We start from the raw sequence: 206,290 nt of genomic DNA on the forward strand, positions 1-206,290 counted from the left end.
TGATGTGAGGCTTGCGTTAGCTTTAGCAAATTCAGAAAACACATTTAAAAATAGGAAAAATGAAGGCTAACACTTAAAAAATTAATATATGCAATCATTTACAATAAGCATATATATCTTTAGAGCGAAGCTCCAACTACTTATGATGAAATGAAGGATTTTTCTAACCTTGATGGCTGTGGTGAATCAGTTGTTGAATTGATTCTAAACCAAGAGCTCCCAAAATTTTTATACCATGGATCTCTACCATAAGCCAATTGAAGGTTTCAAGCCTCTATTCTAAACAGAAATCAATGAATACATGGATATTAAAGGAATCAAAGAATATGGTGATACTGCAGGAATAGGGTGCAGAAGTAGATCAGGCATGATCACGATGTTTGGCAGAAGAGATTGGAAGTGCTGGATGGCCTGTTCCCACATGATGTATAAAAACTTTTACCAAGTCAGGCAGCATAAGTGAAAAGAAAAGGCATTAATGCTTCCAGTCCAAGACCTGAACTGCTGATTGTTCCCAGAATTTTCCATTTTTACTTGAAATTTCCAGCATCTGCAATTTTCCTCCTCCCATTTCTTATATTCTTAAATATGGTCATGCTGAGAATGCGCTTTGGATATTGCAAACAAATATGGCCTTCCCACTGAAGAAAAAATATATACTTGTGAATGTGGGAGTGCAACAAAAATTCAGCAGACTCATCCAGTTGGGCCAAATGGCCTGTTTCTGTGATGTATGATACTATTTAATTCAAAAGTACAAAAATTCTTACAAATTCAGCAGTGCAGCTGCAGAGGTAATTTTTCTTATCGAGTGTTTACAATCAAGTTCATAGTGTCAGAAAAAAAGAAGTTAAACGGTTATTCTTATATGATGACTTCAGTACAAAAGGGAAACATACTTATTCTAGGATTCTGTAAATTAATATGATAATGTACTAGCGTGAATAAAATTATGACTAACAATTGTGTTGTACAAAATATTTGCCTCATCTTTTTCCACATGCCTATCAAAATTTACAGTAATTCCCAAAATATGAGAAATGTAGCTCAGAACCAAGATTAGTTAAATTTCTCTTGAAAACATACACCTACAACTTAAATCATGACATTAAAATTTTGTTTTGATTTTAGCTCAAAATACTTTGTGCTATGTTAATTAATCATTTTACTGCAACTTATTCTTATTTGTTTACCAAGTACAACAAACAGTCTTAAATTAAAGGGACGATGATCAAAAAAATTTGAGATATGAATGCAGACATTGTGGACGATTTAATTATCTCTAAGTGCTTGGCATAATTATATGCAGCTTTGAAATTGCATACCTAAGAGGACCATGGTTTACAGTATCTCTTTTTGTCTTGTTAATGGGTAATTGTTCAGTTTCTTAATGAAGACAGTTAAGTAATTCCTCAAATTTTCAGAGGTATCAGCTTCAATGTGTGAGATCTTTAAAGAAGATAAAGGCTGATGGATTTGACGCCAAATTAGATGGTCAGCGCCCAAGTTAGATCTTAGATCTACCTCATTAACCGGGATAGCAGATAGCTCACTGTGACATTGCTTCAGTGAGGTGGGTTCAGTTATAACTTCCAGTGCTCTCTTTGAGGCTTGCACATTCCCCTTGTGGCTGCTGGGTTCCCTCAGGGGTATCTAGTTTTCTCCACTAACCAAGTACCTGCTGGTTGGCAGGGTAATTGGCTACTGTGACTTGCTCCTAGTGTAGATTGGTGGTACGTGCATCAGAGGCTGCAAAAAGGCATGTGAGATAGAATAGGTTATTGGCAAATATATGCCAATTGGTTGAGTGGTGTCACAGCAACAACCTTGCACTCAGTGTCAGCAAGTTCAAAGAGCTGATTGTGGACTTTAGAAAGGGTAAGACGGGGGAACGCAAACCAATCCTTATAGAGGGATCAGGAGTGGAGAGAATGAAAAGTTTCAAGTGTCTGGGTCGCAGTATCTCTGAGGACCTAACCTGGATGCAACATATTGATGTAGTTATAATGAGGGCTATGCTTCATCCAGAGTTCGAGGAGATTTAGCTTGTCTACTGAAACACTTGAAAGCTTCTACAAATGTACAGTAAAGAGCATTCTGACTGGCTGCATCACCGTCTGGCATGGGGAGTTGGGGGGGAGGGGAGAGGCTACTTCACAAGATTGAAGTAAGTTGCAGAAACTTGTAAAATTAGTCCGCTCCATCATGGGCACTAGCCTCTGTCATATCCAAGACATCTTCAAGGAGCAGGGCCTTAGGAAAGTAGAGTCCATCATTAAAGAACACCACCACTCAGGACATGCCCTCTTCTCATTGTTACCATCAGGTAGGAGGTACAGAAGCCTAAGGGCACACAGTCAGCAATTCAGGAACAGCTTCTTCCCTTCTGCCATCCGATTCCTAAATGGACATTGAACCCATGAACAAATGAACAATACTTCTTTTATTTCTGTTTTTTTCCCTAATTAACTATTTAATAGACATATACAGTGCCTATAAAAATATTTCACCCTGCCCCCGATGTTTTCATGTTTTATTGTTTTACAACATTGAATCACAATGGATTTAATTTGGCTTTTTTGACACTGATCAACAGGAAAAGACTCTTTTGTGTCAAAGTGATCTAAATTAATTACAAATCTAAAACACAAAATAGTTGTTTGCATAAGTATTCACCCCTCCCCTTTAATATGACACCCCAAATCATCACTGGTGCAGCCAATTGGTTTTAGAAGTCACATAATTAGTTAAATAGAGATCTGTTGTTAGAGACTGTGTGCAGTCAAGGTGTTTCAATTGCTTATAATAAAAAATACACCTCTATCTGGAAGGTCCAACAGCTGGTGAGTCATTTTCCTGACAAAAACTACACCATGGGTACTGCCGAAGGGTCTCAGCCTGAAGTGTCAACTGTACTTTTTTCCATAGATGCTGCCTGGCCTGCTGATTTCCTCCAGCATTTTGGGTGTTCCACGAAGACAAAAGAACACTTCAAACAATTCAGCAAAAAGGTTATTGTAAAGCACAAGTTAGGAGATGGATACCAGAAAATTTCCAAGTCACTGAATATCCCTTGGAGTACAGTTAAGAATATCAAAAACAAGAATATGGTAAGAATATGGCACAGCTGTAAATCTGCCTAGAGCAGGCTACCCTCAAAAACTGAGTGACCGTGGAAGGGGACCAGTGAGGGAGGCCACCAAGAGACCTATGACATCTCTGGAGGAGTTGCAAGCTTCAGAGGCTGAGATGGGAGAAAGTGCATATACAACTGTTGCCTGGGTGCTTCACCAGTTGTAGTTTTATGGGAGAGTGGCAAAGAGAGAGCCACTGTTGGAAAAAAACTCGCGTGAAATCGCAGATAGAGTTTGCCAAAAGGCTTGTTGGAGACTCTGAAGTCAGCTGGAAGAAGGTTCTGTGGTCTGATGAAACCAAAATAGAGCTTTTTGGCCATCGGACTAGATGCTATGTTTGCAGACCAGACCTCAATCCAATTGAGAATTTGTGGCTGAACTTGAAAAGGGCTGTTCACTCACGATCTCTGTACAATCTGACAGAGCTTGAGCAATTTTGTAAAGTAGAATGCAGAAAAATTGCAATGTCCAGATGTGCAAAGCTGATAGAGGCCTATCCACACAGGCTCAAGGCTGTAATTGCTGCCAAAGGCGCATCTACTAAATACTGACTTGAAGGGGGTGAATACTTGTGCAATCAATTATTTTGTGTTTTATATTTATAATTAATTTATCTCACTTTGTAGAAATCTGTTTTCACTTTAACATGAAAGTCTTTTTTCTTTTGATCAGCGTCAAAAATAGCTAAATTAAGTCCACTGTGATTCACAGTTGTAAAACAACAAAACATGAAAACTTCCAAAGAGGTGAATACTTTTTATAGGCACTATATATACTTACTATAATTCAGATTATTTTCTCTAAATTTATTAACCATGTATTTCATTGTACAGTACTGCTGCCATAAAGTTAATGAATTTCATGACATGCCAGTGATACTAAACCAGTCTCTGATTCTGATTCTGAATGGGATTAATGAGGTTGCTCTAAGAGCTGCCATTGATTTGCTGACCAAATGGGTGGCAAGGTGGATTACAGGTAAAGCAAGCTGTTCTTCTGCAGGGTCTTCTCCTGAGAATAAGAATGAGGTAGAACAGGGATAAATATACAGGCAAGCCAAGGTACTGAAAGTAAAACCCATAAATGTGGGCAGAGCCTCGGAATACAAGGATATCTCTTTGGAACAAAGATGAGGAGGGGATTCGTTAGCCAGAGGAGTAGCGAATTTTGTATCTTTATGGTCTGATGAACCTTATCATTTCTAATTCTATTTTAGTTTTATGTATCAACTATATATCTAGCTTCTCTATCTGAATAAGTAAATTATTATTGAGTTACATCTGCCACCCACAACACCAGCAAAACATACAGCATTACTATAACCATATTACAAAATATAACTTCAATGTATAACAAGCAGAGCCTATAGCTGTTGAGCTCAGATCCTCTGAGGCAGAGGTTCCTAACCTCTTTATGCTATTTACCAACACCACTAAGAAAGCAGTCTGTAGTTACCCCTGCTCTAAGAGGATTCCAACAAAACAACTTTTATTTCCCTTCAGTTTGGGCAAAACACACATATTGAAACTAGATTTGTTAAAGATGTTGTCATGCAAGCTTTCTTGATGTGTGAAAAAAGACAAATGGCTTCTTAATCTTTTCAGAACGGTGGGAGGAGAGAGAGCAGTGTGCCATGCATGCGCTACCCTCCGGTGAAAAATGATATCCTATCCATTAAATAGGGGCCTTGGACAATTCTGATTTGATGGAGACAGACGTGAAAGCACAGAGGGACATCTGGAGAAATTTCTGAAACGCCAGTTCGCTGCTGTTGTTACTGCGTGGTTGGGAATCTTCCGGAGGGAAGGCCTCAAGATCCCTGGCTTTGCCTGCTGTTGGCGACTGAGATTGAGGTCGAATCACTCGGACAGAGATGGCGCTCAGTACTCGGTGTCGGAGAGCTGATCGGAGGCTCAAAGTTTTCGGATGACTCAGAGTCAGACTGTGGTTGGGCATGGCAGGGAGAGTTTTTCTGCGTGAGATCCCGTCTGCGTGAGATGTGGGACATTTGAGAGACTTTGAACTTTTTACTGTGCTCATGGACGTCTTCATCAAGTTATGGTATTGTTGCACTGTTGTAACTATATGATATAATTATGTGGTTTTGTTAGTTTTTTCAGTCTTGGTCTGTCCTGTGTTTTGTGATATCACACCGGAGGAAATATTGTATCATTTCTTAATGCATGCATTACTAAATGACAATAAAAGAGGACTGCGTGTCTTCATAATCTAATCGAATCTAATTTTTTTTCATTTTCCAAAATATTCATGAAATTTATGAGATCTATCTGCCAGGAAGTCACTCTACAGATGCTCAAATTTAGAAATGATTTTTTTAAAACTATAAACTTATATTCAGTATTATATTCAGCTTGGACGCCACGCCACACTGCCCCGGCGCTCCAGTGGAGTACATTGACTCCAACATTTCTTTCCTGGGCAGGTGACATCACAGCTTGAGGCCTCACCCTTGTTTCAGCTGAGGCCATGCAGCTCCCCTGCCCTCTGCCCCCTACCGTCCGTTAAGACACCAGTGAGTCAGATTTGTGGCATTCCATATTAATGGTGTCCAGCTGAGTTTTGCAATCACAAGAAGAGTGACTAAGATGATCATTTGGTGTCAGACTGTACCCGTCTCTGTGCACTGACGACTTCGACTCTTCCCTGACGCTGGTGCTAAGGCGCGATTTATGCTAAATCTAGATCCTTCAGTTTCTCCAACAGTGAGCGAATCACCAGTGGGCTAAACCTGCAGTACTTTAAAATTTTAATGTTCAGCAGGATCTTGTGATCATAAAAAAAATGTTTTAAATAGACGATAACACTTTTGGTTGACCCCGTAGAAGCCACTGCGATCAATCGTGCCACTACCCTACCAGAAGGTCAGAGTGCTCTGTGGTAGAAAGCTGGTGATCCAAGACCCTGTTGGGTTGGGAAGCGCTGACGATGAAGACCAGTGATGCCTGTGGTCAATGGCAAAGGTCAGTGGGCCTTGTGGATGAGGTTTGGTGAACTCCCAGGTCAGCCTGTCTGAAATTTGGAGATGGGTGTGGGCAGGAGGCATAGAGCTGCTGACACCCCTCTCCCCCCATTTCAGTGAGTTGCAGAATTGGAGGTCTGTGCGAGTCCAGAGTCGGAGGCCTGGAATTCAAATTCCCGTTAGTGAGTTGAATGGCTGCTCTCCATGCTATAACCCTTTTTGTAATTCTGTGTCTCATACACTCTACTTTTGTCAAAAAAGGCCAAATCAATGGAATGCAGTCACCTTTGTCATCTTGATTGAGACATACCCTGTCAGTAATATGTTATTGTCCGAGTCAGTCACTTCACTGATCTGGCAAATAGTACAAGTATTGAATAATCTACTTGAATGCAATTTTGTTTTCTTGGACTTGTGGGTGAGTTTGATCATTTGTGAATATGGCACACAATAGGATAGTACTTTAGTTCTTTAGAAACCCTGAGTCATATTTAATGACCTTCATTCATTCTTGGTTTTTAGCAACATGGGAGCTATTATTCTGATTAGAAACTCAATCCATGAGTTGTTAAATTTTCCGATTAATGTTCAATTAAAATTTGGCATTGACTGAACAATGCAGAAATTTATTGTTTCATCATTCTTAAATACAGGATATAAATAAAGAAACAAAACGAGGCTTTGCAGATTGTCTCACTCCAAACAATGGCTGTAAGGTTAATACTTTATTCTGAAGGCAAATGAAAGGTGATAAAATATCTGTGAATATATTTTGCTCTGCTATCATGTCAAACATCAAAAACACAGGCTTTGTGAAGTGTAGATTCAAGGACACATTATTAAGAATGATAGAACCATTTGCGAATACCCTTTTAGTGTTACACTATTTAAAAGTTTAATTCAGAAGTGCAAAAACACAGAAGTTAGCTAACTACCTAGATTTTGCACTAGTCAGTAGACCTCACTTTTCTGGTTAATCTTCAGAGTCATGTGAAACTGCCTGGTTTCATTGGCTGCTCGAGTCTGGAGAAGACAACCTCTGGCCTCTGCCAAACTGGTGGGATTGAGGTGCTCTCCCACCCCAAGCCCCGGTTTGTATGGATGCTGGGTGATTTACTACCAGGTTACAAAATGGTGCCACGAAATAGCAGACAGAACATGGCGTATGATTAAAGGAACTATATTTATGAATCTTAACTAAAGGGTTACTAAAGAATAACAAAAAGAAAGAAACCCGTTCTAATTAAACAGTCAAAAATGTCCACAAGTTGGAGCTCATCTTGAACTTCCCTGTCACTCACGCGCTGGGCCCTTGGTCAGTGTGAACGCCCACACCACCTTCCGAACGTCGCTCGCAATCCATCTCGAACAGACGGGTCTCCCACCGGATCGTATGCTAACACTGGTTCTCCCCAGCGACTTCTCTCCTCATCTCCCGCCGAACAAAAGCCCAAGACCAACCCTAGTGTCCCTCACCAATAAAACCTCCTGCTAAATGGATGGCACACATTCCACATCATCCCTCATCTTCAACAGTAACCCAAACAAGCCGCTCTTACAGAACTGCCAAAATGAAATACATGCAGCATAGCAGTAAAAATATGAACCGGGGCATTACACGTGTCTTCAGGGACGGAAAATTTAAACCTACAATGTGCAATGCTTCTGTCTTCTTCTCAATCTAATCTATGTTTGCAACCTACTCCAAGTCTCTTTGTTCTTCCACTCTTCTTTTGCTTTTTCCATTTTCCTTAGGCTGTCAATAGCAGCAGTGCCTTCAGTAACCTTGACCCAAAGTTTATATCCCTCTTGTAACTCTTCTGCTTTGGCTTTAAACCCCTGTAACAGCCACTCAAACAGACCAATGTTGCTCTTAGAGAAACACACATCAAAGTTGCTGGTGAACGCAGCAGGCCAGGCAGCATCTTTAGGAAGAGGTACAGTTGAGGTTTCGGGCCGAGACCCTTCGTCAGGACTAACTAAAGGAAGAGCTAGTAAGAGATTTGGAAGTGGGAGGGGGAGGGGGAGATCCAAAATGATAGGAGAAGACAGGAGGGGGAGGGATGGAGCCAAGAGCTGGACAGGTGATTGGCAAAATGGGATACGAGAGGATCATGGGACAAGAGGTCCAGGACTCTTCCATGGTATTGCAACAGCCTCTTAAGAAAAAGACTGAAGTCTTTGAAGAGCTTTTCCATCTTCAGATTTGATATGCAGCCAAGGAAGAGCCTTTCTTATGTAAGCCACTGTAAAATTCCCAGTCATCACCAAAAATGTTCTTCTTGTAAAGTTTTGATCTTTAAATATCCTACTCTGGGTTGGCTTGCTGGGAACCTTTGACAAGGTCTCTGCCGTGACGTCCAGTGAACTGTTTGAGGAAATAGAGACAGTCACCATAATCTCCAGTCTTGCCTTCACCACTATTTTTGAATACCCTCATAAATACATAATACTGCAATAGATCACCATGAAGATTTGAATCTCTCTTTTAGGCAGAGATGCGATGCCTTATTGTTGAACCACTAAGCTTGTTATTTCCTTTCATGTACTTATAGTTTCCAATGCATTATTTAGACTTCTATCGTCTGAAACATGAGTGTCATATTTCTGTAAATTAATGTCCCGAAAAGCACCTTGTGCTATTAGATATGGCATAAGTTCAGAGTGCCTTCCAAGTGCAGGCTGAGAGTGAACACCCTACACTATCCTTTGGTTTCCTAACGTGGCTCATAGACATTGTATCCACAATGACATTGAGTATGTTGGATTTTCACTGCCACGTCAAAATAGGAATACACACTATAGAACTGTCCTGCTGGATCACCTTTAGCGCCAATAGCACTTCAAGTCTTCAGCGCTTTCCCTATGGCCATCTTGGCTGCAATTTCTTTCTGCAAGTTAAATTGCTCCACCTTTCTTCATATCTACTCCTTTCCTCTCATAAGTTGCTCTTCGTTTCTCCAAAGCTGTTCTTCCATCTACTCCTTTTGTCTCCAAAACTGCTCTTCTATCTGCTCTTCTTGTTCTTCCTATGCATGTTTATCTATCAATTTTTGCATAACTCATTGCATAATTCATCTAAATCAGCCTCTATTCTAATACATGGGACACATGGGACGCTTTGCTAGGAATAGAACCTGCTGCACGCACATTAGGCACATTGTCATCCTGAAAATCATTAGCTTTATAATAGCCAAAACATGCCCCAGAACTTAACAAATATTTTCATTTGCACCAGCAACTTGACCGGCAATATTGCCATTTTCATTTCAGCCATTGTTCAGCCTCTGCTCTAACTATATTAGTAAGAGCCTCAATATTTGCAAAGCTTTTGGTTTGTTTAACTTGTTCTGAGATAGGAATTAAAGACAATGTTATGTTGCTTAGCAACATCTTCACAAAGATTTTTCAGATGATCCAAATAAAACTACTTGCGAGACATTTTGCTTTCTTGCAGAAAACTTCTAATTAATGGTATTAAAGCTTTAATCTTCTTAATAAGTTTTTTATATTCCTTTTGAACATTTTCAATTTTTCCTGCTAAAGCTTTCTCGGTGAGCATATTTTTTTAATTTAGTCCTGACTTCAAGGACACTACTTTCAGCTTGATTCATGTTGTTTTGCACGTGCTCAAACCAAACCAAACAATGGCATTCAATTCCAATATTGACAATTGAAATATTTCAGCACTTCAACAGAATCAAGCAACAAACTCTCAGACAAGCATTACACTACAGAGTTTACTGTCGGTGATGGCCATTCCAAACCGTGTTCCGGGTTGGAATGGCCAAACACACAACGTAAATCAACAAAAGGTCATTACTTGCCACAGGCTACTCCTGGTTGCATTGTCTCTAATTTCACTGGCATGTCTAACTACTGATGTTGTTTGGTACAACTGTTGAAATATTTTGTTGACAAAATGTAGTGGAAACTTCAACAAACCAACGCTGCTGTTAAGAGTCCAAGCATGGGGAGTTATTCTGTATGACGTGCCCTCTGATCCAATCCAATAATAATGTTCAAAAAGTTGAAGAAATGTATTTGATCCTTTATGAGCAACTAGCAAAACATATAACCTTGAAGCAATGAAACCTAAAGCTAACAATAGTAAATGTACTTAAGCGAATTTAAATAGAGTTGAGTGATTTCAAATGTAACTAAGTAGTCAACAAAAGATATCACACCTGCTGGTTCCCAGCTCTAAACTGTCTAAAAAAGGGCATGAACTTATTCCCTTTGCTCTTTGTCACACCCCACCCATGTGACTAACTACCATAGTAAACAGAATAAATGCATAACACAGAATACGATACAGATAGAAAACAGATGCATGGCTCCTTCAGCCCCAGGCAAAGCCTACCTCCTCAATGAAAAACTCAATCTGCCTCCACAGCCTCCTTCTTTTTGATATCAATTAACCTTCTTGGAGTCCTGTACGATTTTTGTGGAACTAAATGCCAATGAGTCAACTGTACATCTTCCTATAGATGCTGCCTGGCCTGCTGCTTTCCACCAGCATTTTCTGTGTGTTGCTTGAATTTCCAGCATCTGCATATTTCTTCGTGTTTGAGTTACCTAGGGTAATGTTATAATATTAAGAATAATAAATAAATGAATATTATTTCTAAAACAAGGAGGGAGGAGAAGATGGCGACACGACGCAGTGCGCAGCGGCCACTCCAGTGGTAATGTCTGTTATTTATCAAGTAGGGTGCCGTGTACAATCCTGATTTGATGGAGACAGACGTGAGAACACGGAGGAACATCTGGAGAAACTTCTGAAATGCCTGCTTCGCTGCTGCTGCTACTGTGTGGTCCAGATTCTCCGGAGGGGAAGGCCCCGAGTCCTCGGCTTTGCTTGTTGCTCAGTGGCCGGGGCAGGGTCAAAGCGCTTGGCAGAGGATGGTGCTCGGAGAGGCCGTGTCGGAGGGGCTGGTCAGAGGTTCAAAGTTTTCGGACGGACTCAGAGTCCACTGCGGTCGGGTGCTTCCAATGGTGCTGCATCGGCAAGTTTGCAGCACTTGGAGATTCATGGCAGGGAGATTTTCTCCCTTCTGCCGCCTGTGTGAGACGATGAGCCTTTTTTTTTACCGTGCCCGTGGTCTGCTCTTTATCAAATTACGGTATTGCTTTGCACTGTTGTAACTATATGTTACAATTATGTGGTTTTGTCAGTTTTAGTCTTGGTTTGTCCTGTGTTTCTTGTGATATCATTCTGGAGGAACGTTGTATCATTTTTTAATGCATGCATTTCTAAATAACTATAAACGAGGACTGAGTGTCCTCATAATCTAAAAAAAAGTGACTCTCTGGTTTAAGACTCTAGGGAGGGTCTGAATGTTGTGGGGCAGAAAGTTTAGACTGAGGTATTCAGCGATATCTTAACTGTCATTCAATGCCTCGTACAAACAGAAAGTGTGAACATTTGTGATAAAGAATTAAAACACATATTGAATGGCGAACACAATGATGAGATTTAATCAATTTAAATGAACTTCCCGAGGGCCATTTTTTTCACATAGAGGGTGGTGATTGCCAGAGGAAGTAGTAGAGAGAGTTACAATTTCAACATTTAAAAGACGTTTAAACAGGTATGTGGGTAAGAAAGAATTAGAGGAATATGGGGCAAATGGGACTAGCTCAGGTAGTCAAGCTGTTTGGCATTGATGAGTTTGGCTGAAGGGTCTGTTTCTGCGCTGTATAACCCTATGATTCAATACTCAGCAAAACTCTGACCCAGTCTTGTTCTTGAGTATGTGCTTCTGTGTCTGTGCAGTTAGATCCCTGAAGGTGGAGAATGGTTGGATGTAGAAATACACCCTACTCTGTACAGTCAGAAAGGACGTGGAGGCCAAGTCATTTGGTATATTTAAAGCGGAGTTGATACATTATTGATTTGTAGGTTAGGGGGAGAAGGCAGGAGAATGGGGTTGAGAGGAAAAATAAATCAGCCATAATCAAATAGCAGAGAAAACCTGATGGGCCAAATGGCCTCATGCTGTTCCTGTGTCTTATGGTCTTATGGACCCAAATTAAATTCCTGGGAAGGCAATGCATCAATATGAATGATGCAATTGTTTTTTTGGATTGCAGACATCTTACAGTGTTATTCTTCAACATGGAAGCATCTACTTAAGGCTTGAAAATGGTGCATAGATCCTCTCCTGAGATGTAAAGTGAAATGCAAACAAAGGCAGAACTGTCTGTCAGTCATTCTAAACATTTACCCTCAACCCCACCAGTAAGCAGTAACTGCAGTCTATATTGGCTACCAAATGTAGTATATGGGCTACCAAATGCATTGCAGATATTTACTTACCAATAACATTTCCCAAGCATCCACCTACCACCAATGGAACCAAACGCAAGCAGCAAGGCTTGGTACGTTAACGGGCCTCTGTAATTTGCCCTAGTGCAGAGTTGGTGAAGCTTTCTGAGATCGTGTGCACAAGTTAGCAATGATTTTCTTAAAAAATTCTGTCGCATGCCATTATCATTAACATTTGGTAAAATGACAGCAGGTAACAAGCTGTGCCTCCCGTAATAGTGAATAACATTTCACTGACCCTTTAGCCAGCAGGTGGTTTCATCATATTTCATCATATCATATTATTAAGCAGATTATCATTGATTAATGAATTAGTAAAACTAATTATAAGGAAAAGTGGAAAGTCCTGTTGCTTACTACCATTAATGAAAGTATAACAGAGACAAACAAATAAATGAAGTAATTTAAGAAAACCTGTTTGAAAATTAAAAGTATTATTTTTTTTAAATGTTAAGTGAAAAATAAATATTAATGGAGCATCTAAGCTACACACAGTATTCATTGTTTTTATCACGGAATATCTAGTTTTCACCTAGTGTGAAAACATATCACTACCCTCAAGTTGTAAAATTCCTTTCACTGCTCCATTTGGCAGTAAAGATAATCATTATGTATTTTTTAAATTTTGGGTAGAGCTTAAAGAATTGAGGGGTGGCCAACAATTTTTTTTCACGTGTCATCCTGGACATGTGTCCAGAGATTTGCCACCCCTGCCCTAGTGTGTTGATTAGTGGTAGAGCACGGGGAGAGCTAACGACAATGTAACTGAGTGCTTGATGAAGGGTCTGTTTCTATGGTGTATGACTGTATGGGACCATCACTGTTAAATGGTTCTCCTCCAAGTCACACAGCATCCTAAGTTATAAGAATTTCACCATTCTTTCATTGTGGCTGAGTTTAAAACCTGGAGCTCCCTACCCAACAGCACTGTAATAATGTCTCTATCGAAGTTACTTCGAACTCAACGGCTGTGAAGGTGGATGAAGGCTGCAACAAATCCATCAGCTCCAATCGTCATGGTTTCCATGCCATTGGAATCAGTTGGTTGACTTGTAAGTGTCGTGTGCTCCTTGGAGTGCAACATCAAGTACACGTTAAACAAATACACGCACAGGTGTCTTCGCTCTGTGGGCCACTTCTTCAGAACGAAGACCATCATCCTCGACCTCGAGGGATAGCCACGATGAATGTCTCTATCAGAAGCACTGGAATGGTTCAAGAAGATGATTCAGACCCAGTTTTTCAATGGCAGTTCAATAGTTCCATTTATTATCAGAGAATGTGTGCAATATACAGCCAGAAATTCTTGTTCTTCACAGATATCCATGAAAGCAGAAGAGTGCCACAAAGAATGAGTGACAGTAAAAATATTAGAACCCCAAGACCCCTTGCTCTCCCTGCACGCTCAAGCAGCTGCAAAGTACCGACCTCCACCTCCTCATTACTTCAGCAAAAAAGCATCAGCACCCTCCACCCAACAAGCAAGCAAGAGCAAAGCCCCCGAGAAAGACCATGATTTGCTGTAAACTAATTGTTCTCCCGACAATTCAACACACCACAGGTTCTCTCCCTAATAGGGAGATGTCACACAGTCAAGGCAGTAACATTGTCCTTCTTAGAGACAACCATATCCTGTAAGTGAATACAAGAAAAGACAGAAAGTTTGTTCTCAATTTCTACTTCAAGAGCTTTTGAGTCCATTATTGGCATATCTGACATAATGTTCTTGATCTGGTCTTCTAGACCATCAAGCAAGATTACGAAGTCAAAGTCAAGTGCAGAAGTACATGTATGCACAGGTGCAATGAAAATCTTTCAGCAGCTTCACAGGCACATCACATGAATTAAACAACATTCACAAGAAAGAAATCATAGATTAAACACTTTTTTACAAGAAAGAGTCCATTGGAGTGCACAGTGATCAAAGCAGTCATAGTGTTACTATACTGAGGTAGACATTAGGGTTGTGAAGATTGGTTCAGAAGCTGGATGGTTGAGTGGCTTACCCCTTTATGCTTGATTTACACACAATGAAGTGTGCAGGAGGATTAATTGCCACATTAAAAGGTTTGATATTTTCTTCAATAACAGATAAGTCCAAACAACCGGTTTGGCAAAAAAATTCTGTACAAAGTGAGGCCAATATTTTAAATATTTTTTCTTAGAGTGCAGATGACAAGGGGAAATGCTCATCCAAAATTACTACATGACCTGAAGAACTGAGTATAGACACTAGAAAATAAATGTAGGAGTAGTCTACTTGTCTCCTCATGTCTATTTTTCTATTCAATATGATCATGGCTCAGTTGCCCCATTCCTCCAATCGTCTTTTGTGCCAATTGCCCCAAGCCTCAACTCTCAGCTCCTCCTCTGTACCAATTACACCAAGCTCAACTCCTCCTCTGTGCTAATTACACTAAGCTCAACTCCTCCACTGTACCAATTACACCAAGCTCAACTCCTCCTCTGTACCAACTACACCAAGCTCAACTCCCTTTCTGTGCCATGGCTCCAATCTTAACTCCCCCTTTGTGCCAATTGCTCCAAACTCAACTCCTCTTCTGTGCCATTTGCCCCAAGCCTCCACTCCTCCTCTGTGTCAATTCCCTATGCCCCTCATTACCCTAACCTTTCTGCATATCTGACTCTGTTTTAAACACTTCCAATGTCACCCTCCAGAAATCTTGGTATGAGGTAAAGAAATCCAAGGAGTCACTACCGTCCAAGTTTCTTTCCTGGAAGGGGATTAGTGAACCAGCTGTTTCCTTATAATACAGACGAATATTTTTTACGGTCACCATTGTTAGTACCATCTTTTACTCCAGATGTTATTTAGCAAAGCCCCTGTGGAACTTGACTTCTGGTCAATATTTGGGATCACTATTAACCAATTAAATTAACAGATCTGCCACATTCAACATCTGAATGTTATGCTTTATGCATAGCACAAATTCCAGCACAAAATACTCTGTTGAAAAACACTCAGAACAACAACTGTTTATGTTCTTCAAGTTTTACAAGATTGTAGCTATGCAATTAAATGTGACTTTTCAGCTGCAAGAGATTTCCACTTAGTTGTCTATTTTTGGCAAACGAATCAATTACAGTTCTCACAACACACATCAAAGTTGCTGGTGAACGCAGCAGGCCAGGCAGCATCTCTAGGAAGAGGTACAGTCGACGTTTTGGGCCGAGACCCTTCGTCAGGACTCCTGAGAAAGGGTCTCGGCCCAAAACGTCGACTGTACCTCTTCCTAGAGATGCTGCCTGGCCTGCTGCTTCACCAGCAACTTTGATGTGTGTTGCTTGAATATCCAGCATCTGCAAAATTCCTCGTAATTACAGTTCTCAACTCTTTTAGATCTATTAGCAACAATGTGTTTTGCTATCCTGCATATAAGTGTTCAAATTGAACACAATCTTCTATCCATTCTGGCTGAGATATTAATATAATCTTTCACAGATGTTGGTATCACTGACAAGACCAGAAATTGTTGTTCTAGCCTAATGACCTTTGAATGTTCCCCAATCAACCAGAACCGACCGTATTTGGTCATTGGTTTATCATTGAAGCAAGTACTGTGAAATAATTAAAAATCTTCTTCTGCATGCCATCCAGGCAGATCATTCCAAAACATAATTACATCAAAGAAGTACCAATGGAAAAACAATAACAGAATGGAGAATATAGTGTTACAGTTAGTTATGCAGAAAGTGCAATGCACAAATATGGAGCAAGGTCCATGAAGAGGTTATCTGAGAGGTCAAGAGTTCACCTTTATTGTACAAGAGCTCTGACAATCTGTCTTATAAGAGCAGGATTAAAGTTTTCCTGAGCTTGGTGATGTGTGCTTTCAAGCTTTCATATCTTCTACCTGGGTGGGGGTGGGGGTGGGGTGGGTGCACAGAGAGAATGTCCAAGATGGGAGGAGTCTTTGATCCTATAGGCAGCTTTATTTCGAGAGGACTAGAATATAAAAGCAAGGATGTAATGTTGAGGCTTTATAAGGCAGTGGTGAGGCCACAACTGAAATATTGTGAGCAGATTTGGCCCCTTTATAGTCATAGTCATACTTTATTGATCCCGGGGGAAATTGGTTTTCATTACAGTTGCACCATAAATAATACAGTAATAGGACCATAAATAGTTAAATAGTAATATGTAAATTATGCCAGTAAATTATGAAATAAGTCCAGGACCAGCCTATTGGCTCAGGGTGTCTGACCCTCCAAGGGAGGAGTTGTAAAGTTTGATGGCCACAGGCAGGAATGACGCCCTATGACACTCTGTGTTGCACCTCGGTGGAATGAGTCTCTGGCTGAATGTACTCCTGTGCCCACCCAGTACATTATGTAGTGGATGGGAGACATTGACCAAGATGGCATGCAACTTGGATAGAATCCTCTTTTCAGACACCACCGTGAGAGAGTCCAGTTCCATCCCCACAACATCACTGGCCTTACGAATGAGTTTGTTGATTCTGTTGGTGTCTGCTACCCTCAGCCTGCTGCCCCAGCACACAACAGCAAACATGATAGCACTGGCCACCACAGACTCATAGAATATTCTCTGCATCGTCCGGCAGATATTAAAGGACCTCAGTCTCCTCAGGAAATAGAGACGGCTCTGACCCTTCATGTAGGCAGCCTCAGTGTTCTTTAACCAGTCCGGTTTATTGTCAGTTCGTATCCCCAGGTATTTGTAATCCTCCACCATGTCCACACTGACCCCCTGGATGGAAACAGGGGTCACCTGTACCTTAGCTCTCCTCAGATCTACCACCAGCTCCTTAGTCTTTTTCACATTAAGCTGCAGATAATTCTGCTCACACCATGTGATGAAGTTTCCTACCGTAGCCCTGTACTCAGCCTCATCTCCCTTGCTATCTAAGACAGGATGTGCTGACATTAGAGAGGGTTCAAAGAAGATTCATGAAAATGATTCCAGGATTGAAAGGCTTATCATATGAGGAATGTTAATGGCTCTGGGCCTTTCTCCTCACTGGAATCCAGAAGAATAAGGAGGACCTCACTAAAATCTATCAAAATTTGAAAGGTAGAGTGGATGTGGAGAGGAGCTAAAGCCAGAGAACACAGGCTCAGAATAGAAGGATGTCCTTTCAGAATGGAGATAAGGAGGAATTTCTCATGCCAGAGAGTGGTGAATCTGTGGAATTCTTTGCCACATGTGACTGTGGAGACCAAGTCATTGGGTATATTTAAGCCAGAGGTTGATAGATAATTGATCAGTCAGGGCATGAAGGGTTCCAGGGAGAGGACAGGAGACTGGGGCTGAGAGGGTAAATGGATCAGCCATGATGAAATGGCAGAGTAGAATCGGTGGTATAAAGGCCGAATTCTGCTCCCATATCTTATGGAATCAGGATCAACAAACAATCTGTTGCTCAGCAAGTCAAGCAGTATCTGTGGAAGGAAAGGATTTGTTCTCAGTTTGAACATCAGGACTGTTAATTGAAATCCAACCCTAATCAAAGAAAGGTAATGTGTTTTGGTAAGAAGAGGGAGGTCACTTACTATTTGGAAAATGTGAGAATAATAGGGTAAAGCTAACAAAGATGTTTTGAAGCATAAGTAGACCAGTCTAAGAGTTACACCAGAATCAGAGAGACCATAACATAGTAAACCAAGTATTTGGGTTTATATTTAGAGGAATAGAATTGAAAATTAGGGAAGTTATCATAGACCTATATCAGACCTTATTTATACCACACTTTCAGAACTGCACACATTTCTGTTTGCCATATAAAAGTAAAGGATAGAAAGATGGTGAAGGAGGTACAGAGGGTCTCTACATGAATATCAGAAATGTAAAGGTGTACATGCTCTAGAAATGAAGTTGAGGGTGGTTCCCTTTGTTAATGGGTGAACTAATGATGTGAATTGTGAATTTCCTGTGAATTTCCATTTGCAGTGAAGAATGAAGATAGCTATCAAGATAACCAGCAGGAAGTTCAGAAGAGACATTTTTATTTGAATCATGTTACAAATGAGGAAATGGCTCTTGTGTGGAGGTTTGAGGTGAACATTATAGGTAGTGGTGTAGTAGCAGTGCAATCACACAAGAAGAGTACAATGTTCATCTAAAGGATTATTCACTTAATGGCGAATGCCTTGGCGTAACTTCATTTAACAAGGGGAGGCTAATGCACAGGCAGCCACCACATGGTCCTTGACAGATCAGGGGGCAAGGTCCAGTGGCATGGAATGCAAGACGACTGGGGACACTTCACTGTTGCAGCCTTCCTCCATTGTGATGCGTTATCATCTTCCTCCGGCTCCACCGCTGAGGTCTCGGTTGGACTACTGTTCATCTGGAATCTCTCCCTTGACTTTAGCACCAGGAGTCTCCCTACCAGGAGCTAAGCTCTAGGCACCATTGCTCTCGGGATCTCAGGAACTCAGAAGCCTCTCCACCAAAACGAGGTGACGATCCTTGGAGAGGAATATTATAGTTACATTTAGAAAAAGTCTGAAGAAATATTTGAGGGAGAAATAAATCCTGTTACAAGGTGGTTTCACTGGTAGACTTACATGTAGAAAAACAGGTTTGAGTTCAGCATGGACTGGTTGTCAGATATCAAATGAAATCCACCATAACCATTGTGCTTGTGTACACAATCTTTTTCTTTAATAGATTCCAAGGGATTTTGAATATTTGTGAATGTTAAAGTTAATTATTGTGGATGATCAGCCATGATCACAGTGAATGGCGGTGCTGGCTCGAGGGGCTGAAAGGCCTATTCCTGCACCTATTGTCTATTAATTACATTGAAGAATACTGACCTCTTTATTAAAACAATTGTGTTCATGCTCCTGGCATTGTATGCAGGGGAGTGGCTGTCCTTAGCTCTGGTGGTCTACTGGGAGTCAGGTTTCTTATCACTCAGGTGACTGACCCAGGACCTCACTGGTGGAAACCTTGCAGTTCGGAGCTGGATTTTTGAGTCTGTGGAAGATTTGCCCCTTTAACAGTGAATTAGATACCTACACTTGGGCCAAAAGCAGTTAGTTGCACTGAAATTGCAGATAATAAGCTGGCCCACTTTATTATTACCAGGAAGCATCGATCTCGTTTTCATGTTAATCAATCAATTTCAATCATTTGCCACAGTACATTCCAGCTATTTTTCCATTTTTATCTTATGTGACCGTAGTACATGTTTGTTTTTCCCACTCTGTGTTTGTGTCTGGGCGCCTGTGTTGAATTGATAGCCCCTGTTACTGCCAAAAAAAGAGAGTTTCTTATCAAGTGTTAGACTTAGCTCATCAGTTTTTGGCTGGGTCTAGTTGTGTAGTATTTGGATGAAATTGTACCGGTTATGTTAACTCAATTTTGGAATACCTTTATCTTTTAGGCTTAAACACACATTAGAACATAGAAGAGTGCAGCTCAGAAACAGGCCATTCAGCCCACAGTGTTGTGCCAAACCGGCTAAGAAACAGATCAAAAACACCGAAACACTAATCCCTTCTACCTACACCATATCCATGTCCCTCCATCCTCCTTATATCCACGTGCCTATCCAAACATCTCTTAGAAGTCTCTAATGTATTTGCCTCTACCACCATGCTGGCCAGTGCATTCCAGGCATCCACAACTCTGAGTGATAAACTTACCCCTCACATTCCCCTTGAACATACCCCCTCTCTCCTTCAATGCATGCCTTCTGATATTAGACAATTCAACCCTGGGACACAGATATTCTCTGTCTAGTAAGGAGGTGATTTGTAGTGTGAGATGTATTTAATTGTTTTGAATCATTAATATGAAGCAAAATAGTTGAATTTTCCATCCTAAATCTGGACTATCATTTCATTTTGTTATTGAATTGACTTTATGTCTTAAATCCTTCACATAAATGAGGAGTAAAAATTTACATTACACCTCCGTTTGAATGTGCAATGTGCAACTTCTAATAAATAGTACATACAGTAAGATATACAACTAAACCATCAATATAGCTTAGAAATACAATTGTGTCAGCGTGAATTAATCAGTCTGATGGCCTGGTGGAGGAAGCAGTCCCGGAGCCTGTTGGTCCTGGCTTTAATGCTGTGGTACCGTTTCCCAGAAGGTAGCAGCTGGAACAGTTTGTGGTTGCGGTGACTCGGGTCCCTAATGATCCTTCAGGTCTTTTTTATGTACCTGTCGCTGTAAATGTCCTGAATAGTGGGAAGTTCGCAACTGTAGATGCGCTGGGCTGTCCGCACCACTCTCTGCAGAGTCCTGCGATTAAGGGAAGTACAGTTCCCAGACCAGGCAGTGATGCAGCCAGTCAGGATGCTCTTAATTGTGCCCCTGTAGAAAGTTCTTAGGATTCGGGGTCTCATGCCGAAACTCTTCAACCACCTGAGGTGAAAGAGGTGTTGGTGTGGTTTTCTCACCACGTAGCTGGTATGTATGGACCAAGTGAGGTCCTTGGTATTGTCAATTCCAAAGCGTTTTTATAGTTCCTATGTGTGAGTTTTTAAAAATCTCAATTATTAACTCAGAACAGAAGCTCGTATAATTCTATTTATAAATGTACTATTCCTTGTGCGTTGCCAGGGTACTGAGCACCAAGGGGTGTGTGACCAAGCCCAGGAATCAAATTAAAGAGTCATAGAGAGACATAGAATAGAAAAAGGTCCTTTGGCCAACTGAGTGTACACCAACCATTAATCACCCATTTACACTAATCCTAATCCTAATCTTTCTCCCCGTATTCCTATAAATCAGAGGTTCCCAACCTTTTTTATGCCATGGACAATGTTCCCTCTAATTTGTAATGACCAGTATGCACAAAAATCTTGTGCTGTGCAACCTCTTTTCCAGTGACAGCAACATGTGTGCACTGAATAATTTCTTCAAAAATAACAGTGTAAATAAACCAGTTCTAAAGTCTGCAGACAAGTAATCGCAAATTCCATGTTGTCAACACCATCTGCACCGGAAACCGGAAAAGGATATGTGATTGTGTACAATTGTGAAATATACTTAACATGCCAGTGAGGTAGAGGGTGACAAGCTTTTGTGTGCAATTTAAATTCCTTTGTGCGCTGGTAGCAGAAAATGTGTGTACATGAGCACCTTAGAGGGAACATTGGCTGTGGGCCCTTACCATTCTCCAAAGGGTCCATGGACCCAGGGTTGAGAAACCCCTACAACAAACCTTCTCCAGATTCTACCATTCATCAACATACTAGTTACAATTTTTTTTAGATTATGAGGACATGCAGTCCTCTTTTATTGTCATTTAGTAACGCATGCATTAAGAAATGATACAATATTTCCTCCGGTGTGATAACACAAAACACAGGACAGACCAAGACTGAAAAAACTAACAAAACCACATAATTATAACATATAGTTACAACAGTGCAACAATACCATAACTTTATGAAGAACAGTACATGGCACAGTAAAAAGTTCAGTCTCTCAAATGTCCCACAGCTCACGCAGACGGGAGAAGGAAGAAAAACTCTCCTGACCACAGTCCGACTCTGAGTCATCCGAAAACTTCGAGCCTCCGATCAGCTCTCCGACACCGAGTACCGAGCACCATCTCTATCCAAACAATTCGACCTCAATCTCGGTTGCCGACAGCAGGCAAGGCAGGGGATTTTGAGGAAGATTCTCGATCGTGCAGTAACAACAGCAGCGAACCTGCGTTTCAGAAATTTCTCCAGATGTTCCTCTGTGCTTTCACATCTGTCTCCATCAAATCAGAATTGTCCACAGCCGCTATTTAACAGATACGATATGATTTTCACTGGAGGGCTGCGCATGCGCGGTGCACTGCTATCTCCTCCTCCCACCTAATTAACACACCAATCAGCATGCCTTTTTGATGTGGGACAAAATCAGAGCACCCAGGGGTGGGGGGGGGGTGGTGGAGCCCATTCAGTCACAGAGGAAACATGCAAAATCCACACGGCAGATCAGGATCAAACTTGAGTCTCTAGAGACGTGAGGTGGCAGCAATCTAGTTGTGCCATTGGACCACCCAAGTTGAGTAGGGTAGATGTCTCTTACAGAAAATACACAGGCCACAGAACTTGGTTCCCACGGCATAAGTTTATTTGAGGACTGAAGTGGTCCAAACTGTAATGGAGATGTGTAGATCCACAAACATGAGACAATCTACAGATGCTGGAAATCCAAGGCAACACAACAATGTGCTGGAGGAACTCAGCAGGCCAGGCAGCATCTATGGAAAAGAGTAAACAGTCAACATTTCAGAACAAGACCCTTCATCAGGACTGGGAAAAAAAAAGATAAGTCAGAGTGAGAAGGTGGGAGAAAGAGAGGAAGGAATACAAGGTGGTAGGTGTTAGGTGAAATTGGGAGAAGGGGAGGGGATGAAGTAAAGAGCTGGGAAGTTGATTGGTGAAAGAGATAAAAGGCTGGAGAAAGAGAAATCTGACAGAAGAGGGTAGAAGACCATGGAAGAATGGGAAGGGGAGGAGCACCAGAGGGAGTTGATAGGCAGATAAGGAGATAAAGTGAGAGAGGAAAACGGGAATGGGAAATGTTGAAGGCGAGGAGGGGAGGGCAATTACCAGAAGTTCAAAAAATTGATGTTCATGTCATCAGGTTGGAGGCTACCCAGGCAGAATATAAGGTGTTGCTCCTCCAACATGAGTGTGGCCTCATGGCGGCAGTAGAGGAGGCCATGGACTGATATTTCAGAATGGCCTCAAACCTGTTGGAATAAACATCGATTTCTTAAACTTCCAGTAATGCCTCTCCCCACTTCACCATTTCTCATCCCCTTGTCCCTTTCTCATGTTATCTCCTTGCCCATCCAGTGCCTCCCTCTGGTGCTCCTTCCCTGCCCCCCGCTTTTTCCTTCTTCCATGGCCTTCTGTCTCTTTCACCAATCAACTTGGGAGATCCCACTTTTTCTGATGGATGGAACATAGGTGGTTGGCAAAGAGATCTCCCAATCTACATCGTGCCTCACCGATATACAGGAGGCTACACAGGTAGATTAAATACAATAGACTGTACGGTGATGAAAAATGTTCTGTGCAGTTAACATTCATTGCTAGATTATGTATGTTAGCAGCAGTTAGCATGTATCAGCAAACTAGCATTTAGAGTTCAACACTCTAACTAATAGCCTCTTAACCTTGAACAGAGGGTCAAAAGCAGAAAGGATTCACTCACCAATGACATTTAAAGGGATAGTCAAACATTTCCAGTTTAGTTATGGATTAACTTCAATAGTAGCTGCTGTAATTGTGCAAGTGTTTGGTAACTTTCAGGAGATCTTCAGAAATTTGATGAAGTCTATAGAGAGCAATAAAACTGAAGTTCTTTGCCCCAAGATCTTCAAGAGACAGATGCTGCCCCACTCCCATTGCAGATGTGTTCCCTTTGAAGTAGAGAACATCTTGGAGAATCGGCTGAGGACTTGCAGTGCGGAAGTTGATGCTGGAAAGGCAGAGGAGAGTAAAGAAGCAGAGAACAGGAAGCTCTTACTGCGAAAAGCTTTATCTGCCCAGGCCATTCATGGTCAATCTCAAAGGACAAAACCAGTCAGGAATAATGAGTGAGATGTCTGTACTTCTGTAAACATATGTACACTGAAATCTATCACAACTATAACCTCAGAGAAGGGCATCTTGGCTGAAGGAAGGCATTTATGAACCAAATGTCTTCCAGCATCACCCAATAAGGAGTTCAAACCAAATTTGCATAAAATTGTCTCTTAATAACTCTTGTGCATTACTTCGGAGCCTCTCTTCAAAGTTCCATGGTTCTTTACATTCATGTTCTCAATATTATTTTGTTATTTGCCCAGTTTGTCTTATCTTGCACACTAGTTGTTTGTTAATCTTTGTGTATATTTTTCCTTAAAGAGTAATTGAAAGTGAGTCTGCAGGTTGTAGAATTAACATGGAGGTGAGTGAAGTTATCACTGTTGGTTCAGGAGCCTGGTGGTTGCAGGGTAAAAACTGGCTGTGTGGGATCTAAGCCCCTGTACTGGCTGCATGATGCCTGTCCTTCTGAGTGGCTTTGCTGGATCTGGGGTAGGAGGCAGCGTTTGGCCTTGAATGTGGACACTGAGCAGCAATGAGCTAGAAGGCCTGGTCGTAGATTGAATCATCGTGCCAGGTAAGCAGCATTTTAGCTCAGCAGACAGCCAACAAAGAGGGCATTCATTAAAGAAGAGTGGTGGAAGCTCAGGCTCCTTACAGACGGTGCTGGAATTGAACTCCGAACTCTGACGCCCCAACCTGTCATAGCGTCGCACTAACTGCTGCACTACGTGGATTTCCAGAAAGGCTTTGACAAGGTGCCACACTTGAGGTTGCTTAACAAGTTAAGAGCCCATGGTATTACAGGAAAGACACTAGCGTGTATAGAAGATTAGCTGACTGTCAGGAGGCAAAGAGTGGGAATAAAGCGGCCCTTTTCTGGTTGGCTGCCAGTGACTCGTGGTGTTCTGCAAGGGTCTGCTTCTTTCCATGTTATATATCAACCATTTGGATGATGGAACTGAAAGTTTCATTGGCAAGTTTACAGATGATACAGAGATAGGTGGAGGGGCAGCTAACATTGTGGAAGCAAGGAGTCTGCAGAAGAGCTTGGTCAGATTAGAACAGTGGCAGATGGAGTTATAGTGTCAGGAAGTCTATGGTAATGCACTTCCGTAGAAGGGAAAAAAAAAAGCCAGACTATTTTCTAAACAGGGAGAAAATTCAAAAATCAGAGGGGCAAAGAGACTTGGGAGTCCTCGTTCAGGTGTATGGGGTTGAGTGGGGTCTGGAATCAGCCATGATGGGATGGCAGAGCAGATTTGATGGACCGAATAGCCTAATTCTGCTCTTATATCTTATGGTCTTATGATATATTTAATAAATCCAGTTTTGATCATTTTGATGTTTGAAATTAAGTGCAAGACCCTTAATTAGAAGATTGAATGAATTTATTTTTATAGCGTAATGATAAACTCTGCCATTAGGTGTGTGTTTATTTATTTAGTAATTGGTAATAATTCCTGCCAGTAATTTCTCCATCTAGGCATAATCTGCCTAAAATTTCACTACTCAGTAATTGTTCTTTGAGTGCCCACGGATAACTGTACCAGCTTGTGCCTAAGCAAAGCAATTACTTACAGGTTCATCCTGGCATATCCCTTCAAGTGTAACATTGCACTGGAACATGTTATGGAGTTTAATTTGATTTCCTACTCCCATGAGGCCACTCACTATGTCCCCCTTCACTTCCAGTCCTGTTAAAGTGTCTCAGCCTGAAACATCGGCTGTTTATTCATTTTCAGAGATGTGGCTTGGTCTGCTGAGTTCCTCCAGCATTTTGTGTGCGTTGCTTAGTACGTTAGTTTCATTTTTCCCATTTAAGAGTGTCCAAAAAATGTCCTTGTTAGGAATTTCTTTTGAACAACAGAAATGAAGTTTGAGGGTATAGTTACAGCATGTACATTTACATTTTATTATTATTATTTTATTTAATGCATAATGTGGACCATGTGGTTCCTTATTAAGGTTATCATAGCCGGGTGGGGGCCAGTGGGGATAAACTCCCACTGCCTATTAAATATTCCCAATGGGGTGCCCTCTCACATAGCCTCGAACAGGAGAAGGGGCAAAGGCAGGTTACTGGCATCTTAAAACCAGTCGCTCCAAGCAGATGGGGCTCATCAGACATGGTTGGCAGCTCATCTAAGGAGAAGGAAAACTCTGATCTCAAACCTCTGCTGCCTTGTGGCAATACCCACTCATGAGTGAGGCTTTGGGAGTGAACCCTGATGAAAAATCCGGAGCAGGCGTCCCTCAGGCAGTCATACACTGAGTTCAATGTTGACTGACAACTCCTGTAACACCACTAGTGCCAAACTGTATCAGTCTCTGGTGTCCCTTTCAACTCATCAGTTACATGGAGCACAGGAATCTACTACATTGGTAACAGCTTGCTCTCTATATCATATTGCCCTGGGTTGTGTATACAGTATGTGGACAACTAGAGTGCAACATCCATGGTCAACCACCAAATAATGAGGAGACTGCCCCCCCCCCCAACCATATTTACGAAATTTAATGCCTTGGTTATATCCTGGTACACACAATTTATCCTGGACTCCATTTGGACATGAGACTGTGTAATTAATTAACATTGTGTGATTTTTACCATTCTTTCCTTGAGAACTTACTTGTCACATGTTCAAGAGCTTTGAAACTCCACCTATCCCTTATGCATAGGTGTATCAATGCATGTGTGGTACATCTTATGCTGGGGAATAGAACATGTCTTGAAATGGAATTAAACATCCTCATTACAAATTGAAAACGGGTCAGCTATGATTGCCTCTCCCATTCAGCTCTTTCATATAGATTCAAATAAGCACGTCTCACTGAATAAACATGATTCTTTGTGCTACTCCTCTGAGTAGTATAACAATTGTCTGCAATAGTCTTGCCAGGCTCACTGCATTTAGAACTCTGTAGTCATTAGATAACTGCGTGCAGTTGGTCCTGCTGCTAGCTCAACTCTTCCAACTGGGATTGGAAAGATGAAGCAAACTTTACACCTGAGTTTACTTTTATCATCTGCCAGGTACGAGCAACTCCTAATGTGTCTGAAAATCATTCTTATATTTCACAGTTTCCTCTCTTAATAGCATGCAACAAAAAGTAAACATCTTTATAATTTTTTGTGGAGAGCGCAAATATGACTCTGGATGATAATATAAAATTGACCGTGAATTGTTATAAACCACTTACAATTTCATTTCCATTCCTCCATTTCGGTGTAGTTTTATCCCCAATAACCCTCACAACTAATGCTACAGGAGAGAGAGTGGAAACTGCAAAAACTACTTCAAAGAAGTCAAGGATTCGAAGTACATTTATTATCAATATACATGTGCAGTATACAACCTTGAGATTTGTCTTCCCACGGACAGCCCAATACAAAGATCATGGACCTCGTTCAAAGAAAAAACACCAACCCCTCCCCACACACAAAAAACAAGTCGCGCAAATAGCAACAAGAAAGAACGAGTGAAAACGCAGGATATAAAACACAAAATTGAAATAGTTCATATTCAGCTTAGCTCAGTGTTCATGATCTGTGGGCCACCCCAATTCAAAGTCGCCCAAAATAGCAACAGAAAAGGGAGCAACCAGGAACTACCGTTTAATCCATAATCCATAGGACCATAACTCAAGCACCATTCTCCGACAGCATCGAGGGAGAGAGAGAGAGAGAGAGACCATTTGAACACAGGAGCCTTCCTCTGGGAGCAGTGAGCAAAGGGGAAAGAGAGGCCATCACATGCAGACACCTTCCTCCAGCAGCAGTGAGCGAGAGGCTGGTAGACAGCGCTAAACACTCGCTGGCCTTCTGAGCTCACCTCAATGTGTTCAATCTTCCTTGACACTGAGATCGGCGAGAAATGGAGTCAATCATGGGGTCATGCCCCATCTCTAAGCTGCTTGGCCTCAAGTCCACTCGCACCCCGGAACCTTCTCAGAGTCAGCAAAGCGCCAGATCGCACAATCGGCCCGAGAACACAACATCAAACTGTAGATCACAGGCCCAACAATACCAGGACCACATTTGAAAGAAAAAGACAACAGAAAAGAAGTGAAAGAAACCGTTTTGTGTACCATCTGGTGGATGTGACCCATGGTGTTGCTCACTGGGACCATCTTCATAGACAGAACAACAATTGCTTGTAATTTTTCACAGACGGGAAGTTTTTGATCTAAAACTCTGTCACCCATCACAGATACTGCCTGATCTGCTGAGTAATTTCAGAAGTTCAACAATCCGTTTTATATTATTGCCCAACATCAAAGTTATTCTCATGGAGTAGTAAGCCCCTCTTTCCCTTATACTCTTGAGGAGGTGATGGTGGTTGGAACCGTTGCATTTGTTACGTGATGGAAATTAAGTCTTGGTAGCAATGACTATGAAACTATTGAACTGCTATATAAACAAAACCAACTGTTTAATGAAACAGTTTGCAGGAAAGATGTCAGCCACCATTACTTGCTCTGATCTATAGGTGGGAGACTTCAGAATGGCAGCAATGTCATTGAATCTTGTCAAAGCTCAGAGTAAATTCTTTATCAAAGTACACATACATCACCCTATTGCTGCCCAATATGCCACTGGGTTTAGGGCAGCAATGAAGGTCCTCCATCTCCGGCAGTGTTCAGGGCTTCTGACATCATGTCAGCAGCTTCCTCTCAGTTTTCACTTCTGTCAGTCGTGCAAGTCCCAGATGGAGACTCAGGAATACCATCACACTCAGATGTAGAAGGATCCTTCATTGCTGTATCTGTAACAAATTTGTTTTACAAGGCAGCGCTGTTAGCCCTGAGCTGAACCCCCGAATGTGGAGGACCAGTGGACCACTCAGTCTGACCTCTACCCTTTGACCTGTTTGGCATGGATGACCCTACCAAGAGCCAAAACATAAAGCCCTGACTCCAGCCAACATAGCTCTCCGGGTCATTGAGGAACACTAGCCTCCAAACCCAATGAGAAGGTTGTGGTCCTCTTGCAGGATATCACCACACATTACTCTGAGATTCATTTTCTTGCAGGCATTCACATTAAATACAAAGAATCATTGAAAAAAGACTGCACAAACAAAAGATGGACAAACAACCAATGTAGAAAAGACAAAACATTGTTCAAATACAAAAAAAAAGAAATAATAATAAGTAACTACTATTGAGAACATGACTTGTAGAGTCCATGAAATTGAGTCCATAGGTTGTGGAACCAGTTCAGTGTTGGGGTGAGTGAAGTTATCCACTCCTGTTCAAGAGGCTAAAGGCTGAGGGGTAATAACTGTTCCTGAACCTGATGATGTGGGACTTGAGACCCCTGTATCTTCTTCCTGATGGCAGCAGCAAGAAGACAGCCTCCCTGTTAGAGTAGTAGAATGCAATCATTCGAGTTGAGTATGGTGTTTTCTTAAGGGGCTGTCTATTGTTGGGTCTTCAAGTGGCTATCAAATTCCACTTTAAATCTACCCAATGAATTGGCCTCCATAGTCCTCTGTAGCAATGAATTCCATAAATTCACTACTCCCCGGCTGAAGAAATTCCTCCTCATCTCTGTTCTAAATGGATGTCCTCCTATTCTGAGGCTGTGCCCTCTGGTCCTAGAGTTCCCTATAACAGGAAACATCCTCTCCACATCCACTCTATGTAGACTTTTCAATATCTGTAGGTTTCACTGAGATCCCTCCTCATTCTTCTAAACTCCAGTACTCCAGTGAGTACAGGCCCAGAGACTTCAAACACTCATGTGTTAGCCCTTTCATTACAGGAACCATTCTCATAAAATTCCTTTGGACCCTCTCCAATGCCAGCACATCAGTTCTTAGATAAAGGGTCCAAAACTGCTCAGAGTAGTCCATGTGAGGTCTGACCAACAGCTTATAAAGCCTCAGCATTAAATCCTTGCTTTTATTTTCTGGTCCTTGTGAGATGTATGCTAATATTGTATTGGCCTTCCTAACTGCTGACTCAACATGCAAGTTAACCTTTAGGAAACCCTGCACAAGGACTCCCAAGTTGCTCTGCATCTCTCATATTTTGAATTTTCCCCCATTTAGAGAATAGTCTATGTTTTAATTCTTTCTACTAAAGTGCATGAACATACACTTCCCTGTAATATATTCCATATGCCACTTTTTTCCTCTATCTCAATTTTTCTAAGTCCTTCTGCAGACTCACTGCTTCCCCATCACTACCTGCCCCTTCATCTTTCTTCCTATTGTCTGCAAACTTGGTCACAATGTCACCAACTCAATCATCCAAATTATTAACATATAATGGAAAAAGAAGAGGCCTGAAATCTCCCCCTGCAGAACATCACTAGTCACTGGCAGCCAACCAGAAAAGACCCTCTTTATACCCACTCTTTGTCAGTCAGCCAGTCTCCTATTTATGCTGGTATCTTCCCTGTAATACTACGGGCTCTTAACTTGTTGAGCAGTCTCACATACAGCACCTTTTCAAATGCTTCGAAAAATCCAAGTAGATGAAATCTACTAATGCTTCTTGTCTATTCTGCCTGTTATTTCCTCACATAATTCCAACAGATTTGTCATGCAAGATTTCCCCTTAAGGAAACTATACTGACTTTGGTTCATTTTAGCTTTTGTCTCCAAGTACTCCAAAATCTTATTCTTAATAATGGACTGCAACATCCCAACATCCCAACAACTGTGGTCAGGCTGACAAGCCTATAATTTCCTTTCTTCTGCCTGCCTCTCTTCTTGAAGAATAGAGTGATATTTGAATTTTTCCAGTCCTCCAGAACCATTCCAGAATCCAGTGATTCTTGAAAGATTTAATGTTTCCACAATCCCTTCAGCTATCTCTTTCTGATTCCTTCTAAAAATCTAAGTAAATAAAATCCATTGGGTGTAGTCCATCCAGTCTTGGAGACTTATCTACCTTCAGACCTTTCTACTTCCCAAGCACCTTCTCCTTATTGATAGCAACTACACTCACTTCTGCCCCCTGACATACTTGAATTTCAGGTAAACTGTTCATGTTTTCTACAGTGAGAATCAATACAAAATACTTATTAAGTTCATCCTCAATTTCTTTGTCCTCCATTAATAACTTTTCAGCATCACTTTCCCGCAGTCAGATATCTAGTCTCGCCTCTCTGAACTCTTTACATAACTGAAAAAAACTTTTGGTATCCCCTTTTGTAATTATTGGCTAGTTTGCATTTATATTTAATCTTTTCTCTCCTTATGGCTTTTTAACTGGTTTTTAAACATTCCCAATCCCCTTACTTCCCATTAATTGTTGATATATTATATGCCCTCTGTTGCTTTTATGCTGGCTTTGACTTCCTTTGTCAGCCATGGTTACATTATCCTGCCTTTAGAATACTTTGTCTTTGGGATATATCTATGCTGTGTCTTCCAAACTGCTCCCAGAAATTCCAGCCATTGCTGTTCTGATATCATCCCTGCAAGTGCGCCTTCCAATCAACTTTGGCCAGCTCCTCTCTCAAGCCTCAGTAACTACCTTTCCTCCACAGCAATACTGATATATCTAATTTTAGCTTCTTCCTTTCAAACTGCAGGGTGAATTCTATCATATTAAGAGATCACTATCTCTTAAGGATGTCTTTACCTTTACGCCCCCAATCAAATCTGGTTCATCACACAACACACAATCCAGAATTGCCTTTCCACTAGTAGGCTCAGCCACAAACTGCTTTAAAAATCCATCTTGTGGGCATTCTACAAATTCCCTCTCTTGGGATCCGGTACCAATCTAATTTTCCCAATGTACCTGTATATTAAAATCCCCCATGACTATCGCAAAGTTGCACTTTTTATATGTCTTTTCTATCTCCCTTTGTGATTTGTACCCGTTTGGAGGTCTGCATATAGCTCTCATCAGGGACGTTCCACCCTTGCAGTTTCTTAACTCTACCCATAAGAATTCTACATCTTCCGATGCTATATCACCTCTTTCTAAGGATTTGATATCAATTTTTGCCAACAGAGCCGCCCCACCCCCTCTGCTGACCTGTCTCTCCTTTCAACACAAAGTGTATCCTTGGATGTTAAGGTCCATCTAGGACCCTCTTTTAGCCACCACTCAGTGATGCCCACAATGTCATACCTGCCAACTGCGCTACAAGATCATCTACCTCATTCCATACACCAAATGCATTCAAATATAACAGCTTCAGTCCTGTATTCATTATCCTTTTCGATTTTGCTCCTCCCATGTTACATGTCAACTCATCCAACTGACCTCAATTTTGCCCTATTCTCTGCATGTCCTTCCTCATTATCTCACTACACAGAGCATCTACTTATGTGCCAACTGCTCCATCCTCAGCCCTATCACTCTGGTTCCCATCCTCCTGCCAAACTAGTTTAAACCTACCCCCCCCCCCCAACCTGCTCACAAGTATACTGGTTTCCCTTGTGTTCAGGTGTAAATTATCCTTTTTGTACAGGTCATACCTTTCCCAGAAGAGATCCCAATCATCCAGTTATCTGAGACACTTCCAAGTATCAATCTGCCAAATCAATCCTTTTCTTATCCTGACTGGTGCATGGCACAAGCAACAATCCAGGGATTACTATCCTGTAGATCTTGCCTTTTGGCTTTCTTCGTAACTCCCTATATTCTTCCTTCAGAACCTCCTCCCTTTTGCTACCTACATCATTTACCAATGTGTACCACAACTCCTGGCTGCTCACTCTCTCCCTTTAGAATATTGTGGGTCCAATCTGAGATTTTCCTGACCCTGAGAGGCAACATTCCATTCATGTGTCTCATTTATGTTCACAGAATCTCCTGTCTGTTCCTTTAACTATGGAATCCCCTTTCGCTACTGCAGTCCACTTCTCCCCCCTCAATATCAATAAGATTGAGAGAATACAAAGGAAAATTTACAAAGGTGTTGCCTGAGTTATAGTGAAGGTTTGAATAGGTTACAACTTTATTCCCTGGAATGTAGGAGAACGAAGGAAGATTTGACTGAGGTATACAAAATTATGAGGGATATAGATAGGTTAAATGCATGCAGGCTTTTTCTACTGAGTTTGGGTGAGATTAGAACTAGATGACATAGGTTAAGGGCGAAAGGTAAAATATTCACCCAGAGGGTGATATGGGTGTGGAATGAACTACCTGAGGAAGTGGTGGATGCAGGTTTGATTGCAAAATTTAAGAGAAGTTTGGATCTGTACATGGATAGGATGGTTCTGGGGGTCTATGGTCCAGGTGTGAGCCAATAGAACTAAACAGAATAAAAGTTTAGCCTGGACTAGACGGGGCCTATTTCTTTGCTGTAGTGCTCTATGAGGAGTGTTTGATGGCTCTGGACCTGTACATGTTGGAGTTTAGAAGAATGAGGAGGTATCTCATTGAAACCTACCGAATATTGAAAGGCCTAGATTGAGTGGACATAGAGAGGATGGTATCAGTGGATGGAGAGTCTAGGACCAATGGGCACAGCCTTAGAATTGAAGATTGTCCCTTCAGAACAGATGAGGAGAAATTTCTTTAGCCAGAGGGTGGTGAAGCTATGGAATTCATTAGCACAGACGGCTGTAGAGGCCAAGTCCTTATATATAGTTAAAGCAAGTAGCTTGGTAGGTTCTTGATTTGTAAGGGTGTCAAAGGTCGCAGGGAGAAGGCAGAGGAATGGGGTTGAGATGGAAAATAAATCAGCCATGATTGAATGATTGATGGGCTGAATGGCCTAATGGCTTAGATCTGTGTTTTATGATCTTATGGTCTCTATTATCTACTCTCTCTATGCCTCTCATAATTTTATGAAGTTCTATCAGGCAGCTCCTCAGCTTCTCATGCTCCAGAGAAAACAATTCAAGTGTTCTCCATCCTCTCTTTCCAATAATAGTTATAAAAATATTGCATTCAAACAGAATAAGGATTAAACCAGGAAGATCACCCAGCATTGAACACCTGGGTAACATAGCAGTTAGTGCAACGCTATTACAGCTCGGGAGCTTCGGAGTTCAGATTTCAATTCTGATGTCATCTATAAGAAGTCTGTACGTCCTTTGCAAGGAATCCATGGGCTTTCTCTAGGTGCTCTGGTTTCCTCCCATAGTTCAAACATGTACTGATTAGGTGGTTAATTGATCATTGTGAATTGTCGTGTGATTAGGTTAGGGTTAAATTGTGGGGTTGAAGGGGTTTGCTGGACAATGTGCTCAAAGGTCCTCAAGGGCCAAAATTGTGCTGTATCTCTAAATAAATAAATTGACAGAGGCATCAGATATGGCAAGCCACATCCCTGCCAAGTAAGCATTGAACCACATAAACCAGAGTTCAGCCAATTTGATTCACCTTACTTGAAATCCAAAGCAGCTGAGATCAATGGACTCAGGAAAGACTTTGGGACCAGAGAGCTCTGATTCTGAAGATTTACACACCCAGCTGCCATCTACAAAATTTGTATCAGTAAGGTTTTAATACTGGCATCTACTCAACAATGTGGAAAGTTGCATATGTGTGTTCTGTTCAAAATCAACAGGAGAAAACTGCAGTCCCCAACCAGTCTATTCTCAGACATCTCCAAATGCATGGAAGGTGTCAGCAACAGTGAGGTCAAGTGATACATGTAACCCATAATCTGCTTAATACAATGATTAGTAAGGTTTGTGTCTGATCCATTTGGCTCCAGACCTCATCACAGACATGGCTGTATGGCTAAACTTTAGAAGTAAGGTGAGAGTGATCACCTTGATATCAAGACATCAAGGAGCTCTGGTAAAACTGAAGTCAGTTGGTATCATTGTTTGGAGCCTTGCACAAATGACAATGCATCGTGGCTGTTGGAGACTGTAAAGGTTCTTCAGTGCAGTGTCCTTGGCCCATATATCTTCATCAAACAAATTCTTTCTGCACTCTATTAAAAGTAGCTTGCTGATAACTAAGCAGCTTCCATCATCAGAGATCCCCACCACTAAGGTCACGCACACTCCTCGCTGCCGAAATCAGCTAGAAGGTACAGGAGCCTCAGGACTCGCACCACCAGGTTCAAGAACAGTTACCACCCCTTAACCATCAGGCTCTTAAATAAAAGGAGAACACTACACTCGACTTTACTTGCCCCATCATTGAAATTTGAAATTTTCCCACAACCAATAATCTCACTTTCAAGGACTCTTCATCTCATGTTCTCATTATTGATCGCTATTTACTTATATTTGCATTTGCACAGTTTGTTGTCTCCGGCATTCTGGTTGATCTTTCATTGATCCTGTTATGGTTACTATCCTATAGATTTGCTGAATATGCACGCAAGAAAATGAATCTCAGGGTTGTATATGGTGACATAAATGTACTTTGATTACTTTGAACAATGTTAATTCCCTTCACAGCCCCTTTGAAAATGAAGCGGTCCTTGCCTCAATGCAGCTGAAAATTGGCAAGTAACACGTGTGCTACAGAAACATCAGGCAATGACCATCTTAGATTTCTAAAAAGAGATGAAGATTCACTTTATTCGCGTCACATGTACATCGAAACATCAAAACATGCAGTGAAATGCATCACTAGCATTAAATCAAATCAGAAAGGATTGTGCTGAGCAGCCTGCAGGTAACACCACACTTCCAGCGGTAACATAGTATGCCCCCAAATCACTAACCCTAATAGTATATCTTTGGAATGTGGGATGAAACCTACAAGGTCATGGTGAGAATATACAAACTCTTCACAGGCAGTGGCGGGAATTGAACCGCAATCAGTGAAAGATGGTGCTGTAGAGCGACGCACTAACTGCAGTGCTACTGTGCCACCCCAGGACAGAGTGTAACTGTGATATACAAGATTCAATTGCTCAGACTAGCACGTGGAATATCCTTGGGGATGGCTGAATCAGAAACCCACTGAAACAACCGTGCAAGCTCTACAGCCACATGAATAGGTCTGCAACAAAGATAATACCTCGATAATAATGATCAGTTAGGCACAGAGAGGATCTGTATTTACTGACAAGTAACTTTATTGCCTCAGTTGACAAGCATCTGAATTTTCACAACTAAATACCTGTGGGCACACCTGCTAAGTTTTCCTGACCCTCCATGAACAGTCAAAGAAGAGAATACCTGGGAAAAGGAGTCTATGTTGGCCTGGTGTTCCTCATGGTCCCAATGTGATCTCCACATGTCCGATGTGCGGTACTCTGCATCAGCAATGGTTGGTCTTCAGAGAGTTGTCGCTGCCTGAGCTCCCAAATTTCTCCATTTTTATACATTTTCCTATCAGGGCATTCTATGATGCTTCAGTTTTGTTAGCCCAAGGTCATCTGACTGACCTGTGCCAAATTTTCATTGGATGTATGTTTATGGCTTTCACCTTCAACTTTATGCCTTAGGTGATTTAATTTGTTCCATTCAACACTGGTTCAAGCCAGTCAAGGCAGGCCACACAGACACTGGGCTCAGATGATGAGATTACTTCTGCATACCTGCCATTTACAAAATACACACAAATTGCATGAGGAACTCTGCAGATCAGGCAGCATCTATGGAAATGAAGTGTACACAATAAACTGCTTCTTATCTGAGAATGGTCTCAAGTTTAGCAGATTATTAGCAGAAACTCATGTTTCACATTCAACTGCTCTGATTAAGTTATCCTGGAGAAAGAATCAGTTCATCAAACAGTTCACAAAATGGTGGCTGCAAGGACTGTCTCTCAAAATGGCTGCCTCTATTCCTGTTCACTAATTGCAGTTCTTTCTGGCCAACAGGTCAGAATCTGGATGCTTTTTATAAACAGCAGCTCCCTAAACCATCTGTGAGGTTTTATCCAGATGAACATATCTTCAACAACGTACAAGAAATTTGACATCATCCAAGGAAATGCAGATCAGTTGATCTGTATCCCTTCCAGCATCTGAAACAATCATCCCATACACCCCTTGAGGGAACTGGGGCTATAGTGTATGTCAGTACAAATGTGTACTGCAGTAAATCACCTCGGCTACACCAACAGCATTTCCTAAACCCACATCAAGGACAAGAGCCTTCAGGTGCAAGGGTACCTCACCACCTACTGTATGTATTTCTCTTCAAGTTACACTATTTCTTGAAACTCCCTTCCCAACAACATGGTGGGAAGGACATCAATGGCTGAAGAAGGTGGCTCACCACCACGTTCCCACATTCTCAAGGGTAATTCGATATGTGTGATAATTGCTCAGACAGTCCACAAGAGCTTGCACCGAGGAAAAAATGAATAATTACTGACATACAAACTGGTAATTTACAATAACTGTATAGAATACTCACTCCTGGGATGTGCTGGAAACAACCATGGATAGACAAGCAAACACATTCACATAACTCAGTTCTACTATCAGCTTCATTGCCTAGGAGTTATTATTCTTCCCCTCCGTGCCTTGTGGCGCATTGAGCAGCAACATTGCCATTTGTTTAGAATCTGTCTGTTTTTTTTTACGAGTCTCAGTTGCTAGCTCAATGCTTAAGCCAGCACAAGTGTGCAAGGAGCTGGCCGGATTCGAATCTGGGCCCACTCGCCTTGAAGTCTGGTGTGGATGCCAATACACCACTGGCTGGAAATTGCCTACGAGTAACTGTTGCTTAATCTTAGGAAATAGAAGGTAGAAGATAGAACATAGAACATTACAGCACAGTACAGGTCTTTCAGCCCATGATGTTGTACCAAACTTTTAACCTATTCTAAGATCAATCTAACATTTCCCTCCCACATAGTCATCCATTTTTTATCATCCATGTGCCTACCTAAAAGTCTCTTAAAAGTCCCAAATGTATCTGCCTCTACCACCACTCCTGGCAGCATGTTCCATGCATCTACCACTCCTGTATAAAAACCTACCTCCAACATCCCCTTCCTCTACTTTCCCCCAATCACCTTAAAATGATCCCCCCTCATATTAGCCATTTCTGTTTTGGGAAGAAGTCTTTGGCCATCCACCCAATCTCTGTCTCTCATCATAGATAGATAGATAGATAGATAGATAGATATACTTTATTGATCCCGAGGGAAATTGGATTTTGTTACAGCCGCACCAACCAAGAATAGAGCGTAAATATAGCAATCCAAAAACCACAAACAATCAAACAACAAAAAGCAAACTATGCCAGATGGAAAATAAGTCCAGGACCAGTCTATTGGCTCAGGGTGTCTGACCCTCCGCGGGAGGAGCCGCAAGTTCGATGGCCGCAGGCAGGAACGACCTCCCGTGCCGCCCAGTGTTGTATCTTGGTGGAGTGTGGCCAAAGTCCAACAGTAAGAAGTTCAATATCCGGTCTACAAACACGTTCCTCAATCGTAATATGACCCGGATTGCACCATCTGTTGTTAGCCAGAACAGTAAGCACCGAACTCCTTTGTGCTTACCGCTCTCAGTGCACTTCCGGTCAGCCGGAACGGTCTGGAAACCGTCCATGGAGAAGTTTTGATCAGATATGTCCTCGTGCAGCCCCGTTCCAGTGAAACACATAACACTGCACTCCCGAAATGTTCTCTGACGCCTGACTAGCGCCGTGAACTCGTCCATTTTATTACCCACCGAACTCCTCTTCTCCGTAAGTCTCTGTTGTCTCAACCCGGTCCTCTTTGTTTGTACCTTAACATAAACTTAATCTTGTGTTATCAGTAGTAAATCATTTAACATTTAATGAAGTGCCCTTTATACAAAGTTTTTTTGTAAAGTTTCCTTTAAAAGCAGCTGTACTAGCTAGATTGTATAGGCTAGATATCTGCTTATTGAACACATTAGTTTATTAATTCATATAATTCACACCATTTTTCTAAATGTTTAATTAGAAGTTCTGAGTCAATAGTTTGACATTCATACATTGCCTGCATTTCCTTAGTGATTAAAGTGACTTGTAAAAATTTGATTAAATTTTGTTTCGAAAACACTTTAACACTCTGACTCACATTTTGCATTATTAGTTATCTCTTTTGAAATTCTTGAAGTGTTTAGTTATCTACCTATAATTCTCCTATATATACAATGACTGCGAATTAACAAGGCTTCTTTTGTCCAAAATATTTTCACAATGTCAGGTGATTCAGATGTGTCTATAGTGGCCAGTTAGAAGAAAGCAGTGGGAGTCCAAAGGTGTTGGATGCTAATTCTCCTACTGTGTTTTAAATATAAAGAAACTTTGGTTATAAAAGCATGAAATTGTTTTGAACTTCCATTAAAATATAAGACAGAATTAGTCACAACTGGAGCATTTCTGCGGTTGAAAATCACAGGAAGAATGAGAAAGTCTTATGAATAATTGTTAGAACAGTAGAGGGCTTGAGGGAAGAAAGAGCTTCATCAAAAGGAACGATTGATTAGGTTGGACCTAATACCATTGGGAGTTCAGAAGAGTGAGTAATTGTTTTATTGAAACATAATGTTGAGGTTCATGAAAGGATCGATGCTGAGAGAATATTTCCCACCATTGGGAAGCTATATCTAGGAAATATAGTTGTAGAATAATGGGGTTGTCCATTTATAATGGAGATGAGGAGAAATATCTTGGGGGGTGCTGAATCTTTGGAATTCTCTACCTCTGAGAGCAGTGGAAGCTGAGTAACAAAGTATATTCAGGGCTGTAAATAGTGTGATTCTTTGACACAGAGGATTCAAGGGAGATGGAGAACAAGCAGTAAAGTGGAGCTGAGGTCAAGATCAGCCTCACTGAACAGAAAAATAGATTTCAAGACCAATATGACCTACTCCTAGCCCACTTTCTTAGATTCTTAAAACTAAATAAAAACGCTTAAAAGATAGAGACTGAACAAGATAAGGGAAATGTTTTATCTTGTTGGAAAGGTTGAGAAGCAGGGAAAACAGATTTAGGTGCAGCAAATGGCATCAATCTAACATAAAGCCAATCAGGCATACTCCCTAAATTTTTCCTGTTTGTATTTACCCTAGATGTCATGGAACTAAAATTATGGGCAACATTAAGTGATAGTTTTCTGGTCACTATCTAATAGTAATACAATAGCTGACAGAAATATTGCATCCAGTGATATTGTATATACTATCTTGCTGCAATGATGATGTGGTCCTTTTCTGAAAAAAATAACCAGAAATGGACAGTTGATGATCTGGTGACTGGTTCATTCGATGGTCTTGATATAAGAAGCCAAGACTCCAAGGTGCAGATTGTGTGACTAGGAATAGAATCTGTACTTTGAGTCATTGTGCAGAACACGAGGGATTATAAACGAGACTTGGATTGCATATGGAGATGGGTTGCATAATACTCCCTTTATGCTCACTGGACTTACTGATAATTTTATTTTATTAATGTACTGATGTGAAATAAAAATTCATTTGTGTATTTTTAGAGTAGTAGAGATAGTCATAGACCTCTCCAGTACAGAAACAGGCCCATTGGCCTATCTAGTCTGTGCCGAACCATAAATCTGACTAGTCCCATTTACCTACACCCAAACCATAGACCTGCATATCACTCCCGTCCACATACATATCCACATTTCTCTTAAATATTGAAATCAACCATGGTTGGCCCTCACAAAGTGCAACACCTCACATTTGACAGAATTAAATTTCACCTTCCATTTTTCCAGTTGGTCCAGATCCTGCTGCAAGCTTTGGTAGTCTTCCTCACTGTCCACTACACCCCTGACTTGGTGTCATTCGCAAATTTGCTGATCCAATTTACCATATTATCATCTAGATCATTGATATAGATGAAACAACAATGGACCCAGCCCCAATCCCTGTAGCACTCCACTAGTTACAGGCCTCTAGCCAGAGAGGCAACCATCTATAACCACTCTCTGACTTCTTCCGTGAAGCCTACATCTAATCCAATTTACTACCCCAGCTTGAATGCCAAGTGACTGAACCTTCTTGACCAACCTCCCATGCAAGACCTTATCAAAGGCCTTGCTAAAGTACATGTAGACAACATACACTGCCTTGCTTTCATCAACTTTCCTGGTAAGTTCCTCAAAAAATTCTATAAAAGTGGTTAGACATGACTTACCATGCATAAAGCCATGCAGACTATCCCTAAACAATCCCTGTCTATCCAAATACTCATATAACTTGTCTCTTAGAATACTTTCCAATAACATTCTCATTATTGTTGTTAGGCTCACTGGCCTATAATTTCCTGATTTATTCTTAGAGCCTTTCTTAAACAGTGGAACTACATTAGCTTTCATCCAATCCTCTGGCACCTCACCAGTGACTAAGGACATTTTAAATATCTTTGCTAGGACCCTACAATTTCTACACTAGCCTCCCACAGGGTCTGAGGTAACATTGTCAGGCTCTGAAGATATACCCCACTCTAGTTTGTCTCAAGACTGCAAAGACCACCTCCTCCATAATCTACAACGGAACAACTCTTGCACTACAGATTTCTCCTGATTGCTTCTTTGTTGCTTTCATTAAAGTGGTGTTTTAGCTCTGTATTTTTTGTTCTTCCTTCACAGTCTCATATAATTTGTGTATAATTTATAGTTTGTGTGTTGCCTGCACTTAAAACCTGTGATACTCTTGCTAGCAATCTTTTCATTGTACCTCCACCTCACCATGTTTGTGCATATGACAATAAAATCAACTTTAAAATAGAGTGATTGCCAAGCACTGAACAAATGAGTGCTGCTGTATGACTACATTGGCAAATATCTCCTGCAGTAAGTGGTGATACCGCTTCTCCTCTGAAGAAGACCCACTCAAGATCAGTGTTAAGAATGGGTAGAGTGGAGTTTCCGCTCAAGTTCGGGGGACACTACTAGCTGTTTGCAAAGCCTCTGAGCTGCCTTTTTCTCCATTTTCCAGGCAATGACAGGAACTTTCATTGGGCATTCCATCTTTCTATGTTTCCCCAGTTTAACAAGAGCAAGAGTGAAGATCACAGGCAGGAATATTTCATTCCTGCAATAACTAAGATGCAAATGCACAAAAATGTGAAGCCAATTAAAATAAAAATTCTCTAAAGTTACTGCAAAAAGAAAACATCAGGGCTGCAGCTTTAAAACCAGCAGGCTTCAGGATAGAAATACTTTGTATGGGCAAGAAGCCCATTGTGCCTGGAGCCTTCTCCAATGTCGATACGCCTGTCTAGCAAGTTTTGCATTGAACCGAAGATTAGACAGGTTAAAGTTCTGCTTACCCTTTGGCAGGGAAAGCAGCCACTGGAAAATCAGGCACGTGCAACAGTTGCACAGAGGTTAGTGGCCTGATTTTTTTTTAACTCATGTAGCTTCTTCAGTTAAGAGTCCTCTTTTAATACCTGTGTTCAAGTATGCCTGGTTGAACAGTGGCAAGATACTTAAAGCAGGGGAAGGGAGATGAAAGGGGATAGATTTTATTTTTATTTAATTTAGAGATACAGCATGGGAACAAGCCCTTCCAGTCCAATGAGACTACACAACCCATTTACACCCATGTGACCAATTAAACTACAAACCCATATGTCGTTGGAATGATGGAGGAAATCCATGCAGTCACAGGGAAAATGTACAAACTCCCTACAACCAGCAGTGGGTACTGGGACTATAGTAGTGCTACACTACTGTGGCACCCCAATCTATGATGACAGAGGTGGAGCAGTGAGAATAGATTAAGTAAAGGAATATGGGAGGGAAGAGAAAAGGAGCTGTAAGTGTGAAAGAAAGGAAATCAAAATGATGTAAGGAAAGGAGAGAAGGGTTAGATTGATCTCAATGTAGACTTAAAGGTTGGCACAACACCATGTGGGCACGTGGCCAGGTGGTTAAGGCATTGGACTAGTGACCCGAAGGTTCGAGCCCCAGCCGAGGGAACGTGTTGTGTCCTTGAGCAAGGCACTTAATCACACATTGTTCTGCGATGATACCGGTACCAAACTGTATGGGTCCTAATGCCCTTCCCTTGGACAATATTGGTGTCGTGGAGAGGGGAGACTTGCAGCATGGGCAACTGCTGGTCTTCCATACAACCTTGCCCAGGCCTGCGCCCTGGAGAGTGAAGACTTTCCAGCGCAGATCCATGGTCTCACAAGTCTAACGGATGCCTTAACTTAACAACACCATGGTCCAAAGGGCTGTAAGTGTGAGAGATGGAAAGAAAGGAAAACAAATTAAAGTAGGGAAAGGGAAGATTAAAGGAGAAGATAGAGGAAAAAAGCCAGAGATGCTGGGGTATGGACTTTGAACAATTAGGTGTACAAGACGATAAGAAGCATAGATCAGGTGCACAATGACAGACTTCTTCCCAGGGTGGAAGTGGGTAGTACAAGAGGGCATAATTTAAAGTGATAGGAGGAGAGTATGGTGTGGTGGGTGCATGGAATGTGCTGCCAGAGGTGGTGGCTAAGGCAGATACCTTAGGGATATTTAAGAAAATTTTAAATAGGCACATGGATGGTAGACAAATGGAGGGCTATGTAGGAGAGAAGGACTGAGCTGTAATATTCTGTATTCCACATTCTATGAATGGGGACTGGAGGGTAGGCATTAAATTAACGTAGACTGAAAAAGGTGAAAAAACAGGATGTGTGAAGAGGTCAGGGGATAGAGAAATACACAGAGGGAAGGGGGTCCTATGGATCACACAGAAGAGAGGAGTTATGGGGAAATGGGTTCACAACTGAACATGGAGAGAGAGCGAGGAGACAAGAGGGCAAAGGAAGTATAAGTACTTCAGGGCAATAATCTCGCTTAACTTTCTGCAGATTTGGAGCTCTGTTTCAACAAGCACGAATCAACACTGAGACAGTTCAGGGATGGGTTTGTGAGAGTTGAACTATTCTTTTAATAAAGGGCATCAAAAGATTTGTTGCAACATAATTGAAAATAGTGTAATTGCAGAAATGCTTTCACTAAGCTATGAGAATTCGACTAGCTTGTTAACGCAAAAACAGTCAAATCCCAATTGTGAAATGCTCTCTGCTGGTAAATAACAAGAAAACGCATCCAGCATTTCTGAAAGTTTAACGTTATTGGTCCTGTGGCTTAATCTGCAAGGAGTATTTGAAATCATGACTGAGTAAGGCATAAAGACAGAATAGGCTGCATTTAGCAATGAACTGTTTGGTACCAACAGAGATAAATTTGTTTAATATAAGAGTTTTGGAATGCATTGTATAGGATTTATTTTGTTACACAGAGAGTATTGACGCTGGGAAACAAACTGCTAAATTGGTGATTGAAGCCAAGACTATGGAAGCATTTGAGAATGAGTTTGATTGAGTTGAAGGAAAACAGCAGGATAGAAAAGACTATGGAAAAGGACGGGCATGCGGCTCAGGAGGACTATGTGCATGAGGGTGAATCGACAAAATATTTGTTGGTTTGAATTATCTATTTTCAGATTAAATCTTTGTTTTATTCCATAACGTAAGACCATAAGACTTCGAACCTGAACTAGGCCGTATGGCCCATCATGTCTGCTCCGCCATTCCATCATGGCTAATTTATTATGCCTCTTAACCCCATTTTCCAGCCTTCTCCTCAATATTATCTTTTACTCTCAAAGTTAAACCAGTAACATGGAAAAATTATTGCAGAGGTTTATCTGCCAAATTATATCATGCTTAAAAAGAAACTAACTTTGGAGTAAGCTTCTAATGTAGAAAATATGTATCCAGTTTAAGTTCCCAGTTTTAAAACAACCAGATATTGATCAACTTCTTCAATGATCTTGTTTGAGGGAGCAACTTGGGCAAGGTGTCTTATTGAAAGTACCCAGAGGAAGCCTAGCTACTGTAATGTTGGGTACATGATAACTAAATCACTTTTTGTGTGAGTTCGTTAACAATGGTGGCGAAGTGGAATAGCATGGTAGCATAGTGGTTAGCATAGCACTTTACAATACCAGAAACCTGGGTTCAATTCCCCACACTGCCTGTAAAGAGTTTGTATGATCTCCCATGACCTCGCAGGTCTCCTCCGGGTGCTGTGGTTTCCTCCCACAGTCCAAAGATGTACCGGTTGGTAGGCTAATTGGTCATTGTAAATTGTCCTGTGACTAAGCTAGGATTAAATTGGGGGACTGCGGGGCGGCATGGCTTGAAGGGCCAGAAGGGCCTACTCTACGCTGTATGTCAAGTAAATAAACATTGAGGAATTAAGCAGATGAACATTTATGAAAAGAGCTCATTAAATGAACTTGGGTTATATGGATCCCAATGTCTACCATTTTCCTCTTGTTCCTCTGTACTTTCAGAAGAAGGCCTACACACCACTTGAGACATGTTTTTATGACATAAATGCAGTAAACCTGAGCAATTCCGAAAGTTTGGAGGCTAGCAATGGATAATGTCTTCTGGTGGGTTCACTTTAACCTACCGTCAGTGACTTTTATATTAGGTACACCTGTACACCTGTTTATTAGGGTAAATATAGAATGCGCCACTCATGAGACCATAAGATATAGCAGCAGAAAGGCCATTTGACCCATCAGGTCTGCTCCACCATTTCATCATGGTTGATCCAATTTTCCTCTCAGCCCCAATCTCCTGCCTTCTACCTATTTTCCTTCATGCCCTGACCAGTCATGAATTTATCAACCTCTGCCTTAAATATACATAAAGGCATAGCCCCCTCAGCTACCTACAGCAAAAATTCCAGAGACTCAACAACCTCTGGCTAAAGAAATTCCTCCTCATCTCCATTCTAAAAGGACACCCCTCTATTCTGAGGCTGGGTCCTCTGGTCTTAGTCTCTCCCACCATAGGAAACATCCTCTCCACGTCCACTCTATCAAGGCCTTTCACTTTTCAATAGGTTTCAATGAGATCACCCCACATTCTTCTGAATTCCCACGAATACAGGCCCAGAGCCATCAAATGCTCTTCATATGACGAGCGATTCAATCCTGGAATCATTTTCGTGAACCTCCTTTGAACTCTCTCCACTTTCAGCACATGCTTTCTAAGAGAAGGGGCCCAAAAACTGCTCACAATACTCCAAGTGAGGCCTCATCACTGCTTTATAAAGTCTCTACATTATATCCTTGCTTTTATATTTAAATCCACTTGAAATGAATGCTACCATTGCATTTGTTTTCCTCACCACAAACTCAACCTGTAAATTAACCTTTAGGGAATCCTGCAGAAGGACTCCCAAGTTCCTTTGCACCTCAGTTTTTTTGTATATTCTTTATTTAGAAAATAGTCAACCCTTTCATTTCTTCTGCCAAGGTACATGACCATACATTTCCTGACACTGTTTTCCATATGCCATTTCATTCTGATAATCTAAGTCCATCTGTAGCTTCTCTACTTCCTCAAAACTACCTGTCCCTCCATCTATCTTCACATCCTCTGCAAACTTTGCAACAAAGGCATCTACTTTATCATCCAAGTCATTGACACATAATGTAAAAGAATCAGTGCCAACACAGACCCCCATGGAACATCACTAGTCACCAGCAGCCAGCCAGAAAAGGCTCCCTGTATTCCCACTCTTTGCCTCTTACCAGTCAGCCACTGCCCTATCTATACTAGAATCTTTCTTGTATTACCATTGGCTTGTAGCTTGTTAAGCAGCCTCATTTGTGGCACCTCTTCAAAGGCCTTCTGAAAATCCAAATACAAAACATCAACTGATTCTCCTTTGTCTATCCTGCTTATTATTTCTTCAAAGAATTCCAACATATTTGTCAGGCAAGATTTTCCCTTGAGGAAATCATGCTGACTACGTCTATTTTATCATGTGCCTCCAAGTACCCTGAGACCTCATCCTTAATAATCTCTCCAACATCTTCCCAACCACTGAGGTCAGACTAACCTGGCCTATAATTTCCTTTCTTCTGCCTCTCTCCCTTCTTGACTAGTGGAGTGACGTTTGCAACTTTCCAATCTAGTGATTCTTGAAAGATCATGACTAATGATTCCGCGATCTCTTCAGCCACCTCTTTCAGAACTCTTGGGTGTACACATCTGGTCCAGGTGATTTATCTATCTTCAGACCTTTCATTTTCCCAAGAACCTTCTTTCTAGTAGTGGTAACTTCATACACTTCATGCCCCCAGCACCTGGAACTTCCACCATACTGCTGGTGTCTTCCAGTGTGAAAACTGATGCAAAAATACTTAATAGGTTCATTCACCATTTTGTTGTCCCCCATTACTACTTCTTCAGCATCATTGTTCAGCACTCTGATATCAACTCTCACCTCTCTTTTACACTTTATGTATCTGAGGAAACTTTTGGTATCTTCTTCAATATTATTGGCTAGTTTACCTTCTTAATTACTTTTTTAGTTGCCTTGGGCTGGATTTTAAAAACTTCCCAATCTTCTAACATCCCACTAATTTTAGCTCTATTATATGCCCTCCCTTTGGCTTTTATGTTGGTGTTGACTTCTCTTGTTATCCACGCATGTGTCATCTTTTCTCGAAAATACTTTTTTTCTCTTTGGGATGTATATATCCTGTGTCTTCTGAAGAGCTTCCAGAAACTCCAGCTATTACTGCTCTGCCATGGGTGGGGGAGGGTGGATAAAGTAAGAGGCTGGGAGTTGAGAGGTGGACGAGGTAAAGGATTGAAGAAGAATGTATCTGAAGACAGTGAACCATGGGAGAACATCAATGAGGAGGGGCTTTAGAGGGAAGTGGAAGGCAGGTGAGGAGAAGAGAAGGGTAAGAGGACAGCCAGAATGGAGAATAGACAAAGAGAGAAAATAATTGCTATAACATCTCAATGATTCCAAACCTAGTTTTGCTGGCTTTTTTGTTTAAATCTAGGACAATGGGCTTTCATGTTACTGGAAGCATTTCTGTAAAATGCTTCAACTATGCTCTTCAACATTAAACCAACTCACCAATGCAGGCTCATGCAGTGCTCTTCTTGGTCAAAATTGCAAAATAATACTGCATAGCCCATCAGCTTCTGCTCTCTGACACCTAGCTTTCCCTTGCTATGAGAGAATCCCCTGTGTTGCTCTCTTTGGAACTGGAAGTAGAAATGGTTTATTATCGCTTCATGTACCAAGATACAGTGAAAGATTTGTCTTGCATACTGTTCCTAAAGATCACTTCATTACATAGTGTATTGACCTAGAAGAAGGTAAGTGAGGCTCCCCTCCCCATCTTAACTGAGGTTTACAGGAGCACCACTGAGACTGCCAAGACAAACTGCATCTCCATCTGGTCTGGCAACAGCAGAGTATCCGGACCGGGAGTCTCTACTAAAGACTGTGAGAACGGCCAACAGGATAATAAGGGTCTACCTATCATCCCTTGGGGACATTTATCAGGAGTGCTGTGTAAACGGAGCCCTTGGTATTATTAAGGATCTCACCCATCCATCCAGCATCCTCTTTGACATTCTACCATCAGGCAGGAGACTCAGGTGCATAAAGACAAGAATGGTCAGGATGGGAAACAGCTTCTTCTCCTCGGGCCATTAGCTTTCTGAACTCCAAGCCACATCACATTCAAAGTGTCACAGGTAATTTGCACTGAACACTACAATATTTAGTTTATGTACTTTACTTTGTTTACATATGTGTAATTCATTTGTAGATTTAATTCTTACTTTCTGAAATTATTGTATGTTACACGTTCGTTATGTGTGCCACTGTGCTTTACAGCCTAGTCTGGAGAAGTGGGGTCTTGTTCCGCTCTATACCTGTATATAATTCAATGACGATAAACTTGGACTTAATAGCAATGCAGAATGAAGTGTAAATGCTATTGAAAACGTGAAGTGGATAAACGATAAAGTGCAAAATCATAATGAGATAGATCGTGAGGTCAAGGGTCCGTGTTGTGGTACAAGAGACCCATTCCTGAGTATGGTAACAGTCCTTCAGCGTTGTGGTGTGTGTGTTCAGGTTTTTGTACCTTCTGCCCAATGGGAGAGGGGAGATCAGAGAATGTCCACGGTGTGCTGGCTGCTTTACTGAGGCAGAGTTCGAACCGTTCACAAAATCTGTCACGGGACTTTGAGAAACCACGGGATTGCGAAAGGTTATTTTTTTTCTTTCGTGTCAAGAGTGAGGCGCTCGTCTCCCGGAGAGTACAGTTCTTGACGCACAGGAGCCTTCATCATCAGATTACTCAACGGAATTGCGCTATGAACACCGTGCAAACAGTATACATTTTTGGAATAGATAAACAATTATTCTCATGCGCGTCACAATGGAACGGGTTGGCGAAAGAACGCAGAGTTGCTCCGTTTCGAATCCTCATTGGTTCCGCGTGCTGTCAATCATACACAGAACCCAGGAGATTAAAAATTTTCCGCGAAACCAGTGTTCTCCAGCACTTTGACAAGCAGTATGTGGGTGTCTGGAAAGTGCTTAAATGTGAAGTGATTTTTTTTGACCATTGCAGTTTGACCTGAAGTTGTTCCGTAGGACTCAAGGTAACTCCGTTTCTAACAGAAGTTTTATTTTTGCCGTGCTGTTGGTAACAATGTGTGTATGTATTCCGGAGGGTGAGAAGGAGACAGTAACACAGTGATACCAAAGTTTTCCTATTTTTTTTCCCTGCAGGGAATTTCCTGCAACGACCTAGCACCGCATTTACCTGATGGGTTCGAGTAGATCATCGACGCCGAATGTTCAGCCCTTAGTGATCATTTTAAAATTGTTCTTCCCCCCCTCCCGCTCCCCCTCCCGCTCCCATCCCCGCTCCCATCCCCGCTCCCATCCCCTCTCCACGTCCATCCGCTTCTACCTCAAAGCCCTCTTCGCCCGCGTTAAAAGCTAAATCTGACACGCAAATTAAAGTGATTTAGTAAAGTTAATTCTCACAGCATATAGACTGTTTCTCCCTCACCCCCGTTTTTGAATGATTTTAACTTGACTTTTGAACTTTGGCCGCCTTGTTGAAAAGCTATTTCTGAGCAAAGGAGAAAACTTAACACTTCCCAGAACCCAACTATTTTATGTGGGCTCCACATTTAAAATAACTTCCAAGAAAAAAAATAATATATAGGATTACGGACCAAGAGCAGGAATGTGGGATTAAAATAGACTCTTTGGTTGGCATGCGTATGTGTTGAATGTCCCCCGTTTGCTGTGCATTTGTCTCTTTTGATTAAGGATCTGAGTGTCAAGAGCGCTTATTGTACATCTTAATTGCTCCCTTTAGAAGCAGGAGGTGAGCCCATCTTCAACTGAGTGGTTTGTCTGGCCATTTCAAAGGGTGCTGAAGAATCAACTTTCAAAGTAAAACTTATTCTCAAAGTCTGTGGATGTTACCATATGCAGTACTATTTTGAGATTAATTTTCTTACAGGAAAACGAAGAAATACAATAGATTTTGCAAGAAAAATTATACATAAAAATTGACAGACAACCTATGTGCAAAAGAAGATACAATTGTGCGACTATATGGTCTGGAGCATTACTAATCAGAACAGTTATGGCTGCAGACCTCCTTCGTTGAGGAATATTAGTGAGATGTAGAAGTTTATGTGGTCATCTTTACTAAGACAAAAGACACACTCAATGTTTTTAAAACAGCTTCTTCCTCTCCACCATCAGATTACTGAGTGGACAATGAACCCATAAACACTAACTTACTATTTTTGTTTTTGCACAATGTATATACACTCAATAAAGCAAAGATGCTTTCAAAAATAATGAAATGAAATCTTTCTGAATACCAACAAATCTTTAAAAAGAGCAGTAAATAGTAAAAATCTAAATCAGATCAATATTTGGTGTGACCACTCATCTGCATTAAATCTGCATCAATTCTCTTAGGTACACTGTCATGCAGTTTTGTAAGAAAATTGGTTGGTAAGTTGTTCCAAGCATCTTAGAGAACTTGCCACAGTTCTTCAAACTTTGCTTGTCTCATTTGCTTCTGTCTCTGCAGGTAATCCCAGACATGATGATGCTGAGATGAGGGCTCTGTGGAGGCCATACCATCTGAAACCATACGAATAAAACTCTAGGGTGCCTAAGATTTTTGCAGAGTACTGTATATAATTTCTTATTGTAATTTATAGTTCCTTATTGCACTATTGCCACAAAACAACTAATTTTACAATGTATGTCAGTGTTATTAAACCTGATTCTGACTCTAAGACTAATAACAGTTTTCTCTCATATCCCAGGTTTTCAACTGTAATTCCATGGTTGTCCTGCTGAGAATTGGATTCTAGCTTCTCTACTGTGCATACAGGTCTTGGTAAATTAACTCCTTTACTGTGTATTTCTTTGATTCTTGTAGACTAGCTTTTAGGATTTGAATTCATTTTTCTGCAATACTTCACAATCTTTTTTTGCCAGCAGGACTATATTTAAATAGTCAGGAAAAGCTGTGTGCTTAAAGCAATTTGTAAAATAATTCTTGCTGCACTCATCTCGCTTGCTTTTGTAATTCTACTTGCCATTTTAAAATTATGTCTTGTGTGCAGAAATAAATTGCAAGATTAGGTTTGTAAAAGTGTTTTGTTAGATGGTAGTCTTGAAGCAAATGGACAAATATTGAATTCAGGGAAGTGAGATGTTTGCTTCTTTGCTCGGGAATAGTTTTGCAACTGGATGGCCAAAGTTCAGAAAGCTAGTTAAAATCATTCAAAAGAGGGGGAAGAGAATTCTATCTGCTGTTAAAACTTAGTTTAACGAAACACTTTAAAGCAAAGGTTAGGCTTGCAGACTCAGACATTACTATTATCATGAGCAATAGGTGACCAGCAGGTAAATCTTGTTATAGTGTTTGCTGACAAATGACTGAACCCAGGTGTGGAAGAACAACAGACTTCAATGTAGAGACCGTAACAAGTTTATTCACAGGAATTTTATCAGAACATCAGTGGCTCAATCGAGTGATGCTGCAAGACGATTCATTCCAGAAACACAAGGACCCCGCGATAAGCGCAAATCGGGAATCCACTTTAAATAATCACAGTGCACAGAAAACCCGTGCCAGTCAAAATAAACTTGACAAGATTAAACAGAAAGAACAAGAGCTTAATGACTCTAGATAAGACAATAATTAACAAATACAGGTGCAAGGCCCGCAGAAAACATAACAAATCTAGGGTTCTGAACGAGTTGGAACTGAAGTGATCTGCCTGGCCTGCTGCGTTCCACCAGCATTTTGTGTGTGTTGCTTGAATTTCCAGCATCTGCAGATTTCCTCGTGTTCCCATTTCATTTGTACTTTTACTGAAACTATAAAGATCCTGACTTTGATTGCTGCATTAAATATTAGCAATGTACTATGAACTGCTCCAGAAGGAAAAAAAGGAGATCTTTACATCCTCTAAAATATTGTATGAATCAGCTTTCAGCAAGACTTATGCATGATGAAATTAAGTAAATACGGATACTTATGATGAATTACTGTAAGTTGGACACAGTCATATAGGACCTGTTAATTTGCCTGTGCTTTATGACCAGATCTCAGCTTGTGCATATGAGCAAGGGGGCAGAAAAGGTATGGCTACTGACAATCCTATATTATGCAGAATAATTGTATTTAAATAAACAGAGTACCACAAGTCAAAAGATGGGCTGAGGGTGGGCCCAGGGTATCCCAAAGCCAGAAGTAAAATGAATATGTACAGCTTATTGCAAAATAAACCCAGCACCACTTAGGTGTACTCCTCCAAGAGGACCACGACCTTGTCGTGGCTTGGAGGCTTGCATGTCTCAATGACCCAGCGTGCTCTGTTGGCTGGTCAGGGCCTTGTGCGTTGCCTCTTGGTAAGGACACCCATGCCAAACAGGTCAAAAGGTAGAGGCCAGACTAAGAGTGGTCCACGGGTGCTCCAGTTTCAGGAGTTCAGTTCGGGGCTTAAAAACCCTGACTGGTCAAAAAAACAATAGTTATGAAAACAGCAATGAAGAATCTTTCTTTACAGATAAAGTTGGAGGACCTTCATTGGAGGACCATAGTGGGCAGTACGTATAAGTACTTGGGTGTACTAAGATTGTGATTGCAGACCAAGTACAAAATTATTGCTTTCTTAAATGTTTTTGCTCTTAAAATTACACCTATCAACTAAAGGTCCTTCTGATTTATTCACCAGAAATTAATTAATTAAACTAAGCAGGTGTACTTTGAATAAAAGGTGGAATAGACGTTTAAAAGAAAGTGCAACCAATACACAATTGACCAGGACCTGTGCATAAGAAAATATTAATACAAAATTTTATTGTGTCTATTGTTGCACGGTTATATTTAATTTAAGTACTAAAGGTAAATTGTATTGGGATGCACTGCAATGTATGAGCACCAGATATTACGATGCTGCATTATGGTGCTGCAGTGCTGTGTTTATTAATAAGGGTTTTGATGACTATTACCTGTTTAAATTTGACGTGAAGCTGAGGTCGTTAGTGGTAATTAAGTATTGGGATGTATCACAGGGATGTTCCATTCTGTTAAAATTGTTCTCTTACTACAGTATATCTGTCGTCTTAAGGGATATCGGCTTTGTTTCCAGAACAAATCACTATCCTTTCTCCAAGTGCCTTGAAGGTAGTGGATAGGTGTTGTTTTAAAACTCTGCAACAGTGTGCATGATATTTAAGAAAAAATACTGCAGTGGTCTGTGTGATATCTATGATCCTCTTAACTCGGGATGGTGTCCTTGGAGATTGGAAGTTTGGGAAGATCAGTTGTAGAAGCCTGGTAGCATACACTTCGTATGCTGTGTGGATAGTAGACAGAGCACAACTGGAGGAAGGAATAAATGTTCATGGCCCTGGATGGGATGCCAGGCAAACAGATCTTTTACTTTGCTGGAGACCTGCATGGACCCAAGAAAATGGAGCCTGCTGCAACAGCTTTTGCCCAATCTTGTGTTGGTCTTTATTAGCTTTATTTGTCACATGTACATCAAGACTTACTTTGAAATGCGTCATTTGCGTCAAATGTGCTGAGGGAAGCTGTCAAGTGTCACCAGGCTCATTCCATATACCCATACACTCTGTGTGGGGAACGTGTCCTTTGGATTCCTTTTAATTATTCCCTCTCACCTTCACCCTCCATGCACTGGTTTAGTCTCCTCTACCGGGGTGGGATTTGGGGAGAACTGTGACGAAACATCTTGTCATCTTGGAATTCTTCTTCGATTATGATTGCTGATTACGGTCATATTATCCTGCTTTTTGTCTTTATACCAACATTTTTAAAAATTAAGGCTATTAAAATATAAGATGATTTTTCCTTTGTTCACCGAAAGATTGAAAGACAAGATTAGCATTATTTGTCACATGGAAGATTACAACGAAACGTTTTGCTCATGACAAGTCAAATCAGCGAGGATTGTGCTGGACAGCCAGCAGTTGTCGCCATGCTTCTGGCAAAACCGTAGCAAGCCCACAACTTACTAGTCCTAATCATCTTGGGAAATGAAAGAAACTGGAGCACCCAGAGGAAACTCACAAGGTCAAGTGAAATAATGTATAACCATGTATAATGTAGACTGATCTCAAACCTTGTGCTGTAATAATATTACACTAATTGCTTTGCTACCGTGGCACCTATAGTGTTGTACATCATTTTCTGGTAAAACTTTGATAAATCTGTTACCGGCATATAATGGTTTGCAGAGGAGGAATTGAAATACTTATTTGGAAACTCTTCAGATCATCAATATTTATCTATGTGGAGCTGCCAGTAAACTTAACATGCTGGTTAACAGCCCAGCTTGCTTTGTAAAATTGCATGAATTCTGCCTACAAGCAGTTGTGTCTAAATGATGGGAAGTGATGCTACTAACTGTAGGATGCTGAAAGCTGTGTAACTAACACTATTGAATTTATGATACTAGCCACCCTTGTAAAGTAAAACAAGGTGCAAACTTGCATAGATGGCCTTTGGATTTATTTACCAAGTGAAGTGCAATTACATGCATAATGTAAGCAGCTATATTGTTACTTAAGATCCCAATAGTGGATAATGACCGATGTTGAGAAACAGATTGGTCAGTGCACTTAAAAAGTTTCTTGTTACTTAAATTGTGCCGTATGTTCTTAAATCTCCCTGAAGACATCTAGTCCAATATCGTTCTAAAGCATCAGTGCAATTGACAACATGAAGCATTTTAGGGCCATATGTGGGAACTCGAAGTCCTGAACATGTTGTGAGATCCATAATGCAAATGGTGCATTTCACATGACAAATAAACTTGAATATTGAATCTTGAATCTCTCACTCTGTGCTTCATGACACTTGTAATGGAATTCAACAGCAAGACAGTAACTCAAAGGGTTCAAAAGTTTTGAAATATATTTATTATCGAAGTATGTGTGTAGTGTACAACCCTGAGATTCATCTTGAAACAAAGATCACCATGGAACCAGTTCAAAGGAAAACATCAAACCCCACCCCCACGCACAAAAAAACAAATCGCATAAATGACAAGAAGAAGATCAACAACCCCCCCCGTGCAAAAAACAAATTGCGCAAATGCAATAAGAAAGGACAAGCAAAAACACAGTTCAGTGTTCATTATCTGCAAGCTGCCCCGATTCAAAGCCCAAAATGGCAACAGAAAAAGAAGTGAACAGGAACTACAGTCCAATCCACAAATCGCAGACTCAACTTGGATACCAGTCTTCAGCATCAAGGGGGAGAGAGAGAGAGAGAGGGACTGCTCAAACACAGGGACCTTACCTTGGGAGCAGCGAGTGAGAAGGAAAGAGAAACTGCTACAAGTGACTCCTTCCTTCGGCAGCGATGAGCGAAAGGCTGGTAGATGGCGCTGAACAGTCGCTCACCTCCTGCTCTCGCCTCTGTTTCAGTCTTCTTTAATGCTTTGATCGGTGAGAAATGGGGATGATTGTGGGCTCACGTCCCTTCTCTGAGCTTCATGGCCTTGAGGCCGCTTGCCTCCCAGAACTTCTCGAAGATGGCAAAGTAGCAGATTGCTCAAATGGCCTGAAAACACACACAGCTGCAGATCACGGGCTCCAACAGTACCAGAACCATGTTTGAAAGAAAAAGAAGACAAAAAAGTGAAAGAAACAGTTTTGTGGCCCAGCTGGCAGATGTCGCCTGTGGTATTGTTCGCTGGTGCCATCTCCTCCATCATTACTCTGGAGTACTGTAGAAAAAAATCTGTTAGAAGCATATTGGTACAGGTTTGCCTAATTTGTTCATTTCAATGGAGAGGGAATGCTCCTTGTGACATAGAGACAGAAGAGATTCTGCAGATGCTGGAAATCTTGAGCAAACACAAAATGCTGGAGGAACACCACTGGGCTTTCTTTGCAAGCAAGGTTGCATGTATTAACTTGCGGAATATGCTTAAGGAGGGGATTACAGCTGCTAGAATCTGGCACTTCAATCTGCTGGAAGAACTCAACAGGTTGAGCAGCATCTGTATAGGGTGGAGAAATTGTTGCCATTCTAGATTGAAGTCTGCATTGGATTTTCCCTCCCTCTTACCTCTTCTCAACTGCCTATCATCTCCAGTCGGATTCCCTTTCTCCTGTGGTTCACGCTCCTCTCCTATCAGATTCCTCCCTCTTCAGTCCTTTATTTTTCCGACTACCTGGTTTCACCTTCTAACTATCCTCCTTCCATCCACCCCCCCCCCCCCCCGCCGCACTCCCCACCTGTATATTCTGGCGTCATCTCTCTTCCTTTCCAGTCCTGAAGAAGGGTCTCAACCTGAAACGTTGACATTTTGTTCATTTCCATAGATACTGCCTGACCTTCTGAGTTCCTCCAGCATTTTGTGTGTGTTGTTTTGAATTTCCAGCATCTGTAGACTTTCCAGTATTGGATTCTGATGCAGGGCTTCAACTGGAAATGTCGATTATTCCTTTCCTCCCACAGACCTGCTTAGTTGGTGCAGCAGATTGTTTGATACCCCATTAATCTGAATATGTCCTCCGTTAACATCATTTTAATCAATTATTTTATTTATTTTGAGACTGTGGAGCAGACCCTTCCGGCCCAATAAGCCACACTACCCACCTAATTAACCCTACCCTAATCACAGAACAACTTGCAATGTCCAATTAGCCTACTAAGCAGTATGTCTTTGGACTGTGGTGGGGGGAGGAGTGGAGCACCCGGAGGAAACCCACGCAGTCACAGGAAGGCTGGTCAAACTTCTTACAGCCACTGGCGGAATTGAACTCCGAAATCCGCCCTGAGCTATGACAACATCACACTAACCACTAGTGGTGATCTGATATAGCTTAGAAATTTGCAATTGGAGCTCTTGAGAGAGGACTTTACTTTCTGAAGTTATTTTATACGGCGAAGTTTTATTCTGCCAGGCAGGGAGTTTCTATTTGTGAATGAGGTGTAGGTGCTGATGGTAACACCAGCATTTATGGTCCATCTGAAACGGCCTCTTCATGACAAGAGCAAATAGGAGTTGGTCACATTGCTGGCTCTGAAATTCCATAGACCATACTGTCCTAACAAGCCAGATTTTGTCCCCTGAAGGAACTTTGTAAATCGAAAGAGATAGTAACAACAAAACCCATATCATGATCAACATTATCAACTCAAAATCTGGGACTGGGTGGGGGGGGGGAAATGTATTTAATTCATTTCATCTAGAACTCTGGCTTATGGCTTTGTGTTGGCATAGTGGTTAGTGTAGCATTATTACAGCGCCCAAGTCCCTGGCTCAATTCCCGCTGCTGTCTGTAAAGTGTTTGTATATTATCCTCATGACCTCGTGGGTTTCCTCTGGGTACACTAATTTCCTCCCGCATTCCAAAGTGTATATGCTTGTAGGTTAGCTGATCACATGAGTGTAATGGGGTGGTGCAGGCTCATTGGGCCAGAAGGGCCAGTTACTGCACTGTACCTGTAAATAAAATAAATAATATCTGCTTCTAAGACCCTTCTGGATTGTTTCCCCTCATTTGTTCATTCGTCATGTGCATGACGTATGACGTAGGTGATCATGGTCTTTCCCTGACTATGATTGTTCTTAGCAAATTTTTCTGCAGAAGTGGTTTGCCAGTGCTTTCTTCTGGGCAGTGTCTTTACAAGACAGATGACCCCAGCTATTATCAGTACTCTTCAGAGACTTGCCTGCCTGGTGACAGTGGTCATGTAGCCATGACTATGCGCCAGCTGCTCGTGTGACCACCCACCACCTGCTCCCATGGCTTCATGTGACCCGGATCCGGGGGTCATCAAAGAACTCCACCTATATACTTTACACTTCATTGTCACCAAACAATTGATACTAGAACATACAATCATCACAGCGATATTTGATTCTGTGCTTCCCGCTCCCTGGATTACAAATTGATAGTAAATATTGAAACATTCAAATTATAAATCATAAATAGAAAATAGAAAGATGGAAAGTAAGGTAGTGCAAAAAAAACAGAGAGGCAAGTCTGGATATTTGGAGGGTACGGCCCAGATGGGGGTCAGGTCCGTTCAGCAGTCTTATCACAGTTGGAAAGAAATTGTTCTCAAATCTGGCCATACGAGTCTTCAAGCTCCTGAGCCTTCTCCCGGAGGGAAGAGGGACAAAAAGTGTGTTGGCTGGGTGAGTCATATCCTTGATTATCCTGGCAGCACTGCTCCGACAGCGTGCGGTGTAAAGTGAGTCCAAGGTTTGTGTGATGTGCTGCACCGTGTTCATGATCTTCTGCAGCTTCTTCCAGTCTTGGACAGGACAACTTCCATAGCAGGTTGTAATGCACCCGAGAAGAATGCTTTCTATGGTGCATCTGTAAAAATTAGTGAGGGTTTTCCAGCTTAATGATTTCCAAGCTCTTGCGTCTTTTCTATTCCCTTTGCCTTTGTGCCCTTTTCTTTGGCCAAGAGCCTTTTCTCCCATGTTCATAAATCCTTATCCACTCTGGTTCTTCCACTCTGGATGTATTTATTACATCACAAACTGCTAGTAGCATGTTGACAATGTCACTTACTCCTCCGATTCATCTGAACTTATAGCTTTCCACTCACTGAAGGCCAAATCAAATACTTACATCAAACCTGCTGGCAAGGGCAGTGCATTTAATGTTTGAGTTTGTCTCTGCCCCACAACTGCAGAAGAACATCGCTGTACACCAGTTCTTTCCTCCCTCAGAGTGACGACCCAGTCAAAGAAAATTGAACGATTGTCTCCCAGCTAGTTACTGATCTCCCTTCCTTTGGGGATTTTCCCTCAGCAACTAATAACTTTGTAGTCTCTCCAAGCAGAACATTCCTGATTTTAGCCTGTAGCCGCCCCGTGGAGTTTCTTCTTCAGTTCTATTTATTCTTTTCTTGCCTGTATTGTTCCCATTCTGTTCTCCACATCATTTTTTTTTCTTTGTACCCTGTTTATTTTTGCCTTGAACATCCAGTTTTACTACACCTCCATTTTATACCAGGATGGCCATTGAAACAGTACATACCGTATGCTGGAGGAACTCAGCATGTCATTGAAGACAATGAATTCATTTTAAGTACTGTGTTCTCACATGTCAAGTTGGAAGATCAGGTGTTTTTCTTTCACTTATAATATCAGTGGAATTGTTTAGTGCTTATTAATTCTAATATTTGCTCCAAAGCTGAATTAGTTCTTCCAGCTGAAATATATGATTCATCTGTTGGAGGGGATGGCATATAGGGTAACACAAAGATATGTTTGTAGATTAATAGTATATCATGGAGCACTGCAGCGTGTAAACACAGGCCCATTGGCTCATCTAGTCCATGCCAAACTTATCCTGCTGAGTTCCATCCATCCGCATTTGGAATGTAGCCCCCCAAACCGCTCTCATCCATGTACTTATCCAAATTTCTCTTAAATGTTGAAATTGAATCTGCATCCGACACTTCTGTTGTGCACTAATTAGATTAGTAGCAGCCTTTGATTTGTTAGATCAAACAATTTTTGTTTATGATCGCCGATATTTCCGGTAATTGCCTGCTTACTCACTTTTAGACAATGCTATTTCACCCTCCCATAGTGATAATGGCCTGTTGTTGAGCAACAGCCTCTGGAGTTCTGACATTAATTATACTTTGACTTAACCAGTTACAGTTCACTCCTTCAAAGCTCTCCACAAACACTCTTGAGTTAAAATGCGGCAGATGACCACTGGCTTGCCACCCTAGCGAGTGCATTTGCTGCATTAACTTGGACGAAGCAAGATTAGCGCATCAAAACTTGCAGGGAGCCCAGCAGTTACAACGTAACGTGTTCCAGTAATTTATCAAAAAAAAACACGCATTATTTGCCCGGGTTTAGCACACGAGAAGTTGTCTGCAAATTGATGCAGGGAAGGTTTCCTCTTTGTAGGGCACGGAGAGAAAAGAAAATATCTGTATTCTGACAAAAGAATTTGTCACAAGGGGTATAAAAGTGCTACTTTGTACTTTTAAACAATCAAAATAATGTTTTTTAGCAAGTAAATAAATTGCTATATGGGTGTGACATTTAGATTAAGTTAACACCTGTGGTCCAACAGATGGGAGCTCTGTTAAACTAAAATGAATAGGATAAAAGTCTAGTCTATTCATCAACTTTAAGGCAAGTTTTAAAAAAGTTACATATCTCGTGCAGGGATTTTAGGAGCAAGTTTTTTTTTTGTTGATGTGTTGTGGAATGAAATGAGGAGAGAGATGCTAACCAATACAAACTATATTTTAGTTCTCTTTGTTCAACTCTTTTTTTTTCCCCCTGCTTTACCTTTCATCATCTTGAATGCCATGATCAATGGGGATTAAATTGACTCTGAAGGTTACATTTTTAATGTTCATTATCCAAGAAGAAATAGAACATGTATAAAGATGGTGTTACTGGTTGCTGGGTAACCACTTAATTATCCTGCCAGGTGACCTTTCATTGTATTTCCACTTGGGTGTTCTATTAAGAGGTACCTGGCAGGATAATGAACTTTTTTTTTGTCTGTCTATCAGTGAGTTAGGTAGTCATATAGCGCGACACAGGTCTTTCCAGCACAAAGAGTTGTGCTGCCCAGCGACCCACTTATTTAACCCTAGTCTAATCGTAGGACAATTTATAATGAGCGATTCACCTGCTCTCCAGTTATGTCTTTGGAATGTGGGAGGAAACTGGAGCACCTCGGAGGAAACCCACACAAGTCACGGGGAGAATGTACGAACTTAAAGACAGTGCTGGAGTTGAACACTGAAGATGTATTACTGTTGTGCTAACCATTATGATAACTCTGCCATGGATGGTCTGAAGCCCGGCTGCAAAAGGAGGAGGGTTGGTCATGGGGCTAGCGAACCCATCCTGTAAACACCCAGAGCTACAGAAATGCCAACAGAAGCTTTGAAGACCTCATCCCTGGGAGAGGAGGGATATACAGAGAAAGTGGGCTATACCAGGAGAAAGTTTGAAGGTCTGGCCCAACACAAAGGACTCTGGTGAGCTACTGTCGGCATCCTATGCCATCGTAGGGGAGATAGGACATAGGTAAGTAAGTAACCACTACACTACCATGGCACCCAACAATAATGGCTGAACCATTGGCTTCATGCACTCAGTGGCTTCGTTATTAGTACATCTGTGCATTAATGCAGATATCTAATCAGTTAATCATGGGGTAGCAACTCAATGCATAAAAGCATGCAGACATGGTCAAGAGGTCAGTTGCTATTCAGACCAAATGTCAGAAGAAATGTGATTTAAGTGACTTTGACCAGGAAAATGATTACTGGCACCAGAGTATCTCAGAAACCGCTGATTACCTGGGACTTTCATGCACAGCAGTCTCGAGAGTTTACAGAGAATGGTGTGGAAAAACAAAAAAAAATGCAGTTAACAGTTCTGTGGGTAAAAACACCTTTCTAATGTGTGGACAACAGGAATTCTGCAGATGCTGGAAATTCAAGCAACACACATCAAAGTTGCTGGTGAACGCAGCAGGCCAAGCAGCATCTGTAGGAAGAGGTGCAGTTGACGTTTCAGGCCAAGACCCTTCGTCAGGACTAACTGAAGGACGAGTGAGTAAGGGATTTGAAAGTTGGAGGGGGAGGGGGAGATCCAAAATAATAGGAGAAGACAGGAGGGGGAGGGATGGAGCCAAGAGCTGGACAGGTGATAGGCAAAAGGGGATACGAGAGGATCATGGGACAGGAGGTCTGGGAAGAAAGATGGGGGGGGGGGGACCCAGAGGATGGGCAAGAGGTATATTTAGAGGGACAGAGGGAGAAAAAGGAGAGTGAGAAAAAGAATGTGTGCATAAAAATAAGTAACAGATGGGATACGAGGGGGAGGTGGGGCCTAGCGGAATTTAGAGAAGTCGATGTACATGCCATCAGGTTGGAGGCTACCCAGACGGAATATAAGGTGTTGTTCCTCCAACCTGAGTGTGGCTTCATCTTTACAGTAGAGGAGGCCGTGGATAGACATGTCAGAATGGGAATGGGATATGGAATTAAAATGTGTGGCCACTGGGAGATCCTGCTTTCTCTGGCGGACAGAGCGTAGATGTTCAGCAAAGCGGTCTCCCAGTCTGCGTCGGGTCTCGCCAATATATAAAAGGCCACATCGGGAGCACCGGACGCAGTATATCACCCCAGTCAACTCACAGGTGAAGTGTTGCCTCACCTGGAAGGACTGTTTGGGGCCCTGAATGGTGGTAAGGGAGGAAGTGTAAGGGCATGTGTAGCACTTGTTCCGCTTACACGGATAAGTGCCAGGAGGGAGATCAGTGGGGAGGGATGGGGGGGATGAGTGGACAAGGGAGTTGTGTAGGGAGCGATCCCTGCGGAATGCAGAGAGAGGGGGGGAGGGAAAGATGTGCTTAGTGGTGGGATCCCGTTGGAGGTGGCGGAAGTTACGGAGAATAATATGTTGGACCCGGAGGCTGGTGGGGTGGTAGGTGAGGACCAGGGGGACCCTATTCCTAGTGAGGTGGCGGGAGGATGGAGTGAGAGCAGATGTACGTGAAATGGGAGAGATGCGTTTAAGAGCAGAGTTGATAGTGGAGGAAGGGAAGCCCCTTTCTTTAAAAAAGGAAGACATCTCCCTCGTCCTAGAATGAAAAGCCTCATCCTGAGAGCAGATGCGGCGGAGACGGAGTCCTCCTCTACTGTAAAGATGAAACCACACTCAGGTTGGAGGAACAACACCTTATATTCCGTCTGGGTAGCCTCCAACCTGATGGCATGAACATCGACTTCTCTAACTTCCGTTAGGCCCCACCTCCCCCTCGTACCCCATCTGTTACTTATTTTTATGCACACATTCTTTCTCTCACTCTCCTTTTTCTCCCTCTGTCCCTCTGAATCTACCTCTTGCCCATCCTCTGGGTTTCCCCCCCCCGTCTTTCTTCCTGGACCTCCTGTCCCATGATCCTCTCGTATCCCCTTTTGCCTATCACCTGTCCAGCTCTTGGCTCCATCCCTCCCCCCTCCTGTCTTCTCCTATCATTTTGGATCTCCCCCTCCCCCTCCAACTTTCAAATCCCTTACTCACTTTTCCTTCAGTTAGTTCTGATGATGTGTCTCAGCCTGAAACGTCGACTGCACCTCTTCCTACAGATACTGCTTGGCCTGCTGCGTTCACCAGCAACTTTGATGTGTGTTTCTAATGAGTGGAATGATCTCTCTTACTCATGAGTGGTTCAAGCTGACAGCAAGGCAACAGTAACTCAAATAACCATGCAATTAACAGTGATATGCAGAAGAGCATCTCTGAATGCACAACCATCAAACCTTCAAGTGAATGGCCTACAGCAGCAGAAGACTACACAGGGTTCCAATCTCATACTTAACAAAGTAGCCGCTGAGTGTATTTGGAGTTTGCTAATTAATGTTAATCTCTATTGGTACCAGCGACCATTATTCATGAGGCACATTGATATTCCCCTGAGGGAGTTTATTGTATCTGTGTTATGGAAAGTAAAGAAAAGTCTGCTTCTGAAGGAGGTGCCACTTACCAGTTGCTTGACATAAGACCAAACTTCGTCTTAAAACCCAAATGCAAATTCAGTCTTGCTGTTATTGATCCGCTTCTTGTAATTACATCAACTCCCTCATTAGTTGAAAATTAATTGCTGCTGGGTTGCCAACTGGAAAGGAATCTTCTAATTCTGGCTGACATTCCCCTACTTTGCTTTGACTTAGTGCACATTCTGGCAACAGTTAGAAACATTTAAAAGATTCCAGTTTGTTTTTACTCAGCTTAGTGCCAATAGATGTGTATCTCACTCCAAACAACATTCAGATCTTTGGTGCTCCCTTAGTAAAAAGTATTTCCAAGATGGTTGGCTTTTAATCTTTTCTGGAGCTCCCCATTGCCAGCTATTTTTTTTTTTAATTCTCCTCCCCATTTCCACACCGACATGTCTGTCTTCACTTTCCTCCAGTGGCCAGGAATGGAGAAAGTTTACAGAAAATGGTGGACACAACTAAATCCATCCCTAGGCAACACCCTTCCCACCAATGAGCACATCCATAAGGAATGTTGTCCCAAAAAAGCAGCATCCATCATCACCCCGCCCCACCATCCAGACCATGCTCTCTACTCACTGCTGCCATAAGGAAGGAGGTACAGGAGCTCTCAGTCCCACACCACCTGGTTAAAGATCAGTTTATTAGCCTTCAACCATCAGGTTCCTGAACCAGCACTGATAACTTAATTTACCATGATAAAACATGTAATCCTCAGGGTCTCCCAGCTCGTGTTCGCCAAAAATCAAACTTAGAAAAATTAACGTAAAGTAAAATGGCAATATATACAAAATGATATCTACAAGAAAACATAATAGATTCAGACTTATTCTTGTCCAGTGTGAATTCCTGGCCTGTATCTTCCTCTCATACTGAGGGCAATCAGCTCCTTTTATTAGGAATTAGGACATACCATCTTCAGTTACTAACAAAGTTCACTTAAAAACTACACATGAATTAGAATATGGTGCACCCCACAGTGTAATTACATTACAAAATAAACAAATATATCTATCTTAACTACAAAGAACATGTACACATTTACACATCCCCATTAGAAAGAGGTGGAATTTTCTAAAGAATGATGGAAAAAGCACCATCAAGCCAAACTGAGCGCATCAACTCGATTTAGGACCCAGCAAATCCTATGGGACTGCTGGGAAATGACAGCATGAAACAGCAGAACGTCGAACATAATCACATACTTGAAATTAAGTACAAATAAAGAATTAAATTAACCTAAACGGGACCTTTTCAGAATGGCAGGTAGTGACTAGTGGGGTACCGCAAGGCTCAGTGCTGGGACCCCAGTTGTTTACAATATATATTAATGACTTAGATGAGGGAATTAAATGCAGCATCTCCAAGCTTGCGGACGACACGAAGCTGGGCGGCAGTGTTAGCTGTGAGGAGGATGCTAAGAGGATGCAGGGTGACTTGGATAGGTTTGGTGAGTGGGCAAATTCATGGCAGATGCAATTTAATGTGGATAAATGTGAGGTTATCCACTTTGGTGGCAAGAACAGGAAAACAGATTATTATCTGAATGGTGGCCGATTAGGAAAAGGGGAGGTGCAACGAGACCTGGGTGTCATTGTACACCAGTCATTGAAAGTGGGCATGCAGGAACAGCAGGTGGTGAAAAAGGTGAATGGTATGCTGGCATTCATAGCAAGAGGATTGGAGTACAGGAGCAGGGAGGTACTACTGCAGTTGTACAAGGCCTTGGTGAGACCACATCTAGACTATTGTGTGCAGTATGTTCCTGTCAGGATTAAAGGCAAATTGAATAGGAATAAGGAACCTTGGTTCTCAAGGGATATTGCAACTCTGATAAAGAAGAAGAGGGAGTTGTATGAAATGTATAGGAAACAGGGGGTAAATCAGGTGCTTGAGGAGTATAAGAAGTGCAAGAAAATACTTAAGAAAGAAATCAGGAGGGCTAAAAGAAGACATGAGGTTGCCTTGGCAGTCAAAGTGAAGGATAATCCAAAGAGCTTTTACAAGTATATTAAGAGCAAAAGGATTGTAAGGGATAAAGTTGGTCCTCTTGAAGATCAGAGTGGTCGGCTTTGTATGGAACCAAAGGAAATGGGGGAGATCTTAAATAGGTTTTTTGCTGGCATGAAATCTATGAAATTGAGGGAATCAAGTAGTGAGACCATGGAAACTGTACAGATTGAAAAGGAGGAGATGCTTGCTGTCTTGAGGAAAATTAAAGTGGATAAATCCCCGGGACCTGACAGAGTGTTCCCTCGGACCTTGAAGGAGACTAGTGTTGAAATTGCAGGGGCCCTAGCAGAAATATTTAAAATGTCGCTGTCTACGGGTGAAGTGCCGGAGGATTGGAGAGTGGCTCATGTTGTTCCGTTGTTTAAAAAAGGATCAAAAAGTAATCCGGGAAATTATAGGCCGGTGAGTTTAACGTCAGTAGTAGTTAAGTTATTGGAGGGAGTACTAAGAGACAGAATCTACAAACATTTGGATAGACAGGGGCTTATTAGGGAGAGCCAACATGGCTTTGTGCGTGGTAGGTCATGTTTGACCAATCTGTTGGAGTTTTTTGAGGAGGTTACCAGGAAAGTGGATGAAGGGAAGGCAGTGGATATTGTCTACATGGACTTCAGTAAGGCCTTTGACAAGGTCCCGCATGGGAGGTTAGTTAGGAAAATTCAGTCGCTAGGTATACATGGAGAGGTGGTAAATTGGATTAGACATTGGCTCGATGGAAGAAGCCAGAGAGTGATGGTAGAGAATTGCTTCTCTGAGTGGAGGCCTGTGACTAGTGGTGTGCCACAGGGATCAGTGCTGGGTCCATTGTTATTTGTCATCTATATCAATGATCTGGATGATAATGTGGTAAATTGGATCAGCAAGTTTGCTGATGATACAAAGATTGGAGGTGTAGTAGACAGTGAGGAAGGTTTTCAGAGCCTGCAGAGAGACTTGGACCATCTGGAAAAATGGGCTGAAAAATGGCAGATGGAGTTTAATACTGACAAGTGTGAGGTATTGCACGTTGGAAGGACAAACCAACGTAGAACATACAGGGTTAATGGTAAGGCACTGAGGAGTGCAGTGGAACAGAGGGATCTGCGAATACAGATACAAAATTTCCTAAAAGTGTCGTCACAGGTAGATAGGGTCGTAAAGAGAGCTTTTGGTACATTGGCCTTTATTAATCGAAGTATTGAGTATAAGAGCTGGAATGTTATGATGAGGTTGTATAAGGCATTGGTGAGGCCGAATCCGGAGTATTGTGTTCAGTTTTGGTCACCAAACTACAGGAAGGATATAAATAAGGTTGAAAGAGTGCAGAGAAGGTTTACAAGGATGCTGCCGGGACTTGAGAAACTCAGTTACAGAGAAAGGTTGAATAGGTTAGGACTTTATTCCCTGGAGTGTAGAAGAATGAGGGGAGATTTGATAGACGTATATAAAATTATGATGGGTATAGATAGAGTGAATGCAAGCAGACTTTTTCCACTGAGGCAAGGGGAGAAAAAAACCAGAGGACATGGGTTAAGGGTGAGGGGGGGAAAGTTTAAAGGGAACATTAGGGGGGGCTTCTTCACACAGAGAGTGGTGGGAGTATGGAATGAGCTGCCAGATGAGGTGGTAAATGCGGGTTCTTTTTTAACATTTAAGAATAAGTTGGACAGATACATGGATGGGAGGTGTATGGAAGGATAGGGTCCATGTGCAGGTCAGTGGGACTAGGCAGAAAATGGTTCGGCACAGCCAAGAAGGGCCAAAGGGCCTGTTTCTGTGCCGTAGTTTCTATGGTTCTATGGTTTTGGTCCCCTAATCTGAGGAAAGACATCCTTGCCATAGAGGGGATACAAAGAAGGTTTACCAGATTGATTCCTGAGATGGCAGGACTTTCATATGATGAAAGACTGGTTCGACTAGGCTTATACTCTCTGGAATTTAGAAGATTGAGGGGGAATCTGATTGAAATGTGTAAAATTCTAAAGGAATTGGACAGGCTAGATGCAGGAAGATTGTTCCCGATGTTGGGGAAGTCCAGAACGAGGGGTCACAGTTTGGGGATAAAGGGGAAGCGTTTTAGGACCAAGATGAGGAAAAACTACTTCACACAGAGAGTGGTGAATCTGTGGAATTTTCTGCCACAGGAGACAGTTGAAGCCAGTTCATTGGCTATATTTAAGAGGGAATTAGATATGGCCCTTGTGGCGAAAGGGATCAGGGGGTATGGAGAGAAGACAGGTACAGGGTTCTGAGTTGGATTATCAGCCATGATCGTACTGAATGGCGGTGCAGGCTCGAAAGTCCGAATGGCCTAGTCCTGCACCTATTTTCTATGTTTCTAAACTTTGGTGTCTGACTCTGAATGTTTGTAGCAATGCAGAGGGAATACAGTGGGTTAGTTATGAGAATATACCGGGGAAGATATTGAAGTGCATAGACTCACCGCAACAACAGCAGAATGACAAGGCAATGTTTGTGTGTGAATGAATGCACATGTGTAAGAAGTATGTTTACTGAATACTCTGTCATACCTGTAAAGGAATATTCCATCATATTTGGGGCTAGTATGTGGTGGCAACACTATACAAACCCTGCTTCAGTTTATTAGGCCTATTAAGCTAGTCGGCGCTGCATTTGTCTGGTTGAGTTTTTTTTTAAGACAAAATTCTTTCTAAGGTGGGGCATTTGGTAAAGGTAATGTCACTGAACATCAATGGGTAGTGGTTCAATTTTCTGCCAAGCTGTGTTTGTTTGCCGCTTTGACTTTATGAATTCATGATCTGCTCAAGTGCTTGTATGTAGAATCTGGAATGGGATTGTAACCTTATTGGGTCACCAAACATTCCAGTGGGATTTCATTGATGAAGCAACAAAAGACAGGCGAATAACGTTGTACTAGGAAATTCTTACTGTGTTCTGGATGCAAGATGGTTGATGCAAATAAGCAAAACATGACTGATACCAAATGATCCCCTCTGACCTTATTAAACAAGAATTCACTCCAAAACTTCTTTAACATATGCATTCAGATCATAAAACTGACTGCATATTTGGTTTTAATTATGCTTATACTTTGAAGCTTCATGTTGGCTGTTGGGTTTTCCTGGAAGGCATTTGAGACATTCAGTGATGAACTTCAATTAAAATGTAACGAGCTAGAGACTGGTTAACAGATTGTTCTGACACATTTCCTTTGTTTAAGATTCTAACAACATGGAGGTTTAATTATAATCTTGGAGAACTGAAGAAAGACTCTGAAGTCTATTTCCATCCGTCATCGTCTGGAAATGTGTGTTCAGTGTTAGCTAGAAGGAAGCTAGGTCAAAAGCTCAACAGTGTTGTACTCTCTCTACATCCACAACTGTGTGGGTCAGCACAGCTTGAACGGCATCTATAAATGTGCTAATGACACAACCATTGTTGGCAGAGTTTCAGATGATAACGAGGAGATATACAGCAGTGAGATTGATCAGCTGGTTGAGTGGTGTTACAACAGCAACCTTGTGTTCAACATTGGTAAGACCAAGGAATTGATTGTGGACTTCAGGAAAGGAAAGTGGAGGGAAGAGCACCAGTCGTCATCGAGGGATCAGTGGTGTAAAGGGTGAACAGTTTCAAGTTCTTGAGTGTCAGCATCTCTGAAGATCTATATTGATGCAATTACAAAGAAGCTGACAGTGACTATATTTCATTAGGAGTTTGAGGAAATTTGGTATGTCACTAAAGATGCACGCAATTTTCTACAGATGCACTGTGGGGAACATTCTAACTGGTTGCCGTGCCATCTGGCATGGAGGAGCCACTGCACAGGATCAGAAAAAGCTGCAGAAAGTTGTAAACTCAGCCAGCTCCATCATGGGCACTGGCCTCTCTGGCATCAGGGACACCTTCAAAAAATGTTACCATCATAAAAGACCTCCTTCACACAGGACATGCTCTCTTCTCATTGCTACTATCAAGCAAGAGGTACAGGAGCCTGAAGACACACACTTAACGTTACAGGAACAGCTTCTTCCCCTCCGCCATCAGGTTTCTGAATGGACAATGAACCTATGAACACTACTTAACTATTTTCCCTCTCTTTTTCCACTACTTTTAATCATGTATTCGGTGGGTTTCCATTTATTGGAACACTTTGGAACCAGTACATTTTGACCCAAATAGATGAAGTTTCATGGAAACAGTAAAAAAGGTATAAAAAGACAAACTATTGTTTAACTGAGTGATAAATGATGTATTGAAATGAAATACAGAACAAATTAAAACACTATAAATACCACTAAAGTACTATAAAACTGTGTATTTGTTCCTAATAGTTATCGATGGAAGAATTCTTCCAGTGTGTGCATTCTTTTGATTGATTTTGTTCATGTACAGTTAGCACAGGCACCTAGTAATAGACTGCATTCATACAATGCTATTGACAATTGTATCCTCCAAATCTTCTTTCTCATTGCAACATTCAAGAAAATTGTCGATACCTTCAAATTGTTTGTAGTCCCTAACTACTTGAAGTAGTGAAATTGGTTCATTTTCATTATTGACCATTTCTAGCATTTCCAAGCTTGAATGCCTAAAACCACAGTGAGCAAAGCAGTTTTTGAATTTTCTTACTATTTTTTTTTCTCGGCAACAAATCAGTGACAAAAAAGCACTGCTTTTTTAACATAAGCACATGCAACTGACACTACTTAAAAACTGTTCACTCTGAGCATGGTATAGTGTATAATGGTCACACGAGTGCATGCATCAGACGCTACTTGGAGATAATCCCCTGCCCCAATCAAGTGGCACAGTATCCCAAATAAATGAAGGAAATCACAGCTATATTCTTGAAACACACATAAAAGTTGCTGGTGAGCGCAGCAGGCCAGGCAGCAACTCTAGGAAGAGGTGCAGTCGACGTTTCAGGCCAAGACCCTTTGTCAGGACTAACTGAAGGAAGAGTGAGTAAGGGATTTGAAAGTTGGAGGCGGAGGGGGAGATCCAAAATGATAGGAGAAGACAGGAGGGGGAGGGATGGAGCCAAGAGCTTGACAGGTGATAGGCAAAAGGGATACGAGAGGATCATGGGACAGGAGGTCCGGGAAGAAAAACAAGCGGGGTGGGGGGGGTCCCAGAGGATGGGCAAGGGGTATTTTCAGAGGGACAGAGGGAGAAAAAGGAGAATGAGAGAAAGAATGTGTGTATAAAAATAAGTAACAGATGGGGTACGAGGGGGAGGTGGGGCATTAGCGGAAGTTAGAGAAGTCGATGTTCATGCCATCAGGTTGGAGGCTACCCAGACGGAATATAAGGTGTTGTTCCTCCAACCTGAGTGTGGCTTCATCTTTACAGTAGAGGAGGCCGTGGATGGACATGTCAAAATGGGAATGGGATGTGGAATTAAAATGTGTGGCCACTGGGAAATCCTGCTTTCTCTGGCGGACAGAGCGTAGGTGTTCAGCAAAGCGGTCTCCCAGTCTACGTCGGGTCTCGCCAATATATAAAAGACCACATCGGGAGCACCGGACGCAATATATCACCCCAGCCGACTCACAGGTGAAGTGTTGCCTCACCTGGAAGGACTGTTTGGGGCCCTGAATGGTGGTAAGGGAGGAAGTGTAAGGGCATGTGTAGCACTTGTTCCGCTTACACGGATAAGTGCCAGGAGGGAGATCAGTGGGGAGGGATGGGGGGGACGAATGGACAAGGGAGTTGCGTAGGGAGCGATCCCTGCAGAATGCAGAAAGATGGGGGGAGGGAAAGATGTGCTTAGTGGTGGGATCCCGTTGGAGGTGGCGGAAGTTACGGAGAATAATATGTTGGACCCGGAGGCTGGTGGGGTGGTAGGTGAAGACTAGGGGAACCCTATTCCTAGTGGGGTGGCGGGAGGATGGAGTGAGAGCAGATGTACGTGAAATGGGGGAGATGCGTTTAAAAGCAGAGTTGATAGTGGAGGAAGGGAAGCCCCATTCTTTAAAAAAGGAAGACATCTCCCTCATCCTAGAATGAAAAGCCTCATCCTGAGAGCAGATGCGGCGGAGACGGAGGAATTGCGAGAAGGGGATGGCGTTTTTGCAAGAGACAGGGTGAGAAGAGGAATAGTCCAGATAGCTGTGAGAGTCAGTAGGCTTATAGTAGACATCAGTGGATAAGCTGTCTCCAGAGACAGAGACAGAAAGATCTAGAAAGGGGAGGGAGGTGTCGGAAATGGACCAGGTAAACTTGAGGTCAGGGTGAAAGTTGGAGGCAAAGTTAATAAAGTCAACGAGCTCTGCATGCGTGCAGGAAGCAGCGCCAATGCAGTCGTCAATGTAGCGAAGGAAAAGTGGGGGACAGATACCAGAATAGGCACGGAACATAGATTGTTCCACAAAGCCAACAAAAAGGCAGGCATAGCTAGGACCCATACGGGTGCCCATAGCTACACCTTTAGTTTGGAGGAAGTGGGAGGAGCCAAAGGAGAAATTATTAAGAGTAAGGACTAATTACGCTAGATGGAGCAGAGTGGTGGTAGAGGGGAACTGATTAGGTCTGGAATCCAAAAAGAAGCGTAGAGCTTTGAGACCTTCCTGATGGGGGATGGAAGTATATAGGGACTGGACATCCATGGTGAAAATAAAGCGGTGGGGGCCAGGGAACTTAAAATCATCGAAAAGTTTAAGAGCGTGAGAAGTGTCACGAACATTGGTAGGAAGGGATTGAACAAGGGGGGATAAAACAGTGTCGAGGTATGCAGAAACGAGTTCGGTGGGGCAGGAGCAAGCTGAGACAATAGGTCGGCCAGGACAGGCAGGTTTGTGGATCTTGGGTAGGAGGTAGAAACGGGAAGTGCGGGGTGTGGGAACTATAAGGTTGGTAGCAGTGGATGGGAGATCCCCTGAGCGGATAAAGTCGGTGATGGTGTGGCAGACAATGGCCTGGTGCTCCTTAGTGGGGTCACGATCGAGGGGTAAATAAGAGGAGGTATCCGCGAGTTGTCGCTGTGCCTCGGCAAGGTAGAGGTCAGTACGCCAGACTACAACAGCACCCCCCTTATCGGCGGGTTTAATAATAAGGTTAGGATTAGTGCGGAGGGAGTGGAGAGCAGAGCGTTCTGAAGGAGTGAGGTTGGAATGGGGACAAGGTGCGGTGAAGTCGAGACGGTTGATGTCCTGTCGGCAGTTAGCAATAAAGAGATCCAGAGCAGGCAGAAGACCAGAGCGGGGTGTGCATGAAGAAGAGGAGGGTTGAAGATGGGAGAAGGGGCCATCGGCTAAATTCTTGATTAGTTTTTGATCTTTAAGAGCTGTCTCAAGTAAGCCATTGCCCCGATAAATTGATGGCCCAATTAACCAGAATTCACTGCATGTATTGTGATTTACTGTATAGTTTTAAAAAACATTATGTATTGCATTGTACTGCTGGCACACAACACATTTTATGATATGTGCCAGTGATATTAAACCTGATTCTGATTCATATAGAGTGAAACATGAACAACATTAATTATCTTTTTTCATTCTGGAGAGAGAAAAAGGTAGAGTTAAATTTCCATTCTATTCCATTATTTCCTACTTTCTTGGCTGCTCCAACCCTGGCCACCTGTGCTGCAGAGTGATTGCTATATTGAAAGTGTGCAGAGAACATGCAAAAAATGTTGAAGAAGATAACAATAAACAGCATATCCACACTGCCATAGAAGTGTGAATGATGTTCTGCACTACCATTAAGATCTTAACACTTGAAATCGAGTGATCTTCTGTTTCCCTGGTCAACCTTGTTAACTATGAATAGGTTCAAATACAAAGATGGCAATGTTTGCCTCCTGTATATTCCTTTCTATAATAATGCCTATAAGCTCATTTTTGGAGTAAATGGAGGCAATAATAATAGCAATATGCTGATTCCAAGTAATAAAACCATTTGGTTCAATTGTTTCCAAACAATGAAATATTGCTGATGTAGATGTTTGTTTAATTGACACCTATTTCAGGTGATAACACAAACAAGACCATGAACAAATGTTACAGCAACACACATCAAAGTTGCTGGTGAACGCAGCAGGCCAGGCAGCATCTCTTGGAAGAGGTACAGTCGACGTTTCAGGTCGAGACCCTTCGTCAGGACTAACTGAAAGAAGAGCTAGTAAGAGATTTGAAAGTGGGAGGGGGAGGGGGAGGGGGAGATCCAAAATGATAGGAGAAGACAGGAGGGGGAGGGATGAAGCCAAGAGCTGGGCAGTTGATGGGCAAAAGGGATATGAGGGAATCATGGGACAGGAGGCCTAGGGAGAAAGAAAAGTGGGAGGGGGGAAAATACCCAGAGGATGGGCAAGGGGTATAGTGAGGGGGACAGAGGGAGAAAAAGGATAGAGAGAAAAAGAATGTGTGTATATAAATAAATAACGGATGGGGTACAAGGGGGAGGTGGGGCATTAGCGGAAGTTAGAGAAGCCAATGTTCATGCCATCAGGTTGGAGGCTACCCAGACGGAATATAAGGTGTTGTTCCTCCAACCTGAGTGTGGCTTCATCTTTACAGTAGAGGAGGCTGTAGATAGACATATCAGAATGGGAATGGGACGTGGAATTAAAATGTGTGGCCACTGGGAGATCCTGCTTTCTCTGGCGGCAGAGCGTAGGTGTTCAGCGAAACAATCTCCCAGTCTGCGTCGGGTCTCACCAATATATAGAAGGCTATATCGGGAGCACCGGACGCAGTATATTACCCCAGCCAACTCACAGTTGAAGTGTCGCCTCACCTGGAAGGACTGTCTGGGTTTGCACGAACAAGGGTTGTTTGTCCTATTTATATGGGAAGGAAATGGCTCATGGTAACTTAATGAAGATCATGTTGTTTATCAATGGCTTGGATGCAAGCCAGTCTTTATCTTTGTTTGCTGATGATACTATATATTGCCAATATAGAGAAGGCAGCAGTATTAAGTTAGAATCACTGATTAAAATTTTCCGGCAAAGCTAGCAATTGATCTATTTCAATTCAGTTGCAAGTGAGGTTATTGGTTTTGGACCAAATACTAAATAATCCATGAATTTAAAGGCATAGTTTAGTGGCTGTGTGAAAGTATTTGGGGGATCCCTGTGCAAAAGCCCCTTTAAGACCATAAGACATAAGAATAGAATTAGGCCATTTGGCCCATTGACTCTCCTCTGCCATACTATCATGGCTGATTTATTATTCCTCCCAATGCCATTCTCCTGCCTCCTCCCTGTGACCTTTGGCACTCCTACTAATCAAGAACCTATCAAATTCTGCTTTAAGTACAGCTAATGACTTGCCCCCCTACAACTGTCCATGGCAATAATTCCACAGATTCACCACACTCTGTCTAAAGCAGGGGTTCCCAAACTTTTTTGTTAATGCCATGGGCCAATGCTATTAAGTAAGGGGTCTGTCAACCCCAGGTTGGGAACCTCTGCTCTATAGAAAACTCCCATCTCAAAATTCAGTGACAGTTAAAGGTTAGCCCTTTATAACTGGAATAGATAGGGGAGGGGGTTTTACTGCGTATGTAATCTTAGTAATATCATTTTCTTGACAACTCTGCGCTGCGTCATAATTTTTCAAGTTATTCATTCATGTGAAGATTGGGAATTCCGGCATTTAATACCCATTCCTGAATGTGGTCCTGATGGGAGTGGTCCATGAGCAGAGTGAGTGGGATCCTTCATGATGTTGCTGGGAATTTTTCTGGCACATTTCTGTATAAATATGTCCTTAAAGAATGTAGGCCTGTACCAGTGATGCATTGGGCAATTTTGACTACCCATTGTGGAGCCTGCATAACTTAAGCTTAGCAGAAAGGGGATTGTGTCAGCAACCTTGTATGACATTCAGAGGTTCAGCAATTAATATCAAAAGATGGTGGATTAACGTATTCCACAGGTTTAATTGGCTGGAAATGAAAATATATTGGAAAGCTAAAGCAGAGAGACTAACTGTTGCCATGGCGGTGCCATTAAACTTCTGTAATATATAACTCAATTACTCATGCAGATACATGAAGTACTGAAATTCTCATACAACCCAACACAATGCAGGTCTCATAGTTTAATTTCATAATCAGCTTTCCTTTAAATGGGGAAAAAAAACCTAAAGTTTATCTGAAGAATCAGAATCTGGCTTCATAATCCATGGTCCTTTAATCGCTCAGGATGAATGCTGGTGAAAATCTGTTCGCTATTTGTTCTTGTGAGTACATTAAGTTCTGTTGCCTGGTAATATATCAAATGCCTCCAAGCTGCTGAGGTAAAAATACTTTTCCTTGTGCACTAGTAACTTCCAAACTGAAATTCAAAAATTGGAACTCCCTGGTTTGGTGAATTTATCCAATAAATGGTAGAAATCCAAACACCTAGAGTGCTAAAGATCCAATCCCTAGGAATGTGGAAGTTACCTTTTGTTCCATGATAAAGCATGGTAACAGGCCCTGCTGTTCTGATTACACCCATGTGACCAATTAGCCTACTAATTGAAAACGAACCATCCAGAAAAAACCCACACTGTTATGAGATTTCCCCCAACCACGCCAGCTTCTGGGATTCAGGAGCTCAAACTCGGAGTATGGATAGCTGACGTGGCCCCTTTAAGAGTTCAGGATGGACCCACTGATTAGTAGTCATGTTTCGAGTGCCAAGAGTTGAGGTTTTAAGGAACGCCTGAACTGTGGTTCAGTGCTCAACTGTAGGCCAACTAGTGATATCCTCTAGTGTAGTGGTCGCCAACCAGTAGATCTTTGAGGCTCTCCCAGTAGATCCTAAAAAAAATCAAAAATAAATACACAAATACTGTTGTAATCTGAGCATTATAAAAATAAGTAATACTAATTAGGATAATGGTAATATAGCAATACTTTCGCTACTGAAAGCTGTTTGTAAAGAGAGATTGTTTCCGGGTTGCGAGGTTTTAGTTCTGTTCTTTCTGCCTAGCGTGCATGTGTGTAGCTCCCCGCCATGTACTGCATTTTCAGTGTAGCTTGTGCTGCATCAAAGTGACCAATCAGATTAGATAAGAGTACAGACTGTTGCAAACATCAATATACGGTACTCGCTGGTTATATCCTGATAGCATGGTGGAGGCTCCACGAAAGAAGGCGAAAACATACAAATTCCATCCAGAATGGGAAGAGGAATTTCTATTTACCTTGGTGAAAGACAAGTGTGTATATATGTTGTACCACCAAACACAAGCACTGACTAAAAGAGGGAATCTGGAGCGGCACCGCACACCAACCACCAGAAATTTAAAGACACCTACCCCCGCAAAGAGCGCAATTCGTGTCAGGAAAGTTGAGGAGCTGAATTTGGGGTTGAAGGCCCAGCAATCGTTTTTCGCAAAACATGCTGCACAAAATAAGGCTGCTATTGAAGCATCATTTCTTGTAAGTCACCTTTTGGCTAAATACAAGAAGCCTTTTACAGGTGGCGATTTATTCAAGGAAGCAATGGCCATTACCGCAGAGACTGTTTTTAATGACTTTAAAAACAAAAACAACATCACAACACATAATATACTGCTTGGCCCTGCAACAGTGACAAGGAGGGTAGAGTCACTGTCAGAGGATGTGGATATTTTTCACTACAGTTCGATGAATCCCTGGATGTAATGTAAACAGCTCAGCTTGTTATATTTGTCAGAATGGCTTTCCAGGATTTTACAACAATGGAGGACTTCCTCACTCTTCCTGCAATTAAAGGAGAGAACGAGAGGTGAGGATATTTACAATGAGTTTAAAAAACATCTGTGAAAATGACATCCCCATTCATAAACTGGTGGCAATTACTACTGATGGGGCCCCAGCAAAGCACAGTGTGCGCGTTGGTTTTATAGCACTAAAAATCAGTGCCTACTTCGGGTCAACTTATCTATGTGAAATTGCATTTTCACAAAGAAAATTATTAAATCTAAGTACAGGAGCTGTCTTACTGACAGACACCTCACAGACTGTCTCAGACTGGCTCTCTGTAGTTATGAGCCAAATTTCAGGGAACTAGCAGGAAGTATTCAGTCCCAGTCATCACACTGAGTGCAACAGTCAATTTTTATTCATTTATTTTCATGTTGAAATAAAATTAAATAGTGAAACTTAGAATTAAAGGTGTGAAGTATTGTAATATTCTTAAAGAAAGACAGCTATGGCCTGTTTAATATGCTATTTGCAGTGTTTTCTTTTTTGAATTAATTTGAAAGTTTGACAAAAGTATTTTGTGTAATTCAAAGACAATTAGCCCAAATAAAAGGCCTCAAATTGGAAGTACAATCTGAGCTGTTCTTTCTCTAAACGATTTAGTAGGTAGAACTTGCCTTTCAGTAAGGTCGAGGTAGAGGATCTTGGGCTTAAAAAGGTTGGTGACCACTACTCTAGCACTTGTTTTGTGCTCAGATCTGGTTTGATACCGTGTCTCGAACCTTGCTTCAGATATCTCTAGAACTTGAGTCCAAACCATCCTCGTCAGAGTACAATTGAGCCACCATGGGAATCAATGGGGTGTAAGAGCCTTTTGGTAGCTGTGGCCAGCCACAGCAAGAAAATTTCCAGACAGAGCCTGGAAATACACGACCTCCAGGTTGCTGTTGGCCAACTATTGCCTGGGGAATCCGAGGTCGCTCATGTGAGGCTGTCGGTCGCTTTGCAGACCCAGTCCATCTTCCAACCGCGGAGAGATCTGACAGTGAACTGGATTCTTGCCGCGGCTTCCTCATCCAATGCTCATCAGTATTTGAACTCCAACCATCCCGGTTCCCTGCGGAGTGTGGAAAGGAGGCTTTCGTTATCTCTCTTCTGACTGGGAGAGCCGTGGACTGGGCCACCGCGCTTTGGGAACGTAGGTCAGAGGTTTGCTCGGATCCAGATGAATTCTGGGCTGCTGTGAGGAAGGTGCTTCATCATCCCGACCGCCTAATGAAGATTCGACAGGGGGACTGTTGGTGGCAGACGGCATGATTGAATTCCAGACCTTGGCCCAGGTGAGTGGTTGGAACGGGGGGGTCTTGGCCATGCTATACTGCCATGGACTCCAAGATGAAATGAAGGATGCTCTCGTCTTGGGAGAGGCAACAGAGGACTTGGAGGTTCTGATCAACCAGCCTATCCATCTCGATAATTGTATGGCAGAGCGAAAATGAGGTCACTTCACGAGGTCAAAGAGAACCAGCCCGGGTCCGGTCCCCACGCATTGCAGTTCCACTCCCCAACCTCAGACCACGACCAGCCTGTTGCCTACTCAAGATCCAATCAAACCTGTGCAAGTCGGTGGCAGTGCACTATCTGCCGATAAGAGGTCCCGGTGTTTGGAGTCAAGGTTGCTGCTCTTACTGTGGGGAAGCAGGTCACCTGCAGGCTGAATGTCCGAAGCAGCAGCCACCTGCAGAAAAGCTAAGACTTTCCAGTCTTGGGGGGACTTTGATGGTAGCTGCCACTACGTCCAATCACATGGATTCTGGTTTTGTGATGAAGGTGGAGCTCACCTGGGCTAAGAACTTCAGGCAGTTAGAGGCTTGTGTGGACTCAGGGGCAGCCGGTAATCTCCTGGATTTAAGAACAGGCCAATGATTCGACATACTGCTACAGGAGTTGTGCCAGTCCATGCCCACAACTGTCTTGGATGGCCGCCCACTAGGCTCCAGGCAGATCCAGCAACAGATGGTGGAATTGGGGATCATGTGGAAGACGTTAGTTTCTACATTATTGATTCTCCACTCATACCCTTGATTCTTGGGTCCCCTTTGTCTGTTCCTGTGTAACCCATCTGTACAAAAGAAAGATGGGAGCCTGCTTCCATTCATTGATTATAGGGCCAAGACACATAACGGCCAAGAATCACTGCCCCCTTTCACTCATAGATACTGCTTTTGAGATGCTCCGAGGATCACGGGTATTCAAAAAACTAGACCTACGGATTGCATGCAATGTGGTCTGTATTAGGGAAGATGATCAGTTGAAGATTGTATTCAATACACCAACAGGGCACCACAAGTACCTGGTTATGCTCTTCAGCCTTGTGAATGCTCCAGCCATTTTCCAATCCTTTATAAGTGAAGTGCTCTGGGATTCTCTCCATGAGTATGCCTTTTGTCTAACTAGATGATATCCTGTTCTTCTCAAGGTCCATGGAGGAGCACATCGTTCACGTCAGGGACATTTTAAAGAGGCTTCCGGACCATGGACTTTATGTCAAGTTAGAGAAGTTGGGGTTTCACATGATGACTGTTTCTTCATCTCTAATGGCGATCTCAAGATGGACCCTAACAAGACCCAGGTAGTCAGAGACTAGCCACCACCATCGAAAATCAAACAATTCATGTGACTCCTGGGGTTTTCTAACTTCTATTGGATGTTCGTCAGGAACTTCAGCTCGGTGGCAGCTCTGCTGACGGCGCTGACTAAAAATTCCACGGGCCTTTTTGTCGGAATGATTGAAATGGTGGCTGCTTCTGCAGAGCTTAAGTGTGGTTCACAACAGCTCCCATCTTGGTTTTTCCTAACCCGGACCTTCCATTCATCATGGAAGTAGACACCTCAGACATCAGAGAGGATGCCATCTTGCCCCAGTAACCAGCTTTAGATGGTAAACTGCACCCATGTGCATTCTTGCCTAGGTGGCTATCCCCCGCAGAGAGGAACTATGACATCGGGAATCGAGAGCTTCTTGAGGTTAAGTTTGCCTTGGAGAAATGGTGTCACTGGTTAGAGGGGACCAAGAACCCTTTTATCATTTGGACTGACCACAACAACCTGGCTTATATTCAGGAGGCCAAGAGACTGAATTCCAGGCAGGCCAGGTGGGCTTTCTTCTTTAAGTGCTTTGAATTCATCCTAACCTACTGACTGGATGCCCAGTCCCGTCAGTTTGATGAACTAGAACGAGAGGAGCAGCCTACCACCATTTTGTTCCATTTTTACCAGCTCATTGGGGTATTGATGAAATTGTTCACAAGGCCCAAGCTCAAGGGAAGATTCCTAAGAACAGTCCTCCAAGTAGGCTGTTCTTCCCAAGCTCTGTCTGGTCCCAGATACTCTAATTGGGACAGCCGTCGAGAATGTCTGCACACCTGTGATTGTCAGGACCCTCCAGTTTATCAAGAGGAGGTATTGGTGGCTCGGAGTGATGAGAGAAGTTCGGATTCCCACTGGACATTGTCTTGGATCATGATCCACAATTCACATTACATTTTTGGAGGGTGTTCTGCAAACTGATAGGGGCAAGAACAAGCCTTTCCCATAGTTCAATGGCCAGACGGAGCGGACCAACCAAGAGTTAGAACAAGACCCTGAGAAGCCTGGCCTGAGAAAGAACGCACGAGTGGTGTAACCATTTGATGTGGGCAGAAGTCACCCATTAAACCTTACTGTCTTTCCGGAACAACAGGCCGACATTGGGGTCCCTGCGGCTGAAGATCTCGTCCAAAGCTGCAAGCAAAGATGAATTAGGGCAAGAGAGATTTTCTGGTCTTTACCCGGAAAGCGGAGACCAAGATGAACTGAAAGAGAGGTCGGGGACCTGCTTTACAGCCTGGGCGACAGGTCTGGCTGTCCACTCATGATTTGCCTCTCTGAGTGGAATCTAGAAAGTTGGAACCCAAGTTAATTGGACTGTTTGAAATTCTGAGGAAAGTAAACCCAGTGGCTTACACCTTGAAGCTCCCCAAGACCTGAAAGATCAATCCCACCTTCCACATTTCTAAATTAAAACCTGCCTGCACCAGCTCCTTAGCCCCATCCCCATTAGCCCTGCTGCCACCCAGATTTATCGTGGGGGAACAGGTCTTCATGGTGAAAAGACTTCTGGACTCGCATACCGTTCAAGGGATTTGGCAATATCTCGAGGACTGGGAAGCATTTGGACCCGAGGAGAGGTGCTAGGTGCCCAAAAGAGACATTGTAGATCCAGTTCTTAGCCATCACCACCTCCTCCAGCAGCTAGAGCTGACAGGAGTTGGCCGTATGGGAGAGGGTCCTGTTACAAGACGCCCCCAACTGCACCAGCTTCTGGAATTTCGACAGTCAGATAGCTGGAGTACAAATAACCGGCACAACCCCTTTAAGGGTTCAGGACAGTCCCACTAATTGGTAATCATGTTTTGAGCACCAAGAATTGAGTATTTAAGGAACACCTGAACTGTGGTTCAGTGCTCAATTGTAAGCTTGATAGTGATATTTAGTGTTTGCTTTGTGCTCAGATCCAGTTTGATACCGTGTCTTGAACCTTGCTTTGGATACCCCAACATCTGGGTCCAAACCATCCTTGTGAAGGACTCTCGTCTCTCACACACACAGTACAGTGCAGGGGAATGTACAACCTCCTTACAGACGGTGGGAGGAATTAAACTGCGATAACATTATGCTAATTACTTTGATACCATGCTTACGTGAAGGTATTAGCAAAGACCAAGTCTGATTGATGTATACTTTTGTAATGGTGGGATTTGGGAATAACATGGGGGAAGTGGAACTGAACAGCGATGTAGGATTCTCCATAATACTGATTAGCAGAGTAGGTTGAAAGATCTAAATAGCCTACACAAGAGCAAGAGAACAAGGAGCACAGATAAGCCAGCTTGCCCCTCAAGTTTGCTCTGCCACTTCAATTGTGGTGATCCAGCCTTGGTATCAACACCACAACATCAACAAATGCTTATCAGTTTGTCTTGAGCACATTGCATGTTTCCGCCTCTACAGTCTCAACGGTAGAGAATTCCAAAAATTCCTGAACCACAGAAGAAATTCCTACTTCCTGTTTTAAAGTGGCAACCACTTAAACCATGCCCAAATTCTAACGGCCAGGCTAGGTGAAGTATCCACTTGTAAAACCTTAGAATTTTGTGTTTCAATGAGTCCATCTCTACTCAATGGAAGAATGAGGTCCAATCTGCTCATCCTTTCTTCATACGTCAACACTTTCATTCCAGGAATACCCTTCTCCCAACCACCTTATTCTGGTTTCTTTCCCCTTTATATCCAGTCCTCATGAAGGATCTCGGCCCAAAGGGTTGATTGTTTATTCCCCTCTGTAGATCCTGCCCGTCCTCTGAGTTCCTCCACCATTTTGTGTGTGCTTTTCAGTACTATCTCCAGTGCATGGATATCATTTCTTAAATATATTGTCCAAAACCTACTTGCAGTATTCCATGTTAGATCTCTCCAGCAGTTGCTCCTGTTCTCTTCATGTAGTGCCTTTTGTATCCCTCCCCTCTCATGGTGTACAAAAACTCATTACAACCATTGAGTTGCAGTCAGTGATGTGCAGCGGAAAGCCTGGGAGATAATTTGAACACTTATTGAACACTTATACAGTGCAATAGACCAATCTTGTTGCTAGTTGAGGATAATCAGAGCCCAGTAATCATAAGACCATAAGATATAGGATCAGAATTAAGCCATTTGGCCAATCGAGTCTGCTCTGCCATTTCATCATGGCTGATCCATTTTCTCTCCCAGCCCCAATCTCCTGCCTTCTCCCATTATTTCTTCATGCCCTGATTAATCAAAAATCTATCAACCTCTGCCTTAAATATACCCAATGATATGGCCTCCACAGCTGCCTGTGGCAACAAGTTGGACAGATTCACCACTCCCTAGCTAAAGAAATTCTTTCTCATCTCTGTTCTAAAAAGGACAACCCTCTATTCTGAGGCAGTGTCCTCTGGTCTTAGACTCGTCCACCATAGGAACTATCCCTCTACATCCAATCTATCGAGGCCTTTCAACATTTGATAAGTTTTGATAACTGATATTTATGATGTAATCCCATGAAATCTTCACATCCACCTGATTTAGCTAATGACCTCTTACTTTAATGTTTCCTCTGAAATATTATACTTTTAAAAGAATATCAACATCAGTACTGCCAAACTGGCATTTGATCTGTACTAACTCTGGATAGCCAATGCAGAATATTGGTTCCTGATTCAGAAATCCCTGTTTGGTGGACTGCAATGCCCAGGCATTTCTCATTCAGGATTGGAAACTGGGATTAGAATGGGTTTCCTGGAGTCAATGTTTGTGGAATTGGGAAGTTCTGCTCCAGCAGATCGGGTTCCCAATTCCAAAATGGAAGACTGACTTAGGCTGTGCTGTAGATGTGAATTGGTCTCATTACTGCTACAAGAGTTTTAATTAATAAAAATTGGTCATGCAATAAATTCTACATGGCTTATTGGTCACTATACTAAACTAAAATGGAGTTCTCCCAGGACTTGGCTTGTTTTATGTAACCTAGTTTAATTAAACCCAAAGATGTAACGTTAGAAAGCTCCACCTATGGAGGGATGAAAATGAAGTTTACTGAATTAAATAAGAAAAAGTGAACTTAAAAACAGAGATATGGGAGAATGAGGCATGGCTGACAGGATGTGGACAAGCAACAGAAATACAGCTAACGATAGAAACCAAGATATAAACTGTTAAAAGTGGAATTCGTAGTTAGTATCTCTACCATACTTCCTGGAAAACCTCAGGGTGAAACCCCTGGAGGAGAGATGATATTGATAAAAAGATATATTGAAACTATGGCTATAACAAGCATCAGCTGTAGCAAGAAAATATCGGCAGAGAGTAGTGTCCAAGATCTCTACTGTGTAACTGGGAAATGGTTCTGTTAAATCATACCAAGGGATTTGGTGAATTAAAATGCTTGTTCAGAGTGTACAATTTTGAGTGAAATAAAGTATGTGCAGTAGTGTTGTAACTGAGAAATGTTTGGAAATGACAATATGATATTGAGTTATTTTGAAATGGAAAATAGAATCTAAGAACTTGTGGATTGTAATCCTGTTGTATACAGGTCAGGTTTTTTTTGTGTAAGTATTGCGAATTGACACAGTACCATGAAGCAAGGGGTTTGTGGAGGCCACATTGGGAATCTCTGGCCTAGAGTGTCCAGCATTGGCTCATGCTTTGAATTTATTAAAAGATTTTTGTATGCAACCATCCTAACCACCCGTCTCCTCCTATCGCCACCACTCCACCACTGAAACTTAAAACTAAAGTCCTGAGTTTTCACACTAGGAACCTGAATGCAACAATAAGAAAAGTCACTGAAAAGGTCACTGAGCATTTGTCAAAGGTACACCGTGTGTGTTAATGGGGACATGTTTCTCTTGTGAGCATTTTGCAAGTAAAGCAGGTGCTCTATGGAAACAGTTTTGTAAATTGAAGTAAGCCAATAAACAGTTTGGTTTAATGAGAAGTGTGGGTATTTTCCATTACCAAAGGATGTGCTCAATGTCTTCCTGAGTTCCTCTGCAGCATGACTGCACTAACGTTGAAATTATTTAATACATCCTTGGTGTCTTCAATGGGCTGAATCATCTGGAAACTGTTGATTTTCAATTAAACATGAAAGCAACATCGCAGTGAAACATTTTGATTCCAAAAGGATCTATTTCATGTCCAGAAGTGTTCAGTAGCAATCTGACGTGTAAGTAGTGTTGAAAGTTAGTCTACATCGGCAGAGTTCTACCTCATAAAGATGAATGAGTTTGGTGGAGATAAAGTATACTCTTAGAACCTCATGCAGGAGTTCTTCGTGGCTGTGTCCTAGACCCACTCACACTCAGTTTTATTGATGACCTTCTTTCAAGCGTAAGAACAGAAGTAAGAACAGATTGTTGATGATTACTCAATGTTAACTTCCATTAATAATTTCTCAGTAAAGGAAGCAGTGATCAGTTGAATGAAGCAGGATCTAAACAGGGAATGGCAAGCTTAAAAAGTAGTAATCAGACCATTGAAATGCCAAATAATGACCATTTCCAAAAGGAGTGAATGTAATCAATTAACCACGTCATTCAGTGGCATTGCCATCTCCAAATCACCCACCACCAAAGCTCTGGGGAAATAAACCATTGATCAGAAACATAACTAGGCCCACTGCCTAAAAGGTGCTTGGATGAACGGATCCTAGCAATCTTGCAGCGGGTTATTGATTTCCTGACACCTTAAAAGTCTTCCCATCATCTAAGTTCAAAGTAAATTTTATTATTGAAGTACATATATGTCACCATATACAACCCTGAGATTCATTTTCCTGTGTGCATACTCAGCAAATCTATAGAACAGATACAATGACAGGATCAATGAAAGATCAACTAGAGTGCTGAAGACAACAAACGGTGCAAATGCAAGTACAAATAAATAGCAATAAATAATGAGAACATGAGATAAAGATTCCTTAAAGTGAGATCATTGGTTGTGAAAACATCTTAATGGATTATTAAATGAGTGTAGTTATCCCCTTGTGTTCACAAGTCTGATGGTTGAGGGGTAGTGTTCTTGAACCTGGTGGTGCGAGTCCTGAGGCTCTTGTACCTTTTACCTGATGGCAGCAGTGAGACCTAGGTGGTGATCTTTGGTGATGGATGCTGCTTTCCTACGACATCATTTCATGCAGATGTTATCAATAGTTGGGAGGCTTTACATGTGATGTTTTGGGTTGAATCAACTACCTTTTGAAGGATTTTCTGTTCAAGAGCATTGGTGTTTCCATACCAGGCTCTGATGCAGCCAGACAGTGCACTTTCCACCACACAACTATAGAAGTTCGTCAAAGTTTTAGATGTCATGCCAAATCTCTGAAGACTCCTAAGGAAGTAGAGGTGCTGCCATGCTTTTTTGTAATTGCACTTACGTGCTGGGTCCAGGGCAAATCTTCTACAATAATAACACCCAGGAATTTAAAGTCGCTCACCCTCTCCAACTCTGTTCCTCCAATGAGGACTAGCTCAGACCTGGAATGCTTTCCACTTGTCAGAATTAATGCAGCTACAACAGCTCTCATGCCTGACTTCATCTAGGACAAAGCACCTTCTTTGTGGGCACCCCGTTTACTCCATTAAGTGGTACAAGCATTGCAGCAGTTAGCACTGGCTTTACAGCATCAGCGATCGGAGTTTTATAAGGAGATTGTACATTCTTCCTGTGACCGTGTGGATTTCCTCAAGGTGTTCTGGCTTCCTCCCACATTCCAAAGACGTGCAGGTTGGGGCTAGTAAGCAGTGGGCAAGCTGTGCTGGCCGTGGAAGCATGGTGACACTAGTGGGCTGCCCCCAGCACATCCTTGGATTGTGTTGGTCATTGACGCAAGTGAAGCATCGTTCTGTATGTTTTGATATACGTGTAACAAATAAAGATAATCTTTACCATGACAAATACTCATTCTCTCCACCGCTGGTCTCCATGGCTGCATTGTATGAGTTGCAAAATGTACCACAGCTACTTGTCACACTTGCCCCTACAGCATCACCGAAGTCCACAAACTCTTGCCATCAAAGTACAGAAGGGCAATAGATGCAAGGGAACATCCCCTACGAAACTGCGTGTTTGTTGCTGCTCCTTGATTGCCACTGCCTAATCTAGGAGCTCCTCTCATTGCTCCCACCTCCCATTAATAGTCATCAAACTGCAAGGCTGTGGCAGCTTAAGATGGCAGGTCTCTATTACCTTCTCAAGGGTAATTGGAGATTGACAATAAGTGCCACATGTGCCAGTGAAGCCCATATCCTGAAAATTAATATAAGATTAGGTTAGATTATAAGGGTTGCTGACTGACTATTTCATTAGCTGGAGATATAACCCCGGGATAACGGTTGTCATAGGGACTGAGGAGATCTACTCATATGTTGCAGCCTAATAACTGAGCATATTCAAGGCTGAGATCACGACATGATGGCACTCTAAAGGAAATCAAGACATTGTGTTGTTTGGATGGGGATGGAGGATTGAAGCCCAAGGATGAAATGACAGAGAAGGCTGGAAGGGCTAGAAAAAATGGGCCATCTCCTAAATCTTGCTTTTAATACTCTTGCAGCATTTTGCATTGTAAAATAACGTGAACTTCTCACAGACCAGCTTTATACGTCATTTACATGATCATATTATTACTGTTCTAGATATTTCTGAACTAAATTGCCATGACAGTGAAGATATCCTTCTCAATGCTGGAGGTTTGGTGTCTGCTGCTATTTATTGGTGCAGGTAAGACCTGCGTTTGAAATTTAAGACCTGAAGCAGAGCGGACTTTGAAATTCCAATGAGTTTGCAAAAATTGCTGTCGATGCATTGACAGCTGATTTTTTAGATTTTTAAACATCTTTTATCCTCAAAAATATCTGAAGTACAGGACAAAAAAATGGATGCTGAGACTAAAGAGTAGTGGGTGGTCAAAGCTCCCTAAACCTGGCAAGTGATGGGTGGATCCAGGTGAGGAAGCTTGATGGGCAAGTGTAGGAGAGGAGCATGGAAATGGTAACACAAGCTGGGAGGTAAGAGGTGAACACTTGCTTGACTCACTGAGTTTCAAATTTACAAACAAGATGCTGGAGAAACCAATTCTTTTTTTCTCTGCAACACACATCAAAGTTGCTGGTGAACACAGCAGGCCAGGCAGCATCTCCAGGAAGAGGTACAGTCGATGTTTCAGGCCGAGACCCTTTTTTTCTCTGCAAATTCTCAGTAATTGTGGAAGATAAAAGCTGTTAATATATAATTTTACTTGTAGGTCTGGAGTGCCATACATGTGTAATGGAAATAGCTTTTATAGAGAGCTGAGAGGACTGGAATGTTTCCTTTAGTGGGGGAGTCTAGGACCAGAAGGTGCAACCTCAGAACAGAAGGACGTTCATTTAGTACAGAGATGAGGAGGAATTTCATTTGCCAAAAGTTAGTGAATTTGTGGAATTCATTGCCAGAGACAACTGTGGAGGCCAAGACATCGGGTATATTTAAAGTGGAAGTTGATAGATTCTTGATTAGTAAGGGCATCAAAGGTTACGAGGAGAAGGCAGGAGAGTGGGGTTGAGAGGGATAATAAATCAGCTGTGATGGTGGAGCAGAATTGATTGGCTTAATTCTGCTGCTATGTCTTATAGCCAATCTAGTCCATGCCAAACTATTATTCTGCCTACTTCCATCGTCCTGCTCTTGGAACATAGCCCTATATACCACACCAAACAATGTACCTGTCCAAACTTCTCTTAAATGTCAAAGTCAAACCAACCTTTAACACTACTAAGACCTTCCATCATGTTTGGCACCTCCACATAAAAATTTAAGCAGTTTCTTCATAAAATCCATCCAACTATTTCAAACTGTTTCAGTCTAATCCTTGCCAGTTGATTTAGGGCTGTGCCCTCTGGTCCTAGACTCCCCCATTATAAGAAACATCCTCTCCACATTCACTGTATCTAGGTCTTTCAATATTCAATATTTTTCAATGAAAGTTCTCTTCATTCTGTGCTGTAGTGTTCTATGACGCTATTCTGATTCTGATGTGACCAATGATTCACTATTGATCAGTACTCTTTTGAAAATGTTATTGAAAGTAGATAATTGTAATTCATTTATTCTAGATTTTAATCTTTTATTCTAACACCTACTGCTCCATGCCTAGACTGCATTTTGGGAAATCTGATCACTTGGTTGTCCTTCTAGCTACATACAGTCAGAGGCTAAAGAGCAAAGCTTCGAAGATAAGGACAACAAAGGCATGGTTGGCGGATGCAGAGGAGCAGCAACAGAATTGCTTTGAGTCTGTAGACTGGGCCATGTTCAAGCATTTGAAGGATCTGCATGAATACATCACAGTTGTCACGGACTTTATAAAAACAGTTGTAGATGAGCGTGTCACCACCCATTCAAAATCACTCAGAGTCTTCCTCAGCCGGAAACCCTGGAAGAATCATGTGATCTGCAGTCCGCTGAGGGCTAGATCAGAGGCATTTAGGTCTGGCAACCATTTAAGATGCAAGAGATCCAGGTACAATCTCTGGAAATCCATCTCACACGCAAAGTGGCAATTCCAGACCAAACCTGAATCACTGATGGATGCTTATCAACTGTGGCAGAGGTTGAATGCTATTACCTCTTATTGATGACCCTGTGTTTTCAATCTCTGAGGCTGATGTGAAAGTATCCTTTAAGAGGGTGAACCCATGGAAAGCATCCAACCCAGTTGGAGTACCTGGCTGACTATTAAAGACCTGTGCAGATCAACTGCCTGGAGTGTTCACTGATATCAGTGACCTCTTGCTTCAGCAGTCTGATGTACCCACCTGCTTCAGGCAGGCTCCAATTATACCGGTGCCTAAGAACATAGTAACCTGCCTCAATGACGATCATCCACTGCGATGAAAAGTTGGACAGGTTGATGTTGAAATATATCAATACCTGCCTAAGGTGACTTGGATCACCTCCAATTTTCCTACCATCGCAACAGGTCCACATGAGAAACAAGAAAAAATCTGCAGATGCTAGAAATCCAAGCAACACACACAAAATGCTGGAGGAACTTAGCAGGCCAGGCAGCATCAATGGAAAAGAGTATAGTTGATGTTTCTGGCCGAGACCCTTCAGCAGGACTGGAGATTCAGAGAAGAGGAGTAGATTTAAAAGGCTCGGGGAGAGGAGGAAGAAACACAAGGTGATGGGTGAAACCAGGAAGGGGAGGGGTGAAGTAAAGAGCTGGGAAGTTAGTGCAAGAGATACAGGGCTGGAGAAGGGGAAATCTAATGGGAGAGGACAGAAGGTCATGGAATAAAGAAAGGTACTGGAGGAGGAGCACCAGAGGGAGGTGATGGGCAGGCAAGGAGATAAGGTGAGAGAGGGAAAGGGAATGGAGAATGGTGAGAGAGATGGCAAGTTCAAGAAATTGATGTTCATGCCATCAGGTTGGAGTCTACCCAGATGGAATATAAGGTGTTGTTCCTCTAACCTGAGTGTAGCCTCATCGCGACAGGCCATGGATTGACATATCGGAATGGGAAGTGGAATTAAAATGGGTGGCCACTGGGACATTCCACTTCTTCTGGCGGATGGAGCGTAGGTGCTTGACGAAGCAGTCTCCTAATCTATGCCAGGTATCGCTGATGTAAAAAGAGGCCACACCAAGAGCACCGGACACAGCATATGACCTCAACAGACTCAGAAGTGAAATGTCGCCTCACCTGGAAGGACTGTTTGGGGCCACATCAGATGCCATTTTAATGGCTTTTCACTCAACTCTGGAACATTTGGACAGCAAAGATGCATACATCATGATGCTCTTTGCCAACTACAGCTTGAGCATCAACTACTGCAATCCCTTCAAATCTAAACAAAAAACTTAAAGACCTTGGCCTCAGTTCTTCCTTGTGCATTTGGATCCTCGATATCCTCATTTGCAGACCCTCGTCAGTTCAGATTGACAATAGCAACTCCTCCACAATCTCCCATCAGCACAGGTGCACCACAAGGTGCATAGCCCCCACTCTACTTGCGTTACACTTATGACTTTGAGGCTAAGCACTGCTCCAATACTTTTCCAGCTGCTTCTCCCACCATGTTCAACGTGCCATATTTTCCACCTTTAGGAGGTACCTGGTGTCCCTATTACAGTTGCTTCCACAGTAATGGGATTCTCTCTCTGCTACCTGCAATGTTTATTCTCGTGTTTGTACTCCGATGTCATATTCAGGTTTACTGATGACACCACTGTCATTGCCGAGTCAAAGCTGGTAATTAATCAGCATACGGAAGGAAGATTGAAAATCTGTCTGAGTGATGCCACAACACCAACCTCTCATTCAATTTCAGCAAGACTAAGAAGCTGATTATTGACTTCAGGTCCATGAGCCAGTTTTGATCAGTGGATTGGGAGTGGAGAGGGTCAATAACTTTAAATTTCTTGGCATTATCATTTCAGAGTTGTCTCAGGCCCAGCACGCAATTATGAAGAAAACATGGCAGCACCCTTACTTCCTTAGAAGTTTGCAAAAATTCGACATGACATCTAAAACTTTGACAAACTTCTTTAGATGTGTCGTGGAGAGTATATTGACTTGTTGCGTCATGGCTTGGTATAGAAACACCAATGCCCTTAAATGGAAAATCCTACAAAAAGTAGTGGATACAGTCCGGTAGATCATGGGTAAAGTCCTCCCCACCATCGAGCACATCCACACAGAGTGCTTTTGCAGGAAAGCAACGTCCATCATCAAGGTCCCCCATCACCATGCTGTCTTCTCTCTGCTGCCATCAGGAACATGAGCCTCAGGAGCCACAATACCAGGTTCAGGGACATTACCTCTCAACCATCAGGCTCTTGAACCAGAGAGGATAACTTCATGCAGCTTTCCTCTCCCCATCACTGAACTGTTCCACACCTATGGACTCACTTTCAACGACTCTTCATCTCATGTTCTTGATATTTATTGCTTACTTATTGATTATTACTATTATTTTCTCTTTTGTATTTCCACAACTTGTTGTCTTTTGCACACTGGCTGTTTGCCCATCTTGTTGGGTCTGGTCTTTCACTGATTCCATTGTGATTCTGGTACTTACTGTGTATGCCCGCAAGAAAACAAATCTCAGTGTTGTATATGGTGACATATATATGCTTTGATAATGAATGTACTTTGAACTTTGCACTTGAAGCAATGATATACAATGTATCTGGAGCAAGAACACAGCATAAAAAGGAATTGGATGGCTAGGTATGTTTTGAGGTTGTGCCTGGAATTGGTTCTGTGTGGTGGGTTGCTGGCAGTTGTCTTGAGGTATTGACTGAGAAAGAGTCTCCTGTATTGAACGTTTGTCTAATGTTAACGGGGTAGTTTATAAACCTGTACAGGATTGCCTTTGCCCTTTGTCTGCGATTTTTCTAAAAAATGCAATGTCTCAAGATGTCAGGCATCACCTTAAGCAGCACACACAAAATGCTGAAGGAGCTCAGCAGGTCAGCCAGCATCTATGGAAATGAAAAGATAGTTGACATTTTGGGCCAAGACCCTTTTTCGGGATCAGATGAAATAAGCTTTGTTTTAGGCACTTTAAAGTATTACCTTAAGGTGCCTAAAACAAAAGTTATTTTGACTGATCCCATTGTAGCGACAGAAGGTTGGTAGCTTCTGATACTTGCATGTTATTCTTTTACTCACCTGTTGTTTATCACAGAGTATCTAATATGATAGTGGGGAAGGAGGAGAGTTCTTACTGATTAGTTCCTCGAATTCTTTGTCAATTGCTTACTTGGGCCAATCTGACCTATTCACACCCATCCTTATTGACCTTATGAGTTCTTGCTGACTGTCCTCTTGAAGATTTAACTCATTACTTCCTTTTTCAACTGTAATTTTCTTGGGTGAATATGTTGGCATTCCAGAACAATTTCCATAAGCTCTTTCCAAACTTGTGCCTTCAAGGTTTTAATTTAATGTGATATTCTTACTCAAGCCATTTCCCTCATTGTGTCATGAGGTTGACTCATGGAGTCCATCATGGGACCCAGAAGTTGTATTTGCTCATCAGAGGTGAAAGGCTGTAAAAGAACAATATACAGGTCCACAATCCCTTATCCGAAATGCTTGGGGCCGGTTGCATTTCAGAAATCAGAAATTTTCAGATTTCAGACCCCCCCCCCCAACTGATACCAAAAAATACGTATGCTCAAATCTCTTATTTATCCTGTCTCAGTGTGGTGGACTTTAGGACCCGGCGGTGCACCAAACCATATACTTTAAATCATCTCTAGATTACTTATAATACCTAATACAATGTAAATGCTATGTAAATAGTTGTTATACTGTATTGTTCAGGGAATAATGACAAGAAAAAATTTTATTTCCAGCAAAAACATTCAATAAAACATAAAAATATACAGCTTCAAATGAACCGAGTCAAACACATGGTAAATGACTTATTGGAATAAACGTAGAACGGCACTGTCACTATAAAACTTCAGTAACTTGTCTTTCTGTTTATTTAAATCATATACAGTGGTAGTTCCGACATTATTTTCTTCAGTAAGATGCCGCACAGACAAATCACGATCAAGCTTCTGGAATAACTCCACTTTCTGCGTTATTGATAATGATAGATGCTTCCTTCTCTTTTTCTCATTGTTACCCATAGGGGTATCTGCAGCTCTTTTTTGACATTTTCACAGTGAAATTAAACACAAAGTCAACAGTGAACACAAAATATCAGCGAACAGCAAATGCACGTGTAACCAGTACGAGCGCTGAGCCACAACTGACGCCTGGCGGCCTCTGGTAGTGCTGCCACGTCACACCTGAGTGACATCAGCTGTTGGCGAAAAAAACTTCGGGTTTCGGAGCTTTTTGGATTTCAGAATTTCGGATAAAGGAATATGCACCTGTACTAAGTTTTTTTAAATTGACCTAATTAAATATTTTAATTGCTCTTTGATGGGTGTATAGCAAAAATAATTTAGAAAATTTGAATAAATGAAGTAAACAGTACCTCTAAGAGAAATTACAATGTTTTCCATATTAAGTTGGGTATTATTTGCCAGAATTGTCGAGAGTGAAGCCATTCATAGATTCAGAAATATTTATTGGCATACTTAAGTAAAGGAGAACAACATGATTGTTACTCCAAATCCAATGCAGTACAAAAAAGCACATAATAAGCATAAACAAAATTTTAAAAGCACAATACATAAGATTAGCTTATCTACATAGACTGTCCATAGAGTGACACTAGGTACAGCAGTATCTGTATATAAGGTGACACACAAAATGCTGGAGGAACTCAGCAAGCCAATATTTCAATTCCCCACTCTGCCCCTCCCCCTTACTACTTCTCCTCATCTATCAGCACATACTGGTTCCTCATCCCTTTCCCTGTCTCCCATGGTCCACACTTCTTTCCTATCTGATTTCTCCTTCTCCAGCCCTTTACCTTTTCCCCCGTCACCTTCCAGCTCCTTACTTCATCCCCCCTCCCCCATCCACCTGGCTTCACCTGTCACCTTCTAGCGTGTACTCCTTCCCCACCCCCACTTCCTTATTCTGGCTTCTCCCGTCTTCCTTTCCAGTTCTAAGATGAAGAATCTTGACCTGAAATATCAACTGTTTACTCATTTCCATAGATGCTGCCCGACCTGCTGATTTCCTTCATCATTTTGTGTGCACTGGCTGAATATAAGTACCTCGGTTTTACTACGGTCTTGATACTTGAGTGTAGTTGTACTGTGTCCTCACCAGAGCAGGCTATGTGGAATATATCAGTGATGATCAATGTAATTAACTCACACAGACTCAAATAAACATAGCTGTGAGTCCAAAAGAGTGTGAGTCTAGGACCAGAGGTCACAGCCTCAGAACACAAGGACGTCCCTCTAGAACAGAGATGATGAGGAATTTCTTCAGCCAGAGGGTAATGAGTTTGTGGAATTCACCGCACAGACAGCTGTAGAGGCCAAGTCACTGCGTATATTTAAAGCGGAGGCTGGTGGGTTCTTGATTAGTAAGGGTGTCAAAGGTTATGGGTAGAAGGCAGGAGAATGAGGTTGAGAGGGAAAATAGATCAGCCACGATTGAATGACAAAGCCGACTTGATGAGCTGAATGTCCTTATTCTGCTCCTTATGATCTTGTTTTAGCCAGCTGGTGGCACCGTGACATCAGCGCCGGACTCTGGAGCGAAGGTTCCCAAGTTCGAATCCAGTCGGGCCGCTCCTAGGCACGCTTTCCATCCGTGCCGGGTTGAGTGTCGAGCTCGCAACTCGACCTCGTAAAAAAAAAACTGCACTGCGAGAAGGACGTGGGGGAGAACTCACAGAATCTTTCCTCCAAGCTACTTGAGAAGTGGTCGTCGAGGCTCTGGCAGAGTATGGCACACACACGAAAAAATGATCTTGTTTATCTTTTTTAATGGGTTATTTTCCATTTCTGAAGCCTTGCTGTCATTCTTCAGTCAGCTCACTGGCTGTGAAAGAGATTAAAGAAAAATAACTTTATTTATTTAAAGGTTTGGAAGAATATAATCAAAATAGCACAAATTTGGCAATATCTGACAACTCTGATTAAATGCAACAACGAAAACTAGCATTCTATCCGAGCTGGCATGAGCTCTAATGGTAGAGGGTTCCAGCACTTCTCTGGCAAAAATTAGCTACCATATGTCTTAATATTTTTTCAACAGGTTCCCTGCCTGACAACAGGCCAGCTTATAGACACTGGAGACTGACTGTGAGTTAAGTCTCACATGCATAATTAAACTTTGTTGAGATAGAGGTTGGGGGGAGCAGGAGAGATATCAGCTGACCATAAGGCTCCAAATATGTGGGGAAATAGATGCTGCCTGGCCTGCTGATTTCCTCCAGCATTTTGTGTGTGTTGCTGAGTCTTTGATAAATGATTCCATACATTTCACTTCATTGACCTCATGCTGGTGAAGGTGCAAAGTGAGTGCAACTGATGGCCAATACACCACATGTGCATGCATATACACACACACACACACATCTATGACAATCATATTAAACTGCTCACCCCAAGTTCTCACAAATGCCACTAATTAATCTGCTTAAAGAGCCTTCCTTCAATAAAACACAACTTCAGTCATTAGCGAGTTTGATAGCATTTTAATTCTGTTCTGGGACTGTGTTGATTGACCTGTGTGGATCTCTGACACTGTTGTCTTAATTTTCAGATGCTGTCCACGTCATCTGGAGAAACTGCAGTCATATCACACTGAATTCCTCAGTCCTTCGTCTCGGTAATCCTTTAACAGCTACTTGCCTGTTGAGAAGTGAAGCGTGTGCTCTTGACTACAAAGTTAACCTAACTGCTTTGGTCTGGCAAATGAACGGGGAAGAGATTTCAAGAGCCCAGTACAGTGTGTTGAATAACCAAGCGTCTACAGTCACCTTACCTAATTTCAATCAACTGGAAGGGAACCTGACTTGTTCTGTTTGCAACAACGGATCACTGCAGCTACTTCAGTGGGCCAAAGTCAGAGCTGGATGTAAGTTCACAGCAGGGGTGAATGGGGTTACGGTTAATGAAAATGAAATTAATTACCTAGCAGCATTAGGTGGTGTACTTCTGTCCGCCAATTGGAAACACTACAGAAGCTCTTTCAAACATTTTGCATACTTTTATGAATGTCTTTTTCACTCTGCCATAATAGACAAAACTGATTTGTAGAATACTCATTCAATGTGCCTACTGCCTACTCCTCTGAAGTAGGGAGGTGGTAATTTAAAATTGGGGAAGATGTAATGGGAATCTTGGTTTTCTATTGGATGCCCAAGACTCATCTGGTATAAAAGTTTCAAGGTATACCTGCAGCTGTATCAGGAACCAGCCATGAACTGTTTAATACTCTGGTGGGAACTACCTTGCTCTTGAATCGGAAGACTGTAGGTTCAAGTCTCAGTTCAAAGGGCTTGAGCCCCAGATCTGGTCATTGAATTTAGAATTTAGAATTTATTTAAATCTGGAATCCATCCCACAACAGGAGGGAGTAAAAATCTTTGCGTTATGACTCCGTTGCAATGTACAGACATAGAAACATAGGAAATAGGTGCAGGAGTAGGCCATTCAGCCCTTTGAGCCTGCACCGCCATTCAGTATGATCATGGCTGATCATCCAACTCAGAACCCTGTACCAGCCTTCCCTCCATACCCCCTGATCCCTTTAGCCACAAGGGCCATATCTAACTCCCTCTTAAATATAGCCAATGAACTGGCCTCAACTGTTTCCTGTGGCAGAGCATTCCACAGATTCACCACTCTCTGTGTGAAGAAGTTTTTCCTAATCTCGGTCCTAAAAGGCTTCCCCTTTATCCTCAAACTGTGACCCCTCATTCCGGACTTCCCCAACATCGGGAACAACCTTCCTGCATCTAGCCTGTCCAATCCATTTAGGATTTTATACGTTTCAATAAGATCCCCCCTCAATCTTCTAAATTCCAAAGAGTATAAGCCTAGTCGATCCAGTGTTTCATCATATGAAGGTCCTGCCATCTCAGGAATCAATCTGGTGAACCTCCTTTGTACTCCCTCTATGACAAGAATGTCTTTCCTCAGATTGGGGGACCAAAACTGCACACAATACTCCAGGTGTGGTCTCACCAAGGCCCTGTACAACTGCAGTAGTACCTCCCTGCTCCTGTACTGGAATCCTCTTGCTATGAATGCCAGCATACCATTCGCCTTTTTCACCGCCTGCTGTACCTGCATGCCCACTTTTATGTGAATTTTAAAGTCTAATGGCTTGTAGAAAGTAGACTGTTGCTCCTAGCTTTGTTGCTGTGGAAGTGTCTGCCAGATGGAAGCAGCTGAAACAGTTTATGATTGGGGAGACTCATGTCCCTGATGATCTTCCAGGCCTTCTTTATGCACCTGCTGCTGTAAATGTCCTCAATAGAGGGAAGTTCACAGATTGTCTCTGCTTTACTGAGGAAGTGTCAATCTGTTTTTGAACTCTATCCTTTAAAGCAGGAGTTCCCAATCTTTTTCATGTCATGGAGCCCTGCCATTATCTGTGGACCCCAGCTTGGGAACCCCTGATTTAACATGATATATGTGATTCTCTCGTGATGGTATTCGATCCGCTGCCTGCAAAGTTGTGAATTCAGAAGAAGATCTTATCCAATATATGTAGATAGCTACAGATACCCTCACGAAAGAGAGGCTGTACCTACTGTTACCTACGACACTTAAAAAACTAGATTTCTTCCCTGTTTATCCTCCATGGCAAGTTTAGCTGGCAATACCCACCATTTGAGCAGTGCATCCTCCCTCCCTACCAAGGAGATACTTCCAGCTAACCAAGTAGTTTAAAAACAGTTAATTTATTTTTTGTGATGCACATTTAAATTTAGATAAAAGTCTTAAAACACATTTAAAACTCACTAAGGATTTCTATCATATAAAAGATTTACAATTTACGAACTATTTCTAAATCATAAAGATTTATAAAACACAGGTACAATTCCTATAAGCTAAAACGACATACCAATGAGTTGCAGACGAATGAGTCGTCCATTGCAGAAATCAAAAGCAGAGGAATGGATCCTCGTCACCTCATCTTTCTGTCATTCTTTGTCCATTCATAATAAGCCTAAATATATGCAGTTTTTTTTGCTACTTGGCGACGTCACATGCATGAGATGTTTTTTCAGATACCTTTGTACTGGGAAAGTCATACTGATAGTTTAAGGTCTTCTGGGGACAGAGATTCCAGATAACCCAAATTAATGCTATGGTTGACTTTGAGTGTCCAAGTCTCCAAACTGTTGATAGATCAAACTTAGTTTGATGTGCTAAGTGTTAGTATCAGTCTGGTCTGCAAGCTTCCTTGAAGTAACCCTGGCAAGTATTGTCTGATTCGATGCAGGCCCAATTAACATAGCTCCATTGTCTTACACTGCATCTTTTGAGCAGCCGGGCCTGTGCTGTGAGCCGGCAGCCTGTGTGCTCTATAGACAGTCCTGTTTGTTTGCAAAGCTGTCTTTTAACTTTTGATTATTGCTTGCAATTTTCATTAAGAACTGAAGATTGGTTCTTGTTTACAACAGGAAGCTGAGCAAGGAATATTGTTTAGGAGTTTAAATTACTGAAAAGCAACTCTTTGACCACTGGAAGAGTCGGGTGCTGTGTTAGAAAGCTGAGCTTGGCAAAAAGGCCCCCAGGCCCTGGGCAGTGTATATCCATCACACTTTGGCAGAATTTTGAAAACAGAATATTTTCTGTCATGAGCACCATTTTATGGAAATGTAGCTTATTAGAAGTAGTCTTATTACAGCGTATCTGTTCCGGCACTTGACCATGGCTGATCCATTTCCCCCTCAACCCCATTTTTCTGCTTTCCCTTCATAACTTTCATGCTCTGGCTTATAAGAATCTGTCAATCTCCATCTTAAGTACATCAAACAACCTGGCCTCCACAGCCACCTGTGGCGATGAATTCCACAGATTCACCACCCTTTGGCTAAAGAAATTCCTCATTTCCATTCTAAATGGACGTCCCTCTATTTGGATGCTGTGCATTCTGGTCCTGCTCACCCACTACAGGAAACATCCTCTCCACATCAATGAGATACTCCCTCATTCTTCTAAATTCCGTGAGTACTGGCCCAGACCCATTAAACGCTCCTCATATAATAAGCTTTTCATTTATGGAACTATTTTGTGAACCTCCTTTGAACCCTCTCTAGTGGTAGCACATCCTTTCTCAGAGAAGGTGCCCAAAACTGCTCATAATACTTCAAGTGAGGCCTCACCAGTGCTTTCTGAAGCCTCAGCATTATGTCCTTGTTTTTATATTCTAGACTACTCAAAATGAATGCTAATATTGCATTTGCCTTTCTCACCACTAACTCAACATGCAAATTAATCTTTAGGGAATCTTGCATGAGGACTCCCAAGTCCCTTTGCACCTTGGACTTCTGAATTTTCTCCCCGTTTAGAAAATAGTCTATGCTCTTATTTCTTTTAACAAAGTGCATGACCATACACTTCCCTACTCTTTACCCATTCTCTTGATCTGTCGAAGTCCTGTAGCCTTCCTGCATCCTCAACACTACCTGCCCGTCCACCTATCTTTGTATTGCCTGCAAACTTGGCCAGAAAACCAGCAATTCCATCATCTAAATCACTGACATACAACGTAAAGAGAAGCGGTCCCAACACCGACCTCTGCAAAATACCACTAGTCACCAGCAGCCAATCACAAAAGGCTCCCTTCATTCCCACTCTTTGCCTCCTGCCAATCAGCCAATGCTCTATCTTTTCTATAATACCATGGGCTTTTATCTTGCTAAGCAGCCTTATGCGTGACACGTTGTCAAAGGCTTTCTGAAAATCCATGTGCAAAACATTCACTGATTCTCCTTTGCCTGTCCTGCTTGTTATTTCCTCAAAGAATTCTACAGATCTGTCAGGCAAGATTTTCCCTTAAGGAAACCATGCTGACTTTGGCATATTTTACCATGCGTTTCAAAGTACCCCGAAACCTCATCCTTAACAATTGACTCCAACCTTTTTCCAGCCACTGAGGTCTGGCTATCTGTCTATAATTTCTTTTCTTCTGCCTCCCTCCCTTCTTGAAGAGTGCAGTGACATTTCCAGTCTTTCAGAACCATGCCAAAATCTAGTGATTCTTGAAAGGTCATCACTAATGCCTCCACATTCTCTTCAGCTACTTGTTTCAGAACCCTGGGGTGTAGTCCATCTGGTCCAGGTGACTTATCTAACTTCAGATCTTTCAGCTTCCCAAGCACCTTCTCCCTAGTAATAGCAATAATACTCAATTCTGCCCATGAGCTTCTTGAAAATCTCACATAGAACTAGTATCTTCATAGTGAAGCCTGATGCAATGTACTTATTCAGTTCACCCACCATTTTCCTTTTCCCCCATTACTACCTCTCTAGTGTCGTTTCCCAGTGGTCTGATATCTCTCTCACCTCTCTTTTACTCTTTATACATCTGAAAAATCTTTTGATCTCTCTTTGAGATTATTGTCTAACTTACTTTCATATTTCATTGATCCCCCTTATGGCTTTTTATTTGCCTTCTGTTGGTTTTTAAAAGCTTCCTAATCCTCTAACTTCCCACTAATTTTTGCTCCATTATATGCCCTCTCTTTGGCTTTTATGTTGGCTTTGACTTCCTTTGTCAGCCATCACTGTGTCATCCTGTCTTTAGAATACTTCTTCACCTTTGGGATGTATCTATCCTTTCCCTTCCGAATTGCTCCCAGAAACTCCAGTCATTGCTGCTCTGCCGTCATCTCTGCTAGAGTCTCATTATAAGCAACTTTGGCCCGCTTCTCTTTCGTACCTCAGTAATTCCCTTTGCCCTTATGTAATACTGATATATTTGACTTTAGCTTGTCCATCTCAAATTGCAAGGTGAATTCTCTCATTATATGATCACTTCCTCCTAAGGGTTCCTTTACCTTAAGCTCCCTAATCAAATCTGGTTCATTACACAACACCCAGTCCAGAATAACTGATCCCTTAGTGGGCTCAGCAACAAGCTGCTCTAAAAAGCCATCTCATAGGCATCCTACAAATTCTCTCTCTTGGGAGCCAAAATCAGCACCAATCTGATTTTCCCAAATTACCTCGATATTGAAATACCCCATGCGTATTGTAACATTGCCCTTTTGACGTGCATTTTCTATCTTCCATTGTAATTTGTAGCCCACATCCAGGCTACTGTTCAGAGGCCTGTATATAACTCCCATCAGGATCTTATTACCCTTGCAGTTTCTTAACTCTACCCACAATGATTCTACATTTTCTGATCATATGTTACCTCCTTCTAAGATTTGATTTCATATTTTACCAACAGAGCCACCCAATCCCCTCTGCCTGCCTGCTTGTCCTGCTGATACAATATGTATCCTTGGATATTAAGCTCCCAACTGTAATATTCTTTCAGTTTTGACTCAGTGGTGCCCACAATGTCACACCTGCCAATCTGTCACTATGCTACAAGTTCACCTACCTTATTCTGTATACTGTGTGCATTCAAATACAACACCTTCAGTCCTTTATTTGTCACCCTTTTTGATTTTTGTCTCTCTGCTAAACTGCAACTCATCCCACTGACTGCAAATTTTCCCTATCCATTCATTTTATATTGCTAATTTATTGCCTCTCATGCACGTCACCTTCCATCTGCCCCACACGCTCTCAACTAATTGTTCAGAGCCAAATTCTATAATTATGCCTCTCCTTTAAAACTTACCTGAAAGCATACCTCCCAAAGTTCAGGGTTCAAAAAAAATTTATTATCAAAGTACTTATACTCCACCATATACAACCCTGAGATTTATTTTCCTGTGGGCATTCACAGTAAGTACAATAGAATCAATGAAAGACCCTTCCTAGTAATTTCTTCTTCAGATAATGATTCCATGCCTGTGAAGCATTTCATTCATTTTTCTCTATTTAAGATGCATCATTAGATGTTATGTGTGGCATGTGGCCAAGTGGTTAGGGTGTTGGACTAGCGATCTGAAGGCCGTGAGTTCAAGCCCCAGCCGAGGCAGTGTGTGTGCGTCCTTGAGCAAGGCATTTAACCACACAATGCTCCAGTCTACCCAGCTGAGGATGGGTATCGGCAAAAAAATGCTGGGGGTTAACCTCGCGATATACTGGCGTCCTATCTGGGGGGGGGGGGGGGTGAGTCTCGTACTCTCAGTCGCTTCATGCCACAGAAACCGGCATAAGCATCGGCCTGATGGGCCACAAGGCTCATGACAGACTTGAATTAGATGTTGTAAAATATGACCAGTATCTCACTATTCCCTGTTGTGTATGATGTTCTTACCCCAAAGAGACACAATTATTGTGTTATAAGGTTAAACGGATTCTCAAATCACACTTAACATTTGTCTTGATGGAACTTATTACAACTTAGAGAACAGATTAATATCTCTTGTCTTGTAATGTGAACTGCTTCTTCCATGCCGCCCATATCATATTCGCTAATGCCCTGTTCAGTCTTTTGGGTTTTGTTTATTTCACTCTAAATCTTGTGAAGGAGCAGGTGAAGTGGAATTGATTTGAAGTAAGTGTATGTATATTTACACTGAGTGGCCATTTTATCCGGTACCTCCTGTACCTAATAAATTAGCCATTGAATTATGATTGTGGTCTTTTGTTGCTGTAGCCCATCTGCTTCAAGGTTCAATATGTTATCCCTTCAGAGATGCTCCACAGTTGTAAGATGTGGTTTGTTGAGTTATTATCACCTTCCTGTCATTCTCCTCTGACCACTCTCATTAACAAGTGGTTTCCGCCCACAGAACTGCCGCTCACTGGATTTTTTTGTTTTGCTTTTTGCACCATTCTCTGTAAATTCCAGAGGCTGTTGTGCATGAAAATCCCAAAGGATCAGCATTTTCTGAGATACTCATACCACCCCATCTGGCACCAACAATAATCCTATGGACAAAGTCACATTTCTTCCCCATTCTGAAATTTGGTCTGAACAACAACTGAACCTCTTGACCATGTCTACATGTTTTTATGCATTGAGTTGCTGCAATATTAGAAATTTGCACTAACACACATATGTATGTAATAATGAGGCCACTGGGTGTATGAAACCAATGCAACACTCACAAAATGCTGGAGGAACTCAGCAGGCAGCATCTATGGAAAAAAGTACAGTCGACATTTTGGGCCGAAACCCTTCAGCAGGACTATAGAGAAAAAGAGGAGGAGTAGATTTAAAAGGTGGAGGAGGGGAGAGTGAAACACAAGGTGTTAGGTGAAACGGTGGTGGGGGGGAGGGATGAAGTAAATAGCTGGGAAGTTAATTGGAGAAAGAAATACAGGGCTGGAGAAGGGGGAGTATAATAGGTGAGGATAGAAGGCCATGGAAGAAAGAAAAAGGGGGAGGAGCACCAGAGGGAGGCGATGAAAGGCCCATCTTCAATGCTTCAGCACAATGGCATAGCAGTTCACGCAGTGCTATTACAACTCGGGGTAGAGTTTGGAGTTCAATACCAGTGCTGTCTTTAAGAAGTTTGTACATTCTCCTCATGACTTCTTGACCATGCCTGCATGCTCTAATGCATGGGTTGATGCCACATGATTGGCTGATTAGATATTTGCATTAACAAGGAGGTACACAGGTGTACCTAATAAAGTGGCCACTGAGTAGTTCTTTTCATTGGCCCCAAAACACTTCACGTAAAGTACTTCTACAGATTCTGAAGTAATACTAGGAAACCAGAAGCCAATTTCTAATTAATTGAATGTGTTTGTTATTGTCCCAGGTGCCAAGTTACAATGGAGAAAATTCTTTTTGCTTGTTGATCATGCCATAGATAAGTCCACTGAAGTAGTAAAAGAAAACAATACAGTATATAGTTTAGCAGCTACAGAGAGTGCAGTACAAGTAGGTGCAAGGACCACAAAGAAATAAATTGGGAGATACAGAAATTATTACCATCAAGAAATCATCTTTACCATATGAGCAGACCATTTGAGAATCTGATAACAGCAGGGTAGAAACTGTCCTTGATTCAGGTGGTACACACTTTAAAATTTTTGTGCTTTCTGTCCTGCTGGAGAGGGGAGGAGAGAGAATAGGAAGAGGGTAGGAAGGGTTCATGGTTTGTTGGCGGCTTTCCCAAGGCAGAGGAAACTGCAGATGGAGGCAGCTCCCCGAATGAAGAATGTGATTCAGGGTCAGACATGATCTTTTCCTTTCCAAATTGATCAAAGAGTAAATATTGGCTGGAAAACTTTCTGGCTTTTATTCCAAATAATACCCTGGAATCTTGTATACTCATGAGGGAGCCCAAGAGCGTCTGATTTAACATCATGTCCATAAGACAAGTAAATATCTCTACTCAGCTGCAAGTGCTGCCAGTTGATTAAAACCAACATACAGCAAATAGGACAACAGGCCTCTTTTTATATTAACTATTAGTTTCTCTGCGCAGCTTGAGGTATTGGATTCACATTTCCATAGGTCAACTTATAGGGATGAAGTCAACAGGAAGGAAGCATAAAAAAATATGTTTCTCAAAATACCTTAAAAGCACAAAAATGAGTTCTATTATGACTCAATGTATATGGAATGGTGCAATTGTGTTGTCCTCTAGCTGTTTGTTTGCGTGTAAAATAATAGTCGGCACACCGGCATAGCGATCAGCGTAACGCAACTAAGTGCCAGTGACCTGGGTTCAATTCTGCCACTATCTGCAAGGAGTTTGTATGTTATCCCCATGACCGTGTGGGGTCCCTCTGGCTGCTCTGGTTCCCACAGCCTCCCCCCATTTCAAAAACATACTGGTTAGAAGGAAATTGGTCACATGGTTGTAATTGTGCGCCGCAGGCTTGTTGGACTAGAAGAGCCTTTTAACATACTGTGTCTCTAAATAAAATAATAATTATAGGTCACTGCAATGTGACATGTTTAAACCAAGAAATTAAAGGACATTTGCTTCCAAGTGAGAAAATTCATCTTATGATGGTATAATTACATCCACTTGTCTTGTCAGTGTTGAAACAAATAATTTTCGGAGACCATACAGCTTCACCAGACAAAAGCATTTTAATTTGCCTCATAGAGAAGTATAATGAAAACTAAGTGATTATAGGAAGCAAATTATTAGAAAGAATAGCCATAAAAGTTGAAAAAATAATGGGTTTCTCAGTGATTAGAATATAAGGACTCTCTAATCCCTCTAATCACCAACAACTTGTACTTTCTCTATTCAAGAATATTTCACCTGTCTACCAAAGTGAGTGACCTCACACTTTTTCACACTCTTATCTCCCCACCTGCCATCTGCTCAGTCACTCTAAATTCCCTTGAAGCCTCTATGCATGTTCATAGCCAACTCTGTCATCTAGCTTGGTCTAAAATTAGAGATAACAGTCTTAAGCACATATATATATAAGAATTTTGCACGGTACTGTGGTAATTTTATGTATTACACTATACTGCCACAAAAATAAAACTAATTTCATGACGTATGTGAGTGATGATAAACCTGATTCTGATATGGGCCTCTATTGTGAACTGAGAGTGCGAAGGGGGCAGGGAGAGGGGAATCATGGTTTGGAAAAGGGGAAGGGAGAGGTGAGGGAGTGGGAAGCACCAGAGAGACAGTCTGTAATGACCAATAAACCAATTGTTTGAAATCAAATGACCGTGCCTGGTGTTTGGGCTAAGTTGCAAAACATCAATGAATGGCGGTCCCTGGCTGCCATTTCCAACATTCTTTGCTCCCACAAGGCACTCAAAATATATATATGTACCTAATACTTTTGCACTGTACTGTACACAAAGGAATCAAGAAAATTAAATCTCAAGAAGGGGTTTAATAGGATTAGAGGCAGATGCAATAGGGTCTTTTAAAAGACTCTTAGATAGGCACATGGAGCTCAGAAAAATAGAAGGCTAGGCAGTAGGAAAATTCTAGGCAGTTTCTAGAGTAGGTTACATGGTCGGCACAACATTGTGAGCCAAGGAAATTGGTGGGAGGAGAGAGAAGCAGCGCGCCGCACGTGCGCAGCCCTCCGGTGAAAAATGATATCGTATCTGTTAAATAGGGGCCGTGAACAATTCTGATTTGATGAAAATGGACGTGAAAGCACAGAGGAACATCTGGAAAAATTCCTGAAACACTCGTTTGCTGCTGTTGTTACTGCGCGTTCGGGAATCTTTCGGAGGGAAGGCCTCAAAATCCCCGGCTTTGCTTGCTGTTGGTGACTGAGAAGGAGGTCGAATCGTTGGGATAGAGATGGCGCTCAGTTCTCGGTGTCGGAGGGCTGATCAGAGCTCGAAGTTTTCGGATGACTCAGAGTCGGACCGTGGTCGGGTATGGCAGGGAGAGTTTTTCTTCCTTCTCTCCGTCTGCGTGAGATGTGGGACATTTGAGAGACTTTGAACTTTTACTGTGCTCATGGACTTCTTCATCAAGTTATGGTATTGTTGCACTGTTGTAACTATATATTATATTTATGTGGTTTTGTTAGTTTTTTTTCAGTCTTGGTCTGTCCTGTGTTTTGTGATATCACACTAGAGGAAATATTGTATCATTTCTTAATACATGCATTACTAAGTGACAATAAAAGAGGACTGAGTGTCTTTATAATCTAATGTGCTGTAGGTTTCTATGTTCTATGTTCTATGAGGTATGAATTTTAGAAGGTGGGTGTGTGGGAAGAAGTGCTGAATCAGCCAGGGTGATGGGTCAGTAAGGCCTTGGATTTGATCTATCAGATGTTATACTACAATTACTGTCTTCCTGTTAATAGTTAATTTTCTTTTCACCTATTCCTGACCTCTGTGCCTTTCTCAACTGGAACTTCATCAGTAATCTGGAATGGGAATGAATTTTATGCAAGCAGCCTCAAAATCTGCATTTCAGATTGCCTCATTATCACAATAACTTGAATAATTCCAATCGCTCAACTGATTGGGTGAGGTTTCTTCTAGGCTCCCAGCCGAGTATGTTTCTAGCCTGCTATCCTCCTTCTTGAGGTGACTAATTGCCCTGTGGGCAGGAATACCACATAACAGAAGCATGCAGTTAAATTCATCTGGACCTCAGGAATGTGCCTTCTGCCAGGTTTACCCCATGTACTGCTCACAAATAGCATGCAATTTCAAAATCCAAGCCTACATGACATCCACTTGCTCTTTTCCATACCGTTAAGTTAAACCACATCATTAAAATAATTTGGGTGGAGGGGTGGTTAACATTTAGTTCAAAAATAAAATAGAAAACAAATATTGCAGTTGGTTTTCCTCCAAGGTAAATATGCACAAGATAGTATTTGTAACCAAGGTACCAGTGACATGGTAGAAAGAGTGATAAGATTCTGCAGAGGGAGTTCAGGGAGTTAGGTGCTAAATTAAAGGGCAGGGGTGTAATCTCAGGACTGCTACCCGTACCAAGTCTAGTGAGGCCAGAAATGGGAAGATTATATGGTTTAACATATGGCTAAGGATTTGGTGGTGGAGGGAGGACATAAGATTTTTGGATCATTGTGATTTCTTCCAGAAAAGGAGGAAGCTGTACAGAAGAGACGGTTTGCACCTTAACTGGAGCGGGACTAATATCGCAGCGGGAAGGTTTGCTAATTCTGCATGGTGGGGTTGAAACTAGACTTGTAGGCGGACGGGAACCAGAGTGCCAGAACAGTTAGTGGAGAGGTTAGGGAGACATGTTGTTCAGACCTCAAAGTCAGGAATCAATAGGCTGAGTATGATGCGACTAATCTGCTGAGCTGTGTACATTTCAACGTAAGATGTATTGCAGGAAAGGCAGATGAGCTTGGGGCATGGATTGACACCTGGAATAATAATATTGTAGCCATTAGTGAGACTTGGTTGTAGGAGGGGCATCTGAGAGCTTAGTGTTCCAGGGTTCATTTGATTTAAATGACACAAAGCAGGATGGATTAAAGGAAGAGGGGTCGCATTTCCCTAGTCAGGGAAAATGTTGTGGCAATGCTCAGTCAGAACAGAGAACTCGTTTTGTGAGCCATTATGGGTGGAACTGTGAAATAAGAGAAGTATGACCATGTTAATGGGGCTATATTACAGACCACCCAATAGTCTGAGGGATTTAGAGGAAAAAGTTTGCAGAGAGATTGCAGTCTGTTGCGAGAAAAATAGTGGGTGATTTTAACTTTCCACATACTGGCTGGGACTCGTATACTGTAAAAGGACTAGATGTGATAGTTTGTCAAATGTGTTTAGGTAAGTTTCCTTAATCAGTATGTAGAAGTCACAATTAGAGAGTGTGCAATACCTGATCTGCTATTAGGGAATGAGACAGGGCAGGTAACAAGTTTACGTAGGGGAATATTTTGCATCTAGAGATCACAATGCCATTAGTTTCTAAGTAAATGTACAAAAAGATCGGTTTTGGTCTGTGGATTGAGATTCTAAATTGGAGAAAGTCACTTTTGATGGTATCGGAAAGGATCTGACAAGTGTGAATTGGGACAGGATGTTTTTCAGCGAAAGTGTACTTGGTAAGTGGGAAGCCTTCAAAAGTGAAATTTCGAGAGTACAAAGCTTATAAGTGCCTGTCAGAATAAAAGGTAACAGGTGTAGGGATCCTTGATTTTCAAGAGATATTGAGGCCCTTGTTAAGAAAAATAAGGAGGTGTATAGCAAGTATAGGCAGGAAGGGAAAAATGGAGTGTTTGTGGGGTATCAGGAATACAAGAGAACACTCGACAAAGAAATCAGGAGGATTTCTAGCAGGCAAGGTGAAGGTGAACCCTAGGGGATTCTACAAATACGTTAAGAGCAAAAGGGTTGCAAGGGACAAAATTGCTCCTCTGGAAGATCAGAATGGTAATCCATGTGTGGAGCTAAAACAGATGGAGGAGATCTTAAATGCATTTTGTGCCTCTGTATTTACTCAGGAGATGGGCAGAGAGTCTATAGAAGAGATAGTTAAATCATTGTTAGTGATAGGTAAGATACTAGAAGATTGGAGGATAGCCAATGTTCAAGAAAGGCTCTAAAAATAAGCCAGGAAATTATAGGCTGGTGAGCCTGACATCAGTAGTGGGAAAGTTATTGGAAAGTATTCTGAGGGACCAGATATATAAGTATTTGGATAAACATGGACTGATCAAGGATGGTCAGCATGGCTTCATGAATGGTAGGTCATATCTAATCAATCTTATAGAGGTTTTGAAGGAAATTACCAGGAAAGTTGATGAAGGCAAGGCAGTGGATGTTGCCTACATGGACTTTAGCAAGGCATTTGACAAGGTCTCGCATGGGAGGTTGTTCAAGAAGGTTCAGTCACTCGGCATTCATGATGAGGTGGTAAATTGGATTAGACATTGCTTTGTGGGAGAAGCCAAAGAGTAGTAGTAAATGATTGCCTCTCTGACTGGAAGCCTGTAACTAGTGGAGTGCCACAGGGATGGATGCTGGGTCTGCAGTTGTTTGTCATCTATATTAATGATCTAGCCGATAATGTGGTTAATAGGATCAACAAATTTATAGATGACAGCAAGATCAGGGGATTTAGTGGACAGCAAGGAAGGCTATCATAGCTTGCAACGGGATCAGCTCAAAAAATGGTCTGAAAATGGCAGATGGAATTTAATGCAGACAAATGTGAGTTGTTGTGCTTTGGTAGGACCATCCAGAATGGGTCTTAGACGGTGAACGGGAGGGATCTGAGGAGTGTGGTAAAACAAGGGGATCTGGGAATTCAGGTCCATAATTCACTGAAAGTGGCATCACAAGTAGATAGGGTCATAAAGGTCATAAAGAAATCTTTTGGCACACTGGCCTTCATAAATCAAAAAGTATTGAGTACTGGAGATGGGATGTTACTTTGAAGTTGTATAAGACATTGGTTGAGGCCTAATTTGGAGTAGTGGAAGCAATTTTGGTCACCTACCTACAGGAAAGATGTATATAAGGTTGAATACAGAGAAAATTTACAAGGACGTTGCCAGGTCTGGGGGACCGAAGTTATAAGGAAATATTGAATAGGTTAGGATTCCATTCTTTTAGAACGTAGAAGATTGAGAGGGGACTTGATAGAAGTATACAGAATTTTGAAGGATATAGACAGAGTAAATGCAAGCAAACTTTTTCCACTGAGGTTGGGGGGGACTACAACCAGAGGCCATGGGTTAAGGGTGAAAGGCGAAAAGTTTAACGGGAATATGAGAGGAAACTTCTTCACTTAGAGGGTCATGAGAGTATGGAGCGAGCTGGCAGCACAAGTGGTACATACAAGCTCGATTTTAATGTTTAGGATAAGTTTGGATAGGTACATGGATGGTAGGGTTATGGAGGGCAATGGTTCTGGTGCAGGTCGATGGGAGTTGGGAATTTAAATGTTTCGGCACGGACTAGATGGATTGAAGGGCCTGCTTCTGTGCTGTACTTTTCTATAACTCTATAATTCTAAGGTGTTACGAGTAAATAAACTGCCAAGAGCAAGGTTAAAGGCATGATTCTTAGCATAGAAACATAGAAAACCTACAGCACAATACAGGCCCTTTGGCCCACAATGCTGTGCCGAACATGTACTTACTTTAGAAATTACCTAGGGTTACCCATAGCCCTCTATTTTTCTAAGCTCCATGTACCTATCCAGGGGTCTCTTAAAAGACCCTATCGTATCTGCCTCCATCACCGCTGCCAGCAGCTCATTCCACACACTCATCACTCTCTGCGTAAAAAAAAACAAACTTACCCCTGACATCTCCTCTGTATCTACTTCCAAGCACCCTAAAACTATGCCCGCTCATGTTATCCATTTCAGTCCTGGGAAAAAGCCACACGATCAATGCATCTCATCATCTTATACACCTCTATCAGGTCACCTCTCATCCTCCGTCGCTCCAAGGAGAAAAGGCTGCATTCACTCAACCTAAGGCAACTCAACATAAGGCATGCTCCCCAATGCAGGCAACATCCTCGTAAATCTCCGCTGCACCGTTTCTATGGTTTCCATGTCCTTTCTGTAGTGAAGTGACCAGAACTGAGCACAGTACTCCATGTGGGGTCTGACCAGGGTCTTATATAGCTGTATCATTACCTCTCGGCTCTTAAACTCAATCCCACAGTTGATGAAGGCCAATGCACCATATGCCTTCTTAACCACAGAGTCAACCTGCACAGCAGCTTTGAGTGTCCTGTGGACTCGGAACTCTGATCCTCCACCCTGCCAAGAGCCTTACCATTAATACTCTATTCTGCCATCATATTTGACCGACCAAAATAAACCACCTCACACTTATCTGGGTTGAACTTCATCTGCCACTTCTCAGCCCAGTTTTGCATCCTATCGATGTCCCGCTGTAACCTCTGACAGCCCTCCACACTATCCACAACACCCCCAACCTTTGTGTCATCAGTATGGAGGAACTGTGAGATCTTGGGGCCCAATCCCATAGATTTCTCAAAGTTGCTGTGAAAGTTGATAGGGTAGTTAGGTAGGCATATAGTGGGGGGATGAGTTTAAGAATTGTGAGGTAATGCTGCAAATCATAAACATAGATTCTGCTGACGCTGGGAATCCAGAGTAACACATACAAAATGCTGGAGGAGCTCAATAGTCAGCCAGCATCTGTGGAGGGGAATACACAATCGACTTTTTGGGATATAACTCCTTCATTTCTCCATACATGCTGCCGGACCTGCTGAGATAACATTGTAGATCTATAAAACTCTGGTTAGACCACACTTGGAGTATTGTATTCAGTTCTGATCACCTCATTATAGGAAGAACGTGGAAACTTTAGGAAAGATGCAAAGGAGATTTACCAGGATGCTTCCTGGATTGGGGAACATGTCTTATGAGGGAAGGTTGAATGAGCTAGGAGTTTATTCTTTGGAGTGAAGGAAAATGAGAGGTAACTTAATAGAAAGGTATAAGGTTGAGGGACAGAGGGAGAGTGGATAGCCAGGGCCTTTTTACCAGGGCAGCAAAGGCAAATACCAAAAGACTTCCTTTTAAGATGAGTGGAGAAAAGTTTATTGGTGATGTCAGAGGTAGGTTTTTGACACAGGGAGTGCCAAGAGTCTGAAATGCACTGCCAGGGTGATGCTAGAAGCTGATACATTAGAAAAGTTTTATTTATTTATTTATTTAACAATAGAGCTTCTTAGACGCACGGATGAAAGAAAAATGGAAGGTTATGGGCTATGTAGGAGGGAAGAATTAGAATGATCTTGGAGTAGGTATAATGGCTGAAGAGCCTGTACTGTGCCAAGTTAATTGCCATTTTGTTATAGATCAGGCCATAGGATATAACCTGTTTATTTAATGCACTTGTGTGTTAAGAATTAGTAAATCTTACTAAACGCTCCACTAAAGCAACAAGATGGTCTGAAGTGCAGACGGGATACGTTTAGCATTAGACCCTGATGAAGAGTCATGGCCTGAAAGGTACTTTTTTTGATAGATGCTGCCTGGCCTGCTGAGTTCCTCCAGCAGTTTGTGTGTATTGCTCGTGTTTAGCATCTTGCGGTTGTCAAAGCAGAAACATGCAGAAAAATCAAGGGGATTACTGCCCCCTACTGGCAACCGACTGGGATTACACAGAACTGAAGTTTAAATTTGTATTTTCATAGCCAGTACCACCTCATCTGTGACTCGTCAGTAAGGAAAACATTGCCTGGTGTTCTAACCAGCCTTTAGTTCATAAATTAGTTTCCTGGTGTTTGTAGGGTCCTGCCTTATGCAGCTCTACAGAACAAACACTGTACTTCAAAATCATTTCTTGGATGGGGAAGTGCTGTATGACATGGTGTAGAATTCTATTACCAAAGGCACGTTTGTTTTACCTGCTGTAAATTTAAAAAATTGCAGAGATTACTTTAGACGGAAATATCAGCTTTGTGCATTCCGGCAAAATGTGTTGGGGTAACCAATCCTACAGTTTCCAAGAAGCATTTAAATCCTCCAGTGATCTTTTAATCACTTCTCTTCCTCTCCACTGCAAACATTGGAATTTCATCTGGCATGGAACTATCTAATGGCACATCATTTATTTGACAAATTAGATCACTTTTGAGATTGTGGAAGTCCTGTCTGTCTTAGAGTTGAGGACTCTTGAAGATTTTTCTTGGAACCCAGTCACTAGGTCCATGATAACCTCAGATTTCCACTTGGAACAGTCCATCACTGGCTTATAATTGGATATCGGGCAGTGAGCCCTCTTCAGCTCGGACATAGCAGGAAATGTCGTTTCTTCTTAAGGTGACCACTAACCGATCCACTGTGTTGCATCTGGGTTATGGAACTAGATGGCGATACCTTGGTCATGTTTGATAAGTATACAGCAGAGTCTGTGGCATGGAAGAATGCATCAGCGGTGAACTGGTTAATTGGTGGGACAAACTGTAAGGGCTGAATAGGCTTCTACTATAGATACGCACTTAGATTCAGCTGAGGGTCTCTGAACAGAGACAGCTAGAAGTATGATTAGATTAGATTATGAGGACACGCAGTCCTCTTTTATTGTCATTTAGTAATGCATGTATTAAGAAATGATACAATGTTTTTCCAGAATGGATATCACAGAAATACATGACAAACCAAGACTGAAAAACAGACAAAAACCACATAATTATAACATATAGTTACAACAGTGCAAAGCAATCCCGTAATTTGATAAGAACAGACCATGGGCACGGTAAAAGTCTCAAAGTCTATCGAAAGTCCCATCATCTCACGCAGGCGGTAAACCTTCAGCGCCGCAAACTTGCTGATGCAGCATCCTGGAAGCATCCGACCACAGTCCGATTCCGAGTCCGTCCGAAAACTCCGAGCCTCCAACCAGCTGTCCGACACCGATGCACCGAGCACCATCTCTGCCGAGCGCCTCGACCCCAGCCCCAGCAACAGGCGATAGGCAAGGCCGAGGATTTGGGGCCTTCCCCTCCGGAGATTCTCGATCGCACAGTAGCAACGGCAGCGAAGCAGGCATTTCAGAAGTTTCTCCAGATGTTCCTCCATGCTTTTTCAAGTCTGTCTCCATCAAATCAGGATTGTGCACGGCATCCTACTTCACAGATATGATATCATTCGGAATGGCTGCACGCGCTGCGTCGCGTCACCATCTTCTCCTCCCTCCCTGATCAGCCCTGACTTGATTTCCCATCCTGTCAGAAGCGATCATTTCCACAGAGCACGACTGATTTATAGTTAGCACGCCTGTTTTAAGGACTTGGAGGGGATGTTCCCAGGAGGACTAGTGGGCACAACCTCAGAATAGAAAGACATCCCCTTTTTTCAGAGCGCAAACATGAGGAAATCTGTAGATGCTGGAATTTCAAGCAGCAGACATAAAATTTGCTGGTGAACACAGCAGGCCAGGCAGCATCTCTAGGAAGCGGTACAGTCGACGTTTCAGGCCGAGACCCTTCGTAAGGTCTCAGCCCGAAACGTCGACTGTACCTCTTCCTATGGATGCTGCCTGGCCTGCTGCGTTCACCAGTAATTTTTATGTATGTTGCCCTTTTTTCAGAGATAAGGCAGAGTTTATTTAGCCAGAGGGCGAGGAGTCTGTGGAATTTATTGCCACAGACAGCTGTGAAGGCCAAGTCTTTGGGTATATTTAAAGATTGATTTTTGATTGAATGACGAAGCAGGTGAATGGACCAAATGATCTAATTCTGGTCTTAAGTCTGTGGTCTTATGGTAAGAATAGACAATGTTGTATGTTTGACCCAGATGCTAACCAATAAATAAACAGTAAGAATAAGTTATTATTACTTTGTAGTTCATGTCATGGGACATAATGTTGACATAAAAGACTGCTAATGCTAGGGTCTGGAGCAACAAACAAATGGCTGGAGGAACTTAGTGGGTCCAGCAGCATCTGTGTGAGGAGAGGAACTATCAACATTTTGGGGTAAAAGGGTTTCAACCCAAAACATCAACAGTTCCTTTCCTGGCACAGATACTGTTTGACCTGCTGAGTTCCCTCAGCAGACCATTTGTTGCATGGTATGTAATGTGTGTATTTAATGTTTTTTTGTATTAAGAATTAATAAAACCATAAAACATAGGAGCAGAATTAGGCCATCTGGCCCATCAAGTCTGCTCTGCCATTCAATCATGGCTGCTCATTTTTTTTTTCTCAACCCCAGTTCCTGACCTTCTCCCAGTAATCTTTGATGCCATTTCCAATCAAGAACCTCTCAATCTCTGCATTAAATACACCCAACAACCTGGCTTCCACAGCTGCATGTGGCAACAAATTCCACAAGTTCACCACCCTTTGGCTAAAGAAATTTCTCCGCAGCACTGTTTTGAAAGGGCGCCTCTCTATCCTGAGGCTGTGCCCTCTGGTCCTAGACTCTCCCACCATGGGAAACATCCTTTCCGCATCCACTCTGTCTAGGCCTTTCAACATTCGAATGGTTTCAATGAGATCCCCCCTCATCCTTCTGAATTCCAGCAAGTACAGATCCAGAGCCATCACACATTCTTCGTATGATAACCTTTCATTCCTGGAATCATCCTTGTGAACCTCCTCTGGACCCTCTCCAATGTCAGCACATCTTTTCTAAGATGAGGTGCCCAAAACTTCACAATACTCAAGGTGAGGCCCAGCCAGTGCCTTATAAAGCCTCAACATCACATCCTCGCTCTTGTATTCTAGACCTCTTGAAATGAATGCTAACATGGCATTTGTCTTCCTCACCACTGACTCAACCTGCAAGTTAACATTTAGAGTGTTCTGCACAAGGATGTCCCTTTGCATCTCAAATTTTTCAATTTTCTCTCCGTTTAGAAAATAGTCTGTGCATTTATTTCTACTACCAAGGTGCACGACCATGCATTTTCCTACATTGTATTTCATTTGCCACTTTCTTGCCCATTCTCCTAATCTATCTAAGTCTTTCTGCATCCTACCTGTTTCCACAACACTACCTGCCTCTCCACCAATCTTCATATCATCTGCAAACTTGGCAATAAAGTCATCTATTCCATCATCTAAATCGTTTATATGCAGCATAAAAAGAAGTGGTCCCAACACCGACCCCTGCAGAACACCACTAGTCACCGGCAGACAACCAGAAAAGGATCCTCTTATTCCCACTCACTGCCTTCTACCAATCAGCCAAGGCTCTAACCATGTTAGTAACTTTCCTGTAATACCATGGGCTCTTAACTTGTTAATCAGCCTCATGTGTGGCACCTTGTCAAAGGCCTTCTGAAAGTCCAAATACACAACATCCACTGCATCCCCTTTATCTATCCTACTTGTAATCTCCTCAAAGAATTCCAACAGGTCCATCAAGCAGGATTTTCCCCTGAAGGAAACCATGCTGACTTTATACTATCTTGTCCTGTGTCACCAAGTACTCCATCACCTCATCCTTAACAATTGACTCTCACATCTTCCCAACCAGTGAGGTCAGGCTAACCGGTTTATAATTTCCCTTCTGCTGCCTTCCTTCTTTCTTAAAGAGCAAAGTAACATTTGCAATGTTCCAGTCCTCTGGCACCATGCCAGAGTCCAATGATTTTTGAAAGATCATTTCCCTAGGGTGCAGTTCTTCAAGCTTTTAGGTCTTTCAGCTTTTTGAGCACCATTAGTAAATCCTGCTAAGCACTTCACAAAAGCCACATGATAATTTGCAGTCACTCAAAAGTGTACCTCAACACAAAGGGAGAAGAATCCTGCTGAATGTTCATCTTTGATCAAATCATCTTTTCATTTTATTTATTGAGATGGAGCGTGGAATAGGCCCTTCCAGCCCTTTGAGCCACACCGCCCAGCAACCCCTGATTTAACCCTAGCCTAATCACAGGACAATTTATGATGACCAATTAATCTACCAACCGGTATGTCTTTGGACTGTGGGAGGAAACTCTAGCACCTGGAGGAAACCCACGTGGTCACGGGAAGGACGTACAAACTCCTTAAAGGCAGCAGTGGGTCACCTGTACTTTAAAGCGTTGAGCTAACTGCGTAGTTGTGGTTAGCACAGCTACTGCTTATTGCTGCAGAGGTAACAATGTCCTGGTCCCCATGGGGTTCTCCCCCCTTCCTCTACTTCCTGCACCCTCCATTTGGCAGTGAGCTTTAGAACTTTGGTTGAATGGGACACGGAATTGCTTCATGAATGGAGAAGGTCCAATCATGATTTTCTTTGCTCACTTCGGCACCCTCTACACCTAAACCACAATTTACCCTGAGAGGATCTAGTCCCGTCATAGATTCTCCATTGAGGAGCTTCCTTTCTATTCAGTGACACAGCTGGTGTCTGAGTCGAACCATCACCCTTTTGGCATGGAGGGTGAGGCCAGGAACATCCAGAGGCAGTGGTGTGTGAGGACCACAAACATTCCAAAGCCAAGAAAGTGGATCAGGATATTTATTCAACCAACACACATCAAAGTTGCTGGTGAACGCAGCAGGCCAGGCAGCATCTCTAGGAAGAGGTGCAGTCGACGTTTCAGGCCGAGACCCTTCGTCAGGACATTTATTCCTCAGCTTTCTCTCAGGATCTTGGATGTCTTGGGTCTGTGGGCTCCAAGATGAATGATGAGGTTAATATAGAGCTGCACAGTCTGCCATCGATGAACCAAGTGTTACTGGGACTGTATTGGTATTGGTGCACTGAGAGTCTTTTGTTTGACAGATTGTTCAATACATTAAATATATCAATATAATAGAAAGGAAAACAGAATGGAGAATATAGTGTTATAGTGGACAGGCAGGTAGATACATAAAATGCAAGGACCATGATGAGGTAGATTAGGAGATCCAGGCTTCGTCCATTAGTGTAAGAGAAATCCATTTCAAGAGTTTAAGATGACCTTCTGCCTGGTGGTTGAAAAAGTGCTGTTAAGTTTTTATATCTTCTGCTTGACGGGAGAAGAGAGAATGGAAGGGGTGGGAGGCATCCATGATTATGTTGACTTGAGGCAAAGGATCAGCTGTGAATATATTGAATGGTCGAGCTAGCTGGTGGAACCACATGCCACCTGCTGGTTCATTTCTTATGTTCTTCCTAATACATCCTTAACCATAAAATGTTTTCAAAAAATCTATAAATGACCTTAAAAGTTAGTCATTAATATGCATTATGCATAAAGAAAATAGTTTGGCTGTTGTTATGTCTGGTCTATGCAGTCAAGTCAAATTGAATTTACTGTCCAATGCACATTCAGTAAAATACAGGTACAGTGGAAAGCTTGCTTGCAGCAGTATCAGAGATGCAAAGTGCAGGTTCAGACAACGTAGAATATTAATTACGTATAAACACAAGAATGTCTGCAGATGCTAGATGTTGAAAGCATCTGCCATAAGCGGGACTTCCCTGGGGCCAAACATTTTAATTCTGATTCCCATTCCCATTCCAATGTGTCAATCCATGGCCTCCTCTTGTGCCAAGATGAGGCCACCCTCAGGGTAGAGGAGCAACACCTCATATTTCATCTGGGTAACTTCCAACCGGATGGCATGAATATCGATTTCTCCTTCCAGCAAAAAAAATGTTCCCTCCCCCTCTCTTCGATCCCCTACTCTGACTTTTTACCTTTTCTCACCTGCAAAGTACTTCCCCCAGGTCTCCTCTCCTTCCTTTTCCCTGATGGTCCACTCTCCTCTCCTCTCCTATCAGATTCTTTCTTCTCCAACCCTTGACCTTTCCCACCCACCTGGTTTCACCTGTCACCTTCCAGCTAGTTAGCCTTCTACCCCTCCCCCCCCCATATTTTTATTCTGACATCTTCCCCCTTCCTTCTCTGCCCTGAAGAAGGTTCTCAGCCCGAAACATAGACTGGTTATTCATTTCCATAGATGCTGCCTGACCTAGTGAGTTCCTCCAGCATTTTGTGTGTTGTTGTTTTTAATTATATATAAATTATACAAAACAGTACAAAATGAGACATTAGTGCAAAAGAAAACATAATTAGAGACCTGATCAAATCAGAAATAATTTCTATGTGCCAAAGTGATAGTGCTTGCTTTCTTCCAGACCCTCCAATGAAACCACGCCTTTTATTCTGCACATCGTACTGGACCTCATTTGCAGTACAGAGCATTGTTTGTAATTGGGATCCAGGATCTGAAACATACCTGGAAACAAGCTTCACGTTACACGTATCAGAGTGAGTAATATGATTCGATATTTCACTTTGTTCAAAACTGGGTGCTACTGTTACTTACTTACTGTCTGTTACACCGCTGGCGTTTTGGGTAGCAATAAAGGTCCTCCATCACTGGTGGTGTTCAGTGTTTCCTTCATCGTGTCAGTAGCTTCCTCTCAGTTTTCACCACTGTAAATCACACAAGTCCCAGGTGGAGACACAGGAATACCATCACACTCAGATGAGGAAGGATTCTTCATTGTTGTTTCTGCAACAGTTTTGTTGCACCAGTCGGAGTTCTTAGCCCTGAGCTGAACCAACCTGGATCACTCTACCCTTTGACCTGTTTGAGATGGGTGACCCTATCAAAGCCCAAAATGTTCGTTCATTTCCATGGGTGCTGCCTGACCTGCTGAATTCCTCCAGCATTTTGTGTGTATTGCTTTGGGTATCCAGCGTCTGCAGAATCTCTTGTGTCCTTGATCCTGTATGTTTCTGTTTATATCACCTCTGTGAGCCATAAATTCCAGAGATTTGGAGCACAAATCTAGAGTAGCAATCCCATAAAATAAACTCTTCTTGGGCTTATAATCAATATCTGTACCTGGCTGGAAGCCCCAGAAGAGTTTATTCGTCGTATCCTCTGGGAAAGCACTAGACCCTTTCTCAATCCCATAAAATGTTAATTGAGGCCTGAATTGTTGGAGGTGTTGTCTTTCTGATGAGACATTATATCGAAACTCTATCTGCTTTCTCGTGGAAGTTGAAGGACCCTCCCAGCACTATATTAGGGAGCAGTTGTCCTAGCCAGCATCTTTCCCTTATTCAATATTAAGAGATAGATTTATTATTTCTTTGGTATCTTTGGAAACATGTTATATATTGCAAATTTAATGATGAGCTTTCTATATTACAGTGGTGGCTAATTAAAACAAAATGATTGTGGGCACTTCTGGAAACCCCAAAAGCAACATGAAAGATTTGTCCCACATAAGTTGTAGCTCGGGGTCAGTATCCTTGTTACTGCATATCGTCTAACATCAAACCTGCTTGAATTCTGTGCCAATTATTTAGCTTTGTGTTTGTGCTCTTCAGTGTTTACATTAAAGACAGACAACTTTCAGCTAAATTGCTATGTTTCTTGACCATTTCAGAACTACTGGAAATTGCACTACCAGATATTTAAAACCAAAGAATTGTACTACAAATAAGACCAAGAACTCGTGCATGGTCCTTGTTTCAAATTTGATATCCTATCATGACATCTGGGTCACAGCTAAGAATGCACTTGGTACAGAAATGTCCAACCACAAGTGCCTTGATGGCATGCTAATAGGTAATATGGAATCCTTTATCATATATTTAAAAAATAAAAATTAAAAAGATAGTCCTGTGGTGCAAGATTTTATTAGTTTTTGACAAGGATTATACAGATATTTTGATTGATATAACTTTAACTGCTAACATGCATACAGATAAAATTGTACGTTAAGTTGTGAAAGGTAAAAGCTAATTTGCTCTTTGGAAAGGTAAGTACATCACAGTTAAAGCAGCTTTTGTAAATTATCTGTAGAAATGTCAATATACCTCTGTGGTCACTTTGTTAGGCACCTCCTGTACCTAATAAAGTGGCCACTGGGTGTATGTTCCTGGTTTCTGCTGCTATCACCCATCCACTTCAAGATTCAACATGTTGTGCATTTAGAGATGCTCTTCTGCACACCACTGTTGTAATGCATAGTTACTGTCGCCTTCATGTAGGTTTGAACCAATCAGGCCATTCTCCTCTGACCTCTCTCAGTAACAAGATGTTTTCACCAACAGAACTACCACTCACTGGATTTTCTTTGTCTTTTTACACCATTCTCTGTAAACTCTAGAGTCTGCTGTACATGAAAATCCCAATAGAGATCAGCAGTTTCTGAGATACTCAAACCACCCCATCTGGCGCCAGCAATCATTCTACAGTCAAAGTCACTTAGGCCACATTTCCTCCCCATTCTGATATTTGGTCTGAACAACAACTGAACCTCTTGACCATGCCTGCATATTTTTATGCATTGAGTTGCTGCCATACGATTGACTGATTAGAATTTGCATTCATGAGCTTGTGTACAGGTGTACCTAATAAAGTAGCTACTGAGTGTAGAAAGTAATTTAAAACTCCAACATTACTTGTCAACTTTAATTTGGGTGTTGTTTAAATAAACTATTCCCTTGCCATTTAACAAGACTAGTTCCTTTATATTTCAGAGTGTTTTTATTAGAAATTATTGTTTAGCAACTAGTGGTTGCTGGTTGTAATGTAAGAGTACCTGATTTGATATATGTTACTGAAAATTCTGGGAGCACTTTGATAAATATTGATCTGTCATGTCATAACTGGACACTTGCTTCACTGACCTGTTGATTAGGACTAAAGTTCAAAGATCAAAGTAAATTTATTATCAAAGTACCCTGAGATTCATTTTCTTGCAGGCTTATTCAAACAACCAATAACCGTAAGAGAGTCAATGAAAGACCGCACCAACAGGGTGGACAACCAGTGTGCAAAATAGTCATAGTCACAGTCATAGTCATACTTTATTGATCCCGGGGGAAATTGGTTTTCGTTACAGTTGCACCATAAATAATAAATAGTAATAAAACCATAAATAGTTAAATAGTAATATGTAAATTTTGCCAGGAAATAAGTCCAGGACCAGCCTATTGGCTCAGGGTGTCTGACCCTCCAAGGGAGGAGTTGTAAAGTTTGATGGCCACAGGCAGGAATGACTTCCTATGACGCTTTGTGTTGCGTCTCGGTGGAATGAGTCTCTGGCTGAATGTGCTCCTGTGCCCACCCAGTACATTATGTAGTGGATGGGAGACATTGTCCAAGATGGCATGCAACTTAGACAGCATCCTCTTTTCAGACACCACCGTGAGAGAGTCCAGTTCCATCCCCACGACATCACTGGCCTTACAAATGAGTTTGTTGATTCTGTTGCTGTCTGCTACCCTCAGCCTGCTGCCCCAGCACACAACAGCAAACATGATAGCACTGGCCACCACAGACCACAAATTGGGAGGGAAAGAATAATAACAGTAATAAAAATACATAAATAAGCAATAGATCTTGAGAACACGAGATGAGTCATTGAAAGTGGGTCTATAGGTTTTTAGGAACAATTTAGTCATGGGGCAAATGATCCATTGATCTCCTTCTTGCTACTTAACCTTGCAAGCAGAACAAGTGCTACACCTGCCCCTACACCTCCTCCCTTACTATCATTCACGGGCCCAAACAGTTCTACCAGGTGAGGCAACACTTCACCTATGAGTCTGTTGGGGTCATCTACTGTATCCAGAGCTCCCGGTATGGCCTCCTGTATATCGGAGAGGCCCGACATAGACTGGGAGACCGCCTCGCCGAGCACCTACATTTTACACTTTGTATTTTAAATTGTATATTTCTGACTGAGCACTCTTGCAACTATAAATTCCTTTGGGACAAATAAAGTTTTATCATATCTTATCTCCCATTTCAAATCTACTTCCTATTCCCATTTCTTTTTCCATTCTGACATGTCAGTCCATAGCCTCCTCTGCTGCTCATTTTGGAGGAGTGACACAATGCTGGGTAGCCTCAGCATGAACATCAATTTCTTGAACTTTCTGTAACTGACCCACTCCCCTTCACCATTCCCCATTCCTGTTTCCCTCTCTCACCTCATCTCCTTACCTACCCATCACCTCCCTCTGGTGCTCCTCCCCCTCCCCTTGCTTCCATGGTCTTCTACCCTCTCCTGTCAAATTTCCACCTTCTCCAGCCCTTTATCTCTTTCATCAATCAACTTCCCAGCGCTTTACTTTACCCCCTCCCCCCGTTTCACCTATCTCCTACTACCTAGTACTCCTTTCTCGCCTCCTCCCCGCCCTTCTTTATCTGACTTCTTATCTCTTTTTCCAATCCTGTGAAGTTTCTCGACCCGAAATGTCAACTGCTTACTCTTTTCTGTAGATGCTGCCTGGCCTGCTGAATTCCTTCAGTATTCTGTGTGTATTACTGTGGGGTAAATGAAGCTGAGTGAAGTTATCCACTCTGATAACTTGGTGGGAATATGCAAATGACTTCTACTTGTGTTACTTTTGTTTGGAGAAGAATATTGAGAAACATTGTGTGTAGTAAATACCCTTTTGTGGTTATGGTTTTGCAATCTGCGATAGTCACAGCAAGAGGACATTTACTCATTCTATCATTTTCAAATAATATGTTTAAAAATTATCCCCTTATAAACTGTAAGGGGAGTGGGTCAATTATTATATTTTGTTTTATTATTTATTTATACGATGTGTGCGTTGTTGGCAAGGACAGTATTGAATAACCCTTGAGACAGTGATGTTTAACCATTTCAATCCCTGTAATGATGGTACTTTCACAGCATTATTGGCTAGTGAGTACCAAGATTTTGACCCATTGATGATGAAGAACGTCAGCATACTTCCAGGTCAGGTTATTGACTTCCAGGAAGGCTTGCAGGCGTATCATGTTCAGACTTTAGAGCACTGTACCTGGATGTGACACAGTCAACATACTGTTTCTCCTGCTGAAGATGATACCGGTGAAAATAGTCTTGTCCTTTAGTACCACTTGGGTGATAGTGCATAGAGAGTCCGTTTCATTCAGTTTTTTTCTCTCAATGAATCGAGTGCCCTTTCACATCCACTCCTCCATTCAGTAATGTCCAATCCTTTACCTTGGTTCCAATTTTCTTGCCAATCCCCATATCCATTTTACTTTATGGATGTATAATCAATCTAGGTATATAAAACTATATTATGCATTTATATTTATTGCATTTTTTATTTATTATTGTGTTTTTTAAAAAAATGTGTGTTTTTAATGCTGTGTCAGATCAGGATTTTCAATTATTTCATTCTCCTTTACATTTGTGTATTGGAAATGACATTAAACAGTCTTGAGTCTTGAACACGAGAAATAATGCAGATCCTAGAAATTCAAGTAACACATTCAAAATTCTGGAGGAACTCAAGTCGATGAGCTCAGCATGGGTGCATATAAGTGACACTGTGGAAAGAGACAGAGTCCAGGTAGATGTGGAAATCTGTGCATTTATAAAAGATATCAGTAGACAAACTGTCTCCAGTAGAGAAACTGTCACCCATGGACTTCATCAACCTCATCAACTTTGCCTCCAACTTCCACCCTGCTCTCAAATTTACCTAGTCCATTTTCAACACCTCCCTTCCCTTTCTCAATCTCTCTGTCTGTATCTCTGGAGACAGTTTATCTACTGATAATTTTTATAAACCCACTGATTCCCACAGCTACCTGGACTATATCTCTTCCCATCCTGTCACTTGTGAAAGTGCCATTCCCTTCTGTCAGTTCCTCTGTTTCTGCCACATCTGCTCTCAGGATGAGGCTTTTTATTCCAGAACTAATGAGATATCCTCCTCCTTCAAAGAAAAGGCTTTCCTTCCTCCACCATCAATGCTGCCCTCACCCCTATCTCTCCTATTTCGTGCATGTCTGCCCTCGCCCCATGCACACGCCACCACACCAGTGATAGGTTTCCCCTTGCCCTTTCCTACCACCCCATCAGCCTCCATGTCCAACACATAACCTTCTGTAACTTCTGCCATCTCCAATGGGATCCCATCACCAAGCACATCTTTCGCCCCTGCCCCCACCACTTTCCAGTTTCCACGGGGATTGCTCTCTACGCAACTTCCTTGTCCATTTGTCCCTCCCCACTGATCTTCCTTTTGGTACTTATCCTTGCAAGCAGAACATGTGCCACACCAGCCCTTACACCACCTCCCTCACTACCATTCAGGGCCCCATACAGACCTTCCACGTGAGACGACTCTTCACCTGTGAGTCCATTGTGACATCTACCGTATCCTGTGCTCCCGGTGTGGCCTGCTGTATATCGATGAGACCTGACATGGATTTGAAGACTGATTCACCGAGCACTGATGCTCCACCCACCTGAAAAAGCAAGATATCCCAGTGGCCAACCATTTCAATTCTACTTCCCATTTCAACATGTCAATCCATGGCCTCCTCCATTGCCGTGATGAGGCCACACTCAGGTTGGAGGAACAACACCTTACATTCTGTCTGGGTAGTCTCTAACCAGATGGCATGAACATCGCTTTCTCTTTCTTCCATTAGTTGCCCCCTCCCTTTAACATTTTCCCATTCCCGTTTCTCTCTCTCAACTTATCTCCTTAACTGCCCATCAAATCCTATGCTGCTCCTCTCCTTCCCTCTCTTCCATGGTCTTCTACCCTCTCCTATCAGTTTCCCCCTTCTCCAGCTCTTAATCTCTTTCACCAATTAACTGCCAAGCTCTTTACTTCACCCCTCCACTTTTCCACTTTCACCTTTCACCTACTACCTTGTACTTCTTCATCCCCTCCCCCATCTTTTTGCTCTGACTTTTCATCTTTTTTTCCAGTCCTGATGAAGAGCCTCAGCCTGAAAAGTTGATTGTTTACTCTTTTCCATAGCTGAGTTCCTGTCCTGCTGCATTCCTCCAGCATTTTGTGCGAATCTTGAATCTTGAATTGATATCCCAGATCCCAAAAAACAACCTCAACCTTGACTAATACTCAATAACTGAGGATACCTGAACTCTCCAGGAAAAGGAATTCCAAGGATTCACAACCACTGTGAGAGAAGCAACTTCTCTTTTCAGTCCGAATGACTGACACCTTATCCAGAAATAAGTCACCAGTTCCAGAAATGCCTATGAAAGGATTGGGCAATCTACACGTGTTATTCTCTTGTCAGAAAGTTAATTGTCTTGCCATTCATTTTTCTGAATTCCAGTTGTTGTTATCAAATGATACTATAAAAATAAGCCATTTAAAGTCATTAGGAATTGTTTAATGTTCAGAACTGGAGTCTCCCACGTATGTAAAAGCAAGGTAATAAATTTTGTTTTCCCAGTTACATGTGAAAACGTACCAAAAGCCTTTGAAGAAGTGACCAAATAGTATTGATTATCTTCCCGCTCAGAAAAGCAATATCTCACTAAAGATGCAGGAATGAATGTGGTAAATCTAAGTTTCACTGTCTCTACAGTAAATATGTTCTTTGGTTTTTGGTCTCTACAGTAAATATGTTCTTTCTTAACTTGAGGATAAAATACAACATATGGTAATGCAGCAGGCTAATAATATTAGCAAATAGAGTCATACAGTATGGAAACAGGTTATTCAGCTCACTGTATCTATGCCAACAAGAAGATACCTATTGGTATTAATCCCATTTTCCAGCACTTTATATAGCTTCCAAAGCCTTGCCAATTCAAGGACATTACTCAGACATTTTAAGTGACCCTGATTTCATCAGTCTCTCAGGCAGTGTATCTTCAGGTACTCACCACTCAGAGTAAGAAAGGTCCTCTTCTCATCCCCTCTGAATTTCTTGCCACTACCCTAAATCCAGGTGGTGACAAAAACCAAATAACCAATGTTTCATTTATCCCACAGTGAAATTCAAAGCTCCTCAGATAACTGAAATGTCGCAGGATGCAGAACAAAACGACTGCCTAATTGGACAGTGGAAGATGCCCTTTGAGATGACTAATCCTAGCAAGGCTGCTTTTGAGATTCAGTACAAGGCACTTAATGAAGAGAAATGGATCCAGGTGATTTCTCTTATCAAATAATGCCAGAGTTTTAATCCTCTAAATCCCATCAATCCCATTAATGCAAAACTAATAGAGGAAGTAAAAATATTGATATGTATGAATATATATAATAATTGAATAGTGCATTTAGTATCAATTTCTTAATAACATTGCATTTGTGAAAAGAAAATGTGTTCACTAATTCAGATTAATTTCAGCTAGCTCCATAATCTTTTGTAGTGTTAAAACTTGTGGTTGGATTACTAATTTCAATATGTTGATATTGCCTGCTTGCCTGCATTTAAATCATGCAAACAAAAACATGGTATTGTTCAAAGTTAATTTTATTATTGAACTACATATATACAACCCTAACATTCATTTTCTTGTGGGCATACTCAATAAATCTATGGAATTGTAAATATATCAGAGTCAGTGGAAGACTGCTCAACTTGGACATTCAACTAGAGCGCAGAAAACAACAAACTGTGAAGATGCAAAAACAAGAAACAATAATAGATAAATAAACAATAAATATTGAGAACATGAGATTAAGTGTCCTTGAAAGTGAGTTCATTGATTGTGGCGTAGTAACTGTTCTTGAATCTGGTGGTGCGAGTCCTGTATTTAATAACTAATTACAATGGTTATTAATAGGTTATTAATTATTATTGATTAGTCTTAACATATTTGATTAACCTGAATACAATGAGAACCTTTTAAAGTGCTACATAATATACATTAACACACCAAAAAAATTAAACATTGGAAATGAAAATAAATGACACATGCAAATCAGTGGAACTATTTTCAAAAACAGATTACAGCAGAGTTCCTACTACGTAATATGTGCTATGCAGATAGCACATTCCTAGGCAGATGTGATTCTTGTATGATCGTTCAAAAATATTGTTTTCCGATATTGTTTAATAATTTAAATAATTGTTAGTCACATTTTAATAGCTCAATATCCCTAATGTTAATATTGCGGATGACACAATAATTGTTTGCAGATGATTCCTCTAAAATTAGTGTTGTTTGTAAATGAGGTGAAAATGGGTAGTTGTGTTGATTGTGAGGATGGTTGATGTAGTCTAAAAGCTGATATTGATTTTAGACAAAATGGGCGATGCAGTAGTGAACTGAATTTAGTCCCAATGGGTGTGAGGTGATCTTTGGAAATGCTAATAAAGGTAGGACATGTACTGAATGGTAGGTTCTTGGCGGGGTATAGAAGAGCAGAGGGATTTGTTGATTGGTGGGTTAACTGGCCACTTAAATTCTCCCAATTGTGTAATCTTGCAGAAAGATCTGAGGAGAATTGCAGAGAATGTGATGATGATAAAATATTGGATTGATATAGGATACAAGATTAATGTAAGAGGTGTTTGGTGCTGAGCATGGACTTTATAGGCTGAAGAGATGTTTCTGTGCTATACCTCTCTCTATGATTCTACTTAAGGAAGTAGGAAGAAATGTTACCTGTCAAAAAAGGTCACTCTGACCAAGCCTTTTTCAAGATATGAACAATAAGACAGAATATTTTGGTTTAAATTTGCCACTAACAGTTCTGAAGCCAGCACAAACATATAATGAGATGGCCTAAAGCCCCAGTAGTCCCATGTGGTCATTTAAGAAAGTGAAAAGTTTACTTGTTTGGTTTCATAATTTATCACTTGACCAATACACGTGTATCTCCATGCTGGTTCTAGATCCTTACTCTGCACAGAATTGTCTCTTTTGTTTAATGCATTTCATTAGAATAGGTGCTCTGGGACATGAAAAACACAATATCAAACCAAGTTTCTTGATAATTCTTAATAAGTAATGCAGAAACCAAAAAGCAGGGGCTGTGATCTATGATAATGCCATTGCTAATTTTAAGAGGGGGAAAAAAAGCTTATGGAAATGCAAAAGGGTGGATATGACCATGGAGGTTTTGCTTTGGCAATGAGTGTATTTTCCACATGGTATACCAGCTATTAGGACCTATCTCTAATTCCCTTTGAACTGAATGACTAGCTAAAAGATTTCTTCCCAAAAATATACATGATTAGATACAGTATATAGCTAAGACTTCCTAACCATCAGCATTACATGTCACTGCTGGCTAAAATCTGGACTAACCACAAGTTTTATGCCTCTAAATACGGTTGGAGTGTGAGTTCCTTATGATGTGACTTAACTCCTGCTATCTTTCCATCATCTAAAGGACACAAATCATCAGTTGGATGGATTATCTTCCTTTTAAATCAGGGCCCAACCTTTTTAATGTCGTGGACCCCTACCAATAACCAAGGTTTGGGAAACACTGCTTTAAATGGATAAGCACACCATTCAACAAAGTTGACAGTATTTTAGAAAACTCAAGAGACTCTGCAGATCCAATATGGTCTCAATCCAAGATGTCGACTGTTTACTCCCCTCCATCAATGCTGCCTGACCTGCTGAGTTCCTCCAGCATTTGTGTATTTTATTCCTGGTTATAAGAGCCTACTTGCTGCCTGTTACGCCACTAGTATTCAGGGCAGCAATAAAAGTCCTCCATTTCTAGTGGTGTTCAGGACTTCCTTCATTATTGTCAGTAGCTTCCATTACTGTCATTACTGTCAGTCATGCAAGCTCTAGGTGGAGTCTCAGGAATACTGTCCCACTCAAATGTAGAAAGGCTCTTCATTGCTGTTTCTGTAACAATTTTGTTTTTCCAGTCAGGATTGTTAGCCCTGAGCTGAAGCCCCGAACCTGGAGGACTGGTGGATCACTCTTAGTCTGTCCTCTACGCTTTGAGCTGTTTGCCATGGGTGACCCTATCAAGAGCCAAAGTGTAATGCCCAGACTTCAGCCAACATAGCTCTCTGGGTCATTGAGGCATGTAGGCCTCCAAACCCTACCACAAGGTTGTGCTCCACTTGGAGGTGGTTATAAAAGCACAAGAGTGATTATTGTCTTAGAAAAGAAAATAGAGTTGTGTTTCTGAAGTCCCTTTTCAGTATGACCTCAGAGTTTCCCAACAAAATCACTGCTGGGATACAGGCGTTCAGTTCGTGCATTGCAAGCTCTGACGAAGAGCAATATAAAAATCATAAGTTAATCAGTTTTTCCTGCAAAGTTGGGTGAGAGAACACTCCCACTCCATTAAGCTTATTGCACTGCTAATGACTATACACTTGTAAAAATCATTGTAAGGCAAAACCTGCTCAATAAATTCCTAGTTATTGTGACTTTAGAGCTTTTCTGCAATGCCTTTTATTTAACCAAAGTCCTTTTTTTCTTTCTTGATATCTAGGTTTCCCTAACAGCAATAAATAGTACGCTTTTTAGGCAGTGTAACCTCTTACCTTACACCAAGTACCAGCTGAAGATCCGTTGTAAGCAGAAAGCTGAGACCAGTCCATGGAGCGAATGGAGTAACGAGATCACAGGCATGACAGCAGAGCGTGGTACGTCGGGGAATTCTCCAAGCTGTAATCAGCTCCAATCTGGTGCAGTTGTGATAAGTGAACAACTTCAGTGTGCAAAGTAAATTTATTATCTAAGTTTGTATATGCCACTATATCCTACCTTGACACTTGTTCTCTTGTGGGCATTCACAGTAGAACAAAGAAATACGATAGAATCAATGAAAAAAACTCATAAAGACTGACAAGTAGCCAATGTGAAAAAGAGGCTGTACTGTTCAAATACAAATAATAATAACAACAAAAAAAATACTACTGTGAACTTGAGTTGTAGAATCCTTGAAAGTGAGTCCATAGGTTGTGCTTGGCCCCAGGTTACAATAGATCACAGAATTGTACTTTGCAAGAATGGGTACTTTGCCCATGATGCCTGTGCTGTACACAAGACCAGGTTAACCTAACTTCCTTCTGTCTGTACATGATCTCTATCCCACCATTCCTTGCAAATTCCTGTGTCTGTCTAAAAGCCACTGAGATACCACTATCATATCTGCTCCCACCATTACCACTCCCTAAAAAGAAAACCCGCCCATGCATGTCTCCATAAAACCTCCCCTCAGCTTAAGGGCATGTCATCTACAAAGTTATCAATTAAGTAGTTTCTATCAGCATGGTTTTGAACAGTTCTGACCTCACGGTGGAGGAATAGGGGCACAGACGTAAATTTTTACAGAAGTCCCTTGGAGAGCATTCTAATTGGCTGCATCACTCTCTGGTATGGGCTGAGGGGGACACTGCACAGGACCGAAGCAGGTTTGCAGAAAGTTGTTAACCCAGTCAGCTTGAACATGGGCACTAGCCTCCCATCATTAAGGACTCCTATCATCCAGGACATGTCCTCTTCCCGTTGCTACCATCAGGGAGGAGCTGCAGGTGCCTGAAGGCACACGCTCAACAATTCAGGAGTTGCTTATTTCCCTCTGCCATCAAATTTCTAAATGGTCATTGAACCCATAAACACCACCTCACTACTTTTTTTCTTTCTTTGCACTACTCATTTAATTTATATATATATATATACTGTAATTTACAATAATAATAATGTTTTATTATTATGTATTGCTTTAGTCTGTTGCTGCATAGCAGCACATCTCTTGACATTTGCCAGTGATATTAATCCTGATTCTGAGGATGACAGTCTTCTGATTTATGTTTCTATTCTATACTGCTGTGAGATTTTGCCCCTGGATTTCCGAATGTACACTTCAAAACGTGTTTAAAATGTTTGATTAATACATGACTTTTCTCCCTATGACCTTTTACAATGTGCTCAAGCAATTTCAAAACGTGAGGAACTTAATAGCATTTTGACTAACTTCAGCTGCACCCCCCCTGCCGCTTTACTTGTTTGCTAAGTTGCGATTAATTTGCTGACTTCTCTTTTGGTATTAGTTCCAACTCAACAACTGCAACTCTGGAGAAGTATTGAGAAGCCTAATTCAGAAGGAATCCGCAGAGTGCGTCTTAGGTGGAAGGTATGCTTTGATATGTCACCAAATGAATGAGGTAGTTGCTGTTTGGTTGGTAGCATTACCAGTACCTCTGCAGTTTGCTACGCTTGGACATGAAAACATTTAATAAACACGCCGAAGGCAATGCGACAAATTGTTTTTGAAGTAAAATTCTTGACTTCCAACTCTTAAGTTTAAAAAAGATCTGAATAAAAAGTTGCTTGCTTACTTACTGCCCATTACACTGCTGGTGTTTAGGGCAGCAATGAAGGTCCTCCATCTCTGGCGGTGTTCAGGGTTTCCTTCAACAGTAGCTTCCTGTCAGTTTTCACAACTGTCGGAAATGCTGAAGATAAGGTAGCTGGTTTACAGACAGAGGCAATGTGTAGTGAGGAGAGGCTGTTGACAGGGCAAAATTGCAGTCAACAGGATGAGCTGCAATGTAAAAGGCGGACAAAATCGAAAAGGGCGAAGACAGGACCGAAGGTGTAATATTTGAATGCGCACAGTATACGGAATAATGGAGGTGAACTTGTAGCACAGTTGCAGATTGGTAGGGATGATGTTGTAGACATCACTGAATCATGGCTGAAAGAAGATTATAGCTGGGAGCTTAATATCCAAGGATACACATTTTATCGAAAGGAGATGCAGGAAGGCGGGGGGGGGGGCAGGCATTGTTCCATTAGTAAAACATGAAATTAAATCATTAGAAAGAGGTGACGTAGGGTTGAAATATGTTGAATTATTCTAGATAGAGCTAAGGAACTACAAGGGTAAAAAGACCCTGATATGAGTTGTATGTAGACTCCCAAACAATAGTAAGGATGTGGTCTACAAATTATAACAGGAGATAGAAAATGCTTGCCAAAAGGGAAATGTTACAGTAGTCATGGGGGATTTCAATATGCAGGCTGACTGGGAAAATCAGGTTGGTGCTGGATTCCAGGAGGGGGAATTTCTAGAGGCCCCACAAGATGGCTTTTTAATGAGCTCATGGTTGAGCCCATTAGGAGAAGGGAAAATCCGAACTGGGTATTGTGCAATGAAGGAGAATTGATTAGAGAGCTTAAAGTAAAAGAACCCTTGGAGGGGCAAGTGATGATAATATAATCAAATCCACCCTGAAATTTGAGAAGGGGAAGCTAAAGTCAGATGTATCGCTATTACAGTGGAGTAAACAGAATTATGAGAGAGGAGTTGGCCAAAATTGATTGGAAAAGAACACTGGCAGAGCAGCAATTAGGAAGGCACAGGATATAAACATCCCAAAGAGGGAGAAGTATTCTAAAGGCAAGATGACACAACTGTGGCTAACAAGAGAAGAAACAAGTCCGCATAAAAGGCAAAGAGAAGGCATATAATAGAACAAAAATTAGTAGGAAGTTAGAGAATTAGGAAGCTTTTAAAAACCAACAGAAGACAACTAAAAAGGTTATTAAGAAGATAAAGATGGAGTATGAATGTAAGCTAGTCAATAGCATTAAAGAGGATACCAAAAGTTTCTTCAGATACATAAGGGGTAAAAGAGAGACAAGAGTGGATATCAGACCACTAGAAAATGATGTAGGAGTTAGTAATGGCGGAAGAACTGAAAAAGTATTTTTCATCATCCTTCACTATGAGAGATACTAGCAGTATGGTGGAAGTTCCAGGTGAAGTGTGTGAAGTTACCAATACTAGAGAGGAGGTTCTTGGGAAATGAACCTTAAGGGAGGTTAACCTTAACCTTTAAGGGAGCTAGGGCTTTACTCTTTGGAGAGGAGGAGGATGAGAGGAGACATGATAGAGGTGTACAAGATAATAAGAGGAATAGATAGAGTGGATAGCCAGCGCCTCTTCCCCAGGGCACCACTGCTCAGTACAAGAGGACATGGCTTTAAGGTAAGGGGTGGGAAGTTCAAGGGGAATATTAGAGGAAGGTTTTTTACTCAGAGAGTGGTTGGTGTGTGGAATGCACTGCCTGAGTCAGTGGTGGAGGCAGATACACTAGTGAAGTTTAACAGACTACTAGACAGGTATATGGAGGAATTTAAGGTGGGGGCTTATATGGGAGGCAGGGTTTGAGGGTCAGCACAATGTGGGCTGAAGGGCCTGTACTGTGCTGTACTATTCTATGTTCTATTCTATATGAAACTAAAAGATTTGAAGATAGATAAGTCACCTGGACCAGATGGTTTACACCCCAGGATTTTGAAAGAGGTGGTTGAAGAGATTGTGGAGGTATTAGTAATGATCATTCAAGAAATACTAGATTCTGGAATGGTTCCAGAAGAATGGAAAATTGAAATGTCACTCCACTCTTCAAGAGGGGAGAGAGGCAGAAGAAAGGAACTTATAGGCCAGTTAGTCTGACCTCAGTGGTTGGGAAAATGTTGGAGTTGACTATTAAGGATGAGGTCTCAGGGTACTTGGAGGCACATGATAATATAAGCCATAGTCAACATGATTTCCTCAAGGGAAAATCTTGCGTGACGAACCTGTTGGAATTCTTTGAAGAAATAACAAGCAGGATAGACATAGGAGAATTGATTGATGTTGCGTACTTGGATTTTCAGAAGGCCTTTGACAAGGTGCCACACATGAGGCTGCTTAACAAGCTATGAGGCCATGGTATTACAGTGAAGATTCTAGAATGGATAAAGCTGCGGCTGGTTGGCAGGAGGCAAATAGTGAGAATAAAGGGAGCCTTTTCTAGTTGGCTGCTGGTGACTAGTGATGTCCCACAGGTGTCTGTGTTGGGACTGATTCTTTTTACGTTATATGTCAATGATTTGGACGATGGAATTGACAGTTTGCAGACGATATGAAGGTAGGTGGTGGGCCAGATAGTTTTGAGGATGTAGGGAGGCTACAGAAGGACAACCAGCATAGGAGAATGGGCAATCAAATGGCAGATGGAATACAGAGTCGGGAAGAGTATGATCATGCACTTTGGTAGAAGAAATGAGAGGGTTGACTATTTTCTGCATGGAGAGAAAATACAAAAAACCAAGGCAAAAAGGAACTTGGGAGTCCTTGTGCAGGATTCCCTAAAGGTTGAGTCTTGTTAAGGAAGGCAAATGTGATGCAAGCATTCATTTCAAGAGGAGTAGAATATAAAAGCAAGGATGCAATGTTGAGTCTTTATAAACCACTCGTGAGGCCTCACTTGAAGCATTGAGAGCAGTTTTGGGCCTCTTTTCTTAAAAAGGATGTGCTGAGACTGGAGGGGGTTCAGAGGTGGTTCACGAAAATGTTTCCAGGATTGAATAGCTTGTCATATGAAGCGTGTTTGCTGGCTCTGGGCCTGTAGTTGCAAGAATTCAGAAGAATGAGGTGTAACCTAGTTGAAAACTATCAAATGGTGAAAGACCTTGATAAAGTGGATGTGGAAAGGATACTTCCTATGGTTGGAGTGTCTAAGACCAGAGGACACAACCTCAGAATAGAGGGGCATCCTTTTAGAATGCAGATGAGGAGGAATTTCTTTAGCCGGTGAGTGGTGAATCTGTGGAATCTTTTGCCACAGGCAGCTGTGGAGGTCAAGTCTTTGTGTATATTTAAGACAATGTTCAATAGATTCTTGATTGCTCAGGGCCTGAAGGGATGCGGGGAGAAGGCAGGAGATTGGGGCTTAGAGAATAACTTTGATGAAATGGTGGAGCAGACTGGATGGGCCAAATGGCTTAATTCTGCTCCTATTTGTTACGCAAGTCCCAAATGAAGACTCAGGAATATCATTGCACTCGGATATAGAATGATCCTTCATTGTAACAATTTTGTTTTACCAGTCAGGGTTGTTAGCCTTGAAATGAACCCCCGAATCTGGAGGTCCAGAGGATCATTCTTAGTCTGGCCTTGCCCCCTTTGATCTGTTTGGCATGGGTGATCCTAACAAGAGCCAAAGCATAAAGCCCTGACTCCAGCCAGCATAGCTCTCTGGGTCATTGAAGCATGCAAGCCTCCAAACTACCACAAGGCTGTGATCCTCTTAAAGGAATAAAAAGTAGATTTGATTTAAAATGATTCATGAGGCAACAGGAGTACAGAGAATGAAACCATTTTTGCATGGAAGCATATAGCTCAATAAATTATTCATCCATTTTCATTGCTACAGTATGTTTCCAATTTTGACCTGTGAGCAGAAACCTATTAGAATGAATACTTGTTGCATTTATTATTTTTGGCCATAGTAGTATTGAGATTGTTACTGGCTTTGGTATCCAGAAGCCTGGACGTTGGAGACATGAGTTTTAATGCCACCAAGGTAGCTGAAACATAATGTAATTAATTAAAACAAGAACTTAAAACCACTATGATTAATGGTGATCATGAAAGTACTGGACTGATGTAAAACCCCAATGGGTCATGAATGTTTGCGGAGAAGGAAATCTGCCATTCTTATTTGTTCTGGCTCCATTTATTCTATTTCCATTAACACTGGTAGGAAATGTCTTATTTTGGAACAATTTATTATCAATAAAGATTTCTTTTTGTGTTTCTGACTAGATTGGTAAGTAATCTCGTCAATGCTACTCACTCAATCTTTCACCATATCTTGCACAGTCCTGTCAAATTTCCAGTCTTCTGCAGTTGAACTTTATAGCTGAATCCCTTCATTCCTAAAACCAAATATCCAATTAAGGCTACATGCAATGTCAAATCATTAAAATGTACTTAGAAATTGTTTTGCCAAATTATGGTTTTTCACTGTGTGCACCATTGGCATGCAAGACCATAAGATGTAGGAGCAGAATAAGACCATTGGCCCATTGAGTCTGCTCTGCCATTCCATCATGGCTATTTATAATCCTTCTCAACCCCATTCTCCTGCCTTCTCACTGTAATCTTTGACACCCTTACTAATTAAGAAACTATCAACCTCCGCTTTAAGTATACCCGGTGACTTGGCCTCCACAGCCATCTGTGGCAGTAAATTCCACAGAGCCAGCATCCTCTGGCTAAAGAAATTCTTCCTCATTTCTGTTTTGAAGGGCCATTCTTCTGTTCTGAGGCTCTACCCTCTGGTGGCAGACTTCACCATTATAGGAAACATTCTCTTCACATTCATTCTATCCAGGCCTTTCAGTATTCAATAGATTTCAATAAGGTCACCCCTCAATATTCTAAACTCCAGCAAGTATAGGCCCAGAGCCGTGAAATGCTCCTCATATGTTAACCCTTTCATTCCTGGGCTCATTCTCACATACTTCCTCTGGATCATCTTCAATGCCAGCACATCCTTTTTAAGATAAGGGGCACAAAAGTGCACACAATACTCCAAGGGTGGCCTGACAATTGCCTTATAAAGCCTCAGTGTTTATATTCTAGTCCTCTTGAAATGAATGTTAACATTGCATTACCTTCCTTACCTCTGACTCAACCTGCAAGTTAAACCTTGGGGCATCCTATACGAGGACTCCCAAGTCCTTTTTCACCTACATTTTCTCCCTATTTAGAAAATAGTCCATAAGGTTATTCTTTTTTCTACGTGCAAGACGATACGCTTCCCCACACTTTATTCCTTCTGCTGTTTCTTTAACCATTCTCCTAATCTGTCCAAGTCCCTCTGCAGACACCCTGCTTTCTCAACACCATCTGTTTTCATATCATCCACAAATCTGGCCACAAAGCCATCAATTCCATCATCCAAGTCATTGACGGATAACGTGAGAAAAATGACCCCAACACCGACCACTGTGGAATACCACTGGTCACCAGCAGCCAACCAGAAATGGCCCACCTTATTCCCACATGTTACCTCCGGCCAGTCAGCCAATCTTCTATCACTGGAACACAGGCTCCTGTGTGTTGGAAGGTACCAAAGAGTCTGTCATTATCATCATTATGTACCATGTCATAAGAAGTAGGCAATCATGGTCTTCCAATGACCACAATCATTCTTGGTAAATTGGTGTTTTACCATTGCCTTCTTCAGGGCAGTGTCTTTACAAGACAGGTGACCCCAGCCATTATCAATACCCTTCAGAAATTGTCTGCCTGGCATTAGTGGATGCATAGCCAGGACTTGTGAAATACACCAGCTTCTCATACGATCATCCGCCACATGCTCCCATTTCTTCATGTGACCCTGATCGGGGGGCCTAACAGGTGCTACTCCTTGCCCAAAGGCTAGCAGAGAGAAGAAGCATCTTTCACCTCCCTTGGTAGAGAAGTATCTCCATCCTAAAAGTTATAAATGGAGTGACAATGACCAGGCTGCTGAGGGGCAAGGGAGAGTTAAAGCAAACGTTATGTCTCATTAATTTTTAAACTGTGCTATCAACTAAAGAATTTGTGAGATTTCTAAAATGGTATTCATAAAATCAGCACATTAATGTTTTCCACACAGCCACTCAACAAAAGTGCAGCAAATGGAAAGATTTTGGGTTACAGGATCAGACTGCATAAGCCAGAGCTGCAGGAGTACAACACCTCCTTCCTAGAGAGCACCCTCCATCTGCCTGACGGTAACTACAGTATCCAGGTATCTGCCTACAATGCAGCGGGAGAATCTCCAAAAGCTCAGCTTGTTATTTCATCATCTAAAATGCAAGGTAACCCAAAATGCACGCGTTTAGCAAGAAAACTCCACTCAGTATTGGTTAGGGTGTGAAGCAACAGATTTGTACTGAAATAGATGCAAGAAGAAATGGCATTACAATTGATTCTTAAATTAAATCTGAATATGTTATTGCTGGAAGAATTTATAACCGCAGCGGATGGATGTAGATGCAATAAAACAATTGGTTTATTCTCATGTTTTGATTACAATAAGCAAATAATATGCACAGAAATGCAGAGTAACACACAGAATGCTGGGGGGACTCTGCAAGTTAGGCAGCATCTATAGAAATGAATATACAGTTGATGTTTCAGGCTGAGACACTTTGCACAGAAATGCAGTCATTTTCCTGTTATTTCATAATTTTAAACAATAAATTTGTTTAGTCAAATAATCTAAGGTTCATTAGAGAAATTGATAATGATCTCATTATTTCTTTCTAAGATCCTGAAATAAAGTTGCTATCAGTGAGGGCACTTCATGAAATAAAAAGCAAAACATTTTTACTGTGACTTTTTCGTTGTTGCAGACAGGCCCTGTCATAGGACAGATAGCATAGTACAGATCCTTCGTCCACGATGGCGTTCTGACTCCATGATCAATTTATCCCCATCTTCATAGCCCATAACTATCCCTTTGACTCTCATCCATGTGCCTAAGAGTCTCTTAAATGTCCCTATTGTGTCAGCACCTGCACCCTCAGTAGTATATTCTGCACTTACCACTCGGTGTGTTACCACTCTTCCCCTCTGCTATCTGAATGGACATTGAACCCATGAACACTACCTCACTAGTTTTTTTATCTCTATTTTTGTACTACTTATTTAATTTAAATATTTAGTGTATATATTTACTGTAATTCACAGATTTTTCTATTATGTATTGCATTGTACTGCTGCTGCAAAGTCTACAAATTTCACAATTTATGCTGGTGATATTAATTCTGATTCTTAAAGAAAAAATTGAACCTACTGTACCTCTGACAACTCCCTCAAACCTTCCTCCACTCACCTTAAAAGGATGTCTTCTAGTGTTAGCTATTCTTGCCCACAATGCCTCTCATAATCTTATATACCTCTGTCAAGTCATATCTCATCCTCCTTCACCCAAGAGAAATCAAACTTTCCTCATAATGTCCTCTGGTATTGGGGATATCCACTCTGGGGAAAAAGGTGCTGATTGCCTCTTATAATCTTATATCAGAATCGGAATCAGGTTTGTTATCACTGCCATGTGACGTGAGATTTATTAACTTAGCAGAAGCAGTTCAATGCAATACATAATCTAGCAGGGAGAAAAAATAAATAATAATAAATAAAATAAAACATAATAATAAATTAACAAGTAAATCAATTACATATATTGAATAGATTTAAAAAAAACATGCAAAAACAGAAATTCTGTATATTTAAAAAAAAAGTGAGGTAGTGTCCAAAGCTTCAATGTCCATTTAGGAATCGGATGGCAGAGGGGAAGAAGCTGTTCCGGAATCACTGAGTGTGTGCCTTCAGACTTCTGTACCTCCTACCTGATGGTAACAGTGAGAAAAGGGCATGCCCTGGGTGCTGGAGGTCTTTAATAATGGATGCTGCCTTTCTGAGACACCGCTCCCTAAAGATGTCCTGGGTACTTTGTAGGCTAGTACCCAAGATGGAGCTGACTAGATTTACAACCTTCTGCAGCTTTTTTCAGTCCTCTGTAGTAGCCCCTCCATACCAGACAGTGATGCAGCCTGTCAGAATGCTCTCTATGGTACATCTATAGAAGTTTGAGTGTTTTTGTTGACATACCAAATCTCTTCAAACTCCTAATGAGGTATAGTCGCTGTCTTGCCTTCTTTATAGCTGTATCAATGTGTTGGGACCAGGTTAGTTCCTTAGGGATCTTGACACCCAGGAACTTGAAGCTGCTCACTCTCTCCACTTCTGATCCCTCTATGAGGATTGGTATGTGCTCCTTCGTCTTACCCTCCCTGAAGTCCAGAATCAGCTCTTTTGTCTTAATGACATTGAGTGGCGTTACACGTTAAATAACATTACGTGTTAGAGAGCTCTAGGCATCAAATAGCATCACCCAATGTTTGATGTGACCTACACTTTGTTACAATGACGTTGAAATATTAAGGTTTTAGTTGATGTTTATCTTTTAAAACAGTCACATCTGAAAGAGTTGTAGCAATATACATGGTGCTGGATAATAGAGTCATAGAAAAGTACAGCCAACCTTGTCTGTGCTGAACCATCTGAACTGCCTACTCTCATCGACCTATTCCTGGACCATAACCCCCTCATACACCTACCTTCCATGTACAGTACCTATCCAAACTTCTCTTAAAAATTGAAACAGAGCTTGCATGCACCGCTTGCACTGGCAACTCATTCTACACTCTCATGGCTCTCTGAGTGAAGAAGTTTCTCCTCATGTTCCCCTTTAAACTTTTCATTATTCACCCTTAACCTATGACCTCTAGTTGTAGTCCCACTCAACCCCAGTGGAAGAAGTCTGCTTGTATTTGCATCTTCCCTGTAGATAGGTGACCAAAGCTACACAAAATACTCCAAATTAAGCCTCACCAATGTCTTAGACAACTTCAGCATAACATCCCATCTCCTGTTCTCAGTATTTTGATTTATGAAGGCCAGTGTGCCAAAAGCTTTCTCTACGACTCTAACTACCTTACAAACCTACGTTCCCAGACCCCTTTGTTCTACCACATTCCTTAGTGCCCTACCGTTCACTGTGTAAAAACCTACCCTGGTTGGTCCTACCGAAGTGCAACACCTTACACTTGTCTGCATTAAATTCCATCTACAATTTTTCAGCCCTTTTCCCACCTGGTCCAGATGACACAGAGACAAACTAAATACTTGGGAGTAAATAGATGTTCAGCAGATTTGTGGGATGTGGCTTTTGGTTATCAAATTGATACCTGGCGTAACCTTTCAATTTCTGCTGATGGAAGTTATTTTCACAATCATAAAACTGAAAGAAATAAGATCAAATTCCACAAAAACACACACAAAGCTGAGAAATTGTAGAGAAAGGGAAAAGAGAGAGACAGCAAGCCAGTAGAATAATTGGTGCTACTAGTTGCAGAGAATTATGAAGGAGTACTTTTTTAGATGTGTGAAGGTTGGAGGGAGCTGAGAAAATTAACAATAGAAAAAGATCAGATTCTCAGTTGAACTCTGGCATGGAGAAGTCTAAGGGTGCAATCGGTGTAACAACTTCTGGATTGGAAGCAAATAATGAGAATAGATTCATAGAATAATCCATGTTGCACTGTTAGATTCTGCAGAAAATAGCAATGATCATTGAAATTAATACACAAAGCCAGTGCAACTATGATTTAATGGAACTAGATCTAGCTGGTACTCCTCCTCCACCCACCTTCTTATTCCAGTTTCTTCCTCTTTCCTTTCCAATCCTGATGAAGGGTTGACTGTTTATTTCTTTCCATAGATGGCGCCTGACCTGCTGAGTTCCCCTATTTTGTATGTGTTACCCTGGATTTCCAGCATTTGAATAATCTCTTGTGTTTATATATGCATTAATTTAACTCCCCTGTAATCTTTTACATGTGTGGGCACGTGGCCAAGTGGTTAAGGCATTGGACTAGCAACCTGAAGGTCGTAAGTTTGAGCCCCAGTCAAGGGAACGTGTTGTGTCCTTGAGCAAGGCACTTAATCACTCAGTGCTCTGCGGCAACACTGGTGCCAAGCTGTATGGGTCCTAATGCCCTTCCCTTGGACAACATTGGTGTCGTGGAGAGGGGAGACCTGCAGCATGGGCAACTGCTGGTCTTCCATACAACCTTGCCCAGGCCTGCGCCCTGGAGAGTGAACACTTTCCAGGCGCAGATCCCTGGTCTCGCAAGACTAACAGGTGCCTTTTTATTTATTCTTTTACATTCTAGTTGTGCTAATCTCTGAATCAGAATCAGGTTTGTTATCACTGACATGCATATGTCATGAAATTTGTTGTTTTGTGGTAACAATACAATCAAAGAAGTAAAAAAATAATACAATTAAAAAAATAAAATGAATAAATAATGCAAGAAAGGACAGGTAAGGGATTTAATTATAATCGCACAGTTCAATAGCAGCCCTTGATTTGCAAATCCATTCAAGTCAATGAAAGCAAATTTCAGAAGCAGAGTTCAGTGCTCAAATGCTACTGTAACATTAGTACCAGTGACTGACAACGGATTTCTTCCACAGATTCTCAAAAAATTACAACAGTGAAAATGGTGATGACGTTTTATAGGAACTTTGAAGCACAGAGATACTGTAATACTGAATTTCTGGGTACAGCATGTTAGGCAACTTTAGTCTTTGGATGCTTTATTTTAAGTGCAATGTTAGAGTCAAGGAGGGGTCGAGAAGAAACTTCAGTAAAGCGACTGGAGCTGAGAGATTTGCACTATGACAAAAGACGTCATTATTTTATGGGTGGATATAGGGATATTTTGGACCTATTTCAACTTGTGAGTTTTAAGGGAGGAACACTGAAAAATTGCTTCTGCTCTATGTGAATTAGTAATAAAGGGAAGAACTAAAAGGAAAATCTAAAGGTGAAAAAGTGGGAAATTAGTTGTTCTTCAGTCAGGAGGGCTTCACCACAACTAGTTATTGAGAGAATAACCACAATACATCAAAAGGCAATTGGCTACTTGTATGAAAATGGAGAATAGAAGATTATAGGAAAATAATGTATGGGAAGCTACCATCTTACAGTTAACTCTGTCACAAATGCAGTGAACTAAATGAACATTTTCTACAATGTAATTTCCTTAATTTGATTCAGCTGCTTTCTAAATTGTTCTGTTGAGCTGTGAATACATAGTTGCACTCCAGTCTAGGGGAAGTTCATTTTGCAATAATATCCAGGCCAGAATAACAGGAATAGTAGGGCCCCGGGAATATTGTTGAGCGTCAAACACCTAAGTGTACAAGATCCCAGTTCGCTGAATGTGGTGACATAGATAGACAAAGTGTCTTTGTTAGCTTTAAAATAAAATTGGAGTCCAGCATGAAGCTTGTAGCAAGATATCCAAAGTTAATTGAAAGAGGAAAAGAAAGTTCTTTAAAAAGTCATGCCACATTTTCAGGCAAAATAATCATGTTGTCTTTCTCCGAACAGATTTACCGTCTCTGTCCCGTGTTCTTGCTTTTTCAAATGGAAATGACAGCCTTCTGATTCAGTGGGAGCCTCCCAGTATAGCGGCAACTGGTTATGTGGTCGAATGGTGTGTAATGTCTCAGAAAATTCCCTGCAATATCAGCTGGCAAAACACCCCTGGAAATATTACTGAAGTCATCATACATGGTAAATAATGGAATGTTAAAATCATGGCTGTCACCAAATATTACCCTGAGATTCATTTTCTTGCAGGTATTCACAGTAGGACAAAGAAATACAATAGAATCAATGAAAAACTGCGCACAAAGAGGAACAACTAACATGCAAAAGAAGACAATCTGTGCAAATACAAAGGAAAACCCAGAGCTATCAAATATTCCTCGTATGATAACCCTGACATGTTTGTGTCATATGATAGGCATATGATGTAGGTAATGATAATAACATGAAAATGCGGGGAAAAATTACCTTTAACCCACAAGATCCCCCGTACGATAGAGGTATTAACGTGATGCAGGTGTCTTGAGATACTCAGCTACTGGATGGCGGAGGCAGATAACTTTCACAACATTAATGAAGTAATAAGGAAATCCTTAGAAGCTATAACAAAGATATTTTCAAAATTTTCACAGTAATCAGGCAAATTCGAAGTGGTTTGGTAAATAAAAAGGAACCAGCGGTTGTCCGCAGAATTAACTTACAGAATGGGCTTTGTCTTCTGAAGCAACGCACACAAAATGCTGGAGGAACTCTGCAGGTCAGGCAGCGTCTATGGAAAAGAATAAACAGTCAATGTTTTGGGCTGAGACTCTTCTTCAGGACTGAAGGATGTCTTCTGACATCCACTTGTTCCGTGTATTCAAAGTGCAAAGCAAATCTATTATCAAAGTGCAAATATGTCATCATATATGCTAACAGAGTCGATGACAACCATCAAGCTCCCATCTGCACGGAGCAGACAGTAATCCTAACTTACTCTCACCGTATTCCCACTAAGCTGCGACACTTCTCTGCCATTCAGTGAGATGATGGTCGATCTTTATGACGGCAGCAATTTCCTGCATTAACCTGACATCTTTCGGTTCAATTAATATCTAAAAATCTTCAGATTTCTGAATCGGAATTGGAATCATGTTTATTATTACTGACGTATCTTATGAAATGTGTTTTGTGGCAGCAGCACAGTGTAATACATAAAAATTACTATAGCTTACAATAGGAAATTTAAAAATCAATGATTTGTGCAACAAGGGAGCAAAATAGTGAGATGGTGTTCATGGACATTAATGGATTGCACTGTGGCATACCTAGTGGATCTACTGCATTGCTGTGCCAGAGATCCAGGTTAATCCAGACCTCTAACATTGCCTATGTGGAACATGCATGACCTCTCTGTAAACTTGTAGTTTTCTTCCAGGTGCTTCCGTTTCCTCCCAGTTTCCAACTTCTGTTAATATCTTGATGCAGATATTCTGCAAATATCTCCATCAGCGCAGGTGCACCACAAGGCTGTGTGCTTAGCCCCTTGCTCTATTCGTGTTGCACTGTTTGGCTAAGCACAACTTCAATGCCATATTCAAGTTTGCTGATGACACCACTGTTCTAGGCCAAATCAAAGGTGGTGACGAATCAACATATCAGAGGGAGGTTGAAAATCTGGCTGAGTGGTGCCACAACAACAACCTCTTATTCAATGTCAGCAAGACCAAGGAGCTGATTATTGACTTCAGGAGAAGGAAACCGGGAGGTCCATGAACCAGTCCTCATTGGAGGATCAGAGGTGGACAATGTTAGCAACTTTAAATTCCCAGGTGTTTTTATTTCAAAAGACCAGTACTATGCCCAGCACATCACAGGTAAAGCCATTCATTAAGCACATCTACATGAAATGCTGTTGCAGGAAAGCAGCATCCATCATCAAGGACCCCCACTACCCAGGACATGCTCTCTTCTTGCTGCAGCCATCAGGAGGAAGATACAAAAGCACTGGGACTTGCATCTCCAGATTCAAGACACTTAATACCCCTCAACCATCAGACTCTTGAACCAAAACTTCTCTCAACTTCACTTGCCCTATTATTGAAATATTCCCACAACCAATGGACTCACTTTCAATGACTCTTCATCTTGTGCTCTTGATATGTATTTATTTATATTATTGTCTCTTCTTTTTGCATTTGCACAGTTTGTTGTCTTCTGCACTCTGGTTGAATGCCCTACTTGGTTGGTCTTACTATTCTATAGATTTGTTAAGTATGCCCACAAGAAAATAAATCTCAGGTTTATATAATAATATTTACTCTGAACTTTGTGGTTTCTTATTCATTATTTGAGTGGGAGAATAAAGCATGGAAATATTGCCACAAGGAATGAAATAAGTGTCCATACCTGTAAAAACCTATCGGTAACCACTTTATTAGGTGCACCTGTAGACCTGCTCATTCATGCAAATATCTAATCAGCCAATCATGCGGCAGCAACTCAATGCATAAGTGCATACACTCATAATCAGGAGTTTCAGTTGTTGTTCATATCGAACATCTGAATGGGGAAGAGATGTGATGTAAGTGACTTTGACTGTGGAATGATTGTTGGTGCCAGAGAGGGTGGTTTGAGTATCTGAGAAACTGGTGATCTCCTTGATTTTCACACACAACAATCTCTAGCATTTACAGGGATTGGTGCAAAAAAACAAATCCATTGAGTAGGAGTTCTGCGGGTGAAAATGTCTTGTTATATGAGAGATCAGAAGAGAATGGCCTGACTGGTTCAAGCTGACATAAAGGCAACAGTAGCTCAAAAAAAAAAACCCACACGCATTACAATTGTGTTGTGCAGAAGAGCATCTCCGCATAAATCAGTGACCACTTTTATTAGGTACAGGAAGTACCAGATAGAGTGGCCACTGGGTGGATTGACTTTCAACACTGAAATTTTAATGCTGACCCAGATCCAGAAGTAAGGTTAGAATCATGGCTACCTGGATGCCATTTGATTCTGCAAGCAATGAATCCTCCAAATCTCTTGACTTTTATTTTATTTGTTGAGGTTCCGGATTGCCAGCCAGTTAGAAAAAACTTTTCAATTGATAGAAGAATAAATATGGATCATTGTACAGTGCCAAAAGTCTGTGTGATTGAACTTAGGTAAAGTTGAAAACCATGTCAGAACATTGCTATATTATATAGAACACAACTTGCACATAAGTGATTCTCAAAAATTGTTCACTGTTGCATTCTTAAGGTCCTGTAATAACTGGCCTAGTAACTTAACTCAACACAGATTTCTAGTTAAGTATGTTGATGATCAATCTGAATTTTTAAAAATAAACACAGAAAATATTGGAAATATTTAGCAGGAACAAAATGTTGTTAAAGGATCTGATCCAACTTCATCATCATCATCATCATCACCATCACCATGTGCTGTATCATATGAAGTGGATGATCATGGTCTTGACCATGATTGTTCCTGGCAAATTTTTCTACTGAAGTGGTTTGCCATTGCCTTCTTCTGAGGAGTATCTTTACAAAGACAGGTAAACCCAGCCATTATCAATACCCTTCGGAGATTGTCTGCCTGGCATCAGTGGTTGCATAACCAGGACTTGTGATATGCACCAGCTGCTCATACGACCATCCACCACCTGTTCCCATGACTTCACATGACCCTGGTTGGGGGGCTAAGCAGGTGGTACACCTTGCCCAAGGGTGATCTGCATGCTATTGGAGAGAAGGAACACCTTATACTTCCTTTGGTAGAGATGTATCTCCACCCTGCCACCCAGCTCTAACTTATCCTTTCTAAATATTCCTCTGAAAGTAAAATACTATAATATGATTAGATGAGAGGAGATGTTTTTTGTTAGAGCAATTCTAAACTGGTGTGTATTTTCTTCTCTAGATAACATTAAGCCAATGCATCTCTACAACATTTTGGTTTACCCTATTTTTGATGACATATCAGGGTTTCCAGCATCCACACAGGCTTACTCAAAAGAGGGTGGTAAGTACAATGAATAAAGTTTCCTATTTTGCTTTATAGCTTAAAAAATGTATCACTTCTAATTATAGGTATCCGATGGTTTGCAAGTTAATTTAGTTTGTCTAGCTTTAAGAACTTCTGTGATTTCAGACATTTGCTCCTGACTTTGACAAAGATTTCAAACTCTGTGCACTGCACATTGAGGTCTCACTTGCCTAGGGTCTGCCTGCTTTATCCTTAAGTAGACTCAGCTTTACTGCTCTTTGGTTGGGGAGCTCAAAGCATTGAGCTTCTGGCAGACAAACTATCAGATACAAGACAATGCATAGTGTAGTGGGGATCACAGAACTTCACAGTAGCAGTGACGTGGGTTCAATTCCTGCCACTGTCTGTAAGGAGTTTGTACGTTCTCCACGTGACTGTGTGGGTTTCTTCCACGTGCCCCGGTTTCCTCCTACAGTCCAAAAAGATGTACCAGTTGGTAGGATAATTGGTTATTGTAAATTATCCTGTGATTAGGCCAGGGTTGAAATCAGGGGTTGCTGGGCATCGTGGGTTGAAGGGCTGGAAGGACCTGTTCTGCACTGTATCTCCATAAATAAATAGAGTTTATTGCTGTCCAATCCCAGCTCTCATGTGCTGTGGGATGCATTGTTTATGGAGAAATTCACAGAGTAGCATAACACAAAAACAATCCCTTTAGCCCATCATGTCCAAGACAACTTGCAATTACCCATCTATGCTATTCCACCTTTGCAATTCAAGTATTTGTTTAGTTATTTCATAAATGTTCTTACAGTACATGCTTCCATCACCCACTCAGTGTGTTTCAGATTCCAACTTCCATCTGGGTGAGAAAACATTTCCTCCATTCCCTTCTACCCTCTTTCCCGTTAGCCTAAACCCGTGCCATCTAGTTTTTGATGCCTCCCTTAGTGGGAAGAGGTTCCTACCATATATCTATGGCTCTCAAAATTCTGTCTGTCTTAATCAATCCCTTCAAAGCCCTTTCTGCTCTTAGCAAAACAAACCCAACCTATATTATCTCTCCCTCCAAGTGACACTTTCTATCCCAGACAACATCCTGATGAATCTCCTCTGCATCCTCTCCAGTGCAATCACAATCTGTAGTGTAATGATCAAACTTACTTAACACTCCAGCTATGGCCTAACAAATGTTTTACAAAGCTGTACCTTGGCTTCCCTGCTCTTAGATTCTATACCATGGCCATTATCCTGTACACTTCTTCAACACCTTGTCCACCTATATCAACACCTTCAGGAATCTAAGGTCCCTCTGTTCATCAGTGCTGCCATAACCTTTGCTAGTCCTCCCAAAATGTATCACCTGACATTTATCAGGATTAAATTCCTTCTGCCATTGCACACCTCATTTTAATTAACTAATTGTTATTTTTCTATAATCTATCCTGACTACCAAAACACCACAAGTTTTGTATCACCTACACATTGACTAATCATATCTCCTGCATTCATATCCAAAACATTAATAAAAATGAAAATATCAAGGTGTTCCAGCATCAATTGCTGTGATTATACCACTGGTCACAGGCTTCCAATCACAACATCTCCCCCTCCTTATAACCCTCTTCTTCCTATCACTAAGCCCAATTGGGATACAAATTGCCAATTTGCCTTACTTTCTATCGGCTGCAACCTTTTAGATATGTCTCCCATATGGGACCTTCGTTAAGGCCTTTACTGAAGTCTATGTGACCTGCACTGACTGCACTATTCTCCTCATCAAATTTTGTTAGATGTATGAAAACTTCATTCAAATTGTTCAGGTATGATGTTCCTTAACAAAGCCATATATAATCCAAGACCCTGAGCGACAATGTCCAGCAGCCGATGGTGCAGTCTCCCAGCAGTGTGCAGGTGCACACTATCCAGCCTGTCACTCCACCGCTCAAACACAGGAGGGCAGCACCAGTGGGCGAGACCAGGCCCCAGCTGAGCTCAACCGTGCTGTAGTGCTACCGCGTCTCTCACCTGGTCTACAGCAGCAGGCAAGCCCAAGGCTTCAGGCCTAGTTTGCACTACAACTGAAGATACACAATTCACATAGTTGACTGTCCCTCCACCAGACAAGGGTAACAGGCCAGCGGCAACTTGCATATCACTGTCTAACAGAGTCTTGTGATTGCAAGTGAAATGTCCAAGACAATCTCCCATGCTTATACTGCACCAACTCCAATGCTTCCAAGTAGCAGGCAGCAACATGGTCTGCAGCCAGGTCAGATCCCCCGAACCCAAACCAGCTCCTCCAACACATCAGTGGGCTCCTCCAATAATCCGACGGGCTCCTCTGATATCCCGACCTCAACCGACCCCTTCAACATCTCGGCCGGCTCCACCACTGACACCAGCCCAGCTACTTCAATCAATGAACAGCCCACTGATGAAGTAGCACTGAAGTATCAGATGTTTTTGGAGTAGAATTGTCTTTGGATCGTAAAAAACAACTTTACAAAGAAAAAAGCACCTTTGGTTGGCCCCCGAGAGGCCTCTCCATTCACACACACCACTATCTTACTGGAAGATCAAATCCAGTTATTCCAAATGTAGCTTAATCCTGTTCTCATTAATTTATTTCCAAAGCTTCCCTATCACTGGTGGAAGACTCAATGGTCTGTAATTACCTGGGTTGTCCCTGCTATTCTTCTTGGAATATTGTTGAAGAATTAAAAATTTATCTCTGTGCCCCCAGCAATTTCATCCTTTGCTTCACTTAGCATCCAGGCCATGTTAAGACCTGATGATTTAAGCTTTCTATGATGCCTAATATCTCTTTGTTAATAGTAACATGTTCTCGAATTTCACTAAACCTCTCCTTGAATTCTCCATATAAAATATCTCCCTGAATTCTCTTTTTGCCCAAGTGCTATCACAAAGAAGGCACAATAGCACCTCTACTCTCTTAGAAGTTTGCATAGATTTGCTGTGTCGCCAAAATCTCTGACAACTGATATGGATACACAGTGGAGAATATCCTGACTGACTGTATGGAAACATCAAAACTCTGGAAAGGAAAACGCTACAGAAAGTGATGAATACCACCCAATCCATCACAGGCAAAACTCTCTTCATTATTGAGCACAATTACATGGAGCACTGACACAAGGAAGCAGCATCCTTCATTAAGGGCCCCCACCATCCACACCATGCTCTCTTCTCACTATTATCATTAGGCAGGAAGCATTTAGGAACCTTACATCCTACCCCATAAAGTTCAGGAACAGTTATAACCCTACAACCTTCAGGCTGCTGAACCAGCATAGATAACTCACCACAACCCTGAACTGATTCCACAAACTCGAGACTCACTTTCAAGGACTCTGCAATTCATATTCTCAGTTTTTATCTGGTGTGTTGCTTGTTTATCAATCTTAGTTCATGTACAGTTTTTAACATTTCCATTTTATTTCTTTATTTTATTGTAAATACCTGCAAGAAAATGAATCTCAAGGTCTTAAGTACGTACTTTGATAATAAATTTTACTCTGACTTTCATTCAGATGGGAAGTATTTACCTATAGTCTCTGGCTCCACACATAGATTGTCACTTTGGTCCCTAGTGGACCCTACTTATTCCCTGGTTTCCCTTAAGTGACTGTCAATTTAATGATGTATTTTGAAAACCCCAACATGGGGAAAAAGAAGGAAAATGAATACAAGGAAGATGAGAAAATAATTTTTACAAAATCATGCTTTCTCACATGGTATCATTATTATTACAGCTCCAAGCTGCGGTCCTGAAATTTGGTCTAAACAGATCTGGAAGACCAAAGTCCATCTTGAATGGCATGAGCTTCCGATCGATGATCAGAATGGCTTCATCAGGAGTTATACAGTGTTATATAAGAATGGAAATGGCAAGCTGAAGTGTAAGTGAAACCACATAAAGGTTAATTTTGTTATAATATTAGCTGGTATAAATTAATTAGCTCAGGTTGAGTACCCCTTATCTGAAATGCATGAGGGCAGAAGTGTTTTAGGTCTCTGATTTTTTTCGGTTTTTGGGATCCAAAATGAGAAGGCTTAGGATCGCCATCACTTCCAGCTCTGAATTTACGTACTACCAGTAAGCAGTCTTTGTCTTACTCTTGTTCATCACACATATGTACTTAACAGCAAAAATTTTTGCATACTGTTAATATAATGAAAATATACTGTGTGCAGGGTAATAAAACCAGCATTGGGAGAATACTTGAATCAGCTGTTGAACAACAGCAAACAATGGCAGTCCAATCCTCATAGAGGGATCAGAAGTGGAGGGGGTGAGCAGTTTCAAGTTCCTGGGTGTCAAGATCTCTGAGGATCTAACCTGGTCCCAACATATCAATGTACTTATAAAGATGGCAAGACAGTGTCTATACTTCATTAGGAATTTGAAGAGATTTGGCATGTCAACAAATACACTTAAAAACTTCTATAGATGTACTGTGGAGAGCATTCTGACAGGCTGTATCACTGTCTGGTATGGGGGGGGGGAGGGGGGGCTACTGCACAGGACCGAAAGAAGCTGCGAAAGGTTGTAAGTCTAGTCAGCTCCATCTTGGGTACTAGCCTACAAAGTATCCAGGACATCTTCAGGGAGCGGTGTCTCAGAAAGGCAGCGTCCATTATTAAGGACCTCCAGCACACAGGGCATGCCCTTTTCTCACTGTTACCATCGGATAGGAGGTACAGAAGCCTGAAGATACACACTCAGTGATTCAGGAACAGCTTCTTCCCCTCTGTCATCCGATTCCTAAATGGACATTAAACTCTTGGACATTACCTCACATTTTTTAATATACAGTATTTCTGGTTTTTGCACGTTTTTAATCTATTCAATACACGCATACCGTAATTTATTTTTAATTTTTTTCTCTTCTATATTATGCATTCCATTGAACTACTTCTGCTAAGTTAACAAATTTCATGTCACATGCCAGTGATTATAAACCTGATTCTGATTCTATTTCTTTCAGTCTCCATCTACAATGTCATGTTTTGATTAAAAGCTAACAGTACACTATATATATTTCACTTTTGTTTAGACTTTACAGTATGTAAGGTATAAAAACAATCAGCATTGTAGACTTGTCCTGGTGTTAGATTTTCATCAGTGATGATCTTTGCAAACTCACCGAATTCCTCTGCTGCTCTGTAATCTTTAAAAATGTTATGCCATGCCTTTTCTTAGATTACTGCAGCCAGCATACAGAATATTCAAAATTACCTTCAATTTTCAGTTCGGCGTGATAGGTCTTTGCTTGTTTCATGATTAGCATGATTGGCATACAACATGTTCACTCCTGACACTGACAAATCCATTCTTTCAATTCAATTCTCAGAACTGTTTGTGATATGCAGAGACCCGTGCATTTCCTGGGAACCTTCCCAGCGCGTTATGGAATTTTCCATTTGAAACGTCATGTCAACGCTAAAATTAATTTCAGATTTGGAGGTTTTCAGAATTCAGAATTTCAGATAAGGGATACTCAACCCTTATTGACATTGGGAGCAATTTGTAGAAGCTTACTTGGTTAATTCCTCCAATAAAAATGTACCTGTAATGAGCAACTTTTAAGGAAGCTGGGCCCAATGGAATCTAGAGGTGATCTAAATGAAACACATAACATTTTGTGTGAGTTTTGATAAAAATAGATCTTGCGAGGAAATATCCCAATATGGGGGATTAATTGAATTCTCTTCAGCAAGGAAGATGAGTGTTTCAGAGAGCAGGAGCTGAGGTCAAATCAGCCAAAATGTTATTAAAATGTGGCACCGGCTTCAAAGTTCAAAGAAAATTTATTATCAAAGTACTGTACATGTATGTCATCGATACAACCTTGAAATAGGTTTTCTTATAGAATCAATGAATCAATCAAGTCCTGGGTGGCCTGAGGGCTAAATGGCATTTACCTTTCCCATTTCTTTTGTTTCCATGTCTCACCAAGCACTGCTGTTTTCACTGCCTCCCACACATTCAAGTCTTGACAGGACTGAAAACCTAGTTGCACTGTTGTCTTAGTTGGACCTCTGCCCACTTATTGAGCTTCTCTGTTTCTCAGCTGTTGTTGTCAATGGATCTGAGCACAACTGCGTCCTTAATGGCCTGTCACCAAGCACCGAGTATGACGTGAGCATTGTGGCCTCAACAGATGCAGGAAATGCTACAGGCTCTAGTCTGGCCGTTACAACCAAGACATTTGGTAAGAATTATAATATAGATATTGAGAACCATAATCTTACAAAGTTTAAAAGAAATAATTCACCCTGTTTAACATAACACAAAAGAGCCTCAGCTTCTTTGAAATATATTACTAAAAGTTGTATCAATAACATTTTCTGGTTGCAAAATTTCAATTACGGCTTTAATTGAAGCAAAATATTTGTTTAATTCAGGAATGACCAAGAGTAAGGTGAGCATCTCAGTGAATAGACCAGACAAGATAAATAAATAATATGATAAAGGGGCTTGGCCCAAAACATTGACTGTTTGTTCTTCTCTGCCAGACCTGATGAATTCCTCCAGCATTTTGTCTGTTACTCTGGATTTCCATCATCTGCAGAATATCTTGTGTTTAAAATAAATAATGTGTATTGACTCTGGTTTTGATGCTTGAGTTGCAATGGGAATAGTTATTTAAGTGGACTGAGCATCCACCAGACTGCACATCCACAGTAAGTGATTTGGAACTACTAATAATGAATGTCAAAGCCAGATGCAGGGAGCTGGAAAAACTTTACTTTAGATTAATACAAGAAATTCTGCAGATGCTACAAATCCAAAGCAACACGGACAAAATGCTGGAGGAACTCCACAGTTCTGGCAGCATCCGTGGAAGTGTGTGAACAAACTGTAGACATTTTGGGCTGAGACCCTTTTTCAGGACCGGAAAGGAAGGGGGAAAACACCAGAATAAGAAGGTGGGGGTGAGGAAGGAGGATAGCTGGAAGGTAATAGGTGAAGCCAGGTGGGTGGAAAAGGTAAAGGGCTGGAGAGGAAGGAATCGGATAGGAGAGGAGAGTGGACCATAAGAAAAGGGAAAGAAGGAGGGGCATCAGGGGAGGTAATAGGCAGGTAAAAGGTAAGAGGGCAGAGTAGAGAATAGAAGAAGAGGGCATGGGGAAGGAAAAAGCTTATCAGGAGGAGAAATCGATAATCATACCATCAGGTTGGAGGCTATCCAGTTGGAATATAAGGTGTCGCTCTGCCAGTCTGAGGGCAGCCTTATCGTGGCACAAGAGGAGACCGTGGACCGACATTTCAGAATGGGAATAGGAATTGCAAATAAAATGATTACCACTGGGAAGTTCCACTTTTGGCAGATGGAGCAGAGGCGCTCGATGAAGCGGCCCCACCAATATACGACAGGTCTCACCGATGTAGGGGAGGCTGCATCAGGAGCACTGGACGCATAGATGACCCCACCAGATTCGCAGGTGAAGAACTGTCTGGGGCCCTGAATGGAAGTGAAGGAGGTGGTGAATGGGCAGGTGCGGTACTTGGGCCACTTTCAGGGATAAGTGCTGGGAGGAAGATTAGCGGGGAGGAACAAATTGACAAGGGAATCACGGAGGGTGCGATCCCTGTGGAGAGTTGAGGGGGGGCAAGTAAAGATATGTTTGGTGGTAGGATCCCGTTGGAGATACAGAGCTTCTACATGGGAAGGTAGAAAGTGCTTCATCATCCAAAAGCCTGAATTCGTTTAAGCCGAGTTTAAAATCTCATTATTGTATCTGGGAAGTTTAAATTCAGTCAATTAAATAAATCAAACTTTTCATAAAAATAATATTGGTAATAATGAGCATGAAACTAACAGTTTGTCATAGAATTCCACTTGGTTCACCAATGCCATTAGGAGAAGGAAATCTTCGATATCACCTTATGGAACTTGCTGAAGTGGGTCAAAAGCATCTGGCAAAGGCTATAAACAATGGCTTTGCTAGTAATGCCTATAACCCATGAATGTGGAAAAAAAGGCCATGTGTTTCTCACAGCAGCACTATAAACATTGGGAGGGATGAGTCACCGAAAGAAAATGCATTTGTGCCCTGCAAATTGGCAATCATGTTGTGTTGCCTGTACCACATCAGAGATCATAGAGGAGTCTGCCACTAAACTGTGGGGAGCTTTCACATGTTAACGTTTCAGCCAGCCACAGAGAATGAGGTCACCTCCAGGGACAATGCAACTGTGCCCTGAGAGTCTACAACAGAACACAGAGATGAGGAGCAATTTCTTCAGCCAGAAGGAAGTGAATCCTTGGAATTCATTGCACAAGTGGCTGTGGAGGTCAACTCATTGACTATATTTAATATGGAGGTTGATAGGTTCTTGATTAGTCATGGTGTCAAAGGTTACTTGGAAATGGCAGGAGAATAGGGTTGAGAGTGATAATGAATCAGCCATGATGGAGAGGTGGAGCAGACTTAATGAGCCAAATGGCCTAATTCTGCTCCTATGTCCTGTAGTCTAACCGCAACTCATATGCATGCCCATGCTGGGGTTGTGAAGTCTCTGATCTGAATGCCGTCACCATTTAATGACTGATGTAGTTAGATCCACGAAACCCTTGCTAATCATGGAGGTTCCGAGAGACAACTTACTCTTAGATTAGCAGCATTCTGCAACGTTAGAGCCAATTTCTTAATCAGTGCCCAGCCTGGAAGGAGATGGAGGCAAAGATAAGTCAGGCTTCATTGACTTTGACCAAGATAAACATGACTCTGCTAGCTCAAGCAGATGATTGTAAATTGCGTGGCAGGGGCTGAGGTTTCCTTTGAGAAAGTCTCCTTCCAATTGGAGCCTGTGTAAAGGAAGTCAGTCATTCCTCTACAACACGGACCCCTGGGTTAATGGTACGGCCCCATGGTATAAGACGGTTGGGAATTCCTACTCTCCTTGGAAAAGTATCTACAGTGGAAAACCCTTAATTAACTAACACACACACACACACACACACACACACACACACACACACACACACACACACACATGCACACACACACGCACACACATTGAATGGCCATTTTATTATGTACCTTCTGGACCAAATAAAGTAGCCACTGAGTGTATGCTTGTGGTTTTCTGCTGCTGTAGCCCATCCACTTCAAGGTTCAACGTGTTGTGCATTCAGAGATGCTCTTCTGCACACCACTGTTGTAATGGATGGTTATTTGAATTCCTGTCACCTTCCTGTCAGCTTGAACCAGTCAGGCCATTCTCCACTGACTTTGGTGATTAACGAGGGGTTTTTGACCGCAGAACTGCTGCTCGCTTGATATTTTTTAATTTTTCGCACCATTCTCTGTAAACTCTAGAGACCGTTATGTGTGAAAATCCCAGGAGATCAGCAGTTTCTGAGATGTTCAAACCACCCTATCTGGCACCAACAATCATTCCACGGTCAAAGTCACTTATGCTGAATTTCCTTTCTTTTCTGATGTTTGATCTGAGCAACTGAACCTCTTGACCATGTCCGCATGCTTTTATACAATGTTGCTGCGTCATGATTGGCTAATTAGATATTTGCATTAATGAGTAGGTGTACTGGTGTACCTAATAAAATGGCCACTGAGTGTACACGTCCATGCGTTTTGAATGACTGACACCAGACTCTTGAAACATACTGTCTGAGTTCCAAAGTCTGTCTTGGCAAGAAGTTGGTTCAAGGATTTTTTAATGCATCCATGAGATAAAAAATGCATCGTTCCCATTGACCTTTGGCTCTCCATAGTCTGTGATCAGTCAAAATGGGAAAAGAGCCTTCAAAATGGTGTTGAGTCATCTAACTATTGTGAGCTCACAGCATGGGAGACCATTGTAAATGGTGGGTGGGATACAGCAACTTTCTCACCACCTGACTTACAAGCACCTACGGCCAATACGCAGATCTTGTACTGCCCTCATCAGCCACCTGAGAACACATAGAACTGGAGTGAGAACAGGTCATCCTCACCTTGAAGGACTGCTTTAGAAAAGTTTGCAAATGATCTTCTCCAGTTGTCCATCGAAATCCGATGATGACGTCCACTCCTTTAACGGTGAGATCTTTGATGACTATACAGTCCTATCCTGGACCCACAAGCTCTAATGATCACACAAGGATTTAAGACTTAGATTTGCTACTTAGATTATTATTATGATTATGATTATGAGGACACACAGTCCCCTTTTATTGTCATTTAGTAATGCATGCATTAAGAAATGATAAAATGTTTTTCCAGAATAATATCATGAAAAACACATGACAAACCGACTTAAAAACTAACAAAAACCACATAATTATAACATATAGTTACAACAGTGCAAAGCAACACCACAATTTGATAGGAACAGACCATGGCACAGTAAAAGTCTCAAAGTCTCTCTAAGTCCCATCATCTCATGCAGACGGTAAACCTCCAGCGCTGCCAAATTGCTGGTGCAGCATCCCGGAAGCATCCGACCACAGTCTGACTCCGAGTCCATCTGAAAAACTCCGAGCCTCCGACTACCTATTCGACACCGAGCAGCGAGCACCATTTCTGCTGAGCACTTCGACCCCGGCCCCAGCAACAGGCGATACGCAAAGTCAAGGATTTGGGGCCTTCGTCTCCAGAGATTCTCAATCACACAGTAGCAGTGGCAGTGAAGCAGGCATTTCAGAAGTTTCTCCAGATGTTCCTCTGTACATCTCACGGCTGTCTCCATCAAATCCGGATTGTGCATGGCCCCTAGTTACACATACGATATCATTCGGGACGGCCGCGCGCGCTGTATCGCGCCACCATCTTCTCCTCCCTCCTCCTTAATGATTATCTTAATGTTAGCAAAATATCTGCTAAAGCTTTGTAATATCTAGGCTGAGGGTGGATGGTAAACCCTTTGGAATAATGGGCAGCAGCACAAAGGTGCAACTGATTGAGCTGCTCCCTCAGTGCCAGAGACTTGGGTTCAATCCTGCCCTTGTGTGCTACATATGCAGAGTTTGTGTGTTTGCTCCGTGCGGCTTTTCTCCAGTCGCTTTGGTTCCTTCACGCATCCCAATGATGTACAAGTTGGTAGCTTATCGGGCTATTATAAGATATATTTGCCCCCCATTACATTTATCTCCTGAAACATGGTTTAATCTATGAGATTTTTCTTAACAAATGCACCATTTTCAATCATCAGATGATGGAGAAGTGGAGTTGTTCCTGATCTGTGTCTTCTCTTTCCCTCTGTTTACAATCCTGGCTTTGATGGGTGCCTGCATCTTCCAACGACACAGGTATGATGCAGAAATGTCTTTTGACCTTTAACAATAATTGAGCTGGAGCACAGGCTGACATCAGAATGCCAACAAACAGTGCTTGTGGTATCACAACAAAGCATTATTCTTAGAGTAATAGAGCACTACAGCACAGTCCTTTGGCCCATCTAGTCTGTGCCAACCTGCGTTCCTGCCTAGTCCCATCTACCCTGACCATTGCCCTCCATGCCCCTCTCATTCATACAGCTATCCAAATTTCTGTTAAATGTTGCATTGAACCTGCATCCCCTTCCGCTGGCAGCTCATTCCACACTCGCAGCACCCTCTGAGCGAAGACGTTCCCCTCAGGTTCCCCTTAAACGTTTCACCTTTCACCCTTAACCTATGACCTCTAGTTCTAGTCTTAACCATATTTGGGGGGGTGGGGGAAGCCTGCATATATTTAACCTACCCATGTCACTCATATCTCTATAAAATTGCCTCTTATTCTCCTGTCCACCGGCAAGTAAAGACCTAGCCTATTCAACCTTTCCCTGTAACTCAGTTCAAGTCCTGGCAACATCCTTGTAAATCTTCTCTGCACTCTTTCAAGCTTGCTGATGTCTTTTCTGTAGCTAGGTGACTGCACTCTTACAACGCACACAAAGTTCTGGAGGAACGCAGCAGCTCAGGCTGCATTAGGGGAAAGGAATAAACAGTCGGTGCTCAGGCTGAGACCCATCATCAGGACTGATTTTTGTGTGTGGGTTTTCTGGATGTCCAGCGCCTGCAGAATCTCTTGTGTTTACGATTTACTTATTGTCCACATTTATCTCTTGAACCCACAGAATTAGAAAACAGTTTTGGCCCAACGTTCCAGATCCTGCAAATAGCACCCTCGCTCACTGGATGCCAAAAAAGTTGTGGCAGGTAATTCTTCCCCTACGTTCATTCGTCTGACGGAATGTTACACCGCAGGCACGGCTAAGACTTCTTGTCCATTCCTAATTGCCCTTGCAAAGGGGTTGATGACTTGGCACTTTGAAAATCAGCAGGTCCCCTGGTGATTTTATTCCCACTGTGCTGTTGAATTGAGAATTTCAGGATTAAGATCCAGTAACAATAAAGGAATCATGATATAGTTCCATGTCAGGATAAGGTGAGATCTTTGGGGGAAGTATGCAGGTAGTGTTGTCCCTTAAGGGCTTTCCTCCTTGGTGGTTGAAGACATTCTTTGGGAGGCATTGTCCAAATAGTCTAGTCACCAAGCATGTTCAGGTAGATCTCCCAAGCTGTCACTCATCTTTGTTGATACAAGTGAGGCCACAATTCACCTGCGCTTCTCCTATTTAGAATAATGTTTGATATTCATACTGTGGCCATTGCAGTACATTGGAAAAACCAAAGGCAAGTTCACCTTGAGCTTCTTGTTCCCTTTCACTTGGCCTCACCTTTCCCACTCTAATCCCTTGGTCTTTGATCTCCTATACTGTTCCAAAAGAGGCCAACATTCCTCAGGGAGCAGCTCCTAATCTTTCGTCCAGACATTATGTAGCTCTTTAGGCTCATTATTGCATTCATAAGTTATGGATAACTAACCTTTACCCATTTAGGTCACCCATCTGAATCAATAGAGTGACAGGGTAGAGGTATGTCTTTACCAAAGGAGGTGTAAGGCACTCCTTCCCTCCACTAGCCTGCAGCTCACCCTTGGGCAAGGTGTAGCACATGCTTACACCTCCCCCCCCCCCACCCTGATCTGGGTCACTGAAAACCATGGGAGCAGGTAGTGGATGGTCATATGGGCAGCTGGCACATACCACAAGTCCTGGTTATGTGATCACTGACATCAGGAATACAATTGCTGAAGAGTTTTGATATTGGCTGGGGTCACCCGTTTTGTAAAGACACTGCCCAGAAAAAGGCAACGGCAAATCACTTCTGCAGAAAATTAGCCTAGAACAATCATGGGCATGGAAAGACCATGATTGCCTGTGTCATACGACACGGCTCCTGAATCAATAACTTGTTTTCTTTCTCTCACTATGGGTACACTTGTTCTGCTGGGTATTTCCAGCCAGGACCCTTCATCAGGTCTGGAAATGAAGGTGGGGGGGCTGGGGGGTGGGGGAAGAAGCCAGAATAAGAAGGTGGGGGAGGGGTAGGAGTACAAGCTAGCAGGAGAAAGGTGAAGCCAAGTGAGGGGGAAGGTTGGTGGGTGAAGGGGGGGAGGAATGAAATGAGAAGCTGGGAGGTGATAAGTGGTAAAAGTAAAGTGCTGAAGAAGAAAGATTCCGATAGAAGAGTAGAATGCACCAGGGGATAAAGGGAAGAAGGAAGGATACTAGATGAAAGTGATAGGCAGGTGAGGAGAAGAGAAGGGGAAAAAAGGGAGACACAATGGGAAATGTTAAAAGAGAGAAGAGGTAGAAATTACCAGAATTTGGAGAAATCGATGTTCATACTGTCAGGTAGAGGCTACCCAGACAGAATATGAGGTGTTGTTCTTCATAGTTTCCCGGCATGCATAGATGTTGGCATATGCACTGTACACCAGAAACTCACTCCAATTTTTGCTTCAAAAGGATGTAAAAGACCTTCAGGAGGATCAGAATCCAACGTTTCAAGTCCAAGTTGTTCATTGTGGTGGTCAGGCCAAATCCAGTGTTAGTGGTACCAAATGTTACTGGATGCAGGGCACCAAGACTGAGAGCAGTCCAAGCTCTGTCACCAACAGTCTGAATGAAGCCAACTGCAGCATCAAGCAACCCCTACAGGAATTCATCGCCACACAAAATGAGTTTGATTCACATGAAATGGAACACTTCCAGCAGCTTGAAGCAGAGACCATGACCATAAATGAATATAATAAACAGAGAAGTGCAACATTTGCTGATTTCCCACCAAATTCATCACCAACTCTTCTCACTTGCTTACCTCAAGTCATTCCTCATGATGAACATAGTCTGCTGTCACTATTTCAGAGCATACCAGATGACAATCACGGTAAAACTCCGCAGGAGATGAGTCATATACTTGAAAAAGAGGAAATGCTGTGCAGTTTTCCATTTTTAATGAACCTGCATACCCTTTCAAGCTCTGAGATATTAACCTAAATATTAAACTCATTTACAGTGATGAAAGAGATTGCATGAGCCAAAGTCTGTGACCAGCGTATCATTGCACCTGTGCCTGAAGTATTATTGTTGGCTGATTGTATGCCTTCATGATAGTTAATGGTACTTTACCAAATACACCTAAGGCTTTTTTGGAGCAGTCTGCTTGTTCTACACCAAGGGAAAATGAAAGGAGTTTCTTTAAAAAAAATTCTCCCTCATATTGGATGATATGCCAGCACAACATCATGGACCAAAGAGCTCTTCTGTGCTGTAATGTTCTATGTTCTAAGTACTTTTGCATTTTGTCTACTTTTTTTAAAGTGCCTGTGCATCAAAATCTGATTAATCTTATTTGCATTAATATTTTAATAAGTTTTCAGAATGATCATCGTTCATCAATTCTGAAAGATAGACCATGATGAAAGCAGACTACAAGACTGGACCTAAGATTTCATCGTAGTTGATGTTAAACCTCAAGGGCCTTGAAACAAATGAGATTATCCCTTAATGATACTGACAGAACAAGTTTCTTGTAAGCATTGTTTTATCTTAATATTCAGTTGCAACGCAGAATGCAGGAGCATCAGTTGCATGCTTTTGGAAGAAGTACATTGGAATACCTCACCCCAGCTCTTTGATTGTAAACCTTGGTCAATTGATAAATGAGTATTTCATCTTGCATTCTGAAGTGCAAAATATATATTTGATAAGAAAAGCAGAGTTCTCTAAATGTTTTCTTTACCACTTCGAGCATCTCCGCAGCATGCGCTACAAGCAGGACTTTCTAGTGGCCACACATTTTAATTCCGATTCCGATTCGTGTTCCGACATGTTGATCTTTGGCCTCCTCTTGTGCCAAGTTGAGGCCACCTTCAGGGTGGAGGAACAACACTTTATATTCCATTTGGGTACTCTCCAACTTGATGGCATGAACATCGACCTCTCCTTCCAGTGAACAAATTTACCCCATCCCCCACTATTTTCCACTTTGACCTTTCACTACTTCTCACCAGCCTAGTACTTTCCTCTGGGTCACCTCCTCCTTCCCTTTCTCCTACTGCCCACTCTCCTCTCTGATCAAATTCCTTGTTCTCCAGCCCTTGACCTTTCTCTCCCACCTGGCTTCACCTAGCACCTTAAAGCTGGCTTCTTTCCCCTCCCCCCACCTTTTCAGTCCTGAAGAAGGGTCGCAGACCACAACGTAGACTGCTTACTCTTCACCATAGATGCTTCTGATCTGCTGAGTTCATCCAGCATTTTGTGTGTGTTACTCCTGGTTATAAGACCACATGGGTGATTATTGTCTCTGAAACGAAAGTGTTGTAATTATAATTTTCACTTTGGCCTCAGCATATTCCAACAAACTCACTGTTGTAATATGCATGGCAAGCTCCTACATCAGGACAAGGTCTCAGTCTGAATCATATAACCATATAACAATTACAGCACGGAAACAGGCCATCTCAGCCCTTCTAGTCCGTGCCGAACTCTTACTCTCACCTAGTCACATCGACCTGCACTCAGCCCATAACCCTCCATTCCTTTCCTGTCCATATATCTATCCGATTTAACTTTAAATGACAACATCGAACCTGCCTCAACCACTTCTGCTGGAAGCTCGTTCCACACAGCTACCACTCCCTGAGTAAAGAAGTTCCCCCTCATGTTACCCCTAAACTTTTGCCCGATAACTCTCAACTCATGTCCTCTTGTTTGAATCTCTCCCACTCTCAATGGAAAAAGCCTATCCACGTCAACTCTATCTATCCCCCTCATAATTTTAAATACCTCTATCACATAAGACTAGGAAGCATCTCAGTCCTATTGTTGGTGTGTGTCTAGTTGGGTGACCCAAGTGAAGAGGAAATGGGCTCCAGTACTTCGGTGAATGGGAGTACAGTCCCACTCATAATCCTGTAGCTCCTGTTGAAATAGAACGAGAGAATTTCAAATGAAATTGGACACAGATTGGTTAACCATGTGAACAGATATATAGTAGTAGTTGTGTTTGATAACATAGTGCCACTAACAGAGATGGGGATGAAAAAGGTCTATCAGAGTCAAGTATTTGCTTCAACAGAGAAATAAAACCACAATACCTCACGTCATGTAATCATGAAAAATTACAAGTGGGGACAATGTGGTGTAAATTTAAAGAGTATTAAAAAGCTTTATGGCTCCAGCAAATTATATGAATCAGTTACACAAGAAAGTCTGCAGATACAGAAATCCAAAGCAACGCAATTAAAATGGTGGTGGAGCTCAGCAGGCCAGGCAGCATCTACGAAGGGAAATGAAGAGTCGACATTTCGAGCGGAGTCCCCGATGAAGGACTTTGGCCCAAAACGTTGCCTGTTTACTCCTCTCTTTAGATGCTGCTGACCTGCAGAATGACTCCAGCATCCTGTGTGCGGGTTGCTGAAGATTTGCAACATCTGCAGAATCAATTGTGCTGACGTGACTCCGTTTTGTTTTGCACTGCACTGCATGTCAAAGTCAATGGATTGAATCAATTTTGCTTTTGTTTTGCATGATTGTCACCAAGTGCTGAAACAACTTGGTAAGTGGATGATTATCTTGAGGATTTTTTGCGTACTTTTCTGTTGATATAAACTGTCATCATGTACCCGATGAGTAGAAACAGAGAAGTAGGTCAGTGATAGGTTACTGCCCCGCGCAACCGGCGAGAGACAAATTTCAGACGTTTCATAAAGCCGTTCTGTTGGCCAGGTGAGTCGCTCACCCACTGGTGCTTTCCAAACTTGCAAACGTTAAGAAATGTCAATTTTGAGGTAGGTCTGACTTGAATTAGCAACATAACAACTTGATCTAAATCCAAGAACTCTGTATGACATAATGCTGTAAATCAATTTTATTTCCCAGAAAAGGAAACATTTTTTCTTGAATCACTCGGCATATATGAAGCTCTTGTGCGCCAAGAGAAAATTGGAGGCTGCGGTGCTCAGATTCTACTCATTTCTACTCATTTCTATCGCTTGTCACTTAGTCAGCATCTGGTACCAATAGGCAAGTATTTATGGTCAGCTGTGACTGTCTAAACTTGCCGCTAACCTTAAGATTTCACGTTGTGGAATCATAAAGTTACAAATTAAACTTGACACAATTGAGAAAAGGAAAGCTGATTTATTTTCTCAAAGAAGCAATATGGTTTTAAATCCACTTGTGTCAGGAAATGACAATCAGCACGAAGAAAATTTTTTTTAGTTACGGTCAAATCATTTCAAATGTTGTCATTTACTTCAATTGTTTACATGATTTGTGTTTTTTTTTCCTTTCTCTTGTGCATCGGGAATTGAGCTTTTATTTTTTTCCCTTTAATTGGTTCTCTCAGGCTTCTTAAGTTTGTATAATTAATACATTCTTTGATAATAAATGTACTTTAAGTCATTTCAAATGAATAATCATGGTGTAAGCCATTAATAACTCATTTGCATCTAATGCAATAGATTAGATTAGATTATGAGGACACGCAGTCCTCTTTTATTGTCATTTAGTAATGCATGCATTAAGAAATGATACAATGTTTTTCCAGAATGGATATCACAGAAACTCATGACAAATCAAGACTGGAAAACTGACAAAAACCACATAATTATAATATATAGTTACAACAGTGCAAAGCAATACCGTAATTTGATAAGAACAGACCATGGGCACGGTAAAAGTCTCAAAGTCTCTCGAAAGTCCCATCATCTCACGCAGACGGTGAACCTCCAGCGCCGCAAACTTGCCAATGCAGCATCCTGGAAGCATCCGACCACAGTTCGACTCCGAGTCCGTCCGAAAACTCCAAGCCTCCGACCAGATCTCTGACACCGAGTACCAAGCACCATCTCTGCCGAGCGCTTTGACCCTATCCCCGGCAACAGGCAATAAGCAAAGCTGAGGATTTGGGGCCTTCCCCTCCGGAGATTCTCGATCACACAGTAGCAGCGGCAGCAAAGCAGGCGTTTCAGAAGTTTCTCCAGATGTTCCTCCATGCTTCTTCACATCTGTCTCTATCAAATCAGGATTGTGCACAGCATCCTGCCTCACAGATACGATATCATTCGGAATGGCTGCACGTGCTGCGTCGCGTCATCTTCTCCTCCCTCTTCTTCAATGGGGATAGTTTTCAAGATATATTGTTAAAGTCACATAATTTCCCATGATTCTATTGGAGAAGCAATTGGCCAGATTGCTCAGAGTTCAGGGTACGTTTATTATCAAAGGATGTATATACATACAACCTTGAGCTTTGTCTCCTTTTGGGCAGTCACAAAACAAAGAAATCCAAAAGAACCTATAAAAAAAAGGCAACCATCAAACATCCAATGTGCTGAGAAAAAAAATCAAACAAATTGTGCAAATAAATAAAAGTAAGCAAATAGCACTGAGAACAAAAGTGAGTCCACAGACGTGAAGCCTGTAGCAGCAAAGCAGACCGCAGCCTCAGCCTCAGTTTAGCGCAGAGCAGAGCAGCTAGAAGAAGTGGCCCGATTCTTGCCTCTGGTCCCGACACCATGCCTTTTCAATCTGTCCAGGTATTTAAATCATCCAAACATCTGGTCTAACTTTGCTCTAGGATCTGGGCTGTGCCATTTTGATACACTCTGGGCCTGGACCCCACTGCAACGCTACATTTCCAAATCAGCCTGGAGCTTAGTCCATTCAAACCTCTGGCCTTTCCTCGCATTCGGTCTAGGTGGACGGGCCTCAGATCTTCCTCGCGTCTGTTCACCCTGGCTTTGCTTTGCCTCTGCTCGCCTTGCATTTACCTCAACTCAAACTTGCACACGTTCGCTTCAACTCTCGACTCTCCCTCACCTCTGCCCACCTCTCCATTGCTGACAACAACATTGATATTTCTCCCTGTACAGAAATCCCAATTTTGCTTGCTGTTTCATGAATTATTGACAAGTGTTTCATAGTTGTTGTTGCTGCAATATTTGTGCCATTGGTACCTCTCGGTTTCTCTTGGTTATGTTACAAGGAAGATAAGTGACTATGCTATATCTGTCATGGAGTATAACTTTCTATTACCCCTGTGCTTACTGTTCTTATTATGGTGCTGTACATCTTGCACTTAACCCCTGTGTGAGAAAGGCTGGCACAAATAAAGATTTACATTTATATAGTGTTTTTCACATCCCTTTCAGAACCATGTTTAATATCACCGGCATGTGTTGTGAAATCTGTTAACTGCATTGTTAACAGTGCAGAACATGATAATATAAGGGGGAAAACTGAATTATAGTAAGTATATATGGATACTAAATAGTTAAATTAGATAAATACTGCACAAACATAAATTTTAAAAAAGTAGAGAGATAATGTCCATTCAGAAATCTGACAGAGGGGAAGAAGCTGTCCCTGAGTCACTGAGCGTGTGCCTTCAGGCTTCTGTACCTCCTTTTCGATGGTAATAATGAGATGTGGGTATGTCCTGGGTGGTGGGGATTCTTAATAATGGGTGCTGCCTTTCTGAGGCACCACCAAACAGCCAGTGAATTATAATCAATATTGAAAGCTAGAAAACATGACAAATATTTTGGTTAAATTGGACTCACGAAAGGATCGGATAACCATGTTTAGAAATGGTGACTGAAACAAACATTGCCTCAGGACACAGATAACCCCCTCTTCTGTCCTTCAGTGACATGAGGAATCAAAAGGAAGAGGAAGATGGTACTTAAAATGAAATTGAAATATAAATGCTTACATTATTTATATTATTTATAAAATAATGTGAGTATTTCAACAGAAATGATAATCAATTTGGGACACTATATTCCAAGTAGCATTAACTACATTTGTGGGTAATTGTGGTAGGCTGGGGATCTTTACGCTTTAATGATTTAATGGAGTTTAATGAATATTCTCTGAATTTTCAGTGTGGGCAGGTGGCCAAGTGGTTAAGGCATTCGACTAGTGATCTGAAGGTCGTGAGTTTGAGCCCCAGCCGAGGCTGCATGTTGTGTCCTTGAGCAAGGCACTTAATCACACAGTGCTTTGCAACGACACTGGTGCCAAGCTGTATGGGTCCTAATGCCCTTCCCTTGGACAACATTGGTGTTGTGGAGAGGGGAGACTTGCCGGTCTTCCATACAACCTTGCCCAGGCCAGCGTACTGGAGAGTGAAGACTTTCCAGGCACAGATCCATGGTCTCGCAAGACTGACGGATGCCTTAATGAAGAGTGCATTGAGTTAGCCTGTTACTAAAGCCATAGTTCTGAATGAGTGACAAGTTAACGACCTGCGACCAACCAAATGAGTATCTAATATTATGCTAAGTTGAAAAATAAAACAATATTACCTAGGATTCTTATGCTCCCAAATGGGTAACAATAGACTGACGTTGCAGAGTACAGCAAACTTCAATAATACCTGAGGCCCCTTTTCTCGTTGCCTCGGATTTAATAAGTCAAAGGTTGTGGGAAACAGATCAATGATTGGCTAAGTGGACAGAGGAGATGGATGGGGTCAGCGAATGGGGAGAAGTGTTGGGGTGAGCTTCCTTTTGTTGCTTACGCGATGGCTCAAAGTAAGAGTGTCTAGTTCACTCATCAGGCGACCATTCTGTGGGAGTTGATCAGATGAGAATCAGGGAATTGGAGATCAGGTGAGAGATGGGAGTGGGAGCTGGTTTAGTGATCAAAGGCGAGGTAATGGAATGGGAGGCTGGGAAATCTGTTTGGGATCTCCATGAAGAACTTTGGACAATTTCTCGGTTGGAGCTTTGACTAATCAAAGAGCTACGGGGAAGATCAGTAGGGAGGGAGGGAGTTTGGGACTTTGGGGATCAGAGATTTTGGAGGGAGATAAGCAAATGGAAATCTCAATACAGTTGGATCAGTACGGAGTAAAAGATAAAATGTAAGTAAGGCCACACTCCAGTAATGAGCATTCCTGGGACAATACAAGTCCTTCCCAGGTTACAAGTACCCATCTTGTGGACACTCTGTGCAAAAGTCTTAGGCACCCCAAGTATATATACTGTATGTACCTAAGACTTTTGCACAGTACTCTATGTACAATCAATCACTCTGGGAGATGAACAGGATGGATAGGGATGGATTAACAAGCTGATGCAGTCTTGCAGGCATCTTCTGCTGAACGATGATGGGGCATTTCCATGTGCCTTCATTCCCTACTATCTGAGTCCTGTCGAGTGCTGGTTGAAGCCGAGCAGAACTGGGAGCCCTGAGCAGACTCACTCACTCACCAAGTCAGTAAGGCTGGCTGTAAAGCCAGTAAAGCCTCTTCCCATGGCTGCTCATTCTCCCCATCACAACTGTTTCTGAGATTCTCTCCCAACACACTGTTTTTGTTCAATTCCAACTTGCAGACAGTTCTCATGAATGAAGACCTTTCATAACCTTGGGGCCTACCTGTAAGGATGAAATTCTTCCACGGTCTGCCAAAAGGAGCATTGCATGGGAAACCCACAACTCAGTCCCCATCTGATGCTCTTAACACACACATGCCAGCTTGTGCCAGGAAACGTGGCCCAGAGTGAGGTCATTTAGCCTATTGAATCTGTACATAATCCCGGTATAGCGATCTTTTTGATCCCATTCCCCTACTCTTTCCACACAATTATGCAAGTTATAAGAACATGGAATTGTACAGCACAGTACAGGCCCTTCAGCCCACGATATTGTGCCTACCTTTTAACCTACTCAAAGATCAATCTAAGACTTCCCTCCCATATACCCCTCCATTTTTCTTTTATCCATGATCCTACCTAAGAGTCTCTTGAATGTCCCTAATGTGCCTGCCACTACCACCACCCTTGGCAGGGTGTTCCATACACCCACCACTCTGTGTAAAACAAAAAAACCTGCCCCTGACTTTACTTCCCCTCCTGGATATTCCTCCAATCACTTTAAAATGATGCCCCTGATATTAGTTAATTCCACACTGGGAAAAAGTCCCTGACTTACTTTGAGTCGCCAGCCAAATTTCTGAAGTAATGTAATATGACTCAAATTGTCATAACCATATTTTGGTTGCTGCCATAAACAGTGCCAATTTCTGACTTCACATCTCGTTTTTCCACTCCTGACGAAGGGTTTCGGCCTGAAAGGTCGACTGTTTACTCTTTTCCATAGATGCTGCCTGGCCTGCTGAGTTTCTCCAGTGTTTTGTGTGCATTACTTTGATACCCAGCATCTACAGATTTTCTCGTTTGTGATTCAAGGAATTTGTGTATGGACAAGAACCTTTGTGCTCACTGTCGCTGCCTCGTGGTCGATATAAACAGGGAATTTGATCATCTATTTTACAATGTAGTGATTTCAAAAACTTCTGTTTCAGATGATGGGGCCATTCCTATTCCTATTTCATATCATATCATTTGAAAGACTGTGATCAATGTGTGTGTGTGTGTGCGTGTGTGAGAGAATGCCACCTGTGACGAGATTAAAGATTAATTAAATTTTCCTTATTAATTAAAAATAAAATAATAATATACTAAATGTATTTATTTCACATTTAATAATTGCACAATCCCGTTCAGTTTAATAAATTGCAAAAATTGTAAAAAGAAACGAGCAAAAATATAGTTATACATACAATTTTAATTCTATTATTATACTTAATATCGAGATCTCTGTTGGTTGTTTTTTTGTAACTGCTCTCTATTGAAAAAATCTGCCTTTCAGTGAAGTCCCCTGTGTCAACTTAGCTCTTTTTAAAAATCTTTAATATAATAGAATAACTGTTACAGTAATTGTATATTTTTCATTGTGGGTGCAGGTCACTCCTATAAGAGTCTTGTTCAACCTGAACTCTTCAAGTTTTAAGCAAACAACAGGAATTCTGCAGATGCTGGAAGTTCAAGCAACACACATCAAAGTTGCTGGGGAACGCAGCAGGCCAGGCAGCATCTCTAGGAAGAGATACAGTCGACGTTTCAGGCCGAGACCCAGTCCTGACGAAGGATCTCGGCCTGAAACGTTGACTGTACCTCTTCCTAGAGATGCTGCCTGGCCTGCTGCGTTCACCAGCAACTTTGATGTGTGTTTCTTCAAGTTTTGCAGTAGTTTTTTTTTATCAAACAAAAAGGTGCTTAAAAATGTAAGTTTTAAACACCTCACAACGTCCCAAAGAGCTTTAAAACCAACCAAGAACTTGTGAAGGAACTCATTTTGATATGTAATAGAAAATATGTGTGGAGCAAACTGTCAGAAAAATCAATACAGTAATGAAGTTAATTTGTGACACATAATTATCAGGATCTTTCATAATTGTTTCTTGCAGTAAAGTGAAACAAAATATGTAACAGCTAACAAAGTGGTGAGTCTACTATTCAACAGCTGTTCAGATCAAACAGGTTCAAAATCTTTTGGATTATTGGATCCTTGAAGTAGATAATCACAGCCAGGTTGATGTAAGAAGTGCTTTGGTATTGATAACTGTTTACACGCTTCTTTATAAATGTGTTGGATGCATGTTGAGTGAAGATGAAATGTGTTTGTAATTAATAGATGCTCAATTTTTGAAAATACTGAGAATGTTCATTTGTTTCCTTAAACTTATATAAAGACATGGCGCAGCCATAAAGCCAATTAGATCCATGCTGAAGGGCCTCAGGCCAAAATGTCAGCCCTCTATCCCTCTCCATAGATATTGCCTGAGCTGCTGAGTTCCTCCAGCATTTTATGTGTTACTATGGATTTCCAGAATCAGCAGAATCTCTTGTGTTTACAGTTGGGTCAATGCCAGCTCCTAGGGAGGCAATCTCATTGGTTCCACTTCCCCGCTGCTAATTTCCCCGTCCTTCTGCAACCTATTCTCTCTCGCATGTCCGTCAACACCACTTAAAATCTTTTTGCTATTAACCAATACTCAGGAGTATTTTACGCCAGTCAATTACACCAGGGGACTTATTGGAGAAAACTAGAGCCATGGACAGAAAAACACCATGCAGTCTCAGAGAATATGGAAAAGCCACACAGACAAGGTCAAGATCCAACTAATCTTGAGACAACAGCACAAACGTCTCAACCATCTTCATGCTTGGTGTGCATTCCCTTGAATTATTATTTTTTTTACAGCTGCAGAGACTCACCATTGCTCTGAGCAGGTAATATTTACATGCGCTTAAAATGCATAGCTCTTTAATAAAACGTTACATTACAGAAAATTCCAGCTGCGCAGCTTAGAGGGAGAAGTACTTGGAGGCCATGTTCGTTAGAACAGAACATGGTGCCAATAATGTTCACCACTGACGTACAAATCAAAGGTTTTTTTCCAGTGCAGAACTGGCTAATACGAGGGGTCATAGCTTTAAGGTGTTTGTAAGGATGATGTCAGAGGTAGGTTTTTTTTAAAACAGAAAGTGGTGAGTGTGTGGAACATGCTGCCAGGAGTGGTGGTGGAGGCAAATAGACACATGGATGATGGAAAAATAAGGGAGTATACAGGAGGGAAGGGTTCAATTGATCATGGAGTAGGTTAAAAGGCTGACACAATAATGTGAGCCGAAGAGCCTGTACTGTGCTGTCCTTGAGTATCTATCATCAAAGACCTGCATCATCCGGGCCATGCTCTCCTCTTACTGCTGCAGAAGGAGGTACAGAGTCACACCACCAGATCCAGGAATAATGAGTACCCTTCAACATCAGGCTCCTGGACCAGCATGGATAACACCACTCACCTCAGCTCCAAACTGATTTCTCAAACTATGGACTCTCTTTCAAGGACTCCTCAACTCATGTTCTCGGCATTATTTAATTATTTATCATTTATTTGTTTGTTTCGCACAGCTTGACTTTTTGCACATTGGTTTTCAGTCTTTGTGTGCAGTATCTCACTGAACAACTGAAAAAAGACACTTCCGTAACAAAGTCAAAGCAGATTTCTATAAAGTGGTCTAAATTAATGACAAATATAAAACACAAAATAATTGATTGCATAAGTATTCACCCCCCATCATCCATTAATATGACACACCAAATTATCACTGGTACACCCAATTGGTTTTAGAAAGGCATAAGTAGTTAAATAGAGATCTGGTTTTGGAGACTTGTGTGCAGTCAAGGTGTTTCAACTGACTGTAGTAAAAATACACAGGTATCTGGAAGGTCCAACTGCTGGTGAATCAGTATCCTGGCAAAAATTACACCACGAAGACAAAAGAACACTCCAAGCAACTCTGTGAAAAAGTTAATGAAAAGCACAAGTCAGGACATGGATTCAAGAAAATTTCCGAATCACTGAATATCCCTCGGAAAAAAAGGAAAAAGGAAATTGCCTTTTAAACGCACAAGAGAGCATAGACCATTGAATTTTTGCTGTTGATGTTTCTGTAGCAGGCAATTTCTTTTTTACGAGGTCGAGTTGCTAGCTTGACGCTCAATCGAGCATGGATGGAAAGCGTGCCAGGGGAGCCAGCTGGGTTTGAACTCGGGAGCCTTCGCTCCGAAGTCCGGCACCGATGCCACTACACCCCCAGTTATCAAGAAATTGAAAGAATATGGCACAGCTGTAGATCTCCACAGAGCAGCTGTCCTCAAAAACTGAATGACTGTGCAAGAAGGGGACTAGTGAGGGAGGCCACCAAGAGACCCATGACAACGCTGGAGGAGTTAGAAAGCTTCAGTGGCTGAGATGGGAGAGAGTGTGCATACAACAACTTTTGCCCTGGTGCTTCACCAGTCGGAGCTTTCTGGGAGAGTGGCAAGGAGAAAGCCACTGTTGAAAAATAACTCACATGAAATCTCAGCTGGAGTTCACCAGAAAGCATGTGGGAGACTCTGAAGTCAGCTGGCAGAAGATTCTATGGTCTGATGAAACCAAAATCAAGTTTTTTGACCATAAGATGAAACACTATGTTTGGTGTAAGCCAAATACCACACGGATCAAAAACACACCAACCCTACCGTGAAGCATGGCGGTGGCTGCATCATGCTGTGAGGATGTTTCACTGCAGCAGACCCTGGAAAGCTTGTGAAGGTAGAGGGTAAAATACAGAGAAATCCTGGAGGAAAACCTGATACAATCTTTAAACTGCAACTTGGGAGAAGATTTGTTTTCTAGCAAGAAAATGACCCCAAGCATAATGCCAAAGCTACAGAGGAGTGGCTTAAAAACAACAAAGTTAATGTCCTGGAATGGCCAAGACAGAGTCCAGACCTCAATACAATTGAATATTTGTGACTGGACTGGAAAAGAGCTGTTCACTCATGATCCCCATGCAATCTGATAGAGCTTGAGCACTTTTGTAAAAGAAAAATGAGGAAAAATTGCAGTGTCCAGATGCGCAAAACTGATAGAGACCTATCCACACAGACTCAAGGCTGTAGCTGCAGCCAAAGTTGCATCTACTAAATACTGACTTGAATACTTATGCAATCAATTATTTTGTGATTTATATTTGTAATTAATTTAGATCTTTTTGTAGAGATTTGTTTTCATTTTGACACAAAGGATTCTTTTTCAGTTGATCAGTGTCAAAAATAGCTAAATTGAATCCATTGTGATTCAATGATGTAAACCAATAAACCATGAAAGCTTCCAAGGGGGGGGGAGGTGAATAATTTTTATAGGCACTAATATATATATAAATTTACTTTGAACTTTATTTTGTGTTCTATGTTCAAATATAGACTTGACTTTTCCAGGTCTGTTAAAGGTTCCCAACCATAGAAAGAGGCAATGTATTCCACAATACAACACAGATATTAATCCAAACTCAGATCAAAAAAATACATTTCTGATCATTCAGTGGGTCAATCAGTGTCCGTGGAGGCAAAAGAATGATAAATGCTTTGGGACTCATAAAAAGTTTGTGAAAAAGAGTAATTAAAGTCTGGCTAACTCCTACCTGCAGACTTTGCCTATTGTAATTATTTAAATAATTATCTATGCCCTGGCATTGCTACACATACAAACAATGACATGGCCACACACACAAAATGCTGGAGGAATTCAGCAGCTTCTCTGGCGAGGGAACAGGTGGTAGATGGTCATACGAACAGCTGGTACATATACGACCACTGACACCAGGCAGACAATCTCCGGAGGAATAAACTCTTCTTGGGTTTCAAGCTGGGTACAGGTATCAAGTATAACCAATGTTTCAATGACAAACTCTGCCACCTACTTCAGGAATGACGCCAGGGTATGTCTAGACCAGTGGTATTTATACCCCCATAATCCGTCTCTCTTGATTGGTTAGTCTACATCCAATCAGGTTTCCGCTCTCCCACCTTTTTGCAGTCTAAATAATTTCTCCTTTTGGCTCCTCCCACTTCCTTCAAAGAAAAGGGGTTGCCATGGGCACTCACATGGGTCCCAGCTATGCCTGCATGTTTGTTGGCTACATGGAACAGTGCATGTTGCAAGCCTACACTGCTGACTGTCCCGCACTTTTCCTACGCTACATTGACGACGGCATTGGTGCTGCTTCCTGCACCTGTGCTGAACTTGCCAACTTCATCCACTTTGCCTCCAACTTCCACCCTGCCCTCAATTTCACCTGGCCCATTTCCAACATATCCTTTCCCTTTCTTGATCCCACTGTCTCTATCTCTGGAGACAGCTTATCCACTAATGTCTATTATAAACTCACAGACTCTGACAGCTACCTGGACTATACCTCATCCCAACATGCTACTTGTAAAAACACCACCCCCTTCTCTCAATCCCTCCATCTCCTCCGCATCTGCTCTCAGAATGAAGCGTTTTATTCTAGAATGAAGGAGATGTCCTCCTTTTTCAAAGAAAGGAGCTTCCCTTCCTCCACCGTCAATGATGCTCTCAACTGCATCTCTTCCATTTCATATATGTTTGCCCTTATCCTATCCTCCCGCCACCCTACCAAGGATAAGGTTGCTCTTGTCCTCCCCTACCACAGCACCAGCCTCCACATGCAGCACATAATTCTCCGGAACTTCTGTCACCTGCAATGGGATCCCACCACCAAGCACGTTTCCCTCCCCCCCACTTTCTGCTTTCCACAGAGATCGCTCCCTACGCGACTCCCTTGACAATTCATCCCTCCCCACTGATCTCCCTCCTGGCACTTATCCTTGCAAGTGGAACAAGTGCTATCCCTGCCCCTACACCTCCTCCCTCACTACCATTCAGGGCTCCAAACAGTCCTTCCAGGTGAGGCGACACTTCAATTGTGAATCTGTTGGGGTCATACTGTGTTCTGAGCTCCCAGTGTGGCCTCCTGTAATTGCTTCAGGTGTGATAGAATCAAAGGGACAAGAGGGGGATCTGTTGCATTGCTTGTCAGAGAAAATATTACAGCGGTGCTCTGGCAGTATAGATTAGAGGGCTGGTCTAGGGAGGCTATTTGGGTGGAATTGAGGAATGGGAAAGGTGTAGTAACACTTATGGGGGTGTATTATAGACCACCAAATGGGGAACGAGAATTGGAGGAGCAAATTTATAAGGAAATAGCAGATATTTGTAGTAAGCACAAAGCTGTGATTGTGGGAGATTTTAATTTTCCACACATAGACTGGGAAGCCCATACTGTTAAAGGGCTGGATAGTTTGGAGTTTGTAAAATGTGTGCAGGATAGTTTCTTGCAGCAATACATAGAGGTACCAACTAGAAAAGAGGCAGTGTTGGATCTCCTGTTAGGGAATGAGATAGGTCAGATGACGGAGGTTTGTGTTGGGGAGCACTTCGGGTCTAGTGATCACAATGCAATTAGTTTCAATATAATTATGGAGAAGGATAGGTCTGGACCCAGGGTTGAGATTTTTGATTGGAGAAAGGCTAACTTTGAGGACATGCAAAAGGATTTAGAAGGAGTGGATTGGGACAATTTGTTTTATGGGAAGAATGTAATAGAGAAATGGAGGTCATTTAAAGGTGAAATTTTGAGGGTGCAGAATTAGGTTGAAAGGAAAGGTTAAAAGATTGAGAGAACCATGGTTTTCAAGGAATATTGGAAACTTGGTTCGAAAAAAGAGAGATATCTACAATAAATATAGGCAGCATGGAGTAAATGAGGTGCTTGAGGAATATAAAGAATGTAAAAAGAATCTTAAGAAAGAAATTAGAAAAGCTAAAAGAAGATATGAGGTTGCTTTGGCAAGTAAGGTGAAAATAAATCCTAAGGGTTTCTACAGTTTGTGACGCCAAACCAAGCTATCGGACGATTGATGCTAATGAGAGAGATAAGAGAGACAATGGAGAAACATTCAAAAATGCTAATAAGAGAGGGGAGAGGGATCAACGGAAAAGAAACACAATTCATAATATTGACAGACCGGTTGCTTTGAATCTGAACTCTTTGTAGTTTGATGGACGGTTGATACCCCAGCAGGGGGATAAAAAGAGCAGGTTCGCTAAGGCACGGGACCCTGGAAAGAGCGCTGTGCCCCCACAAGTGGTGGGAGTTTGGTGGTCCGGTTCGTGGGAATCGACCAGAGGCTCATAGGGTGTAAAGGTACGATCGGTGGGAACCTGATATGTGTGTCCGTCCTTGCCTGGGTACCGGGTTCACCGCGGAAGAACTATCATATCCGGAATGGAGGGGCCACAGTCGGTGACCACAGCAGGATAGAAGATATCAAAGGTCTGCCTGAACCAAATTGCATCCCCCCCCTCTCTCTCTCTCTCTCTCTCTCTCTCTCTCTCTCTCTTCCCCCCCCCCCCCCCCCACGGTACAACAACAGCGATTACTGCGAATTGCACTAAACTGAACTGAACTCTGCTTCACTTAAGACTGATCATTTTACCCCTAGACTGTGATAGAGCTTGGTTGATTCCTATTACCCTATTTCTGTGTATATGTGTGTATTATCATTGCTAACCTGTTACATTGATAGCCTTACGATTAGAGTACTGTATTACTTATGTCTTTAATAAGACTTTATTAGTTCCTAGTAATCCAGACTCCAACGAGCGTTCCATTTCTGCTGGTTTGGCAACCCAGTTACGGGGCACGTAACAAGTTATATTAATAGCAAAAGGACAGTGAGGGATAAAATTGATCCCTTAGAGAATCAGAGATCAGAGTGGACAGCTATGTGTGGAGTCAAAAGAGATGGGGGAGATTCTGTACAATTTCTTTTCTTCGGTATTCACTAAGGAGAAGGATATTGAATTGTGTAAGATAAGGGAAGCAGGTAGGGAAGTTATGGATACTATGATGAACAAGTTATATTAATAGCAAAAGGACAGTGAGGGATAAAATTGATCCCTTAGAGAATCAGAGATCAGAGTGGACAGCTATGTGTGGAGTCAAAAGAGATGGGGGAGATTCTGTACAATTTCTTTTCTTCGGTATTCACCAAGGAGAAGAATATTGAATTGTGTAAGATAAGGGAAGCAGGTAGGGAAGTTATGGAAACTATGATGATTAAAGAAGAGGAAGTACTGGCACTTTTAAGGAATATAAAAGTGGATAAGTCTCCAGGACCTGACAGGATATTCCCTAGGACCTTGAGGGAAGTTAGTGTGGAAATAGCAGGGGCTCTGACAGAAATATTTCAAATGTCATTAGAAATGGGGGTGGTGCTGGAGGATTGGTGTATTGCTCATGTTGTTCCATTGTTTAAAAAGGGTTCTAATAGTAAACCTAACAATTATCGGCCTGTGAGTTTGACGTCAGTGGTGGGTAAATTGATGGAAAGTATTCTTAGAGATGGTATATATAATTATCTGGAGAGACAGGGTCTGATTAGGAACTGCCAACATGGATTTGTGCGTAGAAGGTCATGTTTGACAAATCTTATTGAATTTTTTAAAGAGGTTACTAGGAAAGTTGACGAGTGTAAAGCAGTGGATGTTGTCTATATGGACTTCAGTAAGGCCTTTGACAAGGTTCCATGTGGAAGGTTAGTTAGGAGGTTCAATCGTTAGGTATTGATATTGAAGTAGTAAAATGGATTCAGCAGCAGCTGGGTGGGAGACGCCAGAGAGTAGTGGTGGATAACTGTTTGTCAGATTGGAGGCCGGTGACTAGTAGTCTGCCTCAGGGATCTGACTGGGTCCAATGTTGTTTGTCATATACATTAATGATCTGGATGGTGGAGTGGTAAATTAGATGAGTAAGTTTGCAGATGATACTAAGATGGTGGCGTTGTGGATAATGAAGTAGGTTTTCAAAGCTTGCAGAGAGATTTAGGCCAGTTAGAAGAGTGGGCCGAAAGATGGCAGATGGAATTTAATGCTGATAAATGTGAGGTGCTACATTTTAGTTGGGCTAATCAAAATAGGACATACATGGTAAATGGTAGGGCATTGAAGAATGCAGTAGAACAGAGGGAACTAGGAATAATGGTGCATAGTTCCTTGAAGGTGGTATCTCATGTGGATAGGGTGGTGAAGAAAGCTTTTGGTATGCTGGCCTTTATAAATCAGAGCATAGAGTATAGGAGTTGGGATGTAATGTTAAAATTGTACAAGGCATTGGTGAGGCCAAATTTGGAGTATTGTGTGCAGTTTTAGTCACCGAATTATGGGAAAGATGTCAACAAAATAGAGAGAGTACAGAGAAGATTTACTAGAATGTTACCTGGGTTTCATCACCTAAGTTACAGAGAAAGGTTGAACAAGTTGGGTCTTTATTATTTGGAACGTAGAAGGTTGAGGGGGGACTTGATAGAGGTATTTAAAATTATGAGGGGGATAGAGTTGACGTGGATAAGCTTTTTCTATTGAGAGTAGGGGAGATTCAAACAAGAAGACATGAGTTGAGAGTTAAAGGGCAAGAGTTTAGGGGTAACATGAGGGGGAACTTCTTTTCTCAAAGAGTGGTAGCTGTGTGGAACAAGCTTCCAGCAGAAGTGGTTGAGGCAGGTTCGATGTTGTTGTTTCAAGTTAAATTGGACATCTATATGGACAGGAAAGGAATGGAGGGTTATGGACTGAGTGCAGGTCGATGGGACTAGGTGAGAGTAAGAGTTCGGCACAGACTAGAATGGCCGAGATGGCCTGTTTCCATGCTGTAATTGTTATATGGTTATATGGTTATATTGGCGAGGCCCAACGCAGGTTGGGAGACCGCTTCGCCGAGCATCTACACTTCGTCTGTCAGAAAAAGTGGGATTTCCTAGTGTCCACCCATTTTAATTTCACTTCCCATTCCCATTCCGATATGTCCATCCATAGCCTCTTCCACTGTTGTGAAGAGGTCACACTTAGGTTGGAGGAACAACACCTTATATTCCATTTGGGTAGCCTCCAACCTGATGACATGGACATCGATTTCTCAAACTTCCGGTAATGCCCCCCATCACCATTTCCCATCCCCTTTTCCCTCACTCATCTTATTTCCTTGCCTGCCCATCGCCTCCCTCTGGTGCTCCTCCCCCCTTTTCTTTCTTTCATGGCCTTCTGTGTCTTTTACCGATCAACTTCCCAGTTCTTTACTTCATTCTCCCGCCCCCCCCCCAGTTTCACCTATCACCTTGTGTTTCTCTGTCCCCCCCCCCCCCAACTTTTAAATCTATTCCTCAGTTTTTTTTCTAGTCCTGCTGAAGGGTTTCAGCCCAAAACGTCGACTGTACATTTTTCCATAGATGCTGCCTGACCTGCTGAGTTCCTCCAGCATTTTGTGTGTGCAGTTCGGATTTCCAGCATCTGCAGATTTTCTCTTGCTTGAGCTTCCTTAGGGGTTTGTGGATAATACTAATCCAGTATTTCTTCAGGATCCTGGCGATCCTTCCAGAAACCATGGAAATATAGGGAAGACAGGTGGTAGCAACGGGTTTTTCCTTGTTGTTAGGTTTCCTGGTTTTTCTGTTGGCCCTTTTAAGGGCCCGATTGATTTTCTTCACCTTGTAGCCATCCTGTAGGAATATCGTGCGTAATCGTCTTATTTCCTTGGGGAGACTCTCCGGGTCCAAAATAGACTTTGCATGGTTAATGAAAATAGAAAGAACTCCTCCACCTTGGGAGGCATGATAGTAGCTGTTAATGTTGAAGTAGAATTCTGTGTGAGTGGATTTCTGATAGACACCAGGTCCAAGGTTACCATTTGGTTTACCTTGTATTAGAACGTCCAGGAGCAGGAGGCAGCCATTCTTCTCCATCTCCATAGTAAACTGAGTGTTTGGATGTATGCTGTTCAGACGGTTGTGCCTGGAGTCCATGAGGCCATATTACAAAGGTGTCATCAACATATATCTGAAGAAGAACTTGGGGCATAAGGGTGATGATCTCTGAAGAGTTTTGATAGTGGCTGGGGTCAAATGTCTTGTAAAGACACTGGCCAGAAGAAGGCAGTGGAAAACCACCTCTGTAGAAAGATTTGCCAAGAGCAATCATGGTCATGGAAAGAGCATGATTGCTCATGTCATGTGACATGTCACATAATGGACAAATGTGAGTCAGGGATCTAGGCGGCAGGCAGGACATGCAGCCAGAGATGGGGTTCACGAACCAATTTGGAGTCCAGAACTCAAGAGGCCCTAGACAGAGTGAACGTGGAGAGGATGTTTCCTATAGTGAGAGAGTCTAGGACCAGAGGGCACAGCCTCACATAGAAGGACATCCCTTTAGAACAGAGATGAGGAACTTCTTTAGCCAGAGTGTGGTAAATCTGAGGAATTAATTGCCACAGATGACTGTAGAGGCCAAGTCTTTACTACTACGTCGACTCAGGCTTAGGGGGTCAGCGTCGGGCAAAGGCCAAGTCTTTGGACATATTTAAAGAGAAGGTTGATAAGGTTATTTTTATTATTAAGGATGACAAAGTTTATGAGAAGAAGGCAGGAGTTGAAATGGATAGTGCATTGGCCATGATGGAATGGTGGAACAGACTTAATGGGCTGAATGGCCTAATTCTGCTTCTAAGGCAGGAACGTGGATAGATCAAATATGATGGCAGAATATTGTATTCATGGTAAGACTCTTGGCAGTGTGGAGTAAACTGACTCACTTCTCCATCTATTCTTACAGTGGCAGTTTGTTCCCAGTACAGATTTCTGATTAGGCAGAGGTCTTTCGAATCTAGGTCTAGAGTTTCCGTAACTTATTGTGCTTCACTTTATCAAGTGCTTTTGTGTAGCTGATAAAACAAACGAACAAATCTTTTTGCATGTGAATAGCTCATTCTGAATTATCCTTAACATCAATATTTCATTTCTTGTACCTTTGTCTTTCACAAAACCACGTTGTTCTTTACCTATTTCAGCTTGTGTCTTACTTTTAGCTCGTGTCATCAAAATTCTTAGAAGTACCTTAGTGATATGACTCAATAAACTTATGGTCCTATGTAATTCACATTCTATTGCTCCAGGTTTCTTAGGAAGAGTGGTAAATACTATTTTTTTCATCTCTTCTGGTATTATTCCAGTCTCATAAATGTCATTGATTAAATCAGTAAGTTCTTCAATTCCATAATCTTCAAAGCTATTACTAATTTTACGAAATTTGTTCTATTACTAATTCATCAGGACCTGCTGCCTTTCCTTTCTTCATATTATTTATTTCATTAAGGACTTCAGATTTTAAAATACTCGGACCTTCAATGTTTTTCTTAATTTCTGGCTTTTTGCCTCGATCGTCTTCAAACAATTCCTGAATATACTCAGTCCATCTCTTCATAATCTCATCTTTTTCCATGCTAATGGTACCGTCCTTTGCTTTCAAACATCCACCTGAAGAACAGAGGAACTTTTTACCAGTGATATTCTTGATTTGTTGATGTAACCTTTTTGGATCAGTAATAGAGATTCTTTCTATTTGCTCACATTCCTGGTTTAACCATTCTTCTTTGGCTTTTGACATAAGCTTTTAACTTTTCTATCTAAGGACTTATATTCTACAGGATTTGCTTTCTTCCATCCCCTTTCTTCCATTAGATTTTTGATTTCATCTGTCATCCATTTATTCCTCGTGCTTTTTTTCTTTTTTAGGAATCACTGACTTTGCTGATTCTACCAAGGCATCCTTTAGAGAGTTAAATTTCATTTCTACATGATTGCTGTCATGTTCAACAGATTCTAATTCTAGACTTTGAAATATATTCCTTACTTCAATTGTAAATTAGTGTCTTAAGTTTTCTTCTTTAATTAATTGCGAGTAGTCAAGGGATTGATCAGGTTTTTGCTTCTTTAGTTTTTTAAGTTTTGCTTTTATATGGCATACTACTGGGTTATGGTCACTATTACAGTCTGCATCTGGATATGTTTTGCATTGAGTCACTGAGTTTCTAAATCTTTGGTTTATAGTAATAAGTTCAGTTACTGAACCTGCCGGATCTGCCGTTGGCCTTCGCTCGTATCCTGAGCAGGAACCCTTGCAGGTGCTACCGTTCTGGGTCGGAGCGGCCCTGGGAGCAATGAATGACTAAGGGGTAACTCCACTTTCCCCAAAGCTCTGGAAGTCCCCAATCAGAGCGTCATCACCGGTTGCAGTTTAGAGTCATACCCAAGACTAAGACCTGATACAAAAATTAATTTATGGCCGAAACTGAGCATGGTTAGTTAGTGAGTTCCTCTCCTTGCCATTTCTTTAGCATTTGTCGGTTTTTTTACGAGGCCAAGTTGCAAGCACGATGCTCAACCCAGCGTGCGAGGAGCCGGCCAGATTCAAACCCTTAACCACTACCCTTGAAGTCAAGTGTGGGTGCCATAATACCACTGGCCAGCTATGAATATTGGATTAAACACTTCTATTTTTGACCCTATCTGCCCTCCTAGGCAAAGATCTCATATTATTGCTCTGTTTAAATAAACCAAGTTTGAAGAGCTGCAGATGTTGGAGGTCTAGAGTGACAGCTACAAAATACTGGAGGAACTCAGCAGTTCATGCAGCAGTACTGTGGACATTTTGGGCTGAGACCATCCATCAGGATTGGAAAGCAAACGGAGAGGAAGCCAGAATAAGAAGGTGGGGGAGGGGCTGAGGAAAGGAGTACAAATTGGGAGCTGATAGGTGAAACAAGGTGAGAAGGAAGGAGGGTGGCATGATGTCAGAAGCTGGAAGGTGATAGGTGGAAAAGGTAAAGGGCTGAAGATGAAGGAATCCGATAGGAGAAGGGGCAACAGAGGCTGGTGATAGGCAGATGAGAAGAGGGGGAAAAAGAATAGAGATTGGAAAAAGAAAGAAAGGGGAAAGGGAAGATATTACTAGCAGAGAAATTGATGTTCATCCTGTCAGGTTAAAGGCCGCCCTGAAGGAATATGAGGCATTGCTCCTCCTAACTGGACAATAGAAGAGGCCATGGACTGACATGTTGGAATGAGAATGGGGAGTGGAACTAATATGATTGGTCACTGGACAATTCTGTATGTTACAGTCAGAGCGAAGGTGCTCAGCAAGAGTTCAAGAGCTGCAGAGCTGCAACCAAATGGAGAATAATTCATTCAAGTGCAGCAAGGAGAGACATTTGTGAGCAGTGACAGCTCCAGTGCTCCAGGTTTGATTCTGATCTCTGATATTACCTGTGTGGAGTTTGCGGATTTACTCTGCGGCTGCTCAGGTATTTCTCTCGGAAATTCAAATTCCTGCCACATTGTAAGAGATGCAGGTTTACAGGTTAATAAGCAACTGGAAATGATCACTAGCGTAGATGGGTGGTAGGAGAATTAGGGGAATAAGACGTGTGAGAGAATAGTTTATGAGGTAACGTGGGGAAATGGGATTAGTCCATGGCCCAGTAAAGACTCAAAGTAGTAAATAGACATCTCCAATGTCATAAAGTTCAAAGTAAATTTATTATCAAAGTACATAAATGTCACCAAGTACAACCCTGAGATTCGTTTTCATGTGGGCATACTCAATAAATCCATAATATATAATAGAATACTGTAAATGAAAGACTGCAAAATCTTATGTGTTCAACCAGCATGCAAAAGACAACAAAACTGTGCAAATACAAAAAGAAATAAATAATAATAATAATAATAACAAATAAATAAGCAATAAATATCTTGAACGTGAGATGAAGAGTACTTGAAAGTGAGTCCATAGGTTATGGGAACATTTCAGTGATGGGGTAAGTGAAGTTGAGTTCTCTTGCCCCATCACTGAAATGTTCCCACAAGAACCTGATGGTTGAGGGTTAATAACTGTCCCTGAATCAGGTGGTGTGAACCCTGAGGCTCCTGAAGCTTCTTCTTGATGCTGCAGCAAGAACGGAGCATAACCTGGGTGGTGGAGGTCCCTCATGACGAATGCTGCTATCCTGAGACAACACTCCATGTAGATGTGCTCAATGGTGGGGAGGGCGTTACCCCTGATGGACTGGGCCATATCCATTACTTTTTGTAGAATTTTCCATCAGGAGCATTGGTGTTTCCATACCAGGCTGTGCTACAGCCATCATGCATCTATAGAAGTTTGTCAAAGTTTTAGATGTCATGCTGAATCTCTGCAAATTTCAAAAGAGGTAGAAGCACTGCCATGCTTTCTTCATAATGGAACTTGAATGCTGGGCCCAAGACTGACCATCTGAAATTTGCTAACAGTAAGGAATTTAAAGTTGCTGACCCTCTGATCCACTGGCTCATGGACCTCTGGTTTCCTCCCCTTGAAGTCAGTAATTAGCTCCGTGGACTTACTGACAGTGAGTGAGAGATTGTTGTGGCGTCACTCAGCCAGATTTTCAATCTTGCTCCTGGGTGCTGATTCGTCACCACCCTTGATTCCACCAACAACAGCGGTGATTTTGGTCACCCTGCTTGAGTGATATGTGGGGCAGCTCTTCCAAGTTCAAATCCATCCAAGTTCAATTTGATTGTCACTAACGTACTTTACATGTCAATTTAAAGTTGCTGACCCTCTCCATAAGGCAACATGAAAGGATAAAGAGAAAGTGACATAAGGTGATGCTCCCCATCTTGAGCAGGCTAGCGGGCCCAAGCGGTGGCCTGTGTTCACAACCCCATCTGTCTCATCAATATCCTTCAGGAAATCTACCACCACCTGATCCACCATGTGAGCCCAACCCACCAGAGTAGTTAATCATAAGACCATAAGACATTGGAGCAGAATTGAGTCGTCTCCCCCATTCAATCATGGCTGATCCTTTTTTTTTCTCCTCCTCAGCCCCATTTCCCGGCCTTCTCCCCATAACCTTTGATGCCATGTTCAATCAAGAACCTATAAATGTCTGCCTTAAGTACACCCGATGACCCAGCTTCCGCAGCTACATGTGGTAACAAATTCCACAAGTCCACCACCCTTTGGCTAAAGAAATTTCTCTGCTTCTCTGTTTTGAAAGTTCACCCCTCTATCCTTAGGCTGTATCTCCTTGTCCTAGACTCTCCAACCATGGGAAACATCCTTTCCACACCTACTCTGTCTAGGCCTTTCAACATTCAAAAGGTTTCAGTGAAATCCCCCTCATACTTCTGAATTCCACCGCGTACAGACCCAGAGCCATCAAACGTTCCTTGTATGATAATGCTTTCACTCCTGGAATCATCCTTGTGAACCTCCTCTGGACTCTCTCCAATTCCAGCACATCTTTTCGAAGATGAAGGACTAAAAACTGTTCACAATACTCAAGGTGAGGCCTCACCAGTGCCTTATAAAGCCTCAGCATCACATCCTTTCTCTTGTATTCTAGACCTCTTGAAATGAAAGCTAACCTGGCATTTGCCTTCTTCACCACTGCAAGTTAACCTTCAGGGTGTTCTGCACAAGGACTCCCAAGTTCCTCTGCATCTCAGATTCCTGGATTTTCTCCCCGTTTAGAAAATAGTCCGCACATTTATTTCTACTACCAAAGTGCAGGACCGTACATTTTAGCACTCTCTCTCTTGTAATAGTAACTGCACCCACTTCTCTTCCTTCACACATTACAACATCATGCATATTGTTAGTGTCAACCGCAGTGAAGACTGATGCAAAATACTCATATAGTTCATCAGCCATCTCCTTGTCTCCCATTATTATCTCTCCCGCCTCATTTTGTAGTGGTCCTACATCCACTCTCATTTCTCTTTTATTTTTAACATACTTGAAAAACTTCTAGTATCCACTTTGATATACTATTTACTAGCTTGCTTTCATATTTCATCTTTTCCTTCTAATAATTTTTTAGTTGCTCTCTGTAGGTTTTTAAAATCTTCCCAATCCTCTATCTTCCACTAATTTTTGCTTTGTTGTATGCCCTTTCTTTTGCTTTTACAGTGGCATTGACTTCCCTTGTCAGCGATGGTTGTACTATTTTACCATTTGAGTATTTCTTCATTTTTGGAATACATGTGTCCTGCACCTTCCTCATTTTTCCCAGAAATGCATGCCATTGCTGCTCTGCTGACATTCCTGCCAGCAGCTCCTTCCAATTTACTTTGGCCAAGACCTCTCTCATACCACTATAATTTCCCTTACTCCACTGAAATACTGCTACATCAGACTTTACTTTCTCCCTATCAAATTTCAAGTTGAACTCAATCGTATTGTGATCATTAGTTCCTAAGAGTTCTTTTACCTTAAGCTCCCTAATCACCTCTGGTTTGTTACATAACACCCAATGCAGTATAGCTGATCCCCTAGTGGGCTCAACTGCAAACTGCTCTAAAGAGCTATCTCTTAGGCATTCAAGAAACCCACTCTCCCGAGATCCATTACCAACCTGATTTTTCCAATCAACCTGCATGTTAAAATCCCCCATGACTACCATAACATTGCCTTTTTGACTTGCCTTTTCTATTTCCTGTTGTAACTGATGGTCCACCTCCCAGCCACTTTTCGGAGGCTTGTATATAACTGTCTTCAACGTCCTTTTACCCTTGCAGCTTCTTAACTCAACCCACAAGGATTCAATATCTTCCGATCCTATGTCACATCTTTCTACTGATTTGGTATTATTCTTTACCAGTAGGGCCACACCACCCCCTCTGCTTATCTTCCTATCCCTCCAATATAATGTGTAATCTTGGACATTCAGCTCCCAACTACAACCATCCTTCAGCCACAATTCAGTGATGGCCACAACATCATACCTGGCAATCTGTAATATTGCAACAAGATCATCCACTTTATTTCTTATACTACACGCATTTAGATACAACACCTTGAGTACTGTAATTGCTATCCTTTCTGATTCTGCATCTCTGATGATTCCTAATAATAATCCCTGTTGGCTGCAACCAAGTCCCATCACCTGCCTGCCCTTCCTGATAGTCTGACTGCATGCTATCCTTACTTTTTAACCATCTTCTTAACCCCTAAATACTTCATCAGTTCAGCAGCATTCACAGAGGACATTGGACAATGATCGCATTCCCAATGGTGGCTGCATCCATGGACAAAGAAATAAGAACTTTATTCCTTTGTGTTGCATATGTGTGGACTTAAAGACAACTTTAGATCATATTTATTATGTAGACATGGCTCCAGCCTGGAGGCATTCCAATTTGTATCTTGGATTTATTCGCGGCTATCTCAATCCCTTTTTTTTCAGTGAATGATGGGAATAGTCAGAGGGAGCAGACACCAGACAGAGAACTATTCCACAACGATTACTTAAACTTGTTGTTTCTCAAAGTAAGAAATAAAGGAAATGTATTGATACTAGTGGGATCTTTTTAAAAGTGGACGAGCAAAATCACTAAAGTCTGATTGCAAGAGGATGGTTTGATATGCAGTATGTGAGGGACTTAATTAATTGATGGCTTTGCCATTATACTTCCAAATTTAAGTAGATTATTTATGTTCAAACATGAGCCTTTCTCTCCTGCTTGTATATTGATTTAAAAAAAGCTTAAACTTGCTTTGTTTAACTTTTCATTGTGCTAAATTTAACAATCTTTTCATATTCCAGGAACTTTGCCTCTCATAAAACTTTGACTTTTTGATATATGCATTAGTAAGAGGGAGGGTCAGTTGGGCTAGGTTCTCTTGCTTCCAATCCTCATGTAGGATTTTGACCCCAAACGCTGACAATTCCTTTCCTCCCACAGATACTGCTTGACCTGCCGAGTTCTTCCAGCACATTTCTATTTGCTGCAGATTCCACCATCTGCACGCTCTTGGGTCTCTCTCTTACTTCTTGCATCCCAATTGGCTTATTCATTCCTCACTTGCAAATAATTATTCATCTGAAGTAACAAAATTCCTCTGGATCCTGCTCCCATTTTCATATGACTCTGTCAAGATTAATATATCAAAGTTTACGTAAATTTATTATCAAAGCACATATACTACCCTGAGATTCATTTTTTGTGGGCATTCACAGTAAATAGAATGAGACACCTACAATAAGTGAAAAAACTGCACACAACAAACTCATATCATCAGCAGCTTTATAACTCTGAAACTTAAAATACATTTCTGACTTTAATTCCTTTATCAGTTTTCCAGTGTTAACAGATTCTGTTGCTGACAGGAGTTCCCAGCCTTTTCTATGCCATGGGCCCCTGTTGTTAACGATGAACCGCAGGTTGGGAACCCTGGTTGCTAGGATTCTCCTTGGATGAACTCCACACTACTACATCACCTTTTACAGTGTTAATGTTAAATTCCTATTTAAAAAAGGGACATACTGTACTTTCACTTTGCATCTTTCATAGCCGCTTGACAATCCAATGCACTTTACAGCCAATGAAGTAATTATTGAACTGAAGTCAGGATTTTAGTATAGGAAAATTACACTCACCAAACTCCTACAAAAAAAGAGTAGTGAATTAATTTTAGGCTGGAAATTCAATCCCCCCCCGCCATGCTGATGCTTAGCATGCTACATGTATATAGTCCCACTGGTACATTACGACCCGCCATCAAAATTAATTTCACAGTGGAATGCATTTTGGAGGCAGAGGACAATGTATTTGCATGGCTAACTAACAGATTTACCAGGGGTGATTGATAAGTTCGAGGCCTAAGGTAGAAGGAGTTAATTTTAGAAAACCTAGCACATCTATTTTTCAACATAGTCCCCTCCTAAATTTACACACTTAGTCCAGCGGTCGTGGAGCATACGGATCCCTTCTTTGTAGAAGTCGGCGTCTTGGACCTCCAGGAAGTGGTCCACAGCAGGGTGATTGATAAGTTCGTGGCCTAAGGTAGAAAGGGAGGAGTTATACAGTTCTTGTTACATGCACGTGCAGTTCAACTCTTTGAGTGGTTATGCAGAAAGCTTGAAGTTAATAACTCAACGTTTTAATGATGTTTGTTGAGACTAAAATATTTGCCAGGGTACAGAGCAACACAGTGTCATGGGACCTTTTGCACTTGCCAAATAGAGCAGATGGAGACTTAAAAGACAAAGCCTCTAATTGTGCAGCATTTCCTCAGCACAATTCTGGTGTGCCCTAGATTTTTGTGATCGGGTGTCAAAAGTGAGTCTTGAACCCACAACGTTTGTGTGAGTGGCAAGGTTTCTACCCACTGCATTATGAATGATAAACTATCGGTCCACATAACAGCCTGCTAGCCTGTCAGCCTGCAATTGTAACCAGGAGAAAACTACAAGCAGGCAGAATGTGTCGCAATGTTTTAATCTGGACTTGACGTCAGCATCAGTGACTGATTTCTTCTTTGTTGATGACATCCCAACTCAGAGATTGTTGACAGATGGAAGTAAAATGTCCAAAGGAAAATTGACCTCAGCTTAAAGTGGATAAGCAATGGAGAGAAAAGACAAAGCAAAGGGAAGCCCAAGGGCATGTTGTAACTCAAAGGAAAAGTCCATATAATCTTCCAAGACACTTAAAAATATTAATCTTTCAGTTTAAGATGGCACTGCTGAAGTCCAGCAACTACATACTGGTGTTTAACAAAACAAGGAGTACAACAAAATACTTCATTAATAACACTTTTTCTGTAAAACATTATGTTAAACAATGAAGAAGCGTGTGAAGGCAAGGGGTGAGTCAAGGGTCCAAGTGTGTGGGTGTGGGGCGAGGTCGAGGCATATTCCAGGTAAGGTCAGGGTGAGGTTGAAGCATATTCAAAGCAGTTGAGGCAAGAGGAGCAGAGCACAGTGGGAACGGAGGAGAGGCAGATTCAAGGCCTGTTCACCTAATCATTCGGTCAGTCTAAGCACCAGGATAATTTTGAAAGGCCAGGTGTGAGCTGTAAGTGGTAGTGGGGTCCAGGCCCAGAGTGTTTCAATGTGACAGGGCCAAGGTTTTAGAGCAAGGAACAACCCAGTGTTTGGAGAAGTTAAACACCGGGCCAGCTGGATTGAAAAGGGAGGGTGTGGGACCAGAGGCAAAGGTCTGGCCGGTTCTGCTCGCTGTTCTGCAGCATTTACTCCACTCTGCGCTGCACTGAGGTTGAGGCTGTTGCCCGCTCCATCAGCTCCAGGCTTCGTGTCCGCGGGCTCCACGATGTTTACTCTGCTCTACACTGAACTGAGATTGAGGCTGTCGCCTGCTCCGGGCTTCATGTCTGAGGACTCACTTTCGTTCTAAGTGCTACTTACTTACAATTATTGTTTGCACGATTTGTTTTTTTTTTCTCTCACTCTGCACATTGGACATTTGATGGTCTTTTTTTACAGATGTTTTGGGATTCTTTGTTTTGTGGCTGCCTGTAAGGAGACGATCTCAAGGTCGTATAATGTATACATACTTCGATAACAAATGTACTTTGAACTTTGAACTCTGAAAAGAAAGCAAACTTGCCTTCTAATTTCAGCTCCATTTTTCAGCTTTCCTTGATGGGGAAATCTGGATTTCTCATTCAACCTTGGGATTAAAATGGTAGTTATTCTCCAACTGACCACTGAATCAAAGGAGTCAAAATCAGGCTTTTCCATCATGTGGATAATTTGGATAAGTACATGAACAGGTGGGGTTCAGAGGGATATGGGCCAAATGTGGACAATGGGACAAGCTGGATGGGCTCTATGGTTGGTAGAGATAAGTTGGGCTGAAGGACCTATTATCATGCTGTATTACTCTGTGTGACAAGTGTCTTAAAACAGAACAGTACAGCACAGTGCAGGTCCTTTGGCCTATAAATTTGTGCCGACCTTTTAACGTACTCAAAGATCAATCTGACTCTTCCCTCACACATAAGTCATTTCTTGTTTCAATGTTTTGAAGTACAGGTGACAAATAAAGTTAATCTCTCTTTCATCTTTCTTCCAAAGTTTACCACAACTTTTCCAGATTGAACTCCATCTGCCACTTCTCAGCCCAGCTCTGCATCCTGTTGAAAGCTATGACAATCTTGCAGGGGTTCTCAGCTTTGTGTCCAGGGACCCCTTCCTTAATGCTATTGGTCCATGACATAATAAAGGTTGGGAACCCCTATATGACACCACCTGTATGCTGTGCACCTGCTGAAAATAGTGAGTTGAAATGCAGTCCCACATCAGGAAGTCAACAGGGTGTGAGAGGGATGAGCCTTTGCCTTGATTTCAATTGCCCATGTTTATTCTGGCAAGACTGAAACCAGAGCTGGTGCAATAACATATGCATGAGAATCTGGAGCTGAAACAATGCCAGAGAGAAACAGCAAGAATCTGAATTTCTTGTACAATCTGTGCATAATCTGCAGCGTGTTCCATTCAATTGCATTTGCCAGAAACCTTCAGTATTTTCCATTAGCAAAATGCGTCAGTATTTTCTTACATTCGAATATATATTCGCCTTTGGTAACATTCCGAGTCTAAGCCAAATCACTATTTACTTGTCATTATAATGATAGCTGTTAATGAGTTGATTCATTCTGCCAGTTCATCTGTACTCTTTACAATTCTTCCACATCATCAAGCTATTCTTTTCAGCAGGAGTAATCCTCTTCCGCTTGGACAGATTAATTGGAGAGCTGAACTAATATCAATCACAAACAGACATCACCAGTGGACAGCCCTATCTTGAACCCTCACTTTTTAACTACCTGTTATGCTGCTGGCATTTAGGGCAACCATGAAGTTCCTCTATCTCTGTCTGTCCTTGGCCATCTTCGCTATTGTGCCTCAGGTGTGGTTCAGGGTCCTCAGTTGCACACAGATATAAGACCATAAGACTGTAAGATACATGAGCAGAAGTAGGCCATTTGGCCCATCGAGTGTGCTCCGCCATTCAATCATGGGCTGATCCAATTCTTCCAGTCATCCCCACTCCCCTGCTTTCTCTCCATACCCTTTGATGCCCTGGCTAATCAAGAGCCCATCTAAATACACCCAATGATTTGGCCTCCATAGCCGCTCGTGGCAACAAATTCCACAGAGTTACCACCCTCTGACTAAAGTAAGTTCTCCGCATCTCTGTTCTAAATGGACGTCCTTCAATCCTGAAGTTGTGCCCTCTTGTCCTAGAATCCCCCACCACGGGAAATAACTTTGCCATATCTAATCTGTTCAGGCCTTTTAACATTCGGAATGTTTCTGTGAGATACCCCCTCATTCTCCTGAACTCCAGAGAATACAGCCCAAGAGCTGCCAGACATTCCTCATATGGTAACCCTTTCATTCCTGGAATTATCTTGTGAATCTTCTCTGAACCCTCTCCAATGTCAGTGTATCCTTTCTAAAATAAGGAGCCCAAAACTGCACACGATACTCCAAGTGTGGTTTCACGAGTGCCCTATAGAGTCTCAACATCACATCCCTGCTCTTATATTCTATACCTCTAGAAATGAATGCCAACATTGCATTCACCTTCTTCACAACCGACTCAACCTGGAGGTTAACCTTTATGGTATCTTGCACAAGGACTCCCAAGTCCCTTTGCATCCCTGCATTTTGAATTCTCTCCACATCTAAATAATAGTCTGCCCGTTTATTTCTTCCACCAAAGTGCATGACCATATGCTTTCCAACATTATACTTCATTTTCCACTTCTTTTCCCATTCCCCTAAACTATCTAAGTCTCTCTGCAGGCTCCCTGTTTCCTCAACACTACCCGCTCCTCCACCTATCTTTGTATCATTGGCAAATTTAGCCACAAATCCATCAATACTGTAGTCCAAATCATTGACATACATCGTAAAAAGCAGTGGTCCCAACACTGACACCTATGGAACTCCACTAGTAGCAGGCAGCCAACCAGAATAGGATCCCTTTATTCCCACCCTGTTTTCTGCCGACCAACCAGTGCTCCACACATGCTAGTAACTTCCCTGTAATTCCATGGGCTCTTATCTTGCTGAGCAGTCTCATGTTCAGCACCTTGTCAAAGGCCTTCTGAAAATCCAAGTATATCATGTCTACTACATTGCCTTTGTCTGCCCTGCTTTTAAATTTCCTCAAAAAATTGCAGTCGGTTAATCAGGCTAGAATTTCCTTTCAGGAAACCATGCTGGCTTTGGCCTATCTTGACATGAGCCTCCAGGTACTCCTAATCTCATCCCTAATAATCAATTCCAACAACTTTCCAACCACTGATGTCAGGCTAACAGGTCTATAGTTTCCTTTCTGCTGCCTCCCACCCTTCTTAAATAGCAGAGTAACATTTGCAATTTTCCAGTCATCCCATACAATGCCAGATCTATAAATTCTTGAAAGATCATCATCAATGCCTCCGCTATCTCTCCAGCTACTTCCTTCAGAAACCAAGGGTGCATTCCATCAGGTCCAGGAGATTTATCCAACCTCAGACCATTAAGCTTCCTAAGCACCTTCTCAGTTGTAATTTTCACTGCACAAACTTCACTTCCCTGACACTCTTGAATGTCCGGTATACTGCAGATGTCTTCCATTGTGAAGACTGATGCAAAATACGCATTCAGTTCCTCTGCCATCTCTGCATCTCTCATTACAATATCTCCAGCATCATTTTGTATTGGTCCTATATCTATCCTCAACTTTCTTTTACCCTTTATATACTTAAAAAAAGCTTTAAATATCTTCTTTGATATTAGTCACCAGCTTCCTCTCATAATTCACCTTTTCCTTCTGAATGACCTTCTTAGTTTCCTTCTGTAAGTTTTTAAAAGCTCCCCAATTCTCTGTCTTCCCACTAGCTCTGGCTTCCATGTATGCCCTCTCTTTTGCTTTTACTTTGGCTCTGACTTCACTTGTCAGCCACGGTAGTGTCCTTCTTCCCTTTGAAAATTTCTTCTTATTTGGAATATATCTGCCTTGCACTTCCCTCATTTTTTTGCAGAAACTCCAGCCATTGCAGCCCTGCTGTCTTTCCTGCAAATGTCCCTTTCCAGTCAACTTCAGCCAGTTCCCCTCTCATGCCATTGTAATTTCCCTTGTTCCACTGAAATATCGACACATTGGATTTTATTTTTTCTCTCTCAAATTTCAATGTGAACTCAATCGTATTGTGATCACTGTTCCCTAAGGGTTCCTTAACGTTAAGCTCTCTTATCACCTCTGGATCATTGCATAACACCCAATCCAGCACAGCCGATCCCCTCGTGGGCTCAACAACAAGCTGTTCTAAAAAGCCATCCTTTAGACATTCTACAAATTCTCTCTATTGAGGTCCAGTACTGATGTAGTTTTCCCAATCCACTTTCATGTTAAAATCTCCACTGATTATCATGACATTGCCTTTCTGACACGCCTTTTCTATCTCCTGCTGTAATTAGTAATCCACATCCCGGCTGCTGTTTGGAGGCCTGTTTACAACTGCCATTAGGGTCCTTTTACACTTGCCATTTCTTAACTCAACCCATAGAGGCTCTACAGTTTCTAATCCTATGTCACCTCTTTCCAATGATTTATTATTATTTCTTATACACAGAGCCATACCACCTCCTCTGCCTACTAACCTATCTTTCCAATATACCGTATATCCTTGGATGTTCAGTTACCAATGGCAGCCATCCTTTAGCCAAGTTTCAGAGATGGCCACAATGTCATAGTTGCCAATCTGTATCTGAATTACAAGATTGTCCGTTTTATTCCTTATGCTGCGTGCATTCAAATACAACACTCTCAGTCCAGTATTTGTTGTTTTCTGTTTTAACTGTTTTCTGTTTTTTTTTCCTGTTCTATTGCCCTGTATCTCATGCCACTGGCTTTGATTAAGCCTCATCACCTGCCTGTTCTTTCTATAACCTCTGCTGCACTCTCTCTTTGATTTATTTCTGTTTTCCCCTTCCTCAGCCCTATCACTCCAGCTTCCATCCCCCTGCCAAATTAGTTTAAACCCTCCTTAACAGCTCTATTAAATATAGAACGATTCTTCATTCCTATTTCTGTAACAATCCTTTTTTGACAAGTCAGATTTGTTCACCCTGAGCTGAACCCCCGAACCTGGAGGACCAGTGGACCACTCTTAGTCTGACCTCTACCCTTTGACATGTTTGGCATGGGTGACACCACCAAGAGCCGAAGCACAAAGCCCTGACTCCAGCCAACACAGCCCCTTCAGTCATTGAGGCATGCAAGCCTCCAAACCAAGGTGAGATTGTGGTCTTCTCACAAGATCATAAATCCAATCGCTGCTTACTATGCAGGCATTCCATTTGTACCAACCATAGAACCATAGAACCATAGAAACTACAGCACAGAAACAGGCCTTTTGGCCCTTCTTGGCTGTGTCGAACCATTTTCTGCCTAGTCCCACTGACCTGCACATGGACCATATCCCTCCATACACCTCCCATCCATGTATCTGTCCAATTTATTCTTAAATGTTAAAAAAGAACCCGCATTTACCACCTCGTCTGGCAGCTCATTCCATGCTCCCACCACTCTCTGTGTGAAGAAGCCCCCCCCCCAATGTTCCCTTTAAACTTTTCCCCCCTCACCCTTAACCCATGTCCTCTGGTTTTTTTCTCCCCTTGCCTCAGTGGAAAAAGTCTGCTTGCATTCACTCTATCTATACCCATCATAATTTTATATACCTCTATCAAATCTCCCCTCATTCTTCAACGCTCCAGGGAATAAAGTCCTAACCTATTCAACCTTTCTCTGTAACTGAGTTTCTCAAGTCCCGGCAACATCCTTGTAAATCTTCTCTGCACTCTTTATTTATATCCTTCCTGTAATTTGGTGACCAAAACTGAACACGATACTCCAGATTCGGCCTCACCAATGCCTTATACAACTTCATCATAAAATTCCAGCTCTTATACTCAATACTTTGATTAATAAAGGCCAATGTACCAAAAGCTCTCTTTATGACCCTATCTACCTGTGACGCTACTTTTAAGGAATTTTGTGTCTGTATTCCCAGATCCCTCTGTTCCACTGCACTTCTCAGTGCCTTACCATTAACCCTGTATGTTCTACCTTGGTTTGTCCTTCCAACGTGCAATACCTCACACTTGTCTGTATTAATCTCCAAACCTTCCATATCTCAGTCATTTCAAGCTTTCTCTGCCACTACCGGTTACTGGACTGAATTTTCCCCCCAGCATTAATAAAAACAAACTGGAAATCTTGTAGCCAGCTCTGTTGATTCTATGGCAGAAGGCTGTGAGTTCCAATCCCAGTTCCGAGGGTTAAGCACTAAAACCTAGACTGGCATTCTAGTACAGTACTGAAGAGGTGTGGCACTATTTGTGCAGTCGTACAGACCGAACGTTAAACTGAGACACTGTCTGCCTGATAGAAGGACATCTCATCGTACAAACAATGCATCACTACCGGCCAAGGGTATTTTGTAAACTTGCTCTGTATATGCTGCTCACTGTGTTTCCTGTAATACAATAGTGTTTACATTTCCAAACTTAAACACAAGAGATTCTGCAGATACTGGAAATCCAGAGTAACACACACAAAATGCTGAAGGAACTCAGCTGGTCAGGCAACATCTATGAACAAGAATACGGAGTCGACGTTTTTGGGCAAGACATTTCATCAGGACCTGGTCTTGGTTCATCAGATCCTGATGAAGGGTCTCAGCTTGAAATGTCGAATCTTTATTCCTTTCCATAGATGCTGCCTGACCTGCCGTGTTTCTCGAGCATTCTGTGTGTGTTGCCTTTCAAATCTACCTCAGTGGCTGTAAAATGTATTGAGAAACACTGAAGCCACGTAAACTATAATTTAAATACTAGTCTTTCTTCACTGCCATCATTGCCAACACACAATATGATTTATATGATAAAAGCATTATTTTGAATAAAAAGCTCTGATTACTAATGGTTTGTTTAGGTGTAACTGTAAAAGTGAAACATCTGTCGTCTTGTAACATGCCAGCTGAATCCATGATCTGGGTGAATTTAGAATAGATAGATAGATATACTTTATTGATTCCGAACGAAATTGGGTTTCGGTACAGCCACCCAACCAAGAATAGAGCATAAATATAGCAATACAAAAACCATAAACAATCAAACAACAAAATGCAAACTATGCCAGATGGAAATAAGTCCAGGACCAGCCTACTGGCTCAGGGTGTCTGACCCTCCACGGGAGGAGCTGCAAAGTTTGATGGCCACAGGCAGAAACAACCTCCCGTGACGCCCAGTGTTGTATCTCGGTGGAATATGGCCAGAGTCCAACAGCAAAAAGTTCAATAATATCCGATCTACAAACACGTTCCTCGATCGTAATATGACCCAGATTGCACCATCTGTTGTTAACCATAACAGCAAGCCCTCAGCTCCTTTACGCTTAAGCTCTCAGTGCACTTCCAGTCAACCCGAACGGTCTGGAAGCCGTCCATGGAAAAGTTTTGATCGGGTATGTCCTCGTGCAGCCCCGTTCCAGTAAAACACATAACATTGCACTCCCGAAATGTTCTCTGATGCCTGGCTAGCACTGTGAACTCATCTAATTTAGACCATGGGGTCTAAATTGGCCTGGACCCTCCCTATAATGCTTTATATAGAAAGGTTTACATTGTATAAGGAAGTATTGACATTGAATTTGCAGGTAAAACAAAGCCAGAGACTGAATAATATATCAGCTTGCCTACAATTCTGGCCACATCCATTATAGGAAAGATGTCAAGACTTTGGAGAGTGTGTAGAAGAGGTTTTCCAAGATGCTGTCTGGATTGGAGAGCACGTGTGATAACGAGAGGTTGGACAGACTTGGGTTGTTTTCTCTGGAGTGGCAGGAGCTGAGGGAAGTTGTGATGGAGGTTTTTATGATTATGACAAGCATAGATAGACAGGTAGTGTCTTTTTCTAAGAGTTTAAATGTCTGATACCAGAGGGCATGCGTTTAAGGTGAGAAGGGGTAATTTCAAAGAAGATGTGAGAAGCAAGATTTTTTACACAGAGAGTGGGTGGCACCTGGAATGTGCTGCCTGGAGTGGTAGAGGCAAATGTATTAGGGACTTTTAAGGTACATTTAGACAGGGACATGAATGTGAGGAAAATGGAAGGATATGGACATTGTGTAGGCAGTAGGGATTAGTTTAGCTGACCAATTGATTACTAATTTAATTGGTTTGGCACAACATTGTGGGCCAAATAGCCTGTTCCTAATCTGTACTGTTCTATATTTCGGGCCAGAACCCTTCGTCAGGACTTCGTCAACTTTTAACAACTTTGTCCTGACGAAGGGTTCCGGCCCGAAACGTCGACCGATCTTTTCCACGGATGCTGCCCGACCTGCTGAGTTCCTCCAGCATGTTGTGAGTGTTGCTTTGACCCCAGCATCTGCAGATTATTTTGTGTTCTGAAGCAGCAGGAAGTACAGATAGAGTTAAAGGAGGGGAGGCTGGTTGTTGTGGTAGACAGAGCTTCATTCTCATTAATACATTTCAGGAGTTTAATTTCATCTAATATCTGGTTATTTCAGCTGCCTGCAACTTCTAGACAGTAATTTACTTTTGGAACTAACATCTAAGCAAGAGTATGATGAATAAAATATTGAATATATCCGTATTATGATCAGGTATCTTTCCAATGCCACAAAGATGTAAAGTTTTGTTCTCAGAGTTGAGGGAAGTGATGTACCTGGAAAGAATGTGCATCTCCTCTCATTGTAAAAGTCATTGTATTTTTGAATCAGATGTGGCATAGAAGATAGATTCCAAATTTCCGCTAACGTTATCATCCCTGCAAGCAGAGCTATTTTAGTATATAGTTGTCAATTCAACACAGGTTTTTCTCAGTCCTGAACGTCCACCCAACCCTGCTTGGCGCCTTTCTGAGGAGTTTGTTTCCCTGTTCATAAACTGGAATAGGAAATTTCCTGAATTCTAATTATAACTGCATGATTCACACATGAACAATAACAGAAAGGAAATGGTTAATTATCCACCTTCCATCAAAACCAAACCCTTTGGGAGACTATTCATTGTTTAGCAACAATCATTGTCGTAATGATGCAGAACATTTTATCACCGGGCATTTCCCTTAACCAAAGCAAATTCTTTACCATGTCATCTCAACTTGTTTGAGATATGTAAGGAGAAATAAATGTATGTATATGTGCCCACCAAGATTGGCAGCCCCATTGACAGTTCCCCAATATGTCACACAGTACAGTGTAAAATTACTTGAGATAAATTAGATCAGAAATAGGCCATTCTGTTTAATCAGCCTGTTGATGTATTTATTCCTTTTTCCACTCTTTATCATTGAACTCAGTAGAATCCTATGTTCTTATCTCATCCTTAAATGCACCATTATACTTACATCCATAAATAGCACCCTGCAGAAATGGTTTGAAATGTGTTGATGCTATAATATCATCAATCTAACTCAGATGACTGAGGGTGAATTTTTAAACCTCGTCCCAACCCGCCCTGTGGGCTTGAGTTCCATGTTCTTGCCAACCTCTACGTTCCTGGTATTGATGGTTCTTGAATCCAGTTTTCAGGTTTGGTACAAGTTTGGAATATCTTCAACACAAGAGATTCCGCAGATGCTGGAAATCCAGAGTTACACACCTAAAATGCTGGAGGAACTCAGCAGTTCAGGCAGCATCTATGGAAAGGAATAAAGAGTCAACGTTTTGTGCTTTCTCAGCTTAAGTCATTGATTTTTTTATTAATTTGTGTTACTTTCGAATTTCTTCACTACCCTTCGATTCTGTCCTTCTAGTAAGAAATCCTATGAATAAACTGGTAAGTGCTCTCGAAGTAAATAAACATACAGAATAAATCTGCCCTGATACAATCCTTTCCCCGAGCACAGGTGATAATCTATCATCTCTGCACCTCCAGGACCACCCAATTTAATGGCATGTTTGATGAAAAAAGCAAGTTGGATACCATCTGTAACACATTGGAGGATGTGTTACTCGGTGGGCTTTGCACTCTTCGTCAGAACAGAGCTAAGAGTTCAAACAGGACGTATAATGCAAACAGAAAAGGGCTTCATTCACCCAGAAGGAAGAGGAAGTTAAACAGTCGCAAGGCTGCAGGACCGGACGGCATCCCAGGGTGGGTACTCAGGATGTGCGTGGCACAACTGGCAGGTATGTTTACAGACATTTTTAATCTCTCCCTCTCCCAGTGTAGAGTGCCCTTTTACTTCAAAACATCCACCATTGTTCCTGTACCTAAAAAGATCAAGGTAACATGTCTGAACGACTGGCATCCTGTCACATTCACCTCAGTAATAAGCAAATGCTTTGAGAGGCTGATCAAGGACTACATCTGCAGTGTGCTACCACCCACACTGGACCCCTACAATTCGCCTACTGAAATAACCAATTGACAGACAATGCAATAGCCACAGCTCTACACACCATCCTTACATATCTGGAAAAAAAGATGCTAACGTGGGAAAGCTGCACAGCATTCAACACTATAATTCCCTCTATGTTCGACAAGAAGTTCAGAGTCCTCAGCCTTCACCCTGCCTTCTGTAGCTGGATCCTGAACTTCCTGTCAGATCGCCAGCAGGCGGTAAGAGCGGGCTCCCTCACCTCCACCCCTCCGACTCTCAATACAGGAGCCCCTCAAGGCTGTGTGCCGAACCCCCTCCTTTACTCCCTGTATACCCATGACTGTGTCGCTACCCACAGCTCCAATCTGCTAATTAAATTTGCTGATGACACCTCACTGATTGGCCTAATCTGAAATAATAATGAGGCAGTCTAGTGAAGAAGTCATCACACGAAACAGTGGTGTCAAGAAAACACCCTCCCCGTTGCAAAAAACAAAGGAGCTGGTTGTGGACTACAGAAGGAATGGAGACAGGCTGCCCCTACTGACATCAATGGATCTGGGGTTGAGGGGGTCAGCAGCTTTAAATTAGTTGGTATAAACATCATCGAGGATCTCAAGTGGCCTGTACGCACCAGCTATGTGGTGAAAAAGGCATAACAGCGCCTCTTTCACCTCAGACGGTTGAAGAAGTTTGGTGTGGGCACCCAAATCCTGAGAACTTTCTAGAGGGGCACAACTGAGAGCATCCTGACTGGCTGCATCACCGCCTGGTATGGGAACTGTACGTCCCTCAATCGCAGGACTCTGCAGAGAGTGGTGCGGACAGCCCAACGCATCTGTAGATGCGAACTTCCCACTATTCAGGACATTTACAAAGACAGGTGTGTAAAAAGGGCCCAAAAAATCATTGGGGACCCGAGTCACCCCAACCACAAACTGTTCCAGCTGCTACCATCCAGGAAACGGTACCGCAGCATAAAAGCCAGGACCAACAGGCTCCGGGACAGCTTCTTACACTAGACCATCAGACTGATTAACTCATGCTGACACAAATGTATTTCTGTTATATTGACTGTCCTGTTGTACATACTATTTATTATAAATTACTATAATCGCACATTGTACATTTAGACAGAGATGTAACGTAAAATTTTTTACTCCTCATGTACATGAAGGATGTAAGTAATTAATTCAATTCAATCAAAGTTCTTACATCAATAAATATTTTATGCTGTAAACTTAGTTGGTACATTACGCTATGTTTGTACATTGCACAGTACTGTATTTGTTAACATGGAGCATAAGCAACTTTGTAAATCTAGTGGGAGCAAAGGATACCGGGAATGGCAAGGGTGGAGCACTGTGGGACGGATGCAGGATGGGTGGCTGAGAAGGAGTGCCAGGCGCGGAGTTTGCAGACACACCCAGCCCCAGGACACCTGGTAAAGTCATTTGATTCCAAACAGTTGGCTTATTGATCATTACAGAACGTCTCTCTGGTGTTTTCCACCCGCTTTCCCTTTTCCCAAACATGCACAGTGCAGTACTTGGGGCATCACGGTAGAGTAGCAGTTAGTGTTGTACTGTTGCAGACCAGTGACCAGGGTTCAATTCCACCACTGTAAAGAATCTGTACATTCTCCCCATGACCCTATTGGTTTATCAAATCTTCCAAAGACATATGGGTTAGTAGGTTATTTGATCACGTGAGTGGAATTGGGCAGTGTAGGCTCATTGGTCCAGAAGGGGCTGTTACCATTTTGCATCTATAAATAAAGAATAAATAAAACCCATAAAGATCAATAGTAGAGAGGCATCAGAATACTGCAAGTTTTGGAAATCTGTACCAAATCTGAAAATGCAACAAATAGGCAGCATAACTGGAAAAAGAAACAAGTTTAATATTACAAGCTAATGACCATTCATCAGTACAAACATGAGTACTGTCATACTTAATACCATTCACATAGAACAGTACAGGTCCTTCAGCCCACAATGTTGTGCTGACCTTTTAACCTATTCCAAGATCTATCTAACCTCTCCTTCCTATGCAGCCTCTATTTTTTCTAATATCCATGTGCCTATCTAGGAATCTTTTAAATGTCAGTATTGTATCAGCCTCTACCACCATCCCTCACAGTTCTTTGCACCTACCACTCTGTGGAAAATACCCACCTCTGATGTATACTTTCCTCTGATCACCCTCAGATTATGCCCTTAAACTTCCATATTTACAGTTAAATGTTCACTTTGCCTCTTGAGAGAAATTCTAGCTATTTCAATGGATTTTCCATACCAGTGAATCCCTGCTGGAAGTTTTAATTAGCTTTGATGTGCTCAAATTGCTTAGTGTGACTCAGAATTAGGTCGGGGTCTGTTTATTGAATAATCCCAGGATCTGGTCAAACAGGCAGCTTTAACAGAGGAACAGAAGCTCAAAAAGGTACCAGTAAAAGTCTAGCAAAAGGGCATCACTAAGGAGTGTTGATACATTGTGGGTATATAATAGTATGTATTTTGGATGAACTCCATGGCAGTGATAGCATATTAGTACCAAATAGATTGAGAAGCCCCAGTCATCTTTTTGAGTACAGAAGGACAACTAGTGTTGCTGCTCTACAGTCAATTTTTTACTAAAAATGGCAGCAATTTTTCACAACAACCTCTTTTGCTGTCAATACCACAATACCACAGAACCGTGGTCAGAAAATCGAAAGGGAGATAAAAATCCTCAGGAAGCAGTAAATCTACTTGTTTAAAATCCAGTTTATTGTCGTATGCAATGTATATGTATGTACAATTGCAGTTAAAAACTTACTTACATAGCATCATATAAGCACCCTACACAAGATAAGAAAACAAATTAAACAAATTATAAACACGAGAAAGTCTGCTGATGTTGGATATCCGAAGCAACACACACAAAATGCTGGAGGGGCTCAGCAGGTCAGGCAGCATCGATGGAAAAGCATGCTAAAACCCATCTTCAAGACTCAAAGGGAAGGGGGAAGATGCCAGAATAAAAAGGTGGGGGTGGGGAGGGAAGGAGGATAGCTTGAAAGTGATAGGTAAAAACAGGAGGGTGGGAAAGATAAAGGGCTGAAGAAGAGGGAAGAAAGCTCCATTAGAACAAAAAGAAAGTCCATTTTAGTGCTAAGTGCTCACAGTGTTGCTAAGCTATTGTGATTATAATTTTGCTCGATGATTTTGTTGATTCAAGAACTGAATGATTGAAGGAAACTATCATGAACCTGATGGTATGGGACTTCAGACTGGTAACCATAATATTGTGAGAAGTCTAGATTTTCCTCTTCTCATATTTTGCCTCTTTTTGACAAGGTAAATCCAACATCCACCCTACTATAGAAGATGAGATGTAATAGATCAGGAGATCCATGGAGATAGCTCAATCATATATCTCTGAAGTTGTAGGTGCCAGCAAGGGAGACATGACAGTAGAGAAATAGTCCTCTGAACACAATGCAAGCAAAGAAACTAACCACTGTTTACAGATGATTTGATGTGATATTTTTAGATGTAAACCATTAAAGTTATCTACAAAGAGGGATATCTGCACTTCGTCAGGGGCTTGAGAAGATTTGGTAAGTCATCAAGAACCCTTGCAAATTTTTTGCAGTTGGAGAGCATACTGACCGGTGATCACTTCCTAGTATGGAGACTTTAATGCACAATATTGCAAGGGCTTGCTATTCCAACCATTGGGAAGGAAGTACAGGAGCCTAAAGATCCACACTCAGTTTTGGGAACAGCTTCTTCCCTTCTGCCATTAAATGTTTGAACAGTCCATGAGCACCACTTCAATATTCCACTTTTTCTCTATTAATGTAACTTATATTAATTTTTCCTATCTTGCACTGTAATGCTGCACAAAAAAAAGCAAATTTCACACCACATGTCTGTGATAATAAACCTGATTCTGATTCACCTCTTCAGCTATTGGGCTAAGTGTTACAAGGTGCAGGATAGTTCGAAGGCAAAGATTTGAAGAAGGGATCTTTTAAAATACAATTATATAGTATATTTCACATCTTCATGGTGAAGAATTATGGTCATTGTAGTTCCCTAAAGCATAGAATTATGGATTTTGTTTTACATAGTACAGGAGGCCATTCAGTTCCACACCACAATTGGTCACTCTCAATTCATCATTCTCTTTAGGGAAACAGAAATTGGGTCTCCTGAGTGAAAGGCAGAAATATTCAAAGTTCAAAGCAAATTTATTATCAAACTAAATGTATGTCATCATATACTGTACATCCCTGAGATTCATTTCCTTGCTGGCATTCATGGTAAATACAAGAAACATAATAGCATCAATGAAGGACCGCACCCAACAGGATGGACGAACAGTCAATGTGCAAAAGATGTCAAACTGTGCAGATCCAAAAAGAAAATAATAATAATAATTAATAATAAGCAATAAATATTAAGAACATGAGATGAAGTATCATTGAAAGTAGGTTGTGAGAACAATTCAATGATGGGGCTAGTGAAGGTGAATGACGTTATCCCCTTTGGTTCAAAACCCTTATGGTTGAGGGATAATAACTACTCCTGAAGCTGGTGATGCAGGTCTTGAGACTCCTGTACCTTCTTGTTGATGGCAGGAGTGAGAAGAGAACATGACCTGGATGGTGGAGGTCCTTGACGATGGATGCTCCTTTCCTGCAACAGAGCTCCACGTAGATGTGCTCAATGGTAGGAATGGCTTTACCCGTGATGGACTGGGCCATATCCACATACTTTTGGTAGGCTTTTCTTTTCAAGGGCTTTGGTGTTTCCATACCAGGAAACATGATGCAACCAGCCAATACATTCTCCACCACACATCTATA

General features: G+C 41.8%; 1 protein-coding gene across 13 annotated transcripts; it reads left to right on the top strand.

Annotated features, from left to right (window-relative positions):
• The first annotated feature begins 48,946 nt into the window (after positions 1-48,946).
• LOC140188374 (interleukin-6 receptor subunit beta-like) lies at positions 48,947-162,836 on the top strand. 13 transcript variants are annotated; one of them, XM_072244591.1, is made up of 18 exons: positions 48,947-49,293; positions 49,424-50,856; positions 50,998-51,071; positions 87,608-87,692; positions 96,152-96,466; positions 119,429-119,561; positions 120,695-120,876; positions 127,050-127,207; positions 130,476-130,629; positions 132,040-132,122; positions 138,433-138,637; positions 143,788-143,973; positions 147,691-147,792; positions 151,533-151,679; positions 153,855-153,995; positions 158,945-159,041; positions 159,851-159,932; positions 161,588-162,836. In XM_072244591.1, the coding sequence occupies exons 4-18, from the start codon at positions 87,629-87,631 to the stop codon at positions 162,116-162,118; spliced, it is 2,580 nt and encodes an 859-aa protein (XP_072100692.1). In that variant the 5' UTR covers positions 48,947-49,293; positions 49,424-50,856; positions 50,998-51,071; positions 87,608-87,628; the 3' UTR covers positions 162,119-162,836. The 13 variants fall into 13 exon arrangements, with proteins under 13 accessions (XP_072100692.1, XP_072100690.1, XP_072100694.1 ...); XM_072244589.1 differs by having other exon boundaries at positions 50,757-50,856; XM_072244593.1 differs by having other exon boundaries at positions 50,757-50,836.
• The last annotated feature ends 43,454 nt before the right edge of the window (positions 162,837-206,290 follow it).

The sequence above is a fragment of the Mobula birostris genome, chromosome 26, assembly GCF_030028105.1.
Source record: "Mobula birostris isolate sMobBir1 chromosome 26, sMobBir1.hap1, whole genome shotgun sequence".
Lineage (NCBI taxonomy): Eukaryota > Metazoa > Chordata > Chondrichthyes > Myliobatiformes > Myliobatidae > Mobula > Mobula birostris.

Excerpts from the sequence above, each read along its gene's own strand:
- LOC140188374 (XM_072244591.1), top strand. The coding sequence starts at position 87,629 with ATGACAGTGAAGATATCCTTCTCAATGCTGGAGGTTTGGTGTCTGCTG. Across the intron at positions 120,877-127,049 it reads CCTTGATGGCATGCTAATAG|TGAAATTCAAAGCTCCTCAG; the intron begins GTAATATGGAAT and ends TTTATCCCACAG. Across the intron at positions 159,933-161,587 it reads TGCCAAAAAAGTTGTGGCAG|GATGTAAAAGACCTTCAGGA; the intron begins GTAATTCTTCCC and ends TTGCTTCAAAAG.